Source organism: Idiotropiscis lumnitzeri, chromosome 10 (genome assembly GCF_059441095.1).
Source record: "Idiotropiscis lumnitzeri isolate Australia: NSW breed Sydney's pygmy pipehorse chromosome 10, RoL_Ilum_1.0, whole genome shotgun sequence".
Classification (NCBI taxonomy): domain Eukaryota; kingdom Metazoa; phylum Chordata; class Actinopteri; order Syngnathiformes; family Syngnathidae; genus Idiotropiscis; species Idiotropiscis lumnitzeri.
This window is the reverse complement of record NC_142400.1, coordinates 9854319-10136702: the sequence shown is the minus strand read 5'-3', so window position 1 is coordinate 10136702 and position 282384 is coordinate 9854319. Positions and strand designations below refer to the sequence as shown.

General features: G+C 41.0%; 20 protein-coding genes and 1 long non-coding RNA gene across 43 annotated transcripts; 6 read left to right on the top strand and 15 right to left on the bottom strand.

Annotated features, from left to right (window-relative positions):
• The first annotated feature begins 3607 nt into the window (after nucleotides 1–3607).
• On the top strand, nucleotides 3608–14351 carry skap2 (src kinase associated phosphoprotein 2). Its single transcript, XM_088307761.1, has 11 exons — nucleotides 3608–3733; nucleotides 3979–4084; nucleotides 4155–4180; nucleotides 5619–5723; nucleotides 7358–7438; nucleotides 7896–7979; nucleotides 8077–8201; nucleotides 8466–8529; nucleotides 8625–8744; nucleotides 9664–9773; nucleotides 13949–14351. The coding sequence occupies exons 1-11, from the start codon at nucleotides 3694–3696 to the stop codon at nucleotides 14039–14041; spliced, it is 954 nt and encodes a 317-aa protein (XP_088163887.1). The 5' UTR covers nucleotides 3608–3693; the 3' UTR covers nucleotides 14042–14351.
• An 11548-nt stretch (nucleotides 14352–25899) lies between these two features.
• snx10b (sorting nexin 10b) lies at nucleotides 25900–30920 on the bottom strand. Its single transcript, XM_088307744.1, has 6 exons — nucleotides 30124–30920; nucleotides 29846–29958; nucleotides 29670–29770; nucleotides 29480–29581; nucleotides 28216–28425; nucleotides 25900–27380 (listed from the first exon to the last, which is right to left on the bottom strand). The coding sequence occupies exons 2-6, from the start codon at nucleotides 29936–29938 to the stop codon at nucleotides 27263–27265; spliced, it is 624 nt and encodes a 207-aa protein (XP_088163870.1). The 5' UTR covers nucleotides 29939–29958; nucleotides 30124–30920; the 3' UTR covers nucleotides 25900–27262.
• A 110-nt stretch (nucleotides 30921–31030) lies between these two features.
• On the bottom strand, nucleotides 31031–36986 carry cbx3b (chromobox homolog 3b). Its single transcript, XM_088307745.1, has 5 exons — nucleotides 36838–36986; nucleotides 35613–35757; nucleotides 34209–34353; nucleotides 33575–33708; nucleotides 31031–32760 (listed from the first exon to the last, which is right to left on the bottom strand). The coding sequence occupies exons 2-5, from the start codon at nucleotides 35750–35752 to the stop codon at nucleotides 32640–32642; spliced, it is 540 nt and encodes a 179-aa protein (XP_088163871.1). The 5' UTR covers nucleotides 35753–35757; nucleotides 36838–36986; the 3' UTR covers nucleotides 31031–32639.
• A 12510-nt stretch (nucleotides 36987–49496) lies between these two features.
• LOC148329096 (uncharacterized) lies at nucleotides 49497–54787 on the top strand. The gene is made up of 2 exons (XR_015845706.1): nucleotides 49497–49756; nucleotides 52963–54787. It is a non-coding gene; the product is annotated as an uncharacterized LOC148329096 (long non-coding RNA).
• Nucleotides 50116–61165, bottom strand: pde11al (phosphodiesterase 11a, like). 4 transcript variants are annotated; one of them, XM_088307735.1, is made up of 20 exons: nucleotides 60182–61164; nucleotides 58192–58350; nucleotides 57534–57623; nucleotides 57179–57319; nucleotides 57010–57074; nucleotides 56741–56867; nucleotides 56582–56657; nucleotides 55704–55798; nucleotides 55540–55632; nucleotides 54560–54610; nucleotides 54274–54420; nucleotides 53546–53653; nucleotides 53118–53227; nucleotides 52951–53041; nucleotides 52337–52437; nucleotides 52117–52194; nucleotides 51968–52031; nucleotides 51529–51603; nucleotides 51045–51128; nucleotides 50116–50962 (listed from the first exon to the last, which is right to left on the bottom strand). In XM_088307735.1, exons 1-20 carry the CDS (start codon nucleotides 61013–61015, stop codon nucleotides 50756–50758), a joined length of 2796 nt encoding a protein of 931 aa, XP_088163861.1. In that variant the 5' UTR covers nucleotides 61016–61164; the 3' UTR covers nucleotides 50116–50755. The 4 variants fall into 4 exon arrangements, with proteins under 4 accessions (XP_088163861.1, XP_088163862.1, XP_088163863.1 ...); XM_088307736.1 differs by having other exon boundaries at nucleotides 55731–55798; nucleotides 60182–61163; XM_088307737.1 differs by lacking the exon at nucleotides 54560–54610 and having other exon boundaries at nucleotides 60182–61165.
• Nucleotides 60254–68265, top strand: LOC148329094 (uncharacterized). Of its 4 annotated transcripts, none has more exons than XM_088307739.1 (11): nucleotides 60254–61174; nucleotides 62911–63035; nucleotides 63503–63604; nucleotides 63705–63785; nucleotides 63926–64807; nucleotides 64890–64958; nucleotides 65157–65344; nucleotides 65411–65493; nucleotides 65580–65754; nucleotides 66861–66952; nucleotides 67022–68265. In XM_088307739.1, exons 5-11 carry the CDS (start codon nucleotides 64776–64778, stop codon nucleotides 67565–67567), a joined length of 1185 nt encoding a protein of 394 aa, XP_088163865.1. In that variant the 5' UTR covers nucleotides 60254–61174; nucleotides 62911–63035; nucleotides 63503–63604; nucleotides 63705–63785; nucleotides 63926–64775; the 3' UTR covers nucleotides 67568–68265. The 4 variants fall into 4 exon arrangements, with proteins under 4 accessions (XP_088163865.1, XP_088163867.1, XP_088163868.1 ...); XM_088307741.1 differs by having other exon boundaries at nucleotides 63705–63814; XM_088307743.1 differs by having other exon boundaries at nucleotides 60255–61174; nucleotides 63705–64807; nucleotides 65249–65344.
• A 1440-nt stretch (nucleotides 68266–69705) lies between these two features.
• On the top strand, nucleotides 69706–102566 carry osbpl3b (oxysterol binding protein-like 3b). Of its 4 annotated transcripts, none has more exons than XM_088306922.1 (23): nucleotides 69706–69877; nucleotides 85427–85563; nucleotides 86909–87025; nucleotides 88055–88108; nucleotides 88248–88361; nucleotides 88553–88717; nucleotides 88883–89006; nucleotides 89713–89816; nucleotides 90053–90145; nucleotides 90228–90384; nucleotides 92102–92232; nucleotides 93900–94001; nucleotides 94828–94953; nucleotides 95880–95973; nucleotides 96080–96324; nucleotides 97479–97616; nucleotides 97769–97832; nucleotides 97901–97979; nucleotides 98075–98219; nucleotides 99177–99318; nucleotides 99404–99530; nucleotides 101483–101605; nucleotides 101786–102566. In XM_088306922.1, exons 2-23 carry the CDS (start codon nucleotides 85471–85473, stop codon nucleotides 101880–101882), a joined length of 2634 nt encoding a protein of 877 aa, XP_088163048.1. In that variant the 5' UTR covers nucleotides 69706–69877; nucleotides 85427–85470; the 3' UTR covers nucleotides 101883–102566. The 4 variants fall into 4 exon arrangements, with proteins under 4 accessions (XP_088163048.1, XP_088163046.1, XP_088163049.1 ...); XM_088306920.1 differs by having other exon boundaries at nucleotides 94822–94953; XM_088306921.1 differs by lacking the exon at nucleotides 69706–69877 and adding an exon at nucleotides 70213–70333 and having other exon boundaries at nucleotides 94822–94953.
• A 454-nt stretch (nucleotides 102567–103020) lies between these two features.
• On the top strand, nucleotides 103021–107979 carry gsdmeb (gasdermin Eb). 3 transcript variants are annotated; one of them, XM_088307014.1, is made up of 10 exons: nucleotides 103021–103175; nucleotides 103449–103708; nucleotides 104040–104232; nucleotides 104581–104692; nucleotides 105231–105351; nucleotides 105762–105872; nucleotides 106004–106122; nucleotides 106192–106363; nucleotides 107142–107215; nucleotides 107299–107979. In XM_088307014.1, the coding sequence occupies exons 2-10, from the start codon at nucleotides 103504–103506 to the stop codon at nucleotides 107530–107532; spliced, it is 1341 nt and encodes a 446-aa protein (XP_088163140.1). In that variant the 5' UTR covers nucleotides 103021–103175; nucleotides 103449–103503; the 3' UTR covers nucleotides 107533–107979. The 3 variants fall into 3 exon arrangements, with proteins under 3 accessions (XP_088163140.1, XP_088163138.1, XP_088163139.1); XM_088307012.1 differs by having other exon boundaries at nucleotides 104581–104743; XM_088307013.1 differs by having other exon boundaries at nucleotides 103151–103232; nucleotides 104581–104743.
• A 21-nt stretch (nucleotides 107980–108000) lies between these two features.
• Nucleotides 108001–118472, bottom strand: pals2a (protein associated with LIN7 2, MAGUK p55 family member a). Of its 2 annotated transcripts, XM_088307011.1 has the most exons (15): nucleotides 118167–118472; nucleotides 115874–115946; nucleotides 115662–115760; nucleotides 115450–115575; nucleotides 114910–115028; nucleotides 113360–113512; nucleotides 112560–112709; nucleotides 112147–112374; nucleotides 111169–111300; nucleotides 110555–110657; nucleotides 110412–110483; nucleotides 110168–110329; nucleotides 109225–109427; nucleotides 109027–109155; nucleotides 108001–108846 (listed from the first exon to the last, which is right to left on the bottom strand). In XM_088307011.1, exons 4-15 carry the CDS (start codon nucleotides 115478–115480, stop codon nucleotides 108670–108672), a joined length of 1659 nt encoding a protein of 552 aa, XP_088163137.1. In that variant the 5' UTR covers nucleotides 115481–115575; nucleotides 115662–115760; nucleotides 115874–115946; nucleotides 118167–118472; the 3' UTR covers nucleotides 108001–108669. The 2 variants fall into 2 exon arrangements, with proteins under 2 accessions (XP_088163137.1, XP_088163136.1); XM_088307010.1 differs by lacking the exon at nucleotides 115662–115760.
• Nucleotides 118473–119689: 1217 nt separating this feature from the next.
• Nucleotides 119690–125285, bottom strand: LOC148329090 (peptide YY-like). Of its 2 annotated transcripts, XM_088306586.1 has the most exons (5): nucleotides 125216–125285; nucleotides 121951–122093; nucleotides 121663–121837; nucleotides 121490–121579; nucleotides 119690–120548 (listed from the first exon to the last, which is right to left on the bottom strand). In XM_088306586.1, exons 3-5 carry the CDS (start codon nucleotides 121821–121823, stop codon nucleotides 120524–120526), a joined length of 276 nt encoding a protein of 91 aa, XP_088162712.1. In that variant the 5' UTR covers nucleotides 121824–121837; nucleotides 121951–122093; nucleotides 125216–125285; the 3' UTR covers nucleotides 119690–120523. The 2 variants fall into 2 exon arrangements, with proteins under 2 accessions (XP_088162712.1, XP_088162713.1); XM_088306587.1 differs by lacking the exon at nucleotides 125216–125285 and having other exon boundaries at nucleotides 121951–122249.
• A 1122-nt stretch (nucleotides 125286–126407) lies between these two features.
• On the bottom strand, nucleotides 126408–128364 carry malsu1 (mitochondrial assembly of ribosomal large subunit 1). Its single transcript, XM_088307183.1, has 4 exons — nucleotides 127989–128364; nucleotides 127148–127323; nucleotides 126970–127051; nucleotides 126408–126871 (listed from the first exon to the last, which is right to left on the bottom strand). Exons 1-4 carry the CDS (start codon nucleotides 128299–128301, stop codon nucleotides 126717–126719), a joined length of 726 nt encoding a protein of 241 aa, XP_088163309.1. The 5' UTR covers nucleotides 128302–128364; the 3' UTR covers nucleotides 126408–126716.
• Nucleotides 128365–129431: 1067 nt separating this feature from the next.
• On the bottom strand, nucleotides 129432–133851 carry smpd5 (sphingomyelin phosphodiesterase 5). 2 transcript variants are annotated; one of them, XM_088306895.1, is made up of 8 exons: nucleotides 133711–133851; nucleotides 131506–132633; nucleotides 130788–130863; nucleotides 130573–130713; nucleotides 130404–130493; nucleotides 130267–130330; nucleotides 130030–130189; nucleotides 129432–129840 (listed from the first exon to the last, which is right to left on the bottom strand). In XM_088306895.1, exons 2-8 carry the CDS (start codon nucleotides 132559–132561, stop codon nucleotides 129748–129750), a joined length of 1680 nt encoding a protein of 559 aa, XP_088163021.1. In that variant the 5' UTR covers nucleotides 132562–132633; nucleotides 133711–133851; the 3' UTR covers nucleotides 129432–129747. The 2 variants fall into 2 exon arrangements, with proteins under 2 accessions (XP_088163021.1, XP_088163020.1); XM_088306894.1 differs by having other exon boundaries at nucleotides 133518–133743.
• A 1298-nt stretch (nucleotides 133852–135149) lies between these two features.
• On the bottom strand, nucleotides 135150–138605 carry grinab (glutamate receptor, ionotropic, N-methyl D-aspartate-associated protein 1b (glutamate binding)). Of its 2 annotated transcripts, XM_088306897.1 has the most exons (6): nucleotides 138246–138601; nucleotides 138034–138137; nucleotides 137013–137213; nucleotides 136105–136233; nucleotides 135879–136022; nucleotides 135150–135538 (listed from the first exon to the last, which is right to left on the bottom strand). In XM_088306897.1, the coding sequence occupies exons 1-6, from the start codon at nucleotides 138472–138474 to the stop codon at nucleotides 135386–135388; spliced, it is 960 nt and encodes a 319-aa protein (XP_088163023.1). In that variant the 5' UTR covers nucleotides 138475–138601; the 3' UTR covers nucleotides 135150–135385. The 2 variants fall into 2 exon arrangements, with proteins under 2 accessions (XP_088163023.1, XP_088163022.1); XM_088306896.1 differs by having other exon boundaries at nucleotides 138034–138605.
• Nucleotides 138606–140223: 1618 nt separating this feature from the next.
• Nucleotides 140224–147961, bottom strand: rbm24b (RNA binding motif protein 24b). Its single transcript, XM_088307732.1, has 4 exons — nucleotides 147494–147961; nucleotides 146302–146425; nucleotides 145478–145532; nucleotides 140224–140955 (listed from the first exon to the last, which is right to left on the bottom strand). The coding sequence occupies exons 1-4, from the start codon at nucleotides 147659–147661 to the stop codon at nucleotides 140583–140585; spliced, it is 720 nt and encodes a 239-aa protein (XP_088163858.1). The 5' UTR covers nucleotides 147662–147961; the 3' UTR covers nucleotides 140224–140582.
• A 2324-nt stretch (nucleotides 147962–150285) lies between these two features.
• On the bottom strand, nucleotides 150286–189384 carry kif13a (kinesin family member 13A). 7 transcript variants are annotated; one of them, XM_088306705.1, is made up of 40 exons: nucleotides 188915–189384; nucleotides 188659–188749; nucleotides 177438–177450; nucleotides 174349–174409; nucleotides 173148–173240; nucleotides 172183–172363; nucleotides 168849–168936; nucleotides 167955–168089; nucleotides 167760–167872; nucleotides 167477–167588; nucleotides 167174–167386; nucleotides 166986–167096; nucleotides 166769–166903; nucleotides 164921–165051; nucleotides 164641–164727; nucleotides 164398–164573; nucleotides 162842–163061; nucleotides 161353–161515; nucleotides 161126–161269; nucleotides 160868–161017; nucleotides 160598–160762; nucleotides 160030–160203; nucleotides 159690–159841; nucleotides 159474–159606; nucleotides 159214–159360; nucleotides 158857–158889; nucleotides 158086–158185; nucleotides 157811–157937; nucleotides 157665–157720; nucleotides 157196–157320; nucleotides 156869–157045; nucleotides 156705–156797; nucleotides 156465–156617; nucleotides 155973–156050; nucleotides 155806–155865; nucleotides 155523–155604; nucleotides 155208–155359; nucleotides 154638–154778; nucleotides 152877–153906; nucleotides 150286–152195 (listed from the first exon to the last, which is right to left on the bottom strand). In XM_088306705.1, the coding sequence occupies exons 1-40, from the start codon at nucleotides 188967–188969 to the stop codon at nucleotides 152062–152064; spliced, it is 5784 nt and encodes a 1927-aa protein (XP_088162831.1). In that variant the 5' UTR covers nucleotides 188970–189384; the 3' UTR covers nucleotides 150286–152061. The 7 variants fall into 7 exon arrangements, with proteins under 7 accessions (XP_088162831.1, XP_088162832.1, XP_088162826.1 ...); XM_088306706.1 differs by having other exon boundaries at nucleotides 152877–153903; XM_088306700.1 differs by lacking the exon at nucleotides 158857–158889.
• Nucleotides 189385–190732: 1348 nt separating this feature from the next.
• LOC148329084 (E3 ubiquitin-protein ligase NHLRC1-like) lies at nucleotides 190733–193009 on the bottom strand. Its single transcript, XM_088306994.1, has one exon. It carries the CDS (start codon nucleotides 192792–192794, stop codon nucleotides 191604–191606), a length of 1191 nt encoding a protein of 396 aa, XP_088163120.1. The 5' UTR covers nucleotides 192795–193009; the 3' UTR covers nucleotides 190733–191603.
• Nucleotides 193010–194385: 1376 nt separating this feature from the next.
• Nucleotides 194386–204262, bottom strand: ptdss1a (phosphatidylserine synthase 1a). Its single transcript, XM_088307254.1, has 13 exons — nucleotides 203887–204262; nucleotides 202554–202645; nucleotides 202053–202097; nucleotides 201835–201959; nucleotides 201300–201458; nucleotides 201078–201229; nucleotides 199769–199910; nucleotides 198387–198499; nucleotides 197978–198043; nucleotides 197594–197693; nucleotides 197102–197170; nucleotides 196712–196778; nucleotides 194386–196018 (listed from the first exon to the last, which is right to left on the bottom strand). Exons 1-13 carry the CDS (start codon nucleotides 204069–204071, stop codon nucleotides 195924–195926), a joined length of 1410 nt encoding a protein of 469 aa, XP_088163380.1. The 5' UTR covers nucleotides 204072–204262; the 3' UTR covers nucleotides 194386–195923.
• A 501-nt stretch (nucleotides 204263–204763) lies between these two features.
• LOC148329082 (uncharacterized) lies at nucleotides 204764–206419 on the bottom strand. The gene is made up of 6 exons (XM_088307571.1): nucleotides 206243–206419; nucleotides 205751–205846; nucleotides 205596–205652; nucleotides 205385–205498; nucleotides 205194–205310; nucleotides 204764–205120 (listed from the first exon to the last, which is right to left on the bottom strand). The coding sequence occupies exons 1-6, from the start codon at nucleotides 206417–206419 to the stop codon at nucleotides 205091–205093; spliced, it is 591 nt and encodes a 196-aa protein (XP_088163697.1). The 3' UTR covers nucleotides 204764–205090.
• Nucleotides 206420–206762: 343 nt separating this feature from the next.
• LOC148329081 (uncharacterized) lies at nucleotides 206763–211391 on the top strand. 2 transcript variants are annotated; one of them, XM_088307513.1, is made up of 6 exons: nucleotides 206763–206825; nucleotides 208684–208859; nucleotides 210800–210919; nucleotides 210994–211050; nucleotides 211116–211223; nucleotides 211290–211391. In XM_088307513.1, the coding sequence occupies exons 2-6, from the start codon at nucleotides 208695–208697 to the stop codon at nucleotides 211389–211391; spliced, it is 552 nt and encodes a 183-aa protein (XP_088163639.1). In that variant the 5' UTR covers nucleotides 206763–206825; nucleotides 208684–208694. The 2 variants fall into 2 exon arrangements, with proteins under 2 accessions (XP_088163639.1, XP_088163638.1); XM_088307512.1 differs by having other exon boundaries at nucleotides 210809–210919; nucleotides 211116–211360.
• A 277-nt stretch (nucleotides 211392–211668) lies between these two features.
• plekhg4b (pleckstrin homology domain containing, family G (with RhoGef domain) member 4B) lies at nucleotides 211669–236849 on the bottom strand. The gene is made up of 24 exons (XM_088307511.1): nucleotides 236636–236849; nucleotides 232409–232606; nucleotides 230918–232151; nucleotides 228383–228580; nucleotides 228121–228244; nucleotides 227223–227310; nucleotides 226725–226814; nucleotides 226404–226520; nucleotides 225828–225926; nucleotides 225607–225749; nucleotides 225390–225528; nucleotides 225179–225301; nucleotides 224652–224816; nucleotides 223521–224377; nucleotides 222357–222606; nucleotides 221470–221559; nucleotides 220732–220956; nucleotides 220410–220580; nucleotides 220143–220320; nucleotides 219942–220058; nucleotides 218790–219071; nucleotides 214264–214505; nucleotides 212980–213034; nucleotides 211669–211971 (listed from the first exon to the last, which is right to left on the bottom strand). Exons 1-23 carry the CDS (start codon nucleotides 236702–236704, stop codon nucleotides 212996–212998), a joined length of 5238 nt encoding a protein of 1745 aa, XP_088163637.1. The 5' UTR covers nucleotides 236705–236849; the 3' UTR covers nucleotides 211669–211971; nucleotides 212980–212995.
• An 11921-nt stretch (nucleotides 236850–248770) lies between these two features.
• Nucleotides 248771–279504, bottom strand: nkd2b (NKD inhibitor of WNT signaling pathway 2b). The gene is made up of 10 exons (XM_088306803.1): nucleotides 279181–279504; nucleotides 279068–279094; nucleotides 278889–278980; nucleotides 253820–253880; nucleotides 253404–253516; nucleotides 251842–251937; nucleotides 251601–251736; nucleotides 251063–251120; nucleotides 250845–250969; nucleotides 248771–250072 (listed from the first exon to the last, which is right to left on the bottom strand). Exons 1-10 carry the CDS (start codon nucleotides 279218–279220, stop codon nucleotides 249474–249476), a joined length of 1347 nt encoding a protein of 448 aa, XP_088162929.1. The 5' UTR covers nucleotides 279221–279504; the 3' UTR covers nucleotides 248771–249473.
• Between the last annotated feature and the right edge of the window lie 2880 nt (nucleotides 279505–282384).

The following is a 282384-nucleotide window of genomic DNA, read 5'->3' as shown; positions in this document are numbered from 1 at the left end:
ACTGGTGGCGGACGCAGGGCGTGCTCCGCCGGAACAGGGACTGGTGGCGGACGCAGGCCGTGCTCCGCCGGAACAGGGACTTGAAGCGCTGGCGAGGCGCCGGAACGGGGGTCAGCAGCTCTCGGGAGGCCAGAACGGGCCCCAGCAGCTCGGGGGGAACCGGGACGGGGCTTATCAGCTGGCGGGGAGCCGGAACGGGACTCATCCGCTGGCGGGGAGCCGGAACGGGGCTCATACGCTGGCGGGGAGCCGGAACGGGGCTCATCCGCTGGCGAGGAGCCGGAACGGGGCTCAGCAGCTGGCGGGGAGCCGGAACGGGGCTCAGCAGCTGGCGGGGAGCCGGGACGGGGCTCATCAGCTGTCGAGGAGCCGGAACGGGGTTCTGCAGCTGGCGGTGAGCCCGAGTGGGACTCTGGAGGATGCGTGGTTTGCTGCAGCTGGCGAGGAGCCGGGACGGGACGCTGCAGCTGGCGAGGAGCCGGGACGGGAGGTTCTAGCTGGCGAGGAGCCGGGACGGGAGGCTGCAGCTGGCGAGGAGCCGGGACGGGAGGCTGCAGCTGGCGAGGAGCCGGGACGGGAGGCTGCAGCTGGCGAGGAGCCGGGACGGGAGGCTGCAGCTGGCGAGGAGCCGGGACGGGAGGCTGCAGCTGGCGAGGAGCCGGGACGGGAGGCTGCAGCTGGCGAGGAGCCGGGACGGGAGGCTGCAGCTTGCAAGCAGCTCGGTCGGGAGGCTGCAGCTCGTGAGGAACCGGGTCGGGGACCTGATCCCTATCAGCCTGCCGCCATAGGAATTCAGGGGAACGGGAGACGCGAAGGACACGAGGGACCGGGACTACAGGGGCTGGTGAACGTGCGCTACAAAACGTGGGTCGAACGGATGGTGGTGCAGAAAACGACTGTGGACGAGGGACCGGGACTACAGGGGCTGGTGAACGTGCGCTACAAAACGTGGGTCGAACAGAAGGTGGTGCAGAAACCGACTGTGGACGAGGTACAGAAACAGACGGACGAGGTGAACTAAGTGAATCGGAAAAACGTGACTCAGGGTGTAAAAAGTGGGTGTTATTACGAGAGGTGGCAGATCCTTTACTTGGGCGCCGTCGTTGACCACCCCGCGGAGGTCCAGGATAGATGGCCAACCGGGTGCCCAAGTAAAGGTCTGATGGGTGTGATTCAGGGGTGGACTCAAAGGACTCGTAAGGAAACCGTGACAAAAACTGACTGGGAGAAGAAAACTCAGGAGAAAAATCAAAATCTGGGTCAAACTCTGAATCAGACAACTGAAAATAGGGGTCATCATCTAAATCTGAATTAACAAAAACATGGGGGGACAAAATGGTGTCGTAATCAAGGATGTTAACACGAGACGAAGAAGAGTGGCAAAATGGCTTGGCGGAACAGATGGAACTCACACGAAGGGGTTGGTCGGCAGGCTGAGGGGGGTACCAGCTTGAGCGGCGACGGCGAACTCGTCGCCGTGAGCTTCCTGCTGGGTCCAGTTCGGGTTGGTTCATTCTGTCAGGGTTGAGGAAGGTGAGGACCCAAACGCAGGGAAGCCAGGCAGGGGTAACTTAAAGGGCATTTATTAAACAGAAAACTAAGGCAAACAAGGAACTTGGAAAAACTTAACGACAGGAAACCAACTACAGGGAGAGGCGACAGGAACTGGCAACAGGGACAGGCAACCGGGACAAGCGACAGGGACAAGCGACACTTAAAATGACAATGAACCAACAAGAACTGAAAGCAACCAGGGAACTAAATACACACAAATTGACGAGACAACGAGGAGCACCTGGACAAGACATGGAGGGTTGGAAGGACCGGATTGGTTAACACTAGGGCTTGGGTAAACGAGCACAGGTGGACACAATAGACAAGACAAGACACATGAACAAGGCCAAAACATGAAACCAAATACTAAACCAAAAATAACAAATACAAATCATGACATCCAAGTTGACGTTTACTTCAAAATTAAAAATAAAGGGAATGTCAAATTGTGATGGTTGACAAAACTATGCAATTTTGGCTTAGCTTGAAGCCAACACATACTGGTCAACGCCACAGACAGCCTAATGAGTCTAGCATTAATGTTGTTGTAATTATAAACATTTAAATGACTTATATTTGAAAAAAAAGTCGTGGCAACATTGGCATAAAGAGCTTGCAACAATACTCATGGGAGCATATACTTTATCCTTAAACAAAAAAATAATTACTTACTTTGTTGCGTGGTCATCTTCTGATCTTAATTGTCAAATCTACATTTTAAATATGTATTATCCTCCCCTCTGGTGACCAAGGTGCACACTAGGAAGAGCAGCGCAATGTCCATTGGATTATCATGATGCACAAACATGTTTAAAACTTTACATTCTTTTGAATTATATAGTAAGTTTTAATCAAGTACAATATTATAGAGTGCTACTTTTCTTATTTAAAAAAAACACAAGACAAAAACTTAGTTTTGTTTTTTGGAGTACTGGACTGGATGAAGGTATTTTCATTCATTTGTATAGGGAAAAATTATTTGACCATATGGGTAGGGTGACTAACAAGCACTTAAAAATGACATTTATGTGTCAAGGTGCCACTGTCTAAGTATGATTGTGATGGAATCTGCACAAAGTTTGACTACCAACTATTCAAAAGAAGGTTTTTTTTTAAGGAAACAAAATCTATGACAATGGATTTTCTTGCACACACACACACGCATGCACACCCCCGCACACGCACGCACACACCCACACGCAGGTGAAAGGTCAAGCTGGCTCTCCTTTCCTTTCCAAACTGGGACGAACTACTGCTGGGTCAGGAGGGGGTCATAGTTTAAATGCACACAGAGGATCTGAGGATAAAGCTAAACAGCATGTGACAATGACAATTTTTTTGCACAATAAAATATCAGTCATTGATATTGCGTTACATAAAAAACAGGCTACAAAGGGTAAGAGCACAAGTGCGTCCATTGCATGCATGCAGATTCCCTCCAGAAGTACGATGTCATTTAGGTCACGTTGACATGAGTTCAAAGGTTCCATCTCTTCACTTGCATCTAGACAAAAACTCCGGAAAGACTGGAAAATCATTGCATTTTGCTGTGGCATCATATTAAAAGCTATTTCGATTAATTTGCTTCTATCTTATAAAATTAAAGGGAGTAACCAAAACATAAAAAACTTTACCTCGCAGATATACATGAGTGTAAACTATGTGCAGCATTTTATTGATGCTGTGAGGGGGATGTTACTGCTATCAAAAGAGGAAACACCTTTCTGCCTATCTATAAGCCCTGTTTGGATTTACAATGTTGCCGTAAACATCATAAACTAAACAGTCCCCTCCCCCTCCATTTGTTTGTGACATGTGCCAGGAGCCCAGCGTGATATTATGAAGAATTAATGTAAAATATGACAACGCTATTGTGCTGTGACTTTAATAGTGCGTCAAGCCCCATTAAAGCATCAAGTAGGCAGTAGCTGTCTCGTATATCGTCTGCATACACAAAAATGCCGCTGCGCCCATAAACGTCACTGCGCGTGCGTGTGTGCGTGTGCGTGCGTGTACCCGCTAATAAATAATGCACGGATCACTTCCGCGTTATGTGCGCGTGAGCCACTCGCCACAACTTCCGCACCACGTGACCTTTGTCTCCAGCTGGTCTTTTAGCTGCTCAAAATCAACACGACGATGCGAGTCGTTCCCGAGGAATTTACCACGCTCATTTCAGGTAAAATAAAGACTTAAAACAACTTGCTGGACGATGTATATGTTTATTTTTTACAATGTTGTAATCTTGTAAATTGTGACCTACACACTTCTCCGCTGGCTGCTTCTAAAAAGAGGAACAAGTGACTTTATTATGGATGATGACTTTCTGTTACTTGTTCCATGATTTTCGGACGCACACCTGTATTCATTTTAATCTGTTTAAGTCTAATCTTTAAATTTAGATTTTTTTCCCCTAATGTTTAGATCTCGAGACCTTTCTCTGTGATGGCCTCAAAGGGGAAAATCTGAGCAAGAAGGCGAAAGATAAGCGAGAAGCATTCATTAGACGGATTAAAGAGGTCAAATTGGGGTATGCATCTTGTCTTATCTGTCTGTTCAGCTATCTAATACTAATAGTCCATTTACTTTCTGCGCAACAGCTTTCCACATGATTTCAAGGAAAAAAGTAAGTTATTTTTTAAATTCATCTACATTGTGAGGAGAAGAACACATCTGTTCGATGATATGTATTTGTTTGTTGTGATGTTACATATATTTTTTTGAATGCAAATGAAGACAATTTAATTTTTCCCTATGAGACAGGTGTCAAACTCAATGGGCCTGGGTTAACCTTCCTCGCCATTTGATATGGTTTGTGACAAGTTGCCACAGTTTTTCCATGACTTATGTTCAAAGCAGCTTTAAACCTTTTTCACCATGAGTTACACATGTGTCTGGGTCGCAGAAGTTTCAGCACTCTCCAATGGCGCCACAATTAAACAAACATGTCATTTTAACCAAGTCAGAATGATTGAGAAACAGTGGAAATGACTTGAATGATGATTTTGGCCTTCTCTGCCATTCAAAAACAAAATTTTCCATTCATCTATCCATAATCTAAGATGCTTATTCTCACAAGTGTTGCGGGTGTGCTGGAGCCTTTCCCAGCTGTTTTTGGGCCGTCGGCTGGGTAAACCCTGGACTGGTAGCAAGCCAATCGCTGGCCACACAGAGATTAACAACCATCCAGGATCAGAATATCCTTTATTGCGCTCGCACTCATATCTGAGAACAATTTAGTGTGTTCAATTAGCCTGCCATGCATGTTTTTCGAACGTGGGATGAAACCAGATTACCAGGAGTAAACCCATTTAGGCACGGGGAGAACATGCAAACTCCACACAGGAAATCTGAAGCCGGAATCGAACCCTGCACACTCCACCTATGAACTGTGAGGCCATCATGCTAACAAAACAAGATTTTATGTGAGATAAATTGCTTGGACCGGAGCTGGAACACCAGCTCTAATTTATATTACAACACATAAGTGGATTCAAAATAGACACGGTGGAAATTCGTACATGGTTAATGATAATTTAGGGACCGACTAATTAATTGAATTTTCTGTTGCTTGGATTAACGGCATAGACATACTCTTTTGACACTGAAATGGGTAGCACGCTGTTGTCCATTAGCAGGATACCTATCGTGAGAATATCTCTAGACATGACAACCAGATACAAGGACAGTTTTGAAATATGATAATCTGATTATTTGTATTCCCAGGTAGGTGAGGGACAAGAAATGTAACTGCTTTACATTCTATCCACACATCTTATTAGTAAACAAACACACTGCAGCTTCTATTTGGCAAGCAATGAATAATGGCGAACCATGACCTTTAAACCAAGATGCTGTTATTTTTGGTTTACCGTTACGACCCCTAACAATTATACAGTACATTCATGTGGTTTGGCCATTATCACCGGCCCCCTGAGGGCAACCGTGACTACCACGTGAGATGCAATAAAAACAAGTTTGACACCTGCTTCATAACAAGAACAATGACATGGACAGGTTCCTCTTCTGTTGTGCCATCATATTGACCGGTGGTCCTCCTTCAGGTGGAGACGACTCCGGTGACGATGAAGACGAGGCGGACAGCAGCAACAACGACGGAGGCTCGCTGCAGTCTGAGCGCACCGACAGAGAAGAGGAGACCTATGAGGGTAAAATCGCTCTGAATGTGCTTTTGACTAAGCTCTCACTTGTTGTGAGCAAGTCTTTCCTTTAAACTGTGACTTGGAGTGTCTCAGTGAAAGAGACATTCCAACTGTAACTTGGCAACGTACTTTGGGAAGACGTTTGAGGGCATAGCTGCTTTTCCCGCCTGTTTTACTGCACAAGGTTGTTTTATTGCTCACAGAATCATTGAAGCACCAAGTATGAGGAAAAACTTGACCAAATGCAGGGTAGAGTCAACCCTCTGTGCCCGTCAATGCATAAACTTTCCTCTCGTATTTTTGTTAAGAAATACTACCTTTACTGCGTTACATTTAGCTACATTTCACTCGCTATTTTTACTGTCCTGTACCAAATTAATTGACAACAATTTCAATAATCCAGCAATCGTTTAGAGCCATTGTTCAACTTAAAAATCATCCAAATCCTCTGATTTCAGTCTCTCATTCACTGCGTTTTTGTAGTCATTCATGAAAACAAACTGAACATTTTTTGTTGACATGTTGACGTAATTCTACTTTTACTTTGAAAGACAATAACTGAATCAGAGTTTCCAAACAGTCCTGCTCATGTGATATTGCTCAACTGTTGTTTAGTTTTTTTTAAACGACCAAATAAACTGAAATGATTGGTCAATAAATACTAATGGGTTTTATTCATACACTTTAATGCAATATAAAATGTTATCAGATATTTCCATTACTCAATAGACTAATTCACAGTATAATTTATTCTAAGTATATTTAATAATGATAGATTATTGCCTGTGCAATCTATTTGTTTTGGTTCATTGGAGAGACTTCTGCCTTGAGCGCTGTCAAGTGACTGTTTCACTAATCCATCAAAACCGCTTGCGTTTGACTCCATTTCACAAATCAAATGGTTCCAGACATGTCACATGACTGTTCACAAAGTCTCCATGGCTCAACTCAGAAGAGTTTTCAAAGGGTTTCATTTAAGCGAAGCAAAGGAGAAAAAACGGCATGCGACTCGCAGTCAGAAGAGCCACAACGACCCTGGCCTACCTTACTCAGTCACTGTGTCTACCACAAAAACTTGTACGGTACATTCCAGCCAGAGCCTAAAAACTCCCATTTTGAAATTGAAAAACTCTTCACATTAGAGCTGTGAAATCTGTGAACTGCTATACGACCAAGGACAAGTGTAATTATGTAGAAGACCATTTTGTTTTACTTTGAGTTTTCTTCTGTAACAATTCTTTTACTCGAATATGATTTTTGGCTACACTGCCCACCTCTTGCCACACTCGTATTGACGGTCAAGTATTACATCTCATTGGCTCATGCAGGTATACCAATGATGGTTGTCTGTTCACGTTTGAAAATAAAGTGTCAGGGAAGTCCAAGTGAAGTGGCAATTCGGGAGGGTGGGGGTTTATGGCCTGTAAGCAGATGCCACTTTTATAGCGTCTCTTTCACACAAAGCAACTTTGACACAGCAGTTGAACATTTGCATTGAAGTTGCACAGTCCATGTGACAAGGCAAAAAGTTTCCCGGCGGATGTGCCGCAACTCTTTGACAACCATCATCTGATTGTTGATGTCAGCTAGAAGTTGGAACCCATCTGTTTCTGTTTTGAATGCCAATGTCTCTCTTTCAGGTTCCCACCAATCCCCACCAATTGCAGCGCAAGACCTGCAGTCTATTCTCATGTCAGGATACCTGGAGAAACGCAGGAAGGGTGTGTGGTCTGCAGATAGAATACATGTGAATCCCTCACACACCTGCACAATGTAGACACTAAAGAAATTCAAGTTACATTCCAAGAACATGAATGTTAGGTCTACAGAAGACTTTAAACTGTCTACAAGTGTGAATGGTTGTCTATTTGTTCCCTGTAATTGATTGACAACTAGACCAGGATGGGATATGCTCCACGTCACCCGTGACTGGTTTGTGGGTATGTAGAGCTGCCATGCACTATACGGAAAGCTGTTTGGAATATTTTTGCCAGGCTAGCAGCCAAAACATCACATACCAGGTCTTCCTTTGAAATTTCATTGAATTATTCATGCAGTGATCTCTTCATGAATGCAATTTGCCATGGCCTTCGACACACAATTTGTCACTCATTTGTTGTGTTAGAACAAAATGCATTGTCAGTTATTTCAAGCTATGTTGTTTGAACTTCTTGACAGATCACAGTTTTTTCGGCCAGGAGTGGCAGAAAAGATGGTGCGCTCTTAGCTATCGCACATTCTACTATTATGGCCACGAGAAAGGTATTGGGGTCATTCTACGCTCCTGTCCAATTATCAGTGACTTATAGACTGGATGTGGTTCTGGGATGTTGACAGTGACCTTCTTGCCGTGTGACAGACAAGCAGCAGAAAGGCGAGTTCAGCATCGATGGCTACAATGTCAAAATGAACACCAGTTTACGGAAAGACTCCAAGAAGGACTTTTGTTTTGAAGTCTCAGCTCCTGACAAGCGAGTCTATCAGGTGCTTTACATTTGCAATCCCTTTTTTTCACCGTGTGTGCGTTTGTGCACGTATTACATTTTTCTTCTGGAAATGTATTCATTGACTTGCTACTGCTGCTTTCTCAATATTGCATACATATTTATTCAAATGTGTATGTTTTAACATGAAAACATCTTGCTTGTGGAGCAATTTTGTGATTCATGAATTCCGTGTTTGTTTATGTTCCATGTTACATGAATAATTTGTCTCTGACTGCCATATTTTTACCTGTCCTTTCATTAGTTTTGTGCGTCATCGGCGAAAGAGGCGAAGGAATGGGTGAAATGGATTGACCTTGTTTTGAAAGGTGTGCCATACTGCTATTACTGATAATCCTTATTACGGCCACAGCAGCATCCACATCGGATTCTTTGATGTTATATTCTCCAAATGTGCCCGTAGATAAGTCTGGTATCATCCAAGAAGAAGAAGAGGAGGACGAGGTGGAGAAGGAGGAAGAACAGCTTATGTATGATGATGTGGGACTTGCACCGGATACAGACATCTATGAAGTGCTGCCAGGTAAAAATATACAGTGCCCCACAAAAAGGTACAATGTACTGAAAGTATGCATTGTTTTTAAATTCATTCTAGCTGGCTATCATTAAATATGATCTGTCAAGTAATTAGCTAGACACAAAACATATCAGTGATGTAAGGCGGCACTCCTATTAGAAGGGGATGTTATGGTAGCAACTTTCACTAAATGCAAAAAATGATAACGGTGGCAGTTTTATAAGCAAAAAAAAAAATCGTTGGGCATCGTTGGTTACTCTCATCTGATGTGATTTTCTATAATTCCAATTTGTCTTCCCCCTGCCGTTAGAAATTGCTGAGGCAACACAAATCATTTGTGATTCATGATAAAACTTTACAACTGAAATAAACTTTTTGGCTATCTCGCAGACGCGGCATCGTAGATCAAGAGAATGGCTTGGATGCTTTTTCGCGATCGCGCCGCACATTTTCCTTGTCACTTGGTTGCAGAATTGGTGGGGCACGCTCAAGAGGCCCGAAGCCCAATTAAAAAAATTGGCCCATGCCTGCCGCGCACGCTGGGCTGTTTGAATGACAAACTAGGGGCTGACAAAACAGCACTATGAGGATTACGAGACAAGTTTATTTATACACGTTCATTTCTCAATTGAATCATTGCTCTGTATTAGATATAAAATGCCAAATTGAATGGAGGAAAACACCATCAGGTGGCCCTTGACATTAATCAAAAAGCGCTGCACTTTTGTTGGTTCAACAGAAAGTACGAGAAAGAAGAAGTGACATTTGTAGGGAAGTTCTAAAAGTATGCAACCCGAGAAATACATTGCAACCTTCTGAGCCAACTTCCTTTTACAACAAGTGCGGTTTTTTTTGTGTTTTCTCCATATGTAAAAGACTGAACTTTGAAATGCTTACATTTCTTGTTTTCCTATTTTACTGTCAGAAACAAACACAGACTACCAGAACTACTACCAGGGGTTATGGGACTGTGTTGGGGACCACCCGGATGAACTCTCCTTCAAGCGTGGAGACACCATTTATATACTGAGCAAGGTAATGAAAACCTGCCTTGTCTAAAACCTAGAATGTAGACATTTTCTTAATGCACCAACTCAACAGCAATGTTGAGCGAGGTGCTGAGCCAGGACCACCTGAACAAAGTTATTCCTAGGCCCTGGGAGGAACTGGTTCTTGATATCTTTTACTGGCAGCACCTGGCCGAGTGCCTGGTGCTGGAGGCCAACTGGGCTGCAGTCAGCCTCTGGCTCTTTGATGGGGATTAGATGTGTCACGACGGAAACTGTTTTAGTGCTGTTGGCCAGCCTCACCGTTCCATCACGTCCATCTGGGCCGCGTCAACGTGCTTCCGCTGCTGCCTTCAGCCCACACACCTATCAGACGTCTCGCTCACCTCGCCAAATAGGAATGCGTGTTCTCAGGAAGCGAAGGCCCAGTCTGACACGCTATTCAGGGCAGGCGAGGACGTGTACTGGACATCCAATTTCCTAGGCTTGTCAGCTCACTAGAGGGTGTGGAGGACTGAAAGGACTTTTTTGATCAGGCGGCAAAACAAGAGCATTTTTGTTCCTTCATGTGATCTGAATTGGACTCTATGCTACTATATACCACACTCATGCTCGCAAACAAGAGGGCAAATAAGGAAAAAGTGGTTTGAGCAATATGTATGAAATGTTATCCTTGGGAGCTGGATGGAATCTTGGAGCATGTTGCTGAGACTTGCTGACAGTTTGCCAGGTCTTTTATGTAGTCTAGTCTGCCATCTAGTGGCCTTTGCCTGCAATCATTAAAAAGAGACGAGGATAAACAAATCGTACTGCATTAAAAAAGTTAATTATTCAATAAAATGAATCATATTTTACTGCTAGTTATCATGCATGTGCGGTGATTGCCCACAGAATTAGGTAAATATTCACAGTCTAATGAGGTCCAGTTCAAGAGCTCTATCAAAATGGGGCGTGCTCTGCTTCAAATGTTAACATGTAGCACTGGACTGAATAGATTTTTTTTTTTGGAGTATGATTTAGTGCTGTGCTACACCACTGCAATATGCAACTATAATAAATACACACAATAATGATGCCATATCACACCTTAACATGACTAATAATCAAGGTTTATTCTTGATCATGTCCAAATGCCATTGCAGGGATAAACTAAAAAAAATACACACTCAAGAATCATATTTTTTATAAGAATTAATAAAGGTGAAATTCTCAAGTGTTACTTTTGTTGCTCAATGACAGTGTTGATCAACAAAATGAATAACATCCCTTTCACTGGTGTGAGGAACCAAACGAAACAAAGCAGACAGACGTTCCAGTGCTCAATGGCCAAATGCTTGTTTATGACTCCTCTCTTTGTGTGCGGAAAAGGGCCAAGAATCAAGTTGCCCTTTCACTCGGGACTGCGAGCGCCATTAGCTGGAACCTTGGTGTTGGGGGTTGTGGCCCACTGCGAGGGCAGCGACCATAAAACCTGTCTGGGCTGCAGCAGGAGGGACAGCCGACTCCTTGCTCCACTCCCCCCAACCCCCCCCATTCTCCTTCTCCATCCCTCCCCCATTCCTCAGCTCAGAAATAGCTGTAGTGTTACAGCTGCGGGACCCCCCAGTCGGGTCTGGGTGTTGATTATAGTGGCCGACTGTGGCTGAGGAGGGGCGTGCTTTGTCCAGATATGCTGCACCAAACACTCGTTGCCGCCGCCTCCTCCTCCTCCTCCTCCCCGGTTCAAGTCACAGCACATAAAACTAATGGAGAAAAGTAACGTCTCACTTCCTTTAAGTGGCTGGAATGGTTGATAAAATGTAAACACTGTCCTAACATAATGCTGCTGCTGTGTGATGTTACTGTAACCTATATTAACCCAGCCCTTAACACATACTGTCCAATATGCGCTTGTAAACAGATGCACTGATTGTTTCTTTAGCGATAGGTATTAAAGTGGCAGGGCAGCGTTACTTGCTGACCAAGGCTTCTGTGTGTAGAAGTGTGTGTGTAGCCGGTGAAGGGTGCCATTAGTCGTTTGTCTCTCTCATGTTGTGTCCCGCACCCACTCAAGCACGACTTATTTGTCAGCCAGAACTGCACAATGAGGTGTTGCCACTTTCAAAGGCTAGTGACAGGAAGTTGTTATGTGCACACGCACACATATACGCACCCACACACATGGGTCACTCTGCGCTGTTATTACCCAGAGGCTTGTGGTAAAATGTCACTTTTATCACGTGACGAGCAAATGCAATGGATGTGACATTGAGGATTGTTTGTTTTGCAACTAATAGCATTTATTTTCATGTCGCAAAATTGTCTCACTGCTGAGTTGTTGCCGTTTTTTAACAGAACATGGGTCACTATTTTATTTGGCTCACATTCAAATTTTGTATAATGCAGACATGAACATTTCTTCAATTTTTTTTTGTGTGTTTCTCATTGATTCAATGTCACAAAAGATTTAACGTGATCATTTACAACCTTAGGATTTTGTTCTTTGGGCTGTCATGAACAATGCCTTCTAGAATACGCGATAGTCTACAGCATAATTGTTTTAAATGATTCTTTGTGATCATACCCTGAGAACTAGAAATAGTTACTCCCTTGCAAATTGTGGGCGAATCCTGTATTGTAATAGCAATCCCTCGATATCATGTAAATATGGTACCCCGAGGAACTGTGAGCAACACGGGGATGACGCCATAGGAAGCCGATTGCTTTCTGGGAATGCTGTGACACGCTTTTAATCTTCTCGTAGAAAAAGTCCAATATTTTCAATCAATACTGTGCACGTTTGGACTAAGAAAAATGGTTGCTCAGCATTCCCAAATGAGCCACATATTTCCTTTTGAATGCACTGAGCAACGGTGCTGCTATTAAGCACGACAGAAACGAGTGGAGGAAGAATGATTTTTATTTCATTTTTTCTTTTTTTTTTTTTGTTTCTTGGACGCAACAACAGCATTCACCCAGTAAGTGGATACAGATGTGGTAAGGTCTGGCTTTCAGACAATGCGCAGGTTCCTGTTCCTCCCTTTTGTGGAGTTCCCAGTGTTGATTAATGTCCCGGCCAAGACTTTGATGTGAGTTCAGGCTCTTGGTCAAAGAGAGAAGCAAGACGCGTCTCCACGGTGTCCTCCACGCAGCTCGCTATGCTAACAGCCACTCGGAGGGACTTTAACTTTACCTTGCCGTGACAGATTTATACGTGATGGCTTTTACGTACATTGAGGCCGATGTGTGTATAATCAGGCAGTCAGCAGGAAATATGACGATGATAAATGATGGTGAGCGGGAAACAATGCAATGTCATGTAAAAACAGCGGAAGCTCGATGGTCAGTCAAAATTTGCTGTCCTTTAAGGGAAGTGTAGTCGAAAACTTTCCTTACATTATGTTCTTTGCGGCTTCAGTATTCTAAACATGTCTGATATGGCATTCGTGGAAATTGAATTGAAGTAGAAACACCCACCTGTTGTTATCCATCTCAGGGTGTGATCATTTTTCCTTTATAGCCATTTGCTGTTGACTGGAAATGACATTACAGTGCCTAAGGGTTCACATTACCAACATCATATGACCAAACCCAGAAAAGCGGTAAGCTGTGACGATGGTTACCTGAATCCTTTGGCACTGTGATGTCATTTTCAGTCGACAGCGAGTGGCACTACAAGCACAATGGCAGCCTCCTGAGATGGATAAAAACTGGTGAATTTTCAAGCTTAATACATATTCCACAAACACAATATTAATCCGAGCACTGTTTTTAGACAAGTGAGGGCACATGAAATATTTTTGACCTGACTGCCCATTTTAAACATTTATTTACATGAAATGTTATTTTATCGGCCATACGAGGTGGTTAAGAAAAGTTGATATTCCTAACAATGAGATAATCAAATAATTTTTTTAACATTACTGAAAGCATATGTAGACATCCTTTTGCTTTAAATGTGAGTTTGCTCTTTCACTCAACTTCTATTATACAGTATATACATTTTTGTATTTCTCATATTTGTCTTTTCGCATGTTCGGGTTACTCATTTGTGACTAAGGCCCAAACGCGTGCGCACACATACTCGTAATCACTCCTTTTTTATTTTATTTTTTTTTCCCCGTGAGGCTTAAAAGAGATATCATTGTATGCGTGTGCATGTGTGTTTCTTTTTGGCTTCTTCTTATCCTCCATCATAAATTGTTTTTTTTTTTCTTCCTTCAGGAGTACCAAAGCTATGGTTGGTGGGTTGGAGAGAAAAATGGAAATATCGGAATTGTGCCCCGAGACTACCTGCTGGAGCTCTATGCTTTATAAATACATCCCTGTGAGTGGATCATACTGGTGATCATTTCGCCTAGTTCAAGAGACTCTCATTCAAATACACTGGCATGCACTCCCACGGCCATTCTGAGCCATTAATTTGACTGAATTGTTTTCCGGCGCACTAAAGCGTTTAATACTCAGTAAATGTACTTCAGCATGTCAGTTATTCTTAACTGGTGTGTGGGGACCCAAAATGTTGCTGCAGATACACTTTTGTTGGGGTGCGTATAGCTTGTTAGAAAATACAGGGGGTCCTCAGTTAACAGTGATGTTGCAATTAGTGCTCAAGTTACTAGTTGGTAAAAATATGTCACCATGCCCTTGGTTACTGCTGTACTTACCACTTTTTGTTTTATTTTTTTAGGGCCTAAAAGTGGTGGAAAACAAAAATTCTATACTTTTCATGTCTGTTTTCATAATAATAATTAGACCTTTAAAACGGTTGCATTTGCACTTGTCTGCAGCCTTCATTTCCCCCAAAAAAGTCAAACCATTGATGTTGAACTTTCCTAAAAAAGAAGTTGTGACAAGATAAGCATGATATTTTGTTAAACTGGTGTATTTTACTGTATTCGTTTTGGTACATGCAATTGTCATGTTTCTTAACAAGGTGCTCCAATTTGCTCACTTTGCACTTGTAAACAAACATGAAGTTCTGTTTAAAATTGCAGTAAAAGGTGGTGAAAGGAAACTGGATGATTCATGTTTGGAAAAAAAAAAAAAAATTTTAACCCCATAATTACACCACAAGGTGGCAATAGAGACCCTACGAAGGTCATAGCTCTAACCCAGCCCTAACCTTTGCCCCTTTTCGTGTTGTACTTGGACATACACTGTCAATATGAGATGCTTTCAGTCACTTTTCAGATAAATACATATGTATCTATTTGTAATAAAATGATTCATTCATTCGGTCAGCACTTTTGTTGCATGCTTCAAAGGGGTCTTGGCGTGTTTTATGGGGCCTGAGAGAGTTTGCCGGGCAGCGGATCACAGCGTGCCAGATGGCCGGCTGGGCTGTGTGCCTGAGGTGCACTAATAAGGCAGACAGGCACTCTGATAGCACAGACGCTTATCGCCCTCCGAGGGGCCGTTTGACAGCAGGCAAGGCAGCGTTTGCTTGGCGCGTTCTTGCCGAGGTTAGGCACACACTGTACATATCATTTTACTGCCTTCCTGAGTCAAATAGCGAAGTTCTAGCACAGTTGTTTTGGCGCACAAAGAGGCCCGCTCAAGGTTGTGACAAAGTGAGAAGGGAAGTGTGTCAGCATTCCCCCATCTTTTCTCCGGCGTCTGGGGTTTGTTCTTCCTGAGTGATGAGCGAGTCTCACGTCCTTTGGGTGACATTCAAAAGCAACATAAATCCTGCTCTTTACTGTACGATGCAGCCGTGTAGCTTCTCTGCTGATTGGAGATCTCATGAATTACCATAATTAGTTATTGAATATGCAGCGTTGCCGGTGCATTATGGGTGGAGAGGCAATGTTTTGTTGAAGGCGGGAAATAGCGGCAGAGGAATGAGGGGATTTTTCAGGCAGCACAGATCATCAAAATGACATGTGTGACAACAATATGTCATGCAATCATTTCAGCCAATGCTTTTATGTTTTGATACTTCAGTGAGAATTTCAACATCCCTTTCCCTGCTGCCTGGCTTGGTATTTACCCTCGGCGTCTTTCTTTTACTGTCCGAATATGGTTGCCAGAGGCACGTAAGGCTAAATATTGCCTTTCATTTTTATGTGACAATAATGGATTTCCTTAATGGATGTCAACTATACCCCCACCCCCCGTTTCGATGTAGACTGCCATATTCAGGAAATATACAGGTTCTTTTATTGCAATTTAACATCAAGATAAAATGTTTCCTAGATAAATGTCAGCACATCATTAATCTATGGCACACTAAATTACACTAATGATACCACAACATCACCAATTAATACCTGGAACCATAAAGACATGCCTATATCATAGATGAATATATGATGTATAGACTCGATAGATACAGTAGATTAAAAAGCATAGAAAGATGCTCTGGGTGATAGTCTCGGACCTACAGAAGAGAGATTATTTTTTGTTGTTGTTTTTAGAAAGATTTCAACTCTTTCTGATCTGGAAAAAGAGTCGCTAATCCCATATTGTCTGTCCAATTATCATTCCTCACAGCAGGCGTGGGCAAACTACGGCCTGGGGGCCACATGCGGCCCGTTAAACGTTTTAATCCGGCCCGCCAAACTTGAAAAAATTAAATGAATAATCCTTGTTAATGTTTTATTTTATAAATAATGTGGTTTTTTAAAGACATATATATTTTTGTAATGTTTTTGTTTACTTTCATTTAAAATGAATGATTTTTTTTTCTCAGATGAGGTGAGGTTACCAAAACACTCCATCCATCTGGTACCGCTATGTCAAATTTTGGAAACCATTGTGGCCCGCCAATCAAAAAGTTTGCCCACCCCTGCCTTACAGAGTTAATAATAATAATAAAAAAATAAATAAAAATAAAGTGCTTTTTAGGTACCCTACTTGACCCAGCTTTATTTAAAAATACGAAATGATAGTGATACATTATTATTAGGCTTCAAAATGTCAGCTATGTTTGTGGTGTTGGTCTCTTCAGGAGACGATCATGTTACTGGAAACGAGTGCACTTTGAGAAGATGTTTAGCTGTGATACTTGCTCACCACAGTTGAGGAATACCTCACTCATGCATCCTCATGACCATGACCCCTTATAACCCTTGAGGCTTCTGCAAAGAGCTCAAGGCGTGTTGGTCACCACTTTCGGGACTTCATCTTGATCAAGCTGTCAGCTGTTCACATTCTGCACTTTCACCAGGTCGTTGTGACATACAGCTGATCACGCATGCGGCTTCACTGAGAGTTTCTGTCAGGAATAGCACCAAAGCCTTATTTATGTGCCTTCGTCTGGGATTTCGCAGCAAATGTATTGCCTCTCCAACTGGCTTTTTGTCAGTGTTCCATTAAAGCCCCTCTGCTGGTCCACATCCCTAAAAGTCCACGTAGAGCAGGCGCATTTTTAATTGAGGTCAGGTTCCGTTAACATAACTCACAGCGCTTGACACATCAAAGTATCAGGTGGCTGTTGACTGAATGTGGGGTCCGGTTGTTTTAAAATAAATATTATTATTAAAACTGCAATGTGTAATAATGCATCTTACTGTACAACAGTTTGTAATTTCATAACACCCACTCACATGTTTGGGAGACTTTTTTTATTGTTCAATGAAACCTAGGTTGAACTTTGTTTTAAATTTAATTGAAATAGTCTACTTGGAAGTATAAAATTGGCAGGAAAAACCTACGAGAACATCGGAAATGGATTACGGGGTTAATCAGGCACTTTAAATGGTAGCAGGTGTGTTTTACATTCCATTTTACAGTGGTTTGAATGTGACTGAAGACAGCCACAGACCCCAGATACAGTATAAGAGGGTGTGGACACTTGTGCAACCTCATTATTTTAGTTATTTTACTCCGCTTTCGGAAAAAATAATTAATTGCACAGATTGTACAACACGGTAAGAGTGAAAAAGGTTTATAAATGATAGAACTTGGTCTCTTTTTTTTTTTTTAAATGTATACATTACAAAAAACTGTCATGAACAGGTGTGTGTAGACTTTTTTTTTATGTCCACTGTGCAGTACTCCAAGGATTTAGATCTGTGGTTCTGAAGTTTTGTTACCCTGGTCCTGTCATTTTCCTTTTATTCCAAGTCACGACTCACTTTCATAGGAGTTACGAACAGGAAGAAAATGTATATTTCAACACTAGCCTTTGAAAACTATTTTAAAACCTAACTACACATGCTGTGTTCAAATTGCTTTTCAGAGAACCTGAAGAAACTGATTGTGAAATGAGTATAGTAAAATTTAACATCGCAATTCCACAAAAAAATGAAACGTAACAGTTTCAAGACCCGCGCGATGTATTTTATTACGCACTTGTCGGGACCTCAAAGCGTATGTAAGGGCAGTCGTAAACCTGGAATTATTTATTTATTTTTTTATTTTAATAAAATTAATGCATTAAATTTTTTTTCCCCACAAACTGTCCGCCACCACCCACGTTTGAGTCGCGATCCACAAGTTGAAAATCCCTGGCTTATAATAGAGAGTCCGTAAGCAACTTTTCTTAAAAACAGCTCCCTCAAGTGCTTAAATCCTGAAACGTCTTTGTGGTGCTAACATATAAACATCCATGACACTATTTCTATGAAACACTGATGTCACAATTCCTACCTCTCTACTCTCCACTTTACTTTGAAACTCCCAAATCCACCGCAGAGTTCAGGCTAACCACGCTACGGAAGACTGCTAATGGGTTCGGTGTGTCCCGACAGACCGTGTTCGGAATCGTAAGACATGCAAATTGATCGCCATCCACCTTGCTCCCAAATGGGCCTTTAAAACAATGATTTATGAATAACTTTAATAAAATGCAAACGTTCCTCACCGAGTGCACTTCACCCACCTGCCTTCATGTTTCCAAGGTCTGCTGCTCTTATTTGTCTTCTAGTAACTGCTGATTTCTTTTTAACAATGGGGAAGGCTTTTAAACGGTGTAAAGAGGCCTGTGGGTGCATTTAAAGGCAGCTTGTATCAATGCTGCGCAAAGGCTGTCCAAGTTGAACGCTCCTTCAAATGCAGCCCGCAAATGCAGGCTTTTTTTAAAGGACATATTATAGTTCATATTCTTTGTGACAATGTTCTACTACTACGTTCAAGATTCATATGTAACAAATGATTACTGATACGACTATTTAAATACGACTGCACAAATTCGAGAGAAAACACGGTGAGCACTTTTAAACCTAGATCTTGTTTTTTTTTTTTTTTCTCCTTTGAACAGCTAGAATGGGGGCGGCACAGTGGGCGCCTGGTTAGCATGATGGCCTCACATTGCAGAGGTTGTTGGATCGGTTTCCGGCTCCGGCCTTCCTGTGTGGAGTTTGCATGTTCTCCCCGTGCCTATGTGGGTTTCCTCCGGGTATTCCGGTTTCCGCCCACATTCCAAAAACATGCATGGCAGGTTGATTGGAGACTCTCAATTGCCCCAAGGTGAGTGTGAGAGTGGATGCTTGTTCGTCTTTGTGTGCCCTGCGATTGGCTGGCAACCAGTTCAGGGTGTCCCCCGCCTACTCCCCCGCGACCCTTGTGAGGAGAAGCGGTTCAGATAAACTAAAATGTGCTCAAGTATGCCAAACCTTTTAGGATGTTAAACCCCTAAATAAGTATCATGGCATGGTGATGTAAGGGAAAGGGAAGCAAAATGTGATGTCAACTCTCAAAGGGCCGAATTCAGATTTCTCATTAATTTTGAGCGCTACCACTGTACTTTCATATTCCATATTTCATCGGGTGTGGGTTTATCCCTGCCGAGCTGTCACGCTTACGAGAGCAATGTGCTGACATGTCACTCAGGATAAATCAGTCTTATGGGCGTGACAGGTGTTTGTCCACCTGCTATAAACATCTCCCACGCCTGCCCCCCCCCACACACCCCCCCCTGCTCCATCTCCTCGCTGGTTATTTACTGGGCTCCAGCCTCCGTACTCTGGCTCTGTTTACTCTCTGTCTGGGGCTCTAATATGAGGCCAGAACTCTGATTTACTCTACTAGTTAGTGAGCTGAGTAACGACCCCGGGCCGGATAGTTTACAGTGTGATGCGACCGATGCTCTAAGTGTAATTACAAGCCTCCGGGCACTGTTGCAGCTCAACACCTCACTGCAGCTGACTGGCTGCCAGTCTTCAGTACGCTAAGCACTGCCATCTTTCCCTCTCTTTCTCCACAGACGCACGTTGACGCCTCCCCCTGCTCGTAGTGACCTCACATTCTAGGTGAGCTAGCTCCATTCTCAATGTCAGATCTTTATATAGGCGCAGTCCACAGGAAGGAAGAAGGTAGAAGGATTGAGTTGCAGGGATTTACCAGCCGCTAAAAAAGCAAATTGCTCGTCATTACTCTCATTAAGTGTCCGCATGGTATTCATTCAAACTCGGGGCTGCCAAGCTAGCCAGAGCTAATTTAGTGCGCTGCTTACATGTGGAGCTGACGCAAGACATCAAACGCAGAACTTCTTGTATGCCATGTCAGCAAAACAGGGGCGGATATTTTAAGCCTTAAAATTTAAGGTGAATGGCAAATGTCAGTGCCATGTTAACCGCTATATTTGATTTTTTTTTTTTTCAACCTGTACTATCAACTGCTCCTTAAATTTATGCCACTTCACTTCAATTTCATCAAGAGGCCCCTCACTTTGACAGTGAAATAATCCCACAACGACCATTGTGAAAACAAATACATTTACAGTCCTTTTACATTATCCTCTGTAAATTAGGAAGTAGCTTGCTCACCAAAAAACATGTAAACACACAAAAAATATGAGCCTACTGGATTTGCCTTAGTTTTTGGGAGTGTTTTTTTCCCCCCACATTTTGACTTTAACTCGCAACTGATACAATACAGTCCAATAATCACACATCACTCTCTTTATGAAGTAGAAAGGAATAATAGTTTAATATTTATCAAGCGATTTCATTTTAAGTTTTTATGAGTTTTAGTTTTCGTATTAGTTTTTGTTAAATATATGAAGTATTAGATGATTGCAATTTAAAAAAAAAAGGTCACTTAATATGGTTACATAAAGATAAGTTAACTACAATTCTAAAAAGACTCTTCTTGACGTTGCCTTTTCTGTATGGATGTCCAGTAATGCCAAAACAAATAGAAATTTAAAACCCTGAAAGCTCATGTATGATATTAATTGACAGAGACAAAAATGAAGGCCATTTTTGCTGAAATTGTGGTTAGTTTTCATTGGTTATATAAATATAAGATGGTTTTTTTTTAAAGCAGTTTTTTATAAATGTTCACAAAAATAATTTGGAATTTAATTCTAGTTATTTTGTTAGTTTTCGTCAACTATAATAATCTTGTAGCATACACAAAACAACACTATGACAATTGCAAATTAATTTTGTCTCCTTAAATAACAGAGGTTCCAAAAGTACGTGAAATTGAAAAAAATATATATATACTCGAGCAAAACAACAACAAGTATTTATGTCCCACAGATATCAATTACAGAAGACCTTTGTTCTCCTCAGTTTTATTTGTTAGCAAGTTTGATTCACAGTTTCGTCATGGTCCTATTTTGACGTGGAAAAAATGCCACAAAACAAGTTGAGTCTGAGCCATTCACATGGGGCTTTGTACAATTTTCACCATTGCTCTGTGCTGAGTGCAGAGAAAACTCATCCAAGCATTGAATCCACTTTTCTAAAACGCACTTATTTGGCATCGGTCGTCACGATACAGTACAAATATATCAAGGAATGTGACACAGCCCTATTAAGTCACCATTACTGATAATTCTGTGAATTTAGGATTCTCATTAGGTCATGCGTGTGGTGGATGAAGAGCAGGTGGGTAATTGGAGTAATTTGTGGCTATGCAGACAGTGGCATGATGAAGGGCTCTGGAAAAGACAAGCTGAGCTGGCCGGTGGATCTACTGCAGAGTAAGGAGAATTTAGGCTCACCATAAAAGATTTCTCCTTGCCTCTTATTTCACCCGGACATTTTTATGTTTTTTTTATTTTCTACCTCATTGCAGCCGTGAGCTGCCTGCTGATTTACACACGCTGGCAGCCGAGCGCCGAGGCCTCGGGAGACGGTGCCCTCTAACACCTCCATTCTCCCCCATCGCCTTTCCGCAGCCGCTCTCGTCCTCTCGCTGTCTCAACATTTACTGAAGTGGCTCGGACCGAAAGAGCTCCACCTCTACTCGTTCCTCATCTCTAACAAGACATTAGTCGGGGGGGGGGGTGTTATTCACGGCGGAGGGGATGTTCCCCTGTGTCAAGACACAAATAAGGATGAGTAGAAGCCGTCACAGGCACTGATGCTATTTTACAATGCTCATTTTTCATAGCACGACTTCAAGTGCTGTTTGGGCTCTCTGCAGCCTTTTATTGCGTGAATGCGGAGAGATGGGCATTCGCGTAATACTGTTGTGCACTTCTTAATCTTCTGCTTGTTTTTTTTTTTTTGTTTGTTTTTTTCTGGCGAACAACGTGTGGCTTAATCATACGTGCTATGAAATGCTGGGTCGTTTGCTGAGTAGCTGTCAAATTTGAGCAAGTTGAGTTACGTTAATTATTTTGCCCCAGCAGGTTGGGTTTAAGATTGGATTTGGGGCTGATGCTGGTCGACAATTTGGACACAGGTTTGTGGCGTAGTTGCATTGATTCGAAGAGTTAAAAAAAACAGTGGCAGCATAAAGAACGACAGTCGATGGGTTGGTACTGAAGTTGAATTAAATTTCATGTAACGTTCTTGTTGGTGGTGGCTGGATAGGTTAGTAGTGTCTTGAAGGATCAGGGTTGAAATCCCAGGCAGGGTGAACGCTAACATCCAGTTGGGTCTGTAGGCAAGACTATTTACCCCGTATGTTGACTTTCAGCCACCGCTGGTTCCAATCCTGGCTAAGAATGGCTGGGTTGCATCTGGAAGGGCATCCGCTGTAAGAATTGTGCCGAATATCACGCAAGTGACTCACTGTGGCGACATCTGTCACTGGAAAGGTGCTGCTTATTATTTTCACCACAGCTATAGTGATAACCTAGTAACCCATTTCTTTTTTTTTTTTTTTATTACCCCTTGTTGAATCAAATCCTCACCTCAATGCAGTGGCTATAACTAACTCAGCATTGGTTCCGTCCCTTTTGGGGTGTAATATCCGCAAAGTGATGAGAAAGGCAAGACGTGTTCATGAAACAAGAATGGCAGTACTGTACAGTTCAAGTCAACCTGCTCTGTATTAATAAGCATGGCTGAAGAGATCATTTTTTTTGTATGCTATAATATTGATTGAAAATAGATTACATAATAAAGAAATTAATTTGTTGAAGAACATGTTACAGTCGACCCACGGGATCGGGACCGTTGTGCTAACTCATAATGGGAGACACCATAAACAGGCTAAGTAGTGGTGGCGTTATAACCTTTTAAAGAAAGGTGACAACAAACGGTGCTGCAACACATGTAGAGAGAATACAGTACTACTGTAAAAACATAATATAACTGTATATTTCTGAGACACACCAGAAGGGACTGCAATAAGTTTATCATGATGCACATTTAAATATGTCATTCCAATATGTTTCTTTGATGTACAACTACAATCAATCATATTACAATTTTTCGTTTATTGGGGAGGCTAGAACGCATTAATGGCATTTCCATTCTTTTCGATATGAAAAGTTGATTTGAGATGCAAGTGTCTTAAGTTACGACCGTGATTACATCATGATTTATATGTAAGAATATACAATCTAATCAGAAAATATAAAAATGTTTACTTCATAACATGGGTTGGTGATTTTGGTGAAGCTTACCAAGTTGCAGATCACACTGCCAGGTGCTTAAAAAGGTTGCTGTAATCTGCTGTGATGCATAAATAAGAACTGAAGTCCTAAATTCTTTCTTTGGCGTCTACGTTCAGTGACGGCATCTGTCAACAATCACACGTTGAACAATATTTCACAATGAGCAGTTCGGAAAGTATAAATAAATCGGAACTGCGAGTACAGAGACGACGTCTAAATGCAAGGTTCTTCTCATCCATCAACTCCCTCTCTTAAGACAGCAGGTCTTATTTTATCTCGCGTCAGACTTCAGGGAACAGTGAAGCTATGTGTAAGTTAAAGCAGAAAAACTGGCCAAATGTCTTGTATCCAGCAAAATTAAAAAGTTGACTCACTTGTGTCTCAATGGATTGCTGTATTTTGGTTCATTTTTAGTGCTTAGTTTTCATTTCTTGAATTCTTTTGCAGTCACACCCAAAGCCGTCTGCAGTAGCTGAGTTGCAAGCACCGTTAACTCATCTCGGCTGCCCCGTCATGCCGATTTTTGCAGCCCGCTGCAAGTCAAAGGTCAGTTTTGGCATGAAAAGCGAGATAGCGTGAAAAAATACTGCGAGCCGAGTGGAGTATAATTAACAATTTAATTAATCCTGGACTTCCACACCATTTAGCTTGCTCCCACTTGAACGAGATTGTGCGGCTGTATAACAAAGCGACACATCAGTCTCGCCAGCCCCGGGCCATTATCATTTGGACTGCAAGCATCTCATCCCTGCGTCATTCCTTTGCTCTCATCTCCTATCTATTGGCACATATCGACTGTTTCCACATAGTTTCAGTCACGGAGATTTAATATCGCAAGTCATGCTGAACTTCTATGGCTACTAATGGATTGTGTATAATGTGGCACTTAAAATGCATGAGCAGCCACTGATTTATCTGTAATTTGTCTCCACTGGAGCGTATCTCCCTCAATACTTGGGAGCACAGCGGAGAATGTTATGTTGAAGTTTGAACACACAAGTGCTTCTCCGGCACATAAAATGGATTTTTTGGCCCGACCGATGACATTGATAAGAGTGAGACAAGCGTGAAATCGCAGACTTGAGGTTTGAGCCAGTAGCCTGAGAGACGAGCCGTGTCTCTCTGAGGCAGATGGACGTACCCCCAAAGGTTCTATTTGCCTTTGTTTGTTTTTTTTTGTTTTTTTTTGATGCTGTCAAACCGTGAGCGTGCTAATTACAGTTTGCATCGCGATAGTGATAAAAGTGGAATTCTTATAACCTGCTGGACTAGTTGTGGTCTTAGCCAGCTGCAGTGGACATTGTACCCCCTTCCTCTCTACTTTTTTTATTTATTTATTTTTTTAATCCCCCCTGACCTCTTTGAGGTCACGCAACATGAAGCAAGGAGCTGTTAGCAGATCGATGTGTTGGGTTGAAAGGTGTCTGTGTTGTCATGGCAGCAAGCGAGGCCACCTCGGCTCAAGGTTAACAGCCGAGGGGCCGCAGTCATACGCCATTAAAGGAAGTGGTCGATGCCGCTGGACAGGTCAGACTGACACCGGCAACGTTTTAATCGCTCAGACTTTAAGTAAAGAAACAAGCTCTTAATGCTGCGTAGATTTATTGGCAATTGCTGAGCCATGCGGCCGACTGTAGAGTAATCTTTGTATGATTTACTTAACCTAACCTAACATTATATCTTTAATTGCCGACCACAAAGTGCTATATGATGAAAAGAAATGGGGCACCCTCTTGCATTAGCAGCCCCATCTTTTAAGAATCTATAGTCATGAGTTTCCTATCAGAAACATTGCAATAACACATCCGTCCATCCAGCCATCCATTTTCTGTAGCGCTATTTCTGCTCAGGGTCACAGAGAGCCGCAGCCTATCCCAGCTGACTTCAGGCGATAGGCAGACTACACTTTGGACTGGTTGCCAGTCAATCCCAAGGCAGCAATTTTCTATGATTGCTATTTTTTTTTAACCTCAGGTCATGGTTTCTATAGTCTCTTCTTTCTAATGTTTTACGCGGGCTGGCAGAAAAATAAATCAGTGATATTAGTAAGGTACTCTGGAGTAAAATAAATACAGAATGTTTGTAATCCAGATTCAAAACTCATCTGTGAGGCGCATTGCAATTAAATTTATGTTTCAATTGTATTTGTTTGGATGTTATACTATGTCCTTGAGTTCCCACCAAGGCACTTATTGAGCAGACATAATAGTAAAACATTTTCAACCATATGAATGTCAAGCAGGAAAGTTACTAATGGTGCCGCGGTACATTCGCCGGAGCGCCGCAGGAAGAGTGGCTTCGCTTAACACTCGGTGACGGTGCGGTTGTGAGACTGAATAGGGATAGGCATCAGCTTACCCGTGATCTTGAACAGATTCAACTGGATAGATAGAAAACTCAGTTGAACAAAACGATAAGCAATAAAATGTTTAGGGGAAACACCGCTTTTATTGAGCAATATGACAATATGTGAAGTTGTTCGTCCAAGTACAACCCAAAAAAAAAAATATATAAAACGTACCATTGTAATCTTCCAACATTACAATTCAGTTAAGTGAAAATATTCTTGAAAATAATAATACTGCAAGTCACTTGACCATAATGCACATTGTGAATTTTGACACTCCAGCTAAATATAGGAAAATTGTACCGAAAAATACAGCTGAACTTAACTTGTCATTGTCAAGAAACTACAGTGACTCAAACGATGTTTTTGATGAATATACCAATCTTGTGTACTGTACATATTACATTACAATAGCATATTTGATATAAACAATCATTTTCTACACCTGCAATTAAAAAGAATAATTCCCCCAAAATGATGGGGGACACGCACACACATTCACATAAAAGATGTCTTTTCAGGACCTGCAAATGTGAGGTTACAGTCTGTGTGCAGAATCTAGATTTCAAATGCGTAGCATATCGTCATACTTCGCCCACACATAGAAAACATTATCATAAGTGGACATGCATGAGCAGACTTCCCACCCACACATCCTCGTTCGGATTTCAGTTTGAGGGCTCCTCTCCCTTCCGATGTGTTCTAAGGTGACGCATCTCAACCACCCCCACCCTTTCAATTCCTTACACGGTTCTTTGTGTCTGCACGGAATCTATAATGAGCACCGAGCTTATCTAATTAGCTGTGCGGGTACTGTATGTCACACCAGCCTCATCCTGTTTAGTGTTCATTAACTCTGCATGAGCACACTGCCGCTCAATGTGGGAGCACTTGCATACAGTAACTCCACATGTAGGAGTATCATATGCAGATAGTGTGGGATGGGATGGGTGACTTATAAAAATGCATCTAAAGAGAGTGTAGCTGGAAAGTTATTCTCCAGGGAGCAGTGTCCACCTGTCTTGCCGCTGGCCCTTAGAGACGGGGGCCAGTGCACTCCTGACATGTCTTAAAAGTTAAAACTCTGCTCCGGTCACATGACAAGCATGTCACAGCTTATTAATAAAAGCAGTCACTGATAGACGTGTGTTTACATATTTGTAAGTCAGCCCACTAAATTGCTGTGATATATTTGTGAAGTAAATATAGACAACATGCTGCACACTCTTGGTACAGTATGTGCATGAAACAGATGGATGTTACAACAGTGCCACCTTCTGGCTTCATTTTTCTGACAGCTTACTTATACACGTAAACACTGATTTACCTTTTACTTTACATGCTTTACACAGGAATATCAGTATTTTCATCATTATTAAAATTATGAGAAACAATTAAAAAAAAAGTGCGCTGGGTAACAGTTAACTTGATGATGATGATGATGTCATGGAGAATCTGGGGAAGAGCAGACGCTTTGCGCCTGCTCAGTTCCGACGTGATTAGATGACCTTTGCTTTAACGCCAAATCTTTAAATTGGCTCTCTGAATCTCTGCACTCGGAGCTAAAAACAGAAAACACATGAGACTACGTTTCATTTTTGTGTTGTTGATGATGAATATTATGTGATTGCTGTTTGTTGGCGTGTTTGATAGCAGAATTACATAAAAAAATCATTTTATTATAATAAATTTTAATAGAAACATTGCGGAGGGGTAGCACACGTTCACAGCGAGAAAGTGTTAAACATAAGGCCGCAGCAACATTTTTGAAAAAAAAAAAAAAAATGATTTAAGCTTTGGATGATTCACTATTATCTGTTCCTGTTTACAAAACAGATGAGCAGTTTTTCTTCCCTTATTGAGCCAAAATGGAAACCAAAAACCAAGGAACTGTGATTTTTTTTTTTTTTTTTTACTGTTAGAGTTTTAGCTATTACACCTATATGTGGTTTCACCTTTCAAACAGGGCCCCAAAGATCAACCATAACCACAATCTGGCCCATGAGAAGTTCTGCGACATTTTGGTGAGAGTTTGCTGAAAGGTATGTCTATAAAAATTTACTTTCACTTTTCACAAAAAAATATAAAATAAAATATAAAAAATATTGATTTATCTTAGAATTATGCTGAGCTTCACTAAGTCATTCCATAGATTTGTCTGATCCAAAAGTTAATCTTGTTGCATCTACATGCAATTACAAACCTTTTTGTGTCAAGGGCAAGTGTGTTTAAATAACGAGGTGATTTCTACAGTCAAAATGGCCCTCTCAGGCCTCAAGCCCTAGAGGCAGGTCTGAAACCCCCAAAATAAAGTTACAATTGATCCACAAACATGAACATTTCTACTAAGTTGACATGTAACTTCAGGAGGGTACACAATGTAATGGAATGTGATACCTGTCTGAGTCCGAGTCACCGGACATATTCGAGTCCTTCTGCAAGGCCTCTTGGGATAGAAACCTCCTGATGCCGCAGCACTGCACCGCTTGGGCCACCGAGTAACGGGTCCGTCCTTCGGCGCAGGCCTCCATCTTGGCCACGCTGAGCTGCGACTGCAGGAAAAGGTGCAGGCAGCTGTCGGACAGCAGCAGAGGACTCTGGAGGATCCTAGATGATGGGATCATAATATTTTAGGGGTGGCCTTTTAGCATTTTAGAAGAGCGCATTGAAAAAAGTGAAACGCTGGAGTCATATATTTAAATTGCGGTTTTTACATGAGTTAGTAGTTTCAATCTGCTGTGTTCTATATTTGACACAAAGCAAACGTCACTCACCTCGAACCAAATCAAAAGTTGAGTTTTACCTTAATAACATTGAGTCCAACCAAAATATTTTTGTCACCACGTGACAACAATCGTGGTATATTTATTCATTTAGGAGCTCAAGGCAAACCCGGTCATGGGACCTCTTCACACACATTTACTGCAATGATTTAGAAGTATCAATTTGGGACGTTTACTGTATTTCCTCGAACTCGAAGAGTTCTTAATATTCTTCTTGGGGATTATTATTCATTTCTATAATTATTGCTAGTTGCTACTCTGCCTCAATCAAAATCAAGCCTGCACACGTGCAGTAAATGATCATAGAGGATGTTGATGTGTTTTTAAGTGAGTGGCTCAATATTAAAATGGCAATAATTGCTTTTAATCTAAGAAAATTGGATTAATCAGTATCTGTGAGTCGTTTTGAGGCCCCACACAATAGTCTGTGTTTGCCTGACGGCTACTCCACCTCATGAAGTCACTCCAGGACTACTTTTCCAAACTGCATTTGTACTTTGAGAGGAAACAGAAAGGAAGCAATGAAGGACAGAATAGTCCAGAAGGCACAAGGGAGATTAGAAAAGAATCAATGAGCATGTGAACAGCATGACAGTTGAATGGTTAACACGTCGGTTAGGTTTTGGGTTCGGATCCCAATTTAGGACGCAAGGAAGAAAGAGAAAAGAAAGTAGAAGCGAAAATAGTCAAAGTAGTCTTTGGTCTTTATAATAAATTATAATTTTACTTTGAGAATGTAAATCTTGGACTCTGGCAAAAGTAATACTTTTGATTGGGTCAAATAAAAATGTTATGTTTGACTAGCTCATAAATATCATTTGAGACACGCTGATAAATTAAACTGACAAATAAGAGCATTTTAATTTTTTTTTTCTTACTGTTCCAAGAACCTCTGGAGACCCGCCATGCGTTCAGAGATCTGTTGTGCATTATTCAGGCTGAAGAAAGGGTTCTTCGGGGGTAGCTGTGGTAGTTGCGCCCTGCCAAGGATCATTTAAAAAATAAATAAAAAAAAAAAAAAAGACCCCTTGACTGAGTGCAGAGAAGGAAGCTGTCATTTCTGCTCACATCAGCATGGAGTTTGCTTGCAGTCTTTGTCGGAGCCACACAAACTCACTGAACCTCCTTCGCACGCGCGACGTCTTCTTGGTGAAGAACACGCTGTCGGTCTGAAAGGTGTGAAGATGTCAATTATTGGCGGGAAATATTACGTAAGTGGTTCAAAGAAATGCTGCTTTACTTACATGTAAGCAAATTTCATAATCCATGTAGGCATGCCAAAAATCGTTCTTTTGGATGCGTGGGTCTCGAACCCACACGCTGATGACCTGCTGCATGGATGACTAAAACAGGAATACTGGCCAAGAGGAAAAACAGAAGTATATTTTTTTTAATCAGCAGATAGAGGAAGTTGCATGAGACATTAGGAAAATCCCGAGAAGTGTTTTTCTTGCTCAGGTCCGAAAAGGCAAAAATGTCTTGTAGACAAAGTTAAAGGACACGATTTAATTGTCAGACGTACCTGATGAGTTCATCGGGAAGGTCAGCTCTTTCTCTTGCAGATTAACATGTCGCAATGTGTTTGTGTTTCGGAAGAATGTGTGATAGTGTACGTACATAGCAGCGAGCTGGAGGGTTTTATTTTCAGTAGCTCGGCTGTTTGGGGAAAAAAAAGGGCAAAGGTTTCAAAATATAGTCACAAGACTTCCACTGGCCCCTCCCATTTGTCCCTCTGGTGCTGTTGTAGCAAAAGACTCAAACAATTATTTGCATTATTTAATACAATATAAAATATGCTTTTTATGTATACTACTTTTACTTTATACTATTATGTACTATATCTTCTCAGGGTTAGGTTTTTGTAATTTACAGTAAAATTAAATGAAATTGTGATTTATAACCTGTACAACTCAATAAAAAAAAATCTCAAGAATTAAAAATGAACTGTGATAAAGTGGTCGCAAAAGTGTGCACACCCTCTTAAAACTGGGATCTTTCTGTCTTTAGAATTACCTAACCACAATAAACACATCTGACTCAGCACACACACCTTCGACCATTTAAAGTGATTAACAAGATGTTCTGGTAGACTTTTCCTGACATTTTATTGTTGTTGACTAGTAGAATTTCAAAATGCTTATGGACAAAATTTAAACAATGGAACCATGGTTTTGGCCATGAAATAAAAGGAAAACCCAAGTTTTATTTTTCCAAATGGGCCGCTTGTCTTTAAATCAACCGAATTAGATCAGACTACTAAAACAATTTCCAAGTTTTAAGCACTGAGCTCCAATAGGAGGAACCCTGAATAACCTCGTCTCCGGCACCATATGCCGCTGAAATTACATTTGCTCACGTTTGCTGATGAATGACTGTGAGATTTTTGCAGTTGTTAGCGCGTGAGGAAAAAGAATACACAAAGCCCTGAGTAAAGGTCACACAATGATTCTTTTATTTGCAGCCACGTCACAGATCTACAGTCTCTACACACACGCACAGTAACAGCCGCTCAGTAGTAAAGTAGGTGTGTTTTATTAGGAGGTGTAAGGTTAAGTCGAGCGTGCCATAACAGGATACGTCCCTTGCACGTGAGGAATAACTGACCGATGACATCCCACTGCTCATTAAGTGCTACATTGAACTATTTGGGAGACTTGTGTGCAAAAAATTGTGCACAACTCTTCAAGGGCAGTAAGGCGACTATTTTCTTTTTTTTTTTTTTTGCTTATCTCTGTAGTGAATAGCACCCGTTTGAATGAACTAAAGTGGATCTTTTTTAATAAAACAAAAAAAATAGATATTTGGTACAAAGAAGCTAATTGGAAATATGCTTCGTGACAATTTAGAGTGAAACATCAACCGCAAAAGACACTTTACAAGCATACGGCGAGAAAGCAAATGTAAAAAGTAGTCAAGTACATTTACTCAAGTAAGTTGCACTTAACCCAACTTCTTTTTTTTTTTTTTTTTACCCCTCTGCACCAAGAGTGGTTTCATTCACTAAAGCCTCTACTTCGCTACATTTACTGAAAAGTTTTAGGTATGTTGCAGATGAGCATCACAATGGAACTAGATTTTCACACAAATACAAAAGACTCGTTACAATAAACCAAAATATGGCAAAATAAAATGCAGTCAGGGGCACAATTGTGATAATAATTGTGATTTACATTTTTGGAGAACAAAAACGCGCACAACAGTGCCTCGGCTACTCAAGTCAGGTGCAGTGGTTCTCAAAATGTGGCACACAGGCTCCTGCTAGTGGTACGCGATGGACTCACTGAATTAATTGTTCAAACTGTGCATTTTACAGTGGCTTCCATTTTTTTATAACTCTAGTACAGTATATTTGTTAAGCCCAGTTCAGTTGTATTAAACTTTCTTTTTAAATCGAACCTTTGCGTGAAATACATTATTGATTGATTATTAAGACAGTTTTTTTTCTCCTTTTGTCACTGGTTCACTAAGAAACGGTCCATAATGTTACAGTGGCTGACAATAATTTGAAAAATACCTTTCATTTTTTAGGAACACGTTGGCCTACTATGCTACTGTATTTTAATGTTGGCCGATATAGTGGTATTTGAAGTTCCTTTTTTTTTTTAGGTGGTACTTGGTGTAAAAAGATCTAATAAACTACTTTTGCTTTAAATACTCAAACTACATGATATGCGCTTCATTTCACATATGACAGGGGTACCCTAACTGAGGGTCTAGTGTAGAGATGTCAGTTTACTGCCTAATGCTAAAATGTGCTACAACACACACTGGAGGAGGGAAAAAAATGAGCAGAAATATGAAATTACTACCTTCAAAAAATTTACAAACAGTCCACAGTGATAGGGTGTGCTACATGATAACACAAGAAAAGGCTACAGGTTAATCAGCTGCAAATAAGGCAGCGTTTAGTGTCTGTCGCACGGCGTGCGCGCCCGCCGTTATGTGCTTGAGGTCAGCTGAGCGACGCCGCTCAAGAGAGGTAAAAGGAAACTTCAAAACTTCACGGCGTAGGTTCACCTCGGCCCACGACGCCGGGCGTCACTGCTCGTCGTCTCCGCAGTGCCACGTCAGCTTCTGCTCGTAGAAGTCGATGACGGCCTGAGGGCACCTGGCGCTCGCCTCGTGAGCCGGCAGCAGGGCCACATCGTCAGAGTTCTTCCTGCATCGCAACACACATTGAAGTGACTGGATCAACTAAAGTAGGCGTGGGCAAACTACGGCCCGGGGGCCACATGCGGCCCGTTAAACGTTTTAATCCGTCAAGCCAAACTTGAAAGAAATTAAATGAATAAACCTTGTTTATGTTTTATGTTCTAAATACTGTGAAACATATGTATTGTTGTAATGCTTTTGTTCTCTTTCATTTAAAATGAAATGTATTTTTTTTTCTCTGATGAGGTGAGGTTACCAAAACACTCCATCCACCTGCTCCTGGTCCCCCGCTGTCAAATTTTAGAACTCATTGTGGCCTGCCAATCAAAATGTTTGCCCACACCTGATCTTAAGCATAATGCACGGGCTAACAAAATGACCATCAATGGTGCAGTAGTTCTAAGTTCCAACCCTTTCGGTGTTTCTCAATTCTTTCATTTAATTAAGAAATCACAATGTTTTTATGCATTACAGTTCATACTGCAGAGTTCTACTTTCTTATTTAAAAACATGGCCTACTTTTTTGTTGCTATTTTTTCGTGGGGTTGTAACAAAGTCATGTTTTTGTATTATTTCTGTGGAGCTTGAAACAAATTAATAATAATAAAAGAAATTTGATCACAATAAAAAAAAAAATCCCAGAAAAACAAAAGCCATTGTGTACTTTTCTGAATTAGCAAAGTCGGGGGAAAAAAAGAAATCAAGCCGCAGCCTAATGCACCACTTCCCTGAATTCAATGTCATGGTCACACATTTACAGTCATTGCACCAAGATACTATTTGCTGAATGTAAAACTGCACAGTTAAAAAAGTGAAGTTACCATTTGACTAAAAACATGAGCTCCCCGCGTCTGTCTGCAGAGCCGATGATGCATTCAAGCTCGGGGTAGGCGGTCAAGTCTGCGGGTGAATCTGGATAATCACCGTAGGGCTCAGCATGTATCTGCGGTGGGGACTACACAAGGTAAAAAGAGTTCAATGTGGTTTTACATTCTCATAAAAGAGGAATTAATTCAAAACATGTTCGGGAAAACGAACAAAGTGGCTTACTTTTCTTCAAACAAAGGCGATGTGATGTCGATGTCAATAAGTCTGTCTGCTGACTACTTTGCAATAACAACGGTGTTGTTTCCAAAATGTCAAATAAAAACATTGCATTTTTCTTTAGATTGCAATGATTGGCCATTGAATAAATCTTTAAAGATTCCATTTTAATCTGAGTTATTTGTCAGTTGCACTCTTAGAAAGGTCCACTTTGTTGATGTTATTTACAATGTCAAACAAGGTTTTATTTTGTATGTTGGGACCACAATATTCTAATAAAAATAATACAGAAATTCCAGTAGACACTTTACCTTGGTCACATTTAGGTGATTTTTTTATTTTATGGGTGGGTGGTGATGGGGGGGGGGTTAATAAGACGGAAACATTCCCACTCCCAGACAGTACACTCACTATTTCTGTCCCTTCCGTCATTTCTTCTTTTGGAACAAACTCCTGCTCCTCTTCCTCATTCCCGTGCGAGAGGCTAGTTCTCAGATACTCCTCGATCAGTTCAGGGCAGTCCAGGTTGTCTTCAGGCTCCCACGTGTTGTCTGCACTGGAAACGGGATGAACAAAAAAACAAAAAATAAAAAGGACGAATGCGCTTACAACAGAAATGCGAGTTGAGTAACATGGAAATTAAAAGCTATACAGCTCTCAGATTAAAAGACGATTTGATATATACTTTGATAGAAAGAGGTGCGATGTGATTGCAAGTTTGATTTTAAAGCGGAACAATTCGGGGGCATTACGATTCGATTCATTATGGTACGGCTCCGTTCGAGAGGGTATGACGCTATGAGTTTCTTGTTATTTGGCATACTGCATATGAACGAACAAGACAGTCCAGCAAATGTAGCATTTCCTTCAAAGATATATCCCGCCCATGAAGAACAATTCGATACGCATCTCAATACCATTTTTTTTAGGACTTATAAAAAGCATTTAGCCAGGCATTTAAAAAAAAAAAAACTTTTGCGAGTCATAACCTCAGTCAGTATGTATTCTTCTACTGTTACGGTTTAAAAGGCGGTTACTGCGGCGTAGGGCACAGGACACCGTGAGGACGATGGCGACACAGTACAAGCTTGCCTATTTGGTGCTGGTTGCTAAGCAACCAAAAAGGAAGTAGCCTGGTGCTTTTTCCCACTGTTTGGACATCAAGTAGACCACAGCTCGACAAGATGGATTTGTCATTTCTGCATCTGTCAAACAACCTGCAGTGGAGATCTTCATACGTTCATTTATTCATACTTTACCACGTTACTGTCTTGTGTGGCTACTTGAATATTGACTCCAACCTTCTGGTGCGACATTTATGTGTTCTCCTTGTGCTTGATCACGTTTTTACATGTACTCAGGCTTGCTCCCACATTTTCAAAACATTGTTCGGTTTACTGAAGACTCTAAATTGCCCAAATATGTGCCCTTCAACTGACTGACAACCAGTCACTTAAAGCCAGCTGGGATAGGCTTGATCATGTCTTGTGCTGTAGATTTTTTTTTTTGTAGGATCAGACATTTAGTAGACTTTGTTATTATTTTGGCAAAAGTCAAACACTGCAAATGTTTTGGTTTCAATTAGTTCACACCATCTTGTGCCAATTTTGCATGTCCTCACTTGCGTGACTGATTGATTTTAATAGTGTGCATTAATATCGAGGCAAAGGTCATATTCTGGAAAGCACATCAGTGGTTCAGTTGGACTGACAGTGATATATATAGTCATTGTTGTGGAAAAAGTTATCCAAATGAAAAGTAAGCCTCAGTATTATGATGAATGTGACTTGTTTGGTGAGAAAAAAATGTACTCACTCCGTGAAGCCTTTCCACTTAAGGAAGTACTCCACTCTTCCATTGAAGATCCTACGACGAGTGATCTTCTCAACCACAAACTCCTGCACGTCAGAAGAATCCTCCGTCTTCCTCTGCTTGGCCGTCTGCTTCTTCCTCATCCTTCCTGCAACAAGACACACAACAGTTACAGAAAGTGAGTTCAAACTTCATTTTTGCTTTGAAAGCTATTGTGATACGACACAGCATTTTGGAGTAGCTATTACGTCTGTGACATTGCGACGCTGCCCCCCTGCAATTGAAATTTGAATTGCAGCTAAATTAGTCCCAGATGGTCAGCCACTTATGAAAACTAGAACACTGCAAAACAGGATTCGGATTCGGCCGAGTCGCTGGGTGTTGGGGTCCTCTTCAAATAGGCTTGTTGATTTCAAACAGGCTTTGTTTAGATCAAGTAATTACTAATTAATAAAGCGCAGGGTGTTCCAAAAATATTGGCATCATTTTAAATGCAATTATCTTGAAAATGTGTACGTCTAGTTTAATGAAATTGAACAGTTTAGTTGTTGAACATCCTAAATTTATTCTGGGACCGAATTTGTAAGCGTTCAATATGTGTCCTGCCTGTGACACCACACTCATCAAGTTGGCAGTTTGCATTGAAGGCACGCCACATAGTCTTGGATGACTGATGTGCCATCTTATTCCCAGAAAACCTCAACCTAAAAACTAAAAAAAAAATTAAAATATACTGGAATAAAAAAGGTTATTTCAACCAAAGTTGGCAAAATTGTTGTTTTTTTTTAAGTCATGTCAAATTTTTGGGGACACATTTGAGAGTTTTCCCTCTTTGAGTGTGTGTTTTTAAAGAAACGCTTCTGACTCATTCGTGGGTAAAAAGAAGCGAGATTGCCATTATTAGCGTATATTGTATTGTATATACCAATAACATTTTCACATAGTGACGTACTATGACATTTTAATAAAGTAAAATATGCGTCTAGGAGGCTCACTAAAGGTTGGTAAACGAACACGAGTGTGCGTGACCAGCCGAATCCTTCTTCAAAGAACCCATGACGTGTGTTTACATAGATCCACCTGCTGGATTCTACCCGGAAGGCAACACGCTACCATCCAAACACGTTACTCGTCCACGCACTTTACTTTCCAGAACATTCCACCGGCCTAGAAGTGTGCGTGGGACAGATTCGGCTCATTCACGCCGCGTGGGAAAACAAACACATACGTTATTGTGGTATAAACGCGACAGCCTCGCGTCGTTCCTTCGTTTCGGTTCGGGGGAGGTGAGGGCGGGGGTGGGGGTCGTGTCCGGAGAGTAGTAACCCGCACTGATCGTCCTCGGTACCGCCAAACGAACCACTCCGCCGTGTTTACATGCGAGGTAAGAACTTTTCGGTGGGCGAGTTCGATTAAAGATGGCCGTTGGATGCTCGGAGGAAGGAAGTGGTTGCCAAGGGAAAAGGTCATGCCAGGAAAACCAGGGAGGAGACGACGGGAGCGCGCACGTGTGGACCAATCACACGCGAGTCCGTCTCGTCCGCGTCCTCGTGGGCCGCTGGTCCGGAAGCAGCTCCGCCACTCATGGGTGTCACCCGGGTATGACACGCGTGTGACATCCTCTGACGTCGTGCGAATTGGTATCATTATTATTTTTTACAACTATTTTTCTTAAAATGTTTGCTGTATTACAATATAGACACAATTTTAGGCAAATAGTATTTTAATATATTGTTTACGCTGTCAGACCGCCAGTTTTCACGGAGGCATGTGCACTCAACAACCTTTTATTAAACATCAATGAGGAGACCAGCGAGGAAAAACCTCCGAGGCATTTGATTGACAGACCCTTCTTGTCCAATTGAAAATCACGAGGGTCCTCATTGGCTACACAGATCCACGTTTTTCCCAGCATGTTTTGAATATTTTTCAAAGCCGTTTTTGAAACAGCCGCTAGAGGGCAATGTCTCACTGAAAAAGTATTGTCAAATTCAAAAGATAGTAACCCCTTTGAGCATTTACTTGATCGCCTTGATATCCAGCTCAAGGTCCGTGTATTAGTAAGAACATCTTCGTTCTCACTCGTATAACAATTCAAGGCACGAGTAGAACGACTGCATCTTACTTAACTCCCCTTTTTTTCATCGAATGAATCCAGTTCATATTTAAAGCAGATTGAGCATTCATTTGATAACCTTGATCTCTCTCTTAAATTGGTTCTGGGTGGCCAAAAACGGGAGTAGTAGTGGAAAAAGTTGTAAAACAGATATATAACAAATATATGGACTTAAATTGGATAGCATGAGTCTTGATGAAATATAGTTTATAGGTATTTAAAAAAAAAATAGATTTTATATATGGCTCTCAGTATGACACAGTTCAGTTCTACTCAAGTGCAAACTGCTACCACATAATACATGACGTCTTTGACAATTTCAATCAAAAACTGAATATTATTTTCTCTGATTTAATCTAATCCCTAAATAAGAATTCCAATTTACAGCATTTGCAAAAGTCATTACACATGTGCTACTGCCTTCATATTTGTAAAGGCATAATGTTTTCTACAGGTCTTATATTGTAGACCTAGTTAAATGTCACAAGAATGTTTTGATCAGTCATTTATGGAAAAATGTTAAGTGAGAAGCCACCAGAGAAGCCACTTGGGATGCGATTAAAAATGTTTTCATGACAGAAGCCTGCATGGAAGATTAATGTGTGAATATTCGCTCTTGTTCTCTCTTTATGGATCCTACTCTGTGAGGACCAAGCCTCCATGTGAATCCATTAGTTTCTGTGGCAGGATGGGTCCAGTTCAGTTCTCAGTGAGGCGTCGATGTCATTATCAGGAATTGTTCTAGATTGAAAGTTTCTTCTGCAATCAGTTATTGACACAGCGCTGTTGATGTTCTCAACTTCAAAAATAGTTATGATAAAAGCAGTCGGTAAGGGGATAGAAACATCAGGACCACAGACATATTTACTGTAGCGGTACTCACCAGCTCATTCTGTATTTAACGCATATGTTTTCTTTTGCCACACCGAGCAAGAGCAGCGACAATGCTCCGGTTACACACGGCTCACTGCCTCCTTTTCCATACAGTGAGGTTTCCATGTGAGATGTGAGTGCGCCACATTTAAAGGGAATAAGAGAGAGAGAGAGAGAGAGACAGACAGAGAGAACATTTTTAACTAACTAATTTAAGGGCGAAACATGTTTGAATCAGTTCAACATCATTTGCAAGTAAATAGAAATGCTTGATGGGGCAGATTAAAGAACAGAGTGGCCCATCTATGGCCCCCAAACCTTCCTTTGCCCACCCTAGTTCTAAACCCACTATCAAAAACTCAGTTCAATCTGTTTTTCATTTAAAAAAAAGCCCCACAAAGGATTCCAACCCAAAAGCTTTACTAACGTCACTACTTATTCCACAATTTATGTAGCAAATCTTGCCCAACTAGCATAAATCAGTCACAGTCATGACAAGCAAACATGCCGCCTTGGCGTGGCTTTCCCTGTGAGTTGTAGTGTTTGTTGCCTGCGGCATGACCCTTGAACCCTTGCTATCGGCTCTATTGACGTTTGATAGTCGCTATAGTAACTCAACAACTGCAGGCCTGCACTGTCACCTCAGGCTCGTGTTACTCCCTTTGGATTGTCTTGGCCATACCGCACGGCAACCAGTTCGATAATCTAGAGGACAACATAAGCAGGTTTTATTTATTCACCAAGTGTTGACATTTAAAAAAAAAAAAAAAAAAGGTGGTTACTCCATCATAGCAAAGCCTGTATAGCCTGAAGGTGGTTCTATGGAATTAAAGTGACAAACGGATTTTTTTTATAACTATTGTACAGCTACGACAAATGGCATGATCAAATATCATATAAAAATACTCAATTTTGATTGCCAATGTTCAGAAGTTATAATTTAACAATATGTTTATCAGTGTGGGCTGCAGTGGTTGTCATTTCTGCCTCACAGTTTTGACCTTGACGGCTTTGGATGTGAAACTTCTTTTGTGCTATTTGCGACATTCTCCCTGTGCTTGTTTGTTTTCTAATAAGCGCAATAGGAAATGGAAGTTTGCAGCTTCCTACAACGTTACAGCCTCATATTTAGAGCTGCACCTATTATTTTGCTTATCTTCGTTACATAAGCGAGTCAGAAACACACACGCAAGTGGTCATAATGTCGTAGCTGGTTGGTGTATATTCCGTTTCATTTGTGGCCTTCCTCATTCAATAATGATGTGCATCGAAGCACTTTTTGTCAAAAGCCAAATGAAATGAACACAGCAATGCCCAGAGTAATAAAAATGAAATATGGTCGTTAATGAAATGACACGCTTTGGTTTACACCGTGAAAAGAAATATCACGCCCCCTCCCCCCTCCAAAAAAATATATATATATTTGCCCCCTTTCCCTCTAAGCCAGCCACATTGCTGGAGCCCTTTGTGAACGTAACCCTCACATAGATGGACCCCCGAGAGCCACTGTCAGGGTAGAAATGAGCTAAGATGGATCCAGCTGTGAGGGACTAGAGGTCCAAATCTGGACTGGACACTTTTCTCAATTGCCCCTCCGCTTCCTTGTCCTCTAGTTTCCCCAAACCTCTCACGTTACAGCCAAAGTGTGAGCAGAGTTCATTCGGGTGAATAAAGAGCAGCGTTCACACTTTTCCAGCTGTAAGGAAAAAGCGATTTACGGTCATGAGCTCAGAGTCATTGATCGAGCCTTTATTTTGAAGGCAAATGCTTGTTGAGCATACAGTACATGTCGGCGCGCACCTAACACCACGTTTGGAGGGGAAACAATCCTGGACTGGATTTTGCCACTTTTGGGTTGTGATGGAAATCATGCCTTAATTGACTTCAGAAACCTCTTTAAAATATAATAATGTTACAAAACAAAACCGCTCTATAACTCAGATGTTTTTATACAAACAACAAAAACGATATAAGGAACATAATGAGGACTGATTGTTACTTGAATTCCATACCAGCCATTGTGATCATTTTCAAGGTTGTACATATATGACGACAAACAACATTTTCATTTAAAGTGAGAATAGAGTGCTATAATTACCGTTCTTGGGCTTCCTTCAACGGTTGTCATACACAAAATGCCATCTGCTTCCGAAATTGCCTCAGCCTTCACTGGTGTTCATTTTAAATTACCACAGCAACATGTCGAGATCAAATTTCCTGTTCAAACTTGATGAGATTGTTTTGCAAACATGCACATTTTAGCTGACTTTTTCTTTGAGGGGCCTTCTGTCACCCAACATGCACTCCAAAATATCCTGTAACAGTTTGATTGGCAGGTGAATAGCACCAGCACCAGTGAATCCATTAAAGCAGAAACCGGTGTGAGTGGAAACTAACAAATGCTAGCGTGCGAACCTTGAGAGAGAAAACAAACTCCAACCATCTGCATGTTTCCTACTTCTCTTTACTCACCAACGTACTTGACTTTTTTCTTCTTTTAATTCCATTTCCTCCATTAAGAGGACTTTAAGGCAAGGGTGGGCAAACTTTTTGATTGGCGGGCCACAATGGGTTCTAAAATTTGACAGAGGGGCCGGACCAGGAGCAGATGGATGGAGTGTTTTGGCCGCCTCACCTCATTGGAGAAAAAAATACATTTAATTTTAAATGAAAGTGAACAAGAGCAATACAACAACATATATGTCTTTGAAAAACCACAAAATTTAGAAAATAAAACATTAACAAGGTTTATTCATTTAATTCTTTTCAAGTTTGGCGGGCTGGACTAAAACGTTTAATGGGCCGCATGTGGCCCCCGGGCCGTATTTTTGCCCAGACCTGCTTTAAGGCAAAGTTATGTGGTTGTTTTAAATACGCAATTTGTATTTTTTATTATTTAATTTGACAATAAATTAAGTGGGATTCGGCGATTAACAGCTTGAAGATTTTTTTTTTTTTTTTTGCTCAAGGCACCATGCTCCAAATTAGGACTATTCCTAATCTTGTGTTGCCAAGTCAACACCGTTAAGGTCTTCATGTCACAAACACGCTGTAAAAGCAGATCTAGCTGTTTCCTCCTCAAAATATGAATCCTTGCATGACACCTCGCTCGGTCCTCTTGTCGTAGCTGTCAGCTCTCATCGAAGGCAGCGCTGAATCCACTGTTTACCTTTGACCCCTTCCTTCGCTCACAGTTGAACTGTTTTTGCTTCTCATCCAAATGCCTTTTCCGTTCGAATAGTTGAAGTTACCAGGTCTCCTCCACTCCACACGCAGAGCCACAACGAAGGGTTTCTACACGTTGATACATTTACAGCACTTCCTTTGTTCGTCAAACTTGGTGCCTCAGCGAGACCCTGAATGCCTCCTGAAGGACACGTATTTAGCGTAGGCTGCACACGGATGACCAGCTTTCTTTTCCATCAAAAGAAAAAAAAAATTCAAAAGAAAAACCTTGCAAGGAACTGACCTTCAAAGTAAACACTGGCACCGCGCACCGCAGGAGTGGAGTTTGAATAGCTGCAGAGAGTGAAATGTTTCATTTTCTATGGAGCAATTTTTTTCAGTGTGTCATACTTGAATTACACATGGCTTTAATTGAATCTTTTCATTTTCACAATTACAATGTCAGCAAGTACGGTTATCTAGAATTGATTAGAGACCATTTCCACAATTTTCAATGCGGGAAGATACGAAACAAAACCTGCAAAATATCTGGAATTGAAACACCAACATTTGATGAAAGGAAATTGAAGCAGATTTGTTATTTCTAAGTACTTCTCACTTTCAAAAACGTTGCTGACTTTTGCTCAACACACTGAATATGGGCTGTATTTCGCAAACCTTATTGCGAATGCATTCACAATAAGCTTCAGTCTTCATAAGAAGGACATCATCTTGTCTTTTTTCTCCATTCCTTTACATTAAAACCAGACTTGTTTTGTGCACGAGTGAACATAAAGGTGATTTACATCATCGCCTCATGCAATTGAAATCCAACCCAAGCCTGATCTGGAGTCTGTTACGGAGTGAGGATAAATGTTTGCAGCTGAGTGAGGGAAGGGTACTTAAGTGCGTCCCTCCGGTTGATGTTGCTGCACAGGAAACAGGCTCTTACTAGTCAGGATATGAAGTGGCAAGCCCAGGTCGGCTTACGTTGCCCTCGTTAGCGCAGAGACAGCGAGGCTCCAGCTTCTCCAGTGCGAGTAAACAAGAGGAAAGGCGATATAAGTGCTTGTGATGGCTGAGTGGTTGATGTTATGTATGCAGGACGCACATGTCTTGAGATTCCTCACACAACCCAAACCCAGGGCCCCATTGCATTGAAGCAATAGGTTGATGAATGGATTAAAAAAAATAGGATGTATTGATCAGATATATTGTATTAATGTATGCCAACGAATGTGCAAAATGGATGGGTAATATCGTGTCTGAGTCAGTTTTAGCCGCACAATCGTCGTTGGCACATTTGTCCTACATGTATATTTTCTCCCAGTCCATGTGTGTGCTAGCGTGTCGTGAAAGCTGCATCATAAGAATGTACGGTGCTCATATTTGCCCCTATGGTTATTATAGTTAATGAAAACCAACAAAAATAACTAAAATTGCAAAAAAATATTTTCATTAATGAAATAAATAAATAAGAACAAAGACACTTTTAAAAAATACATGACTAACTGAAACTAGATTATATGTTAGTAAAATTAATAATGATTTGAGTGAAAAAAAGATGACCTTCATTTTCATGTTTGTCCATTAATATCACAGATGAGCTACAGAAGAAAATAGTTCGAACAGTTGCTTGGAATTGTAGTTTACGTTATTTTACAATATTGACCTTTTTATTTTTTTAAAATCTTGCACTCCACAAAACAACATTTATTTAAGAAGAAATTAAAACTAACACTAAAACTAATAAAACCAAGCTAGACATTAGCATTTAAAAATCTAACAAGGCCAAAACTAACTGAGTTTAAAAAAGAAAATCAAAAATGAATTATAACTAAAATTAAAAAAAAAAATCTAAAGAAAACTATTCTAACCCTAGTTCCCATTCTATGATGATTGTTTGGTAGTTGTTTGTCGATATGTGTCATGTGATTTACTGGCGACCAGTCCAAGGTGTAGCCTGCCCCTTACTCAATGTCAGTTGAGAGAAGCTCCAGCTTCCCGTGACCCCAATGACGAGAATAAGTGCTATAGAATGGATGGATCATTTCATTTAGCTCATTTTAATTTATTCAATGATTTTTACGTCACACACCTCACAAACATTAACACAATGTGTTGAAATTACCATGTTTCTCTCAAGAATATTTTATTGAATCATTTCCAAGCATCTCAGGTTAGTGATGGTTCATGATGAGGATAAAGTCAAATCTGTTCATTCGAAAAATCACACTTTAGCTTTTTGCACTAAATCCAACAGTATTCTAATAACACAACTAAACGATAAAGAGAACTTGAAAACAGAAAATATTTATTCACATGCGTGCTTATGACCATTTCTTCTGCCACCCTGACTGATTTCCTGCTTGTTTTCCGTTTGGAAAACACTTTTTAAGAGCAATTCAGGTGTTCAAGGCTAGCTCCCTTTGACAAAATGCATTTTTGTCTTTTTAGCCAAATCAGCCTGACATTTTCTTTTAACTCCGCAGAGAATTGTAGAGGACTGACACAAGAAATGATAGATTCAACTTCTAAACAAACTGTGTGTGCTGCCTTTCAGTGATGATTCACGCTGTGGCGCCGAACATTGAAGCATTCTGAGACGTGGCACTCACAAAATTGCTTGAAAACATACTTTGGCCGAGATGGAACATTAGTTTTTTGACCTTGTTGAATAATGGCATGTGCTTTTAAATATGACGCAAAGAACATCATTGCCTCACATCACTGACTGCCGGTGTATCAGCAAGACTTGTGGTGGCTTCCATCTGCTTGTGAAAAGATCCCACTTTTCTACAAGGAAACACTCATTTGTTTCTCCTCTACTTTCTCTTTCTACTGGTGTATTTTCTTTTTGTGTCCCAATACTTTTTGGTCCAAATTGAGTATTTGGCTTCTAAATTGGTTTTACATATACATAAAAATTTCAGCAAAATGAACTGATAAAAAAGGCATCAGAGTTATGAATTAAGATGTCACAATGTTCTGTAGGGTTGCCTTAAAAGATAATGCCCTTCACACTTTCTTTGGAGTTAAATGAATCAGCCGCGGATGTCAACAAAGGAGGGGCTTAATGGTTGTCGTGTGAAGGTTAATGTAACCAATCAGAGTTCATGTTGTTATCTCAGCCAATCAGAGGGCTTGTTACAAGAATGTGGTGTTGTAAGGAAAATGAGAGTCGTCATAGTAAACGGTAACGAGCAAGTCAACCTCTCTCTCTGTCTCTCTCTCTCGTTCTTTGGTCACACAACAACGTAGCAATGGTGAGGACGCTGTCATACATGCATTTTTTTACGTGCAGTTTTGACCAACTGTTTTGTGTATTCACATAATAATGTTCACTTGTCAGTTAATTATGCCATTTTTCATCATTAGGGTGAGCAGAACTGGATAAAAAATGTTTTGAAATAACTGTCTTTGAAAAGGGGTTAAGCCGTCACAAACTGATTCTGACTTGTGTTCAATTATTATTTCATTTTTATTCCACCAATGAGGACTTTAAATAGAATGCTTGCCTTTGAGCGTCTCAACTTAGCTCACTTGAGCTATGCAAAATTTGCCCATTAAGTACGGTGGCCTTCAGCGGGGGTAAACATTTTTTGGGAGACTGACAGTGAATAGTTTGACTTTTTTTTTTTTTAATTTGAGGAACATCAATAAATTGCACTGCATTAAATGTTTTTTATTGGGTGTTTTTAAGTTGAGAAAATTCTCAATATATTGAATAAAAAACATAATGACACATAAAAGATGTTCTAAAGTCTAATTACCATACATATTATTGTTAACCCAAAAATGTTTTGACCAGAATATGTTCTATGTAAGTCCAATAGTTGAAACATGGCATTTTGATCAATATTGCATTTGCGAAATATGAGTTCAGCAATAAAATCCACCGATTTCTAACCATCTCAAGTCACTTCTGCTCACTGAAAATGACATCACAGTTGCTCAGGGATCAACGAATGACCAATCATGTCTGTCTCAGCTTCAGAAAACGTGAGCCATGATTGGTCATTACCTGAGCCCGGAGTAACAGTAATGTTATTTTCAGTCGACAGATGTGGAAAAATGGCCGTCGCCTGGGATGGCTAAAAACGGGTGGATTTTGCTGCTTTACTCATATTTCACGAATGTGATATTAATCAGAATGGCCTGATTAGACTAGTAAAAGCGCATTGAATATTTCATTGCACAGAATTTTGCACAAAGTGATATCAAATCATTCAGTTGGTGTCTACTGTACAAATAAGCATGCACATAACGACATGACACATATCAACAAGCTGCTGCAACAGTTTAGTTTTCACTGGCAGCAGCGCTTCACACACTTGCAGCGCTGCGGGACGCTCGACTGAGTATGCATGAATCAATTATTCATCTTTATGTCAAAACACTGAAGAGACTTTGATTGTGATAGATGTGCAGGCATGGCAGCAAAGCGTAAAACGCGCAGCGATCTACACTGACTCATCTCTTCATGGCAACAGTGGAGGGTTTTGGAAAACAGCCCGCGGCTCTTCTGGAGTAAGGACAAGACAATCTAAGTAAGACTGCAGTCCACTACTTTCTTTCTGGACTACTCAAGCGTCCGATGGCCCGATGGTACGCAGGCCTTGAGGAGAGAAGGTGACTGACTACAGGTGGGTTCAAAGGTTAAACCTGGTCTTCAATTTAGACTTTCTTGTCAGGGTAAATGGGTCATGAGCAGCTGTTTTGGACTTATCTGGTGACCTGATCTTGCAGAAACAAAGCAAGCTGTTATGCTTCAAAGGCTTGTTTGAACGCAATCGCAGTTTACAGCCTCACTCGATGCTGAAACTCAACATAGTTAGGCCTTCTCTTCTTTACAGAGGTTGAAATCAAGATTGTAAAAAAAAAAGACATGGAGGGAAGTGAAAGGTGATGATACCTAGTTGTTTTATTAAATAAAAATCGGCAGATTATCATTTCAAAATATGAACAAGTCTGTTTGGTTTCATCTATATCCTATTCGAAATAACTTCCTAGAAACGCACCTGGGCATTTATACCATAAAGTGACTTATATAAGTGCTGTGTGGATAAGAGTCAAGTCTTAGATGTAATAGAACAGGCGTGGGCAAACTATGGCCCGGGGGCCACATGCGGCCCATTAAACATTTTATTCCGGCCCGCCAAACTTGAAAAAAAGTTAAATGAATAAACCTTGTTAATGTTTTTTCTTTCTAAATACTGTGGTTTTTCAACGACATATATATTGTTGTAATGCTTTTGTTCACTTTCATTTAAAATGAATTGTTTTTTTTCTCAGATGAGGTGAGGTTAACAAAACACTCCATCCATCTACTCCTGGTCCGGCCCCGCTGTCAAATTTTAGAACCCATTGTGGCCCGCCAATCAAAAAGTTTGCCCACCCCTGTAAAGGAACATGTTGAAGATAAAATGAAGTTAGTGGCGGAGCTTCATTGCTACTGATAGCGGTTCGTTCGGCTCAAATCTTCTCCGGTTTATTCTATTATTTCTTAATTTACTATTTATATTAAATATTTTTTAATGAGATGAATGAATAAAAACTAAACAATTTTAGTAATAAACAGCTAAATAAGGTCCAATTATGTGGAAGTACTCCGACCGATGACAATAACATGTTTCTTTTATCTTCCTTGACAGTATCATTCAAACCTGACTTTTGTTGTTTGATTGAGTCTACATATGATAAATTAAATAGGTGGTTCATTATTAATTAATGTAATCATTAAAAGAGCCAAGCTAGTTCTGCCTTAACTATTGAACACATGTATTATTTAAAGTCCACATCTCACAATTACTATTGTATGGCCTTATTGTTTAATAATAGATATTGTGTGGGACATTTGCCCTAATAGGCGCTAAATTGTGATTTCATTCCAGCTCGGTTTACTTGCTCAACCTACACTGATTATTCACCCTTACTCAAGAAGCAATCTTGGGGATATTTAGCCCTGCAGGTCTATATGAGGTGCTTGTTTCTCACCATGTCATGTGATGCAATGATGATGACTTAGCCTGAATAAAAGTCTGTATGTTTAAGCAAGGGAGGAAAGTGTTGGAGAGGGAAAAAAAAGCATCAAAGATGGAAATCTATGGCCCCGCATATCGAAAATGAGGTTGGAAGTCTTTCTCTCTCTCCCTGGTGATGATCGACCCCGTGTAGAAGACAGTCAATCCGTGTTAAATTATAGATTAAGGCTCAGCTCAGGCTGGCTGGGCGCAGGCAGCTGCATGTGCTTTAAAGTGCACCGACTGTTGCTACGCTAGCCGCACCTCCATGCCTTATTAAGTCAGAACATCAAACATTGCCCACAGATGAAGAAAGAGACTAGATGAATTATTTGAGTCTTCTTACTGTAATATGTCCCCTGTGAGGAAGCTTCCTTGTGTTACCATGGACGATTTACTATGAAGTATGTCAAGTGAAAATTTGTCTTTACAATATGTTGTTTGTCGCAAGTCTAAACACAGCATTCGGATTAATATTGCATTTGTGGTATATGAATTAAGTTGCGAAATTAAACAAATTTTTCCCCCCATCTCAGGGATAGCCATTTTGCCACTCCGTGTTGACTGAAAATGACATCACAGTCACGATCAATCACAGCTCAGCACTTTTCCGAGTTTGGTTACGAGACATTTGTAAACGAAGCCATGACTGGTCGTTAGCTGAGCAAGTGCCAAAATTGATTTTGGTGCTTAATTCATATTCCACAAATATTAATCACAGTCATGTTTAGACGAGTGGGAAAATTATTGCAAAGAACATTTTTTTGGGCTGATTTTCCCTTGAAATAGTTTTATGAAACAACCTCAATTTTCAGCCGCTCAAAAGTATTGAGATTTTAAATTATACCCGGAATTTTTAATTTTAGTATAAAAATCATTTGCAGTGAATGAGCGATGAACTTAACGGATTTAGGCAGCAGCAACAAGAGAAAAGAGCCACTTGAGATCCAAAGCATTTAGGGTCAAAACATTTATTGCAAAAATCACTTTATCCTGGTGAGTGATGTGCATTGAATTTGTTTTCCCAAAACCTTCTGTGTAAATACCACAATGATAGTTTATACAAACATAAGCATACTCATCACCACTTCCAATTTCGCCGGCCTTTTCATTTACCAAAGTGTGCATTTACTTGCCCTTTCTACACCAACGTATGTATCACAGGTCAAGATATAAATACCAGGAGAGAAATATAATTGCATGACAACTGCATTTAAAATGTCTACTATAAGTCAAGCAGCATCAAAATCTGTGTCCTTGAGAGGAATGGCATGCAATAGCAAATCTCATCAGGCAGTCAAAGGCATTGAGCCATGGAGGTCATGTCATGTCATGTCCAGCATCAAACAGGATACATATATCATACATGCATGCAGATGCAGCACTTTCTTGGTCATCAGCATGCTGTGCAGTCAAACGTGTGTTCAGAAACAACCATATTTCTTTTTCATCTTCTTACAAAATATTGCAATCCCCTACATTGCTCCATTTTCAGGAAGGAACAAACCACCTTGAGAGCCATATAAAAAAATATATCGGAGCTCATTTGTCTGAATGCTTTAGGCAACTGATGCACGCAGTTGCCTCTCAGTTACAGAATTGATATGAAACATGCTGTTTACAGCAACAACACTTGAACGACCTAAGGCTCAGTTCTAACACAAATATTGTGAATGTGGCCATGCAGCAAAAAAAGAGAACGAGAGCTAAAACAGACGAGCAGCAAAGGAAGAGGGAAGGGAATCAAACGTTTGTTCTTTTTGAGTCATTCCATGTCCAGGAATCGTTTGATTGCTGATGATTCCGCTATTTGATTGATTCTTCTTTTGTCACAAATGAGTGATGACATCACACGGAAAAGAAGGTGCATTTTTTTCAGCATGGCATAACGACAGAAGAACTCCATAATCCATGACAAGATCATACCAAGGCTTCTTGCAACATGTATTCGAGCTTTACTTTCCTCAAAGGTGGGAATACATCCAAAATGCGGAATAAATCTTTTGTATTATCATACTTCATAACGATACAGTAGTGACGGGAAATTGAAGCTTCAAATTTGCTTCATGAACCAGTTGTTGTATTTTTGACTCCTCTAGATGGCGCTGTTGGTTTAAATAAAGGGTTTAAAAAATGTCCAGTCAGTGTTTTTTCAGCCCAATGTTGAACAGAGAGCGCCATCTACTGGAGTCTAGAAATACTACAACTGGTTCATGACGCTGATTTGAAGCTTCATTTACCCATCACTACGCTACAGTATCCATAATGATAATGACAGAGAATAAATAAGGAATCAGAATCACTAAAATCTTCACAATTTCCATTTACATGAAGTGTCACTCTTTTAGGTTTTCGCATTACATTCCCTGTAATGGTCAATGAAAAAGCTCGTGAGCGGTGGGAAATTTCACGTCATGACAGAGTTGCTTCCTTGCCCTGAGGTTGAATGCGAGACTTTCAAGGCGAAGCTCAGCAGATAAAACAAACATTTCACTTTCATGTACTACACATCCTCAAATAGCCACCTCCGCTCGAGCTGATGCCGTACCTGCATGTTGCATCACCCACTTCAACAAATGAATGCCTGTACCATTTTTCTTCTTTGCGTTTCCTTTAGACAAAGCAACCCATGAGAACTGGGTTGGATAAGAAAAAAAAATAACTGAATAAAACAAAACAGACAGAATGGTCCATGCAGCAAGTGCAAACCTGGAGAGAATAGACCTAACGTCGCCTCAGCCATATGTCCTGTAATATTTGTTGCATTCATGTAGCCATTTTTCAAAAATAAACACCTGCTTCTCACTGAAGCCATGTGACAGCCAACACAGCTCCACTATTTGAAGAAATCTGGCATTTACATTTTTTTTTTTTTTAAAAACTCACTAGAGTAGTACAGTATTCCCATTGTTTCGGAGACCGAACCTCATCTTGAAATTGCTCCATCTGCGGTGTAACTCTAAACTTTGCTACGCTTGACCGCTGGACCCCAAGTTGTTTTCTTCTGCCAGATTCGCGTTGGCCTCCTCGCTGGCTTCTACAGCCTCGGGACTCTGACTGGTCACTGTGGCGTCGCGTGCGTGCTCATTAGATGCGCACAGCTCCTGCCATTTCTTTCGGTTGGCGTCAATCCCTTCCGCCATTGGCTGCAGTTTCCTGTTAAGTTTCAGCAGGGACTAGGAAGGAAAGAAAAATGTAAAATGACTTGCGTAATGGGATGAAAAGGAGCGTTCTGATTGTGTCCAGTGTGGGAAAGACCTGATAAAGAGGTTTACAGATGCCGTCGATCCAGTCCAACTGTAAGGCAGGTAACTCATCTTTGCGATTTCGATCAAATATGGCCTAAAAAGACACAAAACTATTAAGATCCTCCGCTGGAACATTAGGGGCACCGGTGGTTTACTTCCTTCAGCCGCCAGTTTAATGCATTGCATGCTTTCGCCATTGAAATGAACAGAAACACTTGATTCATTCCAGACCTCCAAGAAAAAAAAACACTTATTTTTTTTTTTTTTATAAAAAAAAATAAAAATATCACTGAACAATATTGTATTGATTTCATGTTTCGATGCCAAAGTCACAAAGTTACGTTATTCATTAAATTAGTTTTTTTTTTTTTTTAATTGATTGATATTGTATTATGATCAGAATTTTATTCTGTCAAATACTGGACTCTGCATCAGACCAAAAAGTCCATATCGGTTGGGCCGTACAAAACACAAACTCTATTAAGTCTTCTTACCGCTGGGGTGAGCTTCAACTCCGACCTCTCTCTGTCTCCTTGCTCAAAGAATTCACTCGTCACCAACTCTGCAACCTGAATGGGCACATTTTACTTCAATGTGATATGACATAGACTTAAAATCTGACAAACTGTGTGGAGCATGCAATTTTGTTGAGCCCAAAGGAGCCGTAGAGACCTAATAAATGAAGATTGTGCCCCCCCCAACCCCATTAAATCCTCGTTTGTTGCATGTAAGGTTTCAAATCCTCTCATGTCCCTTATAGTTGTATTTTAATTATTATTCAGGGAATGCAAATATTAGACAAACGAGATATTTATGGACCGGAGCCACTTTTCTAAATCAAGTATGCATAGGAATACGTCAGGACAAATTATGGAAATGATTATAACCAAGCAAAAATGAAAGAAAAATATCCCCAACGTTAGGTGCACTAACCTGTTTGGATATCTCCCACGGTCGAGTGACCGCTCCCAAATCACAGGCTGTCATCAGCATGGATCTGTCAATGACCATCAAAAACCTCAGAAACAGTAAATCATTGACTTCTACACTCTATTTATATTTTTTTTTGTACAAAAAAATACCGGAGGACTTCTCTGTGTTTTTCTTCCGTCCAGCTGAATTCTTCAGCAAGCACACTCTCAAAGAACTTGCTCCTGCGCCTTTGCAAGGAAAGAAAGTCAAGGACGTAAGAATAAAAAAAAAAAAGACTCTATTCAATGCAGGAAGACTTTTCACAAAAACATTTTGTCGTGGAAGAATAGATTCTTCATTTCTTACTTTTGCACCGAAAGGACTACTTACTCGAAGTGCAAAGTGAGGTCTGTGGAGAGAATGGCCTGCTTCAATAATTGCATCATGTTGCTATATTCTTTGGAGCAGAGGTTGGCAAATATATTGTGACCCTGAAACATGAATAATAAATAAATCCCCATATAGTAATGCAGGCAAGCATGAGCAATAGTGCCTGAAATGTTCCCTTAAAGCCGATGTATTGGCAAACTCATCGCTCACTGTCTCATGAAGTCTCTATTAGCAATGTTAATTGGCAACACACTGTGACATTTTTGCACTCTGTTAAAATGGATCAATAGATAACACTGCTCTTAGAATCCATCTAGTGTGAACTGGACACAAGAGTCTTCAAAATCTTTGGGTGGTCGCTACCACTGGAGACTGTCGCGACTGTTTCTGAGAACTAAAAATCTCCAAAGTCAATTTTGGACTGAGCTCCGGTGTTGCCTTGTGCTAAAAAAGTCACATAATGACAGGCTCAGACATTTTTTTTTTAATTTAATTTTTTTTTTTTTTTTAAAGGTGACTCAACCAACGAGAACTGACTTATTTTATTCAAATGGCATATTTTTCTCAATTGCTTCCTTTGGAGGGCTTAGTCTGGATTTTTATGTGGGCCTCACCTCACTTTGCAGGATCATGACTGCATGATTAAAGTGATGATGTTCCAGCGTCGCTGACGTTCCGTAGAGCAACGCCAAAGCAGAACCTGTCCTGCAGATGCAGTAGAAACATCCAAATTATAATAAATCACAAAAAAAACTATCATTATACTGTTTCTGAGCCTTACTTGGCTTGAAAGGCATTGTTGGTTCCTCGATGGTCCAAATCGTGGCACAGACAGCCAACCATCAGCGCGAGAATCTCTGCCTCGGATAAAACGTCCTGAAAGCTGGCTGACTATGAACAAATATAATTCATACCTCTGACAAATATGGTATTTATGGTGTTGTGTGACTTGGTTGAACTATGCAAAGGGGAATGGCGTCAAGGAGATGAGCGGAGGCTGATGGCAGTAAAACATGAGATGAGGGTTACGGGGGTAAGGTTAGGCTAAGATCGATGCTGGAAGACTGCACTAAAACTTAAAATATGGCAGTTTAGCTTGAGCACATTTACGACTCAGGAGTGAACGGGGCACACAGCTTCACACGCTAATTGATAAAGACAACACAAATCAATCCGAGTGGATTTACAGCCATGTTGCGTGGAACTTACGGTGATCATGACAAACATACACTGGGACACATTGAAGGCGTGTCTCCAGTTGTGGTAAGCCACAGTTCGGTAGTTCTTCCTCACGGTGAGCAGCCAGCGACACAAAACCTAGGGAAAGTGGAAAGAGAATAGAATCCAAATAGTTTAAAATGAGTATTTTTTTTCAGCGTACTGAAAGCCACCAAAACTCTCCATGTGCAGTGCATCTGAATAAATAAAGTGATGATAGAGAAAAAAATAAGAATATATATAATAATATATAAGTATATTTTATTTCAGAAGTTCAAATAAAAGTGAAACTCAACTGCACAGTTAAATTGTTATAAATTATTAATTACCTGTCAAACAATTAAAAATTTTAATTGAGTCAATCACAGCTTGTAAATTAAATAAATCGGAATTAATTGCAATTCAAACTCTCCAAATTCAACTACCATAACTTTGATAACAGGGACTTCACTTCTCCTGTTCTTGCCCCCAAACAACAAAAGAAAAAAAAACGTGTTAACTCTGAAACGTGTAATCTCTACTTCAAAAGTTGCACTCTAGTTGTATTTACCTGAATAGCCAAAGTGCAATTTAAACTTCCTAAACATTAGGTGAGTGAGAGTGTGTGTGCGTGTATGTATATATGTATATATATATATATATATATAAGGAGAGAGAGAGAGATTTAATAAATTTATTTAATTTTATTTTTTTAACTGCGACTTTAGCTTGGAACTCACCTCATAGTCTATTTTAAAAGTCTGGACCACACCGAGTTCCAGGAACATCCGTAGAGAAGCGGTGATCATCGCATCGTTGTCCAAAGAAAAGTCGTTGAAATGGAACTCGTCAATGCCAAGCTCGCAGCTCAGGGGGATCTTTGCAGCCTTAAGAGAGATTGGTTGCGACAGAGCTGTCAGTCACACGGCTGCAGCCAAGCAGGAAGTAAAGCAATCTCAACTGAGATGGGTTTTACTCCGAAGTTTGCCAGAATGTTATGTTCCTATTTACGCCAGCTGGGATTACCTTCAGTCTGTCAACTTCTACCTTTGAGCACGTAGCGTGATAGGATAACATCTGGGAAAAACATGTGCAAATTATGTAAATGAATGAAATGAGGGTTTTTTTTTTTGTATTTGTTCATCTAACTTGATTTTAATTAAGCATGAAACATGAGGTCATCGCTTACAAAAAAAGCTGTTGTAACATTTTCATCAGGCGTTTAATAAACCAACTGTGGTGATGTGAAAATAACCCCCCAAAAAAGTTTGACTTTGTGAGGAGACTGGCACATTCATTTATTATTAAATATTGAACTTGGCTGAAATATTTATACAGTAAAAAACCAGGAAAGATACAGGGCAGCAAACATTTTTAGAATGACAAGTACAGTAAGATTCTTGTTTTAGAGTTAGGTTTACTGAATTCGATGTGAGAAATTGTTTAACCTCTGTACATGACTACCTCACATCGGCAATAATGATGCTCTTACTCAGTGCATCTCAATTATTTTTTGTTATGTTCCCCCAGGAAGAATAAATGATTTTTTTTGCCCCTCCAACTCTCCATTGCGACTATATATAATATTGTTAGTCTTTAAAATTATTATAAGTACACCTCTGCAAAGAAAGTAACAATCCTTGCGCACTCTGACAATAAGCACACTACTGCCACCTACTGTTGTGGATGTGTAATTACACTCGAGTTTCAGTTATCTCTAGTAACCATCACAAATAGTCACTAGATTTGTTGCTCATTGCGTAGTTGCTAGGCAGAGCAAAAATTCAAAGTTTGATCTATCAGGTGGCCAGAACAATATTTTTTTTATTTATGATGGACCTTTTTTTTTTGGCCAGCTATTATTTTACATTCTAACTTATGACAAAAAGTAAATAAAACTGCTTTGGAGGGAGAAAGGAAATGATTAAATCCACCAATTCTTATAAAATACAATAAGCCCTGTGAGTGATGAGTTTACTGTTGCAATGTGTGTTAGCGGTACTCACATCCAATGCCACGGACTGCTTGGCCCACGTCTTCTTCACTTGATTGTACATCATAGTGTTGTTGATGCCAAGTCCACAGAAAATCACAAATGCCTGCACAGAAGCAAAACAGCCGAGGGGAGAATAATGTTTCTCATGCCTTACGTGCTCAATCGTTTGAAAACCTGGTGCCCTCCAAATGATTGAAAAACCTCAAACAGTCTCTGATCTGCATCGTTGAAGGTCTTCCTGTCGAGACGATTCAAAATTTGCGCAACCCCTGCGGAGGAGCAAACACACATGAAATGAAACGTTTAACTATTTAGCAGGCACAGCAATGTCGATCGATAGAATTGATGCTGGGCAGAGTTCATAGGGCCCAATCAGAACTGCCCTACAAGCCAATGAAAAGCACCTGGCATTTCTAACACAGAGGATGGCAAACTTTAAACTCACCACAGATTGCCGTTGGACAGGAAATTAGAATACACACTGAAATAATCATTACCGCTACTCTACAAACAAGGATTGAGGGTGGGAATAAAAATCAACTAGTTGAAGGTTTCCTCATACGGTAATTTTGTTGATTATTTGGAATTCATTTTAATTGTCAGTCTAATGTTTGCATCATGAGAGCGCAGTATTTGACGGATACCAGCAGAAGGCGCTGTTAACTCAGTCTCAACTTGTTTGCTGTCTAAAGATGTTACGGCAACGAGGTTGTCCATCTTTGGTACATCCAATCATTTTCTTTCTCCTGTGACATTGGGAGAGAGGCGGGCAGGGGTGTGGAGGCCATCGGGAATTTGGGGACAATTTCTGGATTTTCTCGAACGGCCGAGCGGTACAACACCAACCCACCGACTCCCCTCCATCCTGATGGCTGATCAAGCTAATTCAGACAAATGTCCATCTTTAATAAGGATTATGAGGCGTGGTTATTTTTAACAATTGAATCATTAGTTTGTAATTATCGTGAATATGGACTGCATGATGGGAAAAAAGTAAAAGAGCACCATTTCAGCATGATAAATGTGAAATTGATGTAATCTGGCGAACCTACCAATAATCTGATGCGTTCGATTCCAGATAGGCACACACAACACCGATCGGATATGAAATCCCGAGGCTTGATCTGCCTAGAAACGCAGATTGTATGTAGCATATTTATTGAAATCCATGTGAGCGTATAAGCGGATAAAAGCTTGGTGCGCAAACTAACCTCTGCATCAAAGCGCGGGTCCTGGCACACATCGCTGATGTTTACAGGGAGTCCGGTGGAGGCCACCAGTTCAGCGATGCTATTATTGATCAGCCAATCAGAGCACGACAGTTTCTCTATGCTGATGCTGCAAATGGATAGAGTGCCACAAAAAAAATAAAATAACTGTGAGCATTCAAACACAAACAGCTTGCATGTTGACTAAAAATGAAATGGTTTGTGCACACAGCCAAGTGTTCAATGTTTCAGGACTCAAAAGTTTACGTGACCTGATGTCATGATGCATGTTGCTCAAAGGGGACATCAGCTCAAACGTCTTGGAGAACTTCACAACCTTATAGGACACGTCACGGTAAGCATCAAGGTAAGTTTTGAATTGCTCCACATTCAAGTAAAAGATAAAACAAAAAAAAACAGCTTTGTTTGAAAGGGCCTCACCGGTGACTCGATGTCCTCAAGAAGAAGTACAGAGCAGCGTTCACATTGCAGGAGGGTCAGCGCCCGCTGCATGATCTTCCTCACGATCTTCTCCAAATCCGTCTGCTCTTCAAACAGATCATTGACCACCTCCAGTAAAGCCTGAGGCAGCAGAAGGTACTTTAGAACTCTGCGCATAATGCCGTCGTCCATCAGCAGTCAAAGTGCCCGCATATTAACTCATTCGCTACCAGCTGAATTAAAAAAAAAAAAAAAAAAAAGATCTTTGACGTCTTTAGCCGTCAATGGTAGTGAATGAGTTAATACTGTCAAAGATTTGATTCTTTGTGTAATGGTGTTTTATGGCATCACTCACCCTGCTCCTTTCATACTCTTTGCGAGACTCCGCAAACAACTTGGCATTGGAGATGGATATTCCACAGAACGGCAGATACATTTGCAGCACCTGATCACAAATAGGAAAAAAAAGTACTTCTTATCTTCTCACTTTAGAAAAATCAGAAGCTTGTGGGTTGCGAGTGTGAAACAGTTGCTGCTGTTAACTGCGCCACTGAAAACAAATCTGTAGTTTGTTAGTAAAAGTAATTCACATGAAGGGGTTTTAAGATGAGCAGGTCAAATCAACTCAAATGAGCAGCAAAGCGGATGAGACAACTTTATTCTGCCACCTAGTGGACAATCTCATGCGCACACGTGAACTGGCGTTGCACTATAATTGAATGTCAATAATTAGCAAGACTTCTCAACTTTTTCTCTGCATTCCCAACTCCTTTAATAAACTCAATTTATCACATCGTCAGCAATGTACAGAGAGCGCAGATGTGAGTCGAGAGCAGATTTAAAAAGCTCAGAAGAAAAAAAATATGTCCTGCTTAGAGAGTCATTGAAGTGTTTATCCTCAAGATAGAAGGGTTGAATGTTCCATACTTCTATCACCTTCTCTCGGAAATTCTGTCTGTATGGCCGACTGACTGCCGGCGATGTAATGTGAGTGAGTCCAGCGAAAGTCTCACCTTCTCGTCATCCTCAGTGAAAGGCGTTCCCGCGGGATTCTTGTTGATTGCTTGTACCACGCCAATGACCTCTCCATCACTGTTGCAGATAGCCATGCAGAGAATGGACTGAGTCTTGTAGCCTGTTAATTTGTCGATCTCGTCACTGAAGCGGTGGTCCTGGATGGCACGTCAGCACATATCATAAGACCACTCATATGGTAAATGCCCCCATCGTCCAGAGATATGCATTTACTTTGGTTTAGCAGCCCTCGAGAGCACTTATGAAGATCACCACAATGATCAGACATTGTCGAGGGCAGCCAGTGACATTCGGCACCACTCTGAGCCATCGAGCATGACACAAATGTCGGTAATTACTTTGGTTATGTCACAATAAAGTTGACCTCAAAAGTAAATGACAACAGAAAAAGTGGATAGACTGGAGCCACGCTCCTCACCAGAGCAATAAGATGACCTCAACCGTTTTTCGATTCTACCGCAGATTAAGCGACTATGAGGTAAAGAAGAACAAACGGAAAGAAACTAAACTACACAAAAAAGTTTCATGTACAATGAATAAATAAAAAAAAATGCAACACTTGTCTTTAAGCCCTTAAATAATAAATGATGCAAGATGACTGCACATGCCAACAATTTTTTTTTCCTCCTAAAAGTGTTCAAAACTGTGATATTGGGCATGATGATAGAAAACGTTAAAAATGTAGTTTGTCTCAAGAGAAAAAAAACTGGATATTTAACTTGGTATAAGCTAAAACAACAACAACAAAAATCATAGGTTTTTTTTTTCAGTAAACCTCCAAGTCAACAAAATGCAACTACCAGATGTGTTGAAGACATATTTAGCATAATAATAATAATACAATATATAAGCTCAGACATGAGATAGTATATAAATATACGGCATGTCAACATGGGTGTCTATTTCGAGTAGGAATTAGCTGACATTGAATAGGCCTATTGATCATAATTTTGTACTGTATGATAACCATAGAGTATGTACAGTGTGCTATACAATGTAGCAAAATGGAATTGCTGGAGAAGAAAAAAATATTCAAGAAGCTTTAGTTTAGTAGTGTATAATAAGTGAGTTGAAGATAAATGTCAGATTTTATAACGAGCTACTATGGTGGCGAAAGTCTTATTTTTAAAAAATCAGCTATGTTCAATATGGCTGTCAATAATGTCAATGTACTATATTGTGGAAGTGGTAAAAAATGTAGTGCTCAGTCGTGCAAATTTTTGCACATAAGATATATGGCATCTTATTTTTTGATTCCACGTGTTCAAGTTGATGACAATACAATACAATTTGATTTATATAGCGCATTTCACAACAGCTGGAGCTGTAACAAAGCACTTTCCATATGCCGTCATATAAATTAGCAGGTAATTAGAACACAAATTAAAACACATAAACATATTTACATTAGATACCAGAATAATAGCAGAACAGCGACAGTCTCAGTTATATGGTAGCGAATATGAAGGCATGCACGAGGTGTTCATTCAAATTAGTCAGGTAAGCATCCTGCAATTTTAATTTGACATAATACTTCTATGTATAGTTACTTTAAGTTTTTTTTTTTTAACCAATTTTCCGTGTATTGAATGTTTATCAGCGTTTTGGGGAGAACTTTGAAAATTTATTTAGAATTTCTTTTCCCAGTGCATTTTAATTGCCGTCAATTATACGCAAGTTTTTGCTATTTGTGGACCGGTCCTGTTCCAATCACCGCGAATAGCGGGGGTTCATTTACACTAAATAGCTTTCGTTCAGTGTGTAATCATGTTTAGTGATTGCTAATAATTTATAGTGGAAAATCTGAGTTATATCTATTTAAAAAAAATAATCCGCCTTTAATAACATGTTGAATATGATCAACAATCATGTCAATGAAGTTTGAACAAGTGATCCGAATATTGCAGACAGATTGCCATGTTATTTTTTTTTTTTTTCATTCAAATGTACAGTGCTTGGTGCATTTACCTCGTATGCATTGGGGATGTTGACGGTTTCTCCATGCTCCGCCACGTATCCAATGATGCCTTTTCCCCAAGGTACCTGCACCTCGCTGGAGTTAAGGGTGCAGGAGGAGGGTCTGACCGTAGTGCCCGAATGCACGTCAAACACTTTGGACACCAGCGTCCTCTTGTGCGGGGGTCCCTCCACGAGGAAGAGGGAGCACCTGTCGGCGTCCACCAGGATGCACGCGTTGATCAGGATCTTGTAGCTCAGGTTGGTCAGGTCCAGGTCGTTGGAGATGTCCTTGACCAGTTCCAAGAAGAACTCCCTCTCGTTGGTCTCCCTGAGGCGACACTTATGGTCGGTGGCGGTGGACGCGTACTGGGGCACGCTGACCCTGGACTCCAGCAGAGCGCTGAGGATGTGCGCCGTTGTGGGAGGCAGCGAGCTGGCTTTACGCAGGAGAGCGCGTCGCCTCATGCTGGACTGGGGGTCCTGCTGGCCGAAGCTGGCGTGCTCGTCGTAGGTCCGGTGCGCCGTGGTGGCTTTGGAGCGGGCGAAGTTGCGCCGAAGCTCCATGTGAGACGATCTGCGCCGGAGAGCGTCCGGATTGGCCGGCCACAGAGAGGGCTCCCTGGCCGGGGCACCGCCGCGTCTCTCTTCGGCCGTGGTCACTTTAGGAGCCTGGTGCTCCCTCAGCCACCTGCTGATGTGCTCACATTTGGCCTTTCGGACCAGATACTCCTCGAAGAGTTCCGGGTGGCCGTCTAAAAACGCCTCGACATCAGAGTAGTCCGAAGTCATCACGGTGGGATAGGCGTAGTGAGGAGCAAACGGCGCGATCGAATACTGGAACATGAGTGAAGCTGCACGGTGGGCAGAGGCTGTGCTGTCGTCCTAACATGAATCCATTCATTACCCATGTGAACGCCATCTTCTGAACAACACGTTGTGGGAGGGGAGCAGAGAGCTACAGGTGGAGGGGACTTCGATGCCTCAGGTGCACAACGCCACAAGGTATGTGTGCTACTTAACTAATTCAACTTTGATGTGGGACCTACGAGCTATATGGAACCTATTTCGTTTAGCATAAAGATGGTTATGAAGTCGGGATTATTTTTCTTCATCTATATTGGTTAATTGGCAGTTATCAATAACGTTGTATTGCTCATTACCGCCGCCTGCGGGACAGAGATAGATTGTTAGCTAGATGGGACCAACGATTTATGGTGGTAAGACAAAACTGTTAGAAAAATACACTAAATCATACATCCATCACTTGTCTTGTTTGGCAAGGGTCCTCGAGGGCCGCTGTCCTGCCTGTTTTCCACCTCTAAATGCTGCAACACACCTGATTCAACTGATCAGGATTGTTGTCCAGTTTCTACAGACCTTCCTGGTTATCCGATTATTTGAATCAATTGTGTTGCAGCAGGAAGAGATGGAAAACTGGCAGGACAGCAGCCCTCGTGGAACAATATTGAAGACCCCTGCTGTTGAGGGCATTGGGGCCCTCAATTGGTCACCAGTCAATCACACGGCACATATCGAGATATACAATTCAAACTCACATTATCGCCAAGTAGAAAATGAATGCACGCTGCCCTGACCGTTAGTAGAGCAAGTGAACTGTGGCATAGTCCGTAACTCCCCCCAAATCCCATCACTCCAAATTTTTACGATATGTAATAATTCACATGTGTATAATCATATTTCTTTATGGTCCACACCTGATTACTGAAAGAATAAGTGAAATGGCCCCGAAGAAACGAAAAACTGCATTCTAGTAAAACGCCAGCAGGAGGCATTCTTCTTCTGTAACACTTAACTTAGTTGTTTAAAGCAGCACATTTAATTCAGTCAGCCAGGTAAATAAAAAAAATAACACACTAAAATGTTCTCATCAAATAAATGAATAAAAAGGGTTAGTAATATCTTCATGTTGCCTCGCTGCTGCTGCTGCTGCTGCTGTACAGTATTGTTCGGTGATGCAAATATGTTGCAATCAATCCCTTGTGTTCATTAACACAACCATTGTTACACATCAAAAAAACACTGCAGGCTCCTCACCACATATCCTGTCGGATCCACTGTACTCATCTTTTGATCTGGGGTTGCGTAATGTTGGAGATGACTTTGATAACGTTAAGTGCTGCGCATGCCTCACATATACTGAACACATTCATATGGTATGTAAACCAGACTCTGCGAAGTAGCTTTAAAATCAAATAGATTGGCCGGTGAGGATTCTATGAGAATTGAGGGCAGTCGTACAGAAAATGGATGGATGTGTTAAAAGAATCCACGGAGCAATATTTTCTTGACTAATTGATCACATCACAGATGCGGTATTTGCAGGCACTAAAGCTATGTTTTGATCCTCAGACAACATTTCAAGTTGACTCCCCGTGTGTTTGTGCAACCCCGTTTAAGCCGTTTCCTCTCTTTATGCTTTTCCTCAACTTTATAAAGCCGCTGCGATGTTTGATTGGAAGCTCTTTCCACTAGACCAAATCTATGTAATTGGTTACTGGCCTGCTGGACATTTGTATTTCGCTGAGACTCTCAAGCACATCTCATGGGAATCCCAATTAAAAAGCACAAAGCGGCACAGTCTTGTATCGTGCATTGCTGCACTGATCCATGAACGCTTTGTGCATTGTTTCATGTCTAACACAGAGTGCAACGTATGCATTCATCTTTGAACAAGACGTAATGGAATGCTAATGTGACCTGTTATTTTTTTTTTACAGCATTGTATGATAATGCATAAGCAACTTGTAATTGGCTGGGTACCAGTATGGCGTGTGCCCGACGTCAGATGGGAAAGGCTCCAGCTCTCCTATGATACTAAATGGCACAACCGGTATAGAAATGGGTGAATGGAATACAATGTGTCAGAATAATTCCAGCACTGGTGTCACAAAAGATATAATTCAAACTAAACTTTTCCACTTCAAAGCGGGCCGGAGGATCGAGCTGCAAGTTTACAAATAAATCCAACATTGCTTTGTTCAGTGCGTGAGAAGAGGTGAACGTTTTGGCAGGACACCTCATGGCTGCTTGACCGTAACAACAAATCTCCGCCCACAATGTGCAATCAGCCAGTTACTCGTTGAGAAGAACATGGCATGGTATACGGCAGGTGTGGGCAAACTACGGCCCGGGGGCCACATGCGGCCCGTTAAACGTTTTAATCCGGCCCGCCAAGCTTGAAACAAAATGAAATGAATAAACCTTGTTAATGTTTTATTTTCAAAATACTGGGATTTTTCAAAGACATATATATTGTTGTGATGCTTTTGTTCACTTTAATTTCAAATGAAATGTATTTTTTTTTCTCAGATGAAGTGAGGTTACCAAAACACTCCATCCATCAGCTCCTGGTCCGGCCCCTCTGTCAAATTTTAGAACCCATTGTGGCCCGCCAATGAAAAGTTTGCCCAGGTAAAGGAAACATGAGGACTGATTTTTTTTCTCACCCTGAGAGTAGTGTTGACGTGCAACCTTGACATATAGCTGTCTCTCTTCTGTTACATTGCAACAGAGACGCTGAAAGATGACTCCTTGTAACCAAAACCAAACTCTTCCCAGGCAGGTCTCTGGTTTCAGCACGTGTCCAATGCTGGTAGCGTGAGCATTCATTCAGCTCATAATGTGATTTACACAATCTGTGACGTTGGATTTCGATTATTGTCCTCGTTGGGTTCATTTGGACTCATCGGAACCATGCCCTTGTCTCTTTTCCACCTGCTGCTGCACTGTTAGGAAACCATTTCCTTTAACTGGACAAGGTGGATTGACTGCTTGTATACCTGTGAAGGTAAACTTGAGTAACATTTGTGCAATTCTGCCATTTTTTTTTTTTTCTTTTAGTCTTAAAAGGCTGGAAAGATGCATATCCACTGTGCAACATGTTTTCATTTATTGATGCAGGACATGTGCTTCTTAAACTCAGCATGCTGATATATAGATGAACATTTTAATTTAAAATTTATGTTCCGTATTTACTTATATTTAACTTATACGACACTAGATTATGTCTATTCATGCATGGTTATATTAGACATGTCAATTTGTTTTATTGTCAGTGTGACAAAATTTTCCTTAAAAATCAGGAATTGTATGGAAATAAACAGGGATGCACCATGTTGAAGTGCAAAGGAATTTACCGAGCATTTATGACTGAAAGACAAAATTTCAATGAATACAAGTCAGTGGGAGTAAAATACTTATTCCCAAAAAAAGCATTATTGCACAGGAATCAATTGGACATTTTTCAAATAATCCAGTAAATATTTTTTCCAGTAAGTAATAAAATTTTTGAGTGGAAAAAAAGCATCACCAAATCAAATCTAAACCAAAGTAATTGAGTTAAATTGAGGGGATTAACTCATTCACTGCCAGCCCAGGTTAAAAAAAAAAATGCATTTTTTGACGTATATATCCGTCAATGGCAGCGAAAGAGTTAAAAATGAATATAAATTAACTTATTTCTTCATCTATGCTTCCCAATGGTTTCTGCCTCTTTGCAACTCAAATACAAACAAATCCTTTCGCGACGGCAAAGAAAATCTGTTCCTCTGTTTAATCAACTTATCAGCGTTTTTGCAGCCAGATGGAGTCCTCCTCTGTAAACAGCAGCCTCATGTGAGCATACGGACACGTGCATACAAAAAGCTCACGAATGAATCGAAACTAATGATTCCTGATTGCTCTTCTCCGTCCCCAGGCAAACTGTGAGTCACTCTCACATCACTGATGTCATAAAGAAATGTGATGCACCCCTCAATGATCAGCTGTGAGTAATCCTGTTTGTATGGTTGTTAGCTAAACAATAAACAGGACAGATTAGAGTCATTATGTGATTTTTCTTAGCATTCCAAAACCTACTGATGTAAATATATTGTGAGTATGGCTCCGGAGACAATTCCTTGTCTAAATGCGTTTGCGGCTGAGCCCGACTTGAACACGTGTTGATGAAACGATTTCCAAACAGGGAGAAAGCAGCCAAGACTGCGTTTCCAAAAGAACATCCCTATGCCTCCCACATCTGCCGCTTTGAGATGTTCCCATCCTTCCGGTCATTAGGTGATCATCGAGCAGGATTCAGGACGACCCCGTTCCCCTTCATCAGCCCCATCGTCCCAACGACACCGACGGTTACCGTACTCAGCAAAACAAAAGGTACAACGAGAGTATGTGGCGGTGGATGGCGTAAGGTGACTCCAGTAATGCGTTGTTCTCATTCAGGCGGTCCATACAGGCATGAGATTTTGGAGACACCAACAAGGGCAAAATCAGTCAAGTGGGCAGGAGAGATAAGCTTCTCCGAAGTAAATGAATATTTACGTGTATTTAGACAAAATTCAATCCATCATACCGACTCATCGGACGATTTTCTAATCCTTCTTGTTCTCAGCGTCCAAAGCCTGTGTGGGGCGTTCGGCATGCCTTGTACGCGACTCCCACAAGGGCGGTCCTGCCCACCCCCAAAAATGTGGAGACAGATTTGACGGCTTCTGACCGGACAAGTAACATGTTGAGGACTATGGATAGGGTGACTTGGATCACCTCTTATCAGATGCACTACAAAGGTAAATGCCGACTTGCAAGAAAGTGAAATAGACAGTGAATGCAACGACTACAGAATATGATAAATAATGGCTGGCCACGAGTGTGGTGCACTCAACTGCTTTTGGACCCTTGACATTTGACCTTTGTCAAAGTCAAAAAATTACCAATAGTTTTTTATATATTTTTTTCTGACTGAATGACTTTAGGTCTGGTCTCTGGCTGGGCCGTTCCAACACTTTAGTTGTTTTCAGGTGAAGGCATTCTTTTGTTGATTGGCACATCTTTGCTTTCTAGCAGACATGACAATGTTTAAGACTAAGATTGAGGGACTGATAGTGGTGCCAATTTAGCACTTTCGTCACAATTGCATATTGTGCAGAGCCGGCCGGGCTTTGTACGTGGTCTGTTTTTTACTCATTTTGCTAGCATGTAATATTTGCAATAATTTGCATCTTGACATGCATCAAGAGTCCATCATAGATCGATGTAACGGAGAGAAGCCAGATACTTTTCAAAATAAAATATTTTTAAGCCTGGAATTATCAATGAACCGGAAGTACTGAAAGTTTTTTTTTTTTTTTTTTTAATCTGTGCGGCCTGCCGTGGCCCGGTTCAAAGAGGCCCACGGACCAGTACAAGGCCGCACCCTGGTAGTTGGGGACCACTGGATTAGTTTTAAAGGAGCATTTGAAATGATCATGAGAGATTACACATCTGATATGTTTGAAAGCGTGTGAATTAAGCTAAAACAATTTAAAAAAGTATTTACATGGAAGAAAACTCTTATTAATCAATTTTTAATTAATAAAATAAAAAATATAAAAAATAATAAAAAACAATTGGGGGCCTAGATAACTTTCTGGACACCAAGAAGACAGCATTTGATGTGTTGTTCAGTGTGTGTTTTCAAACGAAAACTACAATTTCTTGAAATACAAGAAACTCTTTATTAATATTTTTTTATGAAAAACTAGGGTCTTCTGGAAGTCTCGGGGCAATTGCCTGTTCGAGTGTTTGTCTCGTGATAAATCAGTCGCTAATGATACTGTCCCAAGCATGTTTGACTGCGAGTCCAGAACGGTGCTCTATTGATGAGCCGCATTGTTCGTCTTGCTTTACTTTGAAGGGCTGCAGCAAGCTTGTAAAATTGATGACTACAGGGAAAAAAATAGTGAGCCCACTGGGAGGATTTCGCATTCCGCCCCGGTGGGAACAGAGGTGAGAAAATACATAATTAAATCAACACAACAGCATTGCACTGCCTCTAATGAGAATTTTTTCCTCCAGAGAGATCGCTCTGTTTATGTGCTGGTTCCCTCGAAACTGCGACAGAGAAGAAGACAAGGGAGAAACATGAAGAGCACTTATGCTGACATTTTTTCGCCAGCCACAAACCAAGGCGCTACTTCAGCGAGGAGCCAACGTAGCTGCCAGATATGTCAATGCAAAAAACCGACGGGTCCACTCAACATTGTTTCTGATCCTTCACTCGCTGTGAGTGGTGAAACAGAAGCCATTGAGTCAAATCAGGTGGAGATGAAGGAGGCAGCAAAAGTGCATTTTGATGAAAGCCTGACAAAATCTCCCGTGGCGAAAATCGAGCAAGACGCCCAACATTGCGTGCTGCCCCGCATCGCTCCCGTACGAAGAACTGTTTCCATTAGGGAAGGGAGAGGTGATGGCCTTCTGGGCCTGCAGGACACTTATTCGAGGACAAAAGCCCATCACGACTTCAACAGCTCCATCAAATATGCTTCTCTGAACATGAGGGACAATGTGTTCACAGGCAAGAAACACGAATTCTTTGGCCTCAACTGTAACATCATCCACTGAGAATCTCGTCGGTCAACTTTTAGCAGCTTGTTATGGCGAGGTATAGTCAAAATGTACTAAAGCGAAAATTTTGCTTGGAATATTTCAACAGTAGAAAAATCCAATTTCTGACGTTAAAGTAAAAGGCGAACATTCAACAGGAAAAGAGAGGCTTAGACCTTTGCTTTCAAACCGACGCTCTGTGAAAAGGTGCTTTGTCACACAAAGTCCTTGAGGCCTGACTCTCAGCTTCGACTGATGTAACATTCTTTTCATTTTTGTTTTTTTTTCTTTTCATTTTTCATTCATTTATGCCTTGAGGATAACATGACATTGATATCGGGCAAAAAATAAATAACATGAACCAGCAGTTGCACTCTTTTCTTTGAAACTTTTTTACTGCTCCATCTCTGACAGGAACTCGACGATAAATGCGATTACGTTGGTTCATTTCTTTTCAATGCATGCACTTTCACTGGACTTTTATGCACATTTATTAATATTGGCAGTAATAAAATACAATCCAGAGACTCTGCAATACAATTTTGGTTTCTTTTCCTCTGTGTGTTTGTGCACATAATCATAAATACTTTTACCTGACAATGCAAATTGTGTTAGCGTAAACATTCCCAGCCACGTGGATAAGCTAATGAAAGTGTACATTATAAATTGCCCACATAATCGAATAAAATCCAACATTTAGTCTGTACAAATGTAAATATGCTCCGTTTTACTTCATAAAGCAACATATTCCATATTAAAGTGCTGTTGAACTGAATATGGGCACCAAAATATTTGAAACAGCTCATTGTGCAGTGGATGTTTATCTTAACTCAAACTATGAAGAAAATGATCATCACATTGTCAAATAAATCTTTTTGGTTTCAATAAAAAGAGCTCTTGTATTGATTCACAGGAACCTTTGGTGATGTATTTGCTGATTTGTCTAACAGGGTGGCCATGAAATCTCTTCATAATTTAGCACATTTATTAAATCAGCCTTTCAATCGATACGTCTGGAAACTATGACAAAATGAGGCATAGGTATTGAAGTTGTTTTGTCTCATTTAATTCACCTCTACAGTGTATGTGCATTATTAATGGCGCAGAGCAAATCAGAATGGCACCCAATTGTCATGTCTGCTGGGGCGTAGAGTCATCAATGATGGCGATAGCATCAGTGATCTTTTGCTTCAGAGCCTTGATGTCCCTTATCCTTGTTCAATATGCAGTAATGATATCATGAACCAAGGTCAACTTTTATTGAGCTGTCTCAATTTCAGGGATTTATTTAACAGAACCAGTTTCAGCATCATCCACAAACACAATGTGGTTTAAATCTTGGATAACCACCGCGTAACATCGACACCAGAGAGGGTACAAATACTCACATTTTATACTTAAGCAGACTATTTGTGATGTAAATGTAGAAATACTGATTTAACTCTTTAAATTAAAAAAACGGACAGCCTGAGATGTATTCAGTACAAAAGTAAAAATTCATTTTTACTGTTAATTATATTCAATATCCATTTTTATCATTTGGCCAAACAACAAAAAATAGGTCCACCACAAATAACTCTTGGAGATGATCAAGCAATTCTCTTCAGAGGAATACGTATCGTTTTTTGCCTTTCTTTCATTACATTGATTAACATACATTAACATATAATATATTTTAAATTCAGTTCATTTGTAAAAATGTTACACTTTCTGGTTTAATTTGCGATGGTTGTAAACTCAAATCAAAGCAAATCTCCAAAATCTAACTATTATTTGAGGGTTTCTTAATTGCAAAGGTGTAATTCCACCACTTAGTCAATAGATGGCAGTATAGCTTCATATTAGTCTCGCTATTATTATCTGTTTTAAGTCATGTTACTCGCCGACGATATGAAGCTTCTATCTTTTTTCAGACGTTCTCACGTAGTCAATATAAAAACATTACTCACAATATTTACGATGGCTAAACGGATCGAAAGTTTCAGTAACCTTGACCATAAATGACAAATTGAATCTTTGGGGGTCCCCAACCTACGTCATAAATGCACACCGCGGAAAATACAAGCCCCGCCCTTTTATGTTCGTCAGCTTCTTCCTTAACTCTAATTGGCTCTTATTTGGATCAGCGCCCAAGTCTCCGCCTTCTACATGCAGCTGGGAGCAAATGAAGGTTTTCTTTCCCCTGTATGAGTGGAAGCTGTGTTGGTGTGCATGTCACGAACCAGAAGGGACTCTGCTTAATTCAATATTTTCGCGTCGCTGCCTCTATTTTTTTTGTGCCACTTCCGAAACATCACCAGAAAAAATCACATCTGCAACTCTGTCAAGGTGAGTGTGCTCTTCTTCAGCTGTTACTAATTCCTGTAATTTCATGGCTGTTTGTCAAGTCGTATAAAGTTGATTTGGAGTTTTGGTTTTGTGTTTGAAAAGCCACGGTGTCTTGCTTTGAACTCAGACGGAAAAAGGGCTCGTTAAAATTCATGAAAGCTACGAGTAATGTATTATTAAGAAAGTGATTGCATGCTGCATTGTTCAGTACCGGTAAGTGCAGCTCAGCATCTCACACCCACTGTCGGTGCGTTACTGCAGCACTCAAGACACAAATGTAATTTCTTCAGTCAGTTTCGCCATGTTAGTCATGAGCAAACACTCACACATTCCCCTGAAAATGTAACGCAGACTTGCACAACTTTTGAGGTCAGCGTGACTGGCAGACATTCACACAAGCTGGAATTTCACGACTAGCATCCTTTGGGTGCACTGGCGGACAAAGGGGCCTTTCAGGTAATGCTCGTCGTACAGGAGGCTCACTATTTGAGGCTTACTGGGAATACATGCTGCTTATTGATGGGAATTGAAGACGGAAGCTTGTGTGCTTGTCAGCTGTAATGATGCAGAGCTGTTTTTCTTCCTGAGATCATGATTGAAAAGAAAGCCTTGATGGGTGCCATGTTCGACTGATTACTTAGTCATTTACAATGGGAGAAGCAGTAAGGTAGAGTAGTAGTTTACACGTCTGCTTCACAGTTCTGAGGGTTCAGCCTTCCAATGTGGAGTTGATAAGTTCAGGGTAAATTGGGAAGGGCCCCTGCTCCCCCCAGTGAGGACGCGTGCTATGAAAAATGGATGGATGTAAATATTGGGAGTGGTAAAAGAAAAATTATCTATAAAAGTGAGCTATAGCAACACAGCACAGGATTGGAGATTAGCTCCCAGTTCCTCTCAAGACACTGACCAAGTTTGAAGTTTTCATTTGCCCCAAAGCTATCAAATCCGGTGGAGAAGATTAGTGGCTGCTAAAGCCGAAGATGTGCTGGTGCCAATTTTGGTGTCCTCCGTCATTAACACTCCTCACTGGCCCTCTGACAGGGCGCGATTGGTTTGCCAAGAAAAAAGAAGTTCAGAAGTTAATGCTCTAGCACGTTTATCAGTTTGGCGGCAGCACAGTAGACTCGTCATTCGCACGTCTGCCTAACAGTTTTGAGGTTCAGGGTTCAATTCTTGAAGTTGGCGTGTTTGGGGGTTAGATGCACACAAATTGAATGACGCAAGGACCACTTTGACATTTCAACTTGAATTTATTAAACATGCTCAAATATTTTGTAGTTATTAAAAAAAAATAACAACCGCAAATACAGCTTTCTGTTAAAGAATAAGGCATGGGGTGGTCTTTGACCCCTGATTTTAACAGTAGCCAAATCCTACCTGCTTTTTCACAACCACAACAAGAGAAATTTGTAGCAAGCTGACAATCTTTAAATTTAGATTTACTTGAGGGTAATTTCATGTGACATGTTCACAAATTGGATCCTCGTGTGGAGCATAAAAGGACGCAAACACATTTTTGCTTCTAAAATGGAAATTTATTTATGAACTAGAGTGTTATGATGACATATTTTTTACTCTTACAGGCAAGCTGTCTTTTTGCATCTTTTCATCTGTGAATGTGAGCAAGAATGGTTTTTATAGTCCGGAATATACCGTAATTCAATTCATTTGTACAAATAAATCCAAGGACGTGACAATCCTAACCTTTCATCAGAGTTGCCATAAAATGTCTGTCACTCTTTAAGCAATTTAAAGACTTGGTGCCTTGCTCAAGAGAATCCGATAATTAAAATCAATAAGTGTTGTCCCCACAGCAACCAAATTCCACGTTTGTTGTTCTGTAAGCTTGGATGGCCTGAGGTCGTACAATTTTCGTCACACACCGCTCGTCAAAAGAAATAAGTCCATAGGTGTTTTGTGGCCAGTAATGAAGGTTTTGACTGAGTCATGAAGACCATAGACCAGGAAATTGAACTTATTGTGATGCGGGAACACGATACACACGTCTCGGTACACTGTGCGTTAAAAAAAAAAAAAAAAAAAGCTTCTTTCATTATGTACTTCCGATGCTGACGTGATTGAGTTCACTGTAAATGCTCAAAGGAGCTTGAACTGCAATCTTTGGCATACGCAGTATATTCGGAGTGATGGATTTGTAGACACCATGCTTCATTTTCTTCAAGTTTTCCAATTCAAGTGATTTATCCACCGGGGACCGTGCCAACACGCCGCTTCCTTCTTTAATGCTTAGGCACTTGTCCCTCTTCGCGTTGTGCCAGGCCAGTTCTCTTTTTATGTGGCACAAATTGTTCACCCCCTCGCAGCTGTCCTACATACATTACGACTTGTGTTTAGGTCTGTTGTGATTGATTTTTCTAAACTTACTCGAGCTACAATTGTATGCCGTTAATGGCATCATTTGTCAGTGGCGGTCGAAACGCAAAGAGGCACAACTGCTCTTTCAACAAAAACCTTGTGCAAAGGGTGTGACAAGAGCCAGGGGGAAAATATTGCATTTTCTGCATATTGGGATCAAGGTGACTACCAAAAACTTTTCATCATTTTGGGAGTTCTTTTTTCACAGGTACAGGGGGGGGGGTCTTAGTTTATGATTGACTTTCATTGGTACGACACTGTCGTAACCTGCGGGATTACTCACAACATAGTGTTCCCTCACTTTTCGCGGGTTATACGTTCCATAATCCTAATATTATGTATCGTTCCATAATCCTCATGATTGGAAAATTAGTAGAAAAGTAGAGAGTTGACAATTTTTTTTCCCCCCCTTCTATTAAACCATTCTGAATCCCCGCCACATGGTTCCCATTTGTTACACTTAATAAATGCAAAGCAGAAATCTATTAAATGTAAGCCATTTTAAACTAAAAAGCAAAACTTTAACGTAGTTATCAAGTGTCCGTTTTGTTGTTCTTGTGTGGTGCCGGAGGCAAAGCCAGCCGTGCACACATTAATTTCTGAAAGCAACCTATAATCGTCAGCTCGTGAGTCAACTGTTTACTTTCCTTGTACTGCCTGACTCACTGGCCTGTGTGGTACTTCATCTTTTTGGGACGCATTGGCTAACCCAACGCCACGTTTCATCAACGTTTGCAATGAGTGAGGTAGCGTGCTCAGAGTGTCTGTCCTAACGCACCCAAGATGAACGAACGGGGATTTTTATGGGGCGACGAGCACTCATGTTCATAGTCTGGGTTTTTGTAGTTTTAAAACGACCCTCACAAGCCGTAAAGAAGTCTGGACACTCTTTGAAATAACCGCACGGGATTGGTCAAGAAACACATGTTTTCTTTATCATCATAGCCGATTTCTTTTTATAGTTCACTACTTGGCCACTGTGATGATCTCAAATGAACATATAATAAGGATTGTGAGGTTTCTTTGAAAAATATATCTATCAGCTGCGTGACAATATGGCGGTCAGCACATTACTCTGTCCAGGCTTTGTTTTCTTCTTGAATTTGAGGTAATTTATTTGTTTACAACCTGAACCTGGAAAATATTATCTTAATCCTTTGGGAGAGTCGCTAACTGCGCAGGGTGTGCGTCACGCCAGGTGCATGTGACTCACCTCCATGAGAGCCGTTGAACATAGCCGCTATGGAGGAGCCTCATTAGATGTCTTCTACAGTTCCCCCCCCCCCCGCCCCCCCCCCCCCCACACACACACACACACATAGTCATGTGACGATGGACTTTCACACACCGTCAAAGACAGTGATGTCATGATGTGTTTTAAAATATATGTCTTATGACTCGGTTGCATTAGGTCAATATTATAAGAACAAGAAAAGAACAGATGAACAGTTCAGGAAGTGAATAAAGAGAACCAGCAGAGATAATCTGTTGGGATCTCATGCATACACAGGTGTTCCCTCTTTTTGTGTCACCCCACATGAATAATTCACCAAGCTTTATGAGTAAACATGGAGTTGTGTTCTTTGAAGATGCGGTTGTCAAGGTTTGTGAGGTCGTGAAAAAATAAGCAACAGTTAGCCTTCATTCAGTACATTGAAGCCACACTGATTTTGTCATATTATCCCAAATCATCTTAAAAAGTTTTATAATTCAATTTCTTTCTGCATGATTGTCTCTCAGTCCGCTCATTATAGTGACATGCTGACATTTTTTTAATAGCAGCTTGCTGTGCCAGTCTGCAGCCTCCTCCAGGCATCAGCGGCAGAAGGAAGCTCAAACACACTCCACCAGAAACTTGACATGAATTTTTAACACGGGCTGCACTTTCACATCTTTTTCATGTAAAAAAAAAAACAATTGCACACGCAGAAGGATTTTGCAGAATATCAGAGTTTTCATATGTGAATTATTCAAAGTGGTCACCATGTATTTAAAATGGCAGCTCTGAAACGCTTGAATTATGTACTTCTCCCTTTTAGCCATTTTTGCTTTTGAACTACCACGACCACTGTCGATGAATCAAGTTTATTGGCTACAGGAAGATGTTTCCGACCTGACCTTTAACATTTAATCAATTGTAGATTGTAGACGGTCGACATGATATTAGGAACATCTCTTAGTAATTGCACTTACGAGTGCTGTCTTACTGCATTTGACTTAACCAAGGCAGATTAATTTAAGATAATACAGTGACTATTATAATGTACCATTACATATGCCCATTCAGATTATAATAAATATCATTAAATAATATTTATTGTCTTGAATGTGCCACTTTTTACAAACGGCTCAACAACAATCCATAAGGGATAAACGCTAAGAGGTCAGCTAAGCTAGTGAGTTAGCATGCTAAAAAGTCGCTTTTGGTTTTTAAGGCATTATTTGCACAAACTATTTTGAAACTTGTTTTGTAGGTGTGTTGTTCAGAAGTGGTACTAATTACTGTTTTGTAGCCTGTTTCAGGCTATTTGTCAATTATAATTATAATTCATGCACTTTAGCGGAGGAGGAGCACTTTGGTGACACCAGATTACTCTCATCTTATTTTGTCAATTTGACGCCTGTCAATTATTTATTTACCGCAGAGAGAGATTTCATTCGCACGTGATTCACGGTACTTGACCCCATATTATGTAATCAGTTGGTGGAGACTCTATTAGGGAAACAACTTTTTATATTGACAGTAATGAACGCTCGCTTACAAATATGACGAAATCCAGGAGAGCTGATTTTAAGATGACAATGATATCTAAAATCGTTTTACCTATGCACTTGGTTTAAAATAACATACGCATTGAATATATATATTTTTTAAATTAGGATACTTTTCACAAACTGCTGAGCAGCAATCCATATAGCACAAAAACTATTTTAGCGAGCGAGTCGGCATACTAAAACAGCCCTTTTGACCTTTAAGGCATTACAAGACGAGTACAAAAACACAAACTACCGGCAATTAAAAAAAAAAAATGTAGGCGTGTTGTCAGAGGTAACTGTACATAGTGTTTCAAACTTCTTCTGTGTATTCGCAAGCGTCTCTTCGAACTATTCAAGAGATATTCATGATTTATTCATGAATCCACTTGTAACAAATGAGGAAAGCTTTGTTGATGCGGCCGGAAATCAGTGAAATGCCTCCAAATGTGTGTGTGTGTGTGTGTGTGTGTGTGTTTTCCATTTTTCCCTCAAGCCAATGCAATATCTTAACACAGTTCAGCTATCTTCAAAATTGTTGTTTCTCTAATTGGTTCTCTGAGTTTTAAAGTTGTCGAACACAGTTCTCTCCTTGGATTCAAAGATCCTATTGAAATGCAATGTGCTTGGTGACACTCATTTCACTCGCGTTAACTTGCAAGTGGACCCGGTCCACTCTCACCAAACGATGCGAACCAGAATCAGATGATAGCGTTCACGCCAGACTGAACGAGCTGCACAAGCTGAGCAATTGCCCCAGAGTGCATTTTAACCCACTCAAACCTGACAAGTGTGAGCGCGGCCTTTGCTAACGCTTATGGACACATTTGGTCCACTTCCGCAATCCACATCCAATACAGGAAAATGTGCTTTTTCACAAACGTAAAAATGCTCCTTTTGAAGTCATAATTTAACATTATTGTGGTGGGTGTGTGGGTGTCGTTTCCAGGACTGCATCATATTGAGAGCTGCTGGAAATGACTTACAGCCGTGTCAATATTTTTTTTTCACCTTTCATTATATCTCGTTCAGCAACAGGAACCTGCTCAGTGTCCTCTCTTTTCTGGGCCATCTATAATACGTGACAAACGAGATTAACTGCAAACCCTCATTGATGAAGCACTTGAATGTTTTTTGTTTTTTTTTTAATCTTGCATTGCAGTTATTGTGTTGAACGTGCACATTTCTTTTGTTAGCAATTGTTGAGATGTTTTCACTTGTGTTCTGAGTCCTGGTGAGCTGCTGTCGTGCTATGATATCGTCACAGTTGCCGGCACGCTGAATAAACTGTAATACAGACTGGAGCCGCTGATGTGTGTGTGTGTGTGTGTGTGTGTGTTGTTGAGGATGTGGTTGATGAACAGGATGCCTGGCGGTAAGTGTGTTTGTGTGACTATTTGTGCGTTTGATACTTCAGATCGTATGAATGAAGCACATGGAGTTGTTGAAGACGTCATGATCACATTTTAAGCGGCGTAAATCTGAGTTTAGCAGCCTTTGACCAGCCGCGCTTAAGAGATCTGTGCAGGCGTTACCATCTGTGTGTTTTTCTTCGAAGGTATGGTCAGGCATACTAAACGATTGACCTGTCATGAAGAGTATGACAGGTAGGAGCCAAATGAAAGACTCCAGGCAAAAGACTTTTACAAATAAGGGTGGTTAAAAAAAAGAAAAATCTTGCGATATTTTTTCCAAAAACTTCATAATTATTATTTTGCGATAATCCACATTTGTTTCTCAGAACAATTATGGGTAGACAGCGTTTCGGAACGACAGCTCTTGTTTATTTTGCTTCGTACGTCTGCAAAATATTGCACAATGATAATCTTCTACAGTATCAAAATGAACCAATTCAATATATGTCCACGTCCAAAGGGGCAAAGGTCAACCATTTCAAGCTACTATAGCAGTCAGAATGAAAAGGAAAAAAATAAAAATATATTAATTGTATTTGATGATTTGTGATTTGTGCTACATATGTCACTCTTGAATATGTCATTTGCGGACAGTCCTTAACAAATGATAAGAGAAATAAGGATGTTAGCGCCATTTTTCCTAGTGCATTTCAAGTGACAACAAAGGCAGCCATGATTTTTTTCGACAAATAGATTTCCGCAACATTCCTACACATTCTAGACTTTCATCACTTCTTCCTACTCTGCAGCCAATCAATGAATACGTTCGTGTTTTCTTTTCAGACGGTATTAACACGCGATAATTTAAAATGGAATATTAATAAAGCAAAATTGACGATAATATCGATGACGATATACAGTATATCACCCACCACCAGTTACAAAAAGCGCTTTCTAATATTAGAATAAATTGAGTGCACGCAAAGTCAATCAGCATGGGCAACGTGTTGTGAGACAAAAATCGAGGTTAATCAGACCAAGCGGCATGAAAAAGAGCTGATGGAACTTGCGGTGACGTAGAATGAGACGAGGTTAAATACGCAAGGTAATCAGGTATAACGAGGCGCAGGTGGACAAAGGCGCAATCAGGAGCAGGTGAAAACACCGCGGGGGTGCACAGAGACATGACAGGGCATGCAAGAATTGTATCCCACCGGGGTTGGATTGGATTTATGGTTGTCATTAAAGTCTTTCTATTTTTGGTGTGCAGAGCAGTAGGCCACACTTATATTTGGACCATGTTCATATTTTGTGCCAATGTAGGCCAAACATTGTCTCTCCATCAGTTTAGACAAATGGAGCAACTATGTTCACCTACAGGCTGGATTTACACAGATTTGGCTGTTTATCTACGTACATGGAATACATGAAGTAACCTGCATGCACAGACATGCCAATTGCACTTAAATAACTCTACAAGTGTAAAATAATTCACAATATTTATATTTTTAATTTTCATATAAAAATGCCCACCCATTTGAATTACTTAAATGTAACATAAACTAGCCAATAAAGTTTGTGTGCTATGCATTTGCTAGGCAAATGTAGATGAAACAATTAAGAATGAGCGTTATCGAAAATATCTGATAAATCCAATGTTCAATTTTTTTTCAATAAACAATGACAGATTTCTGTATTCAGATTCAGTTAATCCAAAAGAAAGAATGTACATATTCATTGTCAATTATTCCAACGATTTTGAAATACTTGGAGAAGAGCTTCATGCACTTTGTCCTGCTTAAATGACTTGAGATATCTCAAACCAATGCATTTTAAATGTTTAAACAAATATTTTTTTTTGTGTTTGACCAGTATTGTAAACATTTTATATTGGAGCTAAGATTAGTCATATAAATTGTCAACTTCTTTTAAAGGGGAAGTTAATCGCCCCCCCCAAAAATCTTTGCAATCAGATATACTGTAAGCTTTCACGAGTCGAAACATGGCATTCTGATTAATCTCAGGAGGCGGCCATTTTGTCACTTTCTGTCGACTGAAAATTACATCACGGTTGCTCAGGTAACGACCAATCACGGCTCACCTATGCTCAACTATGATTTCATTTTCAGTCGACAGAAGTGACAAAATGGCCGCCCCCTGAAATGAATAAAAATGAATGAAGTCATATTCCTTAAACGCAATATTAATCAGAATGACTAGTGGGCCCGCATAGAACATATTCTTGTCAAGTAAATTTTAGGGTTGACTTCCCCTTTTAAGATCAAGCTCATTAAATGAGCCAACAGTAGCCAGTAGCATCCTTGCAACTCCCTTATTTAGGTAGGTTAATGACACCTAATTAGTTTGCAACCAAATTATGCACAAGAAGTAAGGCACGCAAAACTACAGTTACACAAACTAGAAGTAACATTAATGCTAAAACTTGTAATTAGTTCTTATGAAAGCAGTTAGAAAGCTCCAACCATTTACAGATGCAGCTAGGCATGCTGGGAAAGTCATTCATCTTCTTCTACTCCACTGGCCCGTGTCAACAATCTTAAAGCTTGTTTAATGATGGACACACTTCTACTGTATCACATTTCAGTCCATTTTTAATAGTCAACGCTTTTGCTGTGGTTCCGATTTACAGCTGGTGTTTTTTCTGCGGTTTGTGCAGACGTGGGCGGAATCACAGTATGACACCATTCTGTGTATTTCGATGAAGTGTAAATATTGGAAGAGCCGATCTGTTATGTTGATTATTATCATTGCTACAGTCACACTGGAACAAATTCAGTCACATATTTGCGTCCACATTTGTGATGATCCAGTACATATATGAATTCTGGCTATTAGGGGCAAAAAAAATGAATTGAGTCACATGAAGCCGGCAAATCGATAATTTTTGTATCCACCTGATTATTGGAATGTGTGACAAAATCTAATTTAAGCACTGTTTTAGCCACTTCTCAGCGGAGATTCCCAAGAGTAAACTTACGCAATAATGACAGAGTAAAAACAAATGATTTTTTTTTTTTTTTTGTCAACAAGATCCCTGTACACATACACACAAATACATGAAATGCTGAAATAGAAAAAATAAAATAGTGTCAGGCGAATTAGTGGGCGATTTTTCGGCATTCTGCTTTTTTTGTGACATATACACAATGCACATTTCTATACTGAATACTTTATCAGCAACCATTTTTGAGGGGAAAAAAATCCTTTTTGAAAACCATGACCTATTCTCCTTCCGTCTTGTTCGAAAAAGTCTTCTAATTAACTCGAATCTCAGTAGATGTCAGGGGTTAAAGTGCTGTCTGCTGCATCGTGCCGCTTCTGACAGCATGCACATTTTAATGAACTCTTTTTAAAAAAAGCCATTCTTGTGGACCTTTTATTTATTTTATTTTTTTTTTTAACGCCCAAGGGATGAAAACGATTTCTTTTGACCTCACATTATACCATCCTAATTGCCACTGCGCTTCAGAAAACATGTTGAAGAAATGTGTGAAAATTTTACAGATCTTTTTATGATCTCGCTAGTGAAACGGTTATTGCTTATCACGTTCTCCTTTTACAGAGAAAATGAGGAAGACTTTGCCACTGTGCATGCTTCCCTTACTCTCCTAACACCTCATACTTTATCTTGGAACTTACTACCTTGGTCTAACTACGCTTTAAACGTCAGCTCTTTAAAGCTGTTCAATTTTTATTTAACATGAGTTTATTTTCACCTAAGTTGAAATGTAAAAAGGGGGCAATTCATAAAACGGGACAATGTCGATTTGCAGAGGCCTCTTTCTTGTGCGCCATATTTGGTGGAGGCAAAAATGATGTTAATGCAAGAATGGGGGAAAGAGGAACTGAAATATGTTGTGTCATGAAAAAAAAAAAAAAAAGAAACATCATGATGAAGCACCATAATTGTTTTAATATTCTGTTGCTAACGGGCATGCTGCCACTCTCTCTCTTCTTATCTGTATTGACCTCTCTTCTGTCTTCTCTGTCTTTTGCTTCGACCTTCCACGCCCTCTAAAGTTTACGTTTAAAATGTTTGCATTTAAAATGAGGGAGGACGCTGATGGTATTGAGTAGCAAAATTGTTGAGAGTGGTGGGGAAAAAAAATAATTTTTAGATGTTATTTTTGACTGAATCAAGCATATTTAATCTGGTAGGTATCAGAATGTTCTTAAAGTCTCTTAACGCAGCAAGAATAACCTTTCTGCTCAAGACAAGATGGCCTTAGGCGAGTCTTGCGAGAGAAAAGTCGAGTTAAATTAAGCAAAAGGCTTGTTACTGGGGCTTATCCAGATGGATGAATGGCCATCAGGGCAACAAAGAAATTTAACAACAATAGCAGGAGCTTTGTTTTTAAGAGAGATGACCCGTCTGTGCATGCAGAGATAATGGCCTCTATTTTGGTCCACTGGTGCTTGTGCGTTTGGTATAAAAACGGGCTTAACTTCATTTTTAAGTCTAGTCGCAGTGTTGTGCCTTTCCGGTTCCTTGCCCACGTCGGACAATGTAGTAACACAAAGTAGCTTGTGCTGAGCGTAAAATTAAGGGCGTCATGATTTTCATGCAAATGTTCTACTTTAATTTGTCTGTGGGGCGGCACATCTGCAAATTTGGTTTCCAAAAGTAGACTTGATTTTTAGACCTGGTAAGAGCAGGTCTAACTCGTGGTGCAATTCAGTTTTAGTGTGTTTGATCGACCCCTGAATCATTTGTAGAGTGTGGTCAACAGCTGTCTGGCATCTTTCCCAACAACTAGTTGCCAATTTGTCTGGACGGGAAGTCAAACCAGGACCCTTCAGTTCTAAAACACAAGTCCTCACAGATGAGCTACTCGCACCTCCAATTACCATTACATTTAAAAAAAAACAAAAAACAAACTGCAGATCGGATTAACCTGATTAGTGAGAATGTCATCTTATATTTTTCTCTCGCACAGTTGGGATTTGAATATGGGGTTAAAAACAGGATTAACAGTTTTATTCAAAAATTACCTCACTGGAAATAAATACGCTTTTTCTCAAGGAAAAACAATATGTGGCAATGTACAATGGGTGCTTAAATATATGTATAGTTATTATTTTAAACATGACACCATTACTACATTGCAAGCCTTCAACCAAGAAATTAATTCTTGTGACTCACATCCTAATGATGCCTAAAAGCCCGTTAGGCATTTCAGCCGCCCCTTCGGCAGACTCTGGAGAGACTGGAAGGACCGAGAAACATCTGCATCATGAAGTGCAGAGTGTAATAGAGGCCTTTCAGCTTTTGTCAATCTAGTTAGCGCAGACATTAGCCCCTCTCAACGGAGATCATTCGCTCAGCAAGATCTGCTGAAAGGTCTCTATTAGGCCGGAAACTAAGAGAGGTTGTCTGATGTCACGCACTGTTCTTGTGAGTCCGGTCAGTGCCGAACGAAGAACCTTTGCACGACAAATAGTTGAGGCACGTTGCTGTTGCATTTTTTTTTTTTTTCAAAATATAAATAATTTACCAGATGGCATATTTCCAGTAAATGCCTAGTATGTTGATTTATTTATGATATATTTATTAGGCCAAAAGGATATCAAATATCCCACTTGGTGTATTTCGAACTTGTAATGTTGTGTATATTACCCTCAGTTTGCTCTTGCAGATGAATGTGATAATTTTTTAGATTACCTCATTGACTGCCATTGACGGCTAAAGACGTCAAAAATATATATATTTTTTTCAATTGGCTGGAAGTGAATGAGTTAAAAGTCACACATTGGTATCGACATGCCAAGATTATAATAATAGGATAATGCCAACTACAAGCAAAATGGGCCTAAAATCAAATTTTGTTTAGGACTCAATGGAGGTGTGAGCCAGCTCTGTCCCAACTGGTCGGTGAAATCCACATGGCTTAAGCACATTTTTTTTTGTGTGTGCGCATCATTGTCGTCACTGATGAGAAACTCTTGCAGAAGGAAGCTGTGACGTCTAATTGAGCTGTCACCTTCATGAAAGCGTGCAAAGTGGCCATGTTGTCTGAGATGAAAGGAAAGCCCGATGGGCGACAGTATACCAGACCTCTGCTGCGATCAAGCGAAGGTGAATGAATAAATCACAGAGGTGCAGGCGGTTCTAGAGAGATATGTTGAGAAACAAAGTCATCCACCATGTTGCTGATAGCGACATTCAGACGCTGTAAATGGGAAGTCCAAGCCATGGGAGGAGGTGAAGGCCCGGTTGAAGGACGGACGTTTCAGATGACCACGCTTTTGTCCGTCCAACAAGAGAGGCCGAGGCCATTAGAGAGCACAAAAGCTTGCAAATGCAGGGCGGGTAATGTGATTAACCTCAGTGCTGCTTCAAAGTGGTTGTCAACACATAGCCGTCCACTGGAAACAGAACAACGCCACCCCGGAACTGTCGCAATAGAGTCAGAATTTTAGGGTGGTATTCATTCCCATGAATAAAACTGTGAACACAATATTTGGACATGCGCAATTGACAATTTTTAACATTAATATTAAGACTCGGCTTTAGGATTGAATATTCTACTTATATTATAAAACAGTCACGTAATACATAAACAGAATGTGTGGTTTCATGTTTTGACATTCTGAGCCAAGCACACGCAGACTGTTAATGAGTCTGTGTGAAGTGTGGCGGTTGACTGAATGTTGCTACTAAAAAGGACCAATTATTTTTACACTCTGCTGAAGTGATGATCTTACTTGTCTCTGATGATGGCACGTCTCACAACATTGTGACATGAGGCAATTTTCCAGTTCTGTTCTTGCAATAAGTATTTACCCAAATTGAGAATGAAGAAGAAAGTAAATATAGTAAAAATTATTTAAAATTTTTCGTTCAATTAGTGTTTACCATGAAAAATGGGATTTAGTCCCTCCTCCCAAAACAAACAAACATGCAAACAAACCAAAACGTAATATTTATTAAATTTGTAAAAAAATACAAAAGGACAAAAATCACAGAATAACACGGTATATTGTTTCAGAAGAGTCATGTTCTTATCTGCGATGGAAATGGTTAAAATAGCTATGAATTTTTCATTAGTTTTTTTTTTTAAGTTCGATTTAATTAGTTCTATGGCAGGCTTGTTATAAAAAAAAAATATTTGTATTACTTGAGTTTTTTTTTATTTTACTAGTAATTTTAGTTTTTAAGATATGGCGTATTTGTCAAAAGCACGACAACTCTCTGGCACTTGGCCCCACTTTCGTGAGGGAAACGGGATTAAGTCGCCAGCCTTGTGAGGACCTGGTGGAGAGGTTACCAACAATGCCTTCAAGAGAACTTGTACTGTAGTTGTGACTCCCAAGAGGACCAGATTCGAGTTTTTCGCACGTCTCATGTACTACTGTACACACACATATATATATATATATAGATCTGCACATTGTACACGTATTGCGCCCCCAATGCACATGTAAAGCGTGAGAGTCACATTGGTACACAGAAACAAAGTCAAGTGTTGAATCCACTCCCATAGAGTTGATTAAAAAAAAAAAAAGAAATCTGTGTTTAGTTGACTTAACACTCCCCCGTGTTAAATCAACACTTTTACATCCGCAGTACTACCCACTGAGCCATCCATCCATCACAACTCCGAATACATGCGAACAATGATCAAAAGTCTTTCTAAGTATCTTCAAAATGTGATCAACCAAAAGTACATCAGATATTCGACAAAAAAGTGGAACGTCATCTTTCATTTCACTGCAAACGACAAGTCCAACTTGGTATTCAAGACCATTGGCTTTAACAAGACGAGTTGAGATCACCTCCTTTAGCGTGATCATTTCAAGGATGTCACTGTTGACCGCAGTCCGTTCAGTGAGAGAAAATGACTTAATGCGCCGAAACTCCTTTTGTTTGAATGAATTGATGATGATGAGGAGGAGGAGGAGGAAAACGCTGCTGTCTTGTCTCTCTCAAACTGGAGAAGTTCAGGTGCAAAGGGGCACTTATGTGATTTAACACCCTGCACAGCTAATCTAACACTAGGTCATAGGTGTCAAACTCAGGCCTGTGGGCCAAATTTGACCCGCAGTGTAATTATATTTGGCCCACGAGGCTATACCATATGACGACTATCCCATTTTACATTCTATATGATAATAATATTAAAAACTATAATTGTAATTTTAAAAACTTAACATTGTATTGCATTCATAAAACCACTAAAAATTTTCAATAAAAAAATCTGCATTTATATTGTTTTTAAAAAAAAATTAAATGCTTGTCCGCGGCTATGTTCAAGTTTTACTTTTCAGCCCACTGTGTATTTGAGTTTGACACCCCTGCACAAGTTGATGAACTCTGTGAAAAAACGCCTACTCTGGATGCAATTTCGCTGTGAAAATGGTCAAATTCCACTTTGGAAGTTAAAATCAACTCCCAAAAATGTTATCCTGCAAGTCCAATTTTTGCTGTGTGCATATTTTAACGTATACATTGATAAACAGTGTTCTGTGCACTTTTACATGATTACGTTTACAATGAAACACTGTGCACATTTCATAAATGACCACAGTATTTAGTAGCCAGCATGTCGTCATCAGTACATGACTCATGCCGATGTTTCCAATGTACACAATATGTTGTCAGTCAGTAGCCTCACTTCTCCGAGACCGCTAATGAACGTGCAATTTGAAACAGACCCGAGACCCCCTCGTAGCTCCCAGCAAACTATTTCAAAGAACATTCAAACCATAACGGCCTCTTATATTTTGATTGATATGATTCTTTAACGTTGAAAGTCTTCCACTCACTAAGAGCCATAAAGGCACATAAATTATGAAAGGTTTGCTTTCATTTATACTCCGATTTTATGACTTATATTATCCGTCAATTTCATTTTCGGAGCCCGTCCTCCTGTTATACTTCATATTAGAAGAAAAAAAAACGAGTCTGCAAATAACCTAATGTATTTTTCAGTGAGACTAAGATGAAAAGCTTTTAAGAGGTCTTGACTATTAAAGCCATCCTTTTCTTCCCCTCATTCCCCTTACGACCTTGTGTCCGCTTTTTTTTTTTTGTTCTCACCAGACTAGAGGAATGTCGTTGGCACTCGAGCCGTTGTGAGCGCTGAAATGGGCTCAGAGGAGCGTCCTTCAGTCATGTCGCAGAAGATCTCCTTGTCCCGTAGCAACAGCAGCTCCTCATCCAAACATGACAGTCGACAGGTAAAACGGCACCCACTCATCACGCACATCTTACTCGATGTCCGTGGCGGTCCGAGTTTGATATTAAAAGACATGACAAAGTTAAATCTTGAAGGTTTCATGAAGCACTTTGGTCCTCGATGTTTCGTTCGAGGTTATCGACAATTCAAAGCTGTTTTCATGCGGCGACATTTTGTTATTTTTCTTCTTTTCTTTCAAAATGGTCTACGTGATGGCTTTCAACGTTTCCTCAAAATGTTTGCGACAAGCATTTTTTTTTTCGTTGCATTTTGCAAAGTTGGGCACTTGACCCTTTTTTGACGCTCAGTCCCCCCCGCCGCGATCTGGCTAGCATTCCGACCTCAACTCTCCAGCCTTGTTCATGAAAATTATCGGCCCCTGACTCCGTTGTGCCCCCCCAGACTTGATAAGAGGCACTTTGTTCACTTCAACTAAATGACTGAAAATAAGCCTCAAATCTAGAAAGTTCCAGAAGTGCATTGTTGTATCATTTTGTTTTCCATAACGCACACACTTTCACTTTTATATGTGCAGCAATGAAAATAAACCTTTTCTTTGTCCTAGCACAAAAAATCCTCTGCATTAATATGCAGAAGACAATTTCCACCTTGGCAAAGTTCCACACTCTACTGAGTGTCATTTTATATTGCTCTATTCCATGAATGATATTGAACATTTCTTTCAAATCCAATCACTCTCTCATGCGTCTACAAATTACTGACGCCACTGGCACCACCGTTGCGCTTGTTGTTCCAAGGATCATTCATTTTTCATGAGCCAAAAAAGCTTGTCCATTTGTAAATCAAAGTAAGCGACTGCTACTGCTGCGGTGCTCACAGGTCACGTGAACGACAAAGCCGGCGCTATAAAGCGAGTTTTGGCCTCGACATAGAAACCTGGACAGCCATCATGACGTGACCCGTTCGTGTCTCTGATTCCTCAGCAATGAAATGAAAATGAAACGTGTAGCATGGCATATTGTCTTGCCACGTACGACGTGACTGCTGACGCCTCCCGAGTGTGTTTCAACCTTCAGAACAAGTGTCCAGACTGTCCGACAAGACAATATGTCCAATGACTCACAGCGGGGATGTGACAAACACTCAGATGGGACGAAACAACCGAGCCGCTTCATTTAGTAATTTGTGACGAAGGTTTATTTTCGGCAGACCTTCCCTCACAAATCACATCTTTTCTTTCTGATCGCATTTATTGTGAACTCTGCACACCGAGGCAGCTATTTTACAAAAAAAAAAAAAAATGAAATAAGCCCCTGGAAGGACAAAATACGTTCTTTATTGTTTTGCATTTCATTTGTGAAATATTGTGATTATATAACCCACAGGACAGCTGGGAAATTGTGGAAGGTTTACGTGGAGGCTTCAGCGGTGTCCTGGAGCCGCAGAAACAGGAAAGCTATGTGCTCAAGAAAAGAAAGTGGCCCTTGAAGGGCTGGCATAAGGTACGCTGGCTCGTGTCTTAACTCGATCAAATGCCTCCTTCCAGGTTTGACTTTTAAACAAATCTGCACCCATCATTTGATTAACTCGTGGAACGAGAATATTCTGTGATCTGATTTCCGACCAAATGTGCCACGAGATCATCATTAGGTGAAGTGAGGCATTTCAGTTAATTGGTCTGAAAATTATTTATTACAAATAATTGGAATCTGGACTATAGGTTTTGAACCATGCGGCTAATGTAACGGTGTGGCTTTTCTGTGGATTTTTCTTTCACCAATAGGGGGCGCTCTATAGTTCAGAAAATATGCTAAATAAATCTCGATTTTTTTTATTTTTTTATTTATTTTTATTTATTTTTTTTAATCTTGGGTCTGTTCGGTTTTAATTATCAAAGTCGTTGCCGTGTTAAAGGGCACTGTTTTAACAATCTGTTTGTGTACCTTGATGTGCATTCACAGTACAAAATCGTTCAGTCAACAACTAATTTTTTTCAACTGAGAAAACTGCGGCTTATAGTCTGGTCTTTTTTTAGTTTTTTTTTTTTAAATATATATAGTGATAGGCAAAATAAATGCTCCTTCACTCATCGTCCGGATGTCCATAATGAATCTTTTTTTTTTTTTTTTTTTTTCTCAATTGTATTTGGTGCTGAGATTTTTCTGCTGTTAAGACACGAAAACGATTGGGAACCGCTACTGAATGTAGTCGATGATTCCCCCCCGATGCGGAATGGCATGCGACATGTCAATGCTCCACATGCGAGTCTTCCTGTCAGATGCATTAGCTGATGGCCTGCTGGTTAATAGGGCTCTATATGTTTAGTATTGACATTTTGTGCTCGTGCTTTCAACACTCACATGTGCAGTAAGAGCTTGAGCACTCGTCGCTTTTACAAACGGAGTCAAGGCGGTGAAACTGGATGGGGTCGAAACCGTAACGATGATGGACGCATACGACAATAGCACGAGATGTAAACAAGTAACGAGGCTGATTGTAGACTTGCTGAGTGTATTTCTTTCTCCCTATAGAGATACTTTTCACTGGACAAGGGCATCCTGAAGTATAGCAAGTGCAATGCTGATGTGAGTGCCTACTGGCTATAAATGACAACATGACGTCTTCTTGTGTTGCCTACTAGGCCAGCAACAGGCAATTCATTCATCGTAGATTTTTTTTAATTTATGATCGGGTGTGTTCATAGCGTAATGTGTTGACTTGCAGATTGAGAAGGGGAAGCTTCACGGCTGCATCGACGTGGGGCTCTCCGTGATGGCCATTAAGAAGAAAGCCAAGTGCATCGATCTCGATGCTGAGGAGAACATCTATCACCTGAAGGTAAACCATGAGGCTCGTCAACAGAAAAAAAAAAAAAAAAGATGCACCATTCCAATTCTTTCCATTGCAGGTTAACATGTACGCTTCGATGAGTCTAGGGTGACTTTGTGTCGTATTTGCGTGTGACAAAATATTGTTTGCGCCCGTCACCTCATTTGTCCTTGTCCGCTTGTCTTGTGCGCCGTGTGCAGATCAAATCGCAGGAGCTGTTTGATGAATGGGTGTCCAAGCTACGTCACCACCGGCTCTATCGGCAAAATGAGATTGCCATGTGTCCCAACGAGAAGTCCTTCCACTTCCCCCACTACCCCTCCCCCACATCCCCAAGCTTTGCTGATAGCGCCCCGATTAGAAAGGTACCTGAATGTATTGTGAGTGCTGCCAAACGTTCCTGCGTTTCTGCTCATATCTAGCCTTATTTTTCACGCATGGGTTAATCTCTAATATTTGGGAAGAATAAAAAAAAAAAAACAATTGTAATTGGGCTGACTGACCTTTTTTGTGTGTGTTTCTTTGTGCAGTGTGTGCCTGTGCGCAGGCAGTCTACAGTGCATTCAGCGGGAGCGTTCCCTTTCAGCTGCAACAGCCAGGCCAAGGTAACAGCCTGGCTGCAGTCATCTGATGACATGGACAAGTGCTCCAAAGGTGAGCACGCACAGCTGCTCATTGGCAAGCTTCATCACGGACCACCTCACCACCAAAATGGCAAAATCATGTGATGTCTTCACTGGCCAAATTTAAAAGAAATCATGTATTCCTATTTCATATATTATGTATGGCCCAATGTTGCTATATAGTCTATTAAAGAGCTGTAACACTAAGATGCCAGAGTATTTTTTTTCTCGCATAGCATCCATCCAACTCTAAATTGTCCATAGATGTGTCCTGCCCAAAGTAATTTCGAGCCTAATCCGCATAGAAAATGATCCTTTCAATTTTTCGAGTACGTTGCCAATTCACCTGCGAGCGCGTTCGAACTTCTGCTTTTGCAGCAACAGCGCCCTCTGCTGGCTCAAGTAAAAATCACGTGATCCTGAGAGAATATTTTATCAATAGCTGAATTTGAATCCGTTTTATTGCCTGGTGAAACTTTTGTGAGAAGAGGAATTTTTTACGACAGATAATGTTATAAACATGCTTTAGGTTTATTTAAATAAAATATGAAACTACTGTTACTCAAATGTAAATAAAATTAAGTGTGATGCAGATGTAAAAGCTCTGTAAAAACAAAAGAAAAATTATCAAAATACAAAAAATATCTTACTGCCCAGGGGAAAACTGTTGTTGAATAATTTTCATGTTCAAGTGTTTATAAAAATAAAAGTTTTATTATTTACCCTCGTCCGTTTAGACTTGTCAGTTTGTGAGGCGTACTTACTAGAGCTGAGCCACCTTCTTCAGAGCATGGAGGTCCTCCATCGAACCTATTCTGCACCTTCGATCCAGGCACTTCAGGTAGTTTGCTTTGCATATCGGGTACTTGTCATTATGAAGTAACGCTTAGTTTGTGCGTGACCTTGAAGCGCCAGCAGAACAAAATTCCACACTTTGCTGCAAATTCTCTCATCTTTGCGTTTGTTCCATTCTTCTGCTAAATATAGAGCTTCGCAAATCTATTTTAGATCAATTGTCTACGATGACGGCTCTTTTGTTACAATTTTAATATCCGTCCGCTGTGTTATGATTGCCAGACATCAACATTTGACAGCCCTAAGAAGGAAAAGAGGCTTCAGAGAAAATGGCGCACAAAGAACTACAACAAAGACATCAAAACCACTCTGCAGGTAGCTTGACAAAAGCTCCACTTTTTAATGCCTTTGTTGAAAACGCCGATGGATAGTCGCTGCTTCTCTTGTTCCCCTGCAGGTTCCCAGCTGCATCTCCGGTTCCCTCCGCCTCCATTCCTCCAACCCCAACCTCTCCACTGCCGCGCTGGCCAATGACAAAGCCGACCGGGAGTCTCTGGATTCTCCTTTTGATGTGGCCAAGCTGCAGGAGGACTTCTGCCGTGTTGCCACTAACCGTGAGTGGCACATCCGCAGGGGTTCCTTTGAACAAAAACCTGGAATGCGCAAGACACTTTTAGCCACTCTCGCAATATTGTGTTTATTTAAAACCATCATTTATATGCGCTCTTACATTCGAATGTCTTTGAGCGGTCACACAGAAACTGCTGTCGGCCACAGCTCACACCCAGGCACTCACGCAGACTCGCCAACGTCACACACAGCTCACCGCCAAACTCTTAAAGGCTCATGCATGTACACAGGCACTATAATATGTATATTATTTTTTAATACATTTTATGCATGTATTTTTGGGTTCAGTGGTGAGCTTGTGAGTGTGACTGGTCGTTGTGTGTAGCCTGAGATTGTCTGAGACCAGTCCAGGGTGTACCCTGTCCTGTGCCCAAAGGTCACTCGCTATTTAAAAAGTGAGATGTGTGAGGCACACAATGCCTTCATTGTCATCATTTAAGTTAAGACAGTGTTTTATCATTTTTACATATTATTATTATTACCATAATTGACTACTTTTTACACCGATGCTCAAATGTTTGCCAAAACCTTGCCTGCACGGGTGATGATTTTATAAGGATGACAATTTCGCCTTGGCCTGGATTCCTCGTGTTTTCTTGATTTCCTTTGGGAAGATTTGTTTCCAGTCAATCAATTGGAGGTCGTGTCTGAGAATAGATTGTCAGATAAACACTTGCAATTAAGTCTATCAGGTTGCTGTTCTGTTCAGGCTTAAGAGAGACAAATTCATGTTGTGGCTCCTCGAGGCATTTTGAAGGTACGGATGACGCACAATAGTCCGAATACTCGTTTGAATATGTCATCACGTGGCGCATCACGAAGGCATGCTCAGGAACTCAATTGCAACACAGTTGGGAATGACCTATTGTGGTTCTTTAGAGCGGGAAGATTGGTTTGCTGAGGATGAGGCAGGAGAATGCATTTTTTCTTTTTTCTTCCCAGCGCAAGTGTAGCACGAGTCTAACTGAGCATGGGAACATTTTTCTTTATTTGGGTAGTTTCATAAACACACGTGGTAAGAAACGGACATTTGCGCCGTTGTGGGTGTGAACATAGCTAACTTAATTGCTGGCGCTAAGGCGTTCATCCTGTCCTCTTTTTTAAGAGTTTATTATTTGGCAAATGGCTTTGTTACACCATATCTTGATGTGCAGGACAAACATTGTCCATCAATAATCATTATATTTTGAATAAGTTGCTTTTGTGAAAGAAAATGTAAAAAAATAAAATAAAATGCCCGCTTTTAATGCTTTCAATATTGATTTGTTGATCATCAGTTTTGTGCCATCCTGGAATGTTAATTTTTATCAAGACTTTGGACTTTGTCACATATGTTGTTACTGATGAAAAATTGCGACCCGTATAGTTTACATTGCCCATCCATGTTCTATTTTATCACACAGACGATGAAAACTTTTGAATGGTCGCAGTATTTATAAAGCAACAAATCTAATGGATTTTGTATCTCACATCATGGTGCAAAGTGGCACAGCTCTCTCTAGCTGTCAAATCAGTCATCACATGTTTTCCCGAGCCGCTACTAAGTGAAAAGTTTCAGTTGGCTCTTGCAGGAAATAATTTAGCAATTAGAAAAGTGCCCCCTTTGGGTCCCATTATTCCACTGTAGCACTCATGCTAAGTCTTTGTTGTTGTCAAAAGGCTTCCAAATTGCAATCACAGCTTGTTTTCTCCTCTTGTCAGTGCACACCACCATGAAATCAGTCCTGAGTTCGCTCACGACGGAGAGGGAGCGATTAAAACAATGTGCGGACCAAGACACCTGTCCGCCAACCTCCCCGCAAGTGGTCGGTTTGAAGAACGCGCTGACAACGGTACGTGGGCTCAGACGCTGCACTCGAGTCTCCTTGAGGGCTCGCCAGCGGAGGGGCACCCGCCCACCTGGCTGAGACCACTCGGGCTTTTTTCTCTCTTTCGAAAGTTAATATTGATCGTGACACTGACGCGTCGGAACTTGGAGCGTTTGACTCCAGCGCGTTGGAACGATATCTGTTAGCTCCTAATGACTCAGTCTTCCTACGTGACCGCACAGTGTGGCAATAAAGGACCACCCATGCCTTCTATGGTACGTTGCGGCCTTCATCGGCTTCCCGTCTCCAATCATAACATTTAGCACATTCCAAAATTATTGTGATGCTTTGTAGGACATAATGAATTTTACAAAAACGGCGCTCAGCAGAGCACTTCATGGATTATTACCTTCTGCTTGTGCATTCATTTTGTCATTAACATTCATTTTTTTATTCACTGCAAAATGAAGGTAAACTCCGAACATTACGAGCAACATCACAAGATTATAAATGGTTGACCACCTCGTGTTTTTATATATATATAAATATATATATATATATATATATATATATATATATATATAGTATAAAATAATAGCACCACAGCATTTAATGAAAACGTCATGATTTGAAGAAAATTAAAATCCTTATCTTTTTTTGTTGCTATGCACTCATTCTGAATTTAATTCCTCAAAACCTTTTCAGCCAAGTGTTTTGTTTTTTTTTTGTATCCAAGATTTTGAAAAGAAATTAAACACGCACAGGTCATAAGACCCTTTATTGCCATCCATTTTCAATTCCAATCGCAACAGAGACCATGACATTTCTGGTTCGTGTTGACGTCTCAGGACTTGACCACTGTACAGGAGTCTTAAATGAAATTGGCGCAGAGCTGAAGTGCGTGCTGATGTTTTTTTCCATTTTGACCGAAAACGTGTTTTCAATCTTGTTGTTCTTTTAATGACTTTATTGATTCCAGGCAGTAAAATCTCTAAATGCAATAGGAGATGTTATTACGCACTCTGCACATCTGTTTGATTGTTAGTTAATAAATTAAGAAGCTAATCAACATACAGTAATTGCTAATTGTCTAAGTCATCAAATAAAGAAAAAGATTTTTGTTGTTGTTCAACCAGTCAAGAGTATAGCGCTCCCCTTCTCCCTCCCCATCATAATGAACAGAATAAGCAGGAGCCAAAATGCAAGGATGGATGCTGATGTTAAAAATCATTTTGAATCTTGTAATAGATGTCACGCACATGCCTCACTAGAAACCTTCAGATGAGTGCCTCTCAATTATTTTCTGTTACACCCCACTAGAAAGAAGAACATGTTTTGTGTCCACTCCAATTCTCTGCCGCAACTATAAATAGAATAATTTCTATAAAATTGTTATAAGTGCACTTCCGCGTAACATTGTAGCCTTATTAACATTAAAAAAAGAAAGCATGGCTTTATTAATTTTTTTTCTGTACCACCAACGATTTGAAGTGCATCAATTTATCTGAAATTAAAAAATAAAAATGAATGAGAGGACTGCCACCTACTGTAGTGGGTGTGCAATTACACTTTTTTTTTTTATATAATTTGGTTAAAAATTAAGGATAAGACTGCTTGGAATAATTTTTGGCAACAAATTAACAACCAAATATCAGGGCATGATTTGTTAACACTGGTTATTATTTTTTCAGGCTTTAGCCCAGAATTCAGAGCTGCGAGAGCGCCTCTGCAAGATTCACGCAGAGTCTCACATCGTAGAAGCCACACTACACAATCTCACTCCCCCCATGAAGGTGGGTGTGTGGGAATGCAATGACTCCCGTTCCCCCCCCACCGCCAAAGCATGATGCTTATTCTGACGATCACGTTCTTCCTTATTTGCCTCCCACATCTTCAATGAGCTGTCATGGCTTTCATTCTCATCCGCACTCAGCCATGTTGCTTTCCTCTCGCCCCCTCACTAACGACGATTAGACGTCATAAAAATGAAGAGGAACACGTTGTGGGCATTGGAATTCATTTGCATGCAGGCGTGTATTTAGTGTGGGCACGCGACGACCCGGCAACATGGAGAGTTTTGGCTCATTGGTTCATTTGATTCACAGTCCGCAAAGTGCTGGCTGATCATTCTAATTGTGTCCCAGGAAATTTGTTAAATACGCATGGTGGCATGTGCATCCTATGAGATTATCTATTGGGAAAGTAACAAAATGTGCCTCTCTTACTAATGTGACATAATTGCTAGGATACATGAGAAGGAAAGCAAATGGGATTCATTAACTCGTTCACTACCTGCTGAATAAAAAAAAAATAATAATGAAAAAAATCTTTGACGTCTTTAGCCGTCAATGACAGTAAATGAGTTAATATTGTGGATTTTTTTTTTATATTAAAAATACAAGTGCTGTGATGCACCTCATCATCCCAGTGGTTCATTAGCTTGATCAAGCTTCTAATACTCATTATGTCCACCCATCAGTATCAGCAAAGTGTGATTATACCTTGTTGTGACAAAGACTGCAACCTCCCCCACCTCAAGCCGCTCCTGAATCCCCATTATGCAAAGACCCCTTTGTTTTTCTATTTTAACCATGTGCATGTTGTTTCTCCTAGAAACAGGAGGAGGCTGCATCCGAATCCCGTTCTTTGGTGCATCAAGAGTCCAATGAAAGCAGAGCCGAGTCCCTTTCGGAGTTCTTTGACGCGCAGGAGGTTCTGTTATCCAATAGTTCCTCTGAAAATGAGGTGAATAGAGGGGAGACTCTTAATAAGAACAAGAAATGTCTGTATGTCATATCGACAATACTGTAGATCGAGTGCAAACATTTGGGCACTTTCAATTCACTCTCGCATGTTTTGATTAAAGGTGATTTTTGTTGTTGTTGAATGACGCTCGATATGATGAATTTTATCGAGTACATAAATATATGGGTTTTCTTCTGTTTGTTATAAATGTGTTACTCGCTTTTTGGATTTATTTATGTTCTTATTTTTTTATTTATTTTTTTTCTGAAAACTTGGATGCGTGTGCTGGCCTGGTCAAAAACAAAAAAAAATCAAATCAAATTGTTTAGGGTTTTAAGTTCAGTTGATAGAAAAACAACTGCATTGAATACCAGAAAATTTATATTTGAGTAAATTTATAAGAGCAATTCCTGAAAGCGGTCCAATAAAAGCCTTGCATCAATCCTTGGAGCAGGAAAAAAAGTGTGTCGCTGCCTGATGAAATTACAGTTACGATTAAATTGTCTCGTTTTCAATCCAATCGTTCTAAACTTATTTTGATTTTTTACTGTCACGTGGGACACGTTTGAAATTTGACTCAGGCGTCTCGTTGTGTTGGAGGCTTCTTGAAGCCTTTTTAATTTGACTGTCATGAAATTAGACTGCACTCTGACTGTACTGTAATTCATTCTTTTTTTTTTTTTTTTCTTTTTCTTTCTTGTTTTTTTACTTTGTCATGTGGCTGGTTGCATACCAGCATGAGCGGATGTGGTGTAAAAAATGGAAGTTAAATACTTTCATCTAAAAATACAGTTTTATTGTAGCTCCTCAGGAAGATCTCCAAATAATGTGACAGCATGTTGAAAGAAACCTGCCCTGTCTTTAATCTACGGGGTTCTTCAAATTCCTCTTATCGCTACTGCTAAATTTATTTTATTTTTTTTAAGGTATCAGAAGATGATTCGTACATCAGCGACGTTAGTGACAACAATTCCATGGACAACTTTAACAATGAGACAGAAAATGGCAGACAAAATTCAGGTAACCTATTTTGAGAAAGTGCTTAAAAACAACAGACCTGCTCTTATAAAAAAAAAAATAAAAATTTAAAAAAAAAAAAAGAACACACTGTTATTGTTTTTGTCAGGTTGTGGAGAGAACGCCGCCGTCCTCTGCCGGCGGAGATCGCGTCTATCTTCCCCCAGCCCGAGCAGCAGCGCCATCAGCCTGTGGAACATCCTCCGGAACAACATCGGCAAAGACCTGTCCAAAGTGGCCATGCCGGTGCATCTCAACGAGCCACTCAACACCCTGCAGAGGCTGTGTGAGGAGCTGGAGTACAGCGAGCTGCTCGATCAGGCTGCCAGCACGCAGGATCCGTTCGAACGCATGGTGAGAGGACAGCGTTGATGCGTTACTCAAGATAACTCCTTCACGCGGTCTGCCCATTTCTGACAGTTGTTTGTTGTTGATGTCTGTTACCCTTTCATCCTTGTGCTGTGACACTCTGTAGATTTCTTTTTTTTTTTTGTAATTCTGAATTTGATGATTATGTTGTTGATATCCTGGAATATTAAAAAATCTTTTTTTTTTTTTTTTGTGTGGCAAAATATGTCAAAAGCGCCAATCTGTGACACCACAAAGATTTATTGAGCTATTCGATCCACGCTAGGCAAACCATGTTTAAATCCCGCAAAATAACAGTCTGAAGAGAACAGAATGATTAATGCACACATTAAAAAATTAAATAAACAGTGCAAATACCTGGTCCAGCTAGCCTGTGCCATTATGGGAACTGAATGTATGTTTTTAGCATTTAGCCCACATGTGTGTTCAAATGTATTTACAAATGCCTTCAAACGTCAATTAAAAATTATTTTTCAGTTTCATGATACCATACAAGGAACTTTTTAGTTGCCAAAAGACCCCCAATAATGTTAAAAATTATTTTTTTTTTTTTACTATTTTTATAGCCAAAAAAGCTTCGTAAAGTACAAAATTATTGTAAATAGATTTTTAAAATAGCTCGAAACTCTGTAAAAAGACTTCAAGTTTATCAAAACTCACAGTATTTTCCGGACTAGGCGCACCAGACTACAAGTCGCAGTTTTCTATGTTGAAAAAAATGTGTTGTTTACACAGAACGATTTTGTACTGTGAATGCACATAAAGGTACATAAACAGGTTGTTAAAACTGTGCCTTTTAACACGGCAACAACTTTGCTAATTAGAGAGGAAAAAAAATCGAGATTTATCGTATTTTCTAAACTATAGAGCGCCCCCTATTGGTGGAAGAAAAATCCACAGGAAATCTGCACTGATGTATTAGCCGCATGGTTCAAAATCTAAAAAAGTAGCGGATTATAGTCCGGAAAATTACTTTGTGGTTGCATCGGCAGAACATTTTAGCACTCGGTAGCGTTCACGAACCGCAATGTTTGCGCTTCTGCGTTTCCACCTCCATTATTATTCGATTCCATAGATAAAAGCTTTACATGACTACATTTGTCATGACTTTTAGCAATTTTCTTTTGGTGTGTGTCTAGGTCTTCATCGCTACATTTGTGGTATCGGGTTACGCATCGAGCTACTACAGAACTGGCGGCAAACCTTTCAATCCCGTCCTGGGAGAGACTTATGAATGTGACCGGCCAGATAAAGGCTTCCAGTTCATTGCTGAGCAGGTATGATTATATCAGCGAATATTTTTTTCCAGGACATACCGTATATGGTGAAATTAAATTTACAGCATTTTGGTCAATTCTGTCTTTTTGAGAAATACATTTGGGTTGGATTGGAATCTGTATTTTTGCAACGCTGTCCTCTCCATCAACAGGTCTGCCATCATCCACCCATCTCCGCTTGTCATGCAGAGTCGAAAAATTTTATCTTCTGGCAAGGTGTGTGCAGAAGCTATTTTTTTTCCCCCCCCAAGTTTGGTGTTTTTATTGTATTGATTATTTTGCAGACGTAAGATGCAAAAACAAGTTTTGGGGGAAGTCAATGGAGATTGTTCCTGTCGGTAGCACACACGTAACTCTTCCTGGGTGAGTTTGACGCATCAAAACGCAACACAGGTGTCACACTGCAACTATTATTTTTATTTATTTTTTTTTAATCATATTTCTTCTTGTTGCTGCAGGTCTGGAGACCACTATGAGTGGAACAAGGTGACATCGTGCATTCACAACATCTTGAGCGGCCAGCGCTGGATCGAGCACTACGGCGAGATCTCCATCCGAAACTCCAACGACGACGCCTGCCACTGCAAGATCACTTTTGTTAAAGTGAGCTGAACTTACAAATTCACGCATGGTCGCATTTTGCGTCTCTATTCTGTTTATGTATTTGTATAGCGCATTTCGCAACGACAAATACATCTTTCAAAACAACCATGGGTGCATAAACAGTAAACAATAAATTAATAACGAGTGAACGGATTTGAATTTACGGCGAATGTGAAAGGTGATTGGTTAAAAAAGCCAGCGCTCCTGATTCGGAAATTAGATTCGATCAAGTCAGATTAAACCGACTCGTCAACATCTAAAGGCTGAAATCTAATTGGACAAAAAAAAATCTAAAATCCACATACTTCAGCCAAAAAAATGCCTCAAAATGAAGAAAATAGAGTGTTGTGATTAAAGATATACAATTTCATCAAATTAATAGAATTATATAAAAATAATTAGTTTTCATTTTAAATCAGTGCTTCTGTCAGATTAGATCAAGAACAGTACTCCATTTTCACTATACAGTCAATACCCCAGACTGCATACTTGTGCCTTTCGATATATAATATTTACAAACGTGTTTTTGTTGACATCTGTGAGATGTTTTTGTTGGTACATTTCCAAATCCAGAGTGCTAAAACCTAAAATGTTTATTATACAAATGAATGACTATAGTATGTCTTTTATTACTCAATGACCTTTGCTCACAGTTGGTGCTCTTCACGTGCATGCAAGTGAGAAGCCCATGTGATGTTTTTGAGGTTTGATGTATGGCAGCTTCCACTGAGCCGAGAAGGTTAATTGCTCATTGGAGAGGTCCCCCCCCAAAGGTCGGTGAGTCAAGGGAAAAGGGTGATTCATTCATCCTCACCTGCCATTAAATACAGCAGACACGCAATAGAAGTCATGATGGAGAGCAAAATAAGACATCAGCATGAGCTCCCGGATGATCGAGTGTGATCAACTGCTCAAAATAATAACCTTCACTTTGATGAACGTCCTTTTTGGTCGCAGGCTCGATGGAACTCAAGTGTGAACGAGGTGGAAGGAACCATCACGGATCAGAGGGGGAATGCGGTGCGTCGGCTCTTTGGGAAGTGGCACGAAGCGGTTTACTGCGGGGACCCGCCCTCGGCCACGTGCATCTGGAGAGCGAGTATGACCGTGTCGTTTTTATTCCTCGCCGTTTAATGGACAATTAGCGACGATGAACGCAGGTCATGTTTGTACCGCGCATGCAGATGCCATGCCACTAGACCACGAGCAGTACTACGGTTTCACCAAGTTTGCCATTGAGCTGAATGAGCTGGACGCCGCCCTCAAAGCGGTGCTGCCGCCCACTGACACCAGACTGCGTGTGGACCAGAGGTGAGAGACAAAGAACACATCACGTGAGCTTACATTTTCTTTCTTGCTTTTCGGCTTTATTACATTCTCAGGATGTATTTCTAATTGCGGCTTTTGAAAATGAGAGAAACAATGCAAGGAGGCTGTTTGAAGACAAGCAGGTTAGCGACTGCCTGACTATTTTTCTTCAGCAAGGTCATATATATACCGCTCTGAACGTAAACATCTTCTTTTGTCTTTGTGAAGTGATACTACAATATCAGTGAGAGACAACAAAAGAGGTGACCTTCATCATTCTGACACGAATGAAAAACGCACATCATCGCTGTCCAAATTGGGTCAAATCTTTTTTTTTTTTTTCAAGTCAATACCAATGATCCATTCCCACTTTGTCTGTAATTTGTTTGCAATTTTAACCAATTTGGTAGTCAAAAAAAGATTGAAAACAGAAATATTCTGCTACTCATGAATGCAACTTATTTTTGAGAAGTGTTGCAGCTTGCAGACGTGGCCAAATGACTTCAGTTTCCTCATTCTGTGAAGGTTGTGTGGCGTAATTGTCGCCTCTATTTTTAGTTGGTTTTTTGTTTTTTTGTTTTTTTAGACAATTAGTGAAAATAGTAAGGTTTGCTGGATTAAGTTGACTTGTTTGCTTCAAATCAAGCCCTGTGACGCTTCATTGCAGAAGGACATTTGATCGTGTGTCACGGAGGTCATTAAGTCTCCGTTTCATATTAATATCCACTCAATAGGACGGGGTTGGTGGGCTCATTGTTTTATATATTTCATCACTCGTGGCTTTAGAGCTTTAAGAAGATGTTTGCGAAGATGTTGTCCGGCAGACGTTTGCTTTTGTGGCGTTTCCAAATGCAGTTTGCGCGGTGGGTGCGTCATGTGATCGCGGACTTTGAGGTGCTCGGTTGCCGGCAGCTTTGTGTTTGCGCTATTTTAAACAATGGCAGCCTTGAATTAGCGAGTGGATATATTTTATAGGTCCCATTATGTTGACGTGAGTGCAACTTGAACGAAGCAGTGCCTGGTAACTCAAACAAGTTGCCGTTTTTTTTTTTTCACTTCCCGTAAAGTTATTTTCACAGTACAAGGATTCCGTCCAACAGCGTTGATATGAGGAGATACTTGACAGAATAGAATATAAACATTTTGTAAGTGCAGTGAACTATTCTTCTGACTGACAGTAATTCATTAGGCACCGTATCTCTTCCGGTGAACTCAGTTGTGTGTTTTTTGACACTGTGCTGATCAAACCTCAGTAAAGGATTAGAATAGTAACTCTCTTAAGTTAAATTTAGCTCACATTTGGAAGCTTTACAAGAGAATAGTTGAAATGGAAGACATTCTCAAATAATACCGGAGCTTTATCCTATTTGACTGCTCAATATTCAGGAAACATAAAAATGGGAGCATTTAACGTTACATTTTGTTTTTGATTTTAGCCCACTAAAAAAAATGGACAAAATGTACATCCATCCATTTTCTACTGCGTTTGTCCTCAATGGCATCGCAGTTGCTCAGGCTCAGCGCAACGGCCAATCACGGCTCCGTTTTTTTGAATGTCACATGACCGAACTCGGAAAATTGAAATTGAAAATGATTTGTCGTTGCCTGAGCCATGAGCAACTGTGATGTCATTTTCAGAGGACTTCAAGTGGCAAAATGGCCGCCCCCCTTTAGTTGAATTAAAACAGCTTAATACATATTCCACAAACGCAATATTAATCAGAATGCCGTGTTTATTCTATTGAAGGTGCATAGAACATATGATTGTCAAGAACATATTTTGACTTGACTTCCCCTTTAACAGATCGCGTTGCATGTTAATATTTGGCCAAACTGAGCCCTTAACACTTTTAATGTTCAAAAGTCACAGATTAATGCTTTTTACACCTGAACAGATGGGGGGTTTTTTTTCCCTTATTTGCATGATAATTATGTTGGCGCTGCATGGTTCGCAGGCTGCTGGAGGAGGGGAAGCTCGAGGCTGCTGAGGAGCAGAAGCAAAGGATTGAACAGCTGCAGAGAGAAAGACGACGAGTCCTTGAGGAGAGCAACGGCGCACATCAACCACAATTCTTCAGGTAGACTTAATCTCGAGCCACAATAGTTTGCCTGGATGATTACACATTTAAATGTGGCCATTTTGCAGTCTCAAATGGCTTTTTAACGCTGCAGAATTTATACGAGAGCAGTATTAAACATTCAGCGTTTACAAAGGTAATAATGGCCAATGATCTTTGTCTTTGTTCATTCATGCTTAGGAAGTCAAAGGATGACACGTGGGTGAGCGACAACACGTACTGGGAGTTAAGAAGCGATCCTGGCTTTGCCCACACAGATTTCCCAACGTTGTGGTGACCTGAACTGAAACATATTCGCAGTGGAAACATCCACATTCAGTGCTGACCTTTTTTTTTATTGTTATTGCCTTAAAAACAAGTGCTTATCTAAGTTGTGTAATCATGTTATGCACCCTGAGAATGTTGATCATTACACAGTGAGTCCAAGTTGGAGAAATGTGAAAAGGACGACCAGTCCACCTCATTACAAGCGCCCACTCGTTTAGAAGGTACGAATGAACTGATACCTCATTAAAAGTCGAGTGGCGCCTCATCCTGTCATTTAGACAATCTCTACCTCAGAGATACAGTAGCCTTGTTATGCCATTGATTAACATTATCGTCCAATATTTATTCTGCACATGCCTGATGCCTTATTAGTGGTACTGTCATTGTTTTTTAATTGTTTCCGTTTTACATTTTAAATGTTTTACAAATGTATAGTTTGCAAGGTGCTCTGTAAATGAAACTGATGCGTACTATAATTTCTTTTTATTAGTTAATTATTTGTTATGTCTGTGTGAAATATGTGAATGATGCAAACTGAAGGAGCTGTAGCAAACATTCACACAAAACTCATTCGTTTCCTCACTTCATCCGATGGGCCTTTGGTTACACCGGAATGGTGGTGCGGTCCAAACTGAGTGTTCAAGCTGTGCTGCGTCAGCTCAAATAAATGCTGCGATGCTTCCCTCTTGTGGAATCTTGTGTGTGCTCAAGTCTTATTTTAAAGAACCGTTTTACTCTCCGCTCGTGTGCTATCAAATTGCAATCTGTGACTTGTTTTGCATCACACAACCGTTACAAATGAAGTGAAAGTAGCATGTGCAAAATATGTAATCCTTCTGCACCGATACGTCAAATGTTGTTGCAAACTATTGTCATTTTTTTAACGTTGCAAATATATCTATTGGGAGAATTTAGCCTAGTGCATGAAAAAAAAATATTACCATTCCTTTGTCAGAGGGGTACCATTTTCTCCCAGTGTAGTTAGGATTTGTGGAATTAGGCTGGAGATGGGGCATTACACTACATATCGCCCCCTCCTGGTCAGTAAGAGAAATGCTGTCGGTGACAACATCAGGAATCTAAAACAAACATATTTCGATTTGTGTCTTGTGTTATGTTCTATTTCAGTTTTAGAATTTAAAATCAAACTGTTTGAGACTTTTAATCGTTTCAGACAACAAACTAGAATATCAAGCATACATATTTAAAAAAGCTTTATTTCTGCTTCCGGAGTGGGCGTGGCCTTTTTGTTTCTTGTGTGTCCATTGCGACAAAAATCTTCACGTTGACTTTTTCCGTCTTGGTGAGTCGAGTTCCTATTGTGTGTCTTCCCAAAAAGTGTCTCGGTTTTGTCAAAAGTGTAAGTTTAATGTAGGCTTTGTATGTTTTTGACGATTTTTGTATAATTGTTAAATCTCTGTTGTTGTTGCTGATGCTAACTGGTAAACATTGTCCTCGTAAACGAACGACTAACCGCAGGAAATCATTCAAATTTTTTCATGGTGCCTTTTACGCACTTGGAAAATGTGAGCTTTAAGTGAGTTATTGTGCGTGTTTCATTTTGTTCGCATTGAAGGCGTTAGTCTGAGAGCGACAGTGAACGAAGCGCCTCAGTGCCCCCTTCCCGAGAGATGTTCGCTATTGCCACCCGGAATTTTGTTGAAGAGGTGGACCCCGGTGGTTTGTTGATCCCAGCGAGAAGCCTCAACGACTCCATCGCGCTGACCACTGTGGTGGTGAGCCAGAAAAGGTTCTGGTTCTGGCAAAAGCCCAAACATCTGCTCACTGACTTCACCCTCAATGACATCATCGAAGGAGACACACCTGTCACGCCAGGTAAACAAGCAATATGCGCACGAAACATTGGCAGAATTATTTCTTCCATGAAATTGGGTTCAATTGTCCACCAGGGGGCAGCACGGTGGAGGACTGGTTAGCACGATGGCCTCACAGTACAGAGGTCGTGTGTTTGAGTCCGGCTCCGGCCTTCCTGTGTAGAGTTTGCGTGTTCTTCCTGATGCTCCACAAAAAAATAAATAAATAGCAACTGGGCCGCAGCTAACCGTTGGTTGGGGGATGACTGGTTTATGTAACTCAGTGTTTTAAATCTATAACTGGGTCAAATATTGTTTATAGTGCATTAACTGACATAAATCTCCTTCTGTAGTTGTAACAGAAACAGACTTCATCAAATACAATGAGACGTGTGGAAACTGCATTCAAGGGTCAATGAATGCCAAATTCAGCGATGCCAATGTGGAGGTGGCGGGCAAAAACTCTTCCAAACTCCAATTCTCATTTGGCAGTTTGAAGAAAGACGAAGTGGATGTGCGGCAGCTCCTGCAAGACTCAAAGAACAGGTTTGGTTCCCTGAATGTGTCCTCTTTAACACCTTTTACAAAAAAAAAAAAAAAAAAAAGACCACAAAAACTACACCAAGGTTAGGAATTAAATATGCAAACTGTGTCTGTTGAAGTTAGGAACAGAAATCCAGGGACCCCCTTTATACAATGAGTTTAAAAAGTCTGCACACCCCTGTTTATATGGCATATTTTTGTGTATAATTAATGAGATTATTTCAGATCCATTCACACCAGTAATGTGTCCTACAAAATAATCTGTACAACACCTTCCCACCCATTTTACTCAGTTGCAGCGTTGTATCTATGTCATGTACTGTCTGTTTGACAATCAATTGTCCCTGTTAGGGTACTGGACATGTCCCACTGTCTGATCCAGCAGACCAAGAAGAAGCGTCAGGTGTTTGGTGTCGTCAAGGAGCGCATCGTGACCACACAACCTTGTAGTGTCATTGAGGAGGTACAGCAGGCAGGCACTGGGGTGTTCAGCCTCTGCACACCTAACCCTAAGGTCAAAGCAGAACTACTCACAAACATGTTTACTATCATCTCTTATCTTTCCTGACGTTTTATTACGTGTGCTGTTTAGATGGTTAGACGTTTTGAAACACTCACTTCAACTTGGGCTATAGTTGAACCGAACAACCAAACAGATGCTAACATAAATAGCGTGTATAGCATACTAATAGCTAGCATGGACACGACAAGTGTAGCCGCTCTGTCAGTCGTCTTCAAACGGTGCCTCGTTTTACTTTATTTTCCATCTTTTATCTGTGATTGTTTGGCAAGCAGCCCAGTTTGTACCCCGCCTCTTGTCCAAAGTCAACTCGGATAAGCTCCAGCCCACGCACGATCCTCAAAAGGACGAGCGCTACAGAAAATGGATGAATCGTTTTATTATACTTGAAAATCAGTTGACCACTGTTGACCTACTTGAATCATTTTTTTTTTGTCTTGAAGGAGACCAGCAAGTTGAACATGCGTGTGACTTTGTGCAGGTTTCACTGAAAGACAGTGGTAGCCTCAGCAAGGACAGCAACGTTACCATGGAGATTCCCACCAACACCACCCTGGCCTATGCCCTCATTGACCTCGAGGTGAAGCATGATGGTCGCTACGGTGAGAGGACTTCCTGTATTGTAATTAGTGTTCAATCTGGAAAATAACAATTATATTATAATCCCGTGCATTGTCATAAATTAAATTTATTTCTACTATATTCTATTTCAATAGTACAATTCAAAAAGTGAAGCAACTGTATTACAGTATATTGATTCACTGGATACGCAGAGAAAATATTTGATATCGGTTTGATTCTTATATTTTATCGCAAACAAAAAGTGCTCTATAGATGAAGTTAAGTTGTGAAAACTCAAAATAGTTTCAAATTCTGAATTTAGGTGCCCTTTTTTTCATATTCCACTTTTTGATCGGACCAAGTGAGTCAAATGAACTTTTCTCTGATATTCGAATGCACTTGTATCAATCAGTGTCTATATTTGAAATGACTGTACGACATGTTTGCACAGAGCTGTGTCTGATGTCAAGCAAGGGGGGCTTTGAGGTGGACAGCCCCACCCAGAAAACTCCGGCGGGCGTCACTGGACAGGTCGACCATGACGTCAGCCATCTTAAACAAGGTCAATTATTTTCAAAGCTTACATTTTCACGTCTGCACTGAAACGTTCACGTGCTGCGGAAATGACAAAATATCTGCTTTGCAATCACACCATCGACTGACTATGTTGATGTTTCTTCCTGTAATTTGCAGAAATGGAGAACGTGTGTGCTCATTTCCAGTTGCTGGCATCTCTACCCGCCTCCAGTAGGTCTTCTCTGCTCAAGAACTTCACAGCACCCACCAGAGCTCTCGGCGCTCTCCAGAGTGTGGTGAGATGACTCAAACGCTTTGATTGCTTGACTTTAATAATCAGTTCGTACCTCCCTCGTCTCTTGCAGCTGGAACAGATGCGCCTGGAAAAGAGCGTTAACATGGCCGACGTTTCAGAAGCGCACAAACAAAGCATCCAGTCTGTTCTGGAAGTGCTGAAGGAGACGGAATATGTGTCACGGACGGAACAACCCGTGTCAGTCCTCAGTGCACTTCATCTCCTTACTAGTGCTTTGGATGGTGAGCATGACTTTTTTTAAATGAATTTTATCTTCATGCAACATCCAAACATTACACTGTTTAACACACTTTTCGGTGCCGAGAAAGTTTTAAACCATTTTTTTCAAGATATTCCCTTTTTTAAATAATTGTGCTAAAAATATTCACATTTTGACATTGTAATTCTCTTTGTGCTCCAACTTTCATGAGTCTGTTTCTGTCCTTTCAAGCATGTCCATAAAGTATTCTTTCATTTTAGTTGCATTATCATGAAAGACAGCAATTATCACAAAGAGCCTTCTACGTGCAAATTATGTGTCATGTGCAAATCAAGTTGACATCAAAGCACAAACTCGACTTTTAGTAACGATCAAAGTACATTTCGTAAACTCTCAAAGCATATTAACCAATCAAATAATTCAAAAATATTATTTGATGTTTACATTTTTTTTCCATGGTTCATCTGTGACCACACGGACGTTGTGTCACGGGGCTTGTTTTAATTTTATTAGAGAATAAATGACAAGCATTTTTTTTAATATCCACTAAAGAGTCAATTAATTGTCAAAAATATCAATATCTTAGAAACTAGAGCCATTTCAAAGTAACAGATTTCATGTTTGGACAACGCAGCCCAAAAGTACCCAGAAAACCATTATAAAAAAAAAAAAAAAAGTGTTTTTTTTTTCTCTTAACCTGCTTTTAGCAGGTATGTTTTTTCTACATCTACTGATATTATTTTATTTGCTTCCAATCACAAATCTTAAGTGCACATTTTCTCCTTAATTTTGCCTTCCAGAACTGACTTGTGACAATCTTGCCGCGCTGAGAATCTGCTGCAGTCCCGACACGTTAAAAATAATGGACCTTCTGGTTTGTAAAGATCATCCCAACTACACTAAAATGTGTATGACTTTTTTTAACGAGTTTTTCATTTTCTCTCACATCTGTTGTAGGCAAAGAGCTTGCTGGGAAGCGGGGAGTCGTCTGTGAGCAGCGTGGACGTCACTGCGCTGCCAGAGAACGTCTTGTCTGAAATGGAACGTCTGTTCACCTCCTTCGGAGTGCGCCTGCAAAGAGACGGTGACGTGTCGAGGAGCCAAATAGACCAGCTGCAGCAACCAGGAAACCGCCCTCTCATCTTGTGTATTGCTCTCAGAGGCCTCCACTCACTGGCCCACCGGGTATAACTTAACCCCGCTAACAAGTGTTTTATAATAAGTGCTTTTACTGTGAAGAGCAATCATCAGAATTGTGTTGGCAGTGAAAAGCCCCTTTCAAAGACTAACCACCTTTTGAATTCTATTAGGGTGCAATTCACTTTTAATAATGTGTTCATGACGTGTATGTGCTCTGTTAATGTTTTTATTACTAGATTAACTTTTGGAATGAGAGACTGTTGAGTTCTATGTCTCATTAACCTTTTAGCAACCCTGCCGAAAACTTATCGTAAAGATATCTTTGTTGTTTGAACTGTAAGCCTCATTTTGGCGCATTTTAAAGCATGCCTGGTTTAATTGCATATTACGGATCATGTGAACCTGTTCATATAGTTTTCACATTCAGTCCTTTTTGCCTGTAAAAAAACACTTGTGTTTTTGATTTCTCTTAAGTCTCAATTAAAAAAAAAAACAGTCGGAGTTGTTCTTTGCATAAAAAAACATTTATTTAACATTTGAAAATACATTGTATCAGAAATATAAGTAAAACACACTGTTTTAAAGTCAGTGAATATTTGTTTGGGATCACATCAAAAGGGACGGTTTACTGAGGCACAGCAACCTGTTTAATTCAAAGGTCTATTTTTGTAAGTCAAATGTAGCACCACAGTGAGAGAAACATGTCAACAATGTTCACAGTTAAGTGATTTGTGCTTGGCATAGTAAGGGAAATGGTTGATGGACATAAATCTGCATTTCATCAGAAAATAAAAATGGAGGCAAAGAAAATAAAGCAGCCTTAATGAAGTGAAGAAGAACGACAATACAAATAGTGGCGAGATGAGATGACAAAAGTGTAAACGCAAACACTGAGGTGAGGTATCAAAAAGCAAGCCCTCTATTATCTGAGCAGAATAAATAGACAACTTACAAGTGGAACATTAAATAACGGGAAATGGCAATATTATTTTTTATTAAAAACATCTTGACTCCAAATGACTCCCAATCCATTTGCTGAGTATATTAAAAGGGTTTGCCAATAAATAAGTACACTTCCTGTGTGCTGTGACTTGCATAGAGTGCAGTGCAGTGTCTCCGTCGTTCACATGGCAGGCGTAGCAGCTGAGGACAGCCCAGTGTCCAGTCGGCTCGAAGGGGGGCGCAGAATCAGTAGACCCAGCTGACCGGGACCCACTGCGGCTCTACAAATAGTCTTTCTACTGCCTCCTGCAGTTGGTCAAAGGCCTTGTCCAAGTTGTCGTTGTAAATGGTCAAGTCGAAGAAGTGGCTGTAGGCGCGGCGGATCCTGGCGCTCTCCTCCACCGTTTTCTTCAAATCATTCTCCTGTGGTGACACGACAAGTGAGATCAAAATTGAGACAATCTGCATCTAAAGTAATCTACTGCATATTTTTTAAATGAGTTTAAAATGAATGGTCGCTTCAAACCAAAATGGTTTCAAGTTTGTTTTTTCGGAAACCGGTTTTAAAAACAACAGATGGAACAGATTTCCTGTCAAACTTACAGTAAGTAGTTTGGTTGTAAGTCCGGCATCCACGACAGCTTTGTGCATATTCCTCAAAGTATCCAGCTCGGGTGCGGCGATGAAGACCACAAAGGGCATGAACTCAGCAGTCTTCAGCACTTTTAAAGCCTGAACACAATTTCAACAAATGTCAAAACCGTCGTGGTTAAGTTGTTCCACGGCGAGCCGGGCGCTCACCTGCGGGTTGACGTCCAAGATGCAGGTGCGGCCGGCCGCCACCACTTCGTGGATGGAGTCGATCTTGGTGCCGTAGAGGTTGCCGTCGTACTCGCCGTGCTCCAAGAAGCGGCTGTCTTTGATGTCCTGCTCCATCTGACGCCGCGTCACAAACGAGTAGTTCTGGCCGTCTCGCTCTTCTTCTCTCGGGCTGCGCGAAGTGACTGAAATGAGGTCAACAGACGCAAATAAACATCACACTTCTTCCTACAGTGGCTTGTATGGCGGCATTTTTTATTTTTAGAAGAAAGTCTACATTTATACAAAAAAAAATACCAATACAATTACAGCACTTAAATATGTAAATATATGCTTAACTAATTCATCTATACAAAATAAAAAGGGCTTTTCAAAATTACTATTGTTTTAATACATTCCAAAAAATATATTTAAAGCAATAATTTCTGTATGTTATTTGTCTGAAATTATGCTTCATTAAAATAATAATGTATATATGAATTAAAGTAAACGGGTAGCCTATATGGTAATACAAATAACCATCCATTCATTATCCACTTAAAAAAAGGCCTCTTTTTTTTTTTTTTTTTTTAAGCTGACTACTGGCCTAGAGCAACATTTTGTTCCAATTAGCCAGGAAACCAAGTTTCACTTCCTGCAAAAATATCCCGAAAGTAAATTTCAGAGCTTAATTAAAGAAGTCGCGCCTCAGCTTGGGTGCCAGCGCATCAGCACATTAGTATAAGTGAATGTTATTTATTACATTTCATCACATATTGTTATACTTGTGTCAAAAATAATCATTGCCATATAAATCACCAAGATATATTAACCTCCCAGATTTTAGACTTTAAATCACTCTCCTGCTAATTTGGCGACGTTTATCGCACTCAAGTTCTCAGCAGCTCATTTGACACAAGCGTTTCATAGGCCGAGAGTCACTCACATGGCACAGTGGTTCCATATCGCAGAGGATTCATGACAATGAGTCTGTTTTTCAGGCTCCGCCTCCCAACACCCTGGGCACCAATCAGAACCAGCGTTTTCCTCTGAAAAGGCGGCATCTTGGCCACCTCCTCGTAGATCTGCAACTCGTAACGGTCAAATTCTGACGATTCAAAAAACAAGCGGGATGTTAGAATTACTTCTCTCGTGTGCAAAGAGACTTTGAAGTGGATTGTGATACACACCTGCGTTCTTTGCGGTGAGATACATAAATTTTTTCTTCTTCTTTTTCTCCGTGAGATTTCCACAAAGCATCCCTGAATAGTACATCAACGTTATCGGTTCCCTATTGCAGTGCTGCTTGATCGTGATGGCTGCTGGTACTAACCTTTACCCGACAGATGCCAGTCTTTTCTTACAAATGCTTTCCTCTTCTCCTCTAAGAACTGACTGGGGATGAGTCCGGTTGCTCCGCCCACAACACTGCAAGCCTAGATGGGAAATCAATCACATGTCCACAGAGTATAGGGACTTTTCTGACTATTCTAGCAACCAAAAAAAAAAGTTATCATTTATAACTCCAGCGCCAACTGCGGTCCTCATCTTATTTGCCCAACAAAAGATTTTGGGTCCTAAGAAGAGCTAATTGTGTTTTTTGCACATGATGTCAGCACACTGTAAAATATGAAAAAAAAAAATCTGTATAATGTAGATGTGTATTTTTGTAAATGTTGTTTAAATCGTGCCATTTTAATATGACTGATTATAATTTTTAAAGTAAGTGTTTATTCTAATTTTCAAGAATAATGTGCTAAAAGAAAAGTCGGAGTCACTCACATGGTCAACGAGCTTCGAAATAATTCATTCAATGAAGATAAGATAAGAAGCATTTGGCGTTTTGGTTTTGTCACACACTGAGACGTTACAGGCTTAACGCCATTGACGAGTTGCACGCCTCTGCTTGAATGTTCTCTTTTCAAGTGAATATCGCTCTCAACTCACCTGCCACCAGTTGGGGTCCTCCTTGTTCACAACGTGAAGGATGTCTCCCTTGGAGAAGGCAAGGCCCGCCTCTTTACAGGGAATCAGGTTGTCTGACGCTGGGTTGTAGTTGAAATGCGGCTTCAGATAAACCTGACAAGAAATGACAGGTGCAGCACAATAAATTAGAAGAAGACATGATGACAAGTAGTTTAATTCCAGGAGTGAAATTCTTATTAAGGTCATTCTTTAATGACCATGAGGGGAAATTCAGAGAAGAGGGATGTATGAAATTTATTCACTCCACAGATCAAATCAAGGAGGCCCTCAGCTGCTGTCCTCTTAATGGAAGCGGAAGAGAGGGCGCTATGTGCCAGATTGTGTGCGTTGAGGGGAGGTTGCGTTATTAATAGATGCTCCTTGGGCTCGGTTTACACTGGTTTGGCATTCTGAGATCACGTAGGTCAGGAAACGCTCTCTAATGCCAGTCGTCAACGGGTACGTTGTACAGTAATCCCCAGCGATTCGCAGAAAATAGGGACCCGGCCCTGAATGAAGACGAAATGTCACACTCGAGTGACTTTAATTGCAGGACATGAACATCGCGGCTTCATTCACACGACGACACGAGGAGCTTCTCCTCCATCTGACAGACATGAAAAATGCAGCGCAAAGGCTTTCCACCCGGAGTGAACAAGATTGTGTGAGCTGTAATGTTTTATTTCGCGGAGCCGATAAATGACTTCATTGATTGATCGGCGAATAATGACATGAAAGCACGAAACAGATTTTGCATGAAAATGCCAAATATCAGCCAATCCCATCGGTTTTAAGACAAAAAGGAAGTGCACTAGTGCATCCACGTGGCTAAACCATCTGCAACTTCCACCAGCGAACCAGGCTGAACTTACCAGCACCACTCGACAGAGTTCAAAAACCTGAATTTGTGAGTAGTGAACCGTGAATAAATGGAGGATAACCGTAACACAATGACCTCACCTGCGGAAGGGCCGGCGAGTCCTTGTAGCTGGGCAGGACCTTGAGGGTGACGCCGCCACTGCAGTCCCTTAGCAGCTCCTGCAACTGGTGCGGGTCGCCGCCCACCTGGTGGCCGTTGACCTCGCGGATGATGTCGCCTGTGTGCAACATGCCCTGGCGGTCGATGGAGCTGTCGTGCAGGATCCGCGCGATCACCATTTCTCCTTGCTCCACGCGGAAGGTCACCCCCTGAAAGAAGTGCTTTGTTATCGCACCACCGCACATCATAAATGACACAACAGGGTTGGTTTTGAGTCCAAGATCTTTTTTTTTTTTAATTAAGAACCAAAAAGTTCAGCCTCTACTGTACATTGCAGGCCATTCGTAGGAAGGCGGAGTCACTGGTGCCATCGTTCTTAGTTGTGCTTACTTACCAGTGGTTCTCCGGCTTTCTTCTGGATGCCAATCATCCTGATAGCATCGGCGGGCATGAGACAACTCGCCAAGGTGGCGGTGCAGTTCACAGCGGTGTTTGGGATTTCATAGCATTTCGCAGCCACTTGGTCATGAGCTTCGATCAAAGACTGCAGAACAAAGGCAAGAACAGAATTTGAGATTGTAGTTGCAGTATTCACTCGATCATAGGAGATTAATCCGTTTTGTCCGCCGATATTTGCAGTGGATGGGGACAAAACTCTTTCATCAACCGTGAATATCCAGTAGTAATTTTAAAAAAAAAATAAAAATTACAGCCCTAGTCGTTTCCCTTTTCTATGAGCAAAGATGGGGGGGGCAAAACCCTAATTCAAAGTTTTATTTTAAGGGCATATCACCCAGCTCAACAAGATCAGGCAGAAGATGGAAAGTAGAACACGCAAGAATTATTCCAGTTAAAAAAAATAAACACAAAGCCGAAGAATAAGAGCAATAGTCTTACATCAGCAGCAACGGCAACATTGGTTGGAAACTACAAAGGGCATCAGCAACTCCAAAAATTGGAGGTGACAGTGCTCTGCCCCCCTCCCTACCCACAAAACCAGGCCTGCCATTGGTCCAAGAAAATATACTCGCCCCCTCCTACCCATGTCACAGCGTATGAGAGGTGGAGGAATGGGAGCGAGGTACAACTTGGATGAAAGAGGTTCTGACAAGTGTTTCCCCGTGATGAGAAAACAAGAAAGAGTGTCTACTCCACAATAGAACTGTGGCTAAGCAAAGGAAGAGGAAAAACTACCTTAAAATGAGGCTCGCGAAGGATTTGGGAGAGCTCGGCAATGGCAGCGTCTTTTTCAGTCAGATTGTTGAGAGAGTCCAGGATCTCGGAGATGAGCTGAACGTTGTCATCTCGCACCGCTTCTAACTTGACTTCCTCGAGGCGCTCGTGGGCCTGTGAACAGCAACAGTCCTTCTGTTCTGAGTTCTCCAAGTGCCATCATCACCCAGCATCATAAACAACAAACAAGCATTTCTAGCGTATAAATTCGATTTGAAGTTTCTGCAGGACTTCTTATAATTAATGCAGCCATTTATATGTTATATATTCGCTATAACTTCGGTCAAAGTGTTTAATTTGGTGTCAAGGGAAAGAAGCTATAAAATGAGCTGTTAGAAAGCTTGTCATTATTAAGAAGAAAGTGAACACGGCAAAAGTACACTGGAAGACATTTAAAAGCTGAGTACTCGCCAACCTATTAGGAATAAAACGTTACGGTGGGCACAATTCTCCTCGAGCAACACGCTCCGTTGTTCTATTAATAGACTGACCGCATGGCCTCAATCTCGACCTGAGATTTATTATCATGCTGTTGCCTTTTTGACCTCAGGTAACACTTTTATTTAAGCAGTGTAATTATGTAATGTTCACATGACGTGTAAATGGTCAAGTTTGGACCTTGTGTTGCATAATTGTATTGTACACAATCTGTTGTTATATCGCACTCCAGCTGGGAAATCAACTGGACTATATTTAGCTCAAACTTTTATATCTTGGCTGCTGTATCACGGCAAATTTCCCCATTGAGGGACTCATAAAATCCATCATAATCTTTCTCTTTATCTTTGATCTCTCGATGGTTATGTCATGCGTGCACTTGACATTTGCGATTTCTGGAGAAAATGTATGTAAATGCTGATATGCTCAATGACACAAATATGGATGCGTATTGTTGAATGGTAGCGACGGATATTAATTGATGCGATTTTTTTTTTTTTTTTGTGGGACGTGCACATTTTTGGCATGTAGAAAATGGTTACCAAGTTGAATTAATGTACTGAATGGGTTAAATTTCAAATGGGAACGATGATGTGAATCTGTTTTGTTGACTGTGTGAGCTGCACTTAAAAGGGACGAAGTAAACAGAACGGCCTTCCACTTCATGATTTTTCAATCAAACAAATTAGATGAATATGGTTAGGTTTGTTTGGCCTTGGCGGCGCTCTGTGCTCTGCTGAGTGCCATTTCAGTTTAATTCTAAGATTTGTTGTTTTTGGTCAGTCCCTTGGCCTGAGAGCACTAAAAACAGTTTGACAATCATGAAACTCCAGAGCATTTGTTCACCTTGCCGACATTGCCGTGATATTTTATTCATTTTCATTTGTGAGTTTCAGCTTAATTGGTAATGCATATACAGGAACAACAATGCCCATCAAGTAAAAATAATAATAATATTTAATAGATTGTACATGATGACGGTGTATAAAAACTCTGTTCACCCGTACTTTTATTTTGGCAAACGTCTCTCTAAGCATCAGAAATCCTAACCGGATGGCATGTTTTTTTTCTACCTTTGCAAGGGAGCGGACGATGCGGCTCTCCATGATGCCGCGGAGGAAGATGAGGTCGATGTCTTTGGCAAGCGAGCCTGTGGGCAGGTCTTTGAGGTTGTCCAGAACCTGCTGCATGGCTGAAGGGGTGAAAACAAACACGACATCAAGAACACAGCTAATGAAAACACTCAGAATAAAAGAGCGCAACAATGTGGGACAGTCAATCAATGCGCCAGTTGACATTTTCTAATCTACTCGCACGCAGACGCACTGAGAAATTCTTGCCACAGCAGATGTGCCAAAGAGCACACAGGAAACTCTGCTATTGTATAAAAAGCTTTACAAAATGCAGGAACTAGTCAGTGGTTTCATAATAGTAATTGCACCAAATGGATTTCAACACATACCGAAAAGGACAACTCGAAAATGGCAAAATGTTCAAATTTTTACCTTTTATTTAATTCATCTTTCAGTTCGCAAAAGGCCGGACTAGCAACGATCAAAACCAACAAGTGTTCATGTGCAAGAGGCCTCCTGTAGACTTCGGCAGCAACTTACCTGAGCCTGACTTTGCATTGGCCACAGTCATGTTGTGTGCTCGTGAGTTTTCGGCTGGCAAAACCCTCTCCACTGGGTCAAATTCAGTCCAAGAGCCGACCTACAGCGACCAGAGCAACTGCAGGGCTAACGAGAAGACAAGAACGCTACTTATTAATACGATGGCTTCATTTTGGACAACATGACAAATGAAAGCACAGATATTTACTGACATGTCTCACCACAGAGGAAAAGATGACGATTGAAGTAGTTACACTAATGCGGATAGGAGAATAAGGAGGGGCATTGAATGACAAATGATGACTCTGTTTCTGAAAAGAGTCGTGCACACACAGTGGCCACTAAAGCTCATGTAGGAGGGTGAACAAACACAAGCATGAACTTGTCTGTTAGGCAAAGCAAATGAAAAAAAAAAAAAACTCACCCACAAACTGTGTTCAAATCATTTGCACGGCACGCCAACATGGAGTCTCGTCTTGTACAGGCATCGGGAACCTCTAGATCACGGAAGGAGAGAATAAAATCGTTGGGCACTGGTAAGTTAAGTATGGTACAAAACTCTCAAATAATAATCACAGGACAGCGCCGTTAAGTAAGCGCGAAGGAATTAACAGTGATTTTTCTTTGACGCACTCCAGAAGACAGATCAGCCTCAGCAATTAAAAGGACTAAAAAAAAAAAAGGGTGCGACTAACTTGCGAACTTGTGATCTATATCTTTGCTGCTGTAACACCTCAAATTTCCCCATTGTGGGACTAATAAAGGACATCTTTTAAGTAATGCATGTGTTGGTGCAATCAACTGAGAAAATTGGTTGCAAAGTTAATGTAAAGCAATGTGAGAATTTCCTGTGATGAGGAAAAGTGTGATACAAAATGAATGGAGGGATGCATCGCAGTCAAATGCTGAGCACAATAAAAATTCATTCAGACTGCTTGTAGCAGTTTCTGACACGCCTGGTTCTGGTTGCTATTTTAATACCATACTACACTATAAACAGCTAGGAAATAGAAGCAACATGATCACACCTCGCAAAGATGGCAATAATAGTAATTGTAAATATTTGGATTTTGAAAATGTTCTCGTCGGTTCCTAGCTAACTGCAGGACGTAGATTATGTGGCAGGACACAGCCATGATGAACTATCTGGAATTATGCTTCCCCATTACAAAGTAAAATGAGATGTTTATAAATGGGAAGTTAGTGGCAACTGTATGAAGTGCGACACTACTCAACAGATGTGTGAACCACTTGGGGAAGGCAAAACATACAATATGTATGAATGAAGAACACGCGTTACTTTTTTCAACCTAAAATATCATAGTCAATACCAGTTGGGATCTTTACTGGTTGGGCATCTTATAAGGCAGAAACCAGCAGCGGCACAAAGGAATATGAACTAGGAGGCATTCGCAACGATACACAAAAAGATTCAGAGAAGCAAGATATTCCCCATCATTTACCTTATTTAACAGAATTGTTTGCTGACTCCAAATATTTGAGGTGACAAATGCCTTGTGTCACGTGACAGCCTCAAACCATCAATTTCACTCTTAACAAACATCACACCACAATCAATATTATCTATTATTAAAAGACAAAAAATAATGCGGCGGTTGCCGTCCTTCCTCGGGAAGTGAAAAATTGTTACTAACAGCCCGATTATCTTTAAGTGCACCCACCCTTACAGATGGTGTGATCTACTACTCCAGTTGTCTCGGTTTATTTTAGAACTAAAATGTCTTACGTTACAGGCCCCAACTGTTTTAAAAAACATGCAGTTGGATGTAGAAATGTCAAGTTGTTGCTCCCAAAAACTTTTTTCGTCTATTTAAGCCATATTCGAGAAATGTTTTTATTTCTCAACAACATTTGATTAAAATAAAACTTTTTTCATTACAATTTTCTGCAAATACTCAAAAGTAATGTCAGAAATAAAGTGGTACCAGTGCATCCATGTCATTAACAAAACTATGGAAACAAAACACGTTGGACGTCAGACACGAAATCATTTTTATTAGTAACAACAAAACGACTGATTGTGCCAAAATATTACCACTGCATTGTACAACGTACAATCGACAGTAAAACGTCCTTTCAATATTTTTAGTTGAGCAGTTAAATCAATAGTTTTAACAGACCACAAGAACGTCTACTTTAGTCCTTCCGCGATGCCAGAAAATAGCAGAGCAGCGCGCTAAAATGTACGTTTGGATTTTGCTTCTGTTGTCACGTTACGCGCTCGCTGCGCACAGGCAACATTTTTTTTTTGAAAAACCGCGATGTAGCGTGGCATTAGCTAAAGTCACTGCTATCCATTGATTCGGACTTCTCCAGGAAAGCGCGATCACGCAACAATGTGGCACCTTTCAAAAACGACCGTGCCTGTTTAGTGCAACCCTCGCCGCCTAATACAATTGTCAGAATTTCTGTTAGCATTGGCTAATAATATTCACTAACATGTTAGCGTAGCTAGCACACGCTCACGTGCGCGTTCACGCGTTTATTAATCGCTCACTGATTGATTAAATGTATCGTAGTGGATGTAAATATAAGACAACCGTTTCAATGTCACTAACTACTCGGTATATATGTATGAATGTCATCGATATCCAGAGATAAATTAGCATAAGGTTCAACGCTTGCTGAACTATACAAGGAGCTAGCATTGCGTTGCTAACATGACTCGAGTGCAACATTTAAGCACAAGTTCGTACCTGCTCTTTTCACTGGAGTCCAGTCACGCTTGCTGAATTAATTGCACCCAATATGTCCATTTCTGTTGTTTTATTGCACACAGGTTAACGCTGGTTTAATGTTCAGTGTGCGTTTCTGCCAGCCAGGCAGCCAGGATGCTGCGCCCCCTTTTTTTCCTCCTTCACGCAACTCACACAAAGCTTCTCTGTGGATCACGTCAAATGTCCTTCAAAGTTGTGGAGAACACCTTCAAAAAGTACAAACCACCTCTCGTATTTGCGTTACACTCCCCCATTGACGACATAGCTTCGAATAAAAATTTTGGAGAGAATTTTGCTTCATTGAGCGTCTTTCTGGTCCCAATTTGATAGAGCCATACTTGTTTAAAATTGCGCAGTGTATATTGTGGCAGAGCTTCTTAAAATAATTTTTAATCTCAATACCAAAAAATGACATACTGTCTCTATGGGAATTGGCTTTCATTTTCCCATTATTAATTTTGCAATTTCAACACTGTGCATCCCTTGTTATTAATAAGTCAAAAGTGTTTAACATGTATGTTGACCATAATATTTAAAAAAATTAGATTGTGTCACATGGAATTTTCAAAGCACACAGTTGTCTGGTTTTCTGATTAACTCAGCAATCAGTCCAAGTACATTAATATGATTGCGTCTAGTCTGGATGTGTTTCTGTCCATAAGGGGGTGCTGCAGGGTTCTGTATTGGGCACCCTCCTATTTGACATTTATACAATTGACTTAAGTCTAAAAATTGTAATTTTTATGCTGGCGACACTGTTGTTCACTTGAAACTTGTTGTCACTGCTGATCAAACAAATCATGTTCTTTTCTAACTGGAAAAAGTGGCGTCAAACGATTACCAGTGTCCACTCTCGAGCGCAATAACATAGAGGTGATCCATATGGAGTACTCACCTTATATTTGTTGTAATTACTCTGAAAAATATTGAATCCTATATTGTCTTTAGTTATAAGATTATTTGTTGTTTTTGTTCCCCATGCTCATATAGAATAGGGCAAAAGAGCTTTTAGTGCTATGCTACAAAAAAGGATGGAAGGTAACGGTTTTAATTTCTTTAATTTTACCTTTAATTTCAAACAGAGAGATTTTGAGGCAAATTCCACGTATGTGGATCAGATTTTTGTAAAATTCTTTATTAATTGTGTCACCATAGCATTTTTTATTTATAACTGTTGCTGCCTCTTGGCCAGGTCTCCCTTGAAAAATAGATTTTAATCTCAATGGGATGCTTCCTGGTAAAATAAAGGTTAAATAAAGTACATTTTATTTTATTTTATTCCTCTTGCATATTGTAACAAGCATTGCAATGTCACATTTGACAATTTACATTTATTGTCGAATTGTTCATTTACACAAACAAGATGGGTACCACGTTGTCTATTTTCATATTTATTTAAAGAAAATACATAGTAGACATAGAACAGTATTTCTCAAACTTTTTTCCACAGAGTACCACCATAGTGATCAACAATAAAATACTGTAGAGTAGCAGGTCCAAGTGTTCATAAAAATGAGACGTTTCATTAAAAAACAAAAAGAAAAGGATAATTTAACATGATAGTAGTCCACCCTAACATTATGGAGAACATAACCCATGCATTTATGAAAATAAAAATAATCTGTACTTCAATAACGATTCGATTAATTACCCAGACAAGTTAAATTAAAATTACCAAAATAAACATTAACTTACAAACACCTCATAAATATGAAATACAAATGTATTGCACTAAAAATGTCAGTACAACTGATTTGTACATTGGTAGGGGTTTGTTTTGTCTACTATGTAAACTTTTACACTTTGAGAATCACTGATATAAAAAAAAAATCAACACACGCTTGGATATTGTGAAATGTTACAAAATTCAAAATCAAATTTACATCATTGTTAACTTAGCCACAGCCTCATGTATATTAACGACAATATATCAGGAAAAACTACCACCTACTGTGAATGAAGACATTTTCATCATGAGAAATATGAATTACAAAACGAAATGTATGGGTGATACTAACAAGAATACGACAACAATGATGAATGGAAATACAAAACGAATGCACATATTATTATTCACAACAGTTTCTCATTTTTGTATTTTATTCCTGTCCCAAACACAAAACACAATCCAATGGTGTGCTGCAGAACCAAAATATCACAGTACCGCAATTTACCACTAGAGGGCATTGCCTAGTAAGGGACTCTGCATATTGGGCCACCAGAAGATGTGGATAAACATTATTTACAATATACATGTACTTAAATAAACACAATATTTCATGCGACACGATTGACAGTCAACCCTAAATGAAAAGTTTTAAGCAACTCCCGAATCATCACCACATGGGCAGCTCATCATACCTACAACACAACAAAGACACAAATCATAAGAGTAGAATAGACTAGAACCAATTATTGTAAAAACAATAGAAAAAATGAAATGCCGGTTAGCACCCTATTCTTAGTATTAGTTTGCAAGTATCAGTGCATTTCTTATATTAAATTTAGGAGCACTGTATTTATTTCCACTGCAGTACTCACACTTCACCAATAAAAAGTGTGGTTTTGAATAACGTATAACCCATATATGGTCCATGAAAGCATTGATGGTCGTGGTGTATTTTTTTTTTCAATTCTTCTGTTCAAATTCATGTGTAAGGGGTCAAAGATCTGGCCGAGAATGAGTTACATTTTGTAATTAAGAAACAGCAACAGAATATCTGCCCATCCTTTGATGAGAATTGCCAAAAAGTTACAAAATATTGATCAAATGACGTCTAAAAAAGTGGCAAAAATGTAATCCGTCCATCCATCCATTATCTGAACCGCTTCTCCTCATGAGGGTCGCGGGCGTGCTGGAGCCTATCCCAGCTGTTTTAAGGGCACTAGGCAGGGTACACCTTCAACTGGTTGCCAGCCAATCGCAGGGCGCACAAAGACGAACAACCATTTGCGCTCACACTCACACCTCGGGGAAATTCAGAGTGTCCAATCAACCTGCCATGCATGTTTTTGAAATGTGGGAGGAAACTGGAGTAACCAGAGGAAACCTACGCAGGTACGGGGAGAACATGCAAAGTCCACACAGGAACGTCCCGCGCCAAAAATGTGATACCATAAAACTATTTAAAAAAAAACAAAAAACAAAAACAACACATGAAAAAAACGTACATTTATATTTTTTATGTGTTGTAATTTGTGTTTTAATTTCTCGCTAATTTATGTTACATGGAAAGTGCTTTGTTGTGAAATGCGCCATAGAAATCAAGTTGTATTGTATTGAATGTTGTTGCAGACCATACCTGCCATAACTGGAGCCAGGAATAGTCTCTGTGTTCTCCTTGACAAACACATCAGAAAACATTGTGTCTGGAACGTCTCGTTTTCCATACCTGTTCAAGGATAAGAGCCAGGCATTCTGTCAATCGTGCACTGCCAATAAGAACAACAACAACACAGTCTCCGTGTCACTCACCTCTGCCTTGTAATGAGGTTGATGTAGTGTCTGAGTGCAGAGTAGTATTTGGCCATCTCCTCAGGGGGTGCTCCTTCTTTGGGGGTGACAGGCTTGCGTGGATACGCATCAATGCCTGAGTGAACACAAGCCAGCAAGCAGAGAACAACAACCAGCGACATTCCAGCGGTGAATCCTGGATCACATCAAAGACACAAAAACTTTACAATGATAACATGCAGTAATCATCCAGTATGCAGATATTTAAAAAAACAAAAAGCAAATAAGTGATCCTCCTAAAGGACATACGTTGTCAGAGGATGAAGATTGTGCTGTCGGATGACTTCCAATGTTTTCCAAGCTCTTCTATCAGCCTCCCAGTGCTTGAAGCCTTTTATAAAGGGTGTGTCAGATGGGGGAGGTGGCAAATTTCACTCCGTTTAACAACCCTCCTGAGGAAAATCCAACGCCTCATTCAATTAGTAATCTCTGCTAATGACACAAATGTCAGTATTTTGAGACTTTATGACTGAATAAATGCGTCAGACACCAAATAAGATAACCTTTCCCACGTTCTCACATGTTGCGCATCATTTCACGTGAATCACTGTTATGAGCACAAGTCACACATGGCGATTTATTTGCCATATGGAATCAAGCCTTTTGAATATATTGCACCGTTTTCATGATTTGTTTGTATATATATATATATATATATATATACATATATATATATATATATATATATACATTTATATATATAAACATTTAGCTTTAATGGCATTTACCATTTAAGAATGTGCGCATTTTGTGCAGAATTAAGCTCAATTTTCAGGACGCAACAGTATTAGGACAAAGCGACAGTTGCAAATATAACACAAGCCCAGACTTTTTTCTAAATGTTAAGAACATTCTTGATCTCAAGCCAAATGGACCATGCTTATTATATACGAAAAACAAAAGAGAGGTTTGCAAGAGTCATAAACAAGCACCAAGTGAAGGCTGCTTCAATGAAGGCTTGAAAAAGAGTCTCCTGGCGACAAGTTGGTGATTTCCATTGATTCTCGACCTTCATTGATGACAAAGGGGTAAAAATTTTGTCTAATGGTATTGTGTCTGGAGGCCTAAATTCAATCAAATTCCTAAAAGTCATATATCAGTGAAAGCCCATCGATTAAAGCTGAAATTTCAATCTCATGTTATTTTTCCATTTCATTCATTTGAGAATTCACCATTTTCCAGAAAATTATATTTTCCATATTATATTCACTGCGCAGATGAAATACTACATGCGAGCTTGCTGACAGCACGGACATTTTTGGCTAATGTTAGCATTTAATAAACCAAAAAAGTGGACCTTGATTAAGCAAAATTATTCAGTCAGCAAGATGATCATGTACCGTTAAACAAATGCCAAGAAAATGAGGCAAACGCGTTTTAAGAGCATTATTATCGTATTGGTTTGTGTGCAAATAAGACCAAAGAGTTTCACGATTCTGCTACATTTTTATGATTGACAACAGAGGCACTTTATAGTCACTACTATCTTTGTCCAAATACTTTTGCACCTCACTGAATCCACCATACACTACAAAATTGCGGCCGGGTAAGTGCATTAGAGTGCAGGGAATCCACATGTGCACCAGAGGATCAATACCTTCTGAATTGCAGCCCAGCAAATGTTGTGTTTTACAACATGATCAGCTCCTAAGCAGCCAGCGCCCATTAAGACATTAAACTTAAATGAATTGCACAAACACTCACCGGCTGGCGTACAATTGATTTCAATTTGCAGCTTTTAAATATTAAATAAGAAAATGAATGGGTTGACTCAATCATTACGTGTAATGTTGGCAGAAAGTGGAAAGAGGAGGGTTTTTTTTTTTTTCCAACCATAAGAATGACGAGCTTATAAAAATGGCTGATGATGATATGTAGTCACATTAAGTAGAAAAGTGATCACTTTCTGCTCTAGTGACGAAAGCGCTGAGCCTGTGTGAAGACGATTAATCTGAGGTAATCGCTCAACAACAATAAAGTTACATAAATTAGACAAAACCATGCGTGTAAACAGACTTGGCCAACACGTCAGTGCAGATTTGAATGTTTGCACGGCCATCCAGACACACAACAATTGAAAACAATAACGCAAAAAGAGTGCACATTACGCCGAAATCATATAAAAATGGTCAGTACTCAAATGTTTGAGGTGTAGGTAATGGAGGTCTCAAAAGCTTTCTGGCCACTTTAACACAACTACTTTGTGAGAATGGGAAGAGCATTACGGTGGATTGGCGGAACAAAGACTTTGCAGCAAATGTGGCAAAAAAGAACCTTTAACCTATTTTGGTATTTAACAATAAAACAAGCACAATACAATTACATGTTTGCATTCTTGTGCGCTATTAGAATAATAAAATTGAAATACATTGTAAGATTAAAACAATTCTGCTACCCCTTTTGACGAGTGGGCCTGCATAGAACATATTCTTGTAAAGAAAATTTTGGGGTTGGACTCTGAAAACTGAACTGGTTGCCTTCTAAAGTGTGTATCGCGTACTATAGAAGAACGCGAGTGCAGTTAGCAGTTGGAGAGCTAATGATGCTTCTCCTTGGCTAAGCCGCATTCGTCTTTCCAGGTCATAAAAGCAGCATTTGATTGACAGTTGACAGTTGCGCGGGATCTGGTTTAAGTCCATTCAGCCGGGACACCCGCAGCTTTTGAGAGCGGAGGTAATTATATGATTTTTCACAATTTTGAACCCTCATTTTATATACTTGATTTTTTTTTTTTTTTTAATATTTGGCTGGCTTTTTTAATATCATTCTTCGTGACGAGTATAATTTACAAAACATTTATTTTCATTTTATATAAACTTTAAATAAGCTAAGCAACATATTATACTTGGCAATTTTACATGAGACCAACTACAAAACTAGATTATCAAACGGCGACAATGTCAGCGTGAAAATTATTATTATTATCATAATTATAAATTGCTAATATAGATTTTTGCTGCAGCTTGTATCGGACCTCATTTGATTGCACCTAATTTTGTGGCCAGTATAATTAAAGATGCATAGTTCGTAAAATACACACATTTCTGTCATGCTTGTCCTATTCAAGGTCACGGGGAGCTTTTGCCCCGCTCAGCTGACTTTGGATATAGAAGTCAAATTAGATCCTGTTCTGGTTGCGAGTCTATCACAGGAAATATAAAGTAGAAACACAAACGATTATTCGCACTCACATTCGCAAGTCACTAAGTGAGACCTGAACACATGCCGCCTGACCCAAAGTCAGGCAAGTGCACTACGACTCATTCGTGACTCACTAATAGAAACAGTGTGAGCAAAAAGTTTGGCCAACATTTCTGCTTTAAAATCATGCGGCTGTCTTTAGAAAAGTAATGAGCTGTGGTGTCATAAGTGAAGAAGCCTCATTTTTCTTTCACAGCACGTACGTAAACACTTGGCCATTAATGGGGATGACGAGAGTTGCTCGAATGACTGCAGCTAATGACAACACAGTAGCACAGATGTTCAACCAACATTCGGGTGAGGAATGTTTTACCTTATCAGTCCATTCTTTTTCCACATCTTCGGTCAATGCTGAGCGTTGGTGTACGTCATTCATCTTCACATCATCCTATATGAATAAAGACCGAAGAAGAGAAGGCGCAAAGTGGGGTCCTAATCACTAAATTCATTATTTGGACATTTTGCTAATGTTCTGATCCAGTGTGACTCACAGCAGGTCAATGAAACAGAACGGTCACTTGCTAGGCCCTGGATCGTTTAGGTTCTCGATTCTTAATGATAAAAATGAAGTATTACTTATATAAATATATTTTTGGGAAGTGAAATCTTACCAAATGCATTAATTATACTAAAACATAAATACATTTTATTGCTACATAACTTTTCCTTACGCATGAATATGGTTATTTGTCTTTTGATATTGGCCATTATAGGTGGTACTTGGTGGAAAAGGTTTGAGAACGACTGATCTTCACCCTCATACGCTGTGGTTTGCAGTGAAACCACTCAACTGTCAATCAAAAAAAAATTACCCATCAATAAAATATGTGCTCTTAATATAATTCCTTTTTCATAAATTGCTATATGCTAGCAAGATTTACTATTAAGCAAAGGGTTTGATGCAAAAAAACTACCCAGACAAGTGGGATTTTTTTTTCCCAGTGCAAAGGGCTCTCGCATAAAAATTACCATTCAGGGTTGGCACAAAACTGCTGAACAACAAACTCACATTTAGTGAAATAACTCATTTTGTGCCTTTTTTTCTTTACAAAAATCAACTCAGGCAAGATGTTTATATTATTGAAGTTCTGTTTAACCTGCCCTCATTCGAAATCTGCAAAAAATGATTAGACCTGCCTACTCATGGTTTGGTGTAGGGGCATATAAGGGGAAAAAATTGGGTAGGGCGCACTCAGGCTGCACTGTGAGTTGCAGTATATCTGGTGTACACACACACACTATGAAAAAATTGATACAAATAAAAATAAAATGCTTATAGTTAGGGGAGAGGCAAATCATGCCAGTCGTGCCACTGGGTGCCACTTTGGCCACACTCCCCTGTCCCCCAAAAAATTAGGGAAAGAGAAGTAATGAAAAACAGTTTAACGCTATCTCACCACAATTCAGTACTACATAATTTTTCAACTTATACATCATTTTCAGTTATCCTCAAATATGTATACTGTATTTAGAAACAAATCTATGATTTCTCTTTCCACGGACTTAAAATAAAGCAGTACAGTATACATATTGTTAAGGAGCATTTGTTAATGTTATCCATCACCATATTGTTCATAAGGTGCTAAAGAGTCATTACTGTGTATCAACATAACCTAAGACGGATTTAGAAAAATATGAATTTATTTTAATACGTCAACACAATTTGACAAGCAATTTTTCAAAAAAAGCAAATGCATGCTTGCAATTTGCAAATGACATATTATACGACGACATAATATAATGCGTGAGTCATCGAGACGTTTGCATGAGCAGTCCTGAACATAAAAAAAACATCAATTTGAAAATTAGTTTTATCATTTGGTGTCTTCTAGGTCATATATGAAATCTTCTGGCAGCTTCTCATCAGGGATTCTGCTTAGCTGCTCGTCATAAGAGCGCAGAGTCCACAGTTTATCCAATTCGTATACCTCTCTCACCTCTGGAAGCATGAAGTGAACAACTAAATTGCCTGCGGGACACAAAAGGCAGGGAAAATTTACACCTGCAAGTGCAACCCTGAAAATAATGGACTTTGTGTCAAAAAATAAAAAAGAATGTTATACATACCAAAGTCAATACACATCCAGTCGTCTGCAGTCTTTCCTTCAATCTTAACATGAGCATCGTGAGCTTTCTTCATGAATTTGTGCTAAACGATGTGATAGTGATTGTTTAGAAGAAAAAAAAAAAAAAGACGCTTTCTTGGAGGTGTCAGAATTAAATTGCAAAATTGCAGGCCACTTACTACTTTAACGGCATAAAGTGCCATTGCGCGCAGGTGTCTCGGTGATACGCCGCTGACAATGATGAAGTACTCTGTGTATTTGATGTGCTCAGGTACTTTAATCACACAGATGTCTGCGGCATTTTCTTGACGCAGGAGCGCCACAAGTACATCCAGGTTGAACGCCTCAGCAGACCCTGTAGATTAAAACAGCCATGAAAACAGCTTTTAACCGGAAAAAATACCTTTTCACTTGCTATGGGAGCTGCAACGATATGCTCAGAAACCACCACCGTGTATCTCACCGAACACTTGCTGGACATGGTGCACAAGTGATTGAACGCATACTTAAGGTACTACATTCTTAAAGTATGAGCGTTGCTCTGCCATCTTGTGGAGAAATACTGATCTTATCAATCTTGCACGACATTAACAAACAAATCATACGTTATTATAAAATACAATTTGGCACCTTATTTACTTAGACATTTTATAAATAGTGCATTTTTAAATACTTCAATTCAATGAATCCAATAAGTTTTTAGCGACCTTTTTCAGTTCCAATGTATCAATGGCATTTCAAAACGCGGTTCTGAGCTGAAATAAAGAGATACTTTACCACAAAATTATAAAAGCAGACCTACTTATTCCCGTTCCTCTAAATATGCGATTTATGAGAACAGGAGAAATGAGGAAAATGACACCATCCAATCGGCAGACACTTTAATGTGAATACTGTAATTACTTTTTCACCGCTACTCCAATTCCACCAATCTTTGCAATGAAGGAAATTAACATCTTTTAAAACGCCCAACAGCATCAAATTACACCCCTCGGTGGATATGATGAAATTTTAACTCACTTTGTCTTGAATGACGCTCGTCATTAGAGTCGCCATCCATCTCGTGTGATTCATCCCGAATAACGTCAGTCCTCGTCACTAAGTGACTGCGGCCGGTGTCCATTTCTGAAAAGCATCTTTTTGTGTAAAAGTGACAAGTCGAGTCACGGTGCATTTGCCAGCATGGGGTTAAATGTGTGGTGAAATGTCGACGAATGAAACGTCTATGACAAGGAACTTTAGCGACCAAGCACAGCCTTGTGGAGACACGACTCTGTTCTACTAATACTCTACTTGTACATACTAGTGGGTTAATACACTTAAAAATATTCATTCTTAGAAATTAGTGCAGTGGGCCACCGATAACCTTTTACTGTGTACCAGATAAACACGGAAGTAAAATACGTGCTTGGATTTTGATTGGTTCGCAATTGTTCTTCGTTTGCTGCGATACACAGGCAGACGCTTGTCGCCCCCTATCGATTACAACTGAATGGAGCGGCAGGTATTGTTTTATATACAATTCACTATCTGTAAAACAAAGGCATACAACAAATCAAAAAAATCATAACTCAAGGTATGTCTTAAAAAATAGGGATATTTATTTAATAATATAGGGGTATTAAACTTTTGTGGGAATTTCCGGCATGAACCAAAAATCGCGTTGCCAACATAACAGGCTACTTAAATAGACCTCTTAAAATTTTCAGCGTGCTTGTATATTTTGCATAATTACGTAATTCATTCAACACATTCAAATGGGTGTTTTCCAAGAACGCTCACTTTAGTCTTTCTGTGACACTTACAGAGTCTCAATGGCAACCTGCCTCGTGATGCTTTTTTCTCAATTCAATTTAGTTCCTTTATTTTTAAAAAGGGACAAAGTACATTAATCAACATTTCTTCCGAAAAGTAAATGCACTCGGCTAAGAGTCAGTTTTCATTATTAGTCCCTTTGCCAGATGTTATTAGATGGTGACACTCTGAGCTCAGTGGCCATATCCTTCTTGAGAAAATCCTATTTGAAGCCACACTAATTCGAATTGAATCAAAAAATGCATTGGTCCATTCATGATCAGACATGATCAGAATTTTGCTAACGCGCTCCTGGATAGCAAATAATATGTCATAAAAGTACAGAACCAAGTCCAGTTCAGAATGTTCCAGTCAAGTTGAGGGTCAATTAAGTTCACCTGTAAATGCTATACAGTTTTAGTTTTATCCTGAAATATCATGCGGAAGCTGAATATCACAAATTCTTCATGACCACTGCAATTTAGCCAATCTGTTTTGCTTTGACTTTTGAATGAAGTCTCAACATGTGGTGAGGTTGAAAGTTAACAAGTAGAAACCAGATTTTCTGGTCATGCCAGCTCATTGGGCCATGACAGAATGTAACGTCTTTAAATTATATATGAGCAAGAAGCGTCTCAGAGTGTCAATAGTGAAATAGCAAAATAGGAATTGCTGAACAATAATCACTGTTTATTTTTGTAGATAATTATTGGAATGAAATAAGTATACAAAAATCCAGAAGCCTAAATGTACAACATTGAATAACTTAAGTATCCAGAGAAACCCATATCACCACCTGAGATTTTTTTTTTTTTTACAGATATTTCTAGTGCATCAGCATTACATTGCCAAATCAAAATACAAAATATGTAAACATAAGACTATTATGGCTATCCAGCAATGTACTTTCAGTACATTTTGTTCCCTTTCTCTGAAAATATAATTGTTTATATTTGTTCTAAGTTCTGACTTATTAATAACAAAGTCAAGAGTCCATTCTGACGTTCAGTCTCAAGCCCACAGGAATATGATCCGTCAGGCCCGCCAGCTGAGTTATAAATGAGACCTCTTCCACTTCCTAAAAGAAGAAGAAAACGTTTAGTTGTCATTTTACAAAGAAACAACGGAAAAGTGTGACCCGTGTCAACACGTGATACAAATGACTCATTAATAGCGTTTATAAAGTATTTTGTCACTTGCACAGATTGGTGGAATTGGTTTAACAAACAGAAGCGCAGAATGAGAAATGTTAAGAGCAGCCACGTACGGTTTGGCAGTGCTTGGAAATGGACTTTTCTCGGAATAAGATATAATCAATCCTTCGTCCGATCCATGGCTGGTCAGTTTCGGGGTAAACCAAAGGCGAGCCTGCGGCAGGTACCGGCGGGCTGATGTACCACTTTCTCAGCATGTCATTTTCCAACGTTCTGCACAGATACACAAAAAAATTGTTTTCTTTGCATCATTTTAATTACATTGGTAATTCAGAGCATGTGAACGTTACCTTTGTAGGTTTTCTGGAGTGTTTACAGCATCGTCATACAACGTTGGCTGCTCTAGCAGAGTTCCTGTAATGACGATTTAAATCATTCTACATTCAAGTGGGACATTGTGTTTTGTCTACGCGAAGCACGTACGCACCAATGACCCAAGGCTTCTCTTTCCCTGGCCCTGCTCTGCAAGGGTCTTTATATTCCTCAAAGAGACCGTGATTCTGCTCCAAGGTGTCATCTAGACAGACAGGAGAACAGGTTGATATTAAAGTGGATGAATTGGGGGTAAATGGAAATTGCAGGCGAGAAAAACACACCCGGTGAGCAGTTGTCAAAGTTAAAATCTCCACAGAGCACATCAAAAACCACTTCCTCATCAGGCCGCCTGTTAGCTGTTTGGAAATGGCCAATCCAATTGGTGACCATGTTCAGCTGCTCACAGCGGATCGCTCCTTCACCTGGTTCAAAAGGGGACATAACGTTCGAGGTTGCTTTTGTATGTTGTCAAGCTTGGTCTGAAAATGTCTCTTACCTTCTGGTGCATGAAGGTGGATACAGTTGAAATAACCAACTAGTTTTCTCTGCTTCGTATTTTTCCCGATCAACACCTGTGAATAGAACAAGTGGGTTTACATACTCGTAGCACAGAGAAAACTGATGCCCATTAAGTCACCATTGTGGAATTCAAGTACATGTTTTGTAAAAATACGCCTCTACAACTTCCATCATGCATGAGATCATCATTAGCAAAAGTCAGTGAATAGTATGCTTCCTCAAAAAGCGTATCTATTTCACAAAGCACGTTACATACGTATTACGTATTTTGTGTCTTGAACTGAAACAATCAATTGGGAATATAAAGCTGCTAGCAACGACTGATAGCGCCCCCCACTGATGGCTAGTTGAATTGCAATTAGATGTGAATTTATGGATATCCTGTACAGTACATTGTTTTGATTTTTTCCCCCCACATTTTACTTGAACAATTTCTTTTATACACTAGCAGAACCGTCTTCATGTTACTTAAATTATTGCCAACACAGTATAAAAGGTTTTATGATGGAGGCTGTTGGATTGGATAATTAATAAATGCCCTGGAAAAGAAAAACTAAATAGGAATTGAATCAATGAGCAAATCCAAAAATGAAGCCGGCCACTGCCAAGCTATTCGGCCGCCAGGTCTAACGGTTATGTGAGGCATTGACTATTTTCTTTCAGAGCCAATCTAACAAACAACAGAAAACAAGTACCTTAGCGGAAAGAAGACCCTTGGCAGCGAGCGCGTCTTCACCTCTGCTGTTAGGAAAGCAGTGGTACTCAGCTTCCATGATGGGGAATCGGCTGGCCAGGAAGAGGCCGCTGTTGAAGAACTTAAAAGAGGAACAGCTGCAGGGGGGTTGGCAGGCGTACCCTCCAATGTCGTACAGTATATGTGCAAACAAAGGGCTTAGCGCATGGATGAGTTTCTGTGCAGCCCTCTTATCAAACACCTCCTCTAAACAGAGAATGTCGACATGGGCGGGGAACATGGTGGACACTTCCCATGGCACGTCGTCTGGCTGGCCGAGTCCCTGAGAGAGCAAAGCGCGGGGGGCGCTGCGCTGGCCCGTTCGCCCCTGATGGTTGGCGTTCTGGTTTGAGTTGTGCTGGATGGAAGCAGAGGGCTCTTTTGTATCCTCGGGTATATAAACCATGTCGCAGTTGGAGTTTGGAATCGAAGCCTGCTGGTTTGTAGCACCGTATGTAAAGGTGTTCGATGCGGGGAGGATACTGTTGGAGGGGCTGAGCGTACCGCAGCTGCTGGGAGAGTCGATAAAGATCCGGATATTGGGTCGGCCCACACCCTGAGCGATACATTCGCCAATAGCAGCAGCCCTTTGCTGGGTGTGTCCCAGGTTGTTAAAGCGAGCCAGACCGTCGGGCAAAAGACACAAGTTGGCCGAGGCGAAGACGAACGATGCCTTTCCCTCCATCTCCAAGCCCCTGTGCGTCTCACTCTGGAGTGACGCCGACTCTCGGTGGTAGCAGAAGGGTCTGCGGCACGCCTGGAGCGGGGCCCATAGCAGGAAGCCCAGCAAGGCTACGGGCGCGGTCACCACAAAAAGAACAAAGAAGGCGATGGAGCCGAAGAAGACCTTGAGGGGGTAAAGGTAGCATGAGGCCTTTTGTCTCCGCTCGAGGGTGGTCGACTTGCACACGGCAATGAGGCGGTCGAGAAACCAGAAACATGGCAGAATCAACACCCATCCGGCTGCATGGGTGACTGCAGCACACCGGTTGGGGAACGGGGACGTCTGCAGGGCCATACCGCAGGACCCTTGGCTTTTAAAAACCCCAGCGGAACAAAATCAGGTGTCGCCTCATTTTGTTTTTCTCCACTGGACAATAAAGAAAAGAGAAATAAGACACACGTTATGACATTGCATTACAATTTAATCTCGTTTTAAAAGACAAACGATGGCCTGTACATCAACTGTCACTGTGGCGGTTCACTGGCCTTTTAGATAAACACTCTAGTGACATGATGACTTTCAGGGAGCAAAGAGGAAAATATGCTATTAATGAGTCTATAATCCACCTGTTTTGTTTAAATTAAAATATATATTTCTTCAAAATCTGATCATTGATTCATTCGATGTTATTTTAGTATGTATTTTGGAATGCAGGAGAAACCCAAACAAGCAGATGGTAAGAACACAAAAACACAAAGGACATACCACTCCCAACCATGCTTGATCAAAAAATATGCATCTACTGCCGTTATAGTTTCATTTTAAGCATACTGTAACGTGCGTCACAAAAAAAAGCATGCCAGGAAACGATAACGTTTTACTTTTACAGTCAACAGCCTTTTTAAACAAGTCAGCTGAATGCAGGGCGGAACATTCAAACAACCAGGAAGTTGCATATTTACGGTCATCAGTTCAAACTTGGATTCATTCATCATTTTTGCTTTCTTATGAGTTGTATTGCTGCATTACATGCTGCTTGATGACTGACGACTCAAACTTGCTCGTTGCGCTTCCGACTGACCATTTCTTCCTTCTACAGGTGTGGACTTAAATCACCGCTCCTGTTGAGGTATGCTAAGCTAACAATGTTTTAAACACAATTAAACGATAGTTAAACGTCGCCGGTGCGCGACCGTGTGTTCAACCTTCCCGACACATCCCGCAGTATTGTCAACGCACGTCTGCGATGTGCAAAGTAATGCCAAGTCGGCGTAGGCTAGCCTCAGACGGCTAACTCAAGACATTCCTACCTTGTGGCAGGGAACATGGGGCGGACCGTCTCCACATCACACAATTGGAAAACTGTACGCTACATCTTGGCGTAATTGTTCAAGTCAGGTAGTCGCGTATCCAATAATAAACTCCACGTTTAAAAAAAAAAAAAAAAAAAAAGGAATGACCAAATTAATGAAGTGGTCCAGATCTGAGGAACACTTGACTTACCATGTTCTCAGTCCCTCATTATGGACCGAGTGAGCCGAGCCGTTATGACGTCACACTGGTGCTTCACCCCGCGTCACGTGACCTCACCTGCAGCCAAGTAACGAAATTACCTCACCCAAGCACAGTAGACACTTGAGCAATGCAAAAGCTCACAACTAAGTTCCCATTTCTTCATTTAAGTTTCTTCATAAGACAAAATACACCTTAGGCTTGATTAGATAACATTTGTTAGTCCCACAATGTGAAAGCTCAAGCGCTTTCATTTCATTAGAATTAACGAAACGATTAAGTCATTATTAAATGTTAAATGCATATATAATTTTATTTTATCATTTACAAGAAATCAATTCATTTATTTCACAAGATAAATTGAGTTATTTTGAAAATATGAATACAATGACTTGACTGTTCCTCAAACCTTTTACACCAAACAGTACCACCACAAAAAATAGTACTGTCTCCAAGTAATGACCAACATTAAAATATACAGTAGTAACATAGTACTGTTCATCAAAAAATGAGTAATGAATTCTACTTGTAATTTTTACTGTAAGCCACTGTGACATTAGTTTGATAATTAGCACTCAATTAAAATGTACTCCACACATAAGACGAATAGAAATTGTACCTAAATATTAGTTTGAAAACAGGTGCAAAAGAATAAACACAAATTTATTGTACTCTACCTAAAAGGTACATACGACTGAACAGTAATTTAAAAATGTACTGTACTTGAAATGTAAACCTGTAAAAAAAGAAATGTGTGCAATAAGCATAGATAAGACCCTCGCTCATATATTCAATTGTATTTAAGTTTTAAATGGAGTAAAGTTTGAGTTTAATTTGGTGATTGTACTATACTGTTAACGCTTGTTAGATCAGATCAAAGAACTGAGCGATCTTTGCCCACCTATGCCCTAAGTGCTCATTATTCTAAGAGTTGTAAATTAATGCATTTTAATGAGTTTAAGCACAAATAAAGGCTGTGTGATGCAATGTTTTTGTATCTCACTTGTCAGTAGAAGTGTGTACCAATTGTGATAAGAAATGAGTCATGGTCAAAGTACAAGTTGAGATACGTATGAACCAACGCCACAATTTAAACAAAGTTTTTCAGGACCACTGAATAGGATATTATAAAGTGAAATCCATATCAAACTTGTGATTGTCGTGATCATACTGCATAATACTTAACGTTTTTAACCCATCAGCATGTCAGATTTTTTTTTGTTAAATTAGAAACGATCAAACGATTATTGGGTTGGCAATGAACTCATTACACAAGATCTTGTGATCATGTTGCATACCTTAGCATTGCTTTGCTGAAACTTAGGTAACATAGTATTTGATGAGCTATCACTTTTAAAGTGCATTTATAGTTACTTTATAGTGCCATGCTGCCCTTATACATTTCAATAAAACATATTTTTCAACTGTGATGAACTTAAAGGTTTAATGAGGCAAAATATTACAATCAATTTACATATTCCTTCATAATAGTATCATCACGGAATAACATTTTGATTTTGTAAAAGGCCAGGTGAAGAAAATACTATTTACCACAGTAGTCAGTGAACACAATTAAAAAAAAAAATGTAGACTACAAGACTTTACTTAAATGAACACAATCAGCAAAAACAACATTCTGACATGATTTTCTCTCACTTTCTTAAGTTCAGCTGCCCCTGGCCTTTCCCAAAACAGCAAGAATGTAGATAAAGACGTTGATGATGTCCATGTACAGGTTGAGTGCAGCAAAAACATATTCTTCAGGATGCAGGGACAGTTCCTTGTTGCCAAGCAGCAGCTGGGTGTCCACTGCCAAGAACTGTAACAAATGGACAAAGCAATGCAAAAATGTTCACATACATCTTGTATATGTGTTGTGTATTTATTGCATAAAAAGCTCATCTGCATTTTTGATTGGCTGTTATATCTGCGACATTGCAGCAGCATTTAAGGGGAAATTAAAATTTTGGATCACAGTGAATTTGTGTGGCCTAATATCTATAAATAACACAGATTTTTTTAAGTGAGACTTTAGGGACAGTGGTAATCAAAATAATATACAAAATAAATAAGAATCACAAACCTCCAACCTCTACCACAAATTAGCAGGCAAAGGGGTGTGTGTGTGTGTGTGTGTGTGTGTTTGCATGAGGACTTACACAAGTGAAGAGCAAAGCTCCCAGTCCAGCATAGAAAATGTGAAGGATCCTGTTACGAATGATGATGCACAGCAGGCTGAAGAGGATGAGGACAACCAAGCAGACGAACATCACACCATAACAGGAAGTGAAGTCATACTTGGTCTGTGGAGGGATGACAAGCATGACATTGAAGTTAAACTGCTCCTTAAACTAGTAGTGCTGCATTTAAGTGGCAGATAGAAACCTGGAGCGAGAAGATGACCACTGTGAAGCAGACCACCGCTGTGATGCCCAATGCTATGACCACTATGTCCGTTTCATGGAAGCTGGCAATCATTCCCACCATATATGACATACTGAGGGTCAAGATGGACTGAAAATAAGACAACATACTTGTTAGTTAGGAAAAGCTTACTTAAACATCTGAAATGGACTTAAGGTTAATCAGTGTCTGGTAGCTAGCATTTAACACCAGTTTGAATGCGGTTAATTCTGAACGCAGACATTGTGGTTATAAGAGGGTGTGCACACTTGTGCAACCACATTATTTCAGTTGTTCATTTGTACTTTGTCAATTGAGTTTTACTGGTTATAGGTGACATTAACAGTGGAAAAAGTTTGGAAAAGACTGACAGTATCTATGTCTTATTTTTTACATCACAAAACCTTGGCATTTGAACAGGGGTGTGTAGACTTTTTAAAGTCACTGTATCTAGCTTAACTGTCAGTGAAAAAAAACTTTAAACCATTGTTCTTACTGTTACAACTACCATAGATATATGGAATGCACTACGTCTGAAACCATTTTAAAAATGTAAACAGTGGTACCTCCTAGTATTTTTTAGTACAAACAACATTTTTAAAGGAGGAGTCAACTCAAAAATGTCTTTACAATAATATTTTGAAAAAAAATCCGCCCAGTTTTCCTATCTCAGGGTGCGGCCATTTTGCTACTTCCTGTTGACTGAAAATGACTTCACAGTTGCTGAGGGCTCAGGTTAGAACCAATCACAGCTCAGCTTGCGCTTGTCACATGACCCAACTCAGAAAACAGGTGAACATACTTTTCATTCAAGAATGCACATCATCTTAAAAAAAAAAAAGACACTGTTCACCAGTTTGAACAAATCAATTAAAAGAATTTTGGCTTACTAATGCAATCAGGTTCCATGGATGTTTCCTACGCAGGTTTCCACAGCAGCTGATGGCGCACATGCACACAAAGAATGTGACGTAGGACACAATGTAAGGCCATACGTTATTCTTTGCGAACACCTTGATTTCGTCCACAAATGTGAAAACCATCACAAAGGCGAACGTCACTGCAAGTTGAGCAGTAAGCACCAAGAACACCTGCAGGGTGAAAGAAGCAAGTGGAATTTGATTTCCCTAAACTTATCTCAGGTCATATCAAAGCTAATGGCACATGTTTCACTTAGACTACATGGAAAGAAATGAGAATTTTTTTTCCATAAGGATTTTTGAAAGCATGCCAAAACCATGTTTTTTCATTGAGCCCTGGTGCTCCTGCAGATGTGCAATTTGGCCACATGGGGGCAGCATAATACAGTCATAAAAAGAAGAGACTCACAACTAGGCAGCCCAGCAAGCTTCAGTAATATCAGGAGCTTTTTGCACAGGATAAAGAATACACAGTATTGATGATTACTGTCAGATTATCAGTCTACATGTGTTGTTTCATTGCACGTGTTATAAACACAGCCAGGGAGCCTATTAGTTACCCTGTCTATGGCATTTTTTATTGTCGTTGCATTCAACTAGTGGAGAGTTGAGGTGATGAGGGTGTTTTTAACACACATGTAATTCTCTTTGTTTCATGTTTAATTTGACATTGAACTTTAAGTAACTTCAGTTCAGTTTGCTGCCCTCATACTGTGCAAATTTTTTCTTGCAAATCCCGCAAGAAATTGAAAAAAATTAGTCAGGCCTCGGGTAAGTCAAGGTATCGCTGTACTATTTTGTGCCATTTTTGGTGGTGTCCCATGAGATTTTAAAATGTAAAACGTGTGCCTCCGGCTCACAAAAGGGTGGGGGAAAAGTACATTAGGATCCGTACTGTGTCTATTCATAAATAATTCTACTTGTTTTTTGTTTAGCTGTAATATTTTCCCACAATGGTCCTTCTCATCATAGTACACTGCCCCCTACCTACCTTACGAATGAAAGCTCTTCTTATGGTTTTGTTATCTAATCCATAACCGAAGTCGTGGTTATCATGAAATGGTGGAGGGTCCTCCTCACTGTGGTAAGCATCACCTGAAGTGTCAGCCACCAAACCATAAGGGACAATAATTATATTCACGTATTTTGAAATCGACTGGGGGGGAAGGGTGGGGGGACAAAACACCACGCACTTTAGCTTACCGCTTATGTTGTCGTGAAAGCCATAGGTAGGTGGAGAATACGGGGAGGATGCTTTGTTACTCATACCGATGGCTCCAGGTACACCAGGCCCAAAAGCAGCAGGCGGAGGTAAAGGGAGACCCCCGGAAGAGCCCACGAACATGTTCGGGCCTGACGCGGGCGCGAACGACGTCTGCGGCGGCGGGGGTTGCTCGTCCAGTAGAGTGTATGCAGTTTTATCCGTGGCCATTTTCTGCTGCAACCGATTGTCAGTGTCCTTTTCGTTGTTCAACTTACCCGCAGACCGTCGCGACAAACGTCTAAGAAAACAGTGCAGTGACGTTAGGGTCACGTGATTCACTCACTTCCTGGTGTCGTAATTAAAGTGATCATTCATCCATTGGTTTTCTCTACCTCTCATGAGCAGCTCCAATTATTTTACTCGTTACTGAAACAGAGATGAGCTAACTACAAAAACATTTAGCCAAAATAATATGTGATCAGCAGTGTTAGTTGTATCATTGTAGTAGATGTAAAACATATAAAACAGTCAATGAATTAATGGAGTTTTGCGCAATAACCAGAGCTGGGCAGTCCGTCCCGGAGGCGGAACCGTCCGGCCCTCGCATTACCTTGATGCACCGTAATGCACAGTATTAAAATTCGCGATGGCGGCTTGCTTCACTCGCCTTTGCGTGTGGGGTCTGGCCTGAAGGCAGTCAGTTAAGTATTTTGTAAACAGAATGGTACCAAACGTACCGTACAAATGTTAAGTGAAAACAAAATTTGGGTCTTAAAATATCCTGTTTCCAAATATCACATTTTAAAGTAAAACAATATATCTTCCTCATTGGACAGTTTTAGTGCACTTTTTTTCACCATACAAAATATTGAATGAATTCAGAGCCCATTAGGAAAAACACACGGAATGAACTTTTTGTTGGTAGATTTCCCTTTATTTCACATATAAACTTAGAACTGTACTCCTTTTATAGATTGTAAAATGCAAGGAAAAATACCTCAGCACTTCAGATTCAGTCAGATGACAACAAATGCTTCAAGTTCATAAGCTTCCTTATCAAAGTGGTCAAGTATATAGAAATAAAAAAAGGCAATATTTAAGAGTCTACGAGACAAACTACAAATCTACAGAAGTTATTGCTACTGTTCCACTCATATTTTGTTCTATATACAAATTGTAGCGTTGTTTTAAACATCCAAGGCATGCTCTCAATGAACGTTGTAGTGGACCTAACTAAACACCAAACACAATGTTTTATTATTGTAAGCTTCCATAATAAATACATAAATAGCATAATTTAAAAGGCACATTCGGAAACAAAATGAAAGATTCACATACGAAAACATTTTTTGCTGAGCTTGCTTGATGTGCAATTGATGTGAGGAAGGTGAGTGCCTTTTTTCCCAGCTTCAGTCTAGTCATTTATCTCATTCACTATGGAAAATACATGTACGCGTCTCACAAATTTAGGAATAAAGGGCTTTATGTTGAAATATTAGGATGAATCTAAAATGCACAATAAACTTCAAAGGTGAATTTACTCAACATTTTTGAATACACGCGCCCAACAGTTCAATTTTGCAATGTTTTTTGCATAACTTTTTCTTTAACAAGGAATGAATTCATGACAATTTCCAAGGACATCCTCTTCGATGCCTTTGTTACTCTTCCAGTTGCACTCATTTGCAAGCTGTTAACAACACTAACACTCTAAACTCAATTGCGAGGGACTGTTGATCAATTGTTCAGTGTAATTTTTGGTATCTTGATGGCTGGAAATATACTGGTCAAATCATGTTGCACAGCTTTAGGCATGGTCAAACTAAGGTCTCATCGCAAGGTTATAGTGCATTTCAAAAATTTCACCAGAGAGCCCAATATCCCTGACTTGTTTGTGAGTAGCGTACATACTGAAGGGGAAACTAGAGGGAGCTGTCTGCATAGATTCCGCTGATACAAATCTTGAAAAATGCACCATGAGTGACTCACTCATATTTATACAGGTATTGGTATAAAAAGTAGTGGGGAAGACACATGATTATAAGACATGAATGCGATTGGGAACACTTACAGAATATGTACACAAAAATCAGTAATGAGGTTCAGTTAGTCAGCTTTTGTTGCTTTAGTTAACATTCAATATTTTTGCTGATGTATAAATATTAAATAATGAAAAAAAAATACTGATCTAATTTGAATAAAATAAAGCATTTGTTTGCACGTCCTGTGATGTTCTTCACTTTTCAAGTTAAAAGCTGATGCGGCCAACCATCATTGTAGAGTAACTTAACCCCCCGTTGCGCGGGTGGTGACCTCTCAACCATTCCGTTTTCTTTTCACTGCATTCGATCCGTCTGCAGCTGCTGAGGTTGGTACTGGCTGAAGGCGGCAGCAGCCGCCGCGGCTCCCGGGGTGGCTGCGGTGGCGAGCGGCTGCTGGACCGTGTAGCCGTAGCCGGCTGTGGTCATGTAGCCCGTCGGTGCCGGGGAGGCTGCGTATGGATACTGCTCATAGGCGGCCGCAGCTGCTGCGGCAGCAGTGGCAGCTGCAGCCGAGTATTGAGCATAAGCGGCTCCAGTGTAGTCAAGGTATGGCGAGGTGGCGGCGGCGGCCGCGGCAGCTGTTGCCGTGGCACTTGAGGGTTGTACATGAGGGATCACCATACTTGGCTGGACAAAGGCCTGAGGATAAACGTAGTGAGCTGGAATCCTGTAGGACACAAACACACACTGGTGTCAAAGGTAAGCCACAGTGGGTAAGCCTGTGGGCTCTACAAATACGTCAATCCAGTCCTCAGAACACAGCAAATCCATCCATTAACAACTTAGGGGAAAAAAAACCCTACCTAGATAAGGAAAGTTAAGAAAGCAGCAAAAACCACAAGCGCAATAAAAGCACCTGGATCTTAAATATCAACCCAGCGCCGCACCCCACAACCTGGCGACAAAATGCGAGCTGACCGCATGACACCACAACGTCAAAAAGGAAGTGGACATCATTATGCCCGCACTGTCACACCAACAGCACACGTACAGGCATGCCCACACATGTTAGGTCCTTAAACACAAACAAAAACAATGAACTGCAAACAAGACCACTTCCCTGCTACGGAAACTGAAAAATATAGGGGTGAGGCTAGCTTCTGGAGAGTTGGAACAGTTTTATTGATCCTTGAACTTCAAGCTCCCTTGCTAGTGGAGCAACAGATCATCTCTGATCCGTGATCCGTATGTCATGTGCCATAGTTCTGCACGCACATGACCCGCAGATTGGTTGGTAAAAAAAAATAAATAAATAAATACATTGTGCATGCTCACGCGAATGCGGCATGTTCAATCCACATTCACTATAGTCAAGCACAGTGGTAGTCATTAGTAATGGGTAAATGAAGCTTCAAATCTGCTTCATGAACCAGTTGTAGTATTTTTGGCCTGACTTGCCATTCATTAAACCTTTTACTTAAGCCAACAGTGCCATCTAGAGGACTTAAAAATACAACAACTTGTAGTTTCATTTTCCCCATCACTAGTAGTCATGTAGAGCAACTTTGATCCATTGCACGCCTGCTATGTCGTGGTTCATCCTTTACACCTCCTCTATCCCAGATTTAAAAAGTACTTACAAACTTTAAAATTACAAAGATTTTAGACATACAAATACTTCTCATATTAGCTAAAGTATGTTTAATATGTCCGCAAGCCCAGGAGAGTTGCACGCCTTCTCTATAGGGCAGCACTGGGGCTGACTGGGTGAGATGAAGCATAATTAAGTCATTTGTAAGATCAGGCAGCAAAAGTATGCCGTTTGTATGCCTTGCTACTCCTCGCATATTAAAATAGTTGTTTGAAATTATCACCAGAACCGTACCGTATCTTTGCTCTAAGTACCAAACCCACCCAAGGCAGGTGATAATAGAACACATTTTGTTCATAGTTTGAGCATAATTATACCCTCTCACATTAAAATGTACTATTACAAACATTTTAGACACATTGTAAACATTCCAACACACACTCAAAATAAATTGTAAGCATAAAATGTAAAAAAAATAATAATAATGTAATAAAAATTTATTTTATAGATAAAACCTGAAAAAAAAACCCTTCTCGTATGATCCAATCACACCCACACTTACAGGATTTCAACATTTTTAAACACACTAAATGCATTTCAAGACAACAGCAAAATCAACGATACAGCGTAAACCACTAAAGATGAACCAAGATATAGCGGGGGAGACATGTAAAATGGTACACCTAATTTGTACGTCGCCATTAATGACGACGTGTAAAGGACTTTGTAGGAAGGTGGTTTGGCGCGTCTCTTTGCATTATGACGGATCAGCTGACTTGGCAGTTACAGCAGTTTACAACTTTTCTTTTATTATTGATGCTGACCAGAAAAAGACACCACTTGCACCACTCCAGTCACTACAATCTGATTCTAATTCTAATGTTACATGTCATGCTATCACTGGTAAACATCTGTGGTCGCCAAAGAAAAATGTACCCACACCCCATAGAATGTTGCTCACTGAGCTGAAGTGTCGCAAGATTAGATGACGTATCACATGACATCACGTATGGGGAAGGTTCGAACTATTTGTTTTTGGTCCACTTAAAGCGTATCTTCCTGAAATCTGAAAATGTGCGTGTGGTTCCACTGTACTCAACTGATAACTGATACCAATTGAAGGGAACCAAGGCGACATTTGGCGTTACTAGGAGCTTTTTGTCAGACATAAAATATATTGACGAGCAGGTGTGAAGTGGTTATATCTGTCCCTCTTCTGGACATAGAGGAGCCCCACACACACATGCCAACTTGATTGACAAGGAAGGCTGGAAGCAAGGCTATTTTTGCCGCCCTTGTCATGTCCAAAGGACGTGTTGATCTCTTTCAGCAACACATGGCAGGGCGGCCCGGCAACCGGAGCAACTCATCTACCCCACTTAGCTCGTGGCTCGTACAAAATGACTGACTAGCAAATCATCGTCTCGCTACTGTTAATATCGATAAACAACCGTTATATTGAGACATTTTCAAAATTGACGGTTATTCACAAGGAAATACACGGCCTTTGTTTTAATTCTACGGTTCATAGAGATGGCGCAAAAACAATAATTAATAAGGCTGTATTCAAGGAAACTGGAAGTAGGGAATATCGTACTGTGAAAAAATGGTGCTGAATTTACTTAATTTTATTGTCAAGTGGCTGCACACGATAAAATCCTCTGGATTTTTTTATGTCGATGTATACTATACTTAAAAAAATGATCTACTTCATTTCGTTGCAACAACTTGACAAAATAAAATTGGGTAAATTCAGACCATTTTTTCAGTGTACTTGTAAAAAAGTGTCAGTCGAAAATAAACAACAACAAAAACCCAAGCGAAACATTATATTGTACGTTTTAAGTTTTTATTTTAATGTAACAGAATCTGTAATATAGCAATAAACAAATGTTTGATTGTTTTTTTTCTCGTATTGTTTGACATTCACAAATTTTAAAGAGACCCCGTGCAGTCCTTGTCAACGGTCAGAAAGTACAATTTGCTTGTTTTCAGGAAAGCAGCATAAGCCCAGGCCCATGTGCAAAACCAACAAATGTGGAATTATTTTATATTATCCTGTGATTGTAGTCAAGTTATTGTATGGCGAATGATTTGTTTATTTATAATTTCACATATTTTCAAGTTGCGTTGCACACACATCACTTTTTAGTTGATTTTGTTGCCTTGTATTCATCCTAAACTATCCCGTGATTTGAATCGAGATCATGGGCAAAACATTCTGCTATCATGAGTTACTCTGCGATTTCCACTCCTGTCAGAAATTTACAAATCAAAATGATCATTACCCAATTTCTGCAAATGCAGAGTATTGCACAAGTCCACAATATAAATGATTATTTTAGTGTATTAATTTGCACTGCGAGATTACCTGTGATTACCACAACTACTAGAAACTATTTTACATAAACATTTAAACTTTCACTTCACCTACTACTGACTTGGCGTATCCGTCAGTTTTAAAAATGACATGTGGTCCTTGACCACGACTTTATTTTAATAGGAGAGCTTTTAAGGAGACTGTCCTTGCTTTGATCCATTTTTTGCAGTTCTTCCAGTGGCGAGCTAAATAAAGGTTCTTTGTAAGTCACCAGGACACATGGGTAATCTGCAACATGGGACCAAAAGGTTTCCACCTGTTGTCCACAGCTGAGCGGCGATGCCTGTGCCATACATTATTAACAGCGCTGCTCCTATTTTCCATCCGAATTTGAGAGGCCACACAGATCATTGTAGCAGACAGCTGCTGCCTGTGAGGCACGCTCGGCTCTCGTGTCTGCAGCGCAAAACATTTGTCTGTCAACCTAGAGGTCTACAGTCGCCGGAGTTATTTTCTGCTCGGTATTGTAGGTGTACAAATGAACTCGAAGTAACGGGTTAATTGAAAGGAAACAAAACTCCCACATGCAGGCCAAGTGTTTGTTTTGTTGCAGGGAATCCAAATGTGAGCTTTTATCGGAATCCTTTTTTGTCCATTCACAACAAAACATAATCATCTTAGGTTAACTAAAAAAAGAAATTAAAGGGAGGCAGAATAAACAGCAGGCTAGAGCACAAAGAAATAAAGAGTCCACACCCCATTGCAGAGTTACACCGTCCTAGCAAATCTCACTCAAATCGTCAATAAAAATGAACTCCCCAGCCCCAAATAGTTGTAGAAATGAGCACACAAGTTAAGCTGAACACCACATCATACTGAAAACAAGGCACACACCAATCTATGTGCTATGAAAACCAAAAAACAAAAAAAAGACACCCATGCATCTAGTCACCATTTCAGCTCGTTTGTGTATGTCTACAGGTAACACTTTAGCCCAATAGTAGACTCAGCTATTCCTCAAACCATCATCTGCTATTTTAACCGTTACCGAGCCTGTCAGATCAGAGAGAGACACAGACAACATGAAGACGATCCGGCAGTTGGCTAAGGAAGAGGAGGGGGGAGAAAAGGAGGGAGGTTGGGGCGAGGCACACACACATACACACATACGCGCACACGCATGTTCAATTCCGTCACAGTCAACGCTGAGGGGAGCACTCATCATCACTCACATGTCCTCATTCAGCAGGGTTTAAACAGGTGATAGACAATAAAAATGTCATGATAAAAGTGGCGGTCCTGCTTTTTCTTTTTGATGGGACAGATTTTGCAACATACCCATAAGGCCTTTGGATGAACGCTGGGTGGATCTGAGGCATGCCAAATGCAAAGCCTAAAAAAGACACAGCAAGTTAAAAAAAAAAAAGACGAATCTGAGATCAGTCTATAAACACTAACAACAAATTGCCAGACAGTTACGAAAGTAGGGATTTTTTCTTAGGGAGATGTGTAACAACATTCTACAGCAGAGCGTACATTGACTTTCACCTTGAGGGACAATGAGAATAAAATGCAGGATACATTTCTCTTAAAAAAAAAAACAAAAAAACTCAGTTTACCCAGACAAGTGTGCTTTCTATTAAAACACACCGTTGCAGAAGCTACAGACACAACAGTGCAAAATTTTGGGGGTCACTTCGAAACGTCTTTAGTATTGTAAGAATTTTTACATTTCTCAGTTTAATTCTTTCATTACTGAAGAAAAGAAAACATGGACTGAGGGGAAAAAAAGTGAGCCAAAACTTTTGAACAGTAGTAGCTGTAAAACTACATGCACGATAATGCTTTTCAACCCAAAAAATAAATAAATAAATAAAACGGCAATTTACGAGTGACTCCAAACGTCGGAACGATAGAATATTAATTTATTTTTATATTGCCACTTAACAAATATAAAACACAAAATGGCTCAACTTTATAATTTTTGTCCATATAGATTGGTGTACACTGTATTTTTCTTAGTTGACTTTTCCTGTTTTATACCTTTGGGACAAAATTGCCAAGTGTGAGACCCTCAGGAGAATAGGCAGCCAAGAAAACAAGGATTCAAATAATTCAATCAATAAATACCCCTCCTGGAGTGAACAATGAGCACTTCTCACCTGGCTGTATGACTCTAGGCTTGGCTCCAAGGTAGGCCAGGTTCACATTGGCCTTCCTGCCATCTATAATGGGGTTGGGGTCCTTGCAGGCTCGGTCAGCAGAGGCCCGGTCTGCCATGGTCACCTGTAGGAAGACAAAAATGGTACTTGGAAAAAATAAAAATAACACGTCATAGGGATGGATCCTAATCTTGTTTTTTAAATTTTTTTTAATGCATGTTTATTTAATTGTTGTTTGTCCATGCACTATGATATGCTATTTGTGTCACTGCTATAACAATACATAGAGGAAGTCACAGAATGAAAATAATCGAAACTGTACTTAAGTCAATTTTCCACGTATCTGTACTTGAGTATTTGTTTCTGGTGACTGCTTGTTACACATTACTTTATCAAAATGTGCTTGTCAGTTTTTTCAACCGCCACAGATGGAAGAAATCAGGTCAACCAAACATGAACCAGGGAACATTAACAACAATGACACAACAGATTTGAAAAAAACAAGAAGATATTCCCCATCTAAAGAATGATGAAAAACTTTTTTTAAAAAAATATACATTTGGCTCTAAAAATTATTTGCGGTGGATGCGTTGTGACTTGTGCCAGATTAAAAAAAGAGCTTCTGACATTTAAAAACTCCCCCATATGATGACATACGGAAGGTGTTTTTTTTTTTGCCTTCATTAGTTACTTTAGGTTTTGTTTTTGCTCTAGGGTTAATCAGGGCATAGCTATGGAAACTAGTGTGTATTGAGTTTTATATATTGACATATTTGGACAATTTTTCATTTTATGGCAAAAAATAGTCTTAATGACAATATTTGAATTTGGGAGTTAATAGTTTAAAGAATTTAAAACGTGTTCATTTTATTCATCCTATTAATAACAAAATCAGATAAACTGACACACTAGTCTCTTAATATTTTCTGGAGCTGTAACTTACTTTCGTACTTACAGTCTATACTTATTTTTCCTTAAGATTTTTTTTCCATACACAGGTACCGGAAATTCTACAAAGTACAGTGTAAAAATTTTTTGCCACCTCTGCTTGTAAGCATGGTGCTCCCATTAACTTAACACATGTCAACATGTCACATAATCATATTGGCAGCAACACAGCCGGTAGCACGTGCTCCAGGAATGTTTGAACGCCAACTTTTTTTTCTTTTCTTTTTTTTGAGTGAGCACTTACAAATCCATAACCTCTGGACTTCCCCGTCTGTCGGTCTGTGATGACCACAGCCTCTTCGATGTCCCCGAACACCTCGAAGTACTTCCTGAGACTCGAGTCGGTGGTGTGGTAGGGCAGACCTCCCACGAAGATCTTGGTGAAGGTGGTGTCTTTCTGGGCCGAATGCATATTTTATGAAGTTAATTGATTTAGATAAGTTAAAAATAAAACGTGAAGGGAAAAAAGGCACTTGGGAGCTAAGGCAAACGTCTGAGTGGAAGGAGAATTCGAGCGTGTGAGGAGTGTGGCTCCGACAGGACAAGTAAGTCCTTCGGCCGCTCGCTCGCGGGGAGGAGGGGGAGGAGGAGGAAGAGGACACCTGTTAGTTTGTGGCCCACTTGTTGTCAGAGTGTGTGACACGTATGTAACTCCACCCAAGTGGCGATCATCTCGCTAGAATTGCCTCACAGCAAACCGAGGTGCAAAAAATGTATCCCCCAAAAAATGAATGTCAAATGTGCTAATGTTATTTATTACATTGAGGTTTTTTTTGAGGAGTTGAAATGAGGTTGTACTTGTACGGTGAGCACCCCCTGCTGGCTGGAGGTGGTCAGTGGCGTCTTCCACTCTTGATTGGAGCTAAACAAGTGTGTGTTCGCGTGGTTGGGGTGACGTCGACGCACCTTCGTAGGTTCTCTTACTTTAAATTACAGGTAGTACCGACGTAATGGTGACTTATGAGGTTTATTAGAGTCAGTTTCAGAGGAATTCACACAGCCATGTTGGCCATCAGGCAATAAACCTGCACATAGCAGTGAAGAACTCCATGTAAATCTAAATTCAGATGTTATTAACAACCCGCAGTATGATGTGAATAAATGGTCATTTTTTGTAAAAACAAAAACAAAAAACAAATAAAGCTGAGCGGTGAAAATGTATGGTTCACTTATAATGTATCTCTTATCTTTCGGTTTAGCTTCGTCACCATTTATTTCTTGGAGTGAAATTTGAATTTTATATGACTTTTGATCTGATACGAATGACTGATGATTGAAAGCTAATCGAATAAATATTTTACTACTATCGTGTCAGTCAAATATATCAAGCTTTTATTTTGGACCCCCCAGTCAGGCCCAGCACGGCTTTCTATGATGACAAAATGATAGAAACACTGTCATACATTTACAATTTAAATTCCTGTATGCATTTGAGGTAATCGTATTAGTTTGTTTCCAAAAGCCTTTTCTCTTTCTCTTTTGTAGTGTACCTCTGGGATGCACTCCTTCCAGTAGTGTACTGTATGTGGAACTTCAATATGTATATATTTTTTGACCAAATCAGATTTTTGTCTCTGCGCTGCTGTCAATCTAATCTGATGTAATTTAAACTACATTAGCAATGGGACTGCTTCTTTAACCAATCAGATTTCAAAATTGTCATCCCATGAGACCCGGTGCCCTCGATGACATCAGCATTTTTTGTACTAAGGTTTTACTTCTCAGCTTTTAGTTTTGGATGTCATTTGTGGAAGTGTACCAAATGTTCCGGTCAATTAGTGCAATCAACACATGCACACACACATTGAAATGCAACTCCTTCTGTGCCAAACCCATTCTTGATGCACAGTGAACAACTGCTCTGCATACGCTACACTACACACACGCAGTATTTGTCCTTATTTTACTTTTGGTATCACTTTTTATATTTTGTTTGTGTTGATGAATTGGATTGTTGTCAGACAATTCAAGCAGCTTTTAATTTTTTTTTTTTCATGAATGCTTGAAGTGCAGTGCAATGTCATTTTTAAACCTGCAGCCAAAATTCCTGTAAGGCGATTCAACTTCAATAACAACCACATTTAGATTTATACAGGCTACAAATACTAGCTGTATCATATTTAAATGTTTAGCGTGTATCTCTGCGTTAGTGCACGAGGACATATGGAAAGGTCACACAAGGAAAAGCACAGGTGTGCACACTATAAAGACACGAATGCTGTCAGTGTCATAGCACACCGCAGGGACACCCAAATAAAATACTGTCATTGTTAAGGTTTGGCATCACACCTGTACGTTCCCTATATGACAACTTAAATGTTTTGTTTAAAAAAAATAAAATAAAATTACCACACATCACATGTGTGACCTTTATGGCAGTTGTCACGCTTTTGTAAAAAGCTGCACTTTTATGCTTGTTTCCACAGTACTCCGTTTAAAAGTAAGGTTGGGATTGTGTCTTGTTTAGACGTTACCTTGAGAATAATTACACTGCAACGTGTGAAAACACAGAACAAACCTGTCAATGAGACAGCTAGGAAAATAGAAAAATATGAATGTAGGTTATTAAAGAAGAATTTCAATGCAAAAATGCAGGCAGGGAAAATAGCGCTGCAAAAAGTATAATGCTATTTACTACCACTGTCACCGTTTAATGAAAACGTGCTTTTATCTAAAAAAATATATATATTAAACTGGTACATTGTTTTGTTTATGTTAAGTATTTTAAAAGTATTTGAGGATACATGCTATTCATTTGACAGAGACATAAACAAATGCTATTTTTAAAGTTGGAATTTTCAGCAAAACAAAAATGCATGTTGTTACCGTCTAGCTGACCAAAAATAAAAGTATGCATCAACAAATATCGCTACTTTATCTGAAAAAAACTAACTATTTGAACTTGAAATGTTTTTAAACCAATTATTTTCTTGTGTTTTGGATTTTAAAAAAAATCTAAGTACAGTACATGATTGTCATCAGACAGCATCTGTATATGAACATGAAATACAAATAAAAAAAAAAACAACCCACAAATGTTATGAGCCCATTCAACAGAAAAGTCAACACCGTGCTTTGATTGTAAATGTTCTATTCTAGAACATTCTTGTACCAATTGAAACACTTTTTTGCGATACATCATAAATACAAATCTGTACATTATAATAGCGCAAATACTATTTTAAAAAAAACACACACTTCTATTTACATCTTCACAAGAGAGAGCAGCTGAAGGGAAAGATCTTCCATTTACAACTTGAACATATACATGATATATAAATGCGTCACAAATTTCTTGTCTGCGATTCGCCACATGTTGATAGAGAACAACCTCATCCTCTCTGTAATGTGACACCGTTCATCACACTGTCATTCGATCCTGAATAGGACATAATGTATTATTGAGTACCTGCTAATAACATGTGGTATTATGTATCAGTCAGTCAGCATATAAATTTCACAGACACACAATAAAAGTTAAAAAAAAAAAAAAAAAAGCACATCAGTCAAGCCAAGTGAGGCCGGGTGGCAATCAGAGAGCCATCAGGCGTCATCATGATAGACATAGACATTGTCACAGGTACACACTTTTTTTTTTTTTAAGGTTCCGTGTCCACCTTTATATGGAAGCAGAGACATAAGGCATCTTTGTATCCGAAATCCGGATAAAGCCTGTAAAATCCTCAAATCCAAGTGCTGAACAGAGTCGATAAAAGTCTACATACTGAGATGACATCATACGGCTTTTGCGTCCTCTCAGTTGAAAGCGAGAGAACTTGCTCGGTCAGTTCGGTAGGAAACACCGTCCTGACCGTCTCTGAGGATCCTTTCCAGTGCAAGCGTTCAAACAGCACAATTCTCATGCTGGATGGGGATTGTTCGATCCACAGTGTTACAGTACTTCAACAGGATAATTCAAGAGTCACAAAGTGAAGGCAATGCAGGTTTTCTTGTTTATCTTGAGGATATGTGGAATTAATACGTATAGAGACATGGCACTAAACTTTACACACAGATATACTGTATATGCTGTTGTGTTCTTCCACATACGATATGTTGGAAAATCTTACAAAAAACCTGGTATGCAAAGTTCGGGTTATTTTAAAAGATGGAAACTTTCCAAGGGGAAATTTATAGGCAGGAATACAAAATGTAAATGTTGTTGGATAAAACCATAGCACAGGTTAAAAAAAAAAAAAAAAAAAAACTAACTCAAGGCATTTTTTAACGGTTAGAGAAAAAGCAAAAAAAAAAAAAAAAAAAAAAGTTCGTAAAATGCATTTTAATTTGCCCGCATGCCTACTTAAGACAGTAAAATGTTCCCTTTCACACTTGTTCATTATTATAATAGTTCATCTTTCGCCCAAACTGACATTAATTCTCACAAAATATTTGCAAAATTCCTTAGTTCAACTTCCCCTGGAAAGGTTCCACCCTTTTGCAACGGAAATAACAGCAGCTATGATGAAACTCTTTGGTTGCCCCTGACAACACACTGAAAATATCAAGGCTTATTAACAGTAGTACATTCTTAATCTTCATATCCCAGAATAGTCATCATATGAGCCTCAGGGGATTATGATGATACCATAAAAAAATATGCTTTCTTTAGAAAATTGAAGTGGCTTATATTTCCAAATGGATGCCCAGTTATGCATTTCCCCTTAAAAATACACCCATATGGAAAAATATGTGCATAATAAGCATGTGCATATTCAGTGATTAGCTTCATTAGAAAGTCAAAGCCTAAAAAAGTCCAAATCAGAATCTTGGCCAAAGAAGTCAAACAGTGGCCCAGATTGTGTCTTTGTCTTATCTGAGGAGGGTGGTTGGTTCTGTGTCCATGGAGGGCGGACCTCTGGTCAGACGAGAAGGCTTCACAAACACGCCGTGGCCTGGGGGACATCGGAAGTACACTCTCCCCTGGACTGTACCATTGTGTTTACCTGAAGGTGGGTTCAAAATATGACAATGTCAGCAATATTTAAAACATTGGAACAAATTACTTGCCTCGACTGCACGTGATATCAGTAATCAGTAATTGCCTCATTTCCCTAAATATTTCTACCTCATCCCACCTTGTTTCTCTGTTGATCTGAGATGAGCGCCTGCACGCTTGACGCTTGTGGCAAAAACAGTTCTATTCAGTTCAATGGGGAAAGGGGATTTTAGATACAGGTGTTTTGAGTAACTACTGTAGTTATGGAAAGTTAAACTCAGCTCAACGCACCCCTGCAATTGTAGCTAAAATAAACAGCTCCCTCTAGTGGATAAAATCGTCAACTACGTAAATCTATTACACTACTGTACAGTATGTATGACCTTCCTTTAAATGTCAGGCAAGCACCCTCTCTGTCCATTTTTAAAATTCTTTTGAAGACACATTTCTATTCTTTGGCTTTCAACGCAACTTGAAACTGTTCACTGTTCTGCTGTTTTTCTGGTGTCTACTCTATATGTGTTTGTATCATCAATTAGTATTTTACTGTCTTTGTTATTGAATTATTGCTACTTTGTATTTTACTTTGTGTAAAGCGCTTTGTCACAGCCGCAATTGTTATGAAATGCGCTATACAAATAAAGTTGTATTGTATTGTGTTCCTTTGCTACACTTTCAGTGAACTCACCCACTGCCAGGTCCATCTTGACGCCAACCCAGATGCCCTTGGCAAACTCCACCCCTCCGACGTAGTGGACCATTCCTCGCCTCTTCCCGACCCACACCAGCTCCCCGGGCGCCATCCAGTCGGGGAGCTGGGCGACGGGGGCGCCGTCATCCCCGCTGGAGTCACCCGAGGGCTCCGTGCTGCTGGGGTTGGGGCTGGGACAAGGGCTGCCGTGGGGCAGGTCTCCCTGCGCTGGTTCGCGGATGGGAGGGTCTCCTCCTCTGAGAGCAGGGACTTTGGACAAGACTGTAAGAGCGGACGGTGCCGTCGAGGTGATAAGTGAAGTTGGAGCTGGGGCGATGGTGCAAATTACAGTGTGACTTGAAACAGGATAATTGTGTAAAGCGGCTGAAGCGTTGTCAGAATTGTTCATAATACTAGCAGCAACAGAAGAGTTACACGTTTCTGTCTTATTAGTCGTTTTCAGTGTTGTGGCAATCTCAAGACCGTCTTGCTCCCATTCCTCTGTAAAATCGGCCAAATCCTTTTCCGCGATAGTATCATCCGCCCCTTTAAAGTCAGTGAACTCCTGACTACAACTGAGAATGCAGTTCTGAGCCTGAGGAAAAGTTCTCTGCTTGTCACAAGGAACACCGACAGGTAAAGAAGTAGTGGGGGTGAGCAGATGCTTCTCTTCACTTCCAGCAGGAGCACCTTTGATTTGTGTATAGCCCCCCCCAGCATGACATCCGAGGGCATCTTGGGAATCTCTGGAGGTGCAGCTGAGATGGTCGGAGCTCTCGCTGGAACTGAAAGGCAGGTCGGACAAGGTGGCATTTGAAGCGCTGTGGGAAAAGTAACCGCTGGTGCAGCTACTGGTGGTAGGGCTGCGAGACACCTCCTTGCGCTCCTTTAACTCGGCGCGGCTCTCCAAGGTGGCGTTGTAGGTGTCAAAGTTTGCAAAGTCCTCTGGGATGTACGCCTGGAAGCCGCCGCCATGGTCCACGTTGAGGGTCCCGTCTACTGCAGTCTCCTCCTCATCGGACTCCTGCTGTTCAATACCAACAGACATTAGCTGGGTGAAGCCTCATCTTTTATCATAACACTACACTAACGGTTAATGAGGTCAGAATGTGATCATGCATCATGAAAGTGGATGACTTGTGTCTGATCGAATGATATTGCACATATTTCTTCCAAGGCTGGAGTTGCACTGTATTGGCTGATTTTTTCACTCATATGTGGCATTAGGGCTTAAAAAAAATAATTGAATTAAAATTAACAACACAATGTGGTAAAAATCAATTTTCAAAATGCAAAGGCTGCAATCTGGGGAAAAAAACCCTTTATTTATATATCTATATCGTATCTCGATAAGTTCAATGCTTAGGAAGTGCAGTCTACATGTTGTTACATGAAAGTTAAGGTGATAAATGCACAGATTTGTTTGCCTAATTTGATTTATGACTGCTGACTTAAATTTATGCCACACTTGTTAAAAAAAATAGTTAAGTTGTTGCTTAAAAGAATGGAAGTTAAAGTGTCTAACAACTCTAATTGAAAAATAAATAAATGACATGGACATGAGTACCTGAAGATCCAACCCTTAATCGTCTTGAAATTGAGTTACACAAATAAGTTTGCAGTTTATGAAATCAAATGGGAGTCGGTTAGATTCCTTCCTCAGGTAAGTGCAAGCCTTTCAAAGCAATCTGATCGCAGTCGCCGCACCGTGACCATGTGACTTTTCCTCCCAATGAGAGCAGCGTGTGTAGCACTTACAGCTCGGTGTGGCAGTGTGTGGCTGAGCTGTCTGCAGGTGGGGGTGGAAGGCTTGCAGTGGCCCTCGCTGCCTGCCCTGGGTCTGCGCCAGGGGCAGGGAGGGGGGAGCAGTGCAGGGCTGTCCACACATGAGCGCATGCTCTGCGGATGGGTCAGAACAACAGCACAGACTTCACGCACACACACGTAGACAAACACGTTGCAGGCATGCGAGCATGCATGGAGCTGGGCAGGTCGGTGACAAAGTTAGTGGCATGCATTTCAATAAACAGCTTGCAGTGTTGCTAACTATAAAGGTTGGAATATCGATACATGTGATTATTAAAGAAAAATAATGTGGGCAACCAACTTTTAGTTTTTTCAACCTATTAGAGAATCGTAGAAAATGTGAGTGTTCTGCATTGGGCACAAGGGGCTAAAAAATGCTGATGGAGTACAGTATCATTAATGCATGCAAAACACTCGGGAAATTACGTGTTGATATGATATGATGACTGACACAAACATTGATGCACGGGGTGAGGAACACATTGAATGCGGATCTCACACGATTAACTCAGTGGTTCTTGCCTCTTGTTCCAGCAATGGGCGGGCCTCCAGGACTTTCTTCACCTTGTTCTCCTCCTTGACAGGCAGCAGGGACTTGAGGAATTTGGACGGCTGAGGGGATAGAAGCTTGAAGGGACTGGAGTTGAAGAATGCAGGACTCTCTGGAACTGGCCCTGTGCAGAGATATTAGGTGATGTAGTTTCAAACGTACAAAACAGATAACTTTATCCTGAACTGAACTCAGCAGAACTTAGCATGCAAGTTTTTGGAATGTGTAGAACATGCAAGCAACAAATAACTATTACATTTATTGTCATATTCTCTCATTGTGTTTACCTGGGCCTTCCTTGTTTTTGACTGGTGTGCTGCAGAGAGAGCCATTCTGACGATTGCAGCAGTCAACATGATCACAATGGTCCTAGAAACCAATATATAGATCATATTCGCTCCAAAAATTAGCTCACCCCCACCCAAAAAAAAATCAAGAACGACTGTTCAGCTTTGTACTCTGCCACTTGTGCCTTATATTTTTCCGAGAGCGGTGCGTAGCCATTTTAAACAAAGCACATTCTCAGACTACAGCTGTAAAACGTGTGATCAACACGGTGTTAAAGCATACCTCACATACTTTGCTGTCTTCATCCTCACAGCCAGTCAGGTCAGTTTTACTACAGGAAGACTGGAGAGCAGGAAAATGTGTTATCCATGGCACATGCCAAACTATTTTTGCGTGATGTCACGTGAGAGCCAGAATGTGTGAAAGAGTGAGAGTAATGTGCTCATTACATGCGTTACATTTGGTGTGCTGAGGCTTCGTCTGAGATGTCTTCCCTTAGTAGTGAGTGCCTCCTTCACTGTCACCGCCTGTGGAAAAAAATATATTTTTACTTGGAGCTGAATATTTCAACGGTGGAGACTTTGGGTCAAGAGAGGTAGTTCCCCACCAGCCATCCAGATTGTGTCTAACTATGTTCTACTCGTAGAATTGGGCAAGTGGTTTAAATAAACGCCCCAAAAATGCTGCTCTCATTAAATATATTTTACTGTATTGTGGTACTTTAATATATTTATGTACAATAGTACAATACAATACAATTTTATTTATATAGCGCATTATATTTAATGAGATTATTGGACTGCGATATTGTGATCATTTGCCAGTATCATGAAATACATTCCATTTGTAAAAATGTATCAGAATGAATGATACAAGATTTCAACAACCACCGGTAATTATCTGGTAGTGGCGTCAACGACAATCCATGTCTTCTCTGGTACCTGTCGCAGCCTCTCCAAGCTGAGGATATTCTCCACTTGCAGGACTCCCCGAGTGTATTTCTCAATGTAGGTTTCTCCATCCTGAGTCTCCTCGCTGTCTGCACGAGCAGCCATGAGGGCCAACGTCTCTCTCTCCTCTGGCTCCTCTGAGGCCTCACATGGCAAAGTGAGAAAAGAAGCATCGTTTCAAAGGAGTTCTTCGGAGTGTAATTATAAGAATATATGGAGAGCATGTTGCACCTTTGGTATGTTGGAAACAATCTCATAGGTCACACCACAGGAGTAGAGAATGTTCTTAAGGGACATTCTCCTTTTGAGACTCTGCGTGAAACTCTGGATAAGAAAAGTTGAATGAGATGAGTCAATTGAATGGTGTATAATAATGTCATTTCTCACACACGAACCTGCTTGTTGTAAACGTTGACGGCGACCCTCTTGCGGAGTACCAGCTCCATCGATGCAGGGTGACTAAGCTGTACTGTGGTTTTGAGAATCAGGTAAATACGCTCGTGGGGAGATGTGACCCGATTGAGATGCACGGAATCGTGGATGGATGAGTCCCAGGAGCACACTGCTGACACCTGAAAAGAAAACCCACATGAAATGTGTCTTAAAACTTAAAAAAATGCAGATGAGGTCTGAAAAACATGATGCACACTACCCTCGTGAAGTTAGCGATGCAGTTCTATCTTTGAACACCAGAGGGCAGTAAATGCAATGTGCTTACTCACCTCCTCCTCGCTGTGCTTGATAATGGGGAGATAAAAGAACTGGCTTCCATGCTCCTTGGGAAGGATAGAGTTAACGCCTGCAGCATGTGGGCCCGTCAACTGCTCATTTACTGTCAGATTATCAGCTGGTGGAAAAAAACATGAAGCTGCTAAAATATACACCCATTAAGTATATCTGCACAGGCTGATCGGTGATAATACAAATGCTGAATGAAAAATGTTCTTTACAAAGTCACTAGGGCTCAGTTCACCATGAATATTTCCCAATGAACCAGACTCATCCATGCAAGGCTGAATGCACATCCATCCACCAGCTATTCACATTTAGCAAATATTTAAATGAAACAAGGAGCAATGTATTATAATATCTCTAGCTCTATTATCTTATGTTTGTTTCATAAGTTATGTTACAAGGCCGGAAGTTGTGGCTCCTGACTGTAAGTTAATTTCAAGAATGTGACTGACTCACCATTCAAATCAAGGAAGAGGACGGGAATATGAGCTTCCATTCCGGCAGGCGGGGTCCTACAGGCAGAAGTTTGAAGCAAAGTTACAAAAGCAACAAATCAAATGAATCTGAGACAAATATGGTAGAACGAACGACACATTCTATACCAGTCAGCAGGAGCCCCAGGGATGCCACTCCCAGGTGCAGGTACGAGCACAGCGTTTCTCTCCTCGGTCAGGCCGACCCATTGTTCCACCAGACGGGCTTCACGCTCGACGTCTTCCTCTGACTTCTCTGGATGGATGGAGAGAAATAGAGAAAGTCATCATAACAAAACATTTTCAATCTGTAACATTACAGGACTGAATGAGGTTTATCTTTTCAATACTATCACAAGCTATTCTGAACTGTCCTACCAAGTAGTATGTTTTTCTCGACTCACCGTGCTTGTTTATGATCTTCTTGATTTGTTCATCAAGGTACTCCCGTCGTTTGATTAAGGCTTCAGACCATCGCTCTCTTACACAGCTAAGATCTTCTTCCTAGAAGCAGATATCAACCACAATCACTGCAGGTCGGGCTTCGTGAAGGAGGCAGCGAAGAGTTATCATAAGAGGGCAAAGGTGCACCAGTTGGAGGTCGGCATTGTTAATATTGTATCGCATACAGGCCAAAAAAACTGATGGAAAAGAGCTCTGACACCAAAGATTTTTGTCGAGCAAAAAATGAGTCAGATAACCATGAAAAAAAAAAACAAAACAACTATACAACCCTTTTAACACAGTCACACACGCATCTTGTGGCAACTTCTCCCTTACAAACTCAGACCCGAACCACATCACAGCTCTTATATCAGTGCACATCCCTCATGCAAAGTAGTGTCAGCCATGCAACACAAGTGATAAGACAGCATGTATTGTTTTTGCAGCTCTTCAGTAGTTGCAAGCAAACGGCAGCATTAGTGTGCATATGGACTGGCCACATCAGCGTCGGGTGGAGCTGAGTTTGACTGCCAAAGAATGGTCGTTATGATATGTTATTACAGCATCGTGTGTGTTTTGTTTAATAAAGCAACGTTGTTTTTTGTTTGTTTTTTTTAGTCGGGAGAGGCACAGCCCTCGTCCTCCTCCCCCGTAGGCCCTCAAGCAAGGTGCCTTGTCGCAAACACGTGATCCTTCATGCTGCGGGGTAAGTTACAGCAGGATGAGGGTACCTGATAACTATCCATATCGTCTTGCACCTCTCTCTGGCAGGAGAGAACACACGCGGTCAGATGTTTGTGTTTGTGCGTGTGTGTGCGTGTGTGTGTGGAGTGGTGCAGCTGACAGCTCAGAACAATTTATAGCTCGTGCAACTTTCAATACAAAAATACATTTGTGCAAGTGTACTTTACTTGCTTGTATATTTATTTTAAACAAAAAAATTGTATTGTGGACTAACTGTATTCCCTCACTCATTAAGGACGAAATAATCCGCACATTTTTGGGTCAAATTTTTGTGAAAGTATATTTGCTTATAGTGAGAAGGATATAAACATATTAAAGTATACCTAAAAAATTGTTTCACAGACCTGGTAGGTGTCGAGGGGTCTCTGCAATTTGGAGGAGCGCAGCGTCACACAGCCGATAGAGACAGACAGCATCGCCTCCACCAGCACAGGCAGAGTGCCTGACTTTTGGACCGGCTTGACGCTGACATGCAGCCTCCGAGAGTGGCCCTGCTTGGACAGATCAACCTCAGTGTGGCGCTTCTGGCACTTACGTACGAAATGTGTTCTTTTTTTTTTTTACATAATTACATGAGTCACAATGTTTTCTGTTTTTCTCCGACCTGCCGCAGTTGGAAAACTCCTCCCGTGCTGATGTCTTTTCCAGGCTGTAGCTCCACAGCGGCATACTCTCCCTGTTCATTGAGCTCCTGGATGGAGATCCAGAGCTCGATCCTGCGAGACACCTCGCTCCACCTTCATGGAACGTGCGACAAATTTAGAGACGCGTACAAATCTTTCTGTGTTTATCCATCAGCGTTAACTTATCTTGTACATACCTGTCGCGGAGTGTCTGAGTCTTGGCTTCCAGCGCGTCTAACTCCCATGGTGAACGTCCATTCCCAGCACAGCAATGACCCCATACTTCTATTGCCAACGCTCCATCTGATATGAACTCCAGAAAATCATCTGTCACATGTACAACATAGTCCTGCAAAAAAAAAAAAAAAAAAAACACAAGGCGGAAGCTTTAGTTGATTTCAGAAACAGTGCTTGTCTCACTTGAGCACACCTAGAGACCTCTGCCAAGGCTTAAACATTCATCACCTGCTAAATCAATGAGCGCACAGCCACACGCTTCATTGTGAAGTTAAAAAGTAGCAAGCAGGTCGTTCTCACCTTGCAGTGGTCAAACTGGACAGTGAACTGAGCATCTGGGCTTCGAGGGGAAGGTCTGTCCGGGCTCACCATTGGGGGAGCCACTGTGGGTTCGCCATGTTCCCAAAATGTGTACTGACAGAAGACAAAGTTGGACAGGTTGAGGGGCAGCCCCGTCGCCTCCCTGATGCGAACCTGTAATGTGAAAATTGTATGCATGAAGCCTATTTACTTGAAAATAATGGTATCTTGGTTCACAAGTTTATTCAGTCGTACCTACCAACAGAATGCTGACAATCATTTGGCAAATTTTTTTTTTAACCAGGACTGAAGAATACATTTGTAGTTTTAAGTTAAATAGCACTGTATTGTATAAAAACATAATAAGCAAAGCGAATATAAACTAATATGGGTTTGATGTTGTTGATGTTGTGTTATTACTGCATGTTTACAAGAACTGTAGTGTTGTATGTACATATTTTTATTTTTTTTTTAAACTAAGGCTCGTAAGTCGTAAATTGGGTTCCACATAAGTCAAGGTAACACTACACAAGTCACGCGGCTGGTTTTCAAAAGATGCGGCTTTTACCCTGATAATGAGCCTCTTGGCCATGAGGACAATTTCTCCATTGGTGTCCAAGACTTCGTAGCAGCTACTCTCACTGGAATTTTCGGAGGAGTCGTCTCCACCGCATAGGCGCTCGGGCACGGCACCACTGACCCGCATCAGCTCTACGTGCAGCCTTCCTGCTAACTGTGTACACAAAGACACAAACAAATCTCCAGTGTAAAAAAGCAACAATAAAATAAGTGCATGTTATTACATGTTTATTACGCTATTAATGCTGGTGTACTGTACCTCCCCCTGTTGGCTGATGATGGGAACAGCATATTGCAATTTGACATCATGGAAAAGGCACTCCAGAAAAATGTTAGCCACTCCTATTAGGTTGTGGTTCTCTTGTGCATCGTAAAATGGATCACAGTGTTTACCATTTGCCTTGCTATACTGCAATTACACACAGATTAAAAAAAAACAAAAAACAAAAACGATTAGATTTTTTTTTTTTGATGAATGATTAAATGAACTTCAATTTTTACATCTTCTGTTTCTTACAAGTTCCTCTGAGCCTTCCCTCCAGTCCCTATAGTGATCTCTCATGTCCACCAGCTTGTTCTCCAGCTTCTCAATGGTCCACACCTGAGTTCCCCTTCCCTTCCTGCGCACCTGGATGGCTGGCTCACTCACTATGGTTCCACGCTGAATGACAACAAACACCTTAGATAGGCCCGAGCATGTGAAAGAGTTAGAATGATTGATTGGCGCCGGCTCAATTGACTGACCTTGCGGTTCGCACTAAGGTTGGCGGCAGGAATCTGAAGCGTGACCTGGTAGTCGGTCAGTTTGCTCATCTCCTCTGCCAAAAAGTTGGCCTCTCGCACCAGGGTGTTGGCTTTCAGAACCTGTTCTCTGAGCCGAGAAAGGCTCTGTCGGAAAAGTTCATCCCTGACACACAAAAACAGACCAAGACAAAACAATTTATTCAAGAAGAAACAACCAAGAGACTCTATCATAGTGGTCCGACCACAAATACGGTACAACCCCAAATCATTTTTTACTATTTAGCTGCACTTCCTATCTTCTTATCAGCACTTATAAAATCAATTATAATGATAAAGGACCAGAAAAGAATCCTAGTCATTACATTTAAGTACTATAATGACACCCGATAAAATGCAGGTCAAAAAAAAAAAAAAAAGCTGAACAAACCTAATTTAGGAGATGACCAAATGCAGTAGTAAAGCTTAATGGATACAAACATTCAAGGTCGTCAATGAAGTTCATACAGGCAAAAAAATAAATAAATAAATAATAAAAAAAGTGAAAACTTGGAATAAAAAAATCCTGAATCTGGACCTTTAACCCAAACTTTTATGGGCTTTTCTTTGCCCCAATCTCCAGAAATTTTTGTGAAAGGTGAGGAAAAATATTTGACCTCCAACAAGCAACAGTGCATTGCTCAAAGTCGTATTTGCAAACTTGGGGCAAATCTTATCTTGTTTATCTTATTAAAGTCAGTGATACAAATTGAAAACATCTTATTTCTGTGCCGCTTTCACAGAGATGGAGAAAAACGGCAGTGGCGTCACCCACAGACGCAATAAAATACTTTTTTTTTTACAATTATAACTGTTTTTGGTACTGTTCTATTAGAAACCATTTACTGCTAACACAACTGGTCATGTCTAAAAACAAATGTGCGGATTGGCAGCGAGGCCTCTATAAAACATTTAATCCACAATAGTTGACAATAATTGGTCAGTTTGCACCCCCGAAAAAAATAAATATATATTAAAAAACCCAAAAGAGAATCAAAACAAGTCAGTGGTGAGATTATGCACATTTGGAATTTCCCCTGGGTGGACAAGGAGTCTTTGAGATTAACTCCAGGACACATGCAGTAGAATGCTGCTCGGTGGCAACGTTTCAGTTTGTGGTTTGACCTGACCAGAACCTTGAATGTGACCCAGAGCTCCACTTCACTGAAGCCTTTTCAGTGGCAACTTTTAAGAGGCGGTTGTCTTCACTTCTTGAGGACAGCCGTAATTTTGCATTACTCACTACCCTAAACACTGTCTTGCAGTATCCCGATCTCTAGGATGGGATGGAACCTTGTATTATGGGATAACAGCAAGGGAAAAACTAGTAGAGCGGAAACTCACTGTCCTACTTAGAAATGCAATATATGGTCATTCATATAACAAGTGATGGCGTACAGATAATATTTAATAATAGACAAACAGGCCAAACTATTGTTTGTGAGCCACCGACCGTTCTTCTGTCCACAGTTGCAGCTTGCCATGCGGCGCGTGCGTCTGGAACGTGAGGCGGTCACTGTTGCTGCGGTGGTGCTGTTGTGTTTTCTCGGGAGAAAGTTGTTGCCGAAGAGATTCCAGCTCCCGCTCGTACATCATCCTTTGCTCCTCCAGAGCCGTGCGCTTCTCTTCCAGGTACTGCTTCTCCAGAACCTGGACCACATTTTGCATGGGATCTAGAAAACCACATGTAGAATATTGTCAGGAATTCATTTGAAGAACTACAATCAATCTTTTTTTGTTCATCAATAATGGGGGACTTAGGAAGACTGATGAACAGTTTAAAACAACAGTCGGTGTTTGCACAAAACATTCAGGCTTCTGCCAGAAAGCAAAATTATTCCAGAGAAGACTAAGAAAACATCTGATTCTCGTTTGGGGTCAATCAGGGGCACTTTAAATGGCGCGAGATGTTCGCTGATTCCCATTTAACATGAGTTTGAATGTGATTTGTTAATTCTGAACAGAGCCAAATCCCAGTCTTTACTTCCGTTCATGAAAAGATAAAAAAAAAAAAAAAAAAAAAAACATCACTTGAGTCACACACGTTATAGGTCAGAACCAAAGAAATGGTTGATATCTGTCTCATTTTTTTAGATCACAAAAATTTCGCATTTGAACAAGGGAGTGTAGACTTTTTTAGACTTTTTATATACGCTAGGGATTAGATGGTACTTTGTAGAAAAAAGGTCACGCATTACTCATTTCTCCAGCATTCATATTCAGTTAAGAGTGATGATTTGATAGAATCATGGATGTGTTCTGTGTAGTCAACATTTCTGCGCAATAATCCTTATGAGGTGTCTTCTGAATTTGTTTAATTGTGTTCCTACCAAATCTCCTTGACCTTTCTCTGTTCTCTAAATGACATATGGACACAAATGCAAATTAACTCATTCACTGCCAATGACGGCTATAGACGTCAATTTTAAATTTTTTTTTTAATTTGGCTGGCAGTGAAAGAGTTAACATTCTGGCTGTACTCATAAGACACAACATGAATTACACGATTAAAACAGTTAGCTTGACAGTATTGGAGTGAAATTGAATGTCCCTTCTTATAATGGGCTTGCAAAAATACGCCCCACAAATTCCGCCTCGCAACGAGTACAACTATAGCCAACTACAACAAATGAAATATTATTGGCATAACAATGTTATGGGTATTCCCAGTGGCTCTTTCCCAAGTTGCAAAGAAAGCAACAACAATTCTAAGCAATTTTGTTGAATTTTGTTGTTGTTGTTTTTTTTAAAGGCTTTTTAAAAAGGCTTCGACACACCAGCCAACTTTTAATTGTGTGGCTCCAAAACACTGTCAAAATAACATAGATTACCCAAAGTTGGTGATTGGCTGAAGAAAAATACTTTACAGTTCTGGCATACAAAAAAAAACAAATGGTATGATAAGGTGGGAGGAACTGGAACAAATGAAGAGTCTCAGATATGGAATATTTTTTGGTCTCTTTGTGCTGGCTACAGGAATATGGCGGAAACAAGAATTTCCCTAATTACCATTGTTTCCCAGAGTCTTCATGATGACCTCCATTTGGGCAAACTCATAGCTGTAGTCCTGCTCAGAAGATGCCTCACTGGCGGTCTCCACATCCGCCTCCACAAAGCTGTCCCTAGGAGAGGCTCTCTCCAGCTCCTTCAAACGGTCCCGCCGTTTTCGTTTTGGCAAATTGATCCTGTGGCAGATTTTATTTTTAGCTTTCTAACTTATCATATTAGGTTTAAAGTCCAAATGTGGCATACCTAAAAAAGTGGTTGTTGCCCCATAAGATACGGTCTCCGTGCCAGAGATGAACCAAAGAATCGATCATTGTTCCGTTCACACAGGTCCTGCAGGGAAAATGTCAAGTAAGATTATGATCTGCATCCTTTTTAGGGGACAAACTGACGGAGGTTGAACAATTCATTTGCCGTCGGAGGGGAAACATGCTTGTGATATCAAAGCAAAGAACTCAGATTCCTCGATAATGAGCTCATGCGAAGCTTCAACAGACAAAGTAGTAGCAGTTTTATTGCAGCTCACCGGGCGTTCTCTACGGGCATCAAAGTGACATCACCATCCGGGCACAGTTCCAGTACACAGTGCAGCGGCTGGATCCCGATCCCAAACAGCTGGATGTCCTGAGAAGTATCAGCACCGACATGCGTTCGCTCCTACACACAGGTGGAAGACATATTAAGGCGATAACAGCAGACCTGAAAGGAATTATGTTCACATCCCCCATGTTTGGCCTAATTTGTTGGGACAAAATGAGAAAACAAGACTGCGCCTGCAAGAAATAAACTGGGGCAAAATTAAGCCAACCTAAAAAAAAATTTTAAAAAAGGCAGCGCTCTTACTGCGTGAGTGGGCGTTGTTAGACAAACATCTCCTTTTTCAAAGGATGTCCAACTCTGCACAAACCAGCCCCATTTCACATTAACGTGGTCATTCCACATTGAAATGAAAGGCCCGGCCTGCAGAACTCAGACAAAGGCCCGTTGTTCTGTACGCTGCGCAGGTCGCTTCCTCACACGCCTACAGGTCTGTCTTGGAAGTTGCTTCTGTCTTTCTGAGCCACGCAGGATTACTGAAATATCGCAATTGTTTACAATACTGGAATCACATTGAAAATAAGACTTGCTGGCGTTTGAGGTGTTTCTGACATTGGCAGCTGCTATTGGAAAAAATTACTTTGCTCCAAAAAAAAAACAAAAACTCAAGCAATCAAGGGGATAACAAGAAAACGCAACACAGGAAGGCCTGAATCGAGTTTCAAAACCTCAAACATTAGAAATTTTAAGCACACAAGCTAACCACTTATACCTCCGTTTAAATCTTTTCACCTAAAAAAAAAAAAAAAAAAAGCACATGCCAGTCCAGTTACTCAGGTCTTATAAAATGAAGGAAGGAAGGAAGGAAGGAAACTTCAACTAGAAATCAGAGCGACAAAAAACATTAAGGTACTTCTGACATTCAATGATATAATGGATGATCAAAACTAGCCTTCACTTTCCTGCATTTAACACATAGTCCCCTCTAAATTTCACAAAACTTTTCCAGCTTGGACATCATGCATGCGATCAGTGGAAAGTAAATCACACAGGTCATGCGAAGTTAGCGAAGCAAACATGTGACCATGTGTTTTTTGGCAAGAGGGCACACACGACAGGGAGCTGGACGTAATGGGTATTCAAAAATGAGCCCCAAATCAGCTGACACAAATTGATCTGCGGGCACCTAGATCTGATACTGAACAAGCTATCATTTATTTATTTTTTTTTAATTAATTCAAATGTTTTGTTGCGGATGACTTAAAAACATTTAAAAAAAATCAAGTAGAGTGTTGAATAGCAATATTGTTGTTCAACTTTATTCCAACACTGTGGCCAATGTGTGAGATTGGGTGTTGTCATGATGAGATTTAAAGCCATAATGATTGTTGAAGTCGTCACGATGACTTTAAATTACGTCATGACGATTTTAAATCTATTTATTTTCTTGCTGGTAACACTAATAAGTTGGTGTAATGTTAAGTCATAAAAGTGTTTAACCCATACCCTGACTGTTTATCTTTTAAAGTTGTAAAAGTTATTAATTAATTTAAAAAAAAACATATTTTATTTAAAGCAGACATTTTGCACTTTAATTCTGAAATTAACATTTTTACTGATGTTAAGTGTTTGATGAAATACAAGCAAAGGTTGCATTGCGCATTCTGTCATTTCGACTTGTTTTCTTTAAAAACAAATGAAAAAAAAAAGAAATACATTTATTTATTAATCAATTAATTTAGGTGAAAAAAAAAATACGAGACTTTGTTTTAAAAATATCGCCTGGCCCCACTAACACCTAAACTTCCCACTGAACCTCCATCAGTAAAATGAATACCTTTAGATAGTAAACGAGCAGCTCATTTAAGGCAGGATCCGCATTCAGATTGACCAGGAAACACTTGTCTTCACCCACTTTAATCCCGGATGTTTCCAGAGAGATGCCCATGCTCTCCAACTGTTTTTGGCGCTCCTGTAAACACAAAATCTTGTCCCTTGAGCACAGTGTTTTTTTTTTTTTTTAATAAATAAATGTCAGATATAATCATACACACCGTGGCAATCTCCTCAGTCTTCCTTAGCTTCTCCTCCCACGTGACGGTCATCTCCATGATGAGCTTCTCTGATTCATGCAGCTTCTCCTTCAGCTCAGGAGCCTTCAAGGACTGTAGAGCAGTTCCGGATCATGTCGTAGCCACGGAAAAAACGGCCACGCAAGCTTCTGACGGGCACAAAATCTCACCTCAGCCTGAGACAGCTGAACCTTAAGCTTCTCCACTTCCTCTCGAAGCTCTCGGATGATGCGAGCGTTGGGGTCTTCGTTCACGACCGCGTGGTTAACGATCCTCTTGGCTCGATCGGCGTAGCGCAGGGTGGAAAGAGTTTCTTCGTAGTTGTCTGCCGCAGGACTCACTGTGGCTATCATAGCCGTCTTGCTGTTTCCACCAAGGTTGTCCTGAGGAGGAAGTTTGTCAAAATGTCCAAGTGAATATGTGGTGCCAGACAACATCCAACATCAAAAGTCATCTTAACGTGGGGTACAAACCTTGAGCAGCCAGGTGAGGACTGAGTCTCTGTAAGGCACAAATTTGGCCTTCCCCTTTCCTGCGGACTGATCAGCCAGTGCGGAAATCACACAACCTAACGTGGTCAGGGACCTACAACAACACGCAAAGTTCCATTCAAAGTAATTAATATTGACTCAAACGTGGTTCTTTCTGTCTTGTTGAGTCAGAATCTTTCATATAGCTCTTGAATTTGATCTGTCCAGTTGTACCTAATGTTGTGTCCGATGCTAAAGTCGGCTTTTAATCTCGGAATATACTCACTTGTTGATGTTGCTTCCTTCTTTTAGTCGCTCGCCAGCAGCTCCCGTCTTGGACACCCGTTCGCTTCCCGCCAGGTCAACTAGACTCATCTTGCTCACCTTCTCCCCGGAATTCTGGTCACGAATCCAGTCAATCGTAAGGTCAATACATTGGCGGAACACTTGGTGTTATCAAGACTGAGTCAAAAAGACCCACCCCAGATTGCAGATCGTATAATGTTTGTGTGACAATAATACTGAAGACGGCATGAGATCGGCTGCTCTCCTCGTTCATGTTGGTGGCTGCCACCGTGCGAGATTTGTTCCCCTCCGACATGAGCACCTCAATATCCTAAAGTCAAACGACATAGACAAATAGTGTCATATTTATTTCCTTTATCAGTAAACATAGCTTATTTTCATAACATTTAATTTATCTGATTTCATCAATTTCCCTCAGAGGATAAATAAAGCATCTATCAGATTATTGAGTTAGTCTTAACAAGTTTCATTTTTCACCACATGTGACACCAACCCCGGAGGACAAATGCCTTTGCCGTTCACACCAGAGTAGTTTAATATTTTAAATGGATAGGATTGAGTTGCTCTATGTTATAAATTGTGCGCCCACGTTGCTGGTTATCGTAGCAATACTGGCGACATTGATACATTTCAGAAGTTTAACAGTTGTAACACTTGGAGCAGATTTCGGAGGATTTAGGAAAAATGTGCAAGCTGATCTTTTTGAGAACAATAAAAAGGCAGCCAATGTTCACATGCAGTTTAGCTCGGTCACGACAGGCAGCGAGATCCAGCTTTGGGAAATCCAGCGCATTCATATCAGGAAAACGTAGCGCACAGAAAGAGGGTGGAGATTTTTCAACTAAATTAAGGGAAGTCCCGCCAATGCCTGGCATACAATCCACCCTAAACCACGCGAGTGCATTCCACATTCACATAATGTGTCATTAGGAGCTCATGAAGATTAAAAACACATTTGTTCAGCTTTGTGCTATTTCGCTGGAACGCTGATGATTTCTTTACATTTGTGAATTGGATTCAGTGGTAGCGTTTCGTCAGTGTGAAAAGACAAAGGTGAAAAACCTCATACCTCAAAGTTGGTCACGGCCAGCTGAGACAAGCCATCCACATATGGACCCAGTACTTTGTGTTCACGAACCTTCAGAGACTGTCGGCTCCTTAAAAAGAGGGTCAAGAAAAGGTCTAGTGAGTGAAAGGAGTGTGAAGGCCTCTCATGGCACCGAGCACATTTCATTTCCTCATTCTCTGAAGTTCTGTTTAATGGCTTTTACCAATTTCACCTCAAGCTTGTCATGAGAGAGAAGGACAGGAAGATGACTCGAAATGTTTGGATGGCTTGTCTGCCCACCCATCAAGTGCGAAATTACACAACCAAATAAATCTTTTGTACTCAGCCTATTTCCGAAAGTGCCTGTGAGTGAGCCTTACTGAATTTTGTGGCGTGAGGAGGAGTTGGGGTGTGTGTTTGCTGTGCTTGGCGCCATGACCACGCCATACGCCACATACACAAACCAGCACACTAATTGATAAAAGTGGAATTTGGGAACTTGGTGATGAAGTATTGCCTCCATGAGTGAAAATACAATCCATTATGCTGTTTTATGTGCGCTTTGCAGTTCAAACATGCTTTTTTACTTTTTCCACAACAAGTGGCGACCTCAGAACTCCACGCCAAGTCGCCAGTAGAGCAGAAGCTATTTGCGTCTTGGCAGACGATCAGTACAAGGAAGCGGTACACAATTGCCCCCGCCCCAAAGAAAGTGATTTTAACCAGATTGTTACAAGTGGAGGTTTGGTGTACTGTAATTCTTTTTCTATTGTGTATTCAAATAATTTAAATGTTGTCCTTAAAGGGGAAGTCAACCCCCAAAAATTATTTGCGATAACATTTTCCATGCGCCTTCACTAGTCTAAACATGGCATTGTGATTAATGCATTTATGGAATATGCGTTAAACAGTAATCATCTTAGGGGGCAGCCATTTTGGCACTTTCGTCAACTGATAATTACATCACAGGTCCTCATGGTTCCGTTAATGACCAATCACGGCCCACCGGTTTTCTGGAGGTGAGCCCTGAGCATCTGTGATGTCATTTTCAGAAGACAAAAGTGACAAAACGGCCGCCCTGTGAGCTTAACTCATACTCCGCAAACGTGATGTTTCGACTTGTGGGGCTGCATCGAACCATCCAGATTCAGGAAGTCAATTGGATACAATAAAATAATAACATCAATCATAATAACAATAAAAACCTATATATTGATATAAGATATGCAAGTGTCTGAACATAGTGTGTAGTAAAGGCTCAGTTTTTGCGTATATATGGGATTTTAAATGTTGAAATTGTTGCCAGATGTACAGTCGGCAGCAGATCCGGGAGAAACATGATTTAATATTTACCACCTGGTGTTAAAAACACATTACTCTCCTAACTGACAAGATTTGGCGGATATAAAAGTTTGCTGCTTCAAGGGAACAACCTTGAAAGATTTGTCATGTAAATATAAGTTGACAGGTCAAAAACTGTCGGGAGGAAATAGCACGCACACACACACCCCTACACACACACACACACCCACGCACACAAATTGAACACAAACCTTGTGAAAGATAAAAACAGGAATAGTTCAAACATCAAAATGTTCTTCATCTTACCACAGCTCTTCACTCATTTCTAATTTTGTCCATTTTTGGGATCATCCTATTAAATAATAGCTAGCTACGCCAAATGAGGATTGCTTTTGGCTCTTTGAAACCATTAAACAACAGTTCTGTTTGCCAATACACTAGAGTGTTGAAATAATGATTTCCCCACTGGACATTAATAGAGTACATTCTTCCCTCAGGAGTGCCTCGGTTTTCAGTTTATAACTGCAATCTCATCAATATAGTGACTTGTATGAAATATCTCCTCTTTTTTTTTTTTTAAGGCTGCCTACGAGTTGAGGAGAAACCTAATAGCTCAGTAAGAGTCACTCTATCCACCGCCGTAGATATATATCTACTCAGGTTAACAGTTAGCAGGTTTCCTCTTTGCATTCTAGTAACCGACCACCAGCGCTTTTTTTTTTTTTAAACCAGCTTTGTCCAAACTGTCTTGTGATGACATGCACTTCCACTACATCAACAGCTATTTCCATCAGGCATTCAGTCATTGGAGAGGATCTTAGGCAACGCACAATACAATATTTATATTATTTGGAAAGCGTCATGCTTGGAATTATGAAGCTTTTTTTTTTACACATTTTGGACAAAATAATTTTTTTTATGCATTTTGGCTTAGTGTCTGCACATAAACCGAATTTTAGGTTGATGAAAACCAACTTTTTGGGGGTAACAGTTGCAATAGTGAAGGCTACGCTTTCAATGTAGATGGAAAAACACACTTTTTACTGGATTAGTGGTCTCACAAATGTTTCAACACAGTTTGTATATTGATTAAATCGTTGAAGCTGGGCTACAATTAATTTAACTTTCGGTCTGATATTCAGGACATACATTCCTATCCCTTTTTTTATATGTATATATATATATATTTTTGTGCTTTTTCTATGTAATATTTTCTGCAACTTTCTGATTGGCTGCAAGGCTCTTATGGTTCGGGCGAATTGCACCAGATGAGCCAGCCAATGTGTTTTCTTGTGGACATTTTATTTTGTAAATGACAGTCACATATTCAGTGTTGGACATTTTGACATATTTATATATTTGATAGATTTTTCAAATGTATTCTCAAGGGCACAAAGTAGTTCTTCAACACAATCATCAGAATTTGCAACAATTAATTGATCAATTATTCTGCCAATTCATCCGAGTGGGAATGAAGGGTATTGGAAACCAAAGTCATTTTAAAAAAATCAATAAGGTCTCTATGCCGCAAAGTTTTATGACTACCTTAACAAAAACGTCCATCATCCATCACTTTTACTGTTCTTTTGTCTCATTTGAGGTGCGGTGGAAAACACCTGCGCTTGCTACGAGCTCCAATTTCTAAAAGGACAATGCCACTCAAACATTTCATTCAAACTTAAGGAAAGTCCGTCTATCCATCCTGAATGGAGACACATTTGTGAGACAAGTCACAACAATGGCAGCAGCCCGAAGACCCGCAGTGTACATAGAAAACCAATCAACAGAGGAAAGTGACCGAGGCTTCCTACTTGGCTCCGTCGCAGCCCTGAGTCAGGCAGAGCCACAAACAGCCAAAGTGGGAGCAGCCAGCGAGGTCACCGCTCGCACTGGAGTCGGAATGAATCAGGAAAAATGACACACCACAATTTGTGCAAGCAGCTGTGTGTGTGTCACCGCGAGTCCAAAGCATTCGCTCATGGCTTCACAGACCAGATTCAGGTCATGTGTGTTTACTACGAGAGAAAAGCACAAGACCACCCAACAAACTCACCCTTTGGGATCCAGTAAGTCGCGGACCTTCTCGTTGTAGATTTCCATGTAAGAGACTTCCACTTTAAAAGTATGGCCCTCGTTCGTCTCTTGGTGGACCCTCTCAAATAGCGAGCAGCACAGTCGAGGGATCAAACCTGGCTGCTCGCCGTTCCCCATCATGGAAAAGGACTTGCCAGAACCTACCAAGATAACAGAAATACTTGATGAAATTGTTTTCATTTGACATAAAGTTAGGACTGGGCGATATGAGGTTAAAATTAAATGTCAGATTTTTTTTCCGGGAGAAGTCAGATTTTAGATTTCAATTCATTTTATTTTCCTCAAACGTTGTGACATTATTCAAAACAAGTTTTGCTTTATGTTTTTTCCCTTTATTTCTCCTGATACAAAATGAGCTTTAAAACTATTTATTTTAATAAAATAATAATAGAAAAAAAATTTCTTACGATAAGAAAATAATTGCTTTCCTTTGGAAAAACGCCCAGTTGTCAAAACATATTTGGTATGTAAACACTATGCTGATACAATTAACAGGCCAATTTGTTGTTGTTTTATATCTAGTTACCGGTAACAAGAAACTAATTAGATGTCAAACTGCATTTCTCACAGAGTAACACCACAAACTCCTCATCTCTCTAAAACTCTTTCTCTCAAGTAGAGTTGTATGAAGGTCAAAATTGTCCAACATGTCAAAAAATACACACAAGATGTAAACAACATAAAAACGGAAACTGAAACTCTGTTCAGGGTGACTGACTCTATGAAAATCCAGAAAAGCAAACTCAACTTTAGCAATAAAATCAATGAATTGCCTAGCCCTACTTTAAAGTCTAGTACCCGCAAACAATCAGTTAAAAACCATAATGGAGGTACAATTAATATATAAAAATACTGAGATTTTCTCTGGGGTTTCTAATCCATTGTGCTGTTAAACTTACTACAATTTTACAATTTCAGAATTACCTGTTTGTCCATATGCAAATATGCAGGCATTATATCCCTGGAATGCATTTTCAAGAATTCCCTCTCCAAGGCACTTGAACACCACCTCTTGACCTTTCAGACAAAGAATCAGTTACCATGGCGATTAGGGTAAACAGATAATCATTGTGTCCAACACATGCTTTGGTTTGCATCTTTAAGTCAGGGTGGCAAACAAGAACAGTCACCAAGAAATCTAAACATAAATACAGTGACCAATTCCTGCTTGGTCATGTCGAAAGTATTTGGCTGTGCCGCGCAGTGTCTTGTGTCGTGCTACATCTAAATAGAACAGCTGTTTAATGAGCTAAATAAAGCCTTGGCTCTGCAGATTCAGGCGGTGGCCTGAACGGTCAGATTGTCTTCTTTGTGTATTACAAAACCAAGTGGCTAACAACACGTCTTCTTGTGAATATTTGCCTTCTGATTGCACAAAAAAAAACATTTTCTCATGTGATTACGTCATAGAAAATGTTGTATGAAGCATTCAATAGCGATATGCGCAGCAGCAAAAGATATCTGATTAAATATGCGCAAGCACATGAATTACACGATAACACTAGAAGAATTATGCGCAAGCGTACATGTAAATGTAAACACTTTCACATTGTTACCTCTGCCAAAGGAGGTTGTCTTTATTGTTGTTCATTAGTGGAGGGGTGAGTCATTTAATTTGTTGCAAATCTGGATAAAGATGATTGACAGATGTAACCCTTTATGTGCACTTTTTCCAGGCAATGGATTATTTAGACAAAGTCACTTTTTTTAAAATGATTTTCTTTATGATAATGTTCTAACTGTATAATATCGATTGCATTAAAAATATATACTGCAGCTTCATCATTATTATCATTAACCTACTTGAGAGGGGAAAAAAATTACATGCCCGTGTACTGTAGTTTAAATTTTGACTTTAAGTTACCAAATTCTCCTTGCCGCATAAAGTGCAGTAAAATAAATGACAAAAAATATTGTTATACTATTTGCTGATAAACACAAGTCTACTATTATATTATAGGTGAGCTGTTAGATTTGTTTCTGGACGTGCTGCCTTCAGTCAGAATGTTTTGAGTCGTATGATCCAAAGCGCTTGTTCACTGGCACAAAGCAGCGGAATTCTTGAAATGGGATGCATGTTTGGAGCTCTCGAGGGAGGAGTGAAGACTTATCACGTGTGACTCACCGGCATACTTGGGAACGTTGGACTCATCCATGGACCAGAAACAGTGGTCAAAGGCAAACACCTGCAGAGAAGACAGCAAAGAGATTGTCAAAACACTTTCCACACCTGTTCAAGCATGTACAGTCCAACACCACCTGATCCTGTTTCTTTATAAGGCGCAAAATCAGGCTTATTGTGTCTTGCCATGCAAGTAAATCAGCACGATACAGCATGTCTGCAAGATTAAGATGCAGACTAACTGAGCTTATTGTTCAAAGTAATGCTCATTTAAGACAGTCTGTACAAATCCGCTGTTAGCGGTTTTGTCATAGTGGCTGCGGCTAAATTAATTCATAAATCAGGGTCAGCGCTCCCCCAAGAAATTCCAGCACTCAGTGACCCTCGTCTCCAAGGAAACGGGGCCGGAGCGCTTCCCGGCGGTGCATGCTGGCTCACAGCCCTCAGTGCTGTGTTTCACAACACAGAATTGAGTAGAAGAGACCCCTTGCTTTGTATCCTAGAGGCACCTGCATGAGTTCTGGACTAGTGACACAGAGAGACGCTCTCTGGGGGTGGGGGGGGGGGGGGGGGGGGGCTCTTTGCCTCACAAGGAAAACAGTGCCTGTTACTGTATATATACAAAAGATGTTTCTGAGAATGTTTACCTAATTTAACTTTCCTCAACTGAAACATGCCTACAGAAATTAGAGTATATTTTAGAAGCGGTTCTTAAATCTTGGATTTGCATATATTTATGCGAAATGTATGATGATTCTTTTTTTATTTTATTGCCAGCATCTAGCAATATGATTTTCTCAGTGTGATGGGTATAGATGAATGCCACTGCAAATTACAAGAAGGTTCGACATTAAGCCTTTAAAAATGGCCGCCTTGTGAGGCCACCATGAGCCACCTGGTGGTGGACCTGTCAGAAAACTAACTGGCCCATATATTCATCTGTGATATTATATTTGTCTTCAAACACGTTTCATTTGAGACTTTAAAGAGATATTATTTCTTTGTAGTTAGTTGTTTTGCATGTAAAAAAAAAAAGGAATGTGTAGATTACATTGTATTATTTAGGAAATCTTGACTGGCCCTGTTGGGCCAGCATACATGGTGGCCCGACACCTTGCCATACTGGCCGTCAGGCCGCCATTAATGTCGGACCCTGTACAACCAGAAAAATAAATTCTCATTTCTTTCAGTGATATTCAAAAGTGATATTTTTTTGTCTTTGTAAGTGTAAAATATTTCAAACAGCTCCTGTCTTGGATTACATTTCATTGTATACCTCATATTACAACTGTTTGTTGTAACGATTCGCGAATACCCTATATAGGACTGTAACAAAACTTATAAATAAAAAAGATGATGATGGACGAAGCTAGAACAAGGGAACACTATAATCCAAGTATCCCTGTGGCTTTCCTGTAATGTATAAATTCTAGTCTGACCGTAAACACAGTTGACACAACTTTCAAATTGCTAGTCATTGCATTGTTGCAAATTGCTCCCGTTCTAATCATGATAGGGGCTATTGGCTGGGAAGCTTGTGCTTTTGCACAGTCGGCACGAGAAGCTTCGACAGCCGTGAATTCTTTGAAAACAAAACCTCTTCTTGTGACTTCAGTCAAGTGAGTTGGCGCCTTTGAAAGGAACAAAAAGTGCCATCATTCTCAATTAGAGCTGCTTTGCTAGCTATGGCCGAGCAGTCTCCTCTGGACTGTCTTGCTCTACATCAGCCTGAGTGAGTGTGTTGTGATTCCATTAAAAAAAAAAAAAAAAAAAGTAAAAAATCTTGATTACACAATAGACTTTTCTAGTCTCACCCATGTTTTAACTTCACTTCCGCTAGCTGTTTTTTGAACTTGCAATCAGTAGCACACAATCTCACAACTGAGCGATCCTTCAATAACATTTGGGGTAAAAATCAAACCAATAATCTGAATTCAGCAAGCAGAGCAAAAAAAATACTCGAAAACTACAGGTTGGAAGATGCTAACCAAGGCAAAATAGCTAGCAGACCGTCTTGCTAACTAGCCTAACGCCAACAGCACAGCAACAATTTCTTCTCTTGTCCACTTGAAAACAAAATCAATATGATTTAGCTGTCTGAAAATAGCTCCACTGAAAAACCATAACGAGATTTCCATCTGAAAATATTCATCTTGGCTGTCTATAGCTGACAGCCCGCATAGGTGTCATCATGGGGATCAATATTCTGCCTCGGTCTTACCCAATCCAAAAATAGCAAAATTTGATTTCTTTTGGAGAGTTTGATAAGCATTTTAGAGGTAGGTAGTCATAGTCGTAAGCAAAGGGGACCTCTGTCTGTTAGATACCCGGATTTCAGAGTGAATTCCTCATTTCCCTCAACTGCAGGGATGAGTGGACAAGGAATCTGACTGTCGGTTCCTTGGAATCAACTATCCAGAATAATCAGGACAACTGATGTTTTTGCTCACAGTTTTCATACGGTCAGAATCCGAAACAGCCTATGCCGAATTACAAGTAATTAGCACTACACAATGATGCTGATGACTTTTCGGGATATGAACTGTACAACCTGAGTTTTGAAACGCGACGAAAGAAGTTAGCAGACGTGCTGGTTTAGCGACGGGTGAATTCAGGTAACGGGCTCAAGCGGCTCAGTCAACCTTGAACGTGTTTTCGCCCCAAAAGACGGTCCCCGGTGTATGAACCATCCCCAAGTCGCCCATGTGTGTCGTCAAGGGGGGGGTGCGCTCACAACAATGCAGCTTTGAATGTGCGCACACACACTGGCCCAGTGTCCATGCTCATCCTGCTCTCATTGTAGCGTCTTTGTGGGTGCTCAGCACATCTTAGAGCGCTGACACATTCACACGGACATCTATCCAGCTCCTGCTGACCAACTCAAAGACCAAAACGCCCTCAATCACTGCCATTGTGCACCAAGATGTGCAGGATGCTTCTCACATCTTCGCGGAAACCATCTTTGACATCCATGACCGGATTATTTTTAAATGCTTCTACTAAAATGGTTTCTGTTGACGTTGCACATCAGCACTGTTGATTGCTCGTGGTCTTTATAGCAAAACAAGACAGTTGAGGCGCAGGGTACATACCTTAGATTGCTTCCTGTTGAACGACGTGCGCAATCCATCATACAGAGTAGGATTCCAAGGTGGGGAAACAGTGGAAGAGAAACAGAAGAGCAGTTAGGAATGCTGAAATTGAAAAAAGAACACGCTAAACACTAGTTAAATGGTTTTAGATTTCACCCTGAAGCATGCATCTGTGTACACTAAATCGGACATTTTTAGTCTCCCTCTGTTCACTTCCAAGCTGCATTTCCTGATGCTGGTGTGATTGGGTTCATGATTGGGCCAGTGGAGCGTAAGTGCGGGAAGAGATTTAGCATTCAATGTCCCACTGACTGTTGAGTAAATAGATCTTCTGCCTGTGGACTTAACAAAGAGGCCAGGTTGGGGCGAGCTGCACTCAGCATTCCCAGATGCCAGAACCAATGACAAAAGGTCTGTGCAGTATACACAGCCTCAAGTTATGTCGGATTACACCCTTCACTGGAGAGGGAATTCCCTAAAGCTGAAAGACAGGCCCAAATGTCCACCTCAACCATATATACAAGTATGCTGCAGTATGATGAAATTAATCAAAATTACACGATGAGGACAACTGGACATTAAATCTCCATTAAATAGAACAGTTTACACTCTTTTGGGACGCATTCTACAAGATGTTCCAAGAGTAACTGGGTGGGAATTTTTGTGTCCACCCATGCAGAGGAACATTTGTGTGGTTAAATGTCGTTGATAGTGGGGCCTCTTCTGCTCATAATTTCCATTGGAGTCCATCTGAGATGTGTTTTTTTAAAAAGGTTGAGGTCACGGCTCTACAGTTCTTCTTATTGTCTAACTACATTATACATTTTTGAAGCTAATTGCAGAAGAAGTGAAAATACATAAAACGATGTAGCGCTCAAAGCGTTTTTCACCATTTCAACTTTGCTGATTTATTTGGGGTGTGTGAGTCACTCCTCCCTCTATTAAGAACTTCAGCGTGTTTATTCGCATTAGTGATTATCTGGCAAATTACAACGAGCATTTCACAAGCAACGTATTCCTACACCCCAAAAATGCATCAATGCTTCAACTAGTACACTGGTGAAGCTGCTTTAGAGCGCCTCGTTGTCAGCTGTGAGTGAACGCACAACATGGGCAGCAAGAGAAACAGCGAGGGAGGACAAAAAAAAGCGTCAAAGCCCAAGTGACAGCCGGCATGCTGACCGAAGGCCGTCTTAGCGCAAGTACCTCATTGTCGCAAACATATTCCAGTAGCTCGAGGCTTCAAGCGGATATATCAGATACATTTCTGCATAGGCACTGCATGTACATGCATGCACAAGATGCTAGATGAAGTAGCATTCATTTCACCAGGCCGTAATGGTATTGTTTAATTGTCAGTCTCAATTTTGAAGCCTTATTTCGTATATACTTGGTGTTTTTTTTTCTAATCATTTGAATTTGGGAAGGTTATCAACAACCATTTCTTTGTGATGTGTGAAATTTACAGGACATTTTTTTTTCCACTTTACCCTGTTCAACAACTGACTGATTCATTTGGATGCGTCTCAATCAATATTTCTGTCCCTTCACTTTTGCAGTTTGGTCCTGTGCTGATCATCCAATCCCGCCAATAAGTGTCCAGTGGCATAAAGGCACAGGACGTCGTCACCTTTGCACAGTAACTAATGCATAGTGTATTAGCCAGGCTGGAAACGCGACACCTGAGGGGCACTCACATCTCTAGGAAGCATCACTAACATTCCCACATCTAGAAAGCGCTGCTACACACAAAACTACACCACCATACTTTGTTTTTTAATATACCATTTATTATACACAAATAAGAGATCTGCATGAATCCAATGCTAGCAAACCAACCCAAAACGATGAGAAACTAATACCGAGCCAGTAGTACAGATGTCCAATATGACCAGAGAAGGAGTGACATGTGAAACATTGTAATTCCCTGCAATGATTTCCTGGCTCGTTTTTGTCTGAACACCCACATCTGGTATGTCGGGAATGCCGAGCAAGACAATGGAGAGAATTGTATCCAATTTGCTATTTATAGATCTTGATGACAATATTACTTCCTCACACAAGACAAGTGTCAGACGTCATTCATGACTTGAACATTTTATTTTATGTGACGTTCTTACAAACTGCCTCTATCACTTTAAGAGCCCCCAATATTCCAGCACGTTAGCCACTCAGCCTCCTGATATAATATTTTAATCTCCCCAGAAATCTGCTCGCTTCTTAACAATGTCATACCTTCATGCTAGAAATCAATTATCAATTTTTAATGGCCTCATCTATTAAGGCTTTGAATAATACAACTTTTATGCTGACGTTCTGCGCGTAAATTAATTCACGTGATCTTATTTATTACTGTTAAAAATAGAGCAAATGCAGCAACACTCGACTGATTTTGATTTGGCATGAAATCAGTCAGCCTAAATGCTAAGTGAAGTGCATTCACGGCGTGCCAGTGTCAGCCGTGGTGACTCGGTCACAAAGCTTGGATGGTGTAGCCTCAAGGCAATTTGATTAAAATTTCGCGTGTATGACATGTTGAGGTTGGAGGGCTTATGTTGCGCTTCAGCACACACAGGGCAAGGCTGCTGGTTTTGTGCGCTTCATTGTGTATCGTGCGAAGTGTGTCGCCATGGCCGCACGCTGGCTCCTTCCAGTCATTCCATGATAAGACATCCGGAAAATAGAACAACATAGCACAAAGACAAATACAGTTCGAATTCGCTCAGCACCCACCCCCTGATAGCTCCTATGTCAAGGTGATCTTATCTGCCATATCTTTAGATCTCCGGTAGAAAATACCTCTCTTGAGACTAACATGGAAGGTTATTTTAAAAAAAAAATCACTGAGCGCTGGTGTGTACGATTGGTTGAGTTTCTGCAGCCTCCACTTTCAGATACTGTACACTACCCAAAGGGAGGTTATGAAGGGTGGGAGTGCCAGCAGCTGAATCCCCCCATGGATATGAAGCAGGATTAAGGTCACTGGGTCATTATGTTGCCAAAAAATGTCCTCTTCTCGCCCAGCAGGAAACAAACACACAAGATTACAGTATGTAAGTCTACCCCGGCTGACTTTATCCTGCACTCTTGACAAGCCATTTACACTCATTGTTAATATAGAGGCTTCACTTAACCAAACAAACTATTTGGGATAGTGGGAGGAAGCCAGAGTACACTGAGAAGACTCCAGACAAGCCAGAACAGAGATTCAAATCCGAACGAAAGGTGAGGCAGATATACTAATCACTCACCATGTGGTCCTGATTATAGTAAATACCTGGGGTGGGCAAACTTTTTGATTGGTGGGCCACAATGGGTTCTAAAATTTGACAGAGGGGCCGGACCAGGAGCAGATGGATGGGGTGTTTTGTTAACCTCACCTCATCTGAGAAAAATTTTAGATGAAAATGAACAAAAGCATTACAAAAAAATGTCTGTGTTTGACATACCAGAGTATTTAGAAAATAAAACATAAACAAGGTTTATTCATTACTTCAAGTTCGGCAGGCCGGATTAAAACGTTTAACGGGCCGCATGTGGGCCCCGGGCCATAGTTTGCCCACACCTGGTATATACGGGACTAGGGATGCACTGAATATTCAGTCACTGAAAATATTCAGTCGAAAACCCAAAATGCACTTTTGTGCCTTTTTTAACCGAAAGACATTTGCTACCTGTAAGATTAGTCAAAAGAGGGTGTAAAAAATGATCAGCATCACGCTGCCACGGTTGCCCACAGTGCACCTTGGTCGACCACACATGTGCCAATGGTCAGCTGAACTGAACAGAGGAGTGCGGCGCGGAAATCACCACCCAAAAAGTCTTTTTAAGGTATTCAATTTCATTCGGCTTTGGTGTCCCTACTTTTGGTTTGGGAAAAGAATTTCAATTTTGGTACATCCCTAGTATTTTCTGTGCATCCTTCCATCCATTTTGCTTCGTGTGCTAGAGCCCAGCTGACTTTGGGCAAGAGCGGGGTACACCCTGAACAGCTCACCAGCGAATCACATGGAAAAACAACCAGTTTGCACTCACATTCAAACCTGCAGACAATTTAGTCTTCATTTGACCTAAGACACATATTTCTTTTGGAATGTGAGAGGAAAGCCGCACTACCTGGAGAAACACAAGCATGGGGAGAATATGCAAACGCCACACAGGAAGTTTGGAGTCCGGATTCGGACGCCTTACCACAGAACTGTGAGGCGGCTGTACTAACCGCATCATAACAACTGTTTAACAATCAGGTTCAGAGCATGCCACGTTGCGGTTAGTATAAGGTGGCATGCAAATTTATGGTAATTTGGCAAATGCATAGAGAGAACATTGGGAACTCGAACAGTTCAAAATAAAACTCAAAACTCTGATGCTAAACATATGAGATCACCACAGAGATGACGAGAGGAGATCATCTTGGTGCTGTCCCAGTGACTTGTAACATATTGACATCTGAAATTGTCCACCTGTGCCCTGGAAATGCTCCATGCGACGACCTTTGTTTTAAATATGTTCCGTGCAATGAATTTCCCCACACGGATTTTTATTGAAATAGGTTTTATCTGATTGTTAAGCTACATGTATCTACCTAGCTGTGGCTGAATGCTATTTTCTTTTCCATAACCAATGCAGAAAATAGAGCGTCTACACCCAGCAGATGTGGCCGCTCCAAATTTGCAAATGAAGTAATTTCAGATTAACAGTTTAACAGTCTGATGACATAATCCTGCTTCTCAACTGGATCACGTACAGTCACACACCCAGAAACAGCATCACATACACACACACACTCCGGAGATTCAAATTCCGCCTGATTGCTAAAACTCGAGCCCTCCAAACCATTTAACCTCAATTTAACCACACATAAGACTCTTTCCCCTGCTCCCCTGTCAACATGTTTCAAACAATTACAATTCATACGCGTTTCAGAGCCAAACACAACGTTGGGATCTTTCGCCCTGTGTGTATGTCAGTTTTGGGTTACAGCAGACTGCGCTCCTCTGGGGATCATGCTAACATTTCAAATATTCCCTATAGGTTTAGAACAAATCAAGTTGGCCCCCAACGGCCCAAAGCAAGGGGTCACCCTGCCGCACAGACACACAAGAAAACACTGAGGCATCTTGGGAGAGTCTGCTCAAGAAGATTCCATGAAGTAGACGAATACCGAAATAAAGTCTTGAGCTCCCGTTTCATTTTAGCATCAATATAATGACTATATTCAAGTAGGTCACTCGGTACTTTTAAGATTTTTGCATCTGTGATTGTCCATGTTTGCTGCATAACAGTGGAGCTGGAAATGGTAAATCAAGATCATAATCATTAAGAGTGAAATAGATTGGTGTTGAAACGCGTCTGAAAGCAACCAGCAGAGGTGCTGTTTATTTGGTTGCTTAAAAAAAAAAAAAGTGAACCATAAGAAGTTCAGTTACATCCACGCAGACCTGAGCTACACTCTCTTGGCCAGCATTCATTTATTCAGTTTGACACCGGCATTCAAAGACATTTTCCATCCCATTATTGAATAGAAATAAAAGAATAGTGCAACCAATTTATCAATTAATTCACACTTTAGTTCTAGCAAACTACTTCCTGCTACATTGAGGGTCATGAACAGTTAGGGGTGAACTGTTCCATTGGAAAAAAAAAAATACTTTATCGCCACCTGTATCAACATATCTTGAGGCAAACTGGCCTTCAACTTACTAATTTTTAAAAAGGGTAGCAAAAATATGGCCTTTTACATATTACTGTAGTTTTGTAGTAGCCAATGGGATTCACCAAATCTCCTTGGTGAAAAATTAATGATCAGTTAATGGTGGGGCGGAAGGGTTCAAGTAGTAAGCTCCAAGTAAGCTATTTTCTGTTTGGAGGGGACATCTAAGCGGGGCATATGATTGGCTGCTGGCAAAGTTGAGTTTTTTGTCCTCAGCGAGTAGTTAAACATGGAGGAGGAAACATGGATGCCTTTCAGCTCTGTGAATTGTCCTTTCAAAAAAAAAAAAAAAAAATGGTGGCAGCGGGTACTATTTAGCCCCAAGGGCAATATGAGTAGCCCACGGGTCTGTTCTGAAAATAGCGCACCAGGGATGAGACACTGTGACTTACTAAGAATAAATAGCGGAGAAAAAGAACGGTAATATGTATGTATTCATTTAACCTTAACATGGTATAGATTTTGTACCATGGGGGGAAAATTATGTTTTTATTTTATTAAAAAAATCAGAAAAAAAGGTCATTTTGAGCTGTAATTTTAATACCGTGATATTTTTTCTGACAGTTATCATACCATCATAATCTAATATTGGCCCTGCCTAACTCCGCCAAAGTCAACTGGGCTAGGCTCCTACTCACCCATGACCCTAAAGAGGGCAAAAAGTATAGAAGATGGATGCTTGAATGTTCTGAACTCCTGCTTCCATGTCAGTGTCATGTCTGATTAAAGGAGGTTTGTTTGGATGCATCTTAACATCCCTTTAGACACTCAGTTGGTTGCAGTAGAATTACTCTCAATTTTTTGCAATCAATCAACAATCAATTATATGCAATGAACTGAATTCTTAACAATCAATTAATTGATGACCTATGAGTTATGTTGCCCTTCCCTATGCTGCACTGCACGAGTGCCTTCTCAGCAAGCATAAAAGGTAATGGTGGGCAGATGTTTACAAAGACCTTGAAGAATGACTTATGTAATGGCACCATTTTTGCATTTAAAGGAAACCGTGCATCATTAATGTTCGACATGTTCAACTATTTGGGTGGCTGTGAAATATTTCTCATATGGTCGTCAACCTCACTCCTCAGTGTCTCCGCAACGGTGGTTGCTCAGCAACCACCCAGCAAACACGGAGCCAAGACAAACGACCGGCCTTGTGAGTCAAAGTTCCGACATGAAAGCCAAGCTCAGACTGTCAAAAACAGCCTTAATGAGGAGCAATGCGCCGGATGCTGCTGTACGCGGCTGTTGGGGAATTTTCCTGCACTTTACCAACAGAACAACAGATGACTGCAGTGACAAGGTAGGTTTGCGGGCCATGCGTGCTTGAAGGATTCGCCATCCCAGAAGCATAAAATCAGTTTCACAGACAGCGCTTCAAAGGGAAGCCAACTTCATCAATCTGTTTATTTCGATGCCACTCTCCCCCCAAAAGGGAAATCAAGTGACATTTACTACTGGGACACACCTCTTTTGACCCCGTCTACTTGTAGATGTCACGTGTTTGAATAGGTCCGGCTTATGGCCGCCGTGGACAAAAGGTCACAAAAGCAACAGGATGGCCGAGAAACACACGTCACAAACGTCACTGAGGATGTTATTGATGTCGCATTGATCCAGCCGACGCTTAAGATTGGAAGCCCACTCAGTTCATTGAGAGCACTAAACTAAAATTGTTGTGTAAATTCCCAGACACTAAGAGAGCAAAATCTCCGTTCTCACTGCAAGAGAAACCACATGAGGCTGATGAGCCACAGACGCAACAAAGATGGACGACGCCATCATTTCTTTATTCTGTGCAGAAAGACGAAAACAATGAGCCAGCCTCTCAGCAAACAGCTCTTTTGTGATCAGGACGACCAAGTCAATTCATATGAATAGCATGTTTGATTGAATGTATTATTATGCCTCAGAACATCTTACAAAATGGAAATGTTGACGAGTGACACAGGATGAATAATAGAAAGACAAAGAGAACATTCCTAAGGGCAGTCACCGGACAAGGCAGCATTGTCATTTTGGAAAAGCGTGCTAGACAGCTGCTTATATGATTATTACGGTTACTAAAAAGAAAGAACACTCTATGCATGCTTTAAGACACAGAATCATTTTCACTCAATTGATAAAAACAATTATGTGGGTTTACCAGAAGAGCATTTAATACTACACTACTATACCAAATAGAGGAAACAAATAGCAATGCAGCTTTTCTAAAACTCTAATTTGTTTGAAATGGGGCTCGCCTAAAACGGTTTTTAACAGTAGCTAGTAGTGTTGGTACAATAACAAATATAAATATACCAGTATAAAGTCTCTCAATACTGTAAAACCACTTTAAATTTGTTTTATTTGTATTAATTCAAACAATTACCATCAGATGTTAATTACAATATATTTCATAAAATAAAACAAACTTTAAACATTTTTAAACAATTTAGAAAAATATTTAACATTATTAAATACTATCGATAATTTCATGCATATCCATATCTTTGGGCATTCAAAGATATGTTGTTTATTTCAGATAGTATAAAATCTCACATTTGACATCCAAACCAATAACGCGACGATAACTTGGAAAAAAAAAAAAAAATCGCAGGGATTTGATTATGTATTGTATCATAAATGACCAGATGGAATATTGGTTGTAATTAAGTCAAATAACATAGTGATTTCATCCCATCATTCTTCTTGATATATATAAATATGTCAGCTGTTGTCGATTGTTTGAAGGCTCACATTGTTTTAGATATTTTTAGTTAATAATGTTTAATGCACTGATTACGATTTTTTTTCCAGATTGAGTTTGAAATGGCCTACCGTGTGAGTGGTCTTTGAACGTATCCATGTGTCTCTAGTAGCTAGCTTAAACGGTTTCAAAGTAGCTCGTCTAACACTGAAAAAGGCAGCTTGCCTAAAGCTTTTTAAAGGTAACAAGCCTTTGTTAAAGTGTTTGAAGATCACTTACTAAAAAATTCTTAACAGTACTCAGCCTTAAACTGTTGAAAGTAGCTCGAATTAAACAGCTGCCAGGCTAACTAACAGCTCACATGCTACATGGACATCTGGTCTCCGGTATCGTGATTAAAAGAAGGGAAGACACACACACATCCATGTTTGATCATATCTTCCACTCCAAAGGCATTTGTAAGTCTTGACAGCTTTGCATTCGGTTGTGTTGGCAGGCAAGTCGGAACATGACAGATTGTAATACGGGCCCCCCTCTCGAGGGGTATTTCCTTGTCATGCTGCCCCTCCACTCATCTCCATCACAGACAGCAGCCTCAGGTGTTTCTCTGCCTCTCCACCCCAACCGAACCATTGTGTCCACAGAACACAAAACTCGCATTCCTGTGTCAAATGTGCTATGCGTGTCCCAGCATAATATGCAGATGAAAACTGAGAAAGACGATTAGGAACTGAAGGTAACTTAACCTGCCGCCCTGGGGTCCCTTCGCAAGCTGCGTGGCATTGGCCGGCAGCTTGGGAATCACGAGTGTTATTATAATGCTGTGAAATGCTAAGAACGAAGATCAACCATCAAAGTAAATCCCTCACATGCCTTCAAATTCTCAGGCGACGCACATATTTGCTTGGGCTGTGTGGTCTGTCAGTGGAAAACACGATTTAAAATTTTTGACACGTCATGAGATCATCTGCATCCCAAACCGAATTCTGCATCAGTATTTTTAGAAACACAAGTACCCGTACGTCTCTCTGTTCCCACGATAGATGAAAGATTCCCATGACTATGTCCCCTGCAGCCATATTTGGCACTTTAATACCCTCTGAATCTGAGACTTCTCCAGCACACAGTAACAGGTGTCCTCAAAACATGGCTGCAAAATGTGCAGAAAAAAAAGCCTCACTCCTAGCTCCACCACCGGCAAGAAAGTAAAATTATATGTTTTGACAAAACCACTGTAGTCTAAACACCAGGAGCCAAGTCACTAGTGGCAATAGTTCTGCGTGTCAAGTCATGATACATGCAGCATGGCTGGACAACACCATTTAATATGATTTGTCATATTGGACATCCTATTTAAAGATAGAAAGGTAGCATTCCAAACATAAAATCACAAGAAACAGGACAAAGTCTGACCTCAAACCACCCAGTTGGTGTGAAAACTTGATTTAAACACATAGTTTCAGAACCAACATCGGACTACAATATGGAAACATATAAAAACTTCATCTCAGCTTTCAACAATAGCAACGAGCATCGCGACACGTCTTTAGAGAGTGACCTCTGCCATGTGCAAATTGTTGGTTGGTAAGTTTGTGAGCAGCAAGGAGAGACGTGGTTCAGGATCACGGGCCGAACCCAGCTGACTTTGGTAGAAATTCCGACGACAGCTTAGACTGGGAACACAGACATCGATCATTCACACTCACATCTGTGAGAACTGGACTTAAGATGTCTGCGATGAAGTCGGGCGAGTCTAACACGACACCACCAATGACGGGAAAATTCCACTTTATTACAAAAATGTTCAATCAACACAACTGTCGAACAATTTACGACACCTACAATCCATCCAGCTAAAAACTAACTTTAAAGTCAACTTAAGTCGCATTATCATGACGTCTCGCTTGGTTTGCTTACATAGAGTCTGAGTGTGAGCCATAATATTTTACAGCTTCCATTACGGACATTAAGTGGCTGTCCCCTGCTCCAGCGTGAAGCAGCGTTACCCGGCACCTTGGCTCAAATTAGCTCAGCAGCAAAACCTTGAGACATTCATCGGCTACGTTCAAATGCGTCACAATTGTTGTGCTGAGCTGATGGGGTATTGGAAACTTAACATCAATGAGACAACATATCGAGTTGCACGCACACGCGAGTCACATATCACTTCCGTAGCAACTTTTCCAACTGCATTTCATGAGCCAATCACAAAGCACGACTGACGAGTTACATCTTGGTTTGGGGGCTTATTAGCAAGGTCAGGTTTTCCCAAACTGTCTCCCAGGACTCAAATTGCAATCCATCTTTATTAGGTCGCCTGTGGTCAATGAGGAAAATTAGCTATTTATTTTTATTCATATTGGTTGTAGTCCATATCGGTCACAGTGTTTAATGGACTTGATTCAAAATACAATCATGTGAACCAATTCGTACATCATACAAACTCCACACAGGAGAACCAATATTCAAATGCAGAACCACAGAACTTTATGGCAGATATATTAATCACTAGTGCACCAATCTATCGTTATGTTACGCAATAGAGGACACCATAAATAGCAGTATGTTATGTTATCTTATAGTAAACGACAACAAGCTGTGCGAAAGTTATTTGTGCACTTGCACTTGGGGGTCAGACGTTTACATAACACCCCCGGAGCCCCACGGGTGCTCCAAATATTTGGTGACACTCAAAACCAAGAAGTGAAACATCTTGCAGGATGGCCCACCACAATTCAAACAAAATCCAACTGGGAAGATGCCATCATGCTTCTGCATGGAAACAGCCTTGAGGAATAGTTCGGTTTGGTTTTTACCTGTTGTCTCCTTTTGCGTTGGAGGGTGGCGCGTGCAGAACCGTCTGGTTGTCCTCCATATCCACCACACATTTTGTATTCAGCTCAATTTCTGCACGAAGACGTTTGTTTTGCAAAACAAAGCAGACGACGGGAGTGTGAAAATGCGACTTGATTTGATTTCGTCAAACCTCCACAAGTCTTTATAAGTGGCGCTCTTTGAAAACGCTAGGATGAAAATTGTGCGGATTTAACGACACAACTTGAAAAGACTTACCTCTTCGATTCATGGGACGAACTCTCACTGCAACTTTTACCTTTGTACCCGACATTTTTGTCCACTTTTCGCCTGTCTGCTCTCGACGGGGGAAAGTCTCCGGACAACAAGTCCGGATTTGTAGCGAGGCAAAAGGCGACAGGCAGTGACTCAAATCGCCCCTAAAGCGTCCACGCGTCAAAAAGAAACGCCAGGAAAGCGTCCATGGCTGTCCTTTATATCCATCGGACTTTGGTTTTTAGGCGAAAATCCAGAGTTCGACTCCGCTTCCAGACAGCATCCCCACCGCCATCTTCCTCCACGGACCGTCCGGGAGCTCGACTGCTCTGCTCTGCTCTCCTCTGGCAGGCTGTGGAGGCTGAACCAAAGCACCCAAAGAAGAGGGCCAAACCATTTTTTCGGCTGTGGACCAAACAGGGGCGACCGGCTGAATACCGAGTCGCTCATTGGTGGGAAGACAGAGGACCAGACGTGTGATGGAGCATAGAGATTTACACCTAACCGTGAAATTTAATTTTCACCCAATAAATGCTTTTCACTCACCGGCCACATTAGGTGCAGCTGGCGATGTCCAAACTGCGGCCCCGAGGCCTGTTTGTGGACCTGCTGTCCATTTTTAGCGGCCTGTTGCATACAGTGAAAACATTTTAGACATCTGACAATACTATGAAAGAGGAAAAAAATGGTGGGGGTTAGTGATAAAATGTAGAGGTTTGCGAGAATGCGACACCTCCATCCACTATGGATGCAACACACCTGACAACTACAATTAATGATAAATTGATTTTCTAATTAGCTTTAGTGGAGATGTAACGATGCAAAGAAATTATTTATAATGAAAACAGTAAGAAAAATTGCCTTCATACCACTGGGTGAATAAAGATAATTCAATTTGGGAACATCACACGAATGATCCTGAAGTGTACGCTGCTTTAAAGACGGGTAATTACTACAAATTACATACTCTCCTACTTTTCTAAACGATGTATTCTGATAAAGATGGACTTTGTGAATATGAATTTTAATTTCCAATCATGGCTCAGCTTGTGAATTTCACATGCCCAAACACAGAAAACAGGTTAGCCGTTATTTGTTAGCTCAGCCCTGAGCAACTGTGATGTCATTTTCAATCAACAGCAAGTGTCAACATGGTTGCCTCCTGAGATGGATAAAAAGTGATGGATTTTGCCGCTCAATTCATATTCCACAAATGCAATATTAATCAGAATGCCAGTGGGAGTGCATAGAACAATTAATTGTAATGAAAATTGATTTCCCTTTGAACATGGAGATTTGATGCAGCTGATACTCAGTGGAGGGGAATGCTTATTCTAGCGGAATATGTGCGCTAAGAATAATTGCCAAACCCAAAAAAAAGTCTATTCTGTTATGCAATAATCAGGGAGAAGAAAATCAATCATACCTTCAAAACATCACATGAAGGCAGTTTATGGAGCCACGGCACCCATTTGACATTTGAAACATCTCACGGGCGTTCAGGATGGTCTAGTAATTGTCATGAAAGTCTAGGTGAGGTCACAATTTGTTTTTAAGTTCCATTTTGTTTATTTTTACTCATAGTTAAAAATGAAATTAAAAAAATAATACCCATAAAGTTAATAAAGGTTTTAGGATGATGATAACCTGATTTAAGAACAGATTAATTTTATTTCCATTGTTCAGTAGATTGTAAAAGTGAACAAATTAGAGGATGACCAGCGACCTTGTTTAACCTTAAAGGTCCTATTGCAATGTTTTGAGTATTCCCACTCCATTGACAGACTGTATCCAAATGACACAGTCTAATGCGGTATTTACTGAGGGTGGGACAAAAAATAGATACTGCGATGTGTCATATCGCCATCGCTTCCCAACATAAACCAACTACAAATATTGATGCTGACACTGTGCGTAGTGTGCGACGCAACTCCACGTCAACAAACTGAAACAAACAAGAGGAATCGGTTTCATTATGTCATCTTTTTGACAAGCCTCTTCTTTTATTAAATGTGCACCCAACATGGATGGTGCATCCCAAAAAAATAAATAGTTCCAAGTCAAAAAGTGAAACTCATATTGGATTGACAAATTAGACATGTAGGAAAAAATATTTGAGAGCACCAATTCCTAAAGTAAGAAATTATTTTAAGTCAAATCAGCAAATTTCTTTGGAAGGTGATTATTTTTTGTTAGGTTTAAGCTACTTAGTATATCCATCATAATTATATATACTAAAAAAAAATAAATAAATAAATAATCTACTATTTCAATCTTTGTGTAGTCCAAATCAGGGGGATTGTTTCTTTGACCAATAAGATTTTAGATTTGTCCGCAAAGGACCAGAGCGCTAGCCCTTGATGACAGCAGCAATTTGCCATCCTCTGATTGGTCAGAATAGCAGCAGTTTTTACAGCCGACTTCAATAAGGAAAATGTGTGTGGTGATTGTCACAAATAAATGTAATTACTAATGATTATTTCTAGTGAGTAGGATGTATTTCATGCCTAAAAACATCTCGTTTGAAATGGGGCTATCTATCTATCTATCGCTCGCTCTAGGTTGTTAGCTTGTCTGTTAAGCTAGCTTGACTGACTAGCTAGCCTACAACCTATCTAGCTTTCTCGCCTACAATTTATCTATCTATGGAAGAATGATGAAAGATTGCAATTTATCTACACAGTCCAGATTCTCAAGAGTAGATCTTGACTGTGTGGTCGCCACCATCCACGATGATAAGAGTGTTGTTAAGTGGCACCAGTCCAACAGGTCTAATGAGGTGCTCTGCCACAAGAGGAGTGAGGACAGCGCCGCTTTGCACATTTCCAAAAGTCCAAATCATCCCTTGACGTGAGTCGACCACAAGCAGGTGTCCGTTTCTGTCGAATGTCACAGCGGACATGTTTATCGTAACCGAGGCCTTGAGACTCAGACTTAAATCGTCTGTCTGATAGAGGATGTGGAAGTCTGGTGTGAACACTGTCAGTTTGGAGTAACATTGCTTCCTTGCGGAGTGTTTGTCCTCAGTCACATGTTCCATCACCGCTGTGTGACCGCTCATCCGGCAGCAGGCCACAGCTTTAGGATTCTTCAGATTTGAGGCGAGCACTCCCTCCTCCAGCATGAGGCCATGTTTGTAGTCCACCTTAATTCGGGACAGCGTTCCCGCCTCGACGTCCGACACCAGAATGCGCCCGCTACTGTCCGTGTCCACCCCCCAAGGCATGGAGAAGCCGGCTTTGACCGTGATCACGTGGTTTCCCCTGGATGTGAAAACCTTGACGGCTTTATCTCCCGCGTCAGTCACCACCACATGACCGCACGGGGTCACCGCCACATCCACCGGGTAACGAACCTCCTTGTCGGCGTGTCCTCTTTGCCCAAAAGCGTGCCGCTTCTTTCCCTGAGGAGTGAATACCATCACTCTCGTCTCACCGTCATGCACCACAAACAAAGTCCCTGAGGATTGCATCACCGCCAATCCAGTAGGATTGATAAGCGTCCCCCAGCCACCAAAAGTCAAACACAGGTGTAAGGCCTTGCCACTCACACCTGAGGCCACTTCTTCATCGTCTTGTTCCTCCACACAACGAGAGGCAGGACTGAACAAGAGCAGCTCCTGCAGGTCACAAAGAGGCTGGCAGTGGGAAGTGGCGTCAACAGGGCACAGCTGCCGACAGAAGGGGCACTCCAGCTTCCTCAGGAGAGGGTGGGACAAGGCCCCCACACATTCCACACACAGGACGTGACCGCACGACAGGTTCTGCGGCCTGCGCTCGGCCCGCTGAGCGTTGAACTTCTCGAAGCAGACTTTACACTCAAGCAAGTTGACCCGGATCTCTTGCAACGTACCCTCGGGTCTCGGAAAGCAGCTGTGCTCCATGGCTGCAGACGGATGTTCCTTACCCTTCACTTGAGGTGCATGGAAGACAAAAAACTGGTTAAGGCGCTTCTCATCAAGCAGAGATGAAAGGAAATGGAGAGATATGAGAAGAGCACTGCAACATTGTTGTGCTGTGCAGTGTGCAGCAGGCCCAAGTCACGTGATGAAAGGCAACAGCTCGGTATTCTTTGCTGCCCTCTTCTGGAAAGAAACAACATCACATGCTACTGAATAGCTTTTATAACAAGGTACGGTGGGAAAAATGTTTTGTTCAGATTTTTAAAAAAGACATGGTCATTTGGAAGTGAGGCTTAAAAAATAAAAGAAACTATTTGAAAAATAAAATGAAAACCATTTTAATCACAGTAAATAGTTTTATTTTATTTTTTTATCCAGCCATTCATTTTCAATGCGTATTTTCCTCATTAGGGTCATAGGTGAGTCAGAGCCCATCCCTGCGACTTCGTGGGAGAGGGAAGGTACACCCTAGACCAGTGACCAACCAAGCACTCTAAAAAAACATACCCTAAAAGGTTTAAATACATAAAAAAAACAGAATTGCAGCAAACATTACAGGGCTTGGAATAATATAAAAAATCGGTAGGCCAGATTAAGGAAGGGAACAGGCCGCATGTGTCCCTGTCTTAAAGTTTTCCCAGCACTATTTTATATCAATCAAATACTTTGCCTCCCCGTGGATCACGAAACATGGCATGTGCCTTTAAATCACAGGCAGTTTCATGAGTTTACAGCTACAACCATACTTACCACGCCCCTCAGGAGAATCCAAATTCCAACATCTCCATGTGAATCAACTTCACAATCCCACAAGTCTTTGCCCTTCGCCGCAAAGTCACATATCCTCGCAATAGTCGTGACGCCACTTGACATGAGGCAGCTATTTTAGTTTCATGATGTGCAGTGAAATTGGATCTCAACAAGTCAGTACTCGAGTCAGCCAATTTTCTTCTTTGCTGAAGCAGGGCACCCTTCAGAGGTCCCCCAAGGTCATTTGTGAGTTCCTTTGTCAAGAACACAATTTTCTACCATGACTTTTATTATTAAATATTTTTGCAAGTTGGAATAGTGCTTAGCACATTGACCTCACAGTTCTGAGGTTCAAAGTTCAAATCTCAGCTGTGGCCCTCCTGTGTGGTGTTTTGTGTTCTCCATGTGCTTGAGGATTTTCTGGTAATCCAGCTTCGTCCCAAATTCCCAAAACAGGAAAGTTTTAGTAATTGAAGACTGTAAATTGCCCACTGGCGTGACTGTGACAAGGCTATAGTTACCAAAACAACTGAAATTGGACCCAAAAGAAAATTATCAACCATGTTTTTGGAATGTGGGAGGAAATCTTGTCACGCCTTGTCTCTGGTTGGTTTTCCTCAGACGTGGTAGCTTCTCGGCACGAGATGAGGCCAGAGAAGGATTACGTTTTTCAGATTTTACTGACAATGTTAAGAAAAAGTGATTTTAAATTGTAACCCCCCTTTTAATAATGATGGATACGCAACTTAAATTGTACGTTGTGTCATACATAAACAATGTCATGGCTGTTATTTAGGTTGGAAGCAAAGCCTGAGTCTTTAAAAACATGTAAAACATTTTAATGTGGTTCAGTATTATTTCACAGTGATATAGAACGGCACAAGTAATTTCCCATGTAAGTCTTTTGGCAAATTACGTATACATCCAAGAAAAATCATGTACCATAGACAGAACCTTTGTCTCATACCAGTTGCTGGTCTCAAAAATCTGATTTGTCTGGAATTATTAATTAGGGGGTGTATCGTCACTTGATTATCACGTCATTCCAAAAAAAAAATTAAGTAAAGGCGTCAAAGTACAAATGCATCAATAGGTGTAAAAGCACAATCTCCATCATAGCTGCGTGGAAGATCTCTAGGAAAACACAAATGCAGTACTCTGCTCTGACCACCTTTGTTGACACACAAACATCAAGACAAAAATGTGCTTGTATACTTTGACAAAACCACAAGACTGTAATAATAAAAGTGAACTTGACAAAAATTTGATTAATAAGCAAAATTTGGCAAATAAGTTTCGATCCAATTCTGAAGTGATATTGCACAAGGGTCACATACTGCATGAGCTGATACCGATGGCACAAAGTCCAAATGAATTTTCAATTAATAACGCACATATTAGTCTTAATACACACTTGCGAGAACAGACAAAAGGAACATGCAGACAGGCACAAAAGGTGAATTTAAACATTAAAATGCCAGAGGGAAAAAAATGTGTTGCCATCATGGTGTGTTGTTGTTTGATTGTTGTGTGTAACATTGCAACCATGAACGTGTAACAAGGTCATCAGCTATCCTGTACTCAAATAATTCAAACGTTTGCCCTTCGTTACCATTACGGTAAAAAAACAAACAAAAAACAAATAGCAGCCATTAATAGACAAGGCGTAAAAACAGTAAGAATGAATCCCAAGATACTCAAACAATATAAACGTGCAGTTCTTCAGAGCAAACCGTCCGCAAAGTGCGTTATAGACGTGTGCTTTGTTTTGTTCCAGGTCAAAAAAGCTCTCGTGTTGAAGCCCCGCCCACATTCAAGTTATGGTCACCAAACGGTGTTAACGTACGTGGCGAAACGTTTGTAAACCGACAACAGATAATGCGTTTTTATTAATAATAAAAATAAAAGAAAAAAGATTCAAATATTTCTGTGCCCTAAACACAGAGACTCAAATGATTATGATCAATTCTACATGGTGGCTTTAAATGGTGAAATGTCTGGAGCAGTAAAGAATGACATAGTGCGTCATAGCAGTTCTGTCTGTAAATGATCAACTACACAAAGCATGCAGTTAAAATTAAAGTTGGCAGTTATTTATTACCATCTTTCTTTTTCACGCACATACGTACTGTGTATTTACACACACGCACACTCCTTGCCCACAGTGGGAAAGGAGTCTTTACGAGCACAGCACGTTATGGGTGCGCCGCTCTAACAACACTGCATGAACCAGCAGTCTGTCATGGATGACGTTGAGGGGGGGGGGGGGGGGGGTCGGCGGGCTTCCGAGACTCATCCGATAACTTAATGCCCCCATTCGAACCTTTTTTTGTGTGAGCTAAGAACCTCTTCCTTTGATTCCTATTGGCTCTCCAGACCGTTAACGGAGTTGAGCTTTCCCGAGCCCTTTCCTCTCAGTCTGATTGTTGGGCAGTCACCTCCCAGCTCAGTCTCACCTGAAATACACAAATCCCTCACCATGAATACAAATATTAGAGCAAGAGTTTCGATCCAAACACTGGCAGCTTTCAACTAGGGGTGAAATGACAAAAAGCTTGGAGGAAGCCTGTCTTGCCACTCAGGATAAATGTGAGAACAAATCTTATTAATAAGTTCAAAGTGTGTTTTAATACATTTAAAAGAGTAATCAAATTGTTTTTATTTTCCCTTACAATATGCATGGCCTCTACTCTAAAAACAGCATTTGGATTAATATTGCGTTCATGGAATAAGAAAAGCAAAAATCCACCTATTTTTAGTCACTGTGATGTCATTTTCAGTGGCGGGTAAGTGGCAAAATGGCCGCAAGATGTTGCAAAAAAAAAAAAAGGGACTGTAACGAAGGTAGTAATCGGTGTCAAGGAAGAATGTTGACGTGACACATGTTGATTGAAAGAATACTTTCTGTACTGCGGAGGAAGTCAGTTTAGCCTGGGTTGTCACATAGAGTCTTTGTCACGTTTATTTCTACACACACTTGCAGCGATTTTCCTTTTTTCAGTTACACATGTTTAATATTTAAATATTTTAGGTATAATTTGTGGTATTTACAATTTAAACTGTTAATATGAATATTTATTAACATGGATTTGCAGCAAGGCTCCGTCCCTAAACCCTTTGAATAGTGGTGGTTAACAGTTTCAACTTACCTCTAAAGTCTTCTGGCACCTCGTCACAGCACTCAGTGTAATTGCCATCCTCGCATTCGGACAAGCTCTGCAGATGACACACAAGGCATACACAGCGTTAAGGTGACACATAGCGCACCCTTCAACTGCTTGCTTAAGCAAACCAAAAAGATAATCACTGGCACTGCAGCAGCTTAACTGTCACAAGGGTGACTTGGCACTACAATGCATTTCTTAATCATTCAGATGTTAGAGGATGTTTATTGCCACTGTTTTGCCATTTGTTATTTAGTCATTGGTCTTACATGTATATTGCATCACAGTGACTTTTTAAGTCATGAGTTAAGATTAGCCTATGACTGGCAGGCAACCAATCCAGGGTGTAGTCGAGCAAACCAAAATAAAGCATACCTTTTCTCTTGGACCATAGTTCTCGGCGTACGACACCATTCCAAACAAACAAAGGAATGTAATGAAGGCCTAAAACAGAAAAGAAATGTCACTTAGACACTTTGAATTATCATGTCACAACACATCAAAATAATAATATGGGAACGGTTGCTTCATAAATGCTTTGATGTCATCATTTCTTTTCTGACTATAAGGGACCAGACTCAAAGTTAAAACTTTTGAATATTTTTACTGAACCAATCCATTCGGGCTGAGCAAAGTAAAACTTGAAATGTCCCAAACTGACCACACATTCATTGCTTTCGGTTGGAATCCTTTCGAGCACATGACTGAGAACGCATGCATTTCAGCATTCACACACAAGAACAGGTTTTGACGCAACAAGATTAAATGAAGGCTACACAAAGATGGTCACTAGATACTGTCAGGAGCAGCGCGCACTAGTTTACTATTGACACTAAAACAAAAGAGTGCTGTAGATGCTGATCTTACCAAACACAGCAGCCAGAGGATCACATAGAGGATTTGGGTTTTGGAGAACAAATCCTGTCCGAATTTGATACACGCCAGCGCCTCGAGAAAAGCTATGGCCCTGGGCAAGGTGAAAGGAACAAACAACACATCAAACCCTCAACTGCCTGCAGCTGACTTCAAACAGAAAAGCAACATATGCTGCTTTACGGACCAGAATGTTTTCGAGATTAGTGTGATAGTAATGTGGGGCTTTCGGCTAAGTTTACAAATCTTGTCAGATCAATTCGTTATGGTTTAACATGACTACATTTTTCAGCCTCAAAAAGCCTGCAGCAGATCCTGATGTCATTTCACATTTGTTCAAATGTATGAAAGGACCTTGGTGGCGGGAAGCTCACTTACCCAAACACCCAACACTGGGTCCCAACTCTCTTACACTGGGTGTCGGTGAGGTAGGCGTAATATTGCCTTAGGCAAACGCAAACAAAAGGTCAGGTTAGAGTGAGAAAAACAGGAGACAGAGTCCGGGTACCGGGTATATTCTGCATGGTATTTCATTTAACACTACAAAACATTGTGAACAAAGACATTTCTTTCTGATGAAGTTGATGATTTGCTAATGATCACACTGTATAGAGCGACCTATTGCAGAGGACTTACTCAATGTGCTTTAAATATCATGGCGGCCTCCACGAGAACCCGATACCACGAATAATGCCGGTAAAGGCTCGATACGAAACCTGCTATTGGACTTCCCCATTCTTAATATGACAATGCAAACATTTCCCCTGTAGACAAAATAGTGTTTCACCTGACTGTTGGCGCTGTGATGATGCCAATGAACAGGATCCGACACCAGCTGAGGGCGTGGCTTGCCGGAAAGACGAATATGTGCTTGAGGAAAAACGTGTTTAACTCGGTCAGCTGGGAAGCAGACAATAAATGATTGTTAATATAACGCCATGCCACAAAGTTGTCACAATTTCAACCCTGAGTCATTATTTACAATCAGTAATGATCGACCATTGAGTTGGAGCAGATCATCAGGCGTGACGCGGGATTATTATATTAATTCTAATACGTCGCAAAGGTTATCTTTTATTAACAACACAATGTATCTTTGTCGAGCCATCGACCAGTGACAAATAATTAAGTGACAGGCGGAATAACGAACTTCCACGACATGTGACTACGTATACATTTCGGTGACAGTGACTCCCCACACTTCACTTTATCACCATAATTGTTGTTCTGAAAACTTGCGGGACGACATGTCCATTTCGATTGACTGTTAGATATATAACATCTTTAATTCCGTCTTAACATTTTCAGTATTCCTTTTCTGTTTTTAACATGTATACATGACATAAGCTATAATTAGGTAAATCACTTACATAATGTTAATGAATGTGAAGGCGAATAAAAGCGATGATTCTTGGTGACTTCAGCACATTTTCCATGGTTGGCTACATACAGAATATTAGTAAGATATAAAAGTGAGTAAGAAATTTAATAACATTGCCTTGTTGTTGACAAAGCCAAATGAAACACAAATATATGCTATTACGATGGCTGAAATGAACAGAATGTTACGAAACACAGCAACACTTTAAGCATCAATTTGTGTGAGCTCCTCTCATGATTCCCACACAAACATAATGAGAGCAAAGGCCTGCTGCAGCGCTATTCTCTCATTTGGCCTGAAGCCTGTGTGAGTGAACCAGCTCAACTGTCCCCATGCTGGGCCGAGCGCAATCGCTCCCTCCCTGCTCCATTCTTCAAGACTGGTAATTACTGTGTGGAGCCTCCAAAGAGACGAGAGCTGTGCGGCCAAGTGCATGATGATATTGTTTCATGAGTGTGCAAAATAAAAGGGCACCCACAGCGTGTTGCCATGGCAGACAAACGCAAAAGAGAAGGCAGCTTGGGTGTGATGCAGAGCAACAGCACTCAAAATGGCACCCTCTTTTATTAATTGCGCCCGAGTAATCCAGCTTGGCTTTGCTTCTTTATAGGATTAGTTGTTAATGCGCAGACAGCAGGACACCCGTGCGTTAAATGGATCAGAGTGAGGCGGGTTTTAGATTTCATCCATGGAGGCGGCAATTAGATTAGCCCTGATTTAGTAAAGCGAACACACAGGATGATCCGCGACTAGCTGCCGTTGAGACGTCGAGAAGGGGCCTGACCCACCTGCCATATGATCATGAAGAGATAGACGCCCATCACTCGCTGCAGGGAAGACTTTGGATCCAGCCAGCGCACGTAGGTCCAGCTCGCCGGCGTGAACTGCAAAACCGCTCGCTTAATCTTCCCAGTGGTGGTGTGGATGTCCCTGTTGGGGGACACGAGGAGACGATGACAAAGATTTCATGTGTTGAGTAATGCAATTATATTGGGCCCCCCCAACACACTTTTTCTAGATGCATCTTTCCATTCCATGATGAATAAGTGTCATCTTCTTGCATTATAGTGTGACTGAGTAATATTGGCTGTTGCAGGGTTGGGCAAACGTTTGTGCTCAAGCGCTACATTTTTAAAATGGACAAATGAGCCAGGTCATTCCTAGATGAAGTGCAAGAGGAATTTTGTTATTTTGACAATTAATGTCGCATTTTAAAGGCCGTATGTTGTATATACTTTTCCCACACCTGAGCTATTATTCACAGCGGTGCCTTGAGAGGCAGTACGGGTGACCCGATTTACAAGTTTTTCAAGATGCCAGTTGTCATTCAGGCAATTATTATTTTGCTTTGATTTGTGAGTAAAAATTTGAAATTGCGCTGTAAAATTGTAGTGAACTCAACTCTCTTCACAAGAAACGTTTTGGCAGATGGATTTTTCCAAAAATAGGATTCAAGGTGTTTTAAGGCCACGCCCAGTTGAAGTTTACTGTCAAACTAAACCTCAAACTAGAATAATTAAATGCGTATTTATAACAAACGCATAGCTCTGCATTATAAATGTCAGTTTAACTTGATGCTAACATGCAAAATGCCACAGACAGGCTAACAACCAGCATGGCGTGATATAGTTGGAACCCAAACGGTGGAACAACAGACAACTAATATTATTGTGGCTTACTAAGGAGCCTTAATTGGCACAGGTGGTCGAGATCAGAAGAGAAGGAGCGGCACAATGTCTGTTGAACTGAAGCAAAAAATGTGGCAAACTCTGTTTTATTCTTGGCATTATGTCATGACTGTGTGTTTTTAATAAATAAAACAATATAGAGTGCTACTTTACTTCTTAAAAACAATTATTATTTAATTTTTTTATGGGAGCAAGCATTACCATTAATTACAATGGGGAACGCTGGTCTGGGATTCGAGATTGTTACATGTTGTGGTGATGGAACATATTAGTAACCTAGTATCTTGAAGCACCACTGTATTAGAAGAGCGACAAATGTGTCTGTTGCTAATTTTAAAGCTGAAGGACACAGAATACCAAAGTTTGGAAAGCAACACCATTCAGTTCATTTCCAACGTCCGGGACGTACTTAATGCTGGCCCAGTGGTAAGTGCGCATCTCCAGAAAGCGGCACACCGTCATGCCCATCCAGATACCACCACCGTTACACAAAAGGATGTCCAGAATCACCTGGTCCCACCAGCATTCGGCAAAGTTAGGCAGCAGATGCATGAAGAAGAGCTGAAGGAACCACACAGACTCAAACCTCACAGATGCAAAAACCTGCGCAGACTATGACACGACGCAGTACCTCCGTGAGCTCCCAAGTAATACTGATGGTCCAGCAGAGGCCGTAGCTTCGGATCAGGAGGGCCTTCATGCCCCAACCCCAGAAATGGCTGAACGCAAAGATGTCAAAATGGCTGAGAATTCTCTCCCAGGTGATGACATGACAGTTTACTGCATACTCCTAAAAAGGCAGCAGCAAACACATCCTCAGTGACTGCTCACATAATACAGTAGATTTAAATCCGCCATGAAACATCCAAAGTGGAAGACAACTAGAACTGTGACACTGGTTGATTTCCGTTGTTCCAATTTCAAAACATGTGAAAAATTAAATATATACATAAAAATACAAATACAATTATATAATGTGGTCCAGGCAGCAAAATATTTATCAATGACATAGTTAAAGTTTTAAGCAAAATTTTAGATGTTTAAAAAAAACAACTGAACTACTTTCCAAAAAGTTGTTCCCTTGGATGTGCCTAGCGATTTGATTTTTGCGGCATTCAACTTTGGAGGTTTCCACTGTATTGTCTTTACTACCCTACAATTCTCACCATTATGTCTGCCTCTCTTTTGGCATAGCGCAGGTTCGGATCAAGCCAGTACATTAACTGTTTAACTTGCTGCCAGTTCAGGAAGATGATGAAAACCAGAAAGAGGAAGTACAGCACACTCAAACCTGAACAACAAAGTGGTATAAGATAACAGGGAAGGGATTCAAAAAAAAAAGAAAAGAAAAAAAAACTGTTTGCATTCTATCATCAGTACTCACCAAAGACTATTCTCCATATCGCTGGATGAGGTCTAGTGAATGGACCTGCAGAGAAAGAATAATGCAAATGTGAATTGATTCCCAACCACTTTGCCGCAAGATCATTCGGCGTGCTACGGGAAATGATCCAATTTCACTTAATTGGTCTGGAATCTTTTCTCATGCAGCTATGCCAGCAGTGTATCGTGACAGGCAGAACATTTAGATGCACTTCCATGAGATGGCAATGAACTCATCACGCATAGGATCGCAATTAGAACTGAATCTACACATTTTTTCCACAAATCGATACTCTCGGTCAACCCCCATATGATCTGTTCCATTTACAAATTATGAACTAACCTAAAGTAGTGAAAACAGCTTCACAGTAAATCTATTACGTATAGTTGATATTTCAACGGTCTGAAAAGTGTGTTTATAACGCCTCTTCCTCACGCTGTTGGACACTCAAATAAGATAAAAAAGACGTTAAACACAGAATACAAGAGCTCTGAAACTCACCGTTGGGAAACGCCAAAACGCTGATAACAAGGAAGAAAGAGATCACCAGAATCAAACCAACCCAAATATTGCTGTCAGGATTTCCATCATCTCTGTGGAAAAAAAAAATCCCACAATTTTTTCAAACAATGTCAAGGCCTATTATGAATCCTAGGAAGGTTTCTGAAGCATTGAGTGTGCATTATTCTACTAAACAATATTTGCAATGAAAAAAAAAATAAAAACAATTAAAAGATGCTCAAGCAAAACATTAACTTGTATCACAATTAAAGAATGTCAGATTCATTTTACACAAGTTTTATAGATTGGTCTTAACTCTAAAATAAAGGCAAATGCACCGTGAATTGGTATATGAAAGAAGTTTACTTCTGAAAATCAGTTAGAGAATTTAATACATTGCTTAGTAGACTTAAGAACTTGCAACTTCACAAAATTCTACCAAACAGGTTAAGGAGTAAACTTGTCACTGAATCATGAATCAGATTACAACAAAATGTAGGGGGAAAAAAATGAGTGGCTTTATCACTTCAACTTTTCAGTTTGATTTCATTGAAATACACTCTCTACACTGTATAAATACATAATTAAACGAATAAACTTACATGTTACAGCAGGGGTCTTCAACCCTGTTCCCCGAGGGCCCGTGTCCTGCTTGTCTTCCATTTGTCCTTGCAGCAACACACCTTATTTAAATAATCAGGATCGTTAGCTAGCTTCTGCAGACCTTGCTGATTATCTGATAATTTGAATCAAGAGTGTTGCAGCAGGGAGAGATGGAAAACAGGCAGGACACCGGCCCTCTGGGAACAGGATTGAGGATCACTGTAATACAGTGGATCAGGGCATATTTATTTATTTATTTATTTTGTCTTTTTCAAAATTAGAAATAAAATAAAAAAAATTTGAAAATTGCATTTGACTACACTGCGATGTCGATTTGAATTTGAATAATAGTCCCACCTGAGTAAAAACCCATAAAACGATCACAATAAACTCATAAGCAAATTTCGACAAACGACAAGTCGAAGCGCCGCGGGAAAAAAATCGCGATGCAGCGGGGGAGCACAGTATCGTTGTGGACGTGAGTTGCTAATGGAGGCACAGGACTGACACGGCATCCTTTGATTTCCGTTAAACGTCATCGTCTAGTGGATTTCAAAACTGGTTTAAAAGCGCCGTCATGTAACATGTCGCTCGAGTGGCACGGATTTCAATGACTTAGTTTGAAAGAATATAACGTGTGAGCTCAGCCGTCTCCGCGAGTCAGTCAGAGCATCAGTCACTGTTAGCCACCTGCTAGCTCCCCGAGCTAACATTTGTCCAACTCGCTTACCTCGCGAAGGCGAAATACATCAGACAGAGCACCGTGCATGTTAGCAGCGTAATGGTGTGCGGCCGGTAGAAGAACTCTATGGTTATGTCCTCGACCTGCTGCTCGTTTATCATTCGGAAATGCATCCTGTAGTTCACATCATCCTTGCTCAGTGTATGGGACCCTCGGCTGTACAATGACGCCATAGCACAGCAGCGGTCGCCCCCCCCCTCACCCAAACGGCAACAGGGGCGGCTAGTCAGCCATACGAACTCAAACGTAATGGGAGGAATAAATACACATTACTACTGTAATACACAGCGTACGAGTGTGACGTCTTAGAAATGAAACGCTGAGGAGAAAAATGCAAACGGAAGGGTAATGATGAGATGTGATTGGCGTAAACGTAGCAAGGAGTGTCCCGAGAAGCGGAAGAGCTCATTCGCTGTCCTCCGTCATGTGCTGGAATGATTGTTTTTAACGTGACCTCTAGACAAACAACAAAACAAAGAAGCATGATAGACGACGTCACCCGTGTAATAATCTCGGTGTGGAGAGAAACATGTGAAATAAACGAGTAAATGAATGTGAACGTCAAATTGAGTTTCACTGAAAACATCCAGATTTTATTTCAAGGGAACCGCCTCGAAGTTTCTTTGTATTTGTCGCCCTCAAGTGGTCAGTTGTTGCTTTGCATGATAAACAAAAATAGCAGTAACCAAATTGTGGCCCGGTAGCCACATACGGCCCGATCTGTTCAACATTCAGGCTCGCCAGGCATATTTACATTTTCAACAGTCCTTTAATATTTGTTGCATTAAGTTATTTTCCCAAATGAATTTGATGGTTTTGGTCATCAACACTTAGTCATTTTGTCTTGGTTTATCAAATTAAAGAAGTTAGTCGAATTATTAGTTTAATAAAATAATAAAAAAATAAAACTTAATAAACAACATTTGTATTTAACATTTAACGAAAATATTTTTTACAATAATGTGTTCGAGAAGTTTACATTTTTTTTCAGGAATTGCAGCAGTCACCGGAATCCCAAGAGATTCTCCAGAGATTGAAGTCAACTTTTCTTTTAATCACCTGATCAGTACAATACGGGATAAAAAGTTCAAGTTATTAATCAACAAAATATGAATAAAGGTTGGCATATACACTAAGTTGCTTCTTGCTTCTGCAGTTGCTTCTCTTGGGTTCTTTAGTTTGCATCTGCCTGTTAATCGACAAGTCTCAGCTGAACAATTGGCTGCAGAGGAAAACGCTCGACATGAGTTTGATTGGTTTGGTGGTGAAGTGCATCAAATGGAAGGAAACATTACCAGCGTGTTGAAATGTTGTCTGCACACCGCTTTACTTTGCCAGTAGATCAGAAATAAGGCAATCGTGCTTTCCACCACAAACAGGCTGGCAGCCGTTGCCTTGATTCCTGTTTGTAGCTGTGAAGAAAGAAAGTGATGAGTCGCATTTTGAGCCTTCTGGCCAGAATTAAAAATACAAATCCTGAACTCACCTGGAACTCTTGTGATGTAATCTCCTGAAACAAGTAATGGTCGAGCAGCAAGAACCAAAGTAACACGATGGACGCCAGGAAGCTGATGATGTTCAGACAGAATGCCACCTTGTTCTTACAAGTGCAACAGAAAATAGTCCAGTTGACAAACAAATTTGCCATCCAAAGCAAAAATTTGAAAACACTTCTAAAGACCATTTTCCTCACTTACAACACGCATGTTGGGGACACATCCCGCGGCATAAGTCAGCATTCCACAGAGCACAAACTAACATTGACAAAACATATAAACCAAGTCGTAAATGAACAAAAATGAGTGCAAGTCTTTTCAAACACAAATCAATTCAGGATTAGATTGATATTTACCAGAATGCTGGGGAAGATGAGGAGCATGTTAGCGGACCTCTGATAGAACACCAGACCAAGACTGACAAGTGACACTCCAGCAAGACATTGCGCTGCCTGCAGATTTAAAAGAAGAAGAAGGATCAGCATTATTTATTTTTCCCAACCACTTTGCTGCAATCATGGGAAATTATCCAATTTCTTTACTGCAAATAACAGCGCGGACAAAGCCATTGTCAGTCCCCATCAGTGTGTTCGCCATGTGGCCGCAAGGTTATTATGGAGTTGGGAAATTTTTCATCGAGGGGACCAGCACATTCTGACGCAGCTGAGCCATTCACCGGCTTCTTAGATTTCAGGAATTAAAAAAAAAAAAAAAAATTCTCCCGAAATTCCCAGTGGCCACCACCTCCAAAACTACCCACTGCTGACTTAAGCAGAGGTTATAACCCTAATATATATATATATATATATATATATACATACACACATAATACTAACACACACACTTACCCCAAGAGGTAATGGGAATCCATTGTAAGCAAAAACCTTGTAAGTGTCTCGGAAGACGCAATGAAACTCTCGCGGAATCGCATGGCTTTGTCCTCCACTGCCCTTCTCGATGGGAATGTTGATGATCATGGAGTCGTCACACACGAATGTCTTCCTCATTGTCCTTCTGGAACACATAAGATCACGGGGGTGATGTTGTGTTGGTGATCCACCTGAAGCAACATACTGGATTGAACTCACCTGATGTTCACCCAATAAGTGTAGCAAGGAAATGATGATGATGATGATGATGATGATGATGATGATGATTCTCACTCACATGTAGAACGAATAGTTAGTTGAAACATTTCAAAAGGACAAAATAAACTTCATTTTCCCTATTTTTACATTTAACTCCATCTCATACGTTTTGAAGTGAGTACATACCATTCGATGCAGGCTAAAAAAAAAAGTTACGCAGGATGATCTTGCAGCCAAGTGCCGCAGCCGAGTGAGGAAGTGACAAGTGTGACTTGTTCTCTTTGTCACATCTTCTCGCAAAGAATTCTACTGAAGAAAGGCGCTCGTTGGACAGACAAGCACGGTAAGTTGCAACCTTTTTTGAACACAAAATTTATATATCGAAAGAAAGCCAATATTACAAGGTAATCGGGTACACACAGACTTTAAATTACATTCACTGTAGACGGTAGATAACTTAATAATTACATTTGCAATAATATATTAAACATTATTGTTCATGTATTATCAAATATAACAAGTACTAATGGAACAAAATCACAAGGAAACTTAAAATAAGACATCGGGACGAATAAAAGTCATCTTTATTGTAAAAAAATAAAATGGAATAATTAAGTGTACGTCACGTGTGCATATAAAATATTATTTATTTGCTCTACACGTTAAACAATATGATACAACATATTAGCAAATGTACGATAGCAACTATTGCAACATAACCATGGAGAATGAAATGAAAACTATTTTAACAAAACACAAATGTGGAGCCAATTGCCAAGAAAATATCAGTGAAATTGAAAATTTCATTTAAAAAAAACTACAAAAAAAAAATACTAGATTTCCTTTTTAGTGTGCAAAATTACAGAAAAAAGTTTTTCCTCAGTAGCAGACAGTCCTCGGTTCTACACCAGGACGTGATCATTGGAAAGTGTGAGTACTTGCAGAGATTTATGGAACAATGATGTTGCATATTGATATTTTTCAGTTTCACACATTGTTAAATAATTCAAGTGGTCAATGCCTTGACAGATTAATATAATTAGTTCATATTAACAAATGAAGTTTGAGCAAATTTGACATTTCATAATTGCATATGAACCACCAAAACGTAGCCTGTAGTTTAAAAAAAAGTTGATGACTCCAGGTACAAAGTTCATTCATACATGTAGCCATGTGTAACATAATTTTGTGGCTGTCACAGAATATGTGCTGATGGTGGAAAAAGATGGAGACAAATGCGGGGAAGTATTGGTGTAATGCACCCCAAAATATTTATTGATTTGAAAAAAAAATTAAAAACAATTCTGGAAATTCATAAAGTACCCCCCCAAAAAATCAAAAGTCAAAGTAACAAAGAAACGCAAGGTAACAAAAGAAAGAAAAAAAAAAAACGCACCAGTAGAGGAAATGCAACATGACTGTGAAACCGACAGCAAAGTGGCACAGACAAAATGTAAGCAGGGAACAAAATGCAAACAAATGAACAAAACCTGGACTAGACACATAAGTGGCTGGAGGGAGTTGATTGGTTGACACAAGGAACAGGACTGACGAGACCGAAAACCAAACAAGCAGACGAGACGCGGAACATGATAAAACATGATGTAAGAAAACGAAATGTAATCGGAACATAATCACATCCTGGCATTAGTGCTCTTTGTAATTATGTAAATGGAATATTTTTTTGACCATTATGTGAAGAGAATCCTGCTTTGAAATATTGTCGTTACATTGTGTAAATATCAGAGTAAATAGCAAAGAAAATTCTAATGAGCTAATTAGGGCCTTTAATTGTAAAAGAGAAAGATCTTCATCCTGAGCAATCATTTTGACTTCTGAGCAAATACATTATTTAACTGACAGGGATTGGCGGGCCACAATGGGTTCGAAAATTTGACAGAGGGGCCGGACCAATAGCAGATGGATGGAGTGTTTTGGTAACTTCACCTCATCGGAGAAAAAAAATACATTTAATTTTAAATGAAAGTGAACAAAAGCATTACGACAATATATATGTCTTAAAAAAAATAACACAATATTTAGAAAATAAAACAATAACAAGGTTTATTCATTTAATTTTTTTCAAATTTGGTGGGCCGGATTGAAACGTTTAAAGGGCCTCGTGTGGCCCCCGGGCCGTAGTTTTCCCACGCCTGATTTAACACAAAGTTCGCATCTAAGAATGTATTTTGTCCTGGCAGGTGAGTGCAGCATGGCTTGTTCAGATGTTCAAATGGAGATCCAAGAGCATGAGCAAGACCTTTCCAGAGATGTTGAGAATTTGTCGAGGATGGTACGATACCAAGCCACGAAGGTCCGAGACGATGACACAAGAGCCTTGCATGACCTGCTGCACACTAAGACCGCCGTGTTCGGGGTAAGGCCCGTGCAAAAACATGCTTGAAGAACCTGATTGGATGTATTCCACCACACTGAGCTCTGATAGTCAAGTTGGAGCTGAAATTCGTTAGTAGCAGGCCAAGGTTATAATAGTTAAGGATTTTTCAGAGTAATTAGGTTTTCATTTCATTTGAACTTTTTTTTTTAATTCATTAAATTGTACTTAGTTTTATAGTGGGTTTGATAGGTTTGAATCCACGTAGTCTTGGTTGAGTTTTTATTAGTTTCCATATTAGTTTTACATTTTACTTTCAAGTATTTATCAAGTGTAAGTTTAAAAAAAAAGCCACAATAAGTATTATGTCATAAAGTAACTCCAATTCCCCAATTACTGCTCAACCGTCTGTACGGCTGTACAGTAATATTGAAATAAATGTTGAATACATTTAAAACCAACGCTGAAAGCTCATGTATGAAATAAATTGACCAAGACGAAAGCAAAGGCGACGTCCCAGGTAATTTTGGTTTTAATTCGTTTTATACAAGTAAAATGTAGTTTCTGTTCATTTTCGTTTTTGTTTTAAAAGTTCTCTTTGTTTTTGTTTTATTTCATTAACATTTTTTTAGTACAATTTAGCAGGGCATACAGTACAAAAAAAACAAACTACCCGCATTTACACCTATGTAGAAATGAGAGTTTTCAGTGGACTTAACATGCCTTTTTTTGGAGTACGGAAGGAGATATCTGGAGAAAACCACCAAAAACACAAAGAGAATTATTATACGTACCAAATTTTAATATACATATTGCACAAATTTACACTACAGATATATAATAACAGCAGCACCTTCTTTTAAACTCGAATTATCAGCTTTACAGATGTCTGCGTGTGTACTCTTGTTCCATGACACTTGACATAGCAGCAGCCACCTGTTATTTTTATATCCCAAGGAGAAAACCAGGACAAATTAATGGCGGGTGCGGCATTTGTTTGGATTTTTTCAAATGAACGATCAAAGAGGAAATCACGTTCTACTAGCTTGCCCTTGAAGAATCTGAGAGAACGTTCGATAGAAAAACAGTTCTAAACAGCCAATAGACACACAGGTGATAGTGTAGAAGTTTTGCGGTGTATAGTTAGAGGATGTCCAGCCTGTTTGAAAGTCAGCGACAGGAAACTCCGTTAGGTTCTTGTGGTCTTCCTCTTAAATGGTAAAAAAAAAAAGTTTGCATGCATTGTAGACTGGCCTACTTTTATTGCAACAAAAATGAGTGCATAAAAATCTCTTTTTTGAAATTAATATATCCGTGTTAAGTGAATGAATGACACGTTTGGCTTGTTTTATTCACTATTTCGGTGTTCACACAATTTTACATTGTATTTACACGTATTTTGAATTATATAATTTACCGTATTTTTGGAACTATAAGGCACCCTTGCATATAAGCCGCAGCAACACTTTTGGGGGAAAAAACGATATAAAAGCCGCACTAGGCTATAAGACACAGTTTTCTATGATGAAAAAAAACTGTTGTTTACTGCATGAAGAGAACAATTTTATACTGTGAATGCACATAAAGGTACATAAACAAATTTGCTAATTAAAACAAAACAGTAGTGATGGGAAATTGAAGCTTCAAATTTGCTTCATGAACCAGTTGCTGTATTTTTGACTCCTCTAGGTGGCACTGTTGGTTTAAATAAAGGGTTTAAAAAATGGCCAGTCAATGTGCTTTCAGCCCAATGTTGAACAGAGAGCGCCATCTACTGGAGTTCAGGAATACTACAACTGGTTCATGAAGCAGATTTGAAGAAGAAAAAATCCACAGAAAAGCCGCACCTTCGTATTAGCTGCATGGTTCAAAATCTAGGGAAAAAAGTGACGGCTTATCGTCCTGAAAATACGCTACATATATAATATTGAAGAGTTTGTTATCAATATTAATCCTAAATTAGTGTGGACCAATCGTTGCAGTCTCTGCAGATTGTCAGTGGACTACCCAGTGTTGGAATTGGTCTTACGATGGCTGTAAACCTGAGGATGAATGAGACGCTCGTCACGCTCTTCAGAGTTTTTCACATGACCGGAATGCTTGTAAGAAGTCTATTTATGATTATTCCGACTTATTGAATCATATGACATTCCCAAGCAGGTATCTTTCTTTTCAGTTCATTATTGCAGGAGTTGTTTCCAGCATGCTGATAAGATATCCAGTTTTAATAACTGTAAGTAATCCTGTTTCCACTGCATGCTCATCGTGTCACTGAAATTACGGCCCAGTTTCTTTCAGGTGTCCCTTGTGATCAACAGAGCCTGTATCGTAATTGCATTAGTTGCCGTTGGTTTGATAACCGTTGATCTGACGCAATCGCCGAAAGGAGAGAATGATCACTTCTCGGTGAGAGACGTTATGAAAGAAAAATAAGAATGATTTTTGCTTCAACCGCCTCAAATGTCTTTGTAGATGGAGGTGATGGAACTTTGCATATTGGGATGTCAGCTTTCGCTCAGTGTCATTCTCTGCGTGTGGCTCTCCAAAATGAAATGCGGCGTGTTAAGTAATTAAACTGATTTGCAATCTATTTGAATTTTGAGGAGTGCTTGGTGCTTTTTTTCTCATTTCAACCTATAGGGGAGTAAAAAAAAAAAAAGTTGTGGTAAACGTGTGCCTTTAAAGGAAAAGAAAAAAACCCACCCACCCACACAGCTCTGTGAAATTCTATGTTGTGGTTACTCACTGTGTTTCTGTCAGTGTCTGACAATATTACAGAATGTTTGCAACGTCTCTCAACTCAAAGTGGCTAATAATGAATACGAGGAATCTTTTAATACAAACTTTTTTTTAATCATCTGTACAAGTTTCACAAGGCTGGACAGCAAATAAAAGTAATCTGCCATTTTTTTATGCATTGGTCTGCCAGCTATTTGTAAATGACACAACAATAATAATAATAATAATAATAACAACGACGGAAAAACATCTACAATATAAACAGAGATGCATACTGTTCAGGAAATGTTCCAAACCACATGAGTACCTTCATGGTAGCGCCTTTTTTTTTTTTTTGATGAGACCCTCCAATTAATTTCAATCCAATGTTGTGTTATGTCTCGTAGCAATTGTGCTCTTTGTCGGGACTTCACAGCTGCAAAGAAAAACAGAAAAGGAATGTTTTTAGAAAAAAAAAAAATCTCTATGCATGCATCTTATTATTTAACCAAAGTTTGCATGCAAGTTGCTGCGACTTTCTAAAAAAAAAAAAAAAAAAAAATCATTTTGTTTTTTGAGGTGCACATATCACATTCACATTCAATTTTATGAAGCCAAAGAAAATCATTTATAGTTTTTAAAAGAAAACACTGCAATGGATATTAAATAACCACACACCCTTGTTGAAATTAATTTTTTTGTGATGTTAAATAGCTGACGGCAAGACAAATTATTTCAAAACTTCTTCCAAAATTAATGTGACCTAAAACCTCTACGTTGGTTTAAAGTGCTTCTGGCATTTTCATTTTGCTATTCAGCAGAAGGTTTTGCGGTAACACTGACAGCTATTTCAAACAGTTCAGAATTCCTATCACCTTGACTAAAGCCCCAGTACCATCTGACGATCTTTTAGTGACGAGCACTGTTGTATTTGTGCCAAAACATATCTTGCGGAATTATAGCCTGGTTGCATCGGTCCACAAAATGTATATGTGGCAAAATGTGCTCCCGGTCAGTGTTTGAAAAAAAACCTTCGGGCTTCCTCTGAAGCCATTTAAATGCAGACTCCCATTTGACTTCGCCGGGAGTTTAGATTTAATAAAGGCTATAGGTCGCATTAATGGTGAAAAAATTTCTTGTAAGAACCTGGCATTTGAACAGGGGTGTGTAGACTTACGATATCCACTGTACCTTCAAAAGGGGAAATCAATGAGTGCGTTCAAGAGCATGCATGTGTTCACGCACAGAATCGTTCCAAAATGAAGACACTCACTGCATGGACAAACGGCAGGCAAGTAAAACACCGAGTAAGGAGAAAAGCTTTCAAACCACACGACCATGCATGATTTCCACACGCACTGTATTAGTAACAAGGCCATGTGTCGTCGTCACGGTTGTCGAACAGGCTGTTCACACCACCACAATGGTGACGCTGAATACTTACTGAGCTAAGATTTAAGTCACACCACTGTAGACAGGCCTACCGCTATATGAGAAGTCTGGCAAAAACAAGACGGCAAAAGGTGGAGTCTTTAAACTGAGCTGGGACCTAGGGATTGTCCTTAAGGCCTCGCAAGGAAGATTGTTCTACGCTGGTGGAACTTAAATTTCATTTTAAAAAATTTTATAATGCAAGGGACCAAATTTGGCAACTCAAACATCAGTCAAAATGGATGAATAAATGTTACGATCGTCTTCTTAGTACATTACGTTTCTCAATACCGTTAATTATAATAATTGAAATTTAATAATCTAATATAATAGGACTGCAGTTATTTTATAGGGTTAAAATGTTTAATTTTTAATTTTTTTGGGACTTTTTTGGCCTTGTTTATTACAATAAGACATTGACCAAAATGACAAGGACAAAGGTAATATGTAGCACAGAAGCGACTACAGTGTAGCAACAGTAATAATTTTTCTACCCAGTACAAGCAGCACATGGAATGTAGTTTCATTCACTTTAACAATTGGGTACATTAAGATCTTTTTTTTCTTTTCTTTTTTTTTTTAAACGTAAAAGAGTAATTTACCAACAGCTGCTGGATAGTTAAAGCATAAAGCACAGCATAAAATATATAAAGGTGAACCTCAGTTAATTTGAATTTTGTATAGAAGTTAACAAGCAAAATGGGCAAATTCCATCCTACTAAATATGTGAAACATTTGTATTGTAATATTCTCGCAGTGAGATTCCAAATTTGGGTTTCTGTTATTCCATAACTATAATCATCAAAATTATGTAAAAATAAATATTTAAATATTTAATATTTAAAAAAAATTCGACTCAGTTATGTGTGTTGAATCTCGCTATGAGTTTCTCATTTTCATCTGAACTACAGAAATAATGAAGTTTTCCACAGTAAATGGAAACAAAATACTATGGACAGTATAAATGAGGATTGTTGATGAAAAAGATGAACACGGCGAAGATCAAAAGTTTAAGTGCTTATCAACATGTGTTACTAGTACCACTAGTTGGTTAGCTCCCTCTAGTGGCGAGAGTAAGAATCACTGAATAAAATGTTTAAATAGTGCATAATGTTACAGTCTTGTGTACAATAATATTAAAGACACCTTTTAGGGATAAGTGAAGTCTACTTACTACACTATGTTGTTTTAATAGAGTGGCACTTACAGACCTAAATATTATTTCTGGTGGTGCCTTAATAAAAAAAAAAAAAAAGGTCTTGAGAAAGACCGTTTCAAAATGAGGTCAAAAACTCACTGCTGTGATGAACTTGTTGCCCTGCGATTGGAGGTCTTCACTTTTGGAGAAGAGGGAGGAGGCCTGCATGGACGAAGGAGGCACGGAGGAGCACAGGAAGGGGGAGGATTCCTCATTGTTGTTGTTGTTGTTGTTGTACGAGTCCAGGAGACCGTCGGGCGGTCCGGGTAAGGTGAGGGTGCTCAGGCCGGTCACGCTGTCATTGGAAGTGCACTGGGACAACATCTCGGAACTCTGCGTGACTGGCGCACAACACACAACAGCATTTATTCCTAATGACAAATAGTGTGGGTCATCATTTGTGCTGTTGAGGCAAGTTAAGGCAGTTTGTGCTGGTTTTGTCAACACAGGTTGTGTAACATCGTAATACTTCTAATGGGTTCCCAGAAAGTGTTCATTCTGTCATGATTTGTATTTGTTATTTTTGGTTTAGTATTTGGTTTCATGTTTTGGCCTTGTATATGTGTCTTGTCTCGTCTTGTCTATTGTGTCCACCTGTGCTCGTTTACCCAAGCCCTAGTGTCAACCAATCCGGTCCTTCCAACCCTCCATGTCTTGTCCAGGTGCTCCTCGTTGTCTCGTCAATTTGTGTGTATTTAGTTCCCTGGTTGCTTTCAGTTCTTGTTGGTTCATTGGCATTTTCACTGTCGCTTGTCCCTGTCGCTTGTCCCTGTCGCTTGTCCCGGTTGCCTTTCCCTGTTGCCAGTTCCTGTCGCCTCTCCCTGTAGTTGGTTTCCTGTCGTTAAGTTTTTCCAAGTTCCTTGTTTGCCTTAGTTTTCTGTTTAATAAATGCCCTTTAAGTTACCCCTGCCTGGCTTCCCTGCGTTTGGGTCCTCACCTTCCTCAACCCTGACAGAATGAACCAACCAGTACTGGACCCAGCAGGAAGCTCACGGCGACGAGTTCGCCGTCGCCGCTCAAGCTGGTACCCCCCTCAGCCTGCCGACCAACCCCTTCGTGTGAGTTCTATATGTTCCGCCAAGCCAGTTCCCCACTCTTCTTCGTCTCGTGTTAACATCTTTGATTACGACACCATTTTGTCCCCCCATGTTTTTGTTAATTCAGATTTAGATGATGACCCCTATTTTCATTTGTCTGATTCCGAGTTTTACCCAGATTTTGATTTTTCTCAAGAGTTTTCTTCTCCCAGTCAGTTTTTGTCACGGTTTTCTTTTGAGTCCACCCCTGAATCCCACCCATCAGACCTTTACTTGGGCACCCGGTTGGCCATCTATCCCGGACCTCCGCGGGGTGGTCAACGACGGCGCCCAAGTAAAGGGTCTGCCACCTTTCGTCATAACACCCGCTATTTACACCCTGAGCCACATTCTTCACAGCCACTTCGTTCACCTCGTCCACAGTCTGTTTCTGCACCTCCTTCCGCTCGTCCCTCGTTTTGTAGCGCACGTTCACCAGCCCCTGTAGTCCCGGTCCCTCGTGTCCTTCGTGTCTCCCGTTCCCCTGAATCCCTATGGCGGCAGGCTGATAGGGATCCGGCCCCCGACCCAGCTCCTCACGAGCTGCAGCCTCCAGTGCCGGCCCCTCGCCAGCTGCAGCGTCCCGTCCCGGCTCCTCGCCAGCTGCAGCGTCCCGTCCCGGCTCCTCGCCAGCTGCAGCGTCCCGCCCCGGCTCCTCGCCAGCTGCAGCGTCCCGTCCCGGCTCCTCGCCAGCTGCAGCGTCCCGTCCCGGCTCCTCGCCAGCTGCAGCGTCCCGTCCCGGCTCCGCGCCAGCTGCAGCGTCCCGTCCCGGCTCCTCGCCAGCTGCAGCGTCCCGTCCCGGCTCCTTGCCAGCTGCAGCGTCCCCTCCCGGCTCCTCGCCAGCTGCAGCGTCCCCTCCCGGGTCCTTGCCAGCTGCAGCCTCCCGTCCCGGCTCCTTGCCAGCTGAAGCCTCCCGTCCCGGCTCCTCGCCAGCTGGGGCCTCCCGTCCCGGCTCCTCGCCAGCTGGAGCCTCCCGTCCCGGCTCCTCGCCAGCTGGAGCCTCCCGTCCCGGCTCCTCGCCAGCTGCAGCGTCCCGTCCCGGCTCCTCGCCAGCTGCAGCAAACCACGCAGCCTCCAGAGTCCCACTCGGGCTCACCGCCAGCTGCTGAACCCTGTTCCGGCTCCTCCCCAGCTGCTGGGCCCCGTCCCGGCTCCCCGCCAGCTGCTGAGCCCCGTTCCGGCTCCCCGCCAGCGGATGAGCCCCGTTCCGGCTCCCCGCCAGCGGATGAGCCCCGTTCCGGCTCCCCGCCAGCGGATGAGTCCCGTTCCGGCTCCCCGCCAGCTGATAAGCCCCGTCCCGGTTCCCCCCGAGCTGCTGGGGCCCGTTCTGGCCTCCCGAGAGCTGCTGACCCCCGTTCCGGCGCCTCGCCAGCGCTTCAAGTCCCTGTTCCGGCGGAGCACGTCCTGCGTCCGCCACAAGTCCCTGTTCCGGCGGAGCACGTCCTGCGTCCGCCACCAGTCCCGGCGGAGCACGCCACGCGTCCGCCACAAGTCCCTGTTCCAGCGGAGCACGTTCTGCGTCCGCCACAAGTCCCTATTCCGGCGGAGCACGTTCTGCGTCCGCCACCAGTCCCTGTTCCGGCGGAGCACGCCCTGCGTCCGCCACAAGTCCCTGGTCCGGCGGAGCACGCCCTGCGTCCGCCACCAGTCCCTGTTCCGGCGGAGCACGTCCTGCGTCCGCCACCAGTCCCTGTTCCGGCGGAGCACGTCCTGCGTCCGCCACCAGTCCCTGTTCCGGCGGAGCATGCCCTGCGTCCGCCACAAGTCCCTCTTCCGGCGGAGCACGTCCTGCGTCTGCCACAAGTCCCTGTTCCGGCGGAGCACGTCCTGCGTCCGCCACCAGTCCCGGTTCCGGCGGAGCACGCCACGCGTCCGCCACAAGTCCCTGTTCCGGCTGAGCACGTTCTGCGTCCGCCACAAGTCCCTGTTCCGGCGGAGCACGTTCTGCGTCCGCCACCAGTCCCTGTCCCCGCTGCGCCCGGCCCGCCGCCGCTCCAAGTCCCGGCCTCTGGTGCGCCCGGCCCGCCGCCGCTCCAAATCCCTGCCTCGGCGGTGCCAGACGGCCCGCCGCCACCCCACTTCCCTGTCCCGGCGGCGCCCGAGGACACGCCGTCGCTTCCCGTCGCTGCCTCGGCGGTGCTCGACGATCCGCCGTCGCCCCAAGCTCCTTTTTCGGCGGGACTCGACGATCCGCCGGCGCTCCAGTTTCCTGCCTGGGCGGTGGATGACGACCCGCCGTCGCTTCTTGTCTCTGCCACAGCGGCGCCCGACGAAGCGCCGCCGCTCCACGTTCCAGTCTCGGCGGCGTTCAACGACCGGCCGCCGCTCCACGATCCAGTCTCGGCGGCGTTCGACGACCGGTCGCCGCTCCACGTTCCTGTCTCGGCGGGGTTCGACGACCAGCCGCCGCTCTACGTTCCTGTCTCGGCGGGGTTCGACGACCAGCCGCCGTTCCACGTTCCTGTCTCGGCGGGGTTCGACGACCAGCCGCCGCTCCACGTTCCATTCTCGGCGGCGTTCGACGACCGGCCGCCGCTCCACGTTCCTGTCTCGGCGGGGCTCGACGACCAGCCGCCGCTCCAAGTGCCTGCCTCGGCTGCGCCCGCCCCGTCGCTGCTCCAAGCTCCGGTCTCGGCTGCATCCGGCGTCCAGCCGCCGCGTCTCGTCTCAGCCTCGTCAGCGGACTCCATGCGGTGTTCGGGTCATCCTGGACGTCCGCCTGAATGGCCGCCCTTGGACTTATGCGTCTGTCCTCCCGGACGCCCGCCTGAATGGCCACGGCTAGACTCCCTGGTCTGGTTTCCCGGACGGCCGCCTGAAGGGCCACGGCTGGACTCGCTGGTCTGGCCTCCCGGACGCCCGCCTGACCAGCCTTGATCGCGGACTGTGGTCCCGCCTCCTGGCCCCCTTCCGCCCACCCTGATTTTGGACAATTTTCTTTTGTTTGTGTTTGGGACGTCTGGGATCCGTCCCTTAAGGGGGGGGTACTGTCATGATTTGTATTTGTTATTTTTGGTTTAGTATTTGGTTTCATGTTTTGGCCTTGTATATGTGTCTTGTCTCGTCTTGTCTATTGTGTCCACCTGTGCTCGTTTACCCAAGCCCTAGTGTCAACCAATCCGGTCCTTCCAACCCTCCATGTCTTGTCCAGGTGCTCCTCGTTGTCTCGTCAATTTGTGTGTATTTAGTTCCCTGGTTGCTTTCAGTTCTTGTTGGTTCATTGGCATTTTCACTGTCGCTTGTCCCTGTCGCTTGTCCCTGTCGCTTGTCCCGGTTGCCTTTCCCTGTTGCCAGTTCCTGTCGCCTCTCCCTGTAGTTGGTTTCCTGTCGTTAAGTTTTTCCAAGTTCCTTGTTTGCCTTAGTTTTCTGTTTAATAAATGCCCTTTAAGTTACCCCTGCCTGGCTTCCCTGCGTTTGGGTCCTCACCTTCCTCAACCCTGACACATTCTATTAAACTGGAGTTTCTTTGTTGTATTTAGTACGGTAAAAATACTGAATGGGTGTATTGGGTAACAACTAAAGGATGTTGCCTTTAAAATCTCAACTCACGCATGGAGGGCTGGCTGCCAGAGTCGTGCTCCAGCTCATCTTCCTCGATGCAGTCGTAAGGCCACTGGGTGAAGGAGGGAATGGTGGCCAGCGGGTAAGGATGAGGGTGCGGGTGCGAGGGCGAAGAGTACACGTGGAGGTTGAGCGATCCCAGCAGGGAGGAGGACGACTGGCTGCTGGAGGACGATGTGCTGCTGCTGTTGGAGATGGTGGAGTGCGGTCTCTTGATGGAAGCCGAGTATTCGTACGAAGGCACCGCTATGGAGGCTCTTGTCCTACATTCTGTTGGCAACATGAAGACCAAAAAAAAAAAAGTGTGAAATTCTGTGACAGACCAGAACGACACTGATCGACAGTGTTGTGTATGTATTCAATGTGTGATTTATTTATTTTTTTTTTTTTTAAGAAACTGTGTTATTCTCTGTGGAGATTCATGAATTATTTTCAGGCTTATTATACAAAGCTAGTATTTTTTCATATTTTGCTTAATATTTTTTATATAGAACACTATCATTCAAGACTGTGTTATTTTTTTTTGTGTTACTGTTGCAAAGAAGTGAAAAATTATGCATGACGCTGCCCATGTGAATGAATGAGAATATATGTTTGATTTTAATTTAAGATTTTTTTTTATTGAAGATTTTGGGAGCTATTTTGACATTCAAGAAAAAAGAAGGTTAGGATGGTTAAAAGTTGTGTTTTTCTTGTATTAGAAAGAAAACATTTGATAAAATAAAATACAATAAAATACAGTCAATAAAATGCAAAAACACAGAATCTTGAAGGGCTGAACAATTAAGGGAATTCAAACTGACATTGCAATGCACTGGAACTCAATTTTGAAATCGCACGACCTGCAATTTGCCAAAAAAAAAAGGCTCATCTTTTCTGGTAGGACGTTAGGTCGGCTTTTATATCTGATATAACTTGTTTTGAAACAGATTAATTTCTTGCTTGACTTTGCTAAGAAAAAATACATGGGAAGAGGACCTTGAAAAAAAAAAACTTAAATCCCAATCACAATATAGAGGTGGAAAAAAAATTACAATTAGATTATTTTTCAAAATTGTTCAGCCCTAGCCTAATGGGCACATTTTTTTAAAAAAGGAAAGGGGGCGGGAATAAAGAGGGAGAAAAATAATTAAGTCTCACCAGACCCCTTCATGATATAGTCGATGGCTCGGTCATTGATGGCTGCATCACTGGGCTTAATGTCCATGAAAGGCTTGCTTCCAATGCCCATTGAAACCATTTCTTGCATGCGCAACTCTGCAAATCAAAATACACACAGAGCCCTTCAACAAAATCTTATACAATCGCAATCGATGGATACGTCTCGACAAAGAAACACACCTCTGTTTCGTAACGCCTGCCTCCACAAGATCTTCCCGATAATGGAAGTCCAAACCGCCTTGATCTCCACAGAGCTCGCTTGGAGGATGAACGTGTCCTGGGACTTTCTTCGCCGGAACCAAATCTCAAAGCGCAGACCGCTATCGCCAACATTTTCAGTCATTCCTATCTCTGCTGTCTATTAAAAAAAGAAGAGAAAAAAATAGTCAGTGTTAAGCAAGCTAAAAATAACCAAAAGCCCAGCTGCAAAAAAAAAAAAAATCTTACTTTGTAGGATTGTTTGTAGATGTAAATGTCATATCCTCCTTCAATCTTCTTGGTCTTGCTGAAGAGGATGAGGTCTTCAAACAAGAAGACGTGGCGGAGGTACTTCCTGCGTCCACACCAGACGATGAACTCATCTTGGCAGCGAAGTTGACCCTGTTCCTTTAGGTTCACCTAGACAGGAAACACCTCGGGTCACATGCGTCACACACAACAATGGAAGTTCTGGCGGGATGCTCATGTCACGCTACTGAATACAAAAGTAGATGACAACAAGCTCAAAAATACACCACTTTTGTCCATTCAGTGAACACTTTGTGCTTACATCACAGCCCCGAATGGCATCCATGGCCAGCAGGTCGTTGCCATGGCGAAGCTGAAACTTGACCATCTCCTCGGCGGTGCGAAGGTCGCTCAGCTCTTGCGCTTGTGACTGGCCGCACTCTTTGATGAGGTCCTTCAGCAGCAGGGCATATTTACTCATCCTCTGGATGGGCTTCAGCAGGTAGGATGCCAGATCCATCTTGTCCCCGAGATCGAGCTGTTTATTCTGGGATGTGAGAGGACGAGTTGGTATGCAACCTCAGAATTAAAGCATGTTTTGAGTTTCTATATTTTGCCTTTTTCCAATTGAGCTATGTAAGGTTACAATACACCTGTCACAAGAAATTAGGCACATGTTATTAAAGCAGAAAAAAAAAAGTTTAATCTAGAACGTGCAGGTGCTCCGCAATAAATTACAATTTCATGTAAAATTTTATTTCAGGTATTTCTATTTAAAAAGTGAAGTTTATGTTATATTTACTATACAGAGTGAAATATTTCATCAGTTCCTTTTTAACAATTTTAATGATTTTTTTTTAATTAGGTAGGACAGGTATTTTCCTGTGTTTCATGAATCTGTATCACCTATACTAAAAATATTGCGCATTATTGAGACATACCATCAGGTCTCGGACATACATTATGCATTCCTTTCTCACTTCTTTTTATGTTGTACCATTGTGGATCAGTGCTGACCTCTTCACCCAGTGAAGAATGTTTCCAGAGTTTCCAGACTCACCTTAAAGAATTCGTTCCCATGGCTGCTGAGCAGGGAGTCGGACCGCGGCTTATTCTTGCTGTACAGGGCGTACATTCCAAACTGATCCTCCTGCGCACACACGCGCGCACACGCACACACACGCACACAATTAACAAGTTAGAACAGTTCAGAAAGTAAACTGGCATGTCAGCATGCTCTCTAAAACACGCTGTAAGTGATTAAAACCATATGAGCTGTAAGCTATTAACAGCAAGGTTGAACAGTATGCAGTCCACACATTCAAACCGATAGCATACACGTGGACAAAATTCTTTGCGCCCCTCTGTTAGTGAAAAAAAAACAAAAAAAAAAACACAGCGATCACACGAATAAGTTTGATCAACAAAAGTCAGAAGGGATACAAAAATAAAGAAAATGAATCAATTATAAGTCAAACATTACTTACAGCCTACACAAAAATCAAAGCCAGTTTTGAAATCAGAAGCCATTAAGTAAACATTTGTTCAATAATTTTTAATTTTTTTTTTTTTTAAAAGGGGAGGATTAGGAACGAATAAATGGCACAAAAAATCTCATATCTCAATGTTGTTGAAAGTGACGAAAATGTGCACATGATTTGCCATTCGCGGGCCACTTAAAATGAAGTTGCGGGCCAGATCTGGCCCCCGGGCCTTGAGTTTGACACCTGTGCTGCACTTCTCTTAGTATGAAGTCTGTCCTTGTGTTACTTTATATGTTTGCCCCCAAACGTCACTGGAGATAACAAAACGATGACCCTGGAAACGTTAAATTTAAGTGTGGAACTAGACGTCTAAAGTTCACGACTGTTGATGGAACCTGAGAGCTTCTAGTAATTTGTCAATGCGCATCCTCGGGGCACGGCGACTTTGTCAGCACACACTCACATGTCGGAGAAAGCAGCTGCTGATGGACAGCGGGGAGTGGGCGCACGACTCCAGGTCCTTGAGGAAGTACTGGCTGTGGAAGTCCCAAAGCTTCTCCACGTTCCCGAAAATGATGCTGCGTTTCCCACGCAGGTCCTGGGGCAGATCTAGACGCTCCATCTCAGGGAAATAATGCTCGATGACGTAGCTGAGAGAGCGAACGTACTCCCTCTCTGTGGAGATCATCTCATCCATGATGTGTTGCACTTTACTGGGAAGAGAAACACATCGTGTTGGATGCATTATTGAACACTGAAAGAGCAGTTCAACAAAATTACAATGACTGACGCCTCAGACTTGCAGACTCAGCAACGTAAAATTCCAACCCACCTTGTACCACCTTTTTGGAGAGTGTGTTGCAAGCACCATAAAAGATTTGAATTATGGTGCGGCTTGAGTTAAAAGTGTGGATAAAGGAGTTTATTTTCAATACTAACAGATTCTGATACCGAGGGCCGATACTGATTATAAGTAGTTGTAGTAGTTAAAAAAAAAAATACAAACGCCCACTCTTAATTTTGCTGAAATGTCTAAGCAAATTTTTAAGAACAACGTTCCAGATTTGAATTTTTATTTTTTTTTAATCTTAGACAATATTCATATTTGCAAAAGGTTCATAGAGCTTCCAGGGTCATCAGTGTGTCCTGAAAGTTAAATGAAAATTTAAACAACGAAATAGCTTCCGAAAGATTTATACAGTGAATAAAGTTTTCCAAAAAAAAAACGAAACAATAAACTTTCATGTATCTTTGTATTCATTTCAAAAAGGTGCGGAGAATTCAGCAGCGTCTCTTATAAAGCTAACTAAAAATTCAAGTTAAGAGTTTTATATTTATCTCTCATTGGTTGCCACATTTATTTTTTTAAAAAGGCAGATGCCGATATTCATCCAAATGGTGAATATCGGTGCTGATAATCAGCCAAACTCATAATTAGTTTATCAAGGGCTCCATACTTTATTTTGCAAGTTGACTTACAGTATGTGCCTCTAAAATTTCACGTTATGGGCCACTGTGCTAAAAAAAAAAAAAGCCTCTGTACACAGCCAGCCTCAAGAAAACATCAGAATGAAGGTTAGTTTCCTTTCTGCAATGAATCTTGATTAACAATGAAAAGCGTTCTGACCTGCTGTGTTTCTTGCCATCTCCTTCACTGTGTCTGTTATGGGTCCTGGAAGGCGTAGACATGCTGCGACTGCGTCCTAACGCTGGGCTCAGGACAACAGCTCTCTGCAGCTTCTTCTCAGCAGACACATTATTGGCCACCTCCAGACCTTTGATGTACACCCCCGTGTAGCCATGCACATGACTGGAGTCCGAATGGATGCCGTCCCTTGGCGTCAGCTCGTAGCTCATGGTCTTCTTCATGATCTTCTTCATTGGTGACTTGCGGATTCGGGAAGTTGCGGAGAAGATGGGCTCTGAGTGGCATGACATAGCGGAGTCGATAGTGCAGTCGCTGTCCGTGTCTTCAAACATGGATAGGCTCATCTTGCTGTCAGGCGGGAAAGTGAAGCGTGAGGAGGAGGCGATGGAAGCAGAGGGGCTGTTGGAGAAAGGCTCATCGGAATGCGGCTTGGTGTCCTCGGCAGCCAGCGGCGTAGCTGTCCTGCTGGAGCAAGAAGAACCTTCATCCAGAAGTCCACATCCAATATTCTCAATTTGGATCTCAGGAGGCTTTAAAACATCCGTAAGTTCAGAGGAAATGGAGTCGGAAGATGCCCTAGTGGCTCGAGTCAGAGCGTCTTCAAGCTGCTGCTTGGTCTGCTGACATCGGTGCCAGACTGCGTTCCAATGCTGCACTTGCTGAGGACATTCCAGGGAGAGCACCATATCATTCAATGAGCTGAAGTTGTCCAGGGAGAACTTAGAGGCCTCCGTGCAGTAATCCTGCAGGACCGGGATCACGGCAGGTGAAAGCGTGTCACCTGAAGCGTTAACGTGACTGACGTAGGCCTGGCAGTGCTCCCTCCATTGGTTTACCTGTGGATGTTTAAAAGCAAAGCTCACTATTTTGGATTTTTTTTTTGCTGTCCAATAACCAGAATATAATGCCAGACTATCATAAAACAACGGGTACCTCAATTCTGCTAGGTCATACAGAACTACTCAAAAATTATTGCTTAACACACTATATTGAGTAGGCAAACTATATTACCACAGAGGCATCTAATGTGTTTATAAAGAAAGTCTGAATAAGCACAAGTTTACATTGTCGCAGCAAAAATAAAAGAACTGCATTTTTTTTTACACTTACAGAGTCATAAAACTCATAAAGGTTTCCCAGTATGTCCAAGTGTGCTTTCCTCTTCTCCACGCTGCTCAGGATGGAGACAATATGTTGCTTGAATTCTGAGGAAACTGAGCCAGGAAGAGCCTGTGGAGAGTCTTTCACCATCTGCAGGGCATGCCTCTGCTGGTGCTGTCAACCAACAAAAAGACAAATGATTACGCTTCCAGATAATGCACACGACTTGGACAGTATTTGGGATACGCAGGACCCTTTTCTCACGTCCATCTAAAGTCTAGCGCAACGAGCAGCCTCACTGCACATGGGTGGAGTTTTCTTTCTTTTGTATTTTCGCAGACGTGCGCAGTAAGAAACGGCCGTTTGCGCCGTTGTGGCCGTGAGCACAGCTGACATGCTAAAGAAGGCTCGCACGCTCACAAAAAAAAAAAAAAAAAATCAAGATGTGCCAACTTTTATGCTGTCTATAAAAACAGAAGCCATAATTGTAAAAAAATAAGAATTCATTCATTAAGACGTTTTTTCAAGATATTTACCACTGACTCTTTTAGAAATTGGTCCAAGCTCTCCTTCATGTCTTTTATGTTGCTGACAGACAAAGTGAGTGATTCTAAAGGCGTGAGCTGTTTATCTCCCTCCACATTGAACCACAGTTTGACCTGGAAAGAATAAACAAAATTGAGCGGTTATAACTATATTATGACATAGAGGAATAGAGCTACCAAAGGGGAAATCGTGAAGGCTCACCTGTTGTGTCTGTTCCTCAAACCTGCGCAACTCCAACAGACTTTCCAAGTCCTTCTGAGACTTGTTGGACAGAATGACAAGCTCATGGACCTCTTCGTCCACTTGGTTGTACAGTGCACTCAACATATCGACAGCGTCCCTGAAGACGGGCAAAAAGATGAATGACGAGGTCATTTTTGTATTAACAGGAAGTGAGAGGCCTCAACGGCAGCGGTACCTGTAGCTCTCGTTGTCGCAGGCCTCTTCCTTCCTGATGCGTGCGAGGATGGTGCCTCCTTCCAGACGTAGCTTATTTAGATGGGTGTCCTCGAGCACACACTTCATCAGATGCTTCTGCTGCTCCATCGACTGAAACACCTCCTGAACAAAAAAGAGTTTTGAGCGGATTTCCTTTTTTTGGGGAGGGGTAAGAATAGGATTATCTAGTGCAGGTTCTACCTCAGATGTCTTCAGGTTTCCACTGTCACTTAACGTGGCGATAGACTCTCGGAGGGAAGCGATGGCTTCGCTGCAGCTACTGGCAAATGGTTCTATTTTCTGTAAGCGTTAAAAAAAAAATAAAAAATTAGCAGGCCACATCCGTAATCATGAAACATGGCATGATGATCCTTTTGGGGTAAAGAAACTTATCATTGTGATTCAAATGACAAATACAAAAGATAAATCCATCCAAATTGTTACGATTTGCCTTTAGAGGTGGCGGAAATAGTTATAATGTGATTCGAATGGTAAAAAGAGAAAATAAATCTCATTCATCCAGATCATCTTATTTCTCCGGGCATTGAATTGATCTCAACCGGACTGCTCTGGTTGTCTCAGAAGATCATCCGAGCAGGCTTGATCAGTTGATGCTAAAAGGCTGAGTTGGTGTGGAAAAAAAGCTCAACTATTGACGCTCCCCTTGTCTTGAAATGTTGATGAATTACCGTGCTAGCTGACAAACTCTTACAAACATGGCTTAACCAATAGAGTATGCCACAATGTTGGCTTCCATCCATCATCCGTCCCATTTACCTGTCTGAAGTGCATCCAGTGGCTGTGATCGTAATGGAAGGTGCCCTCCAGGTCGCGAGTGAGCTGATTCTGCTCAACGTGCTTCAGCAGGGCCTTCAGTGATGACAATGTCTCGGTCTGCGGCAAGAAATACACAAATAGATTGGTCGGAGTGCACGTCTTGTCTTGATGATAAGCTCGGAGGGAGCAAGGAAGGGAGTTACAGGAGAAAAAAAAAAACATTTAGAGAGCATTGAGAATAGGGAGATTCGTGGCAAGGACAATCGAGTGGGAACAGCCACCACGTGACTTATTCATGTAACAAAAACTATATTTACTCACCTGTACGTTGACAATGTCTCGTTCAGGTTTGGCTGCTGCCTCCTTGTCTACCAGGAAAAGGAGTGAGTAAAGTGCATTTGGTACCAAAGTCTGGAAAACAACGTATATTTTCATGATTATTACTACTACTCATGATGTTTTTTGTTTTTTTTTAAACAATGTCTGTTTGGGTTTCCAGACTGAGCATCTCTGCATCAATAAGCCAGACGCAAAACATAATCACATGACTTTTCCAAGTCTTCTGAAAGCAACTCACTCACAGTGTATGGTTCAAAACAGACATGTAAGCACAGGTTAGCCCTGAGGCCAGCCTCTTCTCAGAATGTGTTGTCATTACAACTTTAAGGTGCGTCCCTTCTGAAACGGTGAACATAAGGAAAATGTATAGGGCCCGCCATAGAATGGAAAAAGGAGTCATATGATTGGCATTGCTTAAACACGTCAGGTTCGGTAGACATTTTGAAACCAGGTCAGTGCACATTCACTGTCTGTGCTCACCTGAAATTCAGACAGCGATGACAAGAGAGCTGGAACAGGCTGCTGCCTTCTGCTGTCTATCACAACTGTCAGACCTTCATCACGTTTCCTAGAGCCACAACAAAAATAATCCACTCACTTTGAATCCATAATTACATTGCTAAACTATCAGCGCTGTCTGTGAATTTGGCACAATATTCACATGGCACATATCGATAAGAAATGACATACATTACAGGCGAAAGGTGCCAAGAACAGAAGTTGGATGTTTGGATACGTACAAAAAGTGCATTTTATGTTTGCCCTTACAAATATTGTACACATGTTAGCAACCGTTGCAAGTCGTTAGATGAAAAAAGAAAGTGAGAGTAACCGACTTTCTGCCAAATAGTGAGCCCCGAAGCTCCCTTGGCTAGCTGTACACTAATTCAGTGACTCTCAATTGGTGGGTCAACAGTCAAAAAATGATATGTATTTGTATTCAAATTTTACACACATAGAAAATATAATATTGGGTAAGCTCACTTGTCCTCTCGTTACAAACTAATCTGGAAACAAATACGGTGTGGCTCACTATTTGGCAAGTAGACGTCATAGCTAGCAATATACTTTTCGCTGTATGTCGGATTTATTTGAAACTGTGTTTGAAAAGTAATATACTGTACATGTATTTTCAGAGGATTTTTTTTTAAAAACAAATTCAAAAGAGCTTTATTGTTCTTAACATCTATTAAATGTGTCGTGACTTTGAAAAAAATAGAAAGATGAAAGGTGAAAACAGTTAAGATTTTTTTTTTTTTTTTTTTAAGCAAGCATTTTTTTACTTTGAGAGGTAGATAATGGGCACTTGCAAAACTGAATTAACTGACGTTAGACTATTTGGTGAAATGAAAACAAATGGTGACTGTTCTCAACTTACCGCAATGTGGAGTGGAAGTACACTAGTAAATTGCTGAGGTCATGCACCGTGCAACAGTCGCCTGCCCACACCTGCGCTCTGGTGCACACCTGCAATACCGCCCTCCCACTGCGATCTCTGCTTCCTGGAAGACAAAACACCCGCAGTTAGAGAAAACACGACTGAGAAATGACAACGACTATTTTTTCACAAATGGTATTGTACAGTAGTCGCATAAAGACAAAAGGTGATGAATGTGAACTGATGCCAAGATGATCCCGACCTGGCAAAATCACAGCGCCTGATGCGAGCAGTTCCTGATTGACCTCTGACATCATTTTGGGGAGGGACAAATTACTCTCATTGGAGGAGCTTGATGATGACCCCAACCCGATGGCTGACCCATTGGCAGTTTTTGGGCTGTGGGACTCCTCCTCTCCAAGTCCGGACTTCCTGTCATCACCGGTGTCCTCCTGCTGCCCTGTAATAATAATGCACCACCATTAAACAAGATCGAAGCTTCCTTTCACCTCAGTGTGTTATAATCAACATAGTAAATTTCACTGCGTCATACTGCAGACCAGGTGTGTCATTAGCATGACTCAAGAATAATTTTGCTGTTATTACAAACGTCAGCACTTAGGTCCTCAGGGCCCATTTCTAAGTACGACTGACATTCTCTATTGGTTACGCAATTTCCACACTTGATCCCGTGTGTGGGTTTGTGAAAGAGCAGCCGAACGGGATTATTCTTTGTATATATCAATTAGCACTGATCTCAAATTCCACTTCAGTACAATACAGAAAAGTTATCGCTATTATGTTTTGTGTGACTCGTAACCCAAAACTAAAAGAGAAACCCGCATTTTCTCGTCATGTAGTGGAAAAGTGAAACTAGAAACGGTGGTGAAGTCGCTTAAACAAACACTGATTGCCTCATGTGAACCCATCTTTTACTGTTCTAAACTCCTGTTTTCATGTCAGTTTTGTAATAGGAAGACTAGTGTTGTAATGTTGTAATGTTAATGGTGGGCTGTCAATTTGGTGTAAGAAAGTCATTTTAAACCTCACACCTGCTCAGACCACCTTTAACAACGGCGCAGTGTAGACGGCTGGTCTCACGTGTCAGCGTATTTCATTCATAAATATGTGAACAGCGGGATGAATTATCTCAATGGGTTGCTCAGCTATGGAGTGGACGCAAATACGATCACTGGTGAAGAGCGGTCTCCACGCGCCCACTTCATGGCAAAAATATATTTCCGATTAACGTCGGATGTGTTTACTCCCACATCGACACAGACCTCCCTCTTGCAGATCCACTGGCCTGATGAAAGGATTGTGATGCTCATCCACCATTTGAAGAAGAGAGACAACGCCAACTCAACAGTCAAGTAGGACGAAGGAGACAGTTGTTGCCGGTTTGAAAACAAACTGAATAGCAAAAGTCCATGATTGCGTGTCTGACGCTGTCGTGTTATATAGTTGGAGGCCTCTTTTATAGTCCCACTCAGTTGTGTGGGAGTAAACCCAGCCAGCACAACCTCTATTGTCTTCAAATAGTCAGTGCATTTCCTGTGCCACTGTGTGAGCCGGCCTATGTTTGCCGCATGTTTCCTAAATTGCTTTGTTTTCACAGGAAGCGAGTAAAGCCTCTGGAGTATTGTGAAAATCTGCTTTTTGTGTCCCCTGCTGGACACAACACACTGCAGAGGCTAAATCTGCATCTGTCAATGGGAATGGCATCTTGTGCTCAGTCATAAAGGAAATGTCTGTTCGTTTTAAATTTCTGTTAAATTTTCTTGATTCTTATGGTTGGTCTTTATTCCCCTTGATGGCTGATTTGTGCGCAAAGGATTCATTTGTAAATGAGGCAACCCGTATGTGATCTGAGCATCCCCATGCTTGAAAGCACCGTAGGGCCATCTCGTTGTAGGACACTGGGGTCCTTCTGCTTGGTTGACGGAATCTTTTGTTGTCTTTGAAACGGTGTTGTGGGAAACCTGCTTTGCAGCAGCTGAAATGCAATCCCCCTCTGAGGTCATCTTAAGAATGCAGACATTTGATTACTTCGTCTAATGTACTGTGATTTCCGTGTGTGCCGATGGACTATGTAAAAATATTCTTATGATATTGAAATTGTTTTAATCAACATAATTAAAAAAGATTTCTCAAAGTGGGTCACCGGATACAGTTAGCCGACATGCATAAAAATCCATGATAAATGCATTCTGCATAACCAAAAAAACAAAAACAAAAAAACAAAAAACATTGTAGACGTCACCTTCACGTTATCTGTTACCTCAGTTACCCAGCATGAAACAACACAAAACAAAACAGACACACAAATGCAAAAGACAGCACACAGATGTGACTTCACTTTCCAGGGTTGGGCCAAAACTGCACCCAACAAGATTGCACCCCCCCCCTGCTGCCCCGCCCCCACCCAAAGGTGCCAAAGAACACAACAAGTCGCCTCTGAAAAGCAATCTGTCAGCAGTGACGGCATTAATGTTGCACACTTGTGAGCTGTTGTAGCGAGTCTTGCTGCAGGCTATCATTACAAAACCTGCACACGTTGGTCCGTTTGGTTTTCAAGACTCAAACGTCGTTTTCACGCCCTCGGGTTGTGTTATTTGTGAAATGATGAGCCATGAATCAGCGCTGTGATTCTTATACTGAATATATTTAGTTTTAATCCGGCCGGCCAAACTTGAAAAAAATTAAATGAATAAAACTTGTTAATGTTTTATTTTCTAAACACTGTGGCGTGCCAAAGACATATTTTGTTGTAATGCTCGTGAACAGTGGGACGTACCTGCTACTTCTTTGCTGCTCCTCTTTTCACACCCAGGAAGAGTGGCCTCCACTTCCAACTTCCCAAAGCGAAGAACATAGCCATTCATCAGCTTTTTGGGGGAGATGCTAGCTGAGCCTCCAGAAGAAGACCTCTCCCGATGAGCTTTACCCTGGCCAGCCTTGTTAGTCCTCTCCAAAGATTTCGAACGCCGTTCCGCCCGTCTCTCCGCACTCCGCAGCCCCTTCTGTATGTAATGCAGAGGTGTGCCGGGCCTGGAATCGTCACCACTGAGCCAGCCTCGACTCCCCAACCTGCGGGATAAGTGTTCTCGAGACGAAGTGCGAGTGTCCGGGCTGCTGCCTGGCGTCACGGAGCCTTCTCTTAGGCCACCGTGCTCCGAACTTTCTTCCAGGATGGACTCAGTGCTGGAACCAAGGCTCATGGGGTTTTGCAAGGCTTCCATGTAGGATTTCCTGAAAAGTCTTCTGCTTTCAAAAGCCACCGAGTCTCTCGGGTGACGTCTACGCGGGCCCGGATTGCTGAGGTCTGTACTAAAAGAGAGCATCTTAGATGTCGGTCCTCTTTCTCTCCCGCCAGTGTCCTCCCCTCCGTGCTCTGTCCCACGCTCTTCAGTGGGGCTGATCTTAATGATGGGAGTTGTTATGTCTACTCTACTCGTGCTATGGCTTTCGCCGCTGGTATCCGTGTGGTTTCTGTTTGGTGAGGGGTGCTCTGAAAAAGTGGAGTCGGCACCCTGAGAGTGGAGGGACTCCCTGGAGCTGCGATGGCTGTCCAGGGTACCCGTGGAGCCGCTTGTACTGCAGGCACTGAGCTGGCCGCGGAAGCTGACCCTGCTGCAGTGCGCATGCATGATGGCTTCCGCCGTGCTGCCGACAAACAGAGGGCTGACCACGTTCTTCCACGGGGTCCTGTACACGGATTTACCGGTTGTAAGCAGGCAGTTCTGGAGCGGGTGCAGGTTGCGATCCAGTGTTACATTCTGCAGGAACTCAGCGGTGAAGACGCTGCCATACATGCTCTCTGCGATGGGGATCTCCACGACAGCCTGCCCGCTGGCCGACAAGCATTTTATCACAAGCTTGGCAGCCTTGCGGCCTAACGGTACAATCTGCAGGTAGAAGTCTCCTTGTTTTAGTCGCACTTTGTGCAAGGGCGACAGCTGCAAGACCACTTTGTCGTGAATGCAGAGAGGCCAGCCTTCATTATAGAGCAGCAGTCCTCGGCACCTTAACTGGGAGAGGAGAGAGATCCAGTCAGCGCTCACCTTTTGAGTGTGAAGACAGCTCGTGGTACGACTTGCATCGCTGTCAGAAAACTCGTCACAATCGTTTCAACATTATTTAACTTTAACTACGCACATGATGACTCACGCACAATGATCTTTTTTTTTTTAAGAGCGATACCTGTCTGATCAGGCCTGGTTTCCAAAGAACCAAAACACAAATTGTTGTTGTGTTGAGCATGCGAAAAAAAAAATTAACCACTCACACAAGTTTCTTGTTGGATGATCTGAAGAATCCTCTTGGCAGGTAGCAAGAAGTCGATGAAGCAGCGGAGGCCGTCTCCACGATACTGTCTTTCCACCACACTGAAAAGCTGCCACAGGACGGTGGAGGCGGTGGCGCTGAAAGGCCGGTACAGGGCAGACAAGGTGCTTTGGATACAGCTGTCCAAAGACTCAGCGTCCTGTGAGGAACACAGAAATTTTACAATTTTACCATGTCGAATTATTCGGCGGATTACACTCATATGCTGTCACATTATATATGTAGATGATTTCGTGACACGGCTATTGTCATCCCGCCTACACACGTTGCAGTAAAACCAAAAGACAGATAAGCGCCCACCATCGGAGGCCATAATGTGACAAGCTGAACTGGACTCTTGTCGATTTGACTATTTAAACAAGCAAAGATTATTCATAAAATGTGAAATATTCAGCAATGAAACTGGATTTAGAAGAAATGTTTCCATTTATGCACCAGCTGAATTGAGAGTTTGACATGAATGACCGCTACAGATGAACACGCTTATTCACAGACTGAACATGATCCCATGTATTCAGGAAGTTGTATCATGATAGGAAACACGAGCCGGTGATGGTCTTTCCATCAGACAGACGGGAAACACCTGGACCAAGTGACGTCACTGTCAGAGGACACAAACAGCACAACTGGAAAGTCCGCCCAGTGCAACGTGACCTTCGAATAGCAGCCGTGTCACTTTTTTTTTTACATGATCTGACAGGTTAATAAATAAACACTTAGAAAAGAACTTCAGTCTAACATGGAACATGAAGAGATCGATCTGGAGTGGCAGTCATGTTCACACGACAGCTCAGGCATGGCTGCCGTTTCAGGAGGGAGTCAAGGCCAAACATCCTTCTGCTATCTGTCCTTCCACAGTGGACGAGACATCTGCCTCTCGTGATAACCGTGAAGATAGACACACAAGCCAGGGAAAGTCCCGCCATTTGGCAGCGGCGTACAATGTTGATGAACATTTTGCCGCTTTCACTTGGTCACATTTGCATGACAATGTGAACTCAATCAAAGCATCCCATGTGCTCCAGTGGTTGAAGTCAGACCGAGCCGTGTTTCACCCTTTTTGTAGGACTGTTGATGTAAGCAGCTCAATGCCGTTTATTGGAGGAGATTGAGTACAGTTCACTGCGTTGGTACACATGCCACGACTCGGCTACAAGGCCCTCATTGTGATCACCGCCTCTCTAAGTGGTGTGTGCAGTACAGTGTTGGTCTGCAGAAACAAAGCGCCCACCTCCATTAGTAGTCAGACAGCACTTAGAGGGACAGAAGAGTCTCGAGGCCTTCATCGCCCGAAAGAAGAAGAACAACGTGGTGTTTTATGAGGAGAATTCACAACAATGGGAGGAAAGACTGGACAGTAGGTTTCCTTTTTTTTTTTTTTAGGTTCCCAAGGAAGGAAAAAAAGTGCAAGTAGGGACTTGAGATTTTCACGTTAGCGCATGTGGAACACTCCAAGTCCATTCTTAAAGAGTGACTGAAGCCATCGCCAATAAAGGTTTCAATACTGTCACCCAGCTTAACGATATTAGAAACACCTGCACAATCTACAACAGGGGTGGGCAAACCTTTGGATTGACGGGCCACAATGGGTTCTAAAATTTGACAGAGGGGCCGGACCAGGAGCAGATGGATGGAGTGTTTTGGTCACTTCACCTCTTTGGAGAAAAAAATACATTTAATTTTAAATGAAAGAGAACAAAAGCATGACAACAATAATAAAACATTAACAAGGTTTATTCGTTTAATTTTTTTCCAAGTACGGCGGGCCGGATTAAAACATTTAACAGGCCACATGTGGCCCCCGGGCCGTAGTTTGCCCACCCCTCATCTATAAATCAGTTTTGATTGACACTGTCAGTGACAATAAAAATATACCATTTGGAAATTTATTATGGTTTTAGTTGTGTGCAGCGGTGTGCACCATGGGAGTCATCAATTTAAATTCACTACCGGCCTAGTAAATAAAATGGACCTTCAACGCCTTTTGCCGTCAATGGCAGTAAATGAGTTAAGGGTACAGGCTTAACAGAAAAAATTAAAAACAACACTACCTTACTTTATTTCTCTTGAACAAGTCTCGCACTAGACCTCAGACCGTGCAGGTGTACCTAATGTTGCGGCAGGTGAGCACATGTGCATGTCTGTGCCGAATGAGGGAGTTCAGCTGAGCACAGAGGAATGCGGAGGTTGTCCTGCTTTAGACCCCCCCAGGACATACAGACGGCGAGGGAAGTCCCACCCTTTCATGATTCCAGGTCTCATTGCTAACTGGCTGTCTGTGTGATGGAGGAGATTTGTGGTAATTAGTGGCCTCTGCATCCAGGTGCAAAACAGCTGCTCCCGAGGTGCAGAGAAAGAAGTCCAAAGATTTAGTATGGTCAAGCAACCCAGCTTTTGGTTTGGAAAACAAATCTGCCTTCATACAATAGTTTTTTTTTTTAGTTGGGAAGAAATTTGAAGAAAGAGATTTTACACAAAGGCTGCATCCCAGAGAAAGGTGGAGCGAGAGTGATCGAGAGGTGCTCACCGACTCATTTAGTGGGTCACGGGCACAAAAGGCTGCCTACCAGGCGTCCAGTGGAGCATGAAGCCACCAGGGGAGTGTAACAGGAGAGCCTCATAGGCAGCAGGATGATGCCAAATGGCCGCAGTTTGCTTCAACCTGCCGGGCCATTATAGATCTGTTGTCGTGACGACACGATCCTGATCCGAAGTGGAAAATAAAATTGTGGTGTGTTTGTCCTGCCTTTCTGTTTATTCAAAATTTGAATATGTCCTATCCAGGCTAAGTAGTCAAAACCCGGCGTTCTGATTAATATTGCATTTGTGGAATATGAGTTAAGCAGTAAAATCAACCAGTTTTTAGCCATCTCTGGGAGCGGCATTTTTTTTCACTTGCTGTCGACTGAAAATGACATCACAGTTGCTCAGGACTCAGCTAATGACCAATCATGGCTCATGCGCCTGCTTCAGAAAACAGCCTGAGATGTACAAAAACGGGTGGATTTTACTGCTTAACTCAAGTTCCACAAAAGCAATATTCATCATAATTCCATGTTTAGAAAAGTGGGTGCGCATGGAAGAATTTATCGCAAAGAAAATTTTGGGGTGGACTTCCCCTTTAAAGTAAGAGTTTTTCAAATGAATGATCCAGTTCCAGGTGTTCCTTTACTATAAATAAAGGGCATCCAAGTTTTAAAAAGCTCATAACTGGCGATTTACTTTTTTAAGTCTGACACCTTCGCACAACTGTGCAGTGGTTCCTTGTAAGCACTTTTTAAAACAGTCTCAATAGTTAAGAGAAAGACTTGATTTATGTTGTTGGCCCACTGATGTCTTTGACAGGATGTCAACAACACTTGCTACAGGATATTGTCCTCGAGCAGCCCATGCTGACCTCTTTAACTCGATGCATTGGAATTCCACTACATTCCTCAACAAACACTTGTGCGTGTTTCTTTGCACACGAGTGATTCAATTGATCCGGGAAGTGACTGCAGAGTGAAAGGAGATCAAGAAAAAAAAAAAGAATCGGTTGATTCCTGTGCAGGGTGGATGTAGAACAAGTTGGGAGTGGATCAAGGAAGGTTTCTTATCAGTGAGGATACAAAGTGGAGCATTTCACTGACCCCAGAAGTGATACAAAGCACGCACTTTAAATGTTGTTGTTGTTTTCGCCCGCAAATCAGATCGATTATCAGGAGCAGACATCAACTTCGCCTTCAAATTCAGGTTAGCCAAAGTTTCTCCAGTTCTTATTGTCATCTAACAGACTTTGAAGGACAATCTGAGTGAACACTGTGATTCTTTGGAGCAAATAAGCTGCTAACACACTCACAATAAACAAGTATTGCGACACATTCCGTGCAGCCTATGAAAAGTCTGAAGAACAGTTTTGGTTTTTTTTTAATCTCAAAATATATATATTTTTTTTAAACTTTCTATAAACACAACCAAATGTAGAGGAACACAACTTTTCATTGGACAGCCATAATATGCAACATCAGCGACCACATTGTTCCGCTCATTGTTTTATGCAAATACAAATAGACAGCTGCTATGCTTTGGGGCTAAAGAATCACACACAATAACGCAACCACCAAAGGTTTGAGACTCATTTCATGTCAGAACAAGTCAGCAAGTGTCGAAGCACACGTCAAGTCCATACCTTAATACTCAGGTAGTTGTCACAACTCCTCGACTTGGCTCTGGAGTGCATTTTGCCCAGTGACAGCATTTAGGCACCGGATGAAAACCCCAGCCAGCTCTTTCACGCCCAAAATGAATGGTATCAAATCCAAGCTGTACAATCCAATGTATGATCAGCCCTGTGCCGCCCTCTCACCGGGTCCATTTCCAGCTCTCGTGCTTTGTGGCAGCTGGAGCTGAATAAACTCCTGCTGGGGCGTGAGAGAGGCAATGCATTGGAGTCCCCGTCACTCACCCACATGCCCTCCTCCTATCCAGACTGCAACCTCTCAGCCCCTCCCAGCTCGGTCGCTCCGTGCTGAAAGCCTCAGCTGGATAAATGCATACTTCTGCAACTCATCATTTGAAACACACACACACACACACACACACACACACACACACACACACACACACACCCCACCTGGTCTACACACCAGCCCGGAGCGCCAAACTCTCCACCCAGCAGGGGTCGGACTCGGACTAACTCTTCTCTGGCCCAGTGACCCCTTGCACCTCTACCTCCACAAGCAGCTCCCCACACCCCTCCTGGCCACAATGGGCCCTCTTTTGTCCCCATAATACAAATGGACTAGGGTTTCAGCTTATTCTGCTGCTTTTCAAAGGGGCAAAAAGAAAGGAAGACATCAGCACAGGATTGGTGGTTCAGGTCACTCACGACAATGGCATTCCCCTTTATTTTTGTCAGGGGAAAACCCAATACTTTACAATCCCGTGACACAGGAGGGTTCATACTGCTGTTGAGGGAGATAAATATGACATCTTTGAAGATAAATGAGCCGCAAAGTGGGGTCAAAGGTGCAACGATTTGTTCACGCATTTCGTTATGCGTGACGGCCAAAATACTCGGATCAGTTTTGCATAAGTTGTCTGCGGTCAAATGAATTCAGCGAGCCAGTCAATATTCGATATCAACTCTACAAATGCATCTGCATCAATTTGCTTGAAGCAATGCGGGACTCTGAGAATTGCGGTACACAAAATGGCCATAATTCTCTCGCTCCTAAAATGAAATCTAAAAATTTGCAACTTGATTATTTGTCGTGTAAAGATCACAAAAATGTCCAAATACTTGTGGACTTTACTGTACACATACTCAGCAAATAATGCAGAAAAAAAAAAAATCACATGAAGCCACGTTGCTTAGACAAAGCAGGTAGTGAGGATAGGTAATCAAATTAATTTATATTTAGAGCGAGGCGCAGCTTCCTGTAGGGCCTTGTTAAAGCAAAACACAATAACTTCGACGACGACGCACTGCCTCCTACTGCGCTAACGTAGCACACATTGCATCACACAAACATACGTTTTAACTTCCATAGTAGTAACTATTGTTATGGTGCATTTCGTCTTGTGTAAACGGTTGCTGTATAATCTACTGTATAAACAGAAGCAAACATACCTCACGTACGCATCCTACAAATACACACTCCACCTCTCACACAGTCAACCTGTAATTTGTGCCGGCCGGGCCATTTGCAAGCGGCTACGCTGTCAGCAAGGGCGGGCTTTTCTACTTTCATCCACACTCATTTTCTCTTTAGCCTTCTTTTTTAATCCTCACTTATCTAATTATGTTGGAATTGCTGCACATGAGCAGCAAAAGGAAAAAAAAAAAGGGGGAGAGAGGGGTTCAAGTGGAAGTCAGCATGCATTCTCGGTTGGGGCCTGAGCGAGAGATGCAATCATGTCACGTCAAGGATGCCCTCTATGGTTGCGTTTAGTCCCCATGTATAATTTTGTGCGAGCAAGCGAAAATGCAGGCGTGTCTGCACGGCCACATGGTGAGAAGTTATGTTTGGGACATTCTGAGGAAGCTAGTCTGGAAAAAGAAAACAGAAAGTTTCTACCTGGTTGCCATGACAAGGGAAAGTTGAGAACCGGAATCATCAGGCAAACAATTCCTCGTAAAGGAATTACCAGGAACTAACATAAACTGTTTTTTTTTTTTTTAATTCCAAGTAAGATGATGTTAACGGATGCACCTAATACCCAAAATAAAATTTTGTTTTCTCAAAAGTATTAATCATATTAAGCTAATACTATTTGATTTTGTGGCTAAGCACTTCGCATTAGAATACGCAGTCAATTACTTGAGATCAGGTGTTGGCAAACTACGGCCATGATAGTTTGCGGCATGCGGCCCGTCAAACTTTAATTAAATGAATAAACCTTGTTAATGTTATATTTACAAGACATACATGATGTTGTAATGATTTTGTTCACTTTCATTTAAAATTAAATATCAAATCAAGTTTTTATTTTCTCAGATGATGTGAGGTTACCAAAACACTCCATCGATCTGCTCCTGGTCCGGCCCCTCTGTCAAATTTTAGAACCCATTGTGGGCCACCAATCAAAAAGTTTGCCCACCCCTGACGTAGATGAAAACACGTCTTCATTGCATTATTTTTGGACGTATCCTATGTAATTTATTTGCCTCCCATGTGTCCACTAGTGCCTCAGGACTTAAAGCTGCATTTAAATTCAGGAAGATTTATCACTCCGAAAATAAAACTTTCTGTAGGTTGTGGCACTGAACACCATAATTACCAAAATGTTTGCATTCAAAGACGACAGCCACTTGAAGATCGTCTCTCTCTCTCTCTGTTAATATTGTTTGTGCAACGACAGAAATGAAACTTTTCCTGTTGTTTTTCCACACTGAGCCACAAGATTTAAAAATAGCCACATTTACGCAGGCTTCTGGTAAGGATTATTTATGTGATGTGAAGAAGCGATATGCCTGTCTCTTGGGCGGCATGCCGTCTGATAAAACTATCATGGGAATATATTAGCCAGATGTCACCAGAGCAGCAGTTTCATTTTTTTTTCATGCTATCTCACCCAACAAGCACAAATTGATGCAACAAAGTATCTATTTGGGTTAAAAATGCAGCTCGTACTTTGCATGGGAACAAGCTCCCGCATAATGTAATTATATGCCACGGTTATACAGACAGCAAAAAGTTTCATTTGCGCTACATTTGGTTGCCATGGTCAAGAGTGTCCAGAGGGACACATTGTGGTTGTTTAAAAACAAGAGCGTCAACATTTAGAATGAATTTAAGGCAAATTCCCTTTTAGCCGTAAATGGTGTGGGTGGTCATTTGCAATTAAGCACCACACGCACACACGCACCAAACTGAGGAATGTGACACCTTGGTCCTATCTCACTTCGAACCGACCTCAGAGTGGCACACAGGCCACCCATCAACAGTAGTCAAGAAAACATCTTCATTTTCTCTTGCACTTCAACAGCTGCTTTTTTTAAAATTCACCACTTGTACCTCAAAAGACGACAATCCAAGGTATGGAGCCGCTTTTTATAACCAAGAAGTAAAAACGATGTGAGACAGTCTTTGTTGTAGACTATCTATCTATATATCTTTGCATCTCTACTTACCCGTTACATTTTTTGCGAAGCTCCGACAGCATCATTCATCGCCGCCTTCCATCCGACCGTTTGATCTCATATCCCGTCACAGTGCAGACGTGCACGTTCTCATCTTCTGCTGCTTCTGAGCTGGCCTCCTACCAGCCACTCACTTTAAGATCCCATGTGAACTGTTCCTCCTCTGTCCCGAGCCATGATGTCACCGCACAAATGCAAACAGCTACGCAAACACACGCACACCCATTCGGCTCCGGCGCACATGTGGGGATACTTTGAATCAAATTTGGGGACTCCCATCGCAATGATTGGGACGCAGCTGTTGCGCGAGCAATCCCGAGATCGTGTTGAAGAGGGAGGAGGACGCCACCTGTCACAGACCCCCCCCCATGATGTACCTTAGCCCCCCCCCCGCTGTGTGGACGTCTCACTCCAACACAAAAGCCTGTGTTTTCTCTGAGCACGCGAGCACAGGTGGCCAGGTCGAGTTACAGAGGCGGCTCTCACACTCTTCAAAGTGCAAACTTGGGCTGACAGAGTTCATACACAGTTTACTTAGGGCAGTGGAACTAGCGAGTTCCTAATTAACTATTCAACGCAGACAGGGTTCACAATTTTAAAAATCACTTCAAAATTTGCCGCAATAGTGTCGCGTCCTTGCACAGACTTGCCTGAATGCTCCTGCTTGCGTTTACAAGAATTTAGAATCAACCTCAACTAAAAAAAAAAAAAAAAAAAGATTGACTGACTTTCAGCGGCTTATCTCAGAAGACCTGTGACGTGTGAAGGCATTTCTTTTATCCACAGCTTGTAAAACCAGTGCCACAAAATCTGTATACAATGACTCATGCGGCAGGTCATTATAATGCAGGAAGGTCAAGAATGGTTGGCCATTTTCTTATCAGACGCCACGCAAAATCACAATTAAAAGACAAAACAGGCTTGCGTCCTATCGATCTCTCCAGAATTTAAAACGATTTACTCGATTATTGACGATACAGACAGAACGCAAACAAATCAGTAGTCAAGGAAGTCCCCGTTTTGCGGATAAGCACTCACCTCCGGCCTCAATGCAGTTTCGCGCTATCAGCGTCTGACTCTCTGAGCTGTGCGGGGCTGACAGCTGTCCAACCAGTGGAGAAGACCTGCCCCCGAGTCCTGCAGCAACCCGACGTGTTCCATCAAAGAGACTGCCGAGAAAGGCCTGAAAACAATCGCAAAATTAAGGCAAGCCAGACAGAAAAAGTTCTCCCAGCCCCCCTCGCCCCCCCCCCCCTCCAGGGATCCCAATTCCTCGTTGGGGCGTAACCCAGTCGTTTTATCTGCGCCCATCTCCTCCTGTGTGTACACTGTGATTGGAGGCCAGAGTGGTGCCGCTCAACCGGGCTGCCGTGTCAACAAGCGTAGCACCAAACGATATTCCATGTAGGGAAATGCAACAGTCTTGCGCAAATATTAGAGATTCCATCATCCCGACGACGTTGCCATGCGCAGGTGCCACATTGAAATCTGCTGAGGAAATAAAGCCCAATCGTGCCAATAAATTGACAACACGTCAGGCACTGAACATCCCACACGCAGAAATCGACAAGAGTGCAGTCATTATGAAGGTAGCAGATGTCGAGCATTGTTATATGGATTACGAGAGCCACTCAGCAAACAGCTCCAGGTGTGCATTCCACACCAGTAAGGAAAGGTGGGAGACACTCCTGAATCACCTGAATCAATACAAATTGCTGACTCCTCCCTCCCTCCGCGTTAAAACACTTGCATACCTGAGCTGAGGAAACGACTGCAGGAGTAGGATTAAGCGTCGCTTGCTCAATTTACCAAAGCGTTGGCTATCGCAACTGTCGAGCAACTGTAAAAGACCCTCATTCACACAAAACTGACGCTCGCACGATTGTGTCTGAAGGCCTCGGATGAATAGTGCGTGAAATGAAATCTGCCTGGCAACACGAGCAAGCTGAATTCTGATTGGATAAAAACGACTACTAAAAAATCAACACTGTTAGGGTAAATTACTTAAACGTAAACTTTAAATTACTATTATTCCGTAAATTCAGATGACATCCTCACTTTTAATCCATACTTTTTGTGACATTAGAGTTTGGTTGTGTTTTATGAATTTCTTTCTAAAAATGATTTCCCTGGCGCAATAAAGGTTGGGAAACATTGGTCTACCATAACGGTTTCTGTCGTGATATTCCCGTGTGGCCAGACTGAATGCACCTGTCCTCTCTTTTTGCATTTTTGCAGAAACAATGCCGGTGTCGCTTCCACTTCGGGGGTCCAATCATGCATACCAAATGACGCGATAAAAACATTTCCGACATGAGTATACACTTGTCCAAAACGGTTCCTGATTTTCAAATGTTTGCATTTTCAGACATTAAAAGAGCTGCCAAAGGGAGACCCATTATATCTATTTTCACTCCCAAACAATGTCAGCGAAACACCCCCATTTGCCTCCCTTGGACACATTTCAAGCAAGCCAGCAGTAAAAACTGCACCTCACACAGCTCTGTAAAGTTTGCAGGAGGCGGAGCGCCCCACACCAGTCGCGCATGGAAAATGAAGGAAAGAAGAGAAAGAAGGCTCGTCTTTGGTCTGGACCGTACACCTGGTCTCCTCTGGGTCTTTAATCTTGGTGGGAAGGGAGTAGAAATTAGAGGCTCCACACCCGCATCCCTCATGCTGTGGACCGAGTTACCACGTTGGCGTTTAAACATTCACCACACATGAATCACTGGCAAGCTCAAGTCGAGGCGCTGTGATACAAGAAGAGGGCTTACAAATTCCAACAGTGTAATAAAAGGATCTTGGAATGGTTTAGGGATTTCGCCTCTCACGCCTGCTCGACTCATCTTGAATCAAAGTTCATTAATCTATCATACAATAAGATTATCGTGGTTTGTTTTCATTGTTTAGATTTGTGAGAGTTTTTCCTCTCATGTTGTGTCTTGTTGTCTTGTTCGTATTTTACTGTGCCTGTTACGTCTTTTGTTTGCACCTGTGCTCATGAAGTCTCAGACTCACACACACGTCTCGTCCATGTGTTTCTCGTTGTCTCGCCTGTTTGATTGTATTACCTTTATTACATTCTACTCTACTTTTTGTAGTTAGCATTTTCTAGGTTTGATTTATTTTGTGTCTCATTTTTGCCCATTAGTCCTTTTAAAAATAAGGTGGATTTTTTTTTTCGTTTGTTTTTTGTGAGCGCTCCTCCCTTGCCTACCTGCATCTGGGTCCAAAGTCAACTAGGCAAATTCCAAAACGTCACATAATTACCATTATTAACAATACCTTTAAACAAGCAGATGTCTCATAAGGGGGTGAAAAGTAGACCAGAGAGAAAGAGGGGGAAGGGCAGGAGGGATTCGAGAGGAGAATGATAGGGAGGGCGAGGTGTTTCCTGTTTCCATTGCTCTCATTATACCACTCCCATGGGGACAGGGCCCATCTCTGAGAGGAAATTTGGCATTGAGGATCTACTCAAACCAAAAATGTCAGTTATGCGCATGTACATCAACGATACGCTGGAGATAATCCACACGTGCAAAAGAGGTAGTGAATATTCAGCATGAGATAATGTCGCCATTTTGAGTGATAAAATCAGATGCAAATTCCACATTAAAGGGAAAGTACACCTAAAAAAAATCTTTGCAATAAAATGTTCTATTCGCTTTCACGAGTTGAACCATGGCACTCTGATTAATTAATTGTGCATTTGGGATATGAGTTAAGCAGTAAAATCCACTCGTCCATCTCAGGGGGGTGGCCATTTTGTTACTTCTGTTGACTGGAAATGACATCACAGTTGCTAAGGGTTTATTTTATGACCAATAATGGCTCAGCTGCAGAAAACAGGTGAGCCGTGATTGCTCGCCATCAAACTCCTTAGCAACTGTGATGTCATTTTCAGTTGACAGAAGTGACATAATAGCCGCCCCCTGAGATGGCTAAAAAGACGTGGATTTTGTTACTTAACACATATTCCACAAAAGTCACATTACTCAGAACACCACGTTTAGACGATAGGCACATATATTTTTGGGGGGGGGGTTGACTTCCCACATCTACTGTATGCAAATGATAAATGTTTCTCAATGCAGAGCCAGTGATGAACTGTAAACACATTTGACGCATGATGCACGCTGTCAGCAGATCACTCCAAATGAGAGTCTGTTTTTGTTTAAACTAACCTTGGACCACATGTGCTTTTGAGTCGTTGTCACAGTAATAATTACATCCTGTTTGAAGATGCCAGCAAGATAAATCAGTGACATGATGTGGCGTTGGCGCGCTAAGCGTCTGTGTCACGAAAACATTTTAAAAATACATCAACTATGTAGAAACTGCTGGGAGTGTATTGTTTTCGGATAAAAGAAGCTTACTGCCCTCCCCTGGTAACAAACACATACAGCAAATATTGCTCCGCGTGTGAACTGGTTGAGCTTCTAGTTGCATTCATAGAAACACACTCCCTGTTTAATTTTGTCATTAAAAATTGATTGAAAAATTTATGCCAGAAATGGCACAAAACAAAAAAATAGCAAACTTAGAACCTTAACAAAAAAAAAAATACTAAGGGTTCACTTAGAAATGTCCTTATATCCGTGTCTTCTCATTCACTAAATTGAGAATGTGTGCCCATGTGTTTTCTGTACGTCAGAGTATACTGTATACATAATTAATGAAAAAAAACAATGAGTGATAAGATATTCTGAATAAAACACCGATAATAATTTCTCAATTTGAGTTCTGCTAGTAAGCAGAATAGTTGCCAAGAGTAAAAGTTGGGGGTTGCTGTATTGAGAAGAAAGATGGCGGGTGAGAAGCCTCAAGGGGTGGGAAAGAATCATCGAAGCAGCCTTCATCCAGCAGCTCTCATTGCTTAGCAACCTCCACACAGTTTGTTACAGTGCTACAATTAAAACCACAACGCTTGCATTTCCAATAGAAATTTGCAGGGCGCAAACGTGTCTGATGGCTTTCACACGTCTGAGTAAACATTCTTGTGCCCATGAATGCTGACGTATGCTTGTCAATAAACATTTGATTTCGGGACCGAGCTGCATCAGCATGTTAGCATTAGCATTAGTTGTTAATGAAGCTAATCTGCAAAGCAGTAAAAGATGGACCCACCAAAAAAAAAAAAGAAGCAGGCTCAAAAACATGACTACCAAACGCTGGAAATGAAATATACTGTAAAACATTCTATTTCTTACCAAGTTCAAAAGTATAGTGGAACACCTGATGTTAGACATGTAAAGTTAGTTTTCAAATAATAGGATTAAAAAAGGTAAGTGATTTTCCAATACGAAACACAATTACATGTGCATGAGGTACAGGTATTATTTTTGTCCACTAGGGGGTCACTGTCCCCAAATTCTAAGGACGAATCTGTGACTTTGAGTGTGTATGGCTTGGCAGGAAACAGGAAAAAAAATTCTTGTCATTGCTTTCGAACTTAAATATATAAAATACACAATTATTGAGTCATTTGATAATTGATTAGTTGCCGATTAATCAAATTATCTTTGCGCCGCTAATTAATACATATGTTAATAATTAGTTTGACTTGGTCCCGGTCATTCTATTCTATTACTGGTTTTAATTTCTGGTTGTAAAATTGGTTCAACATTGTAACAAGAAACAAAACAAAAAAAAATGTTTTAATTTTCTTCTTTTTTTTTTTCAAACGAGATATTTGACCCCTTTCATCAACAGTGCAAACTCTTTCCAACTTATTGAACCGCTCCCAAATTAGAGCAGGGCAAACACTCTTCCTCTTTTGTGTTGCACTTGAGAGTCAGAATTAGGGAACCATTTTCCCTCCACATTCAAGCGGGGCCGCTCAGCTCGGGGCTTAATCAAGTGAAAATGGGAATAGGGGGGTTTGGTTGTGTGTGGGGGTGTCAGGATTGCGGGGTGCAGGGTAGAATAGCGCAATTGTTCACATAAAGGCCTCATGTTGAGCCCACTTTGAAGTTTCAGTTGGGGAGGGCGGTCGGCGTGCATGCAGTGGGTCTGTGCTAGGATTTTTACAGTAGCAATACACCATTATTGGTTTTATGCATGGTGGGACACTGCAGGGATGCAAGAATGAGTCTAAGCGAGGCGTATATTTTAGTGCTGGAAACAGAATAGCATGAAAACAGAGACACAATTCTAGCCCATTATTAGGCTGTTAATATTTCCCAATATTGTTCCCTGGACACCCAGCAGCATCAACATTCAAGGGAGATTCCCCTCCATTTGTCCCAGTGCCATACAAGTAGACAGGCTCCCACTGATCTATTATGTTGCAAAGCCTTTCTCATGCATGTCTTGAATGCTCTGAGGATAATCACGTTTCCCTGAGACAGGCTAAGCTGCGCTAAATAAGCCGCACGTAGAGGGAGGGGAAAAAAAGTTGTGCAGCATACAACTGTAATGCAAGAAATGTTGCATCGCTGACAAATGTAGATTCAAGAAATTACATTTAAATATGATGCGTGGATTTTAAGATTCTTACCTCAGTTCTTCCTGTTATAGCAGGTGTATTTCAGTGATGCTGTATCCAGTCTTCAAATACAAACTCAGAGGAGACATTCCCACTAGTTGCAACTTTACACATCTTGGCGGGACCTCTTCAGCGAACAAAGGTGAAACACTGTGTGTTTAAAAAAAAAAAAAGAACATAGCAAAACTCAGACTGAACTGCAATGCACACTTGTTGCGTAGTGGTGGATGTCAGAGTTGAGAGCAGCAGGTCCTCTGGGGGTGCACAAAGTGGATATTTGCATTAGATGGGCCCTCCCCTCGCCTTTCATAGCTGCCATTGTTTGTCCCAGCCGGGGCTCGGATTCAGTCCTTCCCTAAATCCCTCACCACTGGAGCAGGGAATGCTGATTTTTTTTCTCTCGCTCTCTCTCTCTCTTGAGCTGCTCGCAATTAACAAAAGACACGTTGACACAATGCCCAACAAGACACCATGCTGCAGTTTTTTGGGACATTATATCAATGAGTTGTCATTATTTTTGGTCAACCTAAAGACTACTGACGTGAAGACACACGTTTAGAACCTGAACAATTTTAGTTAAAGTGATGGCAATTGTCTAATTGTGTAAGACAAACAATTCTGTAACTTTCATTTTAATGACCTATTAACTTTAATTATATTTTTCCCTTTCTGGTGTTTGCACACTTTTGACCAATAGGCAAGTGACGTGCTAAAATAAAATACAATTTAACAGCAAATAGTCAAATAAATAAAATGCATACTGTATTGTTAAATTCTTGCATGTCATTGAAGGTAAGGGATAATATCCGGGATTTGCTTCTCAGCCTTTTGTTAAAAATAAATAAAAACAGAACTTTAAATTAGGGCCGATGAGTGTCGAGATAACGTAACTTTGCTGCCATCTAATGGCTAAATTGTATTACTACAAAAATCGTCCAGCTGCCAAATTAGCAACAGCGCACTCACAATATAATTAATTAACCGCTACTTAGTCCAACCATACCTTCTGCTGCAATTCTAGTTGTTTCTATTCCTTATTGGTGTTTCAAAACACACACACACAGAAAACCTAACAAAAACAAATAGAAGCCCAGTCAAGATACCAAATCCTCTTTAACGTAGGGTAGCAGCTAGCAAGAAGCTAGCTAATTAGCATTTAGCTTTATCGTTCACAGACAACGGCGAAAAAAATCACTATGAATATGTAAGCAACTACATGCGAGACTTTTTTTCTCTTAAAATTAACATTTTGAATTGACTAAATAGATTAATAGTGGTCTTAACCACAAAAACAAAATCCATCTCTGAATGCTTACGTTTGTTTGTTTTGTGACCGGAGCCACCACTGATTGTAGCCGATTAGTGAAATGTATTCTATTTCGATGTACCAAAATAGTTGTCACGGGATAATTTGTATATTAGATTTCCCATTGTTGAGAGACGGGACAATATAATAATAAAACTAGTGCTTTGTACATACAATTACTACTTTTTGCTTTGGACTGGAAACTGATGTGTATTACCACATACAGAACATGACAGCCATGCATGAATCATGTTTTTTTTGTCTTTGTTTTTAAGAACATACGTTCTTTCATGAAAGGATCATCTACCTTCTTTCAGAAAACGATTTTTTTTTTTAAATACAGTCCTATTGATTTTTTTCATAATAAAGATTTGCTTTCCAGAATAGAAGGTGAGGTAATACAAGAATAATATACTATTTATTTACTTATTAAACTTTTATATGTTTAACATTTAGTCATTTTTTTCTTGAATAAAATAAATAAATAAAAAAGAAAACACTATGAATTTGTTATCGTATATTTACATTTTCCCCCCAAATAGCAGACGTTTTCATTCTAATGGCACACAGTATGTTTAATTGCCGTTAACACTAGAAGGGGAGGGGGAAAATCCCATGTAAGGGGGACCTGGCCCCAAAATAAATTCGTCTCGTCACAATTTATCCTGATCTGAGCAAATGTCAGGTAGAGTCACAATATTAGGTAGAAAGCATGACCAACATCTTGAGGGCTCTGTAAAAAAAATTCAGGTGAAAATTAAATTTAAATTCTAAGGCATACAGAGACAGAAAACCATTCACGCTCACATTTAATCACCACTGGGAGGGAACAGAGTCTACGCTACCTGCATGGAAGTTAGGCAAGTGAACCACTATGACTAACATGAACTCTATAATGTTTATTATCATATATAAAAGACAAAATACACATATGCATAATTATATTCATGATGACGTATGCATATACAGTATCATAATTATACAGTAAAATGTGTTTATATTTATATTTTTTTTTTTCATACAGTACATATAGCAAGATTTTTTGCATAAAAACTGGCAGTGGTGATTTTATTACCATCCCCCCATATTTCAACTCCTAATCTCCTCAGTCCACAGACGAAGAGGCCTCTGTGAAAAAGCAGCACCTTTACACCTGAGATACTTTTTTTTTTTTGTATTTTGGAGAGGTCTCCCACAAAAGGTGTAATTTTCCTTCTAAGAAAGGTGACCATCAACAAACAGCATCAGGAGGAGACAAAAGGTGCCAAAGTTCTCCTGTTTTTTGACTTTCTGGTGTATGTGTGTGTGTGTGTGTGTGTGTGTCTGGGTATGTGCTCCCGTTACTGAAAATAGGTTCAGCAGTCCCAGCAAAGTTGATTAAAAAAAAAAAATCTTAGCTGTGCCGCCCAGCATTTTAGGTGACGAAAAAACTTCAGAAAACCTTCAGGTCCACTATAGCTCGGGCATCACAATAGAGAATTCCTCCATACATGTCAGGATATAATCTGTATAGGTGGCATGAGGCGAATACGAAGATCCTCGACTGAGAGTGGTGCTTGGTCCTGGACACTAGACGTGAGGAGAGGTGGTCATGTCTGGTGGTAATGGTGGTAGTGGTGGTGGTGGTGGTGTTCATGGTGATGGTGGTGCTCGTGACGCTGGACCACAGGTACCACAAAGCCCGGGCTCCCGGGGGGGGCGTTCACCTGCTCTCTCTCCAGGCCTGGCAGGGTGGGCGGCCCCTGGAGGTGAGGCTGCGGGGAAAGAGGCGTTTTGTTCGGGGAAAGCGCCTCGCGGGCTTTGGCTCTGACACGTTTGCTGTGGCTGTACTGTAGAGGGTGCTGATGGTGGCCGGACGCTTGGACCTGGTGTGGTAAGTGGTATACATCTTGACCCCCGTGGGTGGCCGCGGCGCCACCGTGCAGCATGCTTTGCAGGGGCGGGTGGTAGCCGTGACATTTAGTGGATTTGCCTCCGCCGCCACCGCTATTTCCTCCTTTGTTGGTTCCCTTGGGGGATTTCACGAACTGTGTTCCTTTCCCCCGAAACTCTGCGGGGTTGTAACTGTCGCCGATGACCTGCGAGCGCCGCTGGTGAAGGAGTTGTGCTTCTGGCTCGTGGGAGCGAGAGCGGCTCTGGCTCTGGCTCTGGGAGGTTCGACCGTGACTCTCCTGGGGAGGGTTTGTTCCTGAAAGACCGCAAGATCATTTTTCACCGGAGTTTAAACACAATCCATCATTGTACTAATGCGGACAATCAAGCATTCAAGTATGTGTCAAAAAATGTATTGTGCAAATGCTATATTTTTATTACCTCTGCCAAGCTCAAAAGAGAAAGACAAGAGGGTTTATAGTTTGATTGCTGTGTTTTAGTTGGTAGGATTCCACAAAAATTATAAAACTGAAACTTTGTAGAAGGAATTACTAAAGTGTTTAAAGAAAACCTGATGCAATGATCATAGAGTAACAAATATGACACTTCGTATTCCATGCAGCTAAAATGTAGGAAAAATTAAAGAACAAGCATTTTTGTGAAGTCTCAACATCTACAGTGCATTTGGTTTAATCAGTAGTTGGAATTTTTTTTTAAGTTTCTTTATTGAATATGTTTGCCATAGGACATGTATTTACTAAGACCTTCCCATTTTCTTCATGTCCGTGAAAATTGCTTGCCTTTGTGCGTTAAATGATTTTGGTTTGAACTGCAATAAAATGAAGCTCCTCGGCTGATTTCAAGATAGCGCCATGACACTAACATGCCACAAGATGGCGCCAAAGCAATACATGAATACAATGCGTGGCTCTGGTCTGAGTGCAAACTGAACAGCAAATAACGAAAAATAGTTGAAGAAAAATAAGTAAATCGGTGAGTTGTGAATATCCGGGGAACATCGCAATACAGCAAGGATGTCCTGGCATCTTACTGTACCCAAATAAAAGTGTGCTTGTTTTGCATCTTACCTTCAAATCTGGAGGTATAGTTCTCTATGCCTGCCAAATCCAGGTAGTGATTCCTCCTCTCTGTGTTCTCATCCACACAGTAATGCTGGCCATCAGTGGCCGGGGCCTCATTGCTTTGTCCCCTGCTGCTCCAAATAAAAATGGTATTGTGGCAAGTGAATAAAAGGGAGTGAAATATTACTTTTATAAGTGCCGTGTGCAATTTTCAGCAGACTGACCTGATGTAGGCAGACATGCGCTTGTCGGCTGAACGACCCTCCTCTTGGTGACAGCGATCTGAGGAATGAAAGTGGAACAAGTTAGAACAAATCACATTAAAGGAAAAAAGGAGAAATAGGAGTCAAACAATTCAGCAATTTTCTATCTCGCTTATCGTGTTTATGGTCATGGGGAACTAGTTCTTCGCACATCTAGAGACAGACAGCTAGGTATGCGACTAACGATTATTTTAATAAACAATTAATTATATAGTCAATAACTCATTTAGTACCATTGACGGATAAAGACGTCAAAGATCCTTTTTTTTTTTTCAACTCGGCTGGTGAATGAGTTCATGACTGAGTAAAAAAAAAAAAAAGATCAGACTGCAGACAACAAATGACACTCACACTTTCATACCATAACTGAGTGGGAACTTGAACCCATGCTACCTGCACCAATGTCAGTCAATGTTCAACGATAAGTAACATTTCATACAATTATATGCTAACACGCTTTGACAACATACTATTATTGTATTAGAAATATTTCTCTGACCTGTTTCTCTTTTGTGGCATTTAGGCTCAGGAGTGACAGTCAGCTTGACACGCAGCGTCTTGCTTTTATTATGGCAGGAGTGATTGACCGAGGCGTCCACTACATCATAGATGGTGTGCATCAGGCTGGACATATCCTACAATAACAGGAAAAAGACAGGGTCACAGTGAAAAATTCAGGAGACAGACAAGTTTTTTTAGGCGGTGGCATATGTACACATGCCTGATTTGAAAACACAAACCTCCTTTGTCACTTTGCCACTGTTGTCAAAGTCATAAAGGGTGAATATCCACTCCTGGCGATTGTCATCCTCCACGGAAACATCACACTCCAAATCCTGTACATACATTAGATTATGACAATTACTTCTTTTATTAATGGGAAAGTCAACCCAAAATATTTCTTAACAAGAATATATTCTATGGAGCCCGACTAGTCTAAACACAGCACTCTAATTAATATTGTGTTTTTGAAATGAGCTACGCAGTAAAAATCCACTCGTTTTTGTTCATTTTACGGGGCGGCCATTTTGCCACTTGCTGTCCACTGGAAATGACGTCACAGTTACTCATGGCACAGCTAATGACCAATCATGTCTCAGCTTAAGAAAACAGGAGAGCCATGATTGGTCCTTACCTCAGCAACTGTAATGTCATTTTCAGTCGACAGAAAGTGACAAAATGGCCGCCACCTAAGATGACTAAAAACGGGTAGATTTTGTTGCTTAACTCATGTTCCGTAAAATGTTATTTTAATCAGAATACCATATTTAAAAGAGTGAAGGCAGCGCACAGCTTTACAATAATACACCATATACCACTAGGGGGCAGCAAAATCTCAACTAAAGAGGCCATGGCGCTCTTTCAACGAGGGGTTTTGTTTTCTTGTTACATTGTTACAGGAGCGATTCAAAACACTTGGCTGGACAATTAGAGAAGTGCATTCCAAAAATTTACTGTCAGAAAAAAAACCTCGCCTATCAATTAGCCATCATGAAAATTAATGGTCAGTACGGTTTGAGTAGTGGTGAGCAAGTCTGCCACTCAGATCTGAGGTTGGCATGTTTTTCCCATGCTTGCGTGAGTTTTTCTCCAATTTCCTCCCACGTTCCAAAAACATGCATGCTAAGTTCATCGATGGGTGTGAATGCTAGTGGGAATGGTTGTTTTTTTTTAATAAATGCTATTTGTTTGTCTGATGACAATTCCAGTGTGTCCACAATAAGATGGGATAGGCTGTAGTTCAAACACGCTCTCAAGAGTACAAGTGTGACAGAAAATAGACAGATGGAAACAATGAGAACAAACTTTCTTCAGTTACCACTTCTGTTAGTAGCTTGGATTTAATAATCGAAAAAAAAAAGTAACATGAAAATCTGAGGATGCAAACATCTGTTTTTTTTTCTTCAGCCCTGGTGGAGGAGCTGTGTGAAAAAACACCAGCGTACATTTATGAGCGATGGGGCTCAAAGGAGAAGCAGCCCTTTATGGCTCTATAATGTCTCTTTAGCGCATGCGGTCAGGGCTGATCACTAAAGCATTTTAAACATGGAAACCAATCCTACTTTGCACATCGTAATTTGTTCTCCAGCAGTGCACTGAACAGACATGTCTCGGCACCCACAATTCATTCCATTCTTGTAGACAGTTTTAAGGGGAGAAACACAGAAGTGGTGCTCAAATAAGGCTGCAGCATTAAACCATGTTGGTTTGATTTGAACATTTCCCCCTTGCCTTCAAATTGCTTCCCCCCCCCGATAAAATAATGACAACCAGGAATATGACTGTCACAGTGCAGACTTACATCCAGACTGATTCGTTTCTTCCCGCTCGCTTTCATTTCTCGCTCCCCGTCGTCCGCGTGAAGGTACTGGAGGTAGTTCTCGCAGCCCTCACCCTTCTCCGGAGGGAGAGCCACTGTCAGAAGAGAGACAGTTATGAGACACACAATTATTATTTTTTTTTTTTATGTGAAGAGTACAGGTTACCAGATGGGTTTTTTTAAAAATAATATTCCTACAATAGTCCAGCCTGGAATGTGTTTATCTGTTTTAATTTGAATTTGTGTTATTATATTACTTCATATGGAAAGTGCTTTGTTACAGCTCCAGCTGTTGTGAAATGCGCTATATAAATAAAATTGTATTGTATTGTATTGTACATATGTATATTAAAAAAAAAATCCTATCAGATTTGATCAGGGAGTCCTTTCCAATTTACCCTCAAGGGGGCAGTGTTGCTCTGCGAGGTGTCCTGCTTTCATATGCCCATTTGGAAACTCCTGGGAAGAGAAGAGATGTAAGTGAATCTACAGTTCAGACCTCAGACACAGAGAAAATAAACATTTCAGGCAAAAACATTTCCTCGTCAGATGTGTGCAGAAAAAAAAAAAAAAAAAAAAAAAAAAAACGGCCTACACGGACGGTGCTACAGCGCGGCCAAACACTTTGAAGCATGTGCGCTACACTGATTGTGTTTCACTGTCTGGGATACTCGCAAACGCAGCCAAGCATTTAAGATTCCTCCCAAGCCTTCAAACGAACCCTTGCATCCATCAAAAAAAAAATATATAAAATAAGATGAAGCTACAATTCATCTTGTGAGCGCTCTCTTGGCCCACTTTGGTTCTCACAGAAGTGCTCAGTGAGGAGAGCTTGACAAAAAAGGCTAAAAGTTAAAGGAAGTTTGGTAACATTGTCCATTCAAAACTCAGAGAAACGCGCGTATTTATGATGAACAGGTAACAATTGCTATTGTTGGACATTTCATTACTCCATTATTCCGTATAGCTTCAATGAACCGCAAGACATAATCAGCGAGGGAGTGCTGCCATATGGGAATAATCCACTTCCTACACAAAACAGAACCGCTCCACATGTGTTAATGCACAAACACACGCACACAATTTAATTTGCCAAGATTGTGGAAACAATAACAATTAAATACAGCACAAGCCTTAAGCCGCAAGAATTCAAACAACAAATGATTCATCTTTATTTACGTCATGTTCGCTCCTCCGAGCTGCCCCGCACTTTGAAATCAAATCTGCAGCTTGACTCGAGGAGGCCCACTGCGAGGAGGCAAATAAAAACCAGATAGATGCTCGAAAAACAAAAGAACTGCATGTACTGCATGTGAGTTTCAACATCTGCATGCGTTTAGGTGAAGGACCCCCCCCCCCCCCCCCCCCTCCTCTTCCTCTCTTTCTCAGAGTAATGACAACAGCAGGGCCTGTGGTTCAGTTTAACAATCTCAGAGACCGTGATTACTCCCCACTTCACAGGACGAGTCCTCCATCCTCTAATCTAGACCTGACCTTCACCACTGATAGGGGGGGCGGGGGAGTGCAGCGGAGCAATGGCGTCTCAGGGTCAAGGTTTGAACGCCCGCTGCAAATTGGTCACACGAGACTTTTGGGGAGAAAACAGCAGGAGATTGGGAGTGAAGCTTTGGAGGGGAAAGGGGGGGGGTGAGAGAGAGAGAGAGAGTCAGGAAGTAAGGGAATCAAGACATGAAGGGATGATAAGAGGAACAAAGATGGGAGAGGACGAGATACCACAAGAGGATGTGGTTTGCCTAACAGGAGATAGATAGCGACTATCTACCGCTAACTGGGACCTCTTTCGAAGAACAAGAGGAGGTTTTGTTGTTTTTTTTCTCCACACTCGATGATGTTGAGATGACTGTGACTGCTCCCTGAGCCCCAAACAAGTCGTTAATCACCGCACAGTGTACACACACACACACACACACACACACACTTCAAACTAAACAGACAGTCAAACGAGCAACAAACATCTTGTGGCTTTTTGAACTTCACAAGTCCCTTAGGGGCCATTTTACACGACAAAATCCTTTTCCAGGCCGTAAAATGCAAATGTTTGAAAATAGGTATATAAAAGTACAGTTCTGGTGCAAAGTGTGCATTTAATATAGTGTTAAAATGTCCAGCAAAGTTACCTCACTTAATTATAAACAATTATAAAACCACACATATGCTGACAAATGGTATTCAAAAGACAATTTTGGAGAAGCAGTTAGTGCGCTTGTGTGTAGTATTTCTTTATAAAGTGACATTTATATTGCAGCATTTTGACTTATTTTTACAGCTCTGTCTGTATAGAGATTGTAGACTGCATATGCAACACGCACAAAAAAATTCCTGTTGTTGATCCAAGTAGGAAAAGCAAATTTACAGCAATTTACAATGGCATCAAGAAAAGGTGCATTACATACATACATAGGTTAAATAAAAGAAAAAAAATACAAACAAAAGTTCCAAGGGATGCTTCACATAATGGCGACAGAATATGGTATCATGCAGCAAAAAGACACACGGGTAATTGCTGTTTTTTTTCAAAGCTTCAGTTCTATTGCGCATTTTTACAATTCTGTTTTCTAACGAGGAGGCCATCAATTAATTGAGAAATTGGATAAAAACTCATTTTGTATTATCAAACACAATAACGTGAGTGTGACTGAGTGTGTATGGTTTTAAAAAGCGCCTCTGGCCCGGTGAGTGACGTGGGTGCCAGCAAATGAGAGTGTAAGAGGTTGCCGTTTATAAGTCTATGCGTTGAGTGACTTTACGTAAATTGTGGCTATCAGCATCGGAAGTGTCGTTACAGTGTTATTACTAGCAATAGGAGGCTAGTGTATATTAAATTAGCGAACATCAGTACGTTGCGATTGCAGATGCACTGTTGTGATATGCAGTACACGTTACCTTCCTTTTAAAATATGAAATGATCCCAAATGGGACATTGTCTTTTACGGACTCTTTTCTCCTGGCTTGCTGACATCACATCAACTTATTTCCAATAGATCACATTTAAGTGTTTCCCTGCATATTTCTGATTCGCTACTTGCGAATTCACTTGAACAATTTATCGATATTTCTACTATAAAGTAAAAGTAGTGCTTTAGCATCATCTTTTATCATCGTGGTGCCAAATATTTTTGCTTCTTTTTGACAGGGCTGTTGTGTTTTTAATAAAGCTACTGGCTTGGTATCATGTTATTTGATTTTTAGTCTTAGTCTTAGTTTTTTGGGGGGAAATGAATGCCAGAACCAAGGGTAATATAAGAAGAAATGTGAGTTGTTCTGCAGCTCAACGCAACATCAAAAAGTTGTCTCATCCCTTAATAGACACAGCAAAGCATTAAGCACATGTCCGCTTGATCGGCGATTGTCATGAAACAAACAACGTGCTCCAATTAAAAATCGACGTTCGAGGAGATGTAACGTCTCGCCGATTGCGGCAAAACACATGGCTTGGCTACATCCGCGGAGGGAGCTAATGAGGGAGCAGACCACGTCTGACCGCAGTCTGCAGTTTAACATCAAAACACACGGCATCTCCATCCACATCGCCCACGGTGTCGGCCTCCAAATCTGCCAGCCACATGTGGAATTAACCGCCTTCTGGCATCTCGCCGCTGCCATTCTTTCGCTATCAGATCACAAGATGCTCGATGGGGCTACGCAAACAAGTCGGGGGCTTTTTTTTTGTGTTTTCCACCTGGAAGCTGTGATCCGTGCATATTTCGTGGAAGAAGACGACAGATGACGAGCAGCATGCGCGCCAATGACAAGGACAAGTCATTGCACTGACAGGACTGGCATGTAAACAAGTATCTTCCAAGCGCCGTGGTATTAAGCCAGAGCCTGAAAAGCGTGTGATGTTTGCACCTCTGCCAAGCTTCCCGACAGCTTCAGCTTCGACTGGCACACTTTAATGTGGGTTAAGGCAACCGGGGGGAAGCTTTCATAGCTCCCTACCAGGTGACATCAGGCCCCCCCCCACATCTCTGCCAGCGTCTCACCCATCCTCCCGCTGGAAAACAGTACACATCTTTCTTCTTACACATCTCTACTCAGCGCACCTACTTAAAACACACACACATAATGTGTGATGTGCACAACGCATTTTGAAAATCTTCACACACACACACGCACAAAAAAAAAAAAAAAAAAAGTCGATGCTAGCGCGAAAGATTGCCTAAACAGTTCGTCTGGCCTCAGGGTATGAATAGCAGCAGCGCGTATGTGTATCCAAGTCCAAACATCCTGCATCCCGGTGAAAAAAAAACAGGATATCTCCAAAAGGCTTCCTCATATTTTCCAGTAAATGCGGCTTTCTGAAATTGTCCAATTAGGACCCACACAACTTGTACAGTGCAGATCTTCTTCCCATGTCCAAACAAGACCTCAGTCATTTCCTCAAAAGTGTCGAAGGTGACACTTACTCGACGTCACCTGACACTTGGGGAAGGCGCCAAGGGAAATCCTTGAAGCCCTTCAGCGGACGATTAATCGCGTGTGATTGGAGGGAGGCTAATTGCTAACGGAAACATGGCTCCCGTGGTGTCGGTATAAAGAAAGGAACACCGCTTTGTAAACATTCGGTGGAGTCGTCACCGCACGTTGAAACCGGAGAGCGCGCGAGGCCAATGAGGAATAAAAGACCTTCATTCCAGGAGAAACCGGCCTGGCCTTGACTCAAAACCAGATGTAAGTGTTTAAACTGAAGAGAGCCAGTGGAGGGGGCGATGATGGGGGGGGGGGGTGCGAGAGGGTTGCGAGACGGTAAAAGAACAATAAATGGATGGCGGACCTTTCCTTTTTTTTTTCCCCCTCGGTGGTTCACCGAGGCCCGAGCCCAAAGCCGAGTCAGTGTAATTATGGTGGTGAGTCAACACAGAGCGCCGGCCTCAGCTCGTATCGAATTGCAAAAGCGCTGAACCTCGAAGCACGAACGCAATCCATTCCCGGATGCTTGTTTGGATTTGGAGTAGATTTTTCTCATTGGAAATTGTACTTCACACTTCTATAAAAGTCTGAAAATAAGTCTTCAATGAGAATTTAACCGGTTCTTTTGGAGAACTGTTTTGCCAGTTTGGATTTCTAGGAATCGGTTGTTTGCTTGCATAATGACTCCGCTTATCATTTCTTGTGTTACAAATGAGTGACAAGACGTGTTGTGAACTTTTCCAACATGGCAATTCAATTTCAACAAAGCAGGGGAATATTTCCAATACGTAAAAAACAGACATCATTTGTATTCTATCATATATAGGGGTGGGCTTAAAAAAAAAAATGTAGTTGATTTTCCTTTTTACAGCCCGATATCGTATCATATAACTCTTTTAATGACATCTTTTTCCCTCGTTTCAGCAAGCAGTTCGCACTAATTGCAGCATTGGTTCTTCTGAGAATGTCTTCCATACGAACGTAAAATGCGTGAAATCAAAGTGAATCGTGAATCGAATCAGGCTCTTACGTATCAAATTGATTTCGGAAATGTATACAATGCACAAAAATACAATACAACTTCATTTGAATTTCACTATGCTGGAGCTGTAACAAATCGATACCCAGGCCGGAATCATATAATGATGCGCTGTATATAATAAAAATGACATCAATGATATATCATTTCATTTTTACGACTTCATTCCTCCTCACCCAGTGAAAATTCAAAAGAAAACAAAATTGCCAAATTCTTAGCAAATTCCATTCCTATTTATTGTTGTTAAAAATAACACAAAAAAAACCCTTCAAATATACCTTTAATGACAAATTCTTTGAGGTACACTGCGGTTCTGTCTGACATCATACCTGACAGCACTCTGAGCTTTGTTAGTTCCATGGGCATTAAACTGCTGAGATTCCACCGTATCAAAATAAAAAGGAATGCATGGCGAGCGTGTGTAAGCGCCCTTTGAAGTGTCAGTCAACATGTCCCATTGTCAGGTCAGTTCTGGAATTTGAACTATATACGCGCATTTAATGGGGAATTTTATCAATGCGTCAGTTTGCCGTGACATGTCTTTGCCCGAATGGCATTGAGATGAGAACAGAACACCGTGCTGTCATCTGGACAAGCTCCATGTGGCCGAGATATGACTCTCACAGACCAGCGGGACTCTGTTTGAGGTCAAACAGGAGGCAGAACCTCTCCCTTGGCAGGACATGAATCACAGGGGGTGAAGCCTCTTCGGTCCTTGTATAACAACAGCTGCGAGGGGGGCTTTTGATGAGAATGCTTGGCCACTGACATAAGCGCACCTAAACCACTAAAAGTCACCTGCTCCTCTCCAGTTGAGAGAAGTTCTAATACCACCACCGCACCTCCCTTTCCTCAACCCGATTATCCTCTCACTTTTTGACCTGCTGGACGCCATAAACAAAGATTATCACCGCTCGCTGGCCGCTACGCATCTGTCAACGATGGTGTAATCAGCTCTGCTTCATTAAAGCCAGCGTTCATAGCAACGTGATGTAACCGAGGAGCTTTTCTCAGCTGTCACACAGGCGGCGGACGCCGCGGCCACTCGGAAACCGCGCACCTCGTTCCACTGAGCCGCGTTGGGTGTGAAATTGCAGTTCGCTGTGTCATGTATTCGATTAACAAAAGGAAAATAGCTGCACTTAAATATATATATACACACATATATATATATATACACACATATATATATATATATATATATATATATATATATATATATATATATATATAAAGTGCATCATACCCTCTCAAACTGAGCTGTAGAAAATCGAATCATTATCATTATCCTAGTGACTCACAACAAACTGAATCGATCCACTTTTTTCCCACCAAATCACAGAAATTGAAAAACGCTGATCAACATTCATTCTTTTTTTCCTAAGAAAAATGGGGAGAAAGTGAGGGGAAAAAAAAAAAAAATCACAAAAATCTTTAGAAATATTGACTTTTTTTTCATTTTGCAGGGTGTGTATGTGATATACTTTTGATAAACTTGAACAAGATGAGTTATCAAACAATGGGTTTAAACGTTTTTTGAAAGAATGTACAAAGAAACCATCGGAAAGACACACAGAACACCCTTTGAGCGCACACACCTCGCGAAAGAAGGAGGCGCCAGGCAACAAACAGGACAGGCGCTTGGCCTCAAACAGGATGTGCCTCTGCTTGTGGCCTCCATGTGAAATTCTGTAAGCTCCCGCGCAGGCCCCTGGCTCTTAAGCCCAGCCAATAGGGAGCGCATCCAGCCCGATAAAGCTGAACAGATTTGTTCCACATTCCACAGGCCCTTTAAACAACACAGAAGACCTCAGACTGCCAGGTTGAGGCTGAGCTGGCTTGGACACAAATCCCACGAGGGCCCGAAGGGACTCCACCTCCTATAAAAAAAAAGTCATGCGGAGACTCTCGTCTCGTTTTGAAGGGTTTACTACGAACTTCTCTTCAATCAAGTTGTCCGCCACTGCACATTCCGGGTCTCTGAGGGTGAGACATCTTGGAAAAAAACAATCCTCAAAATGAGAAATTTCACCAAGAAACACGGTTGGGAATGCTGATCTATGAAACCCAGATATAAGGATGCCAAAGAGTGTGGTAAGATCATAACAGCGTGACAGCGTAAACTGCCACAAAGAATGACTGTGAGAGGGCTAAAACAAGATTTGTTATTCCTGTTCAATTCCCAATGTTGCCTGGAAACGACAATTCTACGGCAACCAAGTGTCTCTAGTATCGTTTGTACCTATCTGTAGTATCCCACTACGGTTGAGGCGAGTGACAAAAACAGAAACTGTACAAGAGGTACAGATCATTTGTCCCAGAGGACATTTAGACTAGAGCAGGGGTGGGCAAACGTTTTGATTGGTGGGCCGCAATGGGTTCTAAAATTTGTCATAGGGGCCCAACCAGGAGCAGATAAATAGTGTTTTGGTAACCTCACCTCATCAGAGAAAAAAAACATTTAATTTTAAATGAAAATGAACAAAACATTACAACAAAATATCAGTGTTTGACACACCAGAGTATTAAGAAAATTAATAAGGTTTATTCAATAATTTTTGTTTTTTTTCCAAGTTTGGCGGGCCGGATTAAAACTTTAACGGGCCGCATGTGGCCCCCGGGCCATAGATTGCTCACGCCTGGACTAGAGATAGACCGATATGCTTTTTTTTCCCAGGGCCGATATGATACCGATTATTAGTAGTCGTGGAGGCCGATAAACGATATTTGAAACCGATATTAATTTGTTTGTAAAATGGTGTCAAAATCTTCAAAGATAAAAACTCCAAAACTTGACTTAGTTTACTTTACCCTTCAAGCACATGTTTATTAAACAACTTCAGTGATTTTCATACTTGTTAAAGCTTTTTTACAACTTACAACCCTGGCTAATTTATCGGCTTTGGAAGTTAAAAAAAAGGCCAATGCCAATCATCGGCGCCGATAATCGGTCTATCACTAATATAGGCAAACAATCATTCACACTCACGGACAATTCAGAGTGTTCAATGAACCTAACATGCAAAACCCACGCAAGCAAAAGGAGAACATGCAATCACCACGCAAGGAATTCCAAAGCAGAGATTCTAACCCCAAACTTCAGAGCTAACGAGCAGCGCACCGTGCTGCCCACAGCTGTCAGTCATTCAATCGCAAAACGAATGTGAATAAATAATCTCATAATTTTGACGGTGCTTTTCCTTCGACTTTAGATCTCATTGCCATTCAAACTGCCAAGAAAGCATGCGTGGCACGTCTTCTTTTTCCATTGGCTCTTATGACAGGTCCTTCTAAAAAGTGAAAGGTGTGATGTGGCGATGAAAAACAATCCCATGTTGGCCTACATGGCCGCGTCTGTTAGATAGCTTAAATTTTATTTGAGTTGTAAAATTTTATAGTGACTGAATGTCGAATTACTTTTGTTGTACAACATTGTCGTTGGAAGAGAAACTGATTTTTTTTTTTTTTACTGTATTCAAAAGAAAGCACGTTCGACAGTACTGGAAAAGAGCATAGTGACCACTGTGAGGTATTGATGCCCCGCACCAACAAAAAGTTTACAATTGCAAAACATTTTGACATCATTTCAACCTCATCTATCAACATTAATTTTTCAAATAAATGTCGGACAGATTATTTTATTTGCAAAAGACGTCGTCTCATCATGTAAAAAATGCTAATTACTACTTTCCTATGAGCCATGTCTTAAGAGGTCTCTTATCAAAATAAATAAATAAAAGCTCAAATACACAGCTAAAGTTGTGAATGGGCAGGTTTTTCACCAAATATCTGAAAGAAAAGCGACTCGGGAACCACGAGTAGCTCGAGGATCATTGTATTGTACTTTATAGTTTTCATCGCACTGAAGTGGTTGGTGCGCCAAAATCTGTTTTCATATAAAAACACTGCATCAGATGGATGCTCGCAGCGTTGCGTCTGTCAGCGAGTGTAACCAAGGATTCGTAATCACCCTCATCAGCCTCTGCTACGTTTCAACACGATCACTCTCACCCGTAAGGACACTTGCGGCAGTACGTGTCAGGTTCCCAGCCGTCGGTCTCGGATGGAGATGTCACTTGTAATTGCTCTCACCTGCGAGATAAGCGCCGACACCGCTGTTTTCCTCGCTTGTTTTGTTAAGCTGCGTGGGATTCCAGTCTCGGCTTTGAAAAGAAGGCCCGGCACTTCACAGGGGTGAGGCTCCGTGGTTTGGGGGCTGCTGGGGCCACGGGCGTTACAGTACTCCTGTGGGTGACTGAGAAATGTAAACAAACCACGTCGGGGGAGGACAGCTGCATGGAGAAGAGCGGCAACGGCGCACACACACTAGAGAGATTCTTGTCCTTGTAATCCACAATGACTTTTTTTGGTTGCGGTACTCCCGCTGTTAACGGCTTGCGGGCTGCTGGATAAGCTTCCCCGCTGGGTTTCCGGAACATGCCTTCCAGCGGGATAAGAGCGGCTTCACGGTCAGGACCGCAGCGCTACAGTCCACTTGTCACCGCTCCCAACGGGTACGTTACAAAAGGGAGATCCAGATCCAAATGACCGCCGATGATGAGAGGCGGTTGTGCAGCCGTGACCAATCAGCGAGTAATGTAGCATGAACACTCCACACTTGCATTCGGGAGGGACACTGGGCAAACGGACGCGGTCGGATGTCGAGCAGCTTGGGGTCATGATCACATTCAGTCGTCCAAAAAAAAATTAAAGGCTCAGGTTGCAAGTAATAAACAAACTAGACAACCAGAATGTCTACTAACCGAACAACAATTCCTGTCCATTGTGTAGCTTTACGGGCGGCACGGTGGACGACTGGTTAGCACGATGGCCTCACAGTGCACAGGTCGTGGGTTCGATTCCGGCTCCTGTGTGGAGTTTGCATGTCCCCCCCTTCCCGTGTCGGCGTGGGTTTCCTCCCACGTTCCAAAAACATGCATGGCAGGTTGATTGGACACTCTAAATTAGTGTGAGTGTGCGCGCGGATGCTTGTCTATGTGTGCCCTGCGATTGGCTGACAACCAGTTCAGGGTGTACCCCGCCTACTGCCTGATGACAGCCGGCTCCAGCTAAATGAAGCTTCAAATCTGCTTCATGAACCAGTTGTAGTATTTCTGGACTCCACTAGATGGCACTAGACTGGCCATTTTTTAAACCCTTTATCTCAACCAACAGTGCCATCTAGAGGAGTCAAAAATACAACAACTGCTTCATGAAGCAAATTTGAAGCTTCAATTTCCCATCACGAGCTCCATCACCTCCCGCCACCCTTGTGAGGAGAAGCGGTTCAGATAATGCATGGATGGATGTGTAGCTTTATCCCTGACCTCAACCATGCAGTTTCCAGCTTTGCTTACCCAACAGTCCAATACGGCCCAGCAAGTTCATAGCCACAAATTAGTATTTTGTGCATGTGCTAAATTTACATTGAGGCCACAATCTAAAAAAAAACCAAAACAAATCCCCCATGTCATGTCTGGGACTCCGTACTCTTGAATGAATCCTGCTAACATGTTTTGGACAAAAACCACTTGAGCTGCAGCACCTGTTCGGTCGCTATAGTCTCGCTTGTTGAGTAATCCTCCGACTGTCTGCGACTACCGCCAGTTTAGAGAAGACCGCAAGAATTCTGCACCCAGCAAGAACAGGCTTGATTCCAAGCTGCGAAGTTCCTCACAAGGCTGGAAGTCGACAAGGGGTCATATCGGGGTCAACGCCAAGTGTATTCTTGACGATTGGCGGGCGAAGGACGAAGAGGAGAGTCGGTCATGTTCACAAGACGTGATGGAATGCTTTCATTTTAAACATGGACCGGCTCCAAAAGTCGCCAGACTGTAATTGTTTAGTGTTGCGAGGTGTTCTCCCATGAATAGAAGGCAGCGTTTCTCAACGTTTAAGTGAGGCAGGACAACCACTTTGCATTTAAAAAAAATCAGAAAGTTACAGACGAATGTACTTCGACCACAAAGCTATTTCTCCGTTGTGTGAAAGAGAACAGGTGGATAATTGCACCTTTTGCCATGTAGCTTTTTTTACTGGAACTGTATATCGATGGCATCGATCAACAAAGATATATGTGTAAATAATAAATAATTTCACACGGCACACCTGTCGATCTCTCTCAATCTCTTGTAGCACAGTGGTTAGGATTGACAGATACAGACACACAAGATGAAAAAAATGAAAAGTCGTGCGTAGGTCAATTACTGATGCAACAAAGTCAAGCAGCTCAACCAAATTTCTGATGAATTATTCTCAAAGGAAATTACTGGCAAGGGCGAGGGGGCGAACAGAGAGCACATGAGGATAAAAGTCTTTGAACCGGCAAGCCCATGTACCGAGCGTGAGCCGACATTTTTAACCAGGACGTTTCACCAATTTCGTGTGTGCACTTTAGTGACCTGACACGCAAGCTTTGTGTGCGCCAAACACACTTCCCCAGTGTGAAATTCAGGAACGTAATTCATCCATGGCAAAAAGCGGAGATGAAAAGGCAATGGTGCAGAGGGCAGCTCAGCGTGGCTCCGCCTCTTTCTCCGCTTTTGCAGCAGAGCGCACTGGGAGCTGCTGCTTTTCAAAGCCTCGATTATTACAAACCAAAACGACGCGGCTGTGCTTTGGATCGGCGAGCCACTTTTGCTGGCGTATTCTTATCTTATCTCAGATTCTCAATCCACAAAAAAAAAACGAGCGAGTCTGGTCGTGCGGAATGTCTGGAGGCAGTCCTCTTAAAAGCACAAAGTGAGACACTCTTGAGTATTGATAAAAGCTCTTGAAAGTCCGGAAAAGACGCAGGAGGAGGTGATGTGCGAGAGGGGCTTAAAAGCTATGAGATAATCAGGTAGTACCATGATGGAGGAGTCCTCAAAGCCAAGCACATGACACTGGGGGGAAAAGTTCAGATATTGTGATACACTGGCATTCTTGAAGTGATGAGATCAGCCGAGCCACCATCAACATGCAGAAGTAGGAGCTGCTTATAGCGAACAGAGAAAGCCCTTACTCAGACTACGTTCACGGATGTGCCCAAAAACCTCCACGACAGAGTTAGGCAACATAATTCTACAATTATTCGGACCGGTCACCAAAAGATTACCAATCACCAGCTGACTTTGGATCAGAGGCCGGGTGCACCTCGGACTGGTCACCAGCCAATCACAGGGAATGTTCAGTGTCGACCAGGGGTGGGGAAACTTTTTGATTGGCGGGCCATAATGGGTTCTAAAATTTGACAGAAGGGCCGGACCAGGAGCAGATGGATGGAGTGTTTTGGTAACCTCACCTCATTGGAGAAAAAAAAATACGTTTGATTTAAATGAATATGAATAAACAATATATGTCTTTAAAAAAAAAACAGTATTTAGAAAATAAAACATTCACGAGGTTTATTCATTTAATTTTTTTCAAGTTTGGCGGGCCGGATTAAAACATTTAACGGGCCGCATGTGGCCCCCGGGCCGTAGTTTGCCCACACCTGGTGCAGACAAACAAACACTTTATGGACGATTTAAATTCTTCAGTGAATCTACGGGCCCCACACCCAGCACGGTGCTTCCGAACCCGACTAGGATCATACGACTATCACAGAAAATGAGTCGGCCACTCACCCCGGCGATTTAGTAGAAGGCCTCCTTGCGGTATTGAGGCTCCTCATACAATATGTTGAACCATATCATGTTTTTAATACGTAAAAAAAGATGGCGTGTCAGTCAGGGAAGAGACAGAAGATGACATAAGCAAAAATAAAGATGTAAAAAAAAAAAAAATAAAGACTACTTTTGTCCAAATATTTTCCATTATTTACATTCAGAATTTGTCGCTAAAAGAACTAATGACTGACACGTAGAGTCGACCATCTAATGATTGGACACATCAGTGACCGAAAAGCCTGCCAATAATGTTAAGGTCAGACTGGGCATAAAGTGTAATTAGTAGGTTACAGATACGTTCGGGACACCAATCAGCTGTTTTGAATTTCGACATAGAAACTAACAGCGTTAGTTTCTCAATTAATTATTTTCAGTGAGGGTGACCTCTATGCAAGATGATAAATGCATTGTAACGCATTTAACAAAATATGTGTTAAGTAATGGCTTATATTCCTGCGGTACAGTTATCATTTCATTTTGGAATGTGTTATTATTGTTCTATTACACTTTTTTTTTCGCACTGTCTTTGTGAAGCAAATGGTGTCTGTGAAAGAATCTCAGTGAGGGAGCAGGCATCTTTTACGGAGAACTGCTGTTTATTTGAAATGAGCCTTTAGGTAAACACGTTACACAGCGCACAGGACTAGGTCAGCTTTTGAAGTGGACGGCCCTCAGGAAAGAAATGAATGGGTGGGCGGGGCGGTTCGAAAAGAAGGCCACCTTCAGAGGAAATGAGAACAGAGACTTCATTCAAACGCTGTTTCATCATCCCCATATACATGCACGAACAGAACGCAGAAGTTTCCTGCTATTTGAATATATTATCCTACTTTGTTCCGAACCTTCTTTCCCCAAATCCGAATCCGTTGTATGGGGGCAAAGGTCAACCACTTCCTCTTAATGTAGAGTATTGAGGGTTTGGATGACGGGAAAAGGTTTGTGTCACAAAAGCAAGTTTGCCGCCCCCACCATCCTCCTCAATGTGATGTGCAGAAAGCGGGCCAGCCCCGCACTGTCTGCATGGCCCGTTTCCACGCTTTGAAGCCGCTCGAGTGTTTCAACAGCTAACCACTTTCAGATGGGGCTGTGGCATTTTATGAGCTGAGTAAAAGCGATACCTACACATGTGTAAGCTTGAGGTCCCAAAGAGAGAGAGGGGGGGGGGGGTCTCCGAGCAGAGAAGAGGATAACGACGGTAACTCCTCCAGGGTTTCAAATGTGAGGACCTTTCATCAATCTTACGGCATCGCAAATGAATATAGAGGGCAAGAGGATGGATATTCGCGTTTAAGGTTCAAAATGAGAAAACAATGTGCACCCTGCACTTGTCTTTTTAATTTTTTTATTTTTTGGGGGGGTAAAGTTGACAGGAAGTCGAGAAGTTTGTAGCGTGTGTGGTTTCATTCTTTATGCCTCCAACCTAGCAGGGCGTCAGCTTCAGGAATGTGGACTGAGGATGAAGTTTCTAACCATTTGGGGGACTGTCTGAGTTTTTTTTTTTTTTTTTTTTTTTTAAATCCAAGAATAACAAAGTTAAGTGGTCGTAACCTTCCAAAGGCACAACATTGGATGCACGTTGCGTCACAATGTGAAGAGTTACATGACAAGCTGAAAAATAAAAAAGTAATTGCACACTAAATGCTGCCCTTTTGCCATTGCGATTTATGCTCTCGACAAGCAGCAAAAAACGTCAGATCCGAGATTCATGACTAACAATGTACTGTGCTGTTTTAGTCCCCCCCCCTCCAAGAATCCATTGTGAAATATACTGTATGTCAGGTCGCCGTCTGACCTCTGTGGAGACAATCTCAAGTTTCCACCACGCTCAATCGTAGATTCTTTTTTTTTTTTTTTTTAATCTAATAAAGCGGTCCCAAGTCCTTCTAAAAATAAATAACAAGCCTCCATTTACAAATGTTTAAACAGACAACATGTGGGAATGTTCCAAGCGGCCTTAGTCGTCAGTGAGCTCATCGCATGCACAGACATCACTGAAGATGGCGTGTGGGCAATTAGAAATGCCCATAATAACATCTCCACCAACCATTAGCAAAAAAAAAAAAAATAAATAAAAAAAATAAATAAATAATAATAAAAAAAAAAAAAAGAATATTCCCCTGTCTGATCCAAGGATTGCGAAATGAAGTCCACTTGGAAAAGAGCAGCAACTTTCTAAGGAAGAGGCGGGGGACAGGGGTTTATGTGGAAACATACCTTACACACTAAAATGTAATAACCTTTGAGTCTCCCGGTGTTTTACTTGGCCGGGAGACGCAACAAGATCAAACACAGACTTGGATTCAGACTCTTTTGCCAAAAATGTCAGCATTAAGCACCGGGCTCCAGCTTCAGGTATTTTCTTTCCCCTGGCAGCAAGCAAGAGCAAAGAGACAAACCGGCGTTAACCCTCGACGGGGCTGCCCCAGCATCCCGTCCCCTGCCCTGCCGGCACACAAAGCATGCTGGGAAAATGAGGGCAACCTGCTGCCATCCGCGCGTCCAGTCTGAACAGTCACATAGTATCCATTAAAAGACACCATGTCGACTGAATACGTACCCGAGACACAAAGTCAAGAGCATAAAGGCATGTTTGAGTGAGTTTGGTGTGGAAAAACATTAAAACCCTGACCTGAACCCCATCAAACATATCTACAAGAGAGATTTCCGTCCTCTCAAACATCCTTTCAGATTAAATTTGTGCTTTCAACCACAAAAGCATGACCAAATCCAGAATTCTCAATGGGATAAATTGTGGTGGTCTTCAAGAGTGATTTCCCAACCGCTGTTCCACAGCACATTAGCGCGACGAGAGAGAGATCATCAGGTTTGCAGCGGCAAACCATACAATTACACGTGATTGGTCCAAAAATGATCTTTTATTTACAATAGATTTGTGCTATTCGTCTAACTTTGCCACTAATTTATTGTGGCTGGCAGAACAATTAACTCTTCCAGATCGTAAAAATACTCGGCACGCCGTTGATTTTTAATCTCACCTGCGTGGTGTGACCCCTCAATTTTTGATATGCATTATGGCATTGTTTATCTTTGTGTCTCGTCTGTCTATTGGCAAGCAGTAAATTGCCAACATTAAGTCTCGTTTTAACAAACATACCCATGTGTTGAAAATGTTAGCATAAAAGTGAAATATATCAGTTGAGGTGTATTTTTCAGCTTTCATGCGTTTTCTGAGATATATTAAGTACTATCAATCAAGCCACACATGTAAATGTAATAAAGTCTTCCGTTAAAAGGTTGTAACACTGCCAAAAAGGTGTTATATGCTACTCGCTAGCCAAGTTGTGACGTTTCGCATTATGTGTTAGCAATAGCATTAAGCTAGTGGACTTGAAGGCTAAAAGGCTTTAAAGATATAACTTGGAATTCTCTCGCTTTCATTTGACAGTCAACTGAGACTGTCAATAAGCAGCTTGAAGCCTTTTTTGAGGAATCCATCACAAATTCTGTTTGCCAAAATGCTGCTTGTTGTGAAGCGAGTTGAGTCACGGCCACCACACAGCGCTCGTATCTCGAGTTTGCACTTGCGAGTCAATGCAATAAATCCACCCGACGGCGGCTCTTATCTTGAGAAACTGTTAAGTAGGGTGACTCATATCTCAAGACACCACTGTACTGTTAAGATCATATTTCTTTTTTTTTTCTATTTATTTTATGCTTGTATGCCCTTGTCTGTGGAAAATAAGAGACAATGAAGGACAGAAAACTGATTAGCTGATGTCAGCTACAAGCCAGCAAGCGACTCAGTTTCAAGAAGACACCCCCTAGCCTCAGATGAAGCAAATTTAAGTGTACAAAAAAAATAATAATTTCAGTAAAGCTGTTTTCTGCGTCTGTCCAAATGTGAAAAATTCTGCCAACCAAAGCTGAACTAAGTTGAGAAAGCACGCAGCGTCAACTTGTAGCTATTTCTATTGTGGTTTACTTGTTTTGGCTGTGCATATGCTAACAGTTTTCAGGTCATAAAGTATGTAGTCAAACTGTCAAATGTGCATCTGTTGGAGGACAGAACCATATATACACATACACCAACTACGGTTGTCGTATAATTTCAGTCCCATAAAACAGATACTTAAAGTCTAAACTTTACCAAATTTATCAACAAGAATCGTCTTTATTCTGTCATTTTTTTTTTTTTATTATTATGCTTGACACAACCCCTGCATTGTTGGTCCTGGTGTGTTGATGATTCGGGTTACAATATTTTATTTCTTCGATTTAAAGCTCCTTTCGGTGTCCCAACTTCATAAAGTCTATGATCAAATGCTGACATCTTCCAAGTCTGCACCGCGAAGCGACACAAGGATGCTTTCTGAAGTCCGGAAGCGGCAAACGGCGCAAACACCATGAAAAGAAGCGACAAGACGTGAGCGACTTCAAAGCGTCAATGACGGCACAGAGAAAAGGCGACAACTTCATTTCATGAAGATAACAGCTCTGATAATAATGAAAGTATGCCTCGTGTCTAAAAATACAGTATTCCCTTTGAGCTGCCTGAGAACTTGACGCTGATGGGATACTTTCATGCTTGTTGCAAGGCGCATACATTTTTGGGGGATGAGTACTCAGATGGACAATAACATGCAATGCAGGCATAAATGTATTAAAATTGTCTGTGGGATTTTGGAATTTTTTTTTTCACGGCTGTATTTTTTACGGGCTTTTACAATTTATTGTCTGTCATACTCTTGCAAGGTGGAGCACAGTTGCCGATTTACCTTTCAGCCATTTATTGAACACCGGGATTATATTTAGAGTAAATTTCTCTTTATTGTATGTTTTTGTAAAGTACAATATTATGGAATGCTACTTTTCCTTTTAACAATACGAATCATTCTTGTTTTTTTGGGTTTTTTGGGGGAGGGAAATTGACGGTATTTCCATTCATTTCAATGGGAAAATGATTTTGAGATACAAGTGTTTTGAGTTGTGAGCAGGTTGAACAAGTTAAACTCATATCTCAAGTCATCACCACCATATCACAATTGCACTTTGTTATTTATTTATTTATTTAAGCATGACAAGACAAAGATTGCGCAAGATTTTAGTGATGTGCTAGGTGAGAAGTTTCAGGGTGTGGATAAAACAAAAAATGTTTTTTTTTTTTTTTTGGGGGGGGGGGGGGGGGGGGGTTCAGTCAAACTCTACACGTACTGGACTGAAACAGTGTGACCTTGTGCTTATTCAACCAAACAAGTCAGACGAACATGCTAAGGATTATTTGGCCTTGGCGGAGGTCATCACCCTCCTGAGGGCTATTCTAAGTGTCAGAACATGATGTTTCTCTCCTCCAGAGTGTTACAATGGAGCTGTGTTGAAAGTCTTCCAAAATACCCTCACGGACATGTAATGCTCCAGCACTGGCTCTTGCCATGGGCGAGACTCGCCCTCTGACTCAGAGGCGTCGCGGTGACGCTTATGTGAACGCCAGCGACATGAAAGAGCGGCTAAATAAGCAACTCGTGCTGGAAGCCGCCCTGTTGATGATGTTTACACTGACGGCGAGGTTTGTATTCGGCGTAGAAGAAGATAAACAGACGCACAAGTGTGGAGTGATGCGCATAGTGGTTGACTATTGAATGACGGGAAGGGAAGGTGAGGAGAAAAGGTACGTTTGTCCCAAGAGGTTCAGTAAATTTCAGCTCACCACGGTTTGGTTTGCGATGATAAACGCTGGTTTGGATGAGGCGGTATGACAATAGGTGATTTTGTGTGACTAGCAGATGAATTCACCTTTGCCAAATCTGTCTTTTAATGAAAAGTTATGACAGGTGATACTTTTCCACTCAAGTCCAGAAAATCATGCCAAGAATCAAACTGAGAAACCTTTCGATTGCAAGGCATTTGTGCTGACCGCCAGAGATTCCTTGATAATGTCTGTAAAAATGCTCAGATACTAACGCACCGATACTGCCGCACATAACTTCTCTGAGGGCTAAATAGCAGCCTTGTGGAAGTACTTTGGGGTCAACATGGATGACAACACTTTGTTTGCGAACTTCAAATTAGATTTTGCAATAGTGACGATGAACTTCACTGAGGTGGCTCGAGAAGTCGCTGTCCCGTGAAACGAAGCGGCAGGCCGTTCGGCAAGCACCAAGTTTCATGATCCTTTTCACCGGATCATAAAATCATTATTACATAAAAAAGAAAATTTTAATCATGTTCTGTATTGGCAAAAGTGAACATATATGATTTAAGATGAACCTTGGTGAGGGCAGATATCAAAAATTTAATCGTTGTTAAATTGAGGTAATTTTAAGTAATTTTTTAAAACCACATTTTCTATTGGTTATATCACACAAAAACATTGCCCAAAAAGGCATTTTTTTCAGATACACACAAAAAAAAACATTTTCTCCATAGCGCATCACCCGATTTTCAAAACCTTGAGTGTGTTGTACGCATGTTGAAGTTTCCATTCTAACCAAACGCAGCATTTTGAGAGTCATTTTTTTGTAAATCTTGTCGCATTGTTTGTTCAAGCTTATCCTAATTAGAGGAACAACGATTAATCGACAAATAATCAATGATCAAAATTATCAATGTTTATTTTTGAAAATCGATTAATTGTTTAGAAACCTGGTTAAACTTACAAGTGCCCTCATCCTCTGAATTTTAGCCTCTCAACAATAAATTCTCTCACGTTTCTGTGGTCCTCCATTAAAGTTGTGGGGGTTTTTTTTTTCCAAAAGAAGCCATTTGCAACTTTTTTGGCAACATTCTGACAGATGTTAGAAACAAAACCAGTAACTGAATCACAATTAATTCACATTTGTGCATTTTCCGCACTTCCAATATTAAATGATGCCCAACATTTTAATAAATGGATGGAAATTAAAACATATTTTTTAAATCTGATTTGTCATCAAAATATCCATTTAAAAACAAAAAACTTAATCAGATCAGATTTCTACCACAAGTTTCACAATTCACAGAAGCAATTAAGGAGGATTTCATCCCATTTTTTTCAGCTTCACCGCCCAAGCCTCGTTTGAGCAAATAAACATTCTTATTATCCACCAATCAATGAGCTGCAAGTGTGTCAAGCTCCTCCCCCTCTGCGGTTTTTACCACAATAGAAGCGTGTCAAAAAGTGGTTTATTTTAGCACCATTGAGACTTTGTGACAACGGGAAAACTTACACGTAGATCACAGCTCAACTAAACTGAACCGAACCGGTGGTAAAGAGAGCGTCTTCCTCGCAAAGTCAGACAGATGTTGCCCCTCAAATATCTCCCCAAAGAAGAAAAAAAAACACCCTTAAATCCCTACTCCTCCTCTTTTCCTCTTCCACGGCAACCTTCCCACCACAGCCCCTCTCACCGCTCCAGGATTTTTCAGTACAAACCAGGAACAGATGTCTGCTGGGGCTGTGCTGAAAGACCCCGCTGTTCTGGATGCCAGCCACATGCTTTTCATTCAGAGATGAAGGCTCACAGCTCGCCTTCTTGTGAAGCCATTTTGGGGGGGGGGGGCAGAGAAGTGGTGGAAAAAAAACAGACCCTCCAAATGCCTTCAAGACTGTTTAAAAAGAGCTACATAAACCAGCGCACCTTTATGTCGCCTCGCTGCCATTTTTGCATCTCAGGTGTTTGGTTTTTTTTTGTGTGTGTTTAGTCGCTCCAAATCATGAGCAAGACGGAGTACAAAGTCATCATGACATGTTGCTGATGAGAAAATGTCTTACATCAAGATGGGCAGGAGCAACAACTCTCTAATGATATTGCATGGATTGGAACTTCAGAGTTTGGAGCTGAGATTTTTGAAGGCAACAGCAACACGGATGGGAAACGTTTAATCAGCTCAATTAAAGCAACGTTATGTTTTATTTGTGTGGAACATTATCTGGGCGTTTTGCTTTTTCTTTGGATTTTTGTGGCTTTCTCTATCTAAATTTGAATCAATTCCTCAATTGTAGGGAATGAGGCTTTAAAATCATGAAAAATGATAAAACGCAGAGGGCTAAATGCGCTAAAGCCACACCCGCTGAACTGTCAACTTGAAAAATGGATGATCTTTCATCTATGAAATTTCTCACGCCTCCACATTGTTACATGCTTGAGCATTCGCCCGACCACATCACTGGGAAGCCTGTTTAGCCATGCACCCACACCCCAAAAAAAACAAAAAAAAAAACATCAGGAATGACTTAATATTGGCAGCGCTTATTTTTACACTTCAATGGCAGTTCGAGATGACAAAATGATACCTAAATCATTGCATGTACATTGAGTAAATGTTTAATGGCAACAGTAATTAATAAATTATTTACAATGGAAAAATGTTGCTAAGAAATATAAACACAGCAGCATTTCAGATCAGGTTTCCACCATAAAGAATAAAAAACTGGCTTCGAAAAAAACATATTCCTTATTGCAGCTTTAAATCTTACTTTTGCCACTGACATTTATGTCCTTTTATGCAATATGATCTCAACTAAACCACTTTTTACTCCAAGTGTATTCATATTAATCTTTTTGAAGTGGAATACTGACGTTTTTTCTTTTTTTTTTTTGGTCATGGAATGTCAAGTGTTGACACAGTGGCTCCCCACAAGCAAGTCTGTGGCAAGACTTGAGACAAAAGGCGGTGCTGAAAGGCCAAATTAGCCTGTCATTATCGGGGCATCCTAGCGAGCCTGTTTGAAGCACTTTGCGTGTGCGCGACACCGTTTGGACCCTGTTGATGTTTCCAGAGGTGAAACGTACAGTGAACCCTCACAGGGCGCTCGTGAACTCATGGACACACTTCTCCAGACTTGGTTCGGAATTTTTAAGTAAGCATCCAATACGGGCAGACTTGCTGTTTTTTCTTTTGTTTTTTTTGGGGGGGGAGGCTGAAATATATGCATTCGCCTCAGTCGAAGTGAAGGTGTTTCAGGCATGACCATGCTGCCGTCCACTTCTGCACTCCAAGTGGGATTACAAGCCGAAGGCGAGCAGCCAGCCGCCGACTGGAGTCATGCTTTGCCGAAGAATCAATATTTAAACAAGTTTGATCTGCTGTTATTTCTTCCTAAAGCAAAGCCTCGGCAGATTGCCGGGTCAAAATTAAAGCTTTATCAAGAAGCTTTTCTAGGTTTACACAGACTCGTGTTGGGCACAGGCCATGTTTGCGCTTCTTTTCCCGGCAGTACATAACCCCCCCCCCCCCCCGCCAGACCTCTTCCCCATGAAGGGCCAGGAGGGATTGAGGGGTGAAGGTTTGGAGGTTCCACTGATATCAGAGCCCTTTTATAACTCTCAGCACTGCACTTTGAAGTCGCAGCCAGACTGCTCAGGAATCCTACTCCCCCATTTGACAATGAAGGGGGGGGGGGGGGGGGGGGGGTGCAGCTAAACAGCATGTTTGGCCAATCTGCTCCCCACTATGAAGTCACAAGCCATGCTATCTGTCCCGGACGCTCATTAAGCAGGCCACGGCTAAGACAAAACCACCAAGTGAGGGGCCAGATGTTGAGACGTATGCTCAAGATGAAACCTTTCTTCTTCTTCAATTGTTTCATCACAAATTTTCAATTTTGCATCCTGTACTTTTCTTTGACTATTTACCTCACGTGTGATGCTGACTCAAGATAATCACATAGAAATCTATCGATAAGATGGCCAGCGCGAGATCTATCCAATAAAACACCAAAAGACCCCGTTTTTTAAACAGCACACACTTACAGTTGCATGTCAGAGAGAACATTTAATTCCAAATATGCCTCACGAGACTTTTCTTTGGCATTTTGCTGCGCAAAGAATAAAAGCCAGACTTCACATTTGGAGCAGTTAGTCACGTCCCATAACTTTTGTCGAGTCACCACGCATGCTGCTTGGAGAAATAAGATGGCGACGGCGGCGAGCCAGGAGGAAAGAGCATGTAAAAAACATGGAATTTCTCAAGTTTGGATCATTTCATAGTGAAAAAAACAAAAATAGCGGAAAAGTGAAAAGCAGAACTAACTACTGTACCGCAACACCCCATCTACGATCGCCAACACGATGTAGCCATGTTAGCTAATTTAATATAGCCGACCACCGCGTCTTAAAAGCGTATTGTAAGGCACTCACAGGTTGTCAAGGATTTACACAACTACCGGCGCACTCTCAATTGCTTTTTTTGAACGATCACAAACAAAATAAAGAAGTAATAATAAGCACATTCAAACACAAGACTGCTATGGCCAAAAGTGACGCTAAAGCACTCATCACTAGCATGTAGCATGCAATGTAGCTAACGCTAATTAGTTGATTTTTTTTTTTTCATTTCTTCAGACAAACGGAGGTTCTTTTTTTTTTTTTTACCTCTGGTGAAAGGTTTAAAGGGTATGTAAAAAAGAACCTCTGTTTGTCTGAAGAAATGAATAAAAAAATCAAATAATTCAAAAACAACACAAGATTAATTTAGTGACTCAATGTAGCAAACGTTTAGCCAGCTGCTGCTAAACCTGACCTCACAACAAAAAAAAAAAAAAAAACAAAAGCTAAATTTGACAAACACTTTGAATAGGACTTCTGCTTAGTTTTGCCTTGAATTGACACAAAAGCCACAGACATCTAATCAAATTATTACATTCCAAAACATGACACCGTCTGATCCTAAACGTTCAAATTGAAACTATGTGGCATCGAATTTGCGGCGCTACAGTAGAGAAATTCTCACTGAGCTGCGCTGGGATGTTAAAACTCCCCCAAGGACTTTCTTTACATCAATAAACTCCAACCGTAGCCTCATTTTAAACATTAATATAACGTATGAGCAGGCAGAGCCATTTCTCCTCCGCAATATCTTATAAATACTCATTTTCAGTCCGAATTTCACAGACAACACAACCATGTGAGAGACTTTTTGATATATATCTCCCCGCGAAAAAAAACCCAAAAAAAAACATGACTTTTTGCCAGCTTCAGGCGACAGCTGACACGCATAAAAGACGGAAAAGAGGCTGAATATGCAGACGTGGTTGCAAGGACGGAATGAAAATGCATGGAAAAAAGATTATACTTACTTTACCACTGACAGTATAGCAAATGTGGTCACGTATATATGATGGCATACTCAGCCATGTCTCCTCATTTGCTTCTACGAAAGACTTTTGCGAAATATGGATAGCTATTTCGTTCTGGGAGTAATGCAAGTGACTCATGATGGCAAATAAATCAGTGCCGTGAGCGTGTTAGAGGCGCGGTGCGGGTGGGAAGCACCTACTAATTAAAGCCTTGTACCTTTGCTGGTTTCCCTCCAGGGCGAAGGTGAACTCCAGAGCCCCTTTCATTTGCAACCAGTGGGCGGATAATAACGTGATTTAATCTACTCGAACTCTTGCACGATGACAACCACACACCTCACCTACTGTACTCGCCCTACGTGTAACTCGTCACACAAATTGCGACCACCTCAAAAGGAATTGTCGTGTGGTCGTGTGATGCTACTGATTGGTAGGAACTCTACAAAATGGGAGGCATTGAAGAAAGGAGGCCAAAGTTATGACGCCAAACGCAAAGTTTACACACCTCACTTGGAAGAAGACGCTACCTTTCCGTCCACTGTGTACAGTATGTGTGGCTTTCTTAACCTATCCGGTGACGGTGGCGGGTGGGGGGTTGGGGTGCTATAATCACAACACTGTTGTGTCAGGAGCCAGACGTGTCAGAAAGAACAACAAGACACTTTGCGTGGGTCTTCGCGCTTGCTCGTCAACACACTTTGCTTCCTCCTTAAAAGTCAAGAAGTGCTCATCTCCTCTTACAGGGTGCGTGTGTGGGGGTGAGAGGGTGTCACAGCTCAGAGGAGACAACTTTGAAGTGGCTCACGCTCATCCCATCAGCAAACACACACATATGCAGCTGGCATTCCTTAAAAGCAGGGTATCCAAAACTTTTAAAGTTTTACACCCCAAATTTGTTTGCTTTCAAAAGACTAACTTACTCATATAAATACACGACATTACGTTGACAGATGGATAGGGATGTCATTGTATCATGATTTCTACTAGATTTATTTTTTTTCTTAGCTAGATAGACATACAGACAGTCAGACAGACAAAATGTGTTTGGGGGAATTTAAAAAATACAGTAAATGTCAAAGCAGATTTACCTGTGGGTGTGTCTTGTTAAAAAAATTGGTATACTATTAATAAAGTGGCTAATGTAAAGTTCATGTTAGGATGGACGGTATTTATTTCTGCACAAATCATGTATGAGACTGATACGTGCCCCCTTTAGTGGTGGATAGAAATGCAAATGCCTTACAGTATATGTCCAAAAGGACTTACCATTTTTGGGGGTAATCATTAGTTAACAATAACCTCCATGTTACATACAAGTTAAATATCCACTCTACCTGGTTGTTCTTTGTCTTGTGATCCATCCCTCCATAGCGCTCAGATTCGTCCAAGCCCCTCCGGAGGAAAGCGTTCACAACAAAACTGTCCCCTAACACATCAAAAGAAAATATTCAGTATGAACAAGATGATCTCTGCAAAATATAGTCGTCTGCATGCACTTCTCCATTAGACTAACCTTCGGGGTTCTCCCTGCGCTTGCACGCTTTGGATCATGCAAAACAGACATCGTTTTTAGTAAAAACTTAAAAACTTCATGTTGAAATGGTGTGACATAAAAGCACGTCTTACCGTGTTTGGATTGTAGTTTTCCCATTCTTGAATCCCGCATCTGTGGATCAATGAAATGGTACCGAGTAAATCCGAAGTGCCTCAGCTCAGCGTGGTCACATTGTGCTGCGGCCGAATTCCAACTTTATCCAAAGTCCGACAATTAAATGTCTCGTTCATGGAGGAAGTACCGAGCGCCCACTAAAATCACGGCGAAATCGTCAAACGTGATGATGGGAGACCTTTTAGCGGTACGTCCCTCCTCTCGTTTCACTTGAGTACGACTGGAAGTGCTGCATCAGGCAAGTGAAACAAGTCCACTAGACGTGCACGGTACGTGTCAAGTTTGCCGTCACAATAGCCAACAGAATCCGGTTAGGTACTTCAAATAAAAATCAGTAGGCGGTGGACGCTCCTAATTTTAATGGGAACTTCAGTTGGGCAAAATAATACAGATGGATTTAGAACACAACTTGTTTAATAAGAGCATGAATTCGCGTAAATGCATTTCCAGACATTTAGGATGAACAAGTGTAATTTTTACACAGGGGATGCATGGGAAAAAGAAATAAGATAAAATCCACCCATCCTTTAATTCTCAAACACTGTTAATTTCACTTGGTCCGAAAATTATTAAATTAATTAGTTAATAATTAAATTATGTATCTACCATTGAAAACGTTATCTTTGTTCATCTATCTTGGTCAGTGAGGAATAGTGACAAGCAGAACAATTAAATGCTTCTCCATTTGCTTGCAGAAGCAATTGCAATTAGCGAAACTATGCTGAGGAATTCCCTATGATGGTAGAAAAAAAATCGTTCACCGGGATAGCAATTTAACTTATTACCAATGAACATTTCAAATAATTTAGCTAAATTAAAACATTTTTGGTACAAGTAGGTTGTTGGCTTTAGTGAAGCATATTTTGAAAAACATTTATTCAACTTCCGGTATATTTTAATTTGATCATCCAGCTCACTACTCACACGCAAAAGGCTGTTAGCAGAGATTATAAATCATCAAAGGGTGCCACAAAAACGTGACAAAGATACATAATTTCCCCCAAAAAAATTTTCCATTAATGAAAAAAGAAAATACACACGAGACAATGTGGTTGCACATGCGCACACACCCCTTATAACTGGGGAGGTGTGTTCACAATTATCCAATCAGATTAAAACTCATGTTAAATGAGAATCAGCACACACTTGCCACTTTTTTAAAGTGCCTCTGATTAAGCATAAAGTTCAGATGTTCTAGTGGGCTTTTCCTGACATTTTCTGGTCACATCTTGCTGCCCAGGTCATGGTCCACAGCATCGGAGGCATCTCATTATTCAAAGGTATCAGTGAGGACGGTACAAAAGAATTTCCAAGGGATTGAAGCGTAGAAAATATTATCACAATAATAAACTGGAAATGCTTCCAAAATTGATGAAAAGACGAGAAAACTGGTCTGGTAGACTGACAAGTAACATTAAACTCAGTACAGGAATTTATGGCAAGTACTGGCTGTTTAGTACTCTTGACAGCAATCTCCCATATTTCCTACATGTCTGTGTGTGTCTGTGGCAAGATGTACGCTGATACTTTCCAAGAAAAACATCCAAACTCGTGACGCATGTTGATGGCAGCGTATGCTTTATGGCTGTTTTTCCTTCAGCTGAAACCTGAGATTTAGTCAAGATAGAAGGAATTTTTTACAGTTTCAAATAGCACAAAATATTCAGAATTTTCCGAAAAGGAAATGAGAGTTAATCAAACCTTTTTAAATGGTGGCATCTCCCATTTCACATAAGAATGTGATTGGTTAATTCTAAACACAGACTTGTGTCCTAGGTTACATAAATAGGTTTAAAACAATATATATTTTTTTAATTTCTCAAAAGATGGCATTTTAATAGGGGGGTGTCTTTTTATAGTCGGTCCACTGAATATCCCTATTCACGCTTTGTATTCATTAATGTATTTTTCTCGTGGTTATGCACTCAACTAAATGGCCATTTAAAATGTAGTACTTGCGCAACAAAACTGGCCTAAGATCAGATCAGAAAACAGCGATTGATTTTGGTTCACTAAAACAATTTTAGAGTTTAAGGACCATTCAGCACATGTGCTAAAGATAAACTGCTGTTTGTAGAGGAGAACCTGGAAGAACTCGCTGTACTTTGAACGTTATTCACTTCAAAAACTGCTCCACACTTTTATGGTTTGTTTCTGTTGGCGGGTGTTAAAATAGAGTCTGGCTGCGGAACACACGCGCCCTAATGTTATGAGTATGTAAGGGCCATCGCTTTTTTTTTTTTTTCCAACTCTGAACTCATTAATGTGTATTTTGTACACACCACACTCCTGCAGAGTATATTCCAAAGGAGTGGACATGGGTTGCAGGTGGTCCTTCGTGAACAACATTTTTTGAGATTATAAACACATGTAAACTAATTTGTCCTGCCATGTGAGAATACATTGGTGTCATGCGGCACAAGTTGACACCTTCAGTTCCCGCACTAATTGTTTTTTTTTTTAAGATTTGATTTATATTTACGGCATGCGAGTGTTTATCTATTTACAGTTGTTCTGATTTAACGATGCATTTGGGTATTTTAGTGATAGACTATAGTACTTTCTGACATACGTACACAGTTAATAAACTACGAAGTGCTAAGTGGGGGGGTTCTCAAACATTTTGGGTACAGCGACTCTTTAGAGCATGGGTGTCAAACTCATTATTCAGAGTTATGGCTTCCCTCAGGGGGGCATTATGATTGTGAACCCATATGAATGCACCTTACATTATCACATGCACACAACAAATTGATGGAAAGTCAGTTTGGAAATCAGAAGCCAGTATGGAATTGTTCAACAATTTTTCAGTTTATTCTTAAAGGGGAGGATTGGTAACAAAGAAATAGCAATATCTCATATCTCAATGTTGTTATATTGAAGAAAATGTGCTAGAAACAAAAAAATCGATGCACATGGTTTGCCGTTCGCGGGCCACATAAAATCAGACCGCGTGCCAGATCTGGCCCCCCATCCTTGAGTTTGACACCCGTGCTTTAGAGGGTAGCAGAGTTAACCCGTAGTGAAGAGGTCGATCACGTAGGTCGCGCGGGACCGTTGGACCATCAAATGATTCCTTTTGATACATATTACACCTAAATATTCAGTTAAATAGAAATTAAACAAAATTGAATTAAAAATAAATTAAATATTTAGCCATC

Bases quoted from the DNA above. Each gene is read 5' to 3' on its own strand.
- plekhg4b (XM_088307511.1), bottom strand. From the start codon at position 236,704: ATGCTGTCACTGGGCAAAATGCACTCCAGAGCCAAGTCGAGGAGTTGT. The intron at 225,302-225,389 runs GTGAGCCTTCAC...TATTCTTTCCAG, and splicing joins TTGAGGAACAGACACAACAG to GTCAAACTGTGGTTCAATGT. The intron at 219,072-219,941 runs GTGAGACTTAAT...TGTTGCCAACAG, and splicing joins CTATATCATGAAGGGGTCTG to AATGTAGGACAAGAGCCTCC.
- nkd2b (XM_088306803.1), bottom strand. From the start codon at position 279,220: ATGCGGGATTCAAGAATGGGAAAACTACAATCCAAACACG. The intron at 250,970-251,062 runs GTCAGTCTGCTG...TATTTGGAGCAG, and splicing joins CGCATGTCTGCCTACATCAG to CAGGGGACAAAGCAATGAGG. The intron at 250,073-250,844 runs GTAAGATGCAAA...GCGGTCTTTCAG, and splicing joins CTATACCTCCAGATTTGAAG to GAACAAACCCTCCCCAGGAG.
- rbm24b (XM_088307732.1), bottom strand. From the start codon at position 147,661: ATGCATTCGGCCCAGAAAGACACCACCTTCACCAAGATCTTCGTGGGA. The intron at 145,533-146,301 runs GTGAGAAGTGCT...TGTCTTTTTTAG, and splicing joins GCCTAGAGTCATACAGCCAG to GCTTTGCATTTGGCATGCCT. The intron at 140,956-145,477 runs GTATGTTGCAAA...TGTGTCCTACAG, and splicing joins TTCATCCAAAGGCCTTATGG to GATTCCAGCTCACTACGTTT.
- LOC148329090 (XM_088306586.1), bottom strand. From the start codon at position 121,823: ATGTCGCTGGTTGTTGTTCTCTGCTTGCTGGCTTGTGTTCACTCAGGC. The intron at 121,580-121,662 runs GTGAGTGACACG...ATCCTTGAACAG, and splicing joins AACCTCATTACAAGGCAGAG to GTATGGAAAACGAGACGTTC. The intron at 120,549-121,489 runs GTATGGTCTGCA...GTTGTGTTGTAG, and splicing joins CCTGGCTCCAGTTATGGCAG to GTATGATGAGCTGCCCATGT.
- LOC148329084 (XM_088306994.1), bottom strand. From the start codon at position 192,794: ATGGAGCACAGCTGCTTTCCGAGACCCGAGGGTACGTTGCAAGAGATC.
- malsu1 (XM_088307183.1), bottom strand. From the start codon at position 128,301: ATGAATATTTTTAAGTGTATTAACCCACTAGTATGTACAAGTAGAGTA. The intron at 127,324-127,988 runs GTGAGTTAAAAT...TTTAATCTACAG, and splicing joins CGAGCGTCATTCAAGACAAA to GGTCTGCTGAGGCGTTCAAC. The intron at 126,872-126,969 runs GTATGTATAACA...TGTGTCCCGCAG, and splicing joins CTGGATGTGTATTGACTTTG to GCAATTTAGTTGTTCACTTC.
- grinab (XM_088306896.1), bottom strand. From the start codon at position 138,474: ATGGCCACGGATAAAACTGCATACACTCTACTGGACGAGCAACCCCCG. The intron at 136,234-137,012 runs GTAAGCCAAAAT...TCTTATTTTCAG, and splicing joins CATGGAACCTGATTGCATTA to TCCATCTTGACCCTCAGTAT. The intron at 135,539-135,878 runs GTAAGTCCTCAT...CATTTGTTACAG, and splicing joins GAGCTTTGCTCTTCACTTGT to TTCTTGGCAGTGGACACCCA.
- snx10b (XM_088307744.1), bottom strand. From the start codon at position 29,938: ATGCAGCAGGTCATCAGCGTGTGGGTTCGAGACCCACGCATCCAAAAG. The intron at 28,426-29,479 runs GTAAGAAAAAAA...CCCATCATCTAG, and splicing joins CTCCAGAGGTTCTTGGAACA to GATCCTCCAGAGTCCTCTGC. The intron at 27,381-28,215 runs GTATCACATTCC...TTCTGTTTTTAG, and splicing joins GGTGACTCGGACTCAGACAG to CTCCGAGTGCAGAGATTCAG.
- gsdmeb (XM_088307012.1), top strand. From the start codon at position 103,504: ATGTTCGCTATTGCCACCCGGAATTTTGTTGAAGAGGTGGACCCCGGT. The intron at 105,352-105,761 runs GTGAGAGGACTT...ATGTTTGCACAG, and splicing joins GAAGCATGATGGTCGCTACG to AGCTGTGTCTGATGTCAAGC. The intron at 107,216-107,298 runs GTTTGTAAAGAT...CATCTGTTGTAG, and splicing joins TAAAAATAATGGACCTTCTG to GCAAAGAGCTTGCTGGGAAG.
- osbpl3b (XM_088306920.1), top strand. From the start codon at position 85,471: ATGGGCTCAGAGGAGCGTCCTTCAGTCATGTCGCAGAAGATCTCCTTG. The intron at 87,026-88,054 runs GTACGCTGGCTC...TTCTCCCTATAG, and splicing joins CCTTGAAGGGCTGGCATAAG to AGATACTTTTCACTGGACAA. The intron at 90,385-92,101 runs GTGAGTGGCACA...TCCTCTTGTCAG, and splicing joins CTGCCGTGTTGCCACTAACC to TGCACACCACCATGAAATCA.
- cbx3b (XM_088307745.1), bottom strand. From the start codon at position 35,752: ATGAGGAAGAAGCAGACGGCCAAGCAGAGGAAGACGGAGGATTCTTCT. The intron at 34,354-35,612 runs GTGAGTACATTT...TCCCGTTTCCAG, and splicing joins AAGTGGAAAGGCTTCACGGA to TGCAGACAACACGTGGGAGC. The intron at 32,761-33,574 runs GTAACTTCACTT...GTTGCGATGCAG, and splicing joins CTCATGTTTTTAGTCAAATG to GAAGAACTCTGACGATGTGG.
- pals2a (XM_088307011.1), bottom strand. From the start codon at position 115,480: ATGACTGTGGCCAATGCAAAGTCAGGCTCAG. The intron at 111,301-112,146 runs GTGAGGTCATTG...ATTTCTTGTCAG, and splicing joins ACTCGCCGGCCCTTCCGCAG to GTTTATCTGAAGCCGCATTT. The intron at 108,847-109,026 runs GTAAGTTTGACA...GTGTCACCACAG, and splicing joins TTACAACCAAACTACTTACT to GAGAATGATTTGAAGAAAAC.
- pde11al (XM_088307735.1), bottom strand. From the start codon at position 61,015: ATGTTCCAGTATTCGATCGCGCCGTTTGCTCCTCACTACGCCTATCCC. The intron at 57,075-57,178 runs GTGAGGCCCTTT...GTGTCCTATAAG, and splicing joins TTGAGGACATCGAGTCACCG to GTTGTGAAGTTCTCCAAGAC. The intron at 50,963-51,044 runs GTCTTTCCCACA...TTTCCTTCCTAG, and splicing joins TCTGTAAACCTCTTTATCAG to TCCCTGCTGAAACTTAACAG.
- LOC148329082 (XM_088307571.1), bottom strand. From the start codon at position 206,419: ATGTGTTCCAGAAGGACAATGAGGAAGACATTCGTGTGTGACGACTCC. The intron at 205,499-205,595 runs GTAAGTGAGGAA...TGCACTTGTAAG, and splicing joins GTGTCCCCAACATGCGTGTT to AACAAGGTGGCATTCTGTCT. The intron at 205,311-205,384 runs GTGAGTTCAGGA...CTTTCTTCACAG, and splicing joins TTACATCACAAGAGTTCCAG to CTACAAACAGGAATCAAGGC.
- ptdss1a (XM_088307254.1), bottom strand. From the start codon at position 204,071: ATGGCGTCATTGTACAGCCGAGGGTCCCATACACTGAGCAAGGATGAT. The intron at 202,098-202,553 runs GTGAGTTTCAGA...CTTTCTCTGCAG, and splicing joins CGTTTTGGCGTTTCCCAACG to GTCCATTCACTAGACCTCAT. The intron at 201,960-202,052 runs GTGAGTACTGAT...TTTGTTGTTCAG, and splicing joins GATATGGAGAATAGTCTTTG to GTTTGAGTGTGCTGTACTTC.
- skap2 (XM_088307761.1), top strand. From the start codon at position 3,694: ATGCGAGTCGTTCCCGAGGAATTTACCACGCTCATTTCAG. The intron at 4,181-5,618 runs GTAAGTTATTTT...GTCCTCCTTCAG, and splicing joins ACATGATTTCAAGGAAAAAA to GTGGAGACGACTCCGGTGAC. The intron at 7,439-7,895 runs GTGTGTGGTCTG...ACTTCTTGACAG, and splicing joins CCTGGAGAAACGCAGGAAGG to ATCACAGTTTTTTCGGCCAG.
- LOC148329094 (XM_088307742.1), top strand. From the start codon at position 64,776: ATGGAGTCCTCCTCTGTAAACAGCAGCCTCAT. The intron at 64,959-65,156 runs GTGAGTAATCCT...ATTTCCAAACAG, and splicing joins GCACCCCTCAATGATCAGCT to GGAGAAAGCAGCCAAGACTG. The intron at 65,755-66,860 runs GTAAATGCCGAC...TTTACTTTGAAG, and splicing joins TTATCAGATGCACTACAAAG to GGCTGCAGCAAGCTTGTAAA.
- smpd5 (XM_088306895.1), bottom strand. From the start codon at position 132,561: ATGGCCCTGCAGACGTCCCCGTTCCCCAACCGGTGTGCTGCAGTCACC. The intron at 130,714-130,787 runs GTAAGAGACATT...CTTTTGAACCAG, and splicing joins CCACCTTCATGCACCAGAAG to GTGAAGGAGCGATCCGCTGT. The intron at 130,331-130,403 runs GTGCGTACGTGC...TCGTCATTACAG, and splicing joins AGAGAAGCCTTGGGTCATTG to GAACTCTGCTAGAGCAGCCA.
- kif13a (XM_088306705.1), bottom strand. From the start codon at position 188,969: ATGTCGGGTACAAAGGTAAAAGTTGCAGTGAGAGTTCGTCCCATGAAT. The intron at 166,904-166,985 runs GTGTGTATGATT...TTGTGTTTACAG, and splicing joins AGACTGAGGAGATTGCCACG to GAGCGCCAAAAACAGTTGGA. The intron at 159,607-159,689 runs GTATGTACAAGA...CGTTCCATGAAG, and splicing joins ACTCAGACACTCCGCGACAG to GTGGAGCGAGGTGTCTCGCA.
- LOC148329081 (XM_088307513.1), top strand. From the start codon at position 208,695: ATGGCTTGTTCAGATGTTCAAATGGAGATCCAAGAGCATGAGCAAGAC. The intron at 208,860-210,799 runs GTAAGGCCCGTG...CAATCGTTGCAG, and splicing joins CTAAGACCGCCGTGTTCGGG to TCTCTGCAGATTGTCAGTGG. The intron at 211,224-211,289 runs GTGAGAGACGTT...ATGTCTTTGTAG, and splicing joins GAGAGAATGATCACTTCTCG to ATGGAGGTGATGGAACTTTG.